The sequence below is a fragment of the Pongo pygmaeus genome, chromosome X (genome assembly GCF_028885625.2).
Source record: "Pongo pygmaeus isolate AG05252 chromosome X, NHGRI_mPonPyg2-v2.0_pri, whole genome shotgun sequence".
Lineage (NCBI taxonomy): Eukaryota > Metazoa > Chordata > Mammalia > Primates > Hominidae > Pongo > Pongo pygmaeus.
In genome coordinates this window covers 20,643,628-20,931,985 of record NC_072396.2, presented here as the reverse complement: position 1 = coordinate 20,931,985, position 288,358 = coordinate 20,643,628, and the positions used below count along the sequence as shown (strand labels likewise).

At 39.3% G+C, this 288,358-nt stretch overlaps 2 protein-coding genes and 2 non-coding genes across 13 annotated transcripts; all 4 read left to right on the top strand.

The window, feature by feature from the left end:
• Positions 1-138,398: 138,398 nt before the first annotated feature.
• On the top strand, positions 138,399-255,147 carry RPS6KA3 (ribosomal protein S6 kinase A3). 10 transcript variants are annotated; one of them, XM_054471559.2, is made up of 24 exons: positions 138,830-138,914; positions 163,822-163,915; positions 164,895-164,931; positions 170,679-170,735; positions 195,648-195,764; positions 200,972-201,053; positions 209,910-209,990; positions 210,789-210,868; positions 211,456-211,562; positions 216,506-216,543; positions 217,080-217,222; positions 218,691-218,761; positions 227,980-228,068; positions 228,553-228,617; positions 228,699-228,801; positions 229,768-229,892; positions 232,175-232,300; positions 235,553-235,642; positions 237,310-237,468; positions 239,989-240,150; positions 242,031-242,107; positions 243,277-243,394; positions 248,804-248,944; positions 249,534-255,147. In XM_054471559.2, the coding sequence occupies exons 4-24, from the start codon at positions 170,694-170,696 to the stop codon at positions 249,654-249,656; spliced, it is 2,139 nt and encodes a 712-aa protein (XP_054327534.1). In that variant the 5' UTR covers positions 138,830-138,914; positions 163,822-163,915; positions 164,895-164,931; positions 170,679-170,693; the 3' UTR covers positions 249,657-255,147. The 10 variants fall into 10 exon arrangements, with proteins under 10 accessions (XP_063516613.1, XP_063516611.1, XP_054327539.1 ...); XM_054471558.2 differs by having other exon boundaries at positions 164,831-164,931; XM_063660542.1 differs by lacking the exon at positions 163,822-163,915.
• A 7,888-nt stretch (positions 255,148-263,035) lies between these two features.
• On the top strand, positions 263,036-278,743 carry EIF1AX (eukaryotic translation initiation factor 1A X-linked). The gene is made up of 7 exons (XM_054471866.2): positions 263,036-263,437; positions 267,103-267,186; positions 269,923-270,026; positions 271,759-271,809; positions 273,499-273,580; positions 275,161-275,252; positions 277,440-278,743. Exons 1-7 carry the CDS (start codon positions 263,422-263,424, stop codon positions 277,443-277,445), a joined length of 435 nt encoding a protein of 144 aa, XP_054327841.1. The 5' UTR covers positions 263,036-263,421; the 3' UTR covers positions 277,446-278,743.
• On the top strand, positions 269,380-269,459 carry LOC129025558 (small nucleolar RNA U2-19). The gene has a single exon (XR_008497305.1). It is a non-coding gene; the product is annotated as a small nucleolar RNA U2-19 (small nucleolar RNA).
• On the top strand, positions 269,629-269,696 carry LOC129025557 (small nucleolar RNA U2-30). Its single transcript, XR_008497304.1, has one exon. It is a non-coding gene; the product is annotated as a small nucleolar RNA U2-30 (small nucleolar RNA).
• Positions 278,744-288,358: the final 9,615 nt, after the last annotated feature.

Here is a 288,358-nt window from a genome sequence, read left to right as displayed (position 1 = left end):
GATAGGATTACTGGGTGAGATCTCAACAAGAAGGCAAGCATCTCCAAATTGAAACAAAGATTGCATGCACAGGTTTACCCTTCTATTTGCTTCCCATAGGGTACCTGCTACAAAATAACCTAAGCAAATTGGTGATTCACACATTTTAGGATTTTTTGGATGCATAGGGGTAGCCTTCAAGAGTTAGAAATAGGTGAGAACAATAGGTCTCCTCTCCAACAACCTCACTAGCAGGTAGTGTACTATAATGAAAGCAAGTATCAGACCAAATTCTGACACTCATACAAATAGTCATGCAAAGAGACATCTAGACAGCCATCCAATTGGTTCTGGAAGTTCAATGTTCTATCTTGGTGACCCTTTAGCTGCTCCTACTATATCTTACATGAAAGGTTCACATGAGATAAATGTGCAATATTAACTGAAACTGTTGAATTTACCAAAACTTCTAGTCAGAATCAGGCAATCAAGTCCTCCAATAAATAGCTAAACAAGGGACCAGTCTGGAAACCTAAGCCTAGAGTGCCATTTTAAAGGTCTGTGGGTTATCAGTCTCACTGAATTCTTATACCCCTATTGTGCAAGGGCAGGACGTCCTAGACAATATTTCTAACAATACACACTTCTTGAATAACACTCATTTCACCAGTGAAAATCATTTCTAACATCCATTAGGCTAATTAATAAGTCCGTGATATTGAGCTGAGGATTGATATTTGAAGGCTTATAGTAGTTGCTTTGGGAATGTTGATTCCTGATTAGACTCTCTCAAGAGCTAATAGTCTCTGGAATGAATATCCTCAATTAGAGGACTTCAAATGTTAACTAACAGCCCCTAGGGCATAGATTAAACTAAATGCACAAATATATATCATGCTATCTTTGCTGAAGCATTTTAAAGTAAATTATACCACAGCAACCATACGCTATGAGATGTGATGTTGTTATGACAATAACAGAAGATGGGTTTTATGATTTTTGTTTGTTTAAATGTATAAGCTTTTGTCAAAATGAATGCCTTTGAGCTAGGCTTAGAACATGACATTTGGTAGAATTATCATATGATCCAGCAATTCCACTTCAGGGTATATCTCAAAAAAAAAAATGAAAGCAGTGTCTCTAAGAGATATTTGCACACCTATGTTCATAGAGGCATTATTCACAGTAGCTAAAATGTGGAAGCAACCCAAGTGTCCATCTGCAGACAAATGGATAAGCAAAATGTGTTATGTACATGCAAAAGAATATTATTCAACCTTTAAAAAGCAGGGAACTCTGACATGCTACAACATGGTTGAACCTTGAGGACCTTAAGCTAAATGAAACAAGTCAGTCACAAAAGGACAATTACTATATGGTTCCACTTATATGAGGTACCTAGAATAGTGAAAATTATACAGACAGAAAGTAGAAGGGTAGTTGTCAGAGGCTGAGGGGAGGGAGAATAGGAAAGTGTTGTTTAATGAGTATGCAGTTTCACTCTTGCAAGATGAAAAGAGTTTGAAAATGGATGGTGATAATGGTTGCACAACATGAATGTACTTAATATCACTGAACTATACACTTAAAATGGTTAAGATAGTAAATTTTATGTTATGTGTATTTTTACCACAATAAAAAAACTTGAAGAAAAAAACCCATCTACTGCTCTCTTGATGTTTGTGATTCATCATGAGATGAATGCTATCTGGATTTCCGTCACTCTGTCATTACCCTGACACTCCAGGAGGAGTCTGCTGCTAAGGCAGGTGTTATGGTAGCAGTTCAGGGGTCTGCAAACAGCCCATGTGTTAGAAATGAGGACTTGAGTGAGGATGTGATGAGAGATGAGACCAGAAAGTGGAGCAGGGGCCCTTGCAAAGGCAAAGCAACTAGCATGGGACAAGCGAGACATCTAGGGATTAACATTTAAAGTGGCACTCAGTCTCAAATGCCAACACTGCATTTGACAATCCTAAGAGTGAGTGTCTCCTTAGGTTTTGTACTCAAGGCAACTTGCTGGCCTCACCCTACTTCTATTCCTGCACTAGGGGCTTCATTTTCAAGGGCCCAATGAGATGGCTCACACCTGTAGTCTTAGCTACTCAGGAGGCTGAGGCAAAAGGATCACTTGATCCCAGGAGTTCAAGGCTGCAATGAGCTATGATCGTGCCACTGCCCTCCAGGCTGAGCCACAGAGCTAGACTCTGTCTCAAAAACAAAACAAAAAAAAAGTAAGGAACTTGGATTACATCCTGATGGCAATGAGGAAGTGTGAAGGAGCCTAAGAAAAAGATTTAGGTTTTCAAAAGACTTGCCACTCTGTAGACAATTGATTGGAAGGAGGTAAGACTGGAGACAGGAAGATTAATTCAGACAAGAAATTAAGAAGGCCTGATCTAAAGCAGTCAGCTTGGGGCTGAAAAACAATAGATGCTTAAAGAGCTGTTCAAAAGGCAGGATTGGCAGTGTAGGGGGCTAATTCAGTCTGGTGGTGAGAAAGAAAGGAATGGTCAACATGATTTCTTTTCTCACTTGGGCAATTTGGTAACATAGTGATGCTATCACCAAGAAGGGATGTGGGAAGAATAGATACGAGGGGGAAACACCACATTTCATTTTAAGCATACAGTTTGAGGTGTATGTTTTATATCCAAGAATCTACCCCCAATAGGTAGTTGGATTTAAGAGTCTGGAGCTCAGAAGAAAAGGCTAGGCTAGAGGATAGATGTAGGAACCATCACAGAGGGATAATTTTTGAAGCCAAAAGTGTGACTAAATCTCCAAGAGCACTCACAGAGAAACATGGTCAGAGATAAGATTGTGGGCAGATCAACATCTAAAGCCTTGGTTCTTAACCAGGGGCGATTTAGCCCCCCAGGGGACATTAGACAATGTTTGAAGACATTTCTGATTCTTGCAATCACCATAGAGAATTATCCTGCCCAAAGTATCAATAGTGCCCTGGTCTGAGGATATCATGAGAGGCCTTGTCACTTGTCTCATTGAATTCTAAATACACTGTTTCTAACATCTATCTCTGATTATTTTTAAAATTGTAGTTACCATTTCAAAGTAAGAAATGAGATTATCTCTTCCTAGAGGAACACTCCTTATCCTTTTGTCTTCAGATTTGCCCAGAGAATGAGCTTTCTACTCCCCTTCCATTTTAATCTCTTGGTCTTCTCCAAAGGAAGAGGAGAGGTGAATATGAGTGGTGCTTGTCTAACCTGACAATATTTACCATTGGGGAGGAACACCTGCCTCCGATACGAGAACATAGCTCCACACTGCCTATTTGAAAGCCTACATCATGGATTGGATAGGGAGACCAGGGCTTGCCTCTGCTTCCAGCTCCTATGATGTAAGCCCACCCAGCAGGGCTTTCTCATTACGCTCTCCCTCCAACTTGTTGGGACTCAGGAACATGGGCTTCTCTAGCTGTTGCCGAACTTTTCACTCCCTGTCTCCATAGAGAAGGAACACCAAGCAAGGTATCCTCATGGTGGGACACCTGTGTTATCTATTACACTCTATCCAAGCCATGACTAGGAAGGAGGCAGACCTCTGGTCTTCACAGCTGGCTGATTACTGAGCCATCTCTGCAGTCAGGTCCCCATGGGTATATCTGAATGTGTACCTACAAAGTATATACATTTGGGGTAAGAGGTAAGAAGCCTCAGGTAGATGCCACATTAGCCACACAATTCATCAGAAGCCTTACTTTTTTTTTTTTTTTTGAGATGGAGTCTTGCTCTGTCACCTAGGCTGGAGAGCGATGGCACGATCATGGCTCACTGAATCTCCCGCCTCCTGGGTTCAAGCGATTCTCTTGCCTCAGCCTCTCGAGTAGCTGAGACCACAGGTGTGCACCACCACACCCAGCTAATATTTTGTAATTTTAGTAGAGGTGGGGTTTCACCATGTTAGCCAGGATGATCTCGATCTCCTGACCTCATGATCCACCCGTCTCAGCCTCCCAAAGTGCTGGGATTACAGGCGTGACCCAACGCGCCCAGCCAGAAGCCTTACATTTTATCAGATTGTAGAAACTTTGGGGAGGGAGCCAAGATGGCCAATTAGAAGCAGCTGAGAAGTGAGGCACTCACGGAGAGGAACAAACGGGGCAAGTGAATACAGCACCTTCAACTGAAACATCCAGGTACTTGCACTGGGACTGATCAGGGAAACAACTTGACCCACAGAGGACAAAGAATAGCAAGGCGGGGCAACAGCCCACCTGGAAATGACACAGAGCCAAGGGAACCCCCACCCTCAGCCAAGGGAAATGGTGAGTGAATGTGCAACCCTGGGAAACCACACTTCTCCCACGAATCTTTGCAACCCTTGGATCAGGAGATCCCCTTTTGAGCCCACGCCACCAGGGCCTTGGGTTTGACACACAGAGCTGTGTGGAGTCTCAGCAGAGCAGCTGCTCAGGAACGCACAGAGACTCAGGAGCTTTACATACTCCAGCCCCGGGATCCCCAACAAAAGTGACTGCAACTCAGGCAAGGTGGGAGGTTCATACACACCCCTAGGAAGGGGGCTGAATCCAGGGTGCTGAGCAGTGTTGGTCTGCGGGCCCTACTTCCACTGTACCTCACAAGATAAGACTCACTGGCTTGGAATTCCAGCCAGCCACCAGCAACAGGGTGAAGCCTGCCTAAGACAGAATGGAGCCCCTAGGGCAAGAGGTGGGCCACCATCTCGGCTGTTTGGTCAACTCAGCTATTCCAGCCATTGGCTTCAGTGAGTCCAAATGGTCCCCACAAGGAAGGGTCCCCCCAGTGCAACACAACTGCTTTGCCAGAACGTGGCCAGACTGCTTCTTTAAGCAAGACCCTGATTTATTCCTCCTCACTGGGTGGGACTTCCCAGCTGAGGCCTCCAGCCACCCCTGCCCTTACAGACAGAGCTCTGATCTCTCCCTAGGACAGAGTGCCCAGGGGAGGAGTGGACTGCCACCTTAGTTGTTTAGATGCTGTTCCAGCCTCTGGGCTTTGGAGAGTCCAAGCTGACGGGGCAGAGGCAATTCCCCAGCACAGCACCACTGTTTTGCCAAGACATGGCCAGACTGCTTCTTTAAACAGGACCCAATCCATTCCCCCTTGCTGGGCAGGTCCTCCCAGCTGGGGCCTCCGGCAATCTCTGCCTGCATCCTACAGCCAACAGAGTTCCAATTTCTGCCTGGGACGGGGTGCCCAGGGGAGTGATGCAGGTCACCTCCTTTGCTGTTAGGGCTTCTCAGCTGGCCCAGCCTGCAGGCCTTGGAGAGCCCAAACTGATCGGGGGCTGAAGGGATCCCCAACACAGCACAGCTGCTCTACCAAAACACAGCCACACAGCTTCTTTAAGCGGGCTCCTGATCCCATTCCTCCTGACTGGGTGAGACCTCCCAACCGGGGTCTCCAGCCACCTCCTACAGATGCGTTCGGGCTGGCAACTGGTCAGTACCCCCTTGGAATGAAGCTCCCAGAAGAAGAGGCAGGCTGCCATCTTTGATGTTTCATAGCCTTCACTGGTGATACTTTCAGGTACTGGAAAAACCAAGGTGACTAGTCTGGAGAGGACCCAGCAGCCTTAGGGAAGAGAGGCCAGATTGTTGAAAGAAAAACAAACAAAAACCACACAAAACCCCAATCCAAAGGTCAGCAACCTCAAAGATCAAAGGTAGATAAGCCCACAGAGAAGAGAAAGAATCAACACAAAAACACTAAAAACTCAAAAAGCCAGAGTACCCCCTTTCCTCCAAATGACCGCAACACCTCTCCAGCAAGGGTTCAGAACTGGGCTGAGGCTGAAATGGCTGAAATGACAGAAGTACGCTTCAGAATGTGGATAACAATGAACTTCACTGAGCTAAAGTATAATAGCATGTTGTAACCCAATGCAAGGAAGCTAAGAATCATGATAAACAATGCAGGAACTGATGGCCAAAATAGCCAGTATAGAGAGGAACATAATCGACCTGATAGATCTGAAAAACACACTACAAGAACTTCACAATGCAATCACAAGTATTAATAGCAGAATAGACCAAGTGGAGGAAAGAATCTCAGAGCTTGAACACTGTCTTTCTGAAATAAGGTAGGCAAACAAGAAGAGATAAAAAAAATGAAAAGGAATGAACGAAACCTCTGAGAAATATGGGATTATGTAAAATGATTGAATCTATGACTGATTGGGGTATCTGAAAGAGACAGAGAGAATAGAACCAATCTGGAAAACATATTTAAGCATATCATCCAGGAGAACTTCCCAACCTAGCTAGACAGGCCAACATTCAAATTTAGGAAATGCAGAGAACCCCAGTAAGATACTCCACAAGAAGGCCATCCACAAGATACATAATCATCAGATTCTCCAAGGTCAAAATGAAAGTAAAAATGTTAAGGGCAGCCAGAGAGAAAGGCCAGGTCACCTACAAAAGGAAGCCCACAGACTAACTGCAGACCTCTCAGCAGAAACCCTACAAGCCAGAAGAGACTGGTGGCCAATATTCAACATTCTTAAAGAAAAAAAAAATCCAACCCAGAATTTCATATTTGGGCAAACTAAGCTTTATAACCGAAGGAGAAATAAGATCCTTTTCAGACAAGCAAATGCTGAGGGAATTCATTACCACCAGACCTGCATTACAAGAGCTCCTGAAGGAAGCACTAACTATGGAAAGGAAAAACCATTACCAGCCACTATAAAAACACACTGAGGTACACAGACCAGTGACATTATGAGGCAAGCATATAAACAAGTCTGCAAAATAACTAGCTAGCATCATGGTGACAGAAACAAATCCATACATAACAATACTAACCTTAAATGTAAATGGGCCAAATGCCCCAATTAAAAGACACAGAGTGGCAAGCTGGGTAAGAACCAACACTCACAGTATGCTGTCTTCAAGAGACCCATCTCACATGCAAAGACACAGAAAGGCTCAAAATAAAGGGATGGAGGAAAATTTACCAAGCAGATGGAAAACAGAAAAAAGTAGGGTTGCCATGCTAGTTTCTGACAAAACACACTTTAATCCAACAAAGATCAAAAAAGACAAAGAAGGACATTACATAATGGTAAAGGGTTCAATTCAACAAGAAGAACTGACTACCCTAAATACATATGCACCTAATACTGGAGCACCCAGATTCATAAAGCAAGTTTTTAGAAAACTTCAAAGAGACTTAGACTCCCACACAATAATAGTGGGAGACTTTGACATCCCACTGACAATATTAGACAGATCATTGAGACAGAAAATTAACAAAGATATTCAGGACCTGAATATGCAGAAACTGGACCCCTTCCTTACACCTTATACAAAAATCAACTCAAGATGGATTGAAGACTCAAATGTACAACTCAAAACTATAAAAACCCTAGAAGAAAACCTAGGTAATACCATTCAGGACATAGGCACAGGCAAAGATTTCATGACAAAGACACCAAAAGCAATTGCAACAAAAGCAAAAATTGACAAATGGGATCTAATTAAACTAAAGAGCTTCTGCACAGCCAAAGCAACTATCAACAGAATAAACAGACAACCTACAGAATGGGAGAAAAATTTTGCAAACTATGCATCTGACAAAGGTCTAATATCCAGCACCCATAAGAAACTTAAACAAATTTACAAGAAAAAAACAACCCCATTAAAAAGCGGGCAAAGGACATGAACAGACACTTCTCAAAAGAAGACATACATGCGGCCAACAGTCATATGAAAAAAAGCTCAACATCACTGATCATTAGAGAAATGCAAATCAAAACCACAATGAGATACCATCTCCCACCAGTCAGAAAGGCTATTACTAAAAAGTCAAAAAATAACAGATGCTGGTGAGGTTGTGGAGAAAAGAGAACACGTACACTGCTGGTGGCAGTGTAAATGAGTTCAACTATTGTGGAAAGCAGTGTGGCAATTCCTCAAAGGGCTAAAAACAGAACTACCATTTGACCCAGCAATCCCATTACTGAGTATATACCCAAAGGAAAATAAATCATTCTATCATAAAGACACATGCACACATATGTTCACTGTGGCATTATTCACAATAGCAAAGACATGGAATCAACCTAAATGCCCATCAATAATAGACTGGATAAAGAAAATGTGGTACCTATACACCATGGAATACCATGCAGCCATAAGGACAAGATCATGTCCTTTGCAGGGACATGGATGGAGCTGGAGGCCATTATCCTCAGCAAACCAACGCAGGAACAGAAAACCAAATACCACATGTTCTTACTTATAAGTGGGAGCTAGTGATGAGAACACATGGACACATGGGGGGCAACAACACACACTAGGGCCTGTTGAAGGGTGGTGGGTGGGAGAAGCGAAAGCATCAGGAAGAATATCTAATGGATGCTGGGCTTAATACCTGGGTGCTGGGATGATCTGTGCAGCAAACCACCATGACACAAGTTTACCTATGTAACAAACCTACACATGTACCTCTGAACTTAAAAAAGTTGGGGAAAAAAAAAGAAACTTTGGACTGTACTATCTTAGACTATCTGCCTTATAAAATAGAGTCTGAGGCCAGGTGCAGTGGCTCACGTCTGTAATCCCAGCACTTTGGGAGGCCCAGGTGGGTGGATCACCTAAGATCAGGAGTTCAAGACCAGCCTGACCAACATAGTGAAACGCTATCTCTATAAAAATATAAAATTAGCCAGACGTGGTGGTTCACGCCTGCAATCCCAGCTACTTGGGAGGCTAAGGCAGGAGAATCGCTTGAACCCAGGAGGCAGAGGTTGCAGTGAGCAAAGATTACACCATTGCATTCCTGTCTGGGCAACAAGTGTGAAACTCTGTCTCAAAATAAATAAATAAATATAATAAAATAGAGCCTGAGTCAAGGCTTAAGTGCTAAGACTATCAAGATGTGCAATCCTAGGACAAGGACAGTGAAGGAACAGGGAAGTGAGGCAGAGAAAGATGAAAAGCAAATGTAAAGATGATGCATTCCTGAGCTAACACCGCTTCTCAAAGAGACACAGCCAGTCACTTAGCCATGCAATATACCTCTGGACAGGCGACCTGCAAAAAAAAAGTAAGGAAAGGTAAGGAAAGGAAAGGAAAGGAAGAAGGAAGGAAACAAAACAACACAACCTTGGTGTCTCAGAATAGTCCATGGAAGGGAGGTAGGGAGAGGGAATGTATCTGCTGATTAACCCCTGTCTGCTGTTTCCCATAGGTCAAAGTTCACCCTATGTGGACTTAACTCACCTGCACTTTCCTGTTGCATCACCTGGGTTCTCTGACAGTCACTGGGAAAACCAGATCCCACACTCTGAGGTTGTATTTGAGTTGGGAAATGGTGAGAGGAGCCAGGAGTCTGGGCTCCAGGCTCAAGAAAAAGACCACTTAGGCCTATACAGAGACGATTGCCATGGCAACAAAAATAACAGAAGGTCCAGGAGACAAATGAGGCTGAGAGAATCTGAAGAGGAGGATAAGATGGTCTGATACACAATGCACTTTCATATGTCATTTACTAAAACCCAGAGAGGAGGGGGAACTACGTTTCCATCCTTAAAAGCTTAGCATTTCTGTCATGATTTCTTAGAAAATGCAGGCTGGATTCTACTAGAAGGGACAAAGCATCTGGAGCAGATACTATTAGTTGCCTACTCTAAAATCCATCCTGCCCTTCTCTGTAATAAAACTTCCAACTCTTAGGGCAGCACATGGCCACCCAAAATTAAGGTTTAGTCAATGAGATATAAGCAGAGGTTGTATGGCAGCATCCAAAAAACCTATTTAAAAGATTAGATGGATTATTTCCCTTTCTCCACTTTAAAAAAAAATTCTGGAATGTAGATGCATTGACTGGAACTCTAGCCATCACTTTGGACCATGAGAAATAGGGCTGGTGGAATAATGAGCTAAAAACAACATGAGTCCTCAATGACTTCGTGAAGCCACCATATCAGCCTTGTGATCTATGTTTTATTTACACAGAGAGAAAAGTAATCTTCCATATTTTATGCTTTTGTTATTTTGATTTCTAACACATCCAGCTGAACCTAGTCATTCTAATAATATCTTTTAGCATCTTGCTTGGGATCAAAATCAAATTTTGCAGTGATTCCACTTTCTTTACATTTTCGAAAATGGCAATGACATTTACATGTTTCCAGATTTCTGGGATATCCCTGCTTTCCATAATTCTTCAAAGATGTTTATTGATTTTTCAGCAATCTCTTTTACAATATTCATGTCAGGCTCGACTTTCAATTAATTCAGATTAATTGTTTATCAACATCCAATCTAATTAACTAGTTCACTTCCCTGATGCAATCTTTTCACTCATCCTACTTTACTCTCGCCTCTTACCATTGTTTTATTCTCCAGGTCAATTATTACATAGACAATAGGGTGAATTAAAGATGGCTAGAAATTATTTGTCACTCTCCCCTCAAAAGGTGGAGTTTATTTCCCCTCCCCTTGATTCAGGGATGGCTCCGTGGCTGCTTACCAACAGAATGCAGCAGAAATAGTACTGAGCCAATTCTTCGCCTACCCTGTAGAAGGACTGGGCAGCTTCCACTTTTGTTTCCTCTCTCTTCAAATAGTCACACTTAAGACACTCCCTTTTGGAAGCCATCTGCCATGTTAGTGAGCCATTGTGATGTCCAGCCCAGTTAAGCCCCTAGATGATTACAGCCCAGTCAATATCACAAGAAGCAGAAGAATTACTCAGCTGAGTCCAGTCAACCCTGAAAATCATGAGAAATAATAAATGGTTATTATTTTGAAGCTACTAAATTTGGGGGTAGTTTGTTACACAGAAATAGATAATTTCTCTGCAGTAATAATTTTATAAATGATCTAGTAGTTGGCAATTGAAGCAGAACTTTTTTAATGACAAAATTCCCAGAAATGCTAGTTATTTAAGGGAGGAAAAAACTTTATTGAGGATGTGCTATTTCATTATTTCATGCATTCATTCACTCACATTTATTATCTCTGCCAGGTATCTGTTAAGTGCTGAATTACCACAAGGCACATTTCTTGATCTTAAGGGGCTCACAGAGTAGTAGAATTTGAACTAAATGGGAGTAATTCAAATCATTTTACATATTTCTGGACTATTTTTTTGTAAGAGTCATATAGACTGAAAATTCCCCACACTGAATTTGACCAAAGAACACCTATTTCTGTCCATGCATTTCTCTGGAACGATTCTTGAAGGCCATTTCAGATAGAATCCACTGTAGTCAAGCCCTGAAATTCTGTGCTGCTGAGGGTTCAAAACTGCCTTACAAGAAATGCTATTGTCCTTGACCCAGAGCAATAGTGCTAGCCTCTGAGGGTGTGGTCAAAGCAGACGTCTTAACATTTCTGAGGGATTCAGCTTTTTTTCTTCCAATAACGATCAGTTTATATAATAAGGGCACAAGCCTCCCCATCTCCCATCCTACACCTTCCCACCTCAGAATAGGCAGTCTGAAACTGTCTCAGTGAGGAATTTAGGCTGCAGCTGGAGAGACTCAGTAAATCTTCACAGTTCTATAGAAACAGGGAGACAGGAAGGGAAAGAAACATTGCAGAAACTTCCAGGAGAATTATGTGAAGAAGTCCTGCCAGGACAATACAGCTGGGCAACATCTTGCCTTTCTTTTTTTCTATGGAAACTCTGCTCAAAACACACACACACACACACACACACACACACACACACATCATACACACAACAAAAACACACACTCACTAAGCAGAATTTGCCAGTTTTGCTAGCCAGGGTTAGTTTTGCAATCAGTGATAAACCTCAGCAGGACAAGCTTCTTCGCGACTATATTGGAGTAACTCAGGGCAACCAAAACAGATGGCCAAAATACTCTTCAGAATGCAAACACGGTTTCTGTTGCCAGGCCAAGTGGAACCCCCAGGAAGTAAGGTTTCACTTTTGGAGGTTCTTCTCCAAGAATGGAAAATGCGAATTTCACTATTGTTCGACTACACATCTTAGGAAACTTCCGTGTCAGTAGTTTTGGGTTAACTACCAGAAGAGGGATACCAAGATGTAAAGAACCCAGTCCTTGCCTTCTATACGAGAAAAGGTTATTCCCTTTCTGTGCCTCCTTAGCCCTTACATACTAAGTTCTCCTAACACTTCCTCAGAAGCGGTAGAAGGGGTAGACAGAAGCTTTCACCCTACACTCCCCTCCTCCATGAGACATTTCATGAACACAGACAGAAGTCTGACATCCATTCATCTTTCCTCAGGTGGCAAAAATGTCAGTGAGCAAAAATGCCCCTCTCCTTCTCTGACTTTCTTGATCCAGCCGGCCTATGGGAGGAGCTCCTAGGCCTTGCAGTCTTTTCCCCATTATGAGCACACCAGGGCGGGACTTCCTAGCCTTGCAAAAGAGACCTTCCATTTTCTACTTTTCCCTTCCTTGACTTGGGCAATTAAAGCCCAAAATAGGAGACAGATTGATGTGGGCCTTAGTTCTGATGGGAGGCCCTCTTTCTTGCTTCTTTTATCACCATGAGAAGAACAGACCATGATTAAGCCAATAATTCAAGAAGGATGAGAGACATGTGAAGAAACCCTCAACTCAACCTACAGTTAGAGCTACCCAGCTGAGTCTAGCTGAAATCAGTAAAGCTGCCCCCAACAACCTGCAGACATGTGGAAACTTAAAGCTTATTATCATTTGCCACTGAGATTTTGTGGTTGGTTGCAACAATAGCTAGTTGATACAGAAACTGGTGATTACAGATAATTAAAAGGCTGAACTCTGGGTTCCAATTGCTTGGGTTCAATGGCAAACTCTCCAAACCAAAAGCTGATAAACTCAAACAAGTTACTCTCACTCTGTGTGCTCTGTTTGTATATCAATAAACTGGGATAAGACTGTTTTCTTTCCTCAGAGGATTGTTGTGAAAACTAGATTTCTCAATACACTCAAAGTATGTGAAGCAATACCTGGCACACAGTAAACATTCAATAAATGTTTTCCGGCATTATTTTATCTAACAAAGCTGATGTTGTATTTTTGCACATGAATACAAATTTTTGAATCAACTTCCAAACTTCCAAACTTCTACCATTCTGCAGGGATTTTTATTGCGATTGCATTAAATCTATAGATCAGAGGGAATTGGCATCTTCATATTGAATCTTCCAATCCATAAATGTGCTATATCACTCCATTTATTTAGATCTTTAGTTTTTCTCAGCAATGTTGTCTAATGTTCAGCATTAAAATCTTGCGCATATTTTGTTACATTTGTACCTAAATATTTCACGTTTTTGACAATATTGTAAATGATATTGTTTATTTCAATTTCCAATTTTTTATTGTTAGGACCTAATTAAACTAAAGAGCTTCTGCATGGCAAGGAAAACTATCAACAAAATAAACAGACAACCTACAGAATGGGAGAAAATTTTTGCAAATTATGTATCTGACAAAAGTCTAATATCCAGCATCTATAAGGAACTTAAACAAATTTACAAGAAAAAAGCACACAACCTCATTAAAAAGCAGGCGAAGGACATAAACAGACACTTCTCAAAAGAAGACATACACGCAGCCAACAAACATGAAAAAAAAGCTCAACATCACTGATCATTAGAAAAATGCAAATCAGGCCGGGCGCGGTGGCTCACGCCTGTAATCCCAGCACTTTGGGAGGCCGAGGCGGGCGGATCACGAGGTCAGGAGATCGAGACCACTGTGAAACCCCGTCTCTACTAAAAAAAAAGAAAAATACAAAAAATTAGCCAGGCGCGGTGGCGGGCGCCTGTAGTCCCAGCTACTCCGGAGGCTGAGGCAGGAGAATGGCGTGAACCCGGGAGGCGGAGCTTGCAGTGAGCTGAGATCGCGCCACTGCACTCCAGCCAGGGTGACAGAGCGAGACTCTGTCTCAAAAAAAAAAAAAAAAAAGAAAAATGCAAATCAAAACCACAATGAAATACCATCTCACACCAGTCAGAAAGACTATTATTAAAAAGTCAAAAGATAACAGATGCTGGTGAGGCTGCAGAGAAAAGAGAACACTTATACACTGCTGGTGGAAGTGTAAATTAGCTCAACCATTCTGGAAAGCAGTGTGGCAATTCCTCAAAGGGCTAAAAACAGAACTACCATTTGACCCAGCAACCCCATTACTGGGTGTATACCCAAAATAATATAAATTGTTCTACATAAAGACACATGCACACATATGTTCACTGTGGCACTATTCACAATAGCAAAGACATGGAATCAACCTAAATGCCCATCAATAATAGAATGGATAAAGAAAATGTGGTACCTATACACCATGGAATACTATACAGTCATTAAAAAAGAATGAGATCATGTCTTCTGCGGGAACATGGATGCAGCTGGAGGCCACCATCCTTAGCAAACTAACACAGGAACAAAAAACTGAATACCACATGTTCTCACTTGTAAGTGGGAGCTAAATTATGAGAACACATGGACACATAGAGGAGAAGAATGCACACTGGGGCCTACTTGAGGAAGGAGGGTAGAGGGTAAGAGGAGGGAGAGGAGCAGAAAAAATAATGAATGGGTACTAGGCTTAGTACCTGGTTGATGAAATATTCTGTGCAACAAACCCCCATGACACAAGTTTACCTATATAACAAACCTGCACATGTAGCCCTGAACTTAAATAAACGTTTTTTTAACAAATATTTTGCCAGGTGCAGTGGCTCATGCTTGTAATCCCAGCACTTTGGGAGGCCGAGGCAGGTGGATCACCCAAGGTTGGGAGTTCAAGACCAGCCTGACCAACATGGAGAAACCCCGTCTCTACTAAAAATACAAAATTAGCTGGGTGTGGTGGTGCATGCCTGTAATCCCAGGTATTCAGGAGGCTGAGGCAGGAGAATCACTTGAACCCAGGAGGCAGAGGTTGCAGTGAGCTGAGATCGTGCCATTGCACTCCAGCCTGGGCAACAAGAGTGAAACTCTGTCTCAAAAAAAAAAAAAAAATATATATATATATATATATATATATATATATATATTCATTGCTAGGATAGTGTATTTTGATATTGTATCATGCAATCTTGCTAAACTCACTTACGAGTTTCAGTAGCTTTTTGGTAGATTCTTTTAAATTTTCTACCTAGACAATCATTTTGTCTGTTCACAGAAACAGTTTTATTTCTTCCTTTCCAATCTGTACGCCTTTATTTCTTTTTTCTTGCCTTCTTTTACTAGCTAGGACCTTCAGTGCAATGTTGAATAGAAATGGCCGACAAAATATATTTGTATCGTTCTTGATCCAAGGGAGGAAGCATAGCCTTTCGCCATTAAATTTAACTGTAGATTTGTCAGAGATGCCCCTTACCAGGTTGAGGAAATTCCCTTCTATTCCTAGTGTTCTGAGAGTTTTTATAAAAAATGAGTGTTGAATTTTGTCAAAAAAATTTGCAACAATCAAAATATTTTTCTTCTTAATCTGTTAATATGGCAAATTATATTGATTGAAACAACCTTGCATTCCTGAAATAAACCCCACTTCTTTGAGGTGTAGTATTTTCATAGGTTGCTGGATTTGATATGCTAACATTTTGTTTATTTGTTTGTTTGTTTTGAGATGGAGCCTCGCTCTGTTGCCCAGGCTGGAGTGCAGTGGCACTATCTTGGCTCACTGCAACCTCGGCCTCCCGGGTCAAGCAATTCTCCTGCCTCAGCCTCCTGAGTAGCTTGGATTACAGGTGCCTGCCACCACACCCAGCTACTTTTTTGTTTGTTTGTTTGTTTGTTTTGAGACGGAGTCTCGTTCTGTCGCCCAAGCTGGAGTGCAGTGGCGCGATCTCCGCTCACTGCAAGCTCAGCCTCCCGGGTTCACGCCATTCTCCTGCCTCAGCCTCCCGAGTAGCTGGGACTACAGGCGCCCGCCACCACACCCGGCTAATTTTTTGTATTTTTAGTAGAGGCAGGGTTTCACCGTGTTAGCCAGGCCGGTCTCAAACTCTTGACCTCAGGTGATCTGCCTGCCTTGGCCTCCCAAAGTCCTGGGATTACAGGTGTGAACCACCATGCCCAGCCTCATATGCTAATATTTTGTTCAGAATTTTTGCAACTGTGTTCATGAGGGATATTAGGCTACAGATTTCTTTTCTTGTTATGTCTTTGTGTGGTTTCAGTAACAGGGTAATGCTGACCTCATAAAGTAAATTGAGAAAATTTTACTCCTATTTGATGGAAGAGTTTGTATAGCAATGGTATTATTGTTTCCTTAAGTGTTTAGTAGAATTCACCAATAAAGTTTTTTTGGGTGGGGGAGAGGGAGGTTTTACACTGTGAAAGCAATTTATTTAATAGCTTTAAGGTGATCCTAATATTCATTTCTTCTTTTTTTTTTTTTATAGATCAGAAGAATATATTTACAAACCATATATTCTACAGGAATGTGTAAAAAAAAATTCAAAATGCAATGGTATTTTTCTTCAAAATCCAATTACAAAATTGACGAAAGACCTGTTAAAGTATGCCCCCTGCAGAAAGACAAAATGACTCCCAGGAGTCTAACTGAGGTGCTCAAAGTTAAAATGGAACCAGGCAGCCGTAGCTGGGTGACAGAGCCTTCATGTACTCTGTGTTCTCAGAAAGATGTTATAAAAGTATCACAAGACCTCCCTTCCACAACCAAACCAAACCAGTTCCTGTTGTCAGTGCCAAAATAACTGTAGCCTGAGCACCGTTTCCCTGGACCCCTGACAGCCACTTCCAAGAAATTTCTTTTTTTTTTTTTTTTTTTTTTTTTAGTATTTATTGATCATTCTTGAGTGTTTCTCGGAGAGGGGGATATGGCAGGGTCATAGGATAATAGTGGAGAGAAGGTCAGGAGATAAATACATGAACAAAGGTCTCTGGTTTTCCTAGGCAGAGGACCCTGCGGCCTTCTGCAGTGTTTGTGCCCCTGGGTACTTGAGATTAGGGAGTGGTGATGACTCTTAAAGAGCATGCTGCCTTTAAGCATCTGTTTAACAAAGCACATCTTGCACCGCCCTTAATCCATTTAACCCTGAGTTGACACAGCACATATTTCAGAGAGCACGGGGCTGGGGGAAAGGCCATAGATCAACAGCATCCCAAGGCAGAAGAACTTCTCCTAGTCAGAACAAAATGGAGTCTCCTATGCCCACCTCTTTCTACACAGACACAGCAACAATCTGATCTCTCCTTCCTTTCCCCACACTTCCCCCTCTTCTTTTCAACAAAACCGTCATCGTCCTCATGGCCCGCTCCCGATGGTCGCTGTCTCTTCGGAGCTGTTGGGTACACCTCCCAGACAGGGCGGCCGGGCAGAGGCGCTCCTCACTTTCCAGAGGAGGCCGCCGGGCAGAGGCGCTCCTCACTTCCCAGACGGGGCGGCCGGGCAGAGACGCTCCTCACCTCCCAGACGGGGCGGACGGGCAGAGGCGCTCCTCACTTCCTCCCAGACGGGGTGGCAGCCAGGCAGAGGCGCTCCTCACCTCCCAGACAGGGCGGCCGGGCAGAGGCGCTCTTCACTTCCCAGAGGGGGCGGCCGGGCAGAGGCGTTCCTCACTTCCCAGACCGGGCGGCCGGGCAGAGGCTCTCCTCACTTCCCAGACGGGGCGGCCGGGCAGAGACGCTCCTCACTTCCTCCCAGATGGGGTGGCGGCCAGGCAGAGGCGCTCCTCACCTCCCAGACAGGGCGGCCGGGCAGAGGTGCTCCTCACTTCCCACACTGGGCGGCCGGGCAGAGGCGCTCCTCACCTCCCAGACAGGGTGGCCAGGCAGAGGCGCTCCTCACTTCCCAGACAGGGTGGCCAGGCAGAGGCGCTCCTCACTTCCCAGACGGGGCGGCCGGGCAGAGGCGCTCCTCACCTCCCAGACGGTGTGGCGGCTGGGCAGAGGCGCTCCTCACTTCCCAGATGGGGCAGCCAGGCAGAGGCGCTCCTCACTTCCTCCCAGACGGGGTGGCGGCCAGGCAGAGGCACTCCTCACTTCCCAGACGGGGTGGCCGGGCAGAGGCGCTCCTCACTTCCCAGATGGGGCGGCCGGGCAGAGGTGCTCCTCACTTCCTCCCAGATGGGGTGGCGGCCAGGCAGAGGCGCTCCTCACCTCCCAGACGGGGCGGCCGGGCAGAGGTGCTCCTCATCTCCCAGACTCGGCAGCCGGGCAGAGGTGCTCCTCACTTCCTCCCAGACGGGGTGGCAGCCGGGCAGAGGCACTCCTCACCTCCCAGATGGGGCGGCCTGGCAGAGGCGCTCCTCACTTCCCAGACGGGGCGGCCGGGCAGAGGCGCTCCTCACTTCCCAGATGGGGCGGCCGGGCAGAGGCGCTCCTCACTTCCTCCCAGATGGGGTGGCTGGGCAGAGGCGCTCCTCACTTCCCATATGGGGTGGCGGCCGGGCAGAGGCGCTCCTCCCTTCCCAGACGGGGCGGCCGGGCAGAGGCGCTCCTCACCTCCCAGACGGGGCGGCCGGGCAGAGGTGCTCCTCACTTCCTCCCAGACGGGGTGGCAGCCGGGCAGAGGCACTCACTCCTCACCTCCCAGACGGGGCGGCCGGGCAGAGGCGCTCCTCACTTCCCAGATGGGGCGGCCGGGCAGAGGCGCTCCTCACTTCCTCCCAGACGGGGTGGCGGCCGGGCAGAGGCACTACTCACCTCCCAGACCGGGCGGCCGGGCAGAGGCGCTCCTCACCTCCCAGACGGGGTGGCCGGGCAGAGGCGCTCCTCACATCCCAGACGATGGGCGGCCGGGCAGAGACGTTCCTCACTTCCTATACGGGATGGCGGCCGGGCAGAGGCGCTCCTCACTTCCCAGATGGGGCGGCTGGGCAGAGGGGCTCCTCACATCCCAGACGATGGGCGGCCAGGCAGAGACGCTCCTCACTTCCTAAACGGGGTGGCGGCGGGGCAGAGGCTGTAATCTTAGCACTTTAAGAGGCCAAGGCAGGAGGCTGGTAGGTGGAGGTTGTAGCCAGCCGAGATCACGCCACTGCACTCCAGCCTGAGCACCATTGAGCATTGAGTGAGCGAGACTCCGTCTGCAATCCCAGCACCTCGGGAGGCCGAGGCAGGCAGATCACTCGAGGCCAGGAGCTGGAGAACAGCCCGGTCAACACGGCGAAACCCCGTCTCCACCAAAAACACAAAAACCATTCAGGCGTGGTGGCGCGCACCTGCAATCCCAGGCACCTGGCAGGCCGAGGCAGGAGAGTCACAGGAGCCCGAGGCGGGGAGGTTGCAGCGAGCCGAGATCACGGCAGTACAGTCCAGCTTGGGCAACAGAGGGAGACCGAAAAAAGAAGGAGAGGGAGACCGAAGAAAGGGGAGAGGGAGAGGGAGAGGGAGAGGAGGGAGAGGAGGGAGAGGGAGAGGGAGAGGGAGAGGAGGGAGAGGGAGAGGAGGGAGAGGGAGAGGAGGGAGAGGGAGAGGGAGAGGAGGGAGAGCTATTCATTTCTTCTTGAGTGAGCTTTTGATAATTTGTGCCTTTCAAAATTTTTTATCTAGTTTATAAAATTTATTGGCCTAAGGCTGTCCACAAAACAGTCTTGTGGCACCTATACACCATGGAATACTATGCAGTCATTTTAAAAAGAATGAGATCATGTCTTTTGTGGGAACATGGATGGAGCTGGAGGCCATTACCCTTAGCAACACAGGAAAAGAAAACCAAACACTGCATATTCTCACTTGTAATTGGATTGGTTCCAGGACCCCCACCCCCAATATCAAAATACTCAGATGCTCAAGTCCCCCAGTTGGCCCTGTGGAACTCTTACATATGAAAAGTCTGACTTTGGTGTCCACGAATTCTGCATTCGGTGATTACTATATTTTATACCCACAGTTGGTTGCATCTGTGGATGCAGAATTCATGGATACAGAGGGCCAACTGTATTCTTTTATTATCCCTTTAATGTCTATGTGATCTTTAGTGATGTCCTTTCTTTAATTTCTGATATTAGTAATTTGTATCTTCTCTTTTTTTCTTGATCAGTCTGGCTAGAAGTTTATAAATTTTATTGATCTTTTCAAGCCAACTTTTAGTTCCATTGATTGTCTCTATTTTTTTCTGTTTTCTGTTTCATTGATTTCTGCTATTATTATTATTATTTTGAGACAGGATCTCACTCTGTTGCCCAGGCTAGAGTGCAGTGGTGTGATCATAGCTCACTATAGCCTCGACCTCCTAAGCTCAAGTGATTCTCCCTCCTCAGCCTCTTGAGTAGCATGGTGTGTGCCACCATGCCCAGCTAATTTTTTTTTTTTTTTGTAGAGATGGGGTCTGCCTAGGCTGGTCTCAAACTCCTGGCCTCAAGCAATCCTCCCACTTTGGCCTCCCAAAGTGCTGAAATCACTCTTATTTTTATTATTTCCTTCATTCTCCTTGCTTTGGATTTAATTTGCTCTTCTTTTGCTAGTTTCTTAAGGTAGAAATTTGACCCACCGATTTGACAATCTCTTTAAAATTTCTAATGTAAGCATTCAATGCTATATATTTTCCTCTAGGCACTGTGTTACAAGCATCCCACAATTTTTGATACATTCAATTCCGAGTATTTTCTAATTTCCCTTGCAGTTTCTTCTTTGGCTAATGATGCTATTATTTAATTGCCACATGGATCCTGCATCTATTTCTCAGTTGGTTCACAATGCATATGACCAAGGAGTGTGTACTATTAGTATCCCCAACCCAATTACCCACCAGGATCTTACTGTTAATATGTGAGGTCAGATGCATGAAGGAAGTGCTAAAGACCAGTGGATCCTATAGACCTCGTGTATAACAATCACCTAAGTCATTTTTAAAAATACAGATTGATGAATTCTACCCTCAGAGATTCTAATTCAGTATATTTGAAGTGGGGATATAGAAATCTGCATTTAAAAAAAAACACTAATAATAATTCCCTAGGGGACCATGACGTTCGGCTAGATTTGATAACTCATGTTAAGGTATAGAAAAAGTGTTTTCAGTAGAACCTGGACTAGAGTGAGGCAAGATAAGCACCTGGGGTACAAAATTTAAGGAGACGCTCACTCTCGGGGTCTCAGGTGTACTTGTCCACACCTGAAAGTGAGTGCCACCTTAAATTTTGTGCCTTGGCAGCTCTCTTGCCTCACCCTAGTACCAGCCCTGGTTTTCAGCATGGGGTGGGTGGGGGGAGTGCACATGTATCAGGAATCCCTACTCAGCCTGATTCCCTGTCCCACTTAGCTCTGATGGTTGCTCTACAAACCATCCTAAAGTAACGCTAAGTAACTTGCTTGCCAACCTTGAATGAACCCTTTCTGCGGGTCCTACATTCCTAGCTAATCCCAGCACCACATTCTTATCTTTTGCCTCCTCTGTGACCACATCTCAGCCTTGTGTTATTATCTCCTAACCACTAAATACTGCCTTCTTCCCAGCTCTTTTCCCCAACTTGAGAATGAATTGCTTCCAAGTCTGTTTATATGCCAGTTTTTTAGGATTTGAAGGATTTCTATCTTAATTCTAAGGATAATGGAAAGTCATTAGGAAATCATTGAAGAGTTTTAAACAAGTATCGTAAATTCCACATCTCCAAAACTGAATTCTCCCACTAAACCTGCTCCTCCTTTTCTATTCCCAAAGTAAATAATACCACCATCTACCCAAACCAAAAATTGGAGGATCATTCTACACTCTCCTTTCTTTCAGCTTCAGTTTCCAGCCAGCCACCAAATCCTGTCACTTCTACCTCCTAAGTATCTCCAGACCTATCCAACCCTGTCTATCCCCACAGCTTCCGCCTTAGTTCAAGCCATCCTCATTTCTTACCTGGAGGCAGTAACCTCCTAACTGGTCTTAGTACTTCCAACATCCATAGTGTGATAATTTATTGGGACAGTTGAGTAAAAAGGATAACCAAAAAGAATTAAAATTATGTAATTTTAGAAATGTTTACTTGATCAATAAATTGGCATTATTATATTGCAACAGGATAAAACTATAAAATAGTTCTATTCAGAAACATTTTTAAGTGAAATTGTTTCTAATAATAAAAGTTATGTATATCTATGCATATTAAGCCAAAAACTCTTAATCTATACTTATTCTGTGACCATTAAACACACACAAGCAGAAATCGTTCTCGGCACATATTGATATATACATATTGACATACTTTAATTGGTTTCTTCACCATATACATCTCTGAATAATATTTCATTCTATGGAAAGACCACATTTGGTTATCCATTCATCAATTGATGGACATAACGGTTGTTTCATATTTTGGTTATTATGAATAATGCTGCTATGAGCATTCATGTACAAGTTTTTACATGAACACATGTTTTCAATTCTCTTGGGTATATACCTAGGCGTGCAACTGATAGGTCAAATGGTAACTATGTTTAACTTTTTGAGGAGTTGCCAAACTACTTTTCATAGGGGCTGCACCATTTTACATTCCCACCACCAGTGTATGAGGGTTCCAATTTCTACACATCCTTGCCAATGCTTACTTTTCAGTTTTCGTTTGCTCATTTATTTTTTATTATAGCCATCCTAGTGGGTATAAAGTGGAATATCTGGAAGATATTCTCAAGTTATTTTTTATTGATATATAAATATATAAGCCCAAATATTTTCTTAGGTAGTGTCTTTTTTACTCCATTTGGAATACCTTTTTTGACAAATATTTTTATGAGACAAAACCGATTAAATAAATTATCCCTATGATCTTTTTACTGCTTTGCCCAACTCAGAGGCTGCTCAATTTCAATTTATTTCGGTACAAACTATAAATTTTTCCAATTAAAAATAGCAGCTTCATCAAAAGCCACTTCAGAGTTAAGATATTCTAACATTCAATTACGGAATTGTGAAACTAAATCTTATAAATCATTTGAACTCTCGTTATTTAATTTATTTGGTTTCCCTCTTGTTTTGAAGGGATAAATCTCAATGTCTTTCTGTTTGAAAGCTTTGTTCTCAATGATTTTACTATTCTAAAATCTTCAAATGTGAGCTTTCTTTGAATACTTTGATTAAACATTTCCAAATGGCTTTGAGAAAACAATGAAATAAGATTTAGAGGACTCGTAAAACTGTTCAATGCCAATGTAGGACACTTAGATTGATTTGCAAAGTAGTTCTTCAAAGGCAAAACATTTCTAAAATCCACTTGATGACGCACGTACTGTCATGCTAAGTATTTTTAATTCAACATCAGTTTTGTCAAAAAATTTTTGTATTTCAGTTACTCTAACGTTGTACAAATAGAAATATTTGTAAATTTTGACAACTACAGCTTCTATTTTGATTGGTATAATATTGCAGCTTGTTTGTACATAATTATGAATTATGTATGTACCATGACTAATTCCAAGTATAGTTCACTTCCATAGATTTTTAAATTTTAGTAAGAACATTGTTTTCATCATGATGCTGTGCTGCACCAAAATTTGTGTTTTAACCATCATCCCCAAAACAAATAATTTTATCTTCAAATGTTGAACTTTTTGTTTTGTTTTGTTTTTTGGTTTTTTCTTTCTTTTTTTTTTTTTTTTTTTTTGAGACAGAGTTTCACTCTTTTTGCCCAGGCTGGAGTACAATGGCACGAACTCAGCTCACTGCAACCTCCGCCTCCTGGGTTCCAGTGATTCTCCTGCCTCAGCCTCCAGAGTAGCTGGGATTACAGGTGCGTGCCACCACACCCAGCTAATTTTGTATTTTTAGTAGAGACAGGGTTTCACCATGTTGGCCAGGCTGGTCTTGAACTCCTGACCTCAGATGATCCACCCATCTTGGCCTCCCAGAGTGTTGGGATTACAAGTGTGAGCCACCACGCCTGGCCCAAATGTTGAACTTTTAATATGAATTTACTATAGCATTTACAATAATAACAGATGTTTCACCTTTGATAGAATGAACCTCCAAAAGCTTGTTTTAGATCCATGAGTTGGATGAAAATATCAAATTATAATTAGAATGAACTGATTCTTTTTTCTTCGAAGCATCTGAAGACACTAATAGAAAACTGGTGTCATTTATCTGTGAACTTCATCTTCACATGGAGCTAACACATTGACAGCTATTGCTTGGCTTCTTTTTTTTTTTTTTTATCTTTGTATACTTTAAGTTCTGGGATACATGTGCAGAACGTGCAGGTTTGTTACATAGGTATACACGTGCCATGGTGGTTTGCTGCACCCATCAACCCATAATCTACATTAGGTATTTCTCCTAATGCTATCCCTCCCCTTTCCCCCCACCCCCCCGACAGGCCCAAGTATGTGATGTTCCCCTTTCTGTGTCCATGTGTTCTCATTGTTCAACTCCCACTCATGAGTGAGAACATGTGGTGTTTGGTTTTCTGTTCCTGTGTTAGTTTGCTGAGGATGATGGTTTCCAGCTTCATCCATGTCCCTGCAAAGGACATGAACTCATCCTTTTTTACGGCTGCATAGTATTCCATGGTGTATATGTGCCAAATTTTCTTTATCCAGTCTATCATTGATGGGCATTTGGGTTGGTTCCAAGTCTTTGCTATTGTAAACAGTGCTGCAATAAACATACGTGTGCATGTGTCTTTATAATAGAATGATTTATAATCCTTTGGGTATATACCCAGTAATGGGATTGTTGGGTCAAATGGTATTTCTAGTTCTAGATCCTTGAGGAATCACCACACTGTATTCCACAATGGTTGAACTAATTTACACTCCCACCAACAGTGTAAAAACATTCCTATTTCTCTACATCCTCTCCAGTATCTGTTTCCTGACTTTTTAATGATTGCCATTCTAATTGGCGTGAGATGGTAGCTCACTGTGGTTTTGATTTGCATTTCTCTAATGACCAATGATGATGAGCTTTTTCTTGTGCACAAGAAAAACCTGAAATAAAGTTCAGCCAGTAGAGCTAATGAAAATATATGCTGCATGAAGTGATTTGTACATACCCTTAGACAAGGACAAGGAGGACCCCTGCTGGGTCCCGAACTCTAGGGAGCCTTGCATATCACAGACACACATCAAAAAATAAGTACATTTAAAAACTGATGGGCAGTTCTGTCACTGAAGATCCAAAATTCAGTGCTGGTAGACTGCGAACCAACACCCTAAACGTCCACACTCAAGACATACTTTTCAAAGCTCGGGAATCTTTTTTCCACAACTCCTTCCCAGTGTTCTAGAAAGAAAAAGTAACTGCATCCAAATGCTGTTACTGAAATCAGAGACAGAAACAGTTTTAGAGTGCAAGGAGGAGGTGAGCAGTGGAGACGCTTATATAAGAGAAAAAGGAAATTAATTAACTTGTCAAATGTGTTTCCCCACAGATAGATAGAATGCCATGGATTTACGCATGACCAAGTATCATTTTCCATTACTGCTGAGCACCTTGCTTTTCCTTTTGTTCCTCTTCTCAATTCCAGAGATACTAATGATTTCATTTCTATTTGTAATATTTTCCAATATTAAACAGTTCATATTATTCTTAAATGTATGTGTCCGCATATACATACATTTATTTAGTTTTATATATTTATGTACAAGTATATGTAAATCTAGCTGTAACATGGATGAGGCATGCTTCAGGTTCTTTAAACTGACAACTAGATAGACATTGAACCTCAGAATTTTGAATGGTTTTATTTTTATAAAATTCCTTAATGTAGTTGGATTTTAATTTCAATTTCAAAGATTGAATAAAAAATTTCACCTTTATTTAATTTTGATTTTAAAATTTCATGATATGCATTATAACTTGCATGTTATCTTTTATTTTAATTGATAATTTTTAATATTTTCTAAGAAAAATATTTTTAAGAACATGAAAAGTCACTTTTTTAATATTTTAAATTAACTTTAATTTACACATTTGGATGAAAATGAATTCAAATTTTATACATGTTGAATGTAATTAGATTTTAGTTTTTAATCCTTTAGATTTTTACTGTCAATAGAATGCAAATTATATGAAAATCTTGAATATAAAAATATTAATGGTTTTGCTGAAATGAAGGAAAGAACACTAAATTTTATGGAATAAATGTATATTAATTTATGAATTACATATTACTTTACTTGTATTACTCATCTAAACTTTGCCAAGCCATCAAGACAACATTCAGATGTGTTCAATATTTGAGTTCAGTCATCTTTCAATTTTTGCCAACTCCATATAAAAACCATAGCTTTACACATTTTTAAAAATTTTTGTCATAATGAAGGTGTTTTTGTTAAGATAGGAGTATACAGCATATTTTATTTAACAGCTTGCTTGCTTGATTTATAACTTGTAAATATTTAAACCTAATGGAATGTAGGCTTTCATTTGTCCTCTTGCCCCAGGCCCACAAATGCCAGGGGCAGCCAGAACACACCATCTGCAGCTGCATGTGGTAAATCACCATCTCCAGGCAGTCTTCTCATGGTGACAACTACTTTTGAAGCAGATAATAATGCTCCTTCAGCAGCTTTGTGCCTTCTGTTTTCCATGTGGTCAGTGACATTTCTATGGCCTCCATGGCAGGTGATAAATGTCCACAAACACTTTGTGCGGATTATACACTCAACATCAATGTTCTTGAGAGGTGAGAATTCAGTACTTCATTTTTCGCTTAACATTGCCTTGAGTTCATTGCTGCCAAAAGGATTTATTGCAAAAACAAAAAAATAAGCATTAGCTAACAATACAATAAATAAGTAAATAGATATAGGTTCGTGTTGTACAATAAATGATAAAACCCCTGTGGGAAAAGCATTGAGATGACTCTTTCTATCCTCCATAGCATAATTGCTCAGCCTTTCTTTCCTGCATATACTTCACATACATCTAACCTATGTTGTTCCATGTTTCTCACTGACACTGCCAAGAGGTAGCCTATGCAGCTTCACATATGTCTCAGGCTGCAGCATGAGTCACAGCAACTGGCTGGTAGACAAAGAGGCTGGCAGGGACAGTGGCTTCAAATATTTCTCCTATCACCACCAGAGACCAGAAGGACTTTGATCACCCCTGCTGCTAATGTCAGAACCACTTGGTCTTATCAGGGAACAACCTGCATGTTCCCCTTCATTGAAAGGCAGATATTAACCACCTTGCATCTGGAAAGGGCAGGGAGAAGAGAGGCAGGCTCATTGGTTTTATTCCAGATTTAACTGCATGATAAAGACCTCTGCTCAGTGAATATTCATCTCAATACTAGATAAGACCATGACAGAAAATGAAAGTACTAAATGGAGGTTTACCAAATTTGCCCCAACTTGTTTTAATGCTTATTAATAAAAATACTTGATTTAAAAATGAAAAACCTACAACAAATGCTAAACTGGGCAGAATCCCAGGACAACAGGTGTAAATCAAAACTGCCTCAGGCCAACCCAGACCTATAGTCACTCTAAATATTTCCCCTCTGATTCATTCTCCAGAATGCAGCCAGGGTGATTTGTCGAAAGCATAACCCTGATCAGACAGTCTTCTGTTCATAACTCTTCAATTACTCTCCACTACTCTGAGGTTAAAACACAACCCCCTTGATGCAGTAGGCTCTCTGAACCATGCCCACCACCTCATCTTTGACCACTTCTCCCATATCGCTCCACTTGACCTGAACTGAGTCTCACCTAATCTTCCCTCTTCTTAAACTATTCCCCCTCCACCATGACCTGTCTTTGACTGATTGACAAACTGTCCATTCATCAAGATGCATGTTAACCATCCTCTTTTCTGGTAAGATTTCCTGACCCCTCTCTTCCAGCCAGGCTGTCTGTCCCCTCTTTCCCAATAATGCCTTTTATGTATTCCTAACAGGAGGTTTATGTCACAAATCTATTTATTTGTCCCTCCCTCCTTGTCTGCAAGCACTTTGAAGATAGAGACCTTGTCATCTCTGTATCCTCAACACCTAACACATTAGACTAGTCTGGACAGAGTTGGGTTGGATTGGGTTGGGTTGGACACAATTTGAAAATAAATACTTGAAGCCCAAATATGGAGAAATGTTGGTGCCTGGCTGATAAAATTATGCTTTGGTAGATGGCTGATGAAGACAATGGGGAGATTTTGAGCAGAAGGCATGTTGACAGTATTATTTTTAAGAAAATCAGTCTGGAGGTGTATAGAGGGTGAACTGAATTTCCGCTCACTGTAACATGCTCCCCACTAATAATGTTCCCAGTAAACACCCTCGCATTCTCTCTCCACCCACTCCATCCAAGCCTATCAAAGTAGCTAGCACATGAGAATATGGAAGTCTTTTCTAAGCCAATATTTTTCATTTTTAATGAGTAAATGTTAATATCCTTACTATATAAACAGAGAACCCTTATAAATAAACATGAAAAACACTAACACCAATTGGACAACAGGAAGAGGCCACAAATAGAAACTTCACAAAAGAAGAAATTGGACCAAGTAACCAAAGAGACTGTAAACTAAATTAATAATGAGATGCCAGTTTTGCCTATCAAATTGTCAGAAATTATAAAACTAATAATAGTCAGCGTTGGCAAGGGTTTAGAAAAAATGGCCTGAAATAAGAATTTCACTCTTATACATTAGACGGAGGCGTGGAAAGTAGCCCAAGATTTCTGGAGAGGAAAAAATTCAGAGATAGGGTCAAAGATATATGAACAAGATATTCAGCACATTTATAAATACTCAGAAATCTGGAAAGCAACTAACTGGCAATGATTTGATTTTACTTAAAATCACATTATAAAAGAATATTGGAGACCTAGGGAACTTCATATTTTTATGATAATGTTTAGTTTTATAAACAGAATATGGACGTAGACACACATAAAGTCACACTGAATACATGTTTTGGATGAATGTTAAATGGCTGAGTATTAAAATTGATACTTGTCTGAAACTGAATCTCACTATCACAGAATAAACTTCAGGGATACAAGAATAAATCAGAACTTTTATCCAAAATTTAACTATAATTATAATCTTATAATTAAAAGTTTTAGCAGTAGAAGTTTTAAAGTCACCATTATAATATAGGAAAAATAATTTGGGATATTCAATAAATGCTCACCTTCAGCTTGAAGCTGATAGAAGAGCAAGATATTTTTGTGTCATTCATTTTTTTCTAGCACAATTTCCTCATATTTTTATGCTCCTTGTATTTTTCATTATGTAGAGATTGAGGGCAACATATCATAAATGCTGTTATATGTAAGTTTAGACTTTATCCTTATATTATTATTTATATTTTCATAAACATTTGTTGACTAAAAAAGAATATCATGAAGTCCCTGAAGTTTTGAGCTAACACATTTTCTTAATATCCTATCATCTGTACACTTATTTCTTCATCCATTTTAGAATTCTTTTTTTTTATTTTTTATTATACTTTAAGTTCTAGCGTACATGTGCGGAAACCATCATTCTCAGCAAACTATTTTAGAATTCTTAATAATTATTTTATTTAAAATTAACAGATTTTACAAACTTGTAATAATAAGTATACACCTACACTACACCTGATGAGTAAATTTTAAGTACAAAATGTACTTCAAGTTATATCTAGAATGCTTAACCATATTTGAAAATGAACAAATAATAATAAAAAAATCAGGTAAATGCAAGTGACATACCATCTTCATATTTCTGATATAGCTGAGTTTTTAAAAATTTAATCTAACAATTTCTGCCTTTCAGTTGAGGTTACTTAGACCATTTATACTCAGTCATATTATTGATATGGTTGTATATAAATCTACCATCTTGCTATTTGTCCTCTATTTGTCTCATCTGTTCTCTGCACCCTTTTTTCTCTCTTTCTGCCTTCTTTGGGATTGAGGTTTTTTATGATGCTGTTCTATCTTTTTTGTTTGCTTATTAGCTGAAGTTATTTGTTATTCTATTGTTTGCTTTAGGGTTAATAGTACACCTCTTTAACTTATCACAGTCTATCTTCAAGTAATAGACTACTTTACACCTAAGAACTTTTCAGTATACTTCTATTTCCCCACTGCTAGCCTTTGGCACTCAGAATCTTTAAGACTCCACATCTGCCCTCTGGCTGCTTGTCCCTTAATTCCTCCTCCATTTTTCACTCAGCTCCACTTACCCCAGTAATACATCTTTCCTCCTGATATACTTTGACCCTGTAACACTTAATAAAAAAACTACTGGAATAGGCTGAATAATAACCCCTAAAAATATCCACAAATTAGTCCCCAGGACCTGTGAATGTTACCTTATACAGTATAGCAAAAGAAATTTTGCAGATGTCATTAAACAAAGCATCTTGAAATGGAGAGATTATCCTGGACTACCTGAGTGGGCCCTAAAAGCAATCACAAGGGTCCTTATAAAAGGAAGGCAAGAAGGTTAAAGGAGACAGTAGAATCTGTGATAACAGAGGCAAGAGGTTTGAATGAAGGGAAGAAATTAAGAGTGATGTGAGTAAAGGATCATGAGCCAAGGAAAGCGGATGATTTCTGGTGATCTAGAGGTGAGGAAACAAATTCACCCCTGAAGCTTCCGGAAGGAATTCTACCCTGCCAACACCTTGACTTTAGCTCAGTGACACTGATTCTTGATTTCTGACCTCTGAAACTGTAGGACAATAAATTAATGTTGTTTTAAGCTACGAGATTTGTGGTAATTTGTTATAGCAGCAATAAGAAACTAATACACTCATTAAATTGCAATTTTGAAATATGTATGCATTTCATAAAGACTTTTATATATAAATACATTTCTATCAGAGATTAAAAAAAAAAAAAAAAAAGAGGCTTGGAGTAGTGGCTCAGGCCTGTAATCCCAGCACTTTGGGAAGCTGAGGCAGGTGGATCACTTGAGGTCAGGAGTTTGAGACCAGCCTGGCCAACATTTTGTAGGCCCTGTCTCTACAAAAATTAGCTGGGCATGGTGGTGCACACCTGTAGTCCCAGCTACTCAGGAGGCTGAGGCAGGAGAATCACTTGAACCCGGGAGGCAGAGGTTACAGTGAGCAGAGATTGTACCGCTACACTCCTGCCTGGGCGACAGAGAGAGACTTTTGTCTCAAAAAAAAAAAAAAAAAAGACAAAAAAGAGTCTGAACTGCAAGGACATTGTCCTAATAGACATTGCTTGATTGCAGTAAACTGGAACCGATTCACATTTGCATGAGTAAAAGGGAAAGGATGACAGTAGGGACATAACAGGCAATAGTGCAGGCAGACATCCAAGGAGGAAGCATAGTCTTATCAGGCCATGAGGAGGCAGCCACCAGCAAGTCAGAAAAAGACTAATTCTGGAGTCTCTCATGGGTCCCAAAGGTCTCTCAGCAAGAATGATTCAGACCCCAGTTTCTTTCAGCTTTCACTTTTGAAAGCCAGCTCTAGGTGAATTTTCAATTCAAGAGTCCTGGGTTCTTCTGTTTCACTTCTCAAAAGAGATGATCAGGAGAGATTAAGCCAGCCCACCTTATGATTGGCTGCCCTGAATCAGGTGTCTATAGCCCAATCGGCTGAGGCCAGGGGTTACACAGTACAAACATGGCTGTCTGTGCCTTCCTTTCAGCAAGGGCAATTGCAAAGGAGAGGAAATTCAGTTGGCACCCCAAAATGGGTGTGACACATATGTGTAAATAAATATAGTATGAAAGGCCAAGACTGTCAGCTCTGTTTCTCTTTGGATAACTCATCAACAGGTGACTAAGTTGCTGAGGCTTGGTAAAAAACTAACATTTGCCCAGCACTTCTTAGAAGTCAAGGAAACTGGGGCAATAATGAGCAACTCTTATCATAATTACTCATATAAGCTGACCTATAAAGCAGCCTTAAGGGAGAGTATCAAAGGGTGTGGAAAAAAGGGAAAGCGAGATATAAACAGAAGAAAAAGGAAAAGGAAAGGAATGACTATGTATTGAACACCTACTGAATGCCAGACAATATGCTGGGGGCTTATATGTTTTCTGTTGTGTTTGTTTGACAAGGAGAAGAGAGGAGAAGGAAAAACTTAGGCTACTATAAGAAAGGTGAACGCTGCTACCTGTTTTCCCATGGTATGGATTTATTTTAAGAGAACTCACTATTTTTATATTACCTGTAGAGCAAATCTCAGTTATCAGAAAATCTTAGGCAATGTGTCTTCCAGGTTTAAGCACAAAACTTCTTCTTTTAATTTTAACCAGTTCACATGGATGAATCTCAAGCATTATGCTTAATGAAAGAAGCCAGACAAAGGACTACATATTATGGTTACAGAACAAAAACTGTACAAAAGTCCTAGAAATACACACCTCATAAATTATGCCTCAATAAACCTGTTTCTATTTCTTTTCATCAGTTTGGATTGAAATCTTTTGAAATTTTATTACACGCCATCTTGAATTTTCTGTAGCTAAGCATAATCTTACCTTTATTGATCTGGGATTTGAACAGAATTATGAATTCCAATTATTATTCTCTTCTGTAGATAACCTCAGAGTTTATTTGCCCCTACACCAAATGGTCCTAGATGACTGTGCTTTTGGAATCTCTATGACTGCTTTCTAATTTTTCTTTCTCCCTCCTCCTATAAGCGCTCAGCAGTGACCCCCGCTGTGGATATACTCTCCCAAAACAACATTTCTAAACTGCTGCTTCTAATCTGTTGTGAACTGTTGGGGATAGGAGTGAAAGCAGATAACAATGTTGATAAGAACTGTATGTGTGTTGAGTACAAATAAATAAGCTCTGAATAGGAGTCTAGGGCCAGGTGTGGTGGCTCACGCCTGTAATCCCAGCACTTTGGGAGGCCAAGGTGGGCGGATTACTTAAGGTCAGGGGTTCAAGACCAGCCTGGCCAATATGGTGAAACCTCGTATCTACTAAAAATACAAAAATTAACTAGGCATGGTGGCGGGTGCCTATAATCCCAACTATTTGGGAGGCTGAGGCAGGAGAATCCCTTGAGCCCAGGAGGCAGAGGCTAAAGTGAGCCGAGTTTGCACCACTGCACTCCAGCCTGGGCGACAAAGCAAAACTCCGTCAAAAAAAAAGGTCTAGAAAGCGTCTATAATACAATGAATCAGCTTTTGTGCAAGGGTTGAGTGTTATCTGGTTTACCTACTAAGAGGTCTGTTTTACTTATTTGTTAGTTCTTGACTAAGTTCCTGAAAGGTCAGTTTGCTGTATCACTGCACTCATTTGAGGAGAAGTGTTATTATACTATTTTATTCATACACACAGTCACACATACATATTTATACACTAAAAAGCAAAACAAAACAACAAAAAAAAAGACACTGCTTAAGCAACAAGCAGAAAGGAAAGCGCCAAAAGAAACTTTCCATTCTGGATAATTCAGAATAGGTAGAGCGTAGACTACTACAGTTTAATAGCAAAAATGGCCCTAAGGGGTAAAAAAGAATATATTTTTATTTCTTCAGTTAGACAGAAAGAATATGGTTCATTGCCTACAGGATAAGGTCTCATTTGAATCAACCAACTGATAATGCCAGGAAAGCATTTTTAAAGAAACACAAACAGTAAGGACTTTTTTTTTTTTTTTTTTTACCTCTTCATCAAACAGGGCATTTGATTAACATTTTTTTCTAAGATAAAAGAGTCAATTACGTGAACATCCTGTTGTCTGTGTATCTGCCAACAATGTAACCATTTAAAATCTTTGTAAAAATAAGGTGATTTCTACACTCACAAATCTAGGAAATTTTGTTAATTCATTCCTAGAGGTCATCGTAATTAGTGCAATATTTAAAATGACAGGAAATAGTAATGAAGCTTTGGAGTTCCGGCATAAAATGGCATCATGACTAGAATGTGGAATTTCAAGTCTTGGCTTCTCTTCTCTGTGCTAAAATCTGCACAGTTCAATTTGTAGATGACATTAGTTACATTCGTCAGACATCCTCATTTTGCATCTCTATCTGCCCTGTAATTGCTATCATTTTCAGAATGGCTTTGTAAGAATGAAGGCATTCATTTCAGATTTATATTCTTCTATTTTTGAACTGCTATTTTGTGTCAGGCACTGTTCAGGCCCTTTTAATCCTCAGAAGGCTAGGTACTAATATTATCTTCATTTTGAAGCTGCAGAAATCAAGGCTCAAAGAGGTTTCAGTAGATTTCCCAAAGACACAAAGCTAGCAAATTGGGAGCTAGTGAATCTGAAGCTAGGGCACCACACTAATGTCCTTGAGCTCATTGACATTACTTTTACTAAATAAAAAGTAGAGGCCTCCATTTCCTTTCAATCATCATAGCAGAGAGTCTCTGTGAAGTCTACATCTTTGTATTTTTAAAAAATCAATTCCACCTCTTTTGCCTTTGCTTATCTGAATTACTATACTGTCGTCTTTTTATTTGTGCCAACAAAGTATTTTTATTAAATGTGAGCCATAATCTGCTATATCCAGGAATTTAGAATTCTCCCTATAATGGGCCAACTTCTTCAGAATCTTCCTTTCATTGTGAAAACGTCAGTTTTACCCTTTCCAAGTATAAAGATGGCCACCACAAGGCTAAGCTTTATAAGACTCACCAAAAGAAAACTGACTTGAGGTCTTCATTTTCTGAAATACTGAACAATCCTCCCTCCCCTCATCAGTAGAAATGATCATCAAATCTTAATATGAAACAAATTTGACTGTCTTAGCAGATTCACATGATTTGAAGAACCGAAGTAATAGGAACACTTCATCAATCCCTTTACTTCCTCTTTTTATGATTGCATGTAGTTTTTAAAAAAAAAAAAATTGGCTCTGCCTCTCTTTTCAAGTGACGCTGTAGAAACACAGAGCTTTGAGGAAGTTTTACAGAGAAAGAAACCGTGGCCCAAAATGCTGGCTTCGGTCTCACAAATTGATGTGAGAGCCAGTCCTGAAGTTTGCTCCTGTCATCTTCCTCCTGTTTCATGCGACCTTGGGCTGGCCTCATTCCCACTTGTTTTCTCTTGATATCTGGCTTTCTTCAGTCTCCCTGTCAAACTGCTCAAAGAGAAAGCTGTGTTCACCACTTCCCTAGCAGAAATGTCTTCCAAAGTTCTAACAGGTACCCATTTGCTTCTCTCAATGATACTTAAGCGCTGCGCTGCTGGTGTTGACTTTCCAGATCATCAGATAATGAATTGAGTCACCTCTATGTGCCATGTGGCTGGGACATCAGTTGCTGACTAACGAGAAATTCAATGAAAGGCAGGGAAGCAACTCTGGGGCATGGAAGCAGAGAAGTAGATATCAATTCTCTTGGTACAATCCTACTTATATTTATCAGGGCAAGATAACCTACCCCATTGCCAAAATCTTAACAGGAAAAGAGAAATGAGAATTCCTTATAGCTCTCACTAGTCTTGTTTCAACTTATACATCTTTTTAAAATTATAAACTAAAATGAAAGCAGGAATAACAGTAAGGAGAGAAGAGTGATGACCCTAAGATACAAGAGGAAGTTAAAAGCGGAACATCGAGTCCAAATTTCCTACACTCCCTGATAAAGAGTTGGCTCTCTTCCTCTACACAAGCAGGAAGACTGCTCCAAGTAGTTGGCCACCTGTGAAATATTGCCCCATGCTAGGTTTTCATTGGGAAAAACAAACGCAAGCCAAGTTTCCTCGCGTAAAATGCAAAACACAATACGTACCTCAGAGTGTTGTGAGAATTGTATGATATAACAAATGTGAACATGCCCCAGCATAGGCCTGACACACAGAGCACATTTCTGGAATGTTAAGGCATGCAGTGCATATGGGAGCTTCATCGCTGGAGCCCCCTTCAGTGGAGGGCTCCTCATACCTGCTGCTGAAAATGCTGTCAACAGGCAGCCTCCAGCTGCGGGCTCCTCTGGAGATGCCTCAGCTGCAGAGAGACTCCTGGGCCCTAAGGCACACCCTTCCCAGGGCAGCCTTGACCCTGGAAAGGCAGGAGTGTGAAGGCCTGACCATTTAGGCTTGACACAGGGCAACTTTGATGGGCCGTTTTAGTAGCCCAGCTCTCTCATGGGAGCTGGGCCCTGAGCTGGGCCCGCTTCACAGGCCGACTTCTCTCTCCTCCTTTCCTCTCCTCCCTTCCACAGGTGTTGGCCCCAAGGGCACACTTAATAAACATCCTTCCCACTAAACTCTGTCTCAGAGCCTGCTTCTTGGAGAACCCAACCTGTAGTAGGACAATATGGAAACAAATAAATAGTTGGAATTTAGGGTTTGAAATGGTGTGTAGCTCTGGCTGGTATTACTAAACTTGTCCAAACCTATTACCAAAAGACCTATGCAGCATCAGAAATGCAGAGCAACTTTAAAAAGTTGCTCAGGTTAGTACTACTTGGTAAATGGGACTGGGAAATTTGATGCTGGGAAAATTGATTATTTAGCAAAAAAAAAAAAAAACCATAGATAGAGGCCTCACTTTCTATATCTACCAATTAATTTTCAGATACATTTGAGAGTTAGATGCATCTTTTTAAAATATAAGAAAAGAAAAGAAAATAGAGGTGGGTATTTAGCCAATTTTTGGCTTTTATGAGATTTTAAAAGTAATTTTCACACAAGTGTTAAAATTTTAATTTGTTTTTGAAACTTAGAAAGTTATAAAAGTACATAAACTCCTCTAGCCCCATCACCCAGAATTAACAAGTTTATTATTAACAAAATTAAGGTTTTATAATATTTGCTTCTACTTATCTGTTAACATTTTCTCAGTTTGAGTGCTTGGATGCGAGATAGCAGAAAAAGGATTTACTGGTTATTGAGTCAGTAGCAGATAGAAGGAAAGTCTGGAGATGGTTTTGTAAGATGAGCAAGTGCAAAGACAGCTGGACAATAGGAAGCACAGCCGGGTTACAGCACAGGAACAGTTTTAGGTGCCACCATCGCTCCTACCTTCCCTGCACATTAGACACCCCCACTTCTGGCCTCTCAATGTGCTGTTTCAACCACGAGTAACTTTTCAACTCTTCCTGAATTTTAGCATCACTCTCTCAAGATTCAAAGTCCATTCAGGTGGCCTAGGTTGCACTCTAGCTGCAAAGGCTGGGGAGAGGGCGTATCTGAGCCCCTTACAGAAGCAAGACACTGTCTCCCAAAAACACAAAATAGAAGAGTGCCAGTTATGAAGCTATTTTATCGCTGCTTCAAGCGCAGGCTCCTGTATATCCCTTTGTGATGTTAGGGCTGAGGCTCTCTTTTTCTGTAAACTGCATTTCTCCTTCATCACTTGCTCCCTATATTGACTCTGCCAATAGGGGACCCTAAAAGTCTGGGGAAGAAAGAAAGGTCAGTGTTCCATCCTATTTACTTCCTATGCCTGTCAGCATTACTTTAGTAATGCTTTTTCACCCCAGCAGTGGTGATTCATGCCTGTAGTAGCAGTAAATTCCTGATTGCAATATTTCCAACACTCGCAGAACCAGCTCATCATGCCCACTCTGAGCTCGAAGACACCAGTACCAGGCAGCCCTCATCCTCCTCAGAGGTCCAAGTTTATGCCCCACGGGGCTCCTCCTCCGAGCCTCTACGTTTTGAAGATTCCAAGCTTTTCCCTTGGTTCTTCCATCCTTAGGGGTGGTAGTCCTTAGTGGCTCCTTTTTGCTTTCAGTTGTCCAATACCTAATTGACAATTCTTTAAATTAAATTCTCTCTGTTAAAATTTCTGGTGTGCTTTCTTTCTCTGGTTGAAAAAAGGGATTCCCCTAAAAGAGGAAGACTGTTTAGAGGCTGAGTACTCCCCACCAAAAATAACCACAAATGTCTGCCACAGGTATTATCCTGTTTCTTCACTATATATATTGAGTATTTAAGTCCTATCCATGTTGATATAGACAGAAATGTTTATCATTTTTAGGTACTATATACTATTTCATGGCGTGAACATGATTTGTCTATTGAGGTACATTTATGTTGTTTCTAATTTTTCACTATTAAAACCAATGCTGTAATTAAGACAAAAGAGGAAACCTATGTTTATCTCAAACGACTGCAGAAAAATGCATTTGAAAAAATTCAACACCAACTTATGATAAAATCTCTCAGCAATCTAGGAATAGAAGGGAACTTCCTTAACCTGATAAGGAATATCTATGAAAAACCTGTGGTTTTCATCATACTTAATGGGGAAACACTGAATGCTTCCCCCCAAGGTCTGGACCAAAGCAAGAATATCTACTTGCCACTTGCATTCAACATTGTACTAAGGGTCTTGGCCAGTGAAATAAAGCAAGAAAAATGAATAAAAGAACAGACTGACAAGGAAAAAGAAAACTATATTTATTTGCAGATGACATGGTGACATGTATAGAAAATCCTAAGGAATCTATAGAAAAAGCTATTAGAGCTGATAAATGAGTTTAGTAAGGTCATAGGATACAAGGTCTATATACAAAATTTAATTATATTTCTATATGCTAGCAATGAACAATTGGCAATTTAAATTAAAAAACATTACCATTTACAATAGCATCAAAAATATGGAATTCTTAAGTATAAATTTAACAAACTTGCAATTTAGATGCACACTGAAAACTGTAAAACACTGATGCCTGAAATTAAAGATGAACTAAATAAATGGGAAAATATACCATACTCATGGATTGGAAGACTCAATCTTGTTAAGATGCAGTTCTCTCCACATTGATCTATACATTCAATGCAATCACAATCAAAATCCCAGAAAGCTTTTTTTTAGAAACTGACAAACCAATTCTAAAATTTATATGGAAATACAAAGGAATTATGATGAACAAAATTAGACTTAAAGATGAACAAAATTAGAGGACTTATACTACCTGATTTCAAGACTTACTATAAAGGTACAGTAATCAAGAACAGTACTACGGAACGGTATTGGTGAAGTGATAGACATATAGATCAATGGAACAGAGTAGAGTGTCCAGGAATAGATCTACACATATATGACCAATTGATTTTCCATAAAAGTACCAAGGTAATCACGTGGAGAAATAATCTTTTCAGCAACAGTGCTGGAACAAGATATCCACTTGGAAAATGATTAACCTCAGCTCTTACCTCACATCACTCAAAAAACTTAACTCAATATGGATCATAGACCTAAATGCAAAAGGTAAAATTATAAAATTTCTAAAAGAAAACACAGAAGAATATCTTCATGACCTTGATGGCAAAGATTCCTTAGGGCACAAAAGCATGAACCATAAAAGAAAAAAAACTGATAAGTTGAACTCCATCAAAATTTAAAACTTCTACTATTCAAAACAGCCTATGAAGAAAATGAAAAGATAAGCCATAGCTAGTAGAAAATTTCATACATATCAAAAGACTTGTATACAGGTTGTATAGAGAACTCTTAGAATTCAATAAAAATAAGACGAACAATCTAAATTTAAAATGCACCAAAAGAGTTGAACACTTTATAAAAGAATATATGCAAATGGTCAATAAGCACACAAAAAGATGCTTCACATCATTAGTCACTAGGAAGATGCAAATCAAAATCACGTGGAGATACCATTACACATCCATTAGAACAGATTCAAAATTAAAAAGACTATAACAGGTGTTGACAATGATGCAGAACAACTGGAACTCCTGTATGTTACTGGTGAGAATTAAAAATGGTACAACCACTTTGGAGAACAGTTTTGCAGTTTTTAAAAACGTTGAACATACAGTTAGGGCACAACCCAGCAATTTCACTCCTGCGTATTTCTATTTCCCAAGAAAAGTAAATACAGATGTCCATACAAAGACTTGTACATCAATGTTCACAGCAACTTTATTCATAACAGCCAAAATTTGGAAACAACTTAAATGCCCATCAACAGATGAATGAATAAATAAATTGTGATATGTCCATACAGTGGAATGCTACTCATCAATAAAAAAGAATCACTTACTGATACATACAAAGACATGAAGAATTTCAATCACATTATGCTGAGCAAAAGAAACCAGATGCATAATGTATGATTCAATTTCTGTGAAACTCTAAAAAAAGACAAACCTAATCTATAGTGACAGGGCAGACCAGTGGTTCCCTGAGGGTAGGATTGGGGGCTGTGAGAGAGGATGATTGACTGGGATGGGGCAGAAGGGAACTTTTGGGGTGATAGAAACATTCTATGACTTGATTGAAGTGGTAGTTATGTGAGCATACAAATTTGTCAAAACTCATCAAAAGGTCCAGCTAAAATGGGTGAATTTTATTGTTTATAAATTATAGTTCAAAAGATCCCTCAAAAATACTGCAATGAACATTGGTGTACATGTCTCCCCACCTCCCATGCCTGTGAAAAAAATAACCACAGGATATTTAACTACAAGTTCATATGATATGTGCATTTTCTATTTTGTACATGCTATAAATTGTTCTCCAAAGTGGACATTTTGTCTGATTACCCAGCATCTGTGCCTCCCCATATTATTAGTCTGAGCCCTGAGCCCATCATGGAAATTCCATCCTCCTTGCCAGTGCTTATTTCAGGAATGGGTGTCTGAGTCATTTCTGGCCATTAAGACATGAAAAGTTGATTAGGGGCCTTTTGGAGAATGTTTCTTAGATCCTAAGGGCGAGACCTATAGCTTCTGAATGTAAATTGCAAATTAGTCTGAATGTTGAACTGCCTAGATGTCACATCTAGAACTTCCGTGGCCCTGTTACCCATCATTATGAATGGAATTATGTCCCCTCAAAATTTCTATATTGAAGCCCTAACCCTCAGTTCTTCAACTTGTGGAGGCCTTGGAGATAGAACCTTTAAAGAGGTGATTAAGTTCAAACGTTGGCTGGATGTGGTGGCTCACGTCTGTAATCCCTGCACTTTGGGAGGCCAAGGTGGGAGGATCCCTTAAGCCCAGGAGTTTGAGACCAGCCTGGGCAAGATAGTGAGACCCTGTCTCTACAAAAAATACTAAAAGTTAGCTGGGTGTGGTGGTGCATGCCCATAGTTCCAGCTACGTGGGAAGCTGAGGTGAGAGAATCGTTTAAGCCCAGGAGTTCAAGGCTGCAGTAAGCTGTGATTGTGCCACTGCATTCCAGCCTGGGCAACAGAGTCTGGGCAATTCAGGCTCTTAAAAAAAAAATGAGGCTTTTAGGGTGGGCTCTAATCCAATATCACTGGTATCTTTATAAGAAGAGAAAGATAGTACGCAAAGAGAGACATCAGGGATGTGCTTGCATAGAGGGGCCGCCATGTGAAGAAGCAGAGTGTGGCCATCCACAAGACAAGGAGAGAGGCCTCAGAGGAAACCAACCCCCATGCCCACGCCTTGATCTCAGACTTCCAGCCTCCAGAGGTGTGAGAAAATAGATTTCTGTTGTTTAAGCCACCAGATCTATGGTACTTCATTATGGCAACCCTAGCAAACTAATACACCAGCTGAGACTGAAACCAACATTAAAGATGGCTAAAGGGAAAGATAAAGAGAACTTGAGTTCTTTTTAGCTATTATCAAGTCACCAAATGAATCAGTCCTGGAACCTGTCCTGCCTCAGGACTAATGTAAGACAATACATTTTCTTATCATGTGAGCTAGTTTGACTGAATCCTCTGTTACCTGCCTCCAAGTAACCAAAACACCACATATACTTCCAAAAGCAATGTATGGAAGTTTCATTTCCCCTTGTCCTTGCAAACACCTGATATGTTTCAACTTCTTTCTTGCCATTCACAAAGATGGAAAACAGTATCTCACTGTTGTTTTAAGTTGTACTTTCCTGATAATGAGGTTAAACATCTTTTCACATGTCTGTCTGCCATTCAGATTCCTCCTCTGTTGAATCGTCTAGCCATATATTTTATTCATTACTATTGCACTATTTGTCTCTTGCTTATTGATTTATAAGAGTTCTTGGCATATTCTTGATCAATGGTCCCCAACGTTTTTGGCACTAGGGACTGGTTTTATGGAAGACAATTTTTCCACAGACCAGGGGTGGAAGGGAGGGGGCAGGGAGGATGGTTTCAGGATGATTCAAGTGCATTACATTTATTGTGCATTTTATTTCTATTATTATTACATTGAAATATATAATGAAATAATTATACAACTCATCATAATGTAGAATCAGTAGGAGCCCTGAACTCCAGGAAAACTTGCAGTTTCTCTGCAACCAGATGGTCCCATGTGAGGGTGGTGGGAGACAGTGACAGATCATTAGGCATTAGATTCTCACAAGGAGCACACAACCTAGATCCCTCGCATACGCAGTTCATGATATATATATATATATATATATAGCGTGAACACTTGTGAACTGAGCATAGATTCACGCTCCTATGAGAATCTAATGCAGCTTATCTGGCAGGAGGCAGAGCTCAGGCAGTAATGTGAGCGATGGGGAACAGCTGTAGATACAGATGAAGCTTTGCTCACCCACCACTCACCTCCTGCTTTGCAGCCCAGTTCCCAACAGGTCATGGACTGATACCAGTCCATAGCCCAGGGGTTGGGAACCCCTGTTCTAGATACTAATCTTTGTCAGTTATATATATTTTGAATACTTCTCCTGCTCATTATATGGCTTTTAACATGTTTGTGATATCATGTGCCAAACAAATTATTTATATTTTAATACACAAATTTACCATTTTTTCTTTTATGTTTGCACTTTCTATGTCTTATTGAAAGAAAGAAGGGAAGAGGAGTAGAGAGAGAGACAGGAAGAGAGAGAGGGAGGAAAGGAAGGAATAAAGAAAGGAAGGAAGCTAACCCAAGATCACTCATTAATTCATTGAAAAAATGTTTACTGAGTGTCTACTTTGTTATTTGTTCTACTATTACTTACAATAATATATAAGACAGACAAAGCCCCTGCCCTTGTGGAGCTTAAATAAATATATAATTGACTGTCTAGGAGTGAAGAAGCTATGAAGAAAAGTAAACAAGGGTAAGTGGATAGAGAGGAACTTTACCTAGGGCGGTCAGGGGATGCCACTCTGAGCAGAGACCTAGATGGAGTAAGAGAATAAACCACGCACATATCAGGGACAAGAGCATTACAGGCAGAGGGAAAAGCCAAAGAAGAGGCTCTGAGATGGCAAAGATGTCTGAAGTGTTTGAGGAGCAATCAACAAGAAGGCCACTGGGGCTGCAAGTCAGTGAGCAGGGCCAAGTGGTAGGAAACAAAGTGAGAGAGGTACGCACGGCAAGGGACATCTGTGGGCCACTGTAAAGAGGCAGAAAAGAGACCTTATCTTATGTGCAAGGTAGAAGAGTCACTGTGTTCTGCAGGGCAGAGAAGAGATGAAGGGAGGCATGAAAGAAGGCAGGGAGATTCACTGGAAGGGTACTGCAGTGTCCAGGCAAGACATAATAGCTGCATATGCTAGGTCATCAAGATCTATATATTCTTCTCTTTTAGAACATCGTTTGTTTTGTTATTGCTGCTGCTGCTGCTGTTGTTGTTGTTGTTGTTGTTTCAACCTTTAGAACTTTAGCAGAATTTATTTTGAGATATGATGTCATTTCAACTTTTTTCCATATGAAGAGCCCATTGTCCCAACACCACTTTTTGAATATAGTCGTTCTTTTCCCATTTGATTTGTGAAACAAGTCATGTTACATATCAATGGCTCTCTTTTAAGGGTACTCTCTATTCTGGTTCATAGAATAGTTTTTCTATTTCTGTGTGAATCCATCTTTTCAAATTGCTGTAATCTTGCACTATGTCTTGATATCGAATAGAAGGGGTCTCACTCCCCTATCCCACCACGTTTTGCTCCTCTTTTTCAAAATTGTTAAAGATTTTTGTGTACTTCATTGTTTCATATTAACTTTAGAGTCAATTTGCTTTTGAGTTTCCCCAAAATCCTATACATGTATTGTGTTTTAACTACACTTAATTTATAACTTACCCTAGGGGGAACTGACATCTAGAAAATATTAAGCCTCCCAAGTGTAAACGGAACCAGCTTTCCATTGATCAGGTTCTTCAATAAAGTTTGAAACTTTTCTCCTTATAATCTTTTCAGGAACTTCATAGTTTATATTGTTATTACAAACATCTTTTTTCCTATTGGATTTCTTATTGGTTACTACTAATGACAAAGAACTATATTTTTAGTATCAAAAAATCCTTATCAATCATAAAACAGGCAAACAAATAGAAAAATAGTGGTCAAAGGACATGAACAAACAATTTTCAGGAGAAACAAAAATAACCAATTAACATATTGAATTTTTTAGCTTAATTAACAATCAAAGAAATGCAAATAGCTCTGAGATAATCATTTTACACCTGCCAAAGTAAAAATGTTTTTTTAAATTCTTTTTATATTTATTTATGTATTTATTTATTTAATTTATTTATTTATTTATTTATTTTTGAGACTGGTGTCTCACTCTGTTGCCCCGTCTGGAATGCAGTGATGTGATCATGGCTCACTGTAGCCTCAACTTCCTGGGCTCAAGAGATCCTCCCACCTCAGCCTCCTGAGTAGCTGGGACTACAGGCACACACCACCATGTCCAGCCTGTTTTTAAATTCTTGTGCTGACTTTGTTTTAAGGATAATAGTAGCAGGCATCTTAATATCCACTTGGCAAGAATGTAATTGGTACAACTTTGAGAAAAAGGAATGTAAGAAAATGTTCTAAGAACTTTAAAAACTGTTTATGCCCACTCCTAGGGATTCCAGCCTGAGGAAAAAAAATGTAAGATTGTCATAAGTGAATGTTCATCTAAGAGTCATTTCTGAGAACAAAAACTTGACAGAATCTAAATGTCTGACACCAGGGGAACACTTAAAGAAACTGTGGTACAGGCCATGTGATGAAATGATGCAGCCATCATGATAACCGTGTGTGAAAATTTTTGAATGGCTAAGAAAATGTGCAGGAAGAAACATCAAATGAAAAGGATCTATAGGTATATATAATTAGATTAGAGAAAATACATCATAATATAATCATATTCATCTCTGACAGTGGACTACCAGTAATTTTCATATTTTCATTATGGTTATATTTCCTAAATTTTTTACAATAACCATGTATTATCAGGACATGAAAATATTAAATAGATAAGTGATCAAAACTGCTATAAGAAATTAAAAGTGTGAAAGGATCTATCAGTTAACTTTTCAATGTTTGGTTTGTTATATGTAATAACAGATACACACTGCCTGTGGGCAGACTATTATCTGCTTGAAAAGCGTGAAATATTGGTTGTAACAATTTAGCTCCTACCAAGAAGGAGCCCACAAGATAGTCTTAAGATCCCTGATTAAAGCAAATGCAGTGGTAAGATGTGAGAGCTAAACAGTGTCAGGAACAGGGCATTTGTCTAGGTATCTTAAAATGCATAGGATTTCTTTAAACCGGCAACTCTTCATAGTTCTAAATTACATATATTGTTCGCTCATTCACTCAATAAATATTTCCATGCATATTTGGATCTAGACTTTAACGCAATGTTGACATTTTAGGAGAGATGAGCGTGTTGTTATTTTGGCAAAAACAAACACGTTATTTCAAAGGTTTATGCTGTTACTTGGTCCGGTGTCCAAGTCCAGCATACCCGCGAATATAATCACACCCACAACCTTGCTGGGTGCTGTAATCCACTCCTCTCGCTCTCGCAGCCAGGAAAGATTTCAGAGTATCCTCTTACACTTACGTGTAACTGCCTACCGAGATATTTTTATCGTATCCTCAAAACCACTCATCTCCTTTTCATTTGCCTTTTATACTTACAATAACTTCAACTCTTTCCTCTTTCTGAAAACAAGGAAGTTCTCTTGATATTTATGTATTTATTTTGCTAGGAAACAAATTGGAATGGAGCCCATATTTCTATTCAGTGTCAATAGAGCTCATAAAGAGACCAGTTTCCCCCTCAGTTTAGGCCTCTTGGTCAAATTTACTCAGCTTGCCAGTCAGCAATTCATCCCACTCACAAGCCCTGGGCTTCTCCAGAGAATAAATAACCTAGGCCTGGAGCTCTGTGACTAATCATGTTTGCCCAGCCCTCACCATTCCTTCATTAAACGGCTTTTAGAATTCAGCTTCCTCCGTCTACCAGTGAGTAACAAATACAGAGACTCTCCGGCTCAAACTCCACTCTAACATGGCAGCTTCCTCTTCACTCATTCCCAGCAGCATGCATGTGGGTGTACATATTGTTAACGTGCTGTGTGTTCCTGCTCAGCATTTGCTCAACTATACAGACACCCTCACCCTCGTATCTGCCCCCATCGGTGCTGTCTGCATTTAGATGTAAGCCCTCAGTCAACAAGTGCACAGCAAACAGCGCTAGGAGGGATTTTTATGCCCACACAACAATGATGAAACTGCGTATATGAGGCACCTAGGACAATCAGGTTCATCAGAGAAGAAAGTAGAAGAGTGGTTGCCAGAACCTGGGGGAAGCAGGGAAGTGGGGAAGTGGGAGTTGGTGTTTAATGGGTACAGAGTTTCTGTTTGGGAAGGTGACAAAGCTCTCTCTGGAGATGGATGCACAGTGGTGGGTGCACATGAGTGGGAATGTATTTAACTGTATTTGAGTGTGCGCTGGACTGAACACTCAAACATGTAAGTGGTAAATTTTATGTTATGCATATTTTATAACAAATTTTTAAAACCCAAATAGATAGAAAGAAAAAATGGCAAGGCAAAAGCAGCCCTGTTTCTCTTGTGTAATCCAAGTCCCTTTTATCTAGATGCTGCCTCTTAACATTCCAGATGGGTGAGCTCTTAGATTTTCAGAGTTCCACACCAGGTCAACTGGTGAAAGGGAGCTTGGAAGAACGGGAGAGAAAGGAGACTCAGATGCAGCAGTGCCCATGAGAGCTTGCAGAGAAACTGCATAAAGAAAGCACCGGGCTTCAAAATCCTTGCAGGCTTTTTTTTTTTTTTTTTTTTTGCCCCTGGCTTCAGAAGTCCTTTCAAGGCACTTGTTTCTGGACTTTGCCTTGTTTTGGGGTGAGCAGCTTACTCCCCAACTCCAACCAAGTTGATTCTTGTTATTTGCCCAGCAGCTTCACACACTATCGCCCTGGATAAAAGACAGTTTCTCCCTCTCCCCAACCCTGTCCAGCCCATTGAGACTCCACCCCAGCTGTGCCTGCCCCTAGCCCAAATATCAGGGAAGACAGATGAGACTGGACAAGTAAATGGCAGCAAGCATCCAACTCTGCATTTTTTCTGAGCTTTCTCCCCAATTCCTAAGTAAAATTCCTAAAGTAAAAATGGAATTTTTGCTGGAACAATTTTTAAGTCTAGCAAATCTGCCACATTCCTTAAACGACAGCTGCGGTAAGTGCAGCTACCGGGCTGTTGTGCAACATTCAGCCAATATTGGCACAACCGAGCACATGGATAAAACATGACATGCTTTCTCTGTTTTCCATGTTTTGCCACAAAAATTCTGTTCACAAAAGTCTGTGAGTCTTCAATGTCTGTCATTTCTGTGGGCTCATCTGGAAATTTAGAAAGTGCCCCTTCAGTTAAAATTCCTCCCCTGTCAAGTGATAGCGGTCTCCCACTTGCCTTAGATAACACATTCCTTTCTCACCTGAACAAATGTTTACTTGCATATACTAAAGCAGCTGCAACTACTATTTTTGTTTGGCATTTTCAGGGGATAATATGTAAGGTTGAGGATTTTTTAAAATCCCGCTTTCCGAGATAACAAAGACCTACTAATCTGCAAAGATCAAATTCTTCCACTCAATTAATATTTTACAACCTCCCTACTCTGTGGAAACAATTCTAAACAATTTGTACTGGTAACAATTCTAAACAATTTGCAATCTGTTTGAGTAGGAATTGGTAGAAATTAACAGCAAGGTGTTACTTGAAGTGAACTAAAACAACAAATTTTGAATCTGAAAATATAATTTATGCTTTACAGTTCTGACATATCAAAAAGGGAAGGAAAAATTCAGAAAACTACTCATAATGTCACAAGAGTGTCTCTAATTTAATTGCGCTATCCTCAGCAATAGGAAAACCAAAAATTTTCATTTCTAGGAAATGGATTTTTAAAATATTCAGAGTACCTCCTGCCTTCTTAGAAAAAAAAATTCATTATTCTTTTAGTTAAAGGATTCCAACAAATTGAAAAGAAAACTAGTAAAGAGAGTTGAAAAGCTTTGTCAGATTAAAAACAAAATATCTACTATGCCAAGCCAAAATATTTTTCCAAAGCCAGGTTCTAAGACGTGAATTACATCTTTCAAGACCCCAAAGGATCATTCCAGATTGGATTTCATAAAAATAAGTACAATTTTGACCAAGAAAGTTTATTCAACAATAATATTGCCAAACCCTAACAAATGACCACTCACTATAACAAAATTTTAACACAGTATTAATATTAATGCTTTCAGTGAGCTATGATCACACCACTGCACTTCAGCGTAGGTGACAGAGTGAGACCCTGTCTCAAAATAACAATAATAGTACTGCTTAAACAGGCCTCGCAAAGTCCATATACAGTAGGTGATAAATATAAAACAATACAGAAGGAGCTTGCTTAAATACAATAATGTATTCCTGCAAAGATGAAGGTAATTTAGATTTTTGTACCATTAAATCATATTTTTAAGACCAAGAAATTCTCCATCTAAAAGAACACTGTGGTAAGCTTATTAAATAAAGCATTTTAAAAATAAAATTATCACCTAACTTATGTGCTTTTTTTCACACATCATTTCAGACATCAAGCTTTCCTAAATGGGAGATTCCCAAATAATACAACCTTTAGACTTTAACATGGCCCCCTATGAAAGAGTTCATGTCCCCCTTGAACACCTGACTAGTAATGATGTAAAACATCCACCCTGTGGAGAATCACACTTATATAGGCAACTTTATGTGGTCCAGTAGTTTTCAAAAGTAGGATTGAAACAAAAGATTGACAATAACCTAAATGGCCACGAATGGGGGAACCGGTTACAAAATCTATGGTGTTTCTCTACACTGGAATCCTGTGCAGCTGTAAAAAAAAAAAAAAATACATGAGGGTGCTCTCTATGTATATACGTGCAAAGTCCTCCAAAATATAATGTAAGGGGAAGGGGAATCAAGGTGCAGAACACGGGATATAAAAATCTATCATTTGTGTAAAGGGGATGGGGAAACAATATAAATCTGTATCTATTTGTCTATGCATTTTTGAAATCCCTGGAATGATATATTAGCAATTAACAACTGCAGTGGCTTATGCAGGGAGGTAAATGGGGAGATGATAGAGGAATGGGTTAGGAGAGAGATTTTTCACCACATCTTATTTTCTACTTTTTGATTTTTGAACCATGTAAATGTATTACTATTTGAAAAATAATAATAATTTTATAAAAACTCCAGGTCAGATCAAGCCATCATGAGTCATGTATTTTCTACATACTTATTCCATCCTTGGGAGCCTATGTTTAGCTTCCCCGATGTTAGAGCCATCCGCTTTGCCTAGAAGCAGAGCCTGAGACTGGGATTTGGATGCTTGTAACTGACTGAAGGAATGCACTCAGGAGAAACCTGTTCTGGAGTTATGGAGTGGAGGAAGCAGAATAGAGCAGGGAAAGCGTCAAGCAAGGATACGGTGTCAGGTAAAGTCCAGCCTTGGGTGGAACCACACAGGGGCTTAGGATCACCACAAACTCTCTCCTCAAGACTAAAAGGCCAGCTTTACGTAACCCAATGTCAGACTCTAGGCCCCAGAGTAGGGGGAAGTGGGCTTTAACCTCTCAGATTCTGTAGCTCCTGTTCAGCTAGGGGGAAGTCTCCTGAGACAGGGGGCAGCTATGAACGGTTAGCAACCGTGAAGGTTAAGTTTATGTGTCAACTTGATGGGGCCAGGGATGCCCAGATATCTGGTTAAGCATTATTTCTGGGTGTGTCTGTGGGGGTGTTTCCAGAAGAAATTAGTATTTGACTGGTAAAGTGAGTAAAGCAGATGGCCCTCCCCAATGTGGGTGGCCATCACCCAATCCACTGAGGGCCTGAATAGAACAAAAGAGTGGAGGAAGGTTAATTTCACTCTTTGCCTGTTGGCTTGCACTGAAGCATCAATCTTCTCCTGCCCTCAGCACTCCCAGTTCTTAGGCCGTTAGACTCAGACTGAAGTCTACACCATTGGCTCTCTGGCTGTCAAGGCTTCAAACCACACTGACTTTCCTGGGTCTCTACAAAAGGCAGATCATGGGACCTCTCAGCCTCCATAATTGTATGAGCCAATTCCTTATAATAAATTTCTATTTCTCTAAAGAACCTTGACTAATACAGCTGTATTAGTTCATTTTCATGCTGCTGATAAAGACATACTCAAGACTGGGTAATTTATAAGGAAAAAGAAGCTATCCATGTGGAACTGTAAGTCCAATAAACCTCTTTCTGTGGTAAAAAAAAAAAAAAAAAAAAAAAAAGAAGTTTGATGGATTCACAGTTCCACGTGGCTAGGGAGGCTTCACAATCATGGTGGAAGGCCAAAGGCACATCTTACATGGCAGCAGACTAGAGAGAATGAGAGCCAAGGGAAAGGGGTTTCCCCTTATAAAACCATCAGATCTCGTGAGGCGTATTCACTACCACGAGAATAGTATGGGGGAAACTGCCCCCATGATTCAATTATCTCCCACAAGTTTCCTCCCATAACACGTGGAAATTATGGGAGCTACAATTCAAGATAAGATTTGGGTAGGGATGCAGCCAAATCATATTAACAGCCAACCAGTATTCACAGCAGCCGGGGGATGGATGCATAGCCTGGGGTATTTGGGTAGGGTACCAGCAGCATCCACTGTGCCAGGGGTCCTCAACCTTCGGTGCATATCATAATCACGTGGAGAGCTTCTTAAGACAAGGGCACCTGCCCCAGAGTTTCTGATTCAGTAAGTGGAAGAGGGGAGGGGAAGAGAAATGGAGGGGCTTGATAATTTGCATCTCTAGCAAGTTCCCAGATGATACTATGCTGCTGGTCCTGGGATCAACCATACTTTGAGAACCACTGTCCTACATCATCTTTTCCTCTTGCTTCTCCTTTACCTCTGTAGCCAATCTTAGTACCTTCTTAATTTCCTTCAAATTCCTTTCTCAATGTACTGCTTCCTCTCTGTTCCTGTTGCTGACACTCCAGTGCATTTCCTTATTCTGTCAGACCTAGATTAGAGGCAATTATTACATAGACAAAGAAAAAGCAAGACTTTTTATGAATTACCCTTATTGGCTGACTATACCAATTAAAACCATAGGGTAATTGTCCAACTCATTTTAATTGTTTGTAAGACCACATGGAGGGCTTTACATGTGTTCAAACAGTGAAGGAACTGCTGAAGTTCCTAGCCAACAATCCACGTACTACCTTTATTCTTTTCTAGAATAAGTTATACAGATCACCTAGTTCAATAGCTCTCATGGCATAGTAGCACTGTGGTACAGAGAAGCTGCTCTCAGAACTGGGTGAGGATGGGTCACTGATCTCCTACAAGCCTTCTACTTTATAGATGAGGAAACTGAGGCCCCATTCACAGGCACATGCCCTAGAGTAATGCATACATAACTCCTTGTCCTGGGAGCACCCCAGCTTGGTATCCAGAATGAGGACCTCAGGTTTGGGCTTTTCACAGCCCAATAACTTCCACAGCAGTCAGTTCACCAACGTCATCTCCACCTCCTGCTTTCCAGGCTCCTTGTCCCCAAGAAACAATGAAACTAACATTTATTGAGCCCCTAGTTTGTTCAAGAAATTGTACCAGGGCTGTCACATATACTACCTCTTTTTCTCCCTTACACATCTCACCAAGAACAATTTTGGGAGTAGGGTGAGGCAGGAGACATGCCTCATCCAAATACAGACCAGGGCCACTACCTTGAGAATGGGAACAACCACCTTCTGGATGCCCTAATCCTGGTATCCCTGACAAAGCCAAATCATCATAAATGACATTGTGCATGCAATTATGGCAGTACTACACACCTTGAGAAATTACAGTATTGTGTAACAATCGTCAATAAGAAATGACCATTTGGTTCCAACAATTACCAACTCCTTTATAAAATAGAGAGTGGTAGCAGCCACCCAGAAACGCCATCTATAACCTCAATTTTATCTCCTAGACTCTGTCCTTGGGGTCATGTGGGAATGGAGGCTTCGTTCTACATAGGGTGGCATGTCTCCAATGGGAAGATTTCTTTTTTTTTTTTTTTTTTTTGAAACAGAATCTCACTCTGTCGCCCAGGCTGGAGTGCAGTGGCGCGATCTTGGCTCACTGCAAGCCCCGCCTCCCAGGTTCACGCCATTCTCCTGCCTCAGCCTCCCGAGTAGCTGGGACTACAGGTGCCCGCCACCACGCCTGGCTAATTTTTTCTATTTTTTAGTAGAGACAGGGTTTCACCATGTTAGCGAGGATGGTCTCGATCTCCTGACCTCGTGATCCACCCGCCTTGGCCCCTCAAAGTGCTGGGATTACAGACGTGAGCCACCGTGCCTGGCTACCAATAGGAAGATTTCTTGCTCCTTTGATAGGGTGGCTTCCTTCAGGCAGTTCCCGTGTCTAGAACTCTGTCACCCAATATGGTAGCCACTGGCCACATGTGTCTATTTCAGTTTACATTTAAATTAGTTAAATAATAACTTTAAAAATTTTATTCTTTAATCTCATTTTCCACATTTCAAGTGCTTAATAGCCACATGTGGCCAGTGGCTACAGTATTGGACAGAGCAAATATAAACATCTCCACCATTGCAGAAAGCTCTGCAATGGACAGGACTGCCCTAGTTTTCCCTATACTTGACTTACTCAAAATCTTATTTCTCAGAGTCACCTAGAAAGAAAAAAACTCATTTCCTCCTTAATTATACAGAATCTGGCTTTGTCTTTATCATCCCTTAGTTCCTCCATGACTTTTAACTGCCTGAATTCATTTTAAAAATAAGTTCATCTCTGTCCACAGTTCTCAAAGTGGAGTTCAGGGATCCATGAGTCTCCCCAAAACCCTTTCAGGGGGTCCGCAAGGTCAAAACTATTTTCATAGTTATATAACACACAAAACAATAGCTCTCGATTATTTTTAAGAGTATAAAAGTGAGCCTGAGATGAAAAACTGTCAGCACTGCCAAGCTATGTTATTAGTGTTAATGATACCATTGGCCATTTTTGGTTTTATTCTTATTTTTGACATATATCCATCACTAGATAAGAAAGACTAGTCCCAGCCCAGAGTTCCATTGTTCTCAGCTTGTCTGCAGCAGCATTAAGGAAGCAGTCATCTCAAATCCCTTGTAGAACGAAACTGGCATCAATAGGAGAATAAGAGCTCTGTTGTCCCACTTGTAAACAAGCAAAAATGAGCATCTTTTCAGGAAACAGAACAGCAGGCAATGAGAGTGAACAGCAGAAATGTCCCTCTACCAGCTCTCCCCAGACCTGCCCCTGCCCTCTGTACCTTAGAGAACTGAAAAAAGTCCAAAGCCAAGGGAGGGAAAGAAGCCAAGCCCAAGGGGTGTGATGCCAAGACAAGACTAGGGTGAGCAAGGGTCACATTTGAATCAGTGGCTGCTAATAAGATTGGTATCAAAACAAACTATTTAAAAATCAATTAAGTGAGAAAATATGCACTTGTATATTTTAGAGGTCAATTGTTTTTTGTTTTTTTTTTAAAGTAGGTCTAAAGAAGTATCTGTTTCAAGTTGTTTAAGCTTAGTGAGATGTACTTTTTTGCTAAAGAGTTCGAGTGGTACAGAAATCAGGAACAGAGAAGAGGTAAGGCCTCCTTTTTTAAAAAAAAAAGTTGGTATCTGAAAGGATAATAAATTGAAGAGCATACCAAAGTTATGAATATCAATAAAGTGAAATCTAGAACCTGGAACCTAAGCAGCTGATCTGAGGGAAATTATCAAAAGGTTGGAAAAAATTGTATTCTTTTCTGTCCATTTTTCTCTTTGGAATGAGAATTTTAAAAGGGACAAAAGGAAGCTGGAAAGGGGGAGATAGTCTCTGAAGGCTTAGCTATGCTTCTTCTTCCCTCCTTCCTCACTTCACTCCCTCTCATACCCTCAAATAAAAACAGCAGCAGCATTAGTAGTGATACCTGTCACGTATCAAAGCCTTGCTGTGTGCAAAGTACTGTTCTAAACACTTTAGATGTAGCGACTCATTTAATCACCACAAGCCTATGATGTGGGTGCTCTTATGAATCTTCATTTTATAGACAAGGCAAGTGAGGCCCACAAAGGTAAAGAAATTGTCTAAGGTCTTTGCACTTCTAAGCCTAAGGGATGGGGAAAGCATAGGTTTAAGTGGGGTGTATGATACTTGCAGTTTACTATAAGAAAAAAACGTACCATTTGAGCCTACATTTTTTTCTTTTGAAGTTACTGTTCAGTGTATTTAAAAATAATTACTGGAAAATTATTTCATGTTTACACTGTTTAATATTTTAGTATTTTAACAACTTCCAGATGTTGATGGGGTGGTTAACGGTGCACACACTTGTCAAAACTCATCAAACTACACTAGAGATCTGTGCTTTGTATTGTATATAAATTATGCCTTCAAAAATTTTAATACTGTAAAATTATTTTATGTTTATATTATTTAATATTTTCTATTTAGGCCTTAATAGGAAAGAGCTAAATAAAAGGGAAAGAGAATGGTATTTGTATTTCTTTCTCTTTACTGCCCACATTTAAGAAGAGCCTAACTGTTGATACTCAGCTGCCTTTCCTGTAAAATGGGGATAAAATACCAACTTGTTAAGGTTGCAGAAGAATTGGATGATAAAAGTACAAACAGTGCCTAACACTGCCTGGGACATACTAGGTAATTAACAAGAAGCAGCTGTGACAGCGGTTCTCCCACCCCCACCTCATTCCCACTCCCTGTGTCTATCGTTCTCTTTCCTCGGTATTGGTTTCATTCCAAGACAGACAAGCTCTTCTCTTGTGGTGACAAGATGGCTGTGAGCAGGTTCAAGTTTACACCCCTATCTCCTCAGAAACTTCAGCAGAAAAACAACTAAGCGTTACAGCCAAAGTGTCAAGAACTGTGAAGGATCTGGGATTTTACATTTGTCCATGTTTCGTGAATGCTACATGAAGATATGAGACTCCTAGGTCAGAAATGAAGGACAGTTTCTTACAACAATAGCAGTAGCTAGAGTATCTGCTAACCAGTGTTGTGCTGGTTCCCCAAGATCCAATTCCCACAGGGCAATATACAGCGAGCCAGGTGACACCTCTACACGCAACAGATTGCATTACAGGAGAGGAGCCTTAAGTTCAATGAACCTGACACTTTAATAATGGGCAGAAAGCATGCCTGCTCCTTGATCTAGAGAGAGAAATTATCTTCATTACACTGGACAGTAAGCATACCTGTCTTTTTGGCCTGGAGGGAGATAATATCACAATCTTTCAAGGTTGTTGATACACGAACCTCCTCGAAAAGATAATCTTCAACAAAGAGCATTTGATGCCTCAGTTGTAAGGCTTGCAGTAATGCTAGAGACCAATGGAGAACTGACTCCTAATGCAGAGTTCCAGAAATGAGTTTCATTGGTTTACCTTGGGTTACGTGCTCATCCCTGAATCAATCATTGTGGTCAAGGGAAAGGATTGCATTGACTGGCCAGGCCAGAGCCGTATCCCAGAACTGGGGAGAGGAATTGGCTCCAAAGCAAAAATAATACAATAGCACCATACCTTCCACTCTCGAATTTGACAAGGGATGGTAAACATCATGCTATGGCTACACATTTGTGAAAATACCTTTCAATTCATATAGAAAGTTTCTATTTTGGCACTGGAACCACAAAATTATAGCACATCGGTGATATGTAGCAACTGTAACTAAGTACAATGCAGTAGTAATACCAAAAGAAAGTAAAATTAAAACCAAAGAATATGAGATGACATTTTGAGGACAGCACTCAATAATTAAGAATTCCTCTAGACAGTCTAAGGTTTGACTGTAAGATAGTTTGATGAAAGTTACATTGATTAACTGCTAACTTTGTTTTAACTCTTCAAGTCATTCTTTTGTAACTTCATAGTTTAGGTGAGTTTGCTCTTTGAAGGTCCCGATGAAATAATGAGAGTCAGTGTGTTGCTCATCTCAGTACCACGGTCTATTTTTTTAATGCTGTTTTTGAATTTGCCAAGGTAACCATCAAACAAAGTCTGGATGACCAAATGTCTGGCAAGGATGTTATGAATGGGATAGGAGGTTATGAGAGATGTGTTTTCCAAACTGAATGGAACCTTTGATTATCTCATATGTCAACAGGTTTTTGTAAAAAATAAATAAATAAACAAAAGACAAGTTTTGTGGTCAATTTAAGAAGCATGCTACAAAAGTAAACAGGTTTCTTTACTGCGGGACTTCTAGGTGCCTTTAAAGTATTAACATATGTTAGGAATCTCCACACAAGAGGCATAGAATGCAGCATTCCTTATACTTCTTTGACCTCAGAACCACCCTTTTTTTCACAGAATACCTAAAAATAATTCAATAAAACACAGGACAAAGTGAATATTAATGATTCTTACCAAATCTAAGATTTCACAATTCTATTACTTTATCTTCCATTTAAAACCTAATAGAAATATGACCAATGATTTTTACATTTTGATATAATTAAGTGACAATGTGTACAGGAGTACATTTTCCCCAGTAGATTACACAATTCTTCAACAAATTACTGAAACTTTAGTTCAGCTCCAAGTTCTTTTACCGTAACAAAGCATTTAGGTTTCATATGTCTAACTAAGTGTCAAAATTAAACATGATTATTACAGACCAACAGACAAAATAAAGTCAAAACTATCTGAACACTGGCATTTTCTTCAGGCTAAAATATACTTTTTACTGCGTGTGCAGCCATAAAACTAGCATTTATGCCAGGCTAGGATTAGTATTATCATACTGCAGATGCACTGAGGTGCTTTTAGCAATTTTGAAAAGCAGCTTCGTATTCCCAACTGTAATAGAGTGCCTGAGAAATCACACCCACCTTTCTAAGACCAGCATAATTATGGGAGTAAAAACAACTAAATAGCTTTGACACAGCCCTTTGGTTGTCTCAAAATACAAAGACATTAAGTTAATGCAGTCTGCTGCTCTCAAGAAATGTGGATTCTGCCCTTCCATTCTAGTTTGAAACAAAAATTGGTAGCATAAAATTGAGAAGTAAATGAGCCAAGAAACATGTCCATATTTTTTGTAATAGCCTTGCCCCTGCAGAATAAATCCCACACTGAAAATGTAGTTAGCCATAGAAAATGAGCAAATCACAGACTCTCAGAGGCAAAAAGGACCTTAGAGATCATCTGGTAGTATGCAGACCAAGTTGTGCAATTTATTTTTTTGAAAGCAAGAAGTTTGGTCATGGGAAAAAGATGCCTCAAGTTAGATAATGTCTTACTACACTTACTATTTCACGTTCCTTGCCAGTCTGATATTACTCCAACAATTGCACACACTCTTCCCAGACTAAAGTTGGGAGCTGAACAAAATATAAAAGCAGGGACAATGGAGAATCCATCTTGGTGATGGTGGCAACAGCATTGACAGCAATGGGAGCCACATCAGGATTCCAGGGCAGAGGGGATAGCATCCATTGTCCACCTCCACTGGTGTGGTGACACAAGCTGTGGCCTCCAGTGTTCACTGAAAGCAGGAGTGTCACATTAAGATGTGATTTTTAGCAAAGTTTTGGCCATATCAGCTAATATCTGAGCTAGGTTCCAGCCATCCTGGCAACACTATGAGCCACCCAAAATCTTTTTGTGAAATCTTTTCCCACTTAAGTCATCCAGAGTTCAGTTTATTCTTCCAGAGAAGGAGAGTGTGTGGGATGGTCTCCTCTGGGTGGTCTCATTGAAGTGTACTGAACTCGTGTATCCCTGGCAGATACCCTTTTTTTTAACAGTAGGAAGAGACATTATTGGTTGCAACAGGAAGTAGAAGAAGAGGGAATAGGAAAGTTCCCTCTCCTGGGGCAGCATCTGCAGACTCGGTTGTCACCCTCCAAAAGCCAGATACTCTTATTTGACACCAGCCTTTTGATCAGATTTCAGCAACACTTCTGCTTTTCTGAGTTGCTTCAGAAATATCACCAAATTCTAGGAGCACCATGCTATACTTTCATATACTGGCCACAGGAGAGAAGGCTAGAAAGGTCTGTGGGGCCACGCCTAAGAGGACTTTGAATGTCAGGCATGAGTTTTGCAAGTTTTTGAACAGAAGGATAGTATGACTACAGCAGCACTTTCATCAGCTAATGATATATAGAATTAACTGAAAGGAGATGGGTCCCCTCAACCCACCTCTGATTTTCACTGCAGCTGTGTGGACAGTTACCATGCAGACTACAAGCATCCTAGTGTCCTACCTCATGATCTTCCATGTCTCTCAACTTTTCTTTTTTTGCCTCAGGACTTTTGCTAAAGCTTTTTCAAGGTTGTTTTCTCACACAGAGCAGTCCAGAAGCACACTTGGGGTGGGGGATGAAGTTATTGTCCCAGAGAAAACTCTCAACAAATGGATAATGAGAGTATATAAATGCTCCTGTGTCCCCCAAAAATGGGGAGACATTTCTAAAATGTATTCTACACATCGAGCCCCAGTTGACCACCGGGACAACTAGCTCAATAAAGTACATTTGATCGCTTATTCCTGCTTCCCTATTTCACTCACACAACTCCCTCATCCCTACTTCCTGGGATCATCTCTCAAATAAGCTACCAAGCCCTTGTTTCAGGGCCTGCTTTCAAGGGAACCCAAACTAAGACCATAGTGGACATTTGCTCTGTCCAGCATCTTTTGAACAACTCTCTTATATTTGAGGAATTCCCACGTTAGGTTCCCACATCCCAGAGGTGGAAACCCACATACTTTCCCAGCCTCCCTCACAGCTTGGGCACAAGTGTTTTTCCTAAGCTCAGCCAATCAGATGCACTCACCTGCAACTTTGATTCAGAAGACAGTTGGGTAAGAAAGTAGGCATTACATAGAATCATTGTTCAGGTGAGTGTGGCAGATGTGACAAAAAGGCATTGAGCAGTGCTGGCCATAGCATTCCATGCAGTTCAGCCATGATATGAGGCTATATGGTGATAGTACACAGCAAGACCTCTACTGGAGCATACAAGTGGTATAACTAAGGTGTTGTTCCTGACTGTATAGCCTCCAAGTCAGATTCTCTGACCCTCCCAGTGTTTCCTGAAACACTAAATTATTTGGTTGTTGTTGTTGTTTGAGTCTTGCTCTGTCACCCAGGCTGGAGTGCAGTGGCACAATCTCGGCTCACTGCAACCTCCGCCTCCTGGGTTCAAGCAGATTCTCCTGCTTCTGCCTCCTGAGTAACTGAGACTACAGGCGTGTGCCACCACAACCAGCTAATTTTTGTATTTTTAGTAGAGATGGGATTTCGCCACATTGGCTAGATTGGTCTCGAACTCCTGACCTCAGGTGATCTGCCCACCTTGGCCTCCCAAAGTGCTGGGATTATAGGCATGAGCCACCACACCCAGCCCGAATGCTTTGTAATAAATTATTATGAGCCTAAACTAGCTAGAGTGGTAGGATAGAGCCTGACTAGTGACTCACCAAATCTCTTCTTCCTGGCAGAAAGCAGCATTACATTTCCCAGCCTCCCTTGCAGTTGGCTGTTGCCACATATTTGATTTTGGGCAATGAACATGAGTGGAAATGATGCACTACTTCCAGGTCCAGCCCATCAAAGCCTCTCAGGCATTATCCTACAGCCTCTTTCACCTTTTCCAGCTGAATGCAAAGAATGCTGAGGCACAAAGCCATAAGAGAGAAGGAACCTGGGTCCTAAACGACCACTTGGAAGGCCACCTATGAATCAAGAACACTCATTTTGAGCTTTGCTATGGTCTGGATGTGTCCCCAAAAATTCATGTATTGGAAACTTAATCCCCAACACAACACTGTTAGGAGGCAGGGCCTTTTGGGAGGTGTTTAAATCATGAGGGCTCTGTCTTCCTCATGAATAGATTAATGCCATTATAAAAAGGGATATCGGGAGTGGGTTCACTCTCTTCTGCCCTTCTGCCATGTGAGGACACAACATTAATCCCCTTTTGTCCTTCTGCTTTCTGCCATGTGAAGACACAGCAAGGAGGTCCTCGTCAGATGCTGGCACCTTGATCTTGGACATCTGAGCCTCCAGATCTGTGAGAAAATAATTTGTGTTGTTTATCAACTACCCAGTCTCAGGTATTCTGCTATAGCAGCACAAATGAACTAAGACAGGCTTCATGGGAGTGATATAAGGGTTTCTATTGTGTTAAAGCCATGCAGATGTTGGGATTTATCTGTTACAGCAGCTAACATTACCCTAACTGGTACAAGTGGGTTCTACTGTTCACAACAGAACTAAAACAAAGACTATGGCAAATTTAGGACACTAAAGATAGTTCAGTAAGCTGGCAAATAGAGAGCAAAGGGGACTGTAGCAATACATCAGACTAGAGACAAAGGCAGAGGACAGATGAAGGAACAAGGCCTCGCGGAGTTTGTTTTAGTAACTGCAAAGTCCAAAATTGTCAAACCTCTAGAGAGTGCAGTCAGAGAGGCACACAATATTCTCATTGTATCCACAGTCATTGTTTTCTCCTAAACTACTGATTATATTTTCTAGCCAAATAAATTAATAAGTGGGTTCTGAAGAAGTTGATGCATCTTCAGAGAGAACCCCCAGAAATAAAAAGGAGCAGGTAACTAAGATCTTTGGAGGAAGGATAAGTTATTTAATGTGAAGAAGGGGAAAAAAACTCCAAGAAAGCTACTCTGGTGACGGGAGGCAAAGACTAAGCTAGCAGAAATGAAGGGGTGTCATAGAGGTCCTTCCACATATTTATAGAAGGGCCATAAGGAGAGGCTCTAAGTGGGTTTGCTAAACCCAAGCATTCCTATAGCTACCCACCTGTGAAAGTAGAGGAGGAAGGGGCTTAAAATAAGCTAGATTTGGTTGACAGGCACTTGGGAAATCTGTATGAATCAACACAGATTTGTTTCTCTGTTCTCTGGGAGTATAGGCAGTGCTAAAGAACAGACAAAGCTGGTTTTCAGCCAAATAAAATCATGTTGTTTGGAAGCCCATATCTCTCATAAACTCAGCATAGATGCCTGGAATGCCGGCTTTTGATTACAATGAGTTCGTGCATCATCATTTGGCAAACTCCAGCACCTTCTTCTTGTCTCTTTGAAAGTACGCCAAATGTCAATGATTACTCAACAATCAGCAATTTAATGGGGGAAATTAGTAAGTAATGGAAAAAATAATAACGGACAAATAGAAAGTGAGGTATGAAAGACTTGCATAAGGTGAGAGAAAAATATGCTAAAGTGGGGAAAATTCTGTTTAAAGAGATTATTTGCAAAATACTAGCTATGTCCTTCTTGTTCCCAGAATTAGGGGCTTCCCAGAAGGACCCAGTATGATATTTTTATCTTACTTAACTCTAATAAAACTGTGTTATTGCATTACCTCTGTTATCGCGGGCGAAATCCTCCCTTATTAGTTCATTCACTGGTTTTCTCAATAGTACTACGGTGCACTACATTTGAAAAATTTCAGTGTATGGGCTGAACCAGCAAGTCAAGCCTTTATATTTTACAAAACCCTCACAAAAGGCCTTCCATTAAATAGTGTTTGCTGAAAATTATACCATTATCAAGATCCCACAAGGCAAAGAACATTAGACATCCTGGCGAAAATGGCTGCCATCCTCAAGATGCGGAGACAAGTCTATTATTTTCCCTTTGTGACAGTTCACACTCACACCAGGAGCAATTACACTCAGCAAGAGCCATTTCAAGGATTATTTTATGTGGAAGCATGACTGATTAGCCCTACCTTCATCTCTCCTCTGGCAACAAAAAGTCTGGCCTATGCTTCATGGAAAAGTGCATATCTAGCTAACAGCTTGTTTAACAAATATAATCGGGGTAATTAATTTGGAGAATTTAAGTGAAAAAAAATTAGTGTTTGGATTACATTCACTCCTTTTAAAGTTCAAGTCCTCATTTTTTAAAATCCAAAAATCCTCATTTTTCACTTCAGCCCAGCACCTTTCTTCCAGGTGACTACTGTCACCTGTCAAATGGTGTTGTACGCAAAGAGATTTGCTGGTCTCAGTGCTGGTGCTAGAGATCAGTACTTTGCTGCCAGAAGCAGCTCCTAGATCTTGTCTACTAACTAAACTCTCTATCTTAGTCAGATGTGCAATGTTCAAACTCAGTTGGTCACCTAACATTGGTATTTGCCTTCACATGAGTAATCTGAAGCTGGACACAGAAAAATTATTTTAGAGTTAAACTTCTTCCTAATTTTTTCCTCATCATCTCATTCTTTTTGACAATTCTATGGTGTTACACAAGAGCCAAGAACTTCCTATAAATTATTTCATCGGTTCTTCTCTACAATCTGTAAGCAGGTAAAGCAGATGTTATTTCCACTTTACTCGTGAGGAACCTGAGATATAGAGGGGCCTAGTAATTTAGCCAGGGGCATGCAAATAGAAGGTGACAGAGAAGGGATTCAGGCCCAGAACTCCTGTCACCTAACCCACTGCTCTGACAATTATTCCCCTGCTTGCTTGGCCACAATCTTCTGTAAGGAACCATCCTTGTGGTTCCTGATTATTTTCCTGAACTCTCTTGTCTCTGCTGTCTTTGAGATTGATATTCTCTTGGTTCTACTTGTCTCATTTCTGACCATCATGTATAAGTATACAGCAGAGGCTATCAGAGTCTTGCCTATACCCCCTTGGAATATGCCAGTCCAAATACATCCTGATTCAATAATTTTCAACTACAAGGACCTGTGACTGTCTGCCTGGGGCTTTCTCTGACTACTGGAGCCCTCTCAGCTTGTGTGTAGGTAACTAACACCTCCTCCCCTTAACACAGCCAGAAACGGCCCTCAACCAGTTGCTGATGGAAGTTGGTAGATAAATTCCCCAACTCCCTTACCTCTTTGGTAGGCTATGAAGCATATTCTACGTTGTCTCCTACTGTTCTCCAGGAGCCCCAATTGCTCACAGCAGTTTAATACTCAATAATCCCCACTAAATTGGTGTATTAGTCTGTTTTCCTGCTGCTGATAAAGACATATCTGAGACTGGGAAGAAAAAGAGGTTTAATTTGACTTACAGTTCCACATGACTGGGAAGGCCTCAGAATCATAGCAGGAGGTGAAAAGCATTTCTTACATGATGGCAGCAAGAGAAAATAAGGAAGAAGTAAAAGCAGAAACCCCTGATAAACCCATCAGATCTTGTGAGACTTATTCACTATCACAAGAATAGCATGGGAAAGATCAGTCCCCATGATTCAATTACTTCCCACTGGGTCCCTCCCACAACACATGGGAATTCTGGGAGATACAACTTAAATTGAGATTTGGGTGGGGACACAGCCAAACCATACCATTCCGCCCTGGCCCCTCCCAAATCTCATATCTTCACATTTCAAAACCAACCATGCCTTCCCAACAGTCCCAAAAGTCTTAACTCATTTCAGCATTAACCCAAAAGTCCACAGTCCAAAGCCTCATCCAAGACAAGGCAAGTCCTTTCTGCCAATGAGCCTGTAAAATCAAAAGCAAGCTAGGTATTTCCTAGATGCAATGGAGGTACAGGTATTGGGTACATACAGCCATTCCAAATGAGAGAAATTGGCCAAAACAAAGAGGTTACAGGACCCATGCAGGTCCAAAATCCAACAGGGCAGTCAAATTTTAAAACTCCAAAATGATCTCCTTTGACTCCATATCTCACATCCAGGTCACACTGATGCAAGATATGGGTTCCCATGGTCTTGGGCACCTCCACTCCTGTGGCTTTGCAGGGTACAGCCTCCCTCCCAGCTGCTTGCACGGACTGGTGTTGAGTGTCTGCGGCTTTTCCAGGTGCACGGTGCAAACTGTCAGTAGATCTACCATTCTGGGGTCTGGAAGATGGTGGCCCTCTTCTCACAGCTCCACTAGGCAGTGCCCCAGTAGGGACTCTGTGTGGGGGCTCCAACCCGACATTTATCTTCCACACTGCCCTAGCAGAGGTTCTCCATGAGGGCCCCACCCCTGCAGCAAACTTTTGCCTGGGCATCCAGGCATTTCCATACATCTTCTGAAATATAGGTGGAAGGTCATGAACCTCAATTCTTGACTTCTGTGCACCCGCAGACTCAACACCATATGGAAGCTGCCAAGACTTGGGGTTTCCATCCTCTGAAGCCACAGCCCGAGCTGTATGTCGGCCCCTTTTCAGCCACGGCTGGAACAGCTGGGACCAGGGCACCAAGTCCCTAGGCTGCACAAGCAGAGGGACCCTGGGCCCAGCTCACAAAACCACCTTTTTCTCCTGGGCTTCCAGGCCTGTGTTGGGAGGAGCTGACACGGCCTGGAGACATTTCCCCTATGGTCTTGGGGATTAAGATCTCTGACATGGCCTGGAGACATTTTCCTCATGGTCTTGGGGATTAACATTAGGCTCCTTGCTTCTTATGCAAATTTCTGCAGCTGGCTTGAATTTCTCCCCAGAAAATGGGTTTTTCTTTTTTATTGCATAGTCATGCTACAAATTTTCCAAACTTTTATGCTCCGCTTTCCTTATAAAACTGAATGCCTTTAACAGTACCTAAGTCATCTCTTGAATGCTTTGCTCCTTAAAACTTTCTTCCGCCAGATACCCTAAATCATCTTTCTCAAATTCAAAGTTCCACAAATCTCTAGGGCAGGGGCAAAATGCCACCAGTCTCTTTGCTAAAACATAGAAAGAGTCATCTTTACTCCAATTCCCAACAAGTTCTTCATCTCCATCTGAGACCACCTCAGCCTGGACCTTATTGTCCATGTCGCTATCAGCATTTTGGTCAAAGCCACTCAACAAGTCTCTACAAAGTTCCAAACTTTCCTACATTTTCCTGTCTTTTTCTGAGTCCTCCAAACTGTTCCAACCACTGCCTGTTACCCAGTTCCTAAGTCACTTCCACATTTTCGGGTATCTTTTCAGCAACACCCCTCTCTACTGGTACCAATTTATTGTGTTAGTCTGTTTTCATGCTGCTGATAAAGACATACCTGAGACTGGGAAGAAAAAGAGATTTGATCGGACTTAAAGTTCCACTTGACTAGGGAGGCCTCAGAATCATAGCGAGAGGTGAAAGGCACTTCTTACATGGTGGCAGCAAGAGAAAATGAGGAAAAAGCAAAAGCAGAAACCCATGATAAGCCCATCAGATCTCATGAGACTTACTATCACAAGAATAGCACAGGAAAGACTGGCCCCCATGATTCAATTACTTCCCACTGGGTCCCTCCCACAACATTTGGGAATTCTGGGAGATAAAATTCAAATTGAGATTTGGGTGGGGACACAGCCAAACCATATCAATTGGCTTCCTTTCCTTCCCTGTCTCACTTCCTTACCAATGCTTCCTGGTCACCTCCTGCATAAACTGTTTACACTCAAATTCCCGTCTCTGGGTCTGCTTCTGAGGAAAACCAAATAAAGACAACACACATGTGTTATGCCCTTATCCCAACTTGACTTCTTATGAAGAAACAGTTCTACTCAAAAGCATTCCCTTGGCCTCAAACAACTGCTTCCACCTTGGCTGCTAACTTCCAGATTGATCCTAAATCCAGCCATTCCCATGCCTTCCTAATATCCTGCATACAGGTGCTCTGAGCACATCTCTTTACCCTGCACTCTCAGCCAATAGTGCCTCACACTTCCATCCCCAGTACCATAGCACCATAAATTACTTGGAATTTGACTATATAGATGAATGTTGTGGGCAAATTTTTTAAATTAATTTCTTGTCTATCATTCACATCAATTATGAATGAACTTCTACATTTGGATCAGAACACAAGATTTTCTCAGAGAAAAATAACCTAATACATATTCAGTAACTTTCTAGGTCATTTTGTAGATTGTAAACTTTTTGAGCTCATTTTGCAAAATTTAATAACTTAGACTGCCAATTGTGTAGAAACAACCACATTCCAGAGAAGCATCCTCCTTCCTGTTACATTGTTTACATGTGGGTATGACTGTTTTTGTTAGAACAATGGATTTTAAGAATGCCCCTAAAGGGTAGTGGGGGGTGGGGGGGGAAGTGGGGATGGTTAATGGGTACAAAAAAAATAGAAAGAATGAATAAGACCTAGCATTTGATAACATCACAGGGTGACTAAAGTCAATAATAATTTAACTGTACACTTTTAAATAACTAAAAGAGTATAATTGGATTGTTTGTAATACAAGGGATGAATGCTTGAGGGGATGGATAACCCATTTTTCATGATGCGATTATTGCTTATTGCATGCCTGTATCAAAGTATCTCATGTACCTCATAAATATATACACCTACTATGTGCCCACAAAAATTAAAAATTAAAAAAAGAATGCCCTAAAACAAACCTCTTGTTTGTTCAAGTACTAGACTATCAATTACTGTCTGGGTGTCTTTTTAGGAAGATAGTTCTCTCCTCTCTTCCTTTCCTAAAGCCAATTTAGAGGGAAACACAGGAGCTCCAACTGCACAAACCTCCCTGCTCCGAAACATACTAGAGTTCATGTGCCTTTTTCTATCCCCCAAGTCTAGGCCCAACCCACTGGGAGTAGAGTAGGGGAATCAGCCTCTGGTGGAAAAGACATACTACCAACAAGTTCCCTCTAGCCTGCCCAGAATGCTCTAGCATTTCTAGTTGTAAGAAAACAGAAATACACTCAAATTAGCTCAAGGAAAAAGAGACACAAGGTTATGTCTCAGAACTCAATGGCAATAAGCACAGCCAGGCCTCAGAGAGGCCTAAAACAGGAAATTGAGAGGTCTGAAGGCTGCTCTCTCCAGGGCTGCTCTCTGAGGTCACATGGGCTCTTGCTTTGCTTTTTTCTGTGCTAATGCTGCTCCCATTCCCTCTCTAGGGGCTGGCTGTCTCTGCCTTATGGAGCATGTGATAAGAATGGTCACTCCAGATACAGCTTACATGACCTCCCAGCTTCAAGGCCCAACACTGACCAGCTAAAGTCTCTGTGTCTGAGTTCAGATCCCCAAGAGACACTTGGATTGACCTGTTCCTGGTTCTGTGGCCAAGGAGGTGGTCACATAGTACCAACATGAAGGTTAGAACCACCCATCAGCAGGGATTGATGTTGGAGAGAATGGATGGTTCTCAGAGACAGGGCTATAGCATGGACTTCTTGCTAGCTACCATGTTGAAGTATCATTTCCAACTATTCAGAGTTAGCCCTCTGATATTGATTTGATGGCCAATAGAGAGGAAACCTTACTCCATCCATCCATTTTCCTACCACTTCCAGGATAGTAGAATGAAATGAGCATTGTCCCAGGAGTCAGAAAAACCTGGGTTCTTAAAGTAGTTCTAACCATTATCTTGAACAAGTTTCTGCCCTTGTAAAATGGAAATAGCAAGAGGGCCTTGCAACAAGGCCTGCTTCAGAATTTTTAATTTCTTAGATTTTAGAAAGGTAATATTGCATAAATGCCATGTTCTTCACATACTCCCAATGGGGTCTGGGCAGCACCCAATAATCAAACACCCCAATGTTTCTGTCACAAACATGAGTATTCACACTATGTGAGCCAAAAATAAACCTAACAACAGCCCGGGGTAGGTTTTGTCACCAAATGACCTTGGACACACATTTCATGAAAAATATCTTGTTCTTTGGAATATTTTTAGTTTTTGAATTATGGATAAGGCATCATGGGCCTGCAGCTGGATTTACCTGCATATATCACAGGGTTGCTATGAGGAAAAATAAATATACATTCAGTAATATTGGTTGCCATGTGATTTGTGCCGTGTATTATGCTGAGCTCTAGTGGATCGGAAATTAATAAAACACAGCCCCTGTTGCAGAAGATCTCAGTCTGGAGAACACAGTAGGGAAGATGAGTGAATACAGTTGGTATAACAAATACTATAACAGAGGTCAGCAGGGGTGTCATAATTAGCAAACAAAGGAGGAGCCCAGAAGAAGGGCACCTCACTGGGTGTTAACCAGTGTAGACACCATCCCTTCAGAAAATTTAATTATCTGCCCATATCCCCTCAGATTTCAACCTTCTTGGCCATTTCTTACTGCAAGCACCTCATTCATTATCTGAGCCTGCACATGCACCAGAAAAGCCAGGGAGCTAATATCCCTGGCCACAGCCTGCAACCAAGACAAGTAGGAGTTGGTGGATTTATAACCCAGCTTCCTCATCCCATGGGAGGGATAATTCTGAGGCCAGGTATATGTAATCTCCCACTGGTCCCCAGGAGGATTGAACCCCAGTTGTCCACAGTAACAGCCTGCTTATTAAACACACCCTGTATTGTCTCATTTCCCCCCTCCCCAGCCAGTACTTCTTGGGATCCCCTCCTAAATAAGCCACTCACTCTCAAATCTCTGTCTCAGCATGTTGTAGTTATCTATTGCCGAGTAAAAAATCACCCCAAATCTAGTGGCTCAAAACAATAGCCATTCAAAATATTATAGGAGAGGCAGAAGTGAGTGGAGGTATATATGAAATAAGAATGGCCATGAATTAGTAAGTGTTAAGCTGGATGAGGGGTACATGGAGGTTCATTCTACTTTACTTTTGCGTATGTTTGAAATTCTTCAGAATTAAAAATATTTTCAATCAAAACAGTAATTTATTGCTCATGATTCTAGGGGTCAGGAATTTGGGTAGGTCTCAGCAAGGATGGTATCTTGGTGAGTTCAGACTGCTATAAAAAATTACCACAGACTGGATGGCTTAAACAACAAACATTTATTTCTTGCAGTTCTGGAAGTTGAAAGTCTGAGGTCAGGGTGCTGGCAGGGCCGGGTTCCTGGTGAGGGCCTTCTTTCTGGTTTACAGACAGCCATATTCTTGCTGTGTCCTCACATGGTGGAAAGAGAGCTAACTAGCTCTCTGACCCCTTCTTATAAGGGCACTAATCTCATTCATGAGGGCTCCACCCTCATAACCTAATTCCCTCCAAAAGTCCCCACCTCCAAATCAGGACTTTAGCATATGAATTTTAGGAGGACACAGATATTTAATCCAGAACAGATAATTGTCACTGCTCCAAGTGCTGTCATCTGGGTTGTCCTAACTGGGGCTGGAGGATTCAAGAGAGACTCACTCATGGTCTGAGGCCTTGGCTCTAAGCTGTTGACTGGACAACCTCTGTGCTCTTCCACATCCTCTTTTCTCTACATGGCGTCTCCCTCCAGCAAGACAGCCTGGATTTTTTACATGGCATTTGGATTGTGAGAGCAATAGCAGAGCCTACAAGAACTCTTAATGATTAGGTTTGGGAGGGCCAGAATGTCATTTGCACCACATTCCACTGGTCAAAGAAGTCCCAAGGCCAGCCAGTCCAGAGTCAAAGATTGGGGAAATAGACTTCACCTCTTGGTGGGAAGAGTGCTAAAGTCATATTACAAAGGGGCACGGTCACAGGGAGATGTGATTTGTCAGAGGCCACTATTAATGTTCTACCCACAGAGAGATTGCTTCTGAGAAAATCCAGTCTAAGAGAGCCGGCAACTGGTTTCACGAGAAAGTAATCCTTGAGTGAATTCCTAAGGATGGATGGGAACCATAAAGTAGATAGATGAGGGTGTATTCTAGCCAGAGACAGCAGCATGAACAGAGGCAGGGATGCATTTGTGAGTGTGAGACTAGCAGAGGTTTCTCTATGTCTGGATATATCTAAGAAGAGAGGGCAGATGATGACAAAGAAGAGGGGAGCAGAGATTACATCTTGAAGGGCCAGTCATGCCCTGTGAAGTTTAAATTTTATCCTGAAGTCAGTGGTCAGCTCTACAAGATTTCAAGCAGGAAAGTTCCAAAATAAGATTCATATTAAGAACAATTACACTGAAGGCTCTGTGGCAGGTAGACTGGAGTGAAATCTTGTATGAAATCAAATAATGGGTATGAAAGCACAAGATGATTCACAAGTAACATATTTTGAGTTCTGGGGTAAACTCCCCTCGAAGTCTTTGTTTATACAATGTAATGCCCTCCCCTATTCCTCCTCCAACCCAGGCTGGGACCCCTGATGGCAGGAGGCAGCAGTAGATTTATTCCACCATTTACTCAGTACCTGCTATGTTCCAGGCACTAGGATTGTGTTGGGGATAAATAATATCAGTCCCTTCCCTGGCAGAACTTGCTATTCAGCTTCCAGAACTCCCTGCCCGTGGAACCACACACATGTCCTACCATAGGCCTAATTACAAGAGTTTGTAACTAGGCATTCCTACGCTCTGATTACACTGTACTCACTGATGGAAACTCTGGTGTGAGACCAAGAGGAATTGGAAGATGGGGCCAGTACAAGATGGGGAGACAATATTCTTGACTCTGACAAGTGAGAAGAAATGAAGTAAAGAAAAAGAGAGGAAATAGTGTGGCCGAATGTAGGCATATTGCACACCCACAAGCACTCAACATATCTGTGATACTATTATCTCAGGTATACAGCACACATCAGAGAAGTAGCAGAGCTGAGATTTGAACCCAGAATAGTCCACCTCGAAAGGGCATGCTGGTAACCATTACAGCTAATGAGAGATTCAAGCAGACCACTGGACTTGGATGGGGAAGAATGAGATGTGAATGTATGAAGGAAGAATGGCTGACTGGAAAATATGAGACAGGAGGGGTCTTGGAGCAATCACCTCCAGGGAGGAAGCATGAGGTGATGTATTGCCACAGACTACCTTTTACATGAAATTGACAACATATTAAAGTAGAATTACTCAACTGTCATCCTGCAAAATGCCAAAATTCCTAAGACAACACACAACACTGGTGCCTATTAGTTCTTACTAAAATCATGATTATTCCTTTAATTTTAGTGTACCTTCTAGAATATTAATCCTATATTCCCTAATGAATTGTTGAAAAGTAGACTATACAAATAATTTTGCATGGTTTTATATTAACAACAGCAGAGGTTTTCATCATTACAAACAAAATTTTTACAGCACTGATGTTTCTCTTTTTCTTCTATAATGAAACATAATGCCACTGAATCTAAATGGGATATATTTAAAAATTCACTGGCAGTTTTACCAACAGTATGAATAATAACTAAATGATGCATTGCCTTGAATGAAGCAAGAGCATTTGCTAACTTTAATAATATAAAAAATAAGTTTTTCTATAAATGATACTAATTCTCTAAATATAATGTTTTTGCATTGTAATATTCTGCATAATAGCTGTTTTATAGCTAACATTAATTCTCTAAATATGACTCAACACACAATAGCTTAGCATTTCAATATTCTTGGTAACGGTTGGTTTATGTCAGAGAGAATAAAGGTTATTATTTGATGTAATCGCTACATTATCTTTTTACATACTATTTTTGATTAAATGTTCCCTTCCAGCATCAGAACTGACCTTTTACAGAAAGGTCTGGTATAGAGACACCAGAACAGAAATTGGTCTTATAAGGCAAAAGGGATATTAAATAACAGAGCTTGTCAGAGATGTACTATTGCATCCAGGTCTAGCATTTTGCTGCTTTTGTATGTTGCTAACTTCCTACAGTTATAGTTAATATTCAAATGTGAACTCATCAAGGCCATTGATAGTAAACATAAGTCAGTGAGATGGATGAAAACCAAGACATAGTCAATAAGCATCTTGACACACGACTCATAAATTTAAAAAGTAAAACTGAACAAGAGAGCTTCAAACTTCATCTTTGGCTATACACTGTGAATCCCCCTCCTACCCTCACTATAAAATGCTTTTGCTTTAAAAAAAAAAATCTCAAAATGGAGAATGAATTTGTGCTTCGTGTTGTCTCTGTGCACTTTTCTCCTCCATCAATCTTTGCAAACCTTCATCTCCGGTGTGTTTCCTCCAGCTTTAGAATGTTTACAGGGCCCATTCCATTTTTCTTGCTCTTGGGAGGCAGAGAGGTAGACTGGCTCATTTTAGAAGGGATAAGAAGATTGTCGTATAAAATGAAGAAAATGATAGTATTACAACTTTTCTAAAGAAAAAAAATCTGAAAAACCACACTTAGAACTCATATTGCAAAGATTTTTAGCTAAAAAGAAAGAATGACAAAGAAACTTTGTCCAGAGCAAAGGACTGTCTTGATAAAAGATTAACGAAAGATTCTTTCTTTTTTAACTTTCCCAAGATGGAAGCTGATTAAGATAGTATTGGGGAGAAGGGAGCTGTAGATTTTTTAGTAAATATAGACTGAGAATAGTTGATGCCATCATTTGTGTGGGTTTTCCTTACCACTGACTCATCATGTAAGTAGTGAATTTCGGCCATGCTTATCTTTCCATTTTTATCATGAGAATTAAGCCCTATACTGGCCATCTAGGTAATAGTGATGTTTTGATTCTTCAAATGAGCTCAGTCATCTTTGAACCCTCAAATGACTAAAGTCAGAAGGTCAATCAAATCTTGGTTTGAATTGCAAATAAAGTATCCTTTCCCCCAAACCCATTCATGTCCACCTTATATTTTACAGTGCTTTCTATAGCCTCGTAACTAACAACTGATGTTCCTAAAGAAGAGACATGTCGGGATCAATTTACAGGTTACTAAGCATTTTTGAGCTACTGATAGGTTCAGCGCTCTGAAGGGTGATGTAGAATCTCACTACTTGGAGTGGGTCCGTGGACCAAAGTTATCAACATCCCCTAGGAGCTTGTTAGAAATGCAGATTTTTCAGGCCCCTTCCCAGACCTACTGGATTAGAATCTGCATTTTAACAAGATCCCCGGGGTATTCCAATGCACTTTAAAGTCTGAGAAGCACCAATACAAAGGACTGAGGAAAAACTGTGCCCACACAGGCACCAATGTGATGACACCTTTCTGGAGGAAACTCGGGGACTCAGAGAAAGACCCCAAAATATGCCCATTTGCAGGCAAACACCTCACATCCCTTAAATAGGGGTCATAGCATTTCATTCACTCCACAATCAGAGTAAGTTTTAAGAAAAGAGGCTCCTGGAAGAGGAAGGACACTGAAAGTTCACACATCAACCTGCTTGCTCTGACTCCACAGCTTGGGTTTTTCCCACCACCTCAGCTTGGCTTCCCGCTGAAGGCAAGAACGACCTATGCTGGGCAAATGGGAAAAAAAACTGTGGTGCCTCAGCCAGAAGTGGCTGCATCATCTACCTACCCACCCACACCCCAACCACTATTGAATCAAAAACCCCAAAAAGGCAAGCTACTATAGAAGAAACATAATACTACTTCCTGGAGCCTGGGTTTCTATAGCCAGATCTTGAATGTATGCTCCAACATATACACATGTCCTCTGCAGGACTGGGTTCAAATCCCACCTCCATTATTTAGAATGCTTCATTTTCGGAAAGTTAAACAAAAAAGAATATTTTAACAAGACAGTTATCTGCTCTGGACAAAGATTCTTCGTCACTCTTTCTTTTCAGCTAAAAATCTTTGCAATATAAGGTCTAAGTATGGTTCTTCAGATTTTTTTCTCTTCAGAACCTCTTGTCTAAGGCTGTGTGGCCTTAGACAAATAACTTAATTGCTCACTTTCCACGTCTACAGACCCAGCCATAATCACGGTTCCTACATCATGAAGTACATAATTGTGAGGTACTTGGCTGCAAATGGGCATATTTCAGGATCTTTCCTACCTCATGGAGTACATAATTGTGAGGGTGAAGTAGCTTAATACATGGAAAGCATTTCTGGCAATGTCTGGAAGATAGTAAGAGCTCAATAAGTAACTGCAACTATTACTGTCATCATTGCCATTGCTATTATCATTATTATTACTATTACTACCGCAGCTCTTCTGGATTACCATTAAATCAGCACTCTCTGGGTAGGGTTGTTCAGCCAGCTCCAGACACACAAAATCCCCCGCTGTTTTTCATCCTATTTGTAATTCTCCATCTTAGCAGGAAATGAATTTTTGTAAAAACACTGTGACAAAACTATCTAAAATCTAGTTGTGGAGTCTCGATGCCAGAGCACGCCCCTAGTCTGCCAGGGCACTAACTCTATTCACGTGGAAATGGGACTCACCCAGCATGACCTAGTGGCTCCAAGCCATTTGCTAGCCAACCCCTCTTCCCTTTCTAAGTACCCATAAACCACTCAATTTAATAATTCATTTTAGAATTTTGAGTGAATTCCATTTCCAGTTTGAGGTTAGAGTTTTTGGGAAATTGGGACACTTTCCCTTTCCAATCTTTGAGCTCTTCTCTTCCCCACAGTCCCTCAGAATTACCAGCAGTGGCTCAGCAATTTCAACTGCATTTGTCTAAATTCCCTCAGATTATCATTTTTTCTGTGTCAGAAGATGAAAATCCATTTATAGCAGCTTGCGGCTCTCTTATGATCACCTCACTTGTCTCTGGCTTCAATTCCTCTTAGCCAAGCGTGTTCTGACCTTTCTGCATTTTCTCTCCTGCCCACTGATGTGACACCATCAGACCCAAGCAGTCAGGCTAATCCCATCCATATTTGGCGGGAGCAGAGGATAAATTGAAAAACCTACTCCAGAAAGAGTTAGCCTTTTTGGTCAAAGCACAATTTGTTTGGGGTTAAAGTAGTTGTGATAATAGTTTTACAGGTTTGTATTTGTTCTTTTATGGGAAAGAGTGTTGAGTGGGACTTTAGGCCTAACGCTGAGGACAGAGAAGGAGTGAGTAGCTCCACATTCTAAAGACAGGCACAAACTATTAGGACCAGACAGTTCACAGAATGGGCCCCCTTCCTGTCAGTCATCACACCTTGCAGAGGAGAGGAGGGGAGGCACGATTTCCTCCAATCTCTATAAGTTGAATAGTGGGGAAGGAGTTGCTGGAGTCATGGGGTAATCAATCCTCATATGGGAGCACAGTGTGATAAGTGAGGCACTTCATCCCCTCCCCATGGAAAAGGAATGAGGGTGCCTTCTCTTCCACATCCTTAGGCAAGGTCAAGTGGTGCCCACAAAAAGTGTGGACCGCAAAACTACAGTGAGATATCACTTCACATGGTCTGGCTTTAATCAAAAAGACAGACAATAGCAAGCGTTGGTGAGGATGTGGAAAAACTGGAACCCTCATATGCCGCTGGTGGGAATGGAAAAATGGGGCAGCTGCTTTGGAAAAGAGTCTGGCAGTTTATCAAAAGGTTAAACAAAGAGTTAATACATGACCCAGAAATTCCATTCCTAGGTATATACTCAAGATAATTGAAAACATATGTCCACACAAAAACTTGTTCACAAATGTTAACAGCAGCACTATTCATAATAGTCAAAAGTGGAAACAACTCAAATCATCCACCACCTGAGGAATGGATGAACAATATGTGGTCCATCCATATAATGGAGTATTATTCAGCCGCAGAAAGGAATGAAGTCCTGATACATGCTACAACATGGATGAGCCTTGAAAGCATTATGCTAAATGACAGAAGCCAGGCACGAATGACCACATCGTACATGATTCCATTTATATGAAATGTTTAGAATAGGCAAATCCATTAATATAGGAAGTAGATTAGTGGTTTCCTAAGGCTGGGTAGAGGGGAAGGTGGGGGATAATGGCTGAGTGGTACAGGGTTTCTTTTTAGGGTGATGAAATTGTTCTAAAATTGATCGTGGTGATGTTGCAAAACAATCCATGAATATATTCAAAGGCATTGAGTTGTACACTTTAAATGGGTGAACTGTATGGTATGTTAATTATATCTCAATTGCTGTTGCAAAAGAAGAGAAAGAGAAGGGGGGAAAGGAGGTGAAAAAAAGCAGCAGCATGGACTGGCCCCCCTTCTCCAGCTGGACGCTTGTTGAGGGGCAGAACCTGCAGGCTCACCCTAGTGCAAACATCGGAGCATGACGAGGGAGTGATGGGCAGTGTGGAGGCTTATGCGAACATAGAAACTAGTGCCTACTTCCAGCCTGGAAATATAGAACAAGGTAGGACAAGGTGGACGCTGGAACAGCCCACCCTGAAATGACAGTGAAGAGGGGTGGCAGTGGACATACCTGTGTGCCGAAGTTTGGCAAGTCAAAAATGAGTACATTTCCTACAGGCCAAGGAGACGTTGAGGAAGAAGGTATCTATGCTTAAGCATCTGTGCTGGCATTCCGCTCAAAAGGGCTACCCACTAGACAAAGGGCTCCCCACAGCAGCAAGAGGCTTGGAGCATACCCCAATGGTAGTAGCTGAGGGAGAGGGAGGAAAAGAGGCTGAGCCCAATCTCCCCCATCAGGCACCTAGAGGTGCACTTAGAGGCCTGCAGGTCCCTCTAAGATAGTACATCTCAATCTTTCTTATGCTTATGGATCACCTGGGGATCTTATTAAGATGCAGGTCTGATTCAGTGGGTCTGGGAGGGGGCTCTGCATTTCTAACAAGATCCCAAATGATTTGGGTTCTGCTGGTCCAAACCAATTTGGAACAACAGAGCTCTAAATCAGTAGTTCTAAAACTCTGGTCTCAGAATCCTTTCACACTCTTAAAAATTATTAAGGATCCTAAAGACTTTTTGTTTATGTGGGTTATAGCTACTAATATTTACTGTATTTGAAAGCAAAACTGATAATTTGTATATTTGTTAATTGATTCATTTAAAAATAACAATAAAGCTCATTACATCTTAACATAAATAACATATTTTTAGGAAAAATAACTGTATTTTCCAGAACAAACCGATGAGTGAGTGGCATTGTTTTACATTTTTGCAAATCTCTGATTTAACAGAAGACAACTGGATTATCATATCTGCTTCTATATTCAATCTTTTGCAACATATTGGCTTTGCAGAAAAATATGAATATCAAACCTCACACAAATATGTAGTTGGAAAAGGAGCATTTTAATAGCCTTTTCAGGTAATTATAAATATTATTTGATACTACACCAAAAACCTAATAACAGATAGTTTCTTAAAGGTTAATTGCGATGTGGAACCTTAAACCATAACAGTAAGCTTTTCATACTGTGTTACATTAAAATCCATTGGTCTGTCTTGCACTTTGAATGGATCTTTTACATGGTTTTGTAACATCATGCATTGGTAATTTGAAAATATTGGTTCACTGAGTTATGCAGATGTCCCAAATGTTGGTACATTTCATTAGACAATGTCAAAAAGTTGTATTTGTTAATATCACCACTGATCTCACCAGTCATCTCACCAGAAACGTTTTTAATTACTGGGAAGCTTTCAAGCTCACAGTGGTGAAGACAGGTCTTCTGAAATTTTAATTTTTGCTTGAAAGCTCAAATTTTATCGTCGACAACAAATACTGTCAGTTGTTTTCCTTGAAGAGACAGGCCTCAGTTAAATCACTCGCAAGAAAATGACTGCAAATGCACAAGTCCAAATAACCAATTTACCAGTCAGGTATTTCTTCCAGTGAAAATGATGTTCCATGAAAATAAGTGGCGGGTTCAGCTCACAACTCAATCATACACATAATCTTTCTCAAGACAACCATTATACTTCAGTATGAGACATAAGTGCTGTATGCATTACTTCTTTAAGCATTTTCTTACACAGAATAGTAAAAAGGCATGTACTCAAACATCAAAATTCAATACAATTAGTAATTTTTACTCTTTAATCAAGGACATTCTTAATTGCAACTGGAGTCTGTTTTGGTTTGGTTTAGTTTGTCACCAGGAGTACACAACAATGAAGAATACCACGATTACTGGTACAGTTTGGTGCTGCTGCCTTGATTCATGCTAAGGCACTGGAGGTCTTATCCATCACTGCTTTTGCACCATCATTGTCAATGCCAACACAGTTAAAAAGACAAATGACATCTTAGTATCAACATGAAAATAGTTGTGATCTAACAGACCAAAGAAAAGGTCTCTGAGAACCACAGCCCTAAGGAATTCACCATGTGCCCCCCAAGAAAGCCAGCATTTGGAAGCCTGCCACCAGAGGGCACAAAGGTCTGGCAGTGTGCACCAAAGAAGACACACCAAGCAACAGAGAGAATGACAGTAGCCCATTAAGTAAAGAGACTTTTGTCCCTTTTCTTCTCTCACCTGGCCACAGCCAACATGCTTGGTGAGCTAGGCCTTGGAAGTGGGGTTGGGGATATTTTAGAGCTAAACGAGGCCACTCCAACCCAGCTCAATTTGGGCTCAGGCAAGGAGAGGAAATGAGATTGAGATCAAAGTTGAGATTGAGATTTTAAAATGGGACTGGACTTCTAATATAAAAAATGACCACAAAGTTATAGAATTTGCCCAAGATGTTATTAAGGAAATGGGAAGGGCAATAAGATAGAGCACAGTTTAAATAAAATACTTTCATGTTTCTATCCCCACTGAGTTGAGACTCTTCACTAAAAAATTATTTCTAGTCACCCTTCCATTTACAATACATAGATATCTGAGTTAATTGAAAAGCTCACTATGTGACATGCCATATTCCTTTTCTTCCTTGTCAACACCATATCATTCATCTATGCAACAAAGTTTGATTGAATGCCTACTGTGCCAGGCACTCTTCAAAGGGCTTGTGAAACACCAGTGAAAAAACAGAGATCCATTGGTGGAGCTTACATTTGTAACTGTTACTCTCTAAAGCTTTTTGTTTGTTTGTTTTCAATTAACCACGCAGCCTCAGCTGCAAAACATGCTGGGGTGTTGGAGCAACATAGCAGGGTTCAGTGGGGCTTAACTAAATATTATGAGTGGCCCATAAGGCTGGTCCCAAGGAACATGACCAGCAATCTATATGGCAATGTTCTGGGGCCTGTCCAGCTGGCCCCAACAGTCAAGGTTATCTGGTAATCTAGTGGGCAAGATCAGTAAGAATGGCAGCATCTTGATTTCAGTGGGATCTAAGAGGCATCCAATCCCAGGCAATAGCTGGGGGTACAAGGAACAGAGTCCAACTCCTTCCAGTAAGGAGGCCTGGTGAAGGCTTAGCAGGGGTAGGATCTTAGTCAAATGAGTTGGTGCTCATTTGGGAACTTTAGTAGCAGAAACAAAAATCAACACATAGGCTAGAATAGACACTCCAGATTGGATTCAGGACAAAAGGTCATTTGGATATGTGACTGCTGCCTGCTGGGGTGTGCGGCTGTGCTCCAGGGCCAGTTTAAGACCATTAGAGGCAGCTCTGGACCCTGAAAAGACATGTAATATAGAATACAAACAACACTGAACCAGAAAATAAGTATAAGGAAGTCCAAAGTAGCTCTCCTTTTTCCCATAATGTCTTCTTCAAAGTTGTGTCTCAATATCCCACTCCTTTAACTGTATGTGTGTGTATGTTTGTGTGAGTGTGTGTGCATGCACACATGCATGTATATACTCTATAGTGTCTGTGTGTACCATGATCTCATGCTTAGTCTGTTGTTTTAGGAGTCATCTATACTGGTCTGTCCCCAGCCCAGCAAAGAACGTCAAGGACATACAGAGTGAACCACTGGCATCCATGCAATTAATCCCAAATGGGTCTTCAATCTCATTAGCCCCTCTCCTCACACTCTCAGCCTGTTCCTTTACCCCTTTGACTTTATTTTAGCTCAGCACTTCCAGTTTATGACCCAACGACCCTACTGCTCCAACACTTTGCAGTCCTGTTTCATTCCTGCACTTGTCTTTCTCCACCACGGTGCTCCCTTGGAACAGCTCTTTCAGGGATGGTTCATTTCAATTCATCTCTAAATCCTCTTTGTACACTCTGACTTTCTGGGAAGACTTAACTGAGCACGATCCAGCTTTCCACCCCACCTCAGCTTGGACCCTGGAGGAAATAGTCATAAGACTTGAGGGAAATGCCAAGGCTCTAGAAAATAGACCAATAAAAAGAGTGCTAATAACCTTACATTTAACTATCATAAAAGTCTCAGAGCAGAGCTTCCCAAAATGTTCTATGTCATGCCATGTGCATTGAATTACTGTGGGCTGCTTGCAAAAAAAAAAAATGCAGATTATTACTCGACCCCAGACCTACTCTTTTAGTTTGGGTTCTCTGAGAAGAAGACAAGGATTCTATTGCAGAAAGTTGATTTGGGATGTGGTCCCAGAAAACATTGGTAGGGGAGTGGGGAAATGAGACAGGGAAAAGAAGGCAGCCAATTAAAGGTGCACTCTCAAGCCAGCTACTACTGTGAGCAACTGGAGCTTAATTCCACTGGGAACTTTGGAAACAATATAGTACACGCATCTCAAAATTATGAAGAGGAGGGGGAGTTGAGGCGATTGGACACCAAGTCCTTCAATAATTGGTCAAAGCTGCACTTCAGTCGCATTAATTCCCTGACACTTCTGGCCTGCAAAATCACAGCCCTCTGGAAAAAGATGCAGGTGCTGGGAGTTGGGGATCAGGCTGGGGTACACTGAAACAGTAACGGCTGCAGAAATATGGGGGGGCGGGCAACATCATCTGCTATACCAACCAAATCACCATGCCTGAACATGGGGCTAGAATCTGCATTTTGAACAAATTCTTCACACTACACCTGGATAACATAGGGTGTTAAGGATATGTAGTACTAGTGGGATTGGATTCCTAATTTCCTAAGGCTTCTGTGAATAAGAAGGCACCTTCACTCTATCACCCCTCCCCGACCAAAAAAAAAAATCCCTAATTTTAGTAAACCCTCTTTTTCTCATGATGAAAGCATAAAACTTGAGTCTACCACTCACCATTATGATCCCTGGGCTGAATTTTCATTTTGTACCTGGGGAGCTATTTTAGACAAACTCTGTGAACTTAAATAGGGAAAGTGATTCATTGGCATGTAAGGTTCGTTTCATGTTGATGTCGGGATGGAGAAATCAGATGGTGCTAAATGTTCTCTCAGGTCAATACTTGATGACTTCATAGCTTTCACCAGCATTCTTAATGGTTCGACATTTAGCACTCAAGTCCGGGAGCTTTTTGCCAGCTCTTTGTGAAGGGGGAGGAAGAGGGAGATGCTATTGAAAGGGTTTTTCAAAAGGTTAGTTAATGCACTAGGGCATGGATTTCATTACATGATCGCATAACACTGAGTAGCAGAACATATAGTGGGCAATCTAAAAATAATTACTGCTCAGACGTCGATTAACCAAGGGTTGGCCATGAGCTGGGCTTTGGAAATGTGAGGCGAGGGGCTGAGAGTGCAGGTTCCTAGGACCCCAAGCTTCAATAAGGCTGAAATTTGGGAGGAAATAAAATCAAATTCCTGCCATTGCCATCCTCACTCCTTCTCCCTTTCTGTTCTCCGTAACCGGCACCTACCCCATACCCACAGGAGCTGCAAAGGGCTAATAAAAGGCTGCCATTATCCTTTGCTACAGTCAGGAGCCATCTTGCGTATGTTCAGTGTCAATGTAGATTCTCATGAATGCTTGCTTATCTGTGCTGAGTGCCATGCCCTTTCTACAATACTGCCCTGCTTGAAAAGCACAACGATTGATAACAGACACCAAGGGAAGGAAGAGAAACTAGCCCAGGGTATGAAGCTGAAGCTTCTCCTAAGAGAACCAGTAAGAAATGCTCGGGAGAGGAAGGGAAGAAGAGTACGTGGAACTGAATCAGGCATCCTGAGCTTCTGCCCTCTGCCAAAGTTCTCACCATATGCTATCTTGTCCTGATCTCTTTTCTTGCTTGTGTCTCCTCTCTTCTGCTACACCCACTGAGAGTTCCTTGAAGGCAGGTGCCAGGTGCTGTTCATTCTTGAATCCTCTCTGCCTGATATACAGTGAATTCATACTGCATTTTGGTTGAGTAAATAAATAACAATTTTTTAAAACAGACCTGTAGTGCCAGAAAGTAGTGAAGTGCCCAACACACCCAACACACACACACACACACACATGCACACACACACACGCACATGCACACATTAATGGGGATATGTCAGAGTGAAACATGAGCCAACTAAAAGAGCTTTCAATGGCCAAAGCTGGAACAGTTTGAACAAAAAAAAAAAATAAGGTAATATTAGATTATAATCCAAAGTATAAAATATTCATGAGTCCATACTGATATAAGCAAATGATTGAACAAATTAATACATGGGGGAGAAGAAACAAATCTCCCATGCAGAAGAATTTCAAATAAATTTTGTAGATACTCCACCCTAAACGAAGTAGAGCAAAATTCCCCGTTCCTTAAACATGGGCTCCACATAATGACTTCCCAGCAAAGTGTACAGAATGGAAAGGAGGAATAAAAGAGTAACTTTACAGTGGAAGAAAACGGACAAACAGTATTTCATAAAAATGATGAAGGAAAACATCAAGTCATAAATCATCTTGATGGTATGTACTCTTGATATGATGTGATGAAAATGACACTTTACCTCTGTGGCCTTCCTTCCAAAAACTCACAAACCCCAGCCCAATCATGAGAAAAACACCAGACAAATTTAAACAGAACGGCCGCCTACCAAATACCTGACCGGTGTTCCTCAAACCTGACAAGGTCATCAGAACCAAGAAAAATCTGAAAAACGGTCACAGCTAAGACGAGCCTAAGGAGATGTGACAACTAAATGTAACGTGGCATCCTGGATGGGATCCAGAAACAGAAAAAGGACTTTAGAGAAACTAAGAAAATCTGAATGAGCTACATGGGCTTTAGTTAATAATATGTATCACAACTGGTTTATTAATTGTGAAAAATATAATACTAATTTTCCACTAATAAAAAATATTAGTATTAATAATAGGGGAACCTATGTGCGGGATGGGGGCATGAAGTATATGGGAACTATCTGTACTATCAGCTCAATTTTTCTGTAAATATGAAACTGTTCTAAAAGATAAAGTCTATTTAAAAAGAGAGAGAGAAGGGAAGGTGGGAGGAAGGAAGGGGGAGAAAGAAGGACATGTGTGCGGGTCATGTGCTGTAGGTTATGGCCAGACATGCTTTGGAAAACCTGTAAGTCAATATAAACAGAAAACTCCTAGGACCCACCAGGCAAACACAGATAAGAGGCAATTGCCCTGTGGTGCCGCAGCAAGAATTCCAAGGATCAAATGCGAGCTTTGGGCCTGAGTGAGGAGGTGTGTTGAGTACCAGACCACTGCCTTATTTGGCTGTACGAGTTGTTTCTGGATGGTGACATGCTGGAGTTTAAAAGGCAATGGGAGGTGGCTGTGGTGGCTCACACCTGTAATCATAATTACTTGGGAGGCTGAGGTGGGAGCAATGCTTGAAGCCAGGAGTTCAAGACCAGCCTGGGCAAATTAGGAGACCCTATCTTTACAAGACTTTTAAAAGTTAGCCAGGTATGGTGACACACACCTGTAGTCTCAGCTACTCAGGAGGCTAAAATGGGAGGATCACTTGAGTCCAGAAGTTTGAGGTTATAGTGAGCTATAATTGTGCCACTTCACTCCAGCCTGAACAACAGAGTGAGAACCTATCTCAAAAAAAAAAAAAGAAAGAAAAAGAAAAAAGGGGGCAAGAAAAGGCAATGGGCCCATGGACTCTGGGCTCCTCTAGCCTAGGGGACATCTCACTCTTTTCAGGCTGCCAAGATCATCAAGAAAAGCCAGACAAGTGGTGAGGAGTAGCCTCTACATCCCCGTGTTCTTTTCTATACATGTGCATGTCTTGTTCGCTGCTTTGGGAGAAAACAGAAGTAAAAGCAACCTAAACTTGAGCTCAAGTCGTCAATCTGGCTCATCTTTGCCCTCAAGCCAGAATCTAGCCTAATCTCTCTGTAATCACGGACTAGTTTGGCACTGGGGCTGCCTCACCCAGTGAATTCTGCTGTCTTCTTCCATTCTGAAAATCTGGAACTGACATCTACCTAGGGCCTACTGGGTGCCAGCAGGTTTTATGTGTTATGTGGGGGTTATCTTTCCCCACCTGGAGATGAGAATTTGAAGTTCTATGAGAAGTTGAGATCACACCATTAAGATAGAGCTGTCTTTACACTTCCCCATTGTGAGGACAGCAGAGTAGACAAGTAGTGATCACAGGAGACCCCAAGCCCCTGGTGATCTCACAGGTTCTCCAATCCACAGCTCTACTTCCTCCTGCTCACCTATTCTTACCCCTGGCCCACAATGAACTAATCTGTCAGAAGGTAAATCCCAGGTCTGTTCAAGCCTCATACAGTGATCAGCATAACTATGGCCTAGAGTCACAGACCATTGGTTTTATTTCAGTTCTGCCACTGACTTGTTACAACATTCTTTAGCGTTCATGCTGACAGACACTCCAGAGTGGTAACAGCATAGAAAATGCTGACAAACTGGGCACACCTGTTTGTTTACTCATATTGATAATAACTAGTATTCACATCGTACTTTGCAGTTTGCAGTGTTCACACAAACCTTGTCTCACTGATTTTCAAAAGACCTCTCTGAGATAATCAGAGAGTTGTTATCATCTCTGTTTTACAGAGGAAGAAGCCATGGCTTGGAGAAATGAAGCAACTGGTAATAAATTAGTATGGCAAGAAAGACAGTAATGGAGCAGGGAACATAGCAGACAGCTCCTCTTGACACCTTTAGGAAGCAGATGAATAAAACTCTAGCTTAATGGTGTCTCCCAGGGTGCCCTTCCTGCTCCCCTGATAATTTCCATTGATTGAACTTACTTTTTTTAAATCTCAGACTCTCACAAGTCTATAAATTGGGGTCATTGTTAAAAATAAAGAAACAGATTCAGAGTTACTTGCCCAATATCATACGGCTCAAAAGATCTCAGCAAAGAAGAAGCCAGCTCTAATAAGACAACAGAGCTCATGTTCTTCCCTCTGTCACAGTCTTTTCCTAAAGTTACAATCTCCCTGGGTGACATTGCTCACACTTAACATGTTAACCGTTAAATCTGTCTCCAACCATTAAATCTGTCTTTCCTGAGTCCCAGATCTATTTGTACAACCGCCAAGTGGAAATCTCCTCTTAAGGGTCCCATACACATCTCAAGGCCAACATATCCTAGCCTGAATTCATTATACATCCCCCAAGCCAGCTCCTCCTTGAGGTCTTCCAATTGCTGACATCTACCTAGGGCCTACCTAGTTAGTAGCACCATAATCTAGTCCATTGGGCAAATCAGAAACATGGAAGTCCTGTGACATTTTCTCTTCACCCCCACAGCCAATCAGTGAGCCTTCTCAAGCCTTTCTCCTAAACATGTCTCCAATCGTTCTTCTGCTTCCGCTCCCAGTTTCTCTCAATCCTTTATCATTGGCAATAGAGTCCCCATTGATTTCCTTGCCATGAGTCTCAGCCCCATCCCTCCCTCCCAGGCTCAAATTCCTCTCTGCCTGACCAAGTGACCCTCTTAGATTTGGCCCCTGCCTAGCTACTTACTGTGCCAGCCTCATTACCCTCACTTTACCTCTGGTACATTGTGTTCCAGCAAACCCAAAGTATATGCAGTCCACCAACAGCCATGTACCTTCTGCCTAGAATGCCCTGTCCCCATTTCAGGGCTCTGTTCAACAACTACTGTCACTGCCTTTATTCCATCCCCCAGGGAAAGTTCCTTGCTGTCTCCTTTGCAACAACATTGTACCTTGAACTTGCCCCTTATCACCTTGAACCACAAATCTTGGCCTACATGCCTGCTCCTCCTGCCTACCATACTGGGAGATCCTTGAGAACAAAGACCAGGTCCTACCTATCTTTATAGGTGCAGCACCTAGCCCAGTGGTCAACACTTAGTAGGCACTCCATAAATGTTCATGAAATGTATGCTGGAATTGATCACCACTGAATTTTAGAATATGAAGGAAACTTAAAGTGAATTGAGTCCACTCCAAAGCCTAATTTTACAGATAATGATACCAAGGCTCAGGGATGATGTGACTTGCTGAGCTACATAATGCCTTGGCAGCAATGGTAATAAATAGATTCAAATCTCCAGAATGGATTCACTCCTTTATTAGTTCTTTTTCCATGATTCCTCATTGCCTCTCAAACTCAAAGCAGAAAAGCCATTGAGCCTCTCAGCGTCTCTGTTTTCACTCATAGACAACGGAAATTACTAATGCCTTCCCTTTCTACAGCATAGGGATTTTATTTAACTATGGTTGAATGCTGTCTGTAAAAATGCTTTGACTTCAGAGAGAGATACACCACAGCCGTGGCTCGGCAGCCCACCACTTTGATTTCAACTTCTCAGTTGACTCTCTCACTTCCTCTATTGACTTTTCCTCTCATGCAGCCTGCAACCCAGCAGAAGCTGGAAGAGAAAGAGATTTGTGATTTCCTCTTACCCCAACTCTACTTAACGAAGAAGAAAGGTACTGTAAATAAAATGAAACAAAGGTTCGTGTACAACTGCATACAAAATATTGCTATTGATTACAAGTTCAGGATGAGAATAAAAGGAGGTTCATGTTTGGAGTCTTGCACTGGGAATGATTATGACACTACTCAGAGACTCCACATCCATCCATATGTACATATATAAATAAAATAGGCTGCCAAACCTAGGAGATTTTTTAAATTCTGACATTCTTTTAAAAAGCAGGAAGATGACAGTTAACTTGGAAAAATAATATCATAAAAGACAAAGAAAGGCTGTCGAAATGTTCCAGAATAAAGGAGGCTAAAGAGACATGACAACCAAATATAACACCTGACCCTACCGGATCCTATATTGGAGGGAAAAGATGCCATAAAGGACATTATTGGGTCAATTGACAAAATTGGAATGAGAACAAAAGATTAAATAAATGTGTTGTATCAATATTAATCAAATGGAAGTTGATAACTCTATTGTGATTAGGTAACAGATTATTCTTAGGAAATACTCACTGAAGTATTAAAGACCCATAATGTATGTAACTTACTCTCAAATGCATCAGAAAAGCATTGTGTGTGTGTGTGTGTGTGTGTGTGTGTGTGTGTGTGTGTAGAGAAGATATACAGGCAGATCTAAAGTAAATGAGGTAAAATGTGTACAGTAAGTGAATCTAAGTAAAACATATGTAGATGATATTTGTACCATTTTTATTCTTGCAACTTTTCTGTAAGTTTAAAATTATTTCTGAATGAAAGTTTTTTTTTTTTTAATCATGTCTGGGCCAAGTGTGGTGGCTTATACCCACTGAAAGTAATCCCAATGCTTTGAGAGGCTGAGGCAGGAGTATCACTTGAGTCCAGGAGTTTGAGACCATCCTGGGCAACACAGAGAGACATCACTACTAAAAATGTTTTTAATTAGCCAGGTGTAACAGTGAGAACCTGAATTCCCAGCTGCTTGGGAGACTGAGGTGGGAGGATTGCTTGAGCCCGGGAGATCGAGGTTGCAGTGAGCTATGATCACACCACAGAACCCCAGACTGGGTGACAGAGTGAGACCCTGTCTCAGAAAAAAAAAAAAAAAAAAAAAGGATGTCTGCCCAAGACTTTGCATTTGTGATATTTAACAAGTTCAATTGTTATATCCATATTCATCCATCTATCTTCAGTAATCATGTCTCTAGCACTATGCTAAAATGCTGTAGAGATTGAAGGGAGAAATAGGCATAATTTTTTCTTTAAGTAGTTCATTTCTACTTTAGAAGAGAGGACACAAACACATAAATAGACACAAATCATGATAAGCAGCAAATGCTGAAGACCAAATGAGTAGTAGCAGCAAAGGGAAGACGAAATGGAATTTCAGGGCTTTAGGGAGGAGGTAGAAGTTGAGTGAGGCCTTTGAGCAGGGACTGGGTTTGGAAAGGAGCAGAAGAGCAGAAAGAGCACTCCACGTGGAGAGCACAGTGAGACTCAAGGTGGCAAGGTAGGAAAGCACACCGTGTTGCAAGCAGTATGATTTAAGAGGTTTCACTGGCAGCAGGGTGGAGAGGCTCAGGGTAGGAATGTTAGTTGGGGCCAACTGCGGACACATGGAAATACCAGGTTAAGGAGTCTGGAGTTGATTGCAGAGGCCAGAGGTCAGCAACAGCTTAGAAGTGCTGACCCCTCTTTCTTCTGCTTCTAGACAACACAGTTCAAGCTGGGAGTGGGCTGTGTCAATGATGGTGGAAGGACACCAAGAAGGATCCAATATTTGGAAACATCTCCTTCATAGATCCTACCAATCAGGAATCCATTTGAAAACACAACTATCTTTCAGAAGCAAATCTGGTAGTTATTGTTTACAATTAAGTGCACTTTAATCAGTTAAACACATGACTGTGTCAGTCACACTGAGGGAATGGAAACATTTAAAGGAGGATAAAGAGCAGTAATTTTGGAGAATTGGGTGAAGGAAGGCTGACAGGGCAGGTGTATTCATGAGGGTAATTAATGGTAGCTGCTGTAACAGAAAAAAAAGTCTCAGCAATTTAACATATTAAAGGTTTATTTCTCATTCATTAATGTCAAAATCTGGTACAGGTGGGGCAGCTCTCCTTAGTAGGTCTCTTCCAATTAGTGACTCAGAAATCAGCTTCTATCTTGTGAGGCTGCCATCTTAAACCCATGGCCTCTGAAATCACCATAGGAAAGAAAGATTGAGAGGGATTATCACACCAGGAGTTTTGTGGCCAGGCCTGAAGGTGACATCGATCACTCTGCCCACGACTTCAGTCACATAGGCTCAACCGACTACAACATGTACTACCACTGGAATATGTAGTTGTTCCGTGTGCCCAGGAAGAAGAAATAAGATGGTAAGTATCATAGTTTTGGGTTCCCCTAAAAGCCAGCTCTGAGACAGGGATATGGGTACTAATAGCTTAGGTGAGAGGTGACCTCAGGAAATGCAAAGAGGAGAATAGGGAAGTAAGACAAAAAAAAGAAGGAAGCCAATACAGTGTGTTCATGAGCCTACTCTGGGTGCCACAGGCTCAATCCTGCTGGAGACTTCTGGGATAAAACTTCTGTATAAAACAAGCCCCAAGTTGTTTCACCTGAGACGTGAAAAAGCTGATTGATTTCTCCACCAACTCCTGTCCTTCACTGGTTGTGGGCTAATCCCTGGGAAATTAACTCTGGCATTTCTGGCAGCAGGTCAAGCATGCTCCAGTGGCCAGGGAAAGTCCTCGGGCAGAGACATCACATGTGCTTCCTTGTGAAGCAAGCAGTATATACTGAATAGTGAGTGCTGAATGCATGTAAAAGGGACACTAAGAGCATCTGCTACAGTGAGCACCCACCGGTAGCAGATAATCCTGATCAAAGTGTTCCTTGGGGGGCAGAGAACAACAGCCTGAGGTCATGGCTCTGGGGTGAGTCCTGGAAATGCATTTTCAACAAGCTTGCCAACATGGGCTCAAGCAGTCCATTTATAGATGAGCACTTGGAAATACTTCCCATTCTCAAACTTTTGTCATTTCTCTTCTCTCAAAACCACTTTAGTGGACCTGTTCTCTGTAAGGTCACTACTGCCCTCCACTTCAAATTCCATTGTCTCCTCAAGTCCTCAACTTAGTCATTTGACGAATGTTATTATTTCCTTCCTGAAACACTCTTCTTCCTTCTGGGATCCTCTGCTCTCCTAGTACTTCTCCTACCTTCCTGGGTGCTCTCTCTGCTCCTAATAACCAAGCAGCTCACTTTTCCTTGGAGGCCTGCCATTGCTCCTGGTCACTACACCTAGACTTTGAGAAGAAAGCAGAAATGGTAAGTGGATGTATTGGTAACAGCTGCCTGAAGTCATGCATTGAGAAGGATTCTGAGGCTGTGTGGTAATTTAGCTCTGTCTGCCATGGGTGTTGGCATAGGATGGGCAAAGTTCAGACATCAGCTCTGCTATAGATGTTTCTCAGGTTTTCATCTTCTGTGATTTCCCTGGACAATCTCATCCACTCCTGAGGCACTAGCTATCATTTCTATATAGACACCACCTAAATATATATTTCTATTCATGACCTCTCTCAGGAGTTCCAAACCCATATTTCTAACTTTTCAGGGAACATATTAACCTCGATTTTTATTTTCTAATTACGTTCTCTCTCATCTGCATTCTCCATGTCACATGATGGATTTACCATGTTTCAAAACACCCCAGCTTAAAACCTTGGCAATACCTTCACTCCCTTAATATTTTCTCATCACCTTTCCCTATAGTTTAACATAATGCTCAACGAATTGTATTGGAATTACTTGTTTACTCTCTGTCTGCCCTAAAACACTGTGGATTTTCTAAATTAAAGAACCAAATCTAATCCATCTTGCATCTTCAGCTGCCAGAACTGTTCAGGCACAAAGTAGACACTGAGCAAGTGCCTAAGGATATATTTACGTGTATATGATGTATATGTGTGTGTAATTACATATATATAATTACATGTGTAAATTATGTGTATGTGTGTTTTGTTTCTTCTCTTTAGCTCTTCCACCCCTTCCACCCTATACAGCTAATCAGTCACCAAGCTCCGTCTATTCAATTGCTTCAGAAAGACAACCACATACGCCAGCTTCTTTTCCATCCTTATTGCTTGTCACAGGTTGTGTGCCCTGGAAAACAGACTCTGAGATAGAGATTTAAATACAGGAATTTTATTAGGAATGCTGTCAGGAACAGCATCTGTGGGACAGTAAGGGCAGCAGGAGTAGGCAGAGGGAGGAGTTGGGCTACAACACAGTCATAATAAAAGTATCAGTTGACCCTAAGTGGAGCTCTGGAGCCAGGATGGAACTTTGGTGATTTTCCAAATTGGGAACAGTGCCTGGGCCTTTGTAACACTCCCTTGCACCATTGACGAATTATTAGATGTGGGCTGCTCCAGAGAAAGTCTGTGATTTGGGGCTAGTAAGGTCTCTTCAGCTGAGAGCAAGTCCCAGAAAGAAATTCCACTGAAAGCCATCAGTCACCAACATTTCCTGCCACTGGGGTAATGAATGTCTCATTCCTGAAGTGGGGATCTTAGAAGCACAACACAGCATCCACTACACTTCTGGCATCCTAGTTTAGGCCCATGTAACCTCCCCTACTGCAGGCATTGCTGAACAGTCTGACTGCCTCCAACCTCTTTTTTACCAATCCATCCTTGGCCCTGACACCCAGACTAATTTTTCACAAATGAATCTGATATATTCCTGATATCAGAGTCAACACAGCTTATTAAGCAGTATGTGAAAATTCAACTTACATGTGGGAAGGGGGAGAGAAACGTGTGTGTGTGTTTATAAATATACACATAGGAAAGTATTTCTGGAAAAACCCATGGGACACAAAGTAGATTCGTGGTTGCCAGGGGAGGGTATGAGGTTTCTTTTTGAGGTGATGTAAATATTCTGGAATTAATGGTGATGGTTCCATAACCCTGTGAATATACTAAAACCCACTGAATTGTATATTCTGAAATGGTTAATTTGATGGCATTTGAGTCATATCTCAATTTTTTTTAAAAAAAAAAAAGGATCTCAGAGTTGACATATGAAAGTGATAGTGGTGAATATGAGGTTTTTATCCTTTGTGTACCCTGGCTTTTCAGACTTTCAGAACGTATTTTTTAATATTAATTTAGGAAGGATAAAAATTCACCCTTCAAAATCGCTTTTCTGCTTTAAAACCTCATTCATATGCATGGAGTGAAGGCCACACTACTTGCAAAGTTGTCCAGGCCTTTTCTGAGCAAGCCCCGACCTGCTTTGACAGACACTCATCTTTCACTCTCCTGTGAGTCTCCTCCCCTGACTTCAGCTACTTCAGATTTCTTCATTTCCTGAACATGCCCTGGGCTTCCTTGCCTCTGAGGCTTTCTTCCCTGCCACTCACAGCCACCACTTTCTTTGTCTCCACTCTGATCCAGCCCTACCTGCAGAAATATTTCCTGGTTCAGAACAACTCTCACTTCCCCAAAGCTGCAGTTGAAACGTCTCTCTCTCTCTAGCTCTGCTAACAGTTTGTTTAGCATCTGCTTTGACAGCATTTATTACATGCTGCCATTTTATATAATCAGCCGTGTATTTCTTGTTAGGCTGATTCACGTTTGATTCCTCTACGCTATACAGTACATGGAGTAGATATTCAATAAAACTTAATTTTTAGTTTAAATTCTTTGGGAAAAAAAGCAAATCTATATTTATACATTTGCTCAGTCAACGAGTTCTTAGTGGTGGCATACTCTGTGTCAGGCAATAGTCCCCAAGTCTGAAAATGTTCTCATTCTCATGGAACCTATTTTTTAATTTTTATTTTTATTCATGTATGACATACATACACTATGCACAAATCTTAAGTATATACCTCAATGACTTATTAAATATGTATATACCCATGTAATATATACACCCCATGCTCCCTCCCAGTCAATATCCTCCTGTTCAGAGGTAACCGCTATTTCAAATCCTACCACTACAGTTTTCCCTGTTCTTGAATGCCATATAAGTGGAATCATATAATATGTTCTCTTTTGTTCCAGGCTTCTTTTGTTCTTCATCATTTCTGTGGTATTCATCCATGTGGTTGTGTATAGCAGTAGCTCATTCTTTTCATTGCTGTATAGTATTCCATTGAGGATATTCCATTGAATATTTCACAATTTATTTATCTATTTTCCTATTGATGAACATTTGGTTTGGTCCCAGTTATGAATAAAGTTGCAGTAAACATTCTTGAATATGGCTTTTGATGGACATAAATATACATTCCTCCTAAATATATACTTAGGAATGAAATTGCTGGATCATAGGTGGCTTTGGTAGATACTGCCCAACAACCTTCCCAGAGGTTTTGTGCTAATTTACGCTCTTACCAACAACATATGAAAACAAGCAAACAAATAAGTAAAACATCTGATAGTGAAAAAAGCAATGTGGAAAATTAAGATCAGATGATGAAGCTACTTTAGATTTGGTGACCAGGCAAGGCTTCTTTAACAAGGTGAACTTTAAGCCTGAATGACAAGAAGATGGCAGCCATGCACATGTCAGAAGAGGAGCATTTCAGGCAGAGGGTAAAACCACAAAGGCCCTAGCGCAGGAAGTAACTGAGCTTGTTTAAGGAACAGAGAGGAATCTAGGGGCCTTGGAGTAAGTGGGGAAGGGAAGACAGCAGATAAAGGGTGTGTTATTAAGCCAGCTGCCACAGTAGGTGACTGGAGCTTAATTCAGTGGGGGAAATTATGAGGAAGGGATAAAATACATGCTTCAGAATTACCCAAGAAAAGGGAATGCTTATATGCTGTTGGTGGGAATGTAAATTAGCACAACCTGGAAAACAGTAGGAACAACTGTGGAAAACAGTAGGGAGATTTCTTTTTCTTTCTTTCTTTCTTTCTTTTTTTTTTTTTTTTTTTTTGAGACGGAGTTTTGCTCTTGTTGCCCAGGCTGGAGTGCAATGGCGTGATCTCAGCTCACTGCAACCTCCACCTCCCAAGTTCAAGTGATTCTCCTGCCTCAGCGTCCCGAGTAGCTGGGATTACAGGCACCCGCCACCACGCCCGGGTAATTTTTTCTATTTATAGTAGAGATGGGGTTTCACCATGTTGGCCAGGCTGGTCTCAAACTCCTGACCTCAGGTGATCCACATGCCTCAGCCTCCTAAAAGCACTGGGATTGCAGGCGTGAGCTACGGCACCCGGCCAGAGATTTCTTAAAGAGCTAAAAGTAGATCTTCCATTTGATCCAGCAATTCCACTACTGGGTATTTACTCAAAGTAAAACAAGTCATTGCATCAGAAAGACACCTGCACATGTATGTTTATTGCAGCACAATTCACAATTGCAAAGATATGGAACCAGCCTAAGTGCCCATCAACAAATGCATGGATTTTTAAAATGTGGTATACATATACCATGGAACACTACTCAGCCACAGAAAAAGAATGAAATAATGTCTTTTGCAGCAACTTGGATGGAGCTGGAGGCCATTATTAGAAGTGAAGTAACTCAGGAATGGAAAACCAAATACCGCATGTTCTCACTTAGAAGTCGAAGCTAAGCTATGGGTATACAAAGGGATGCAGAGTGGTATAATGGACGTGGGAAACTCAGAAGAGGGGAGGGTGGGAGGAGTGTGAGGGATTAAAAAAACTACATATTGGGTACAATGTACACTACTTGGGTGATGGGTGCACTAAAATCTCAGACTTTACCTCTAAAGAAAGGAAAATAAAAGAATAAAAAATATATTTAAAAAGAAATTATCTTTTTTAAAAATAGAATTATCCTACCCAAGAGCCGAGAGACCAGGGGTCATTGGTTGAGGATTGCTGCTGGCAGGTTGGGGTTGGAGATGTTAATTTCCCAGCACATCTGTATCTAATATAGGCATTTTCTTCCATGACTGAGATTCAGTATCTTTCTCTTTATCTGGGCCTTTAACTTCATCTTGTTTTCACTGGTCTTTCCTTGACCCTTGGCCCCACACCCAGCTCCTTGAATTCACTATTCTCTACCACTATAAATGTCATCAGCCATTTGGCCCACTTTCATTCCCATGGTCAGCCTCTCTTAATCAGGTCCACCATTTACTTTTGCTTTTCCTGGACTCCCATTCACTAGGTATTCTACCTAGCAGAGTCTTGCTAATAATAGACTCAGTACATGCATACAGCATAACTATTGGCAGGGGATCCATAACCATGCTGATTTGCAAAGACTTCAAATTACTGTTAAATCGCAGTTTGATTCTTGTTACTTCCTGCAATCCTTCCAAACCTTAGGTACTTCCTAGATGTTTTCCTGACAACTAAAGCCTCACTTTCTGTATCAGTTATCAGTGGCCACATAATTCTGTGTAATAAAACACCCCAAGACTCAGTGTCTTTAAACAATAACCATTTATTGTGTTCACAAGTCTGTGGGTTGGCAATTTAGGCTGGGCTGAGATGGACAGTACTTCTGATTTCAACTGGACTCACTCATAGATCTTACAGTCATCTGCAGCTCAGCTAATCTAGGATAACCTCAGCTGCAATGACTAGAATGACTCAACTCTGCTCCTCACGTCCCATCTTCCAACAGGATAACCTGGGTATGTTCTCGTTGCAAACACAGAAGAAGTAAGTGAAAACACTCAAGGCCTTTTGAGACCTAGACCTGGAACTGGCCCACCATCACTTCCACCACATTCTATTGCCCAAAACAAGTTACAGGGCCAGCCCAGATTCAAGGGAAAGGAAAATAGACTCTGTCTCTTCAGTGGATGAAATTCCAAGGTCACCTGGTAAAGGAAGAGGTGAAGAAGTAAGGTCATTAATGTAATCTTTCATACTGTAACACTTTCTTTTTGACTTAGAAGGTTGAGTGTATTTTGTATGTCAATCACACCTCAGTAAAACGGTTTTTAAAACAAGAAGTTTGAATGTTTATTTCCTTCCCTTTTCAGCTCAAAGTTTCTATACTTTAAAACATCCAAATAGATACAATATAAGCAGCGCTGGCTTTTTGGTTTGAATTATTAGATATTGTTTCAGTTCTCCATTTCTATAGAGGCAGACATCAAAGAAAGAAGTATGGAAAGTGTGATTTCACTCATAAATATCCCAGTAGAACTTAAAGACAAGATTTTAAGTAACCAACTAAAGACCCATCTTGAACAGAAGTTAGACAACATCACCCATAATCTTACAGTTTATTTATTTTATTTTATATTGAAGATAAGGATGTTCTCCCTACATCTGATGTCTTCACTGGAAGGCTGTGCAAAAAGGTGCTTAAATTGTATGTCATTCACAAAAGGGAACAAAAGAGCTGCCACTATTACTGCCGTTGCCGTGGCCATATCATATTAAATCAGGATAGAGGAGGTTATTGAAATGGCTCTTCAAATAAGGTATCTTCTCATAAGACGTCTCTGCCAGTGAAATCAGTTGGAATATTGGGTACAGAGCGTCCAGTGGAGAGAACGTACAAAATATTCAAGCCGACGAAGATCCTGTGAATCAAATGGCCTTGCTGTGCTCCACTCAACACTATTTCTGTCTTGCATGAGGTGTGTGTCCTGAATTTGATTTACTATCTTTAATGTCATTCATCCACAGTCTATAGTATATACTATGTGGATGCAGCAAGGCGCTCCAATTAGGACCTGGAAATCAACTACAGTCCAATTGAAGCATAACGATTTGAAACATATAAAATGGTGGAGAGGAAGACAGATGTGAAGGCAACGAGTTCCTAATGTCCTGCTTAGAAAGAAAGGGCAATGCAGAATGGTGATTAAGAAGCCAAATATCCGTGACAGTCTCAGGTTTGAGTCCAGGCTCTGCCACTGCTCACTATGTGACTTCAGGTAGGTTTCTTACTATCTTTAAGCCTCAGTTTCTTTATCTGAAAATGAGACTACTGTTGAAACAACCTCAAAGGTTTCATGGAGGAGAAATATCAGTATGTAAAGCATTTTGCAAGGTGCGTGGCACAAAGTTAGCACTTAATTAATGAGAACTATAATTTTTGTTTTGGAGACAGGGTCTCGCTTTATTGCCCAGGCTGGAGTGCAGTGACCCAATCTTGGCTCCCTGCAACCTCCACCTCCTGGGTTCAAGTGATCCTCCCACCTCAGCCTCTCGAGTATTGGGACTACAGGTGTGAGCCACCACACCCAGCTAATTTTTGTATTTTTTGTAGAGACAGGGTCTCACTATGGTGCCCAGGCTGGTCTCAAACTCCTGAGCTCAAGCGATCTACCTGCCTTGGCCTCCCAAAGCGCTGGGATTACAAGCATGAGCCATCACGCCTGGCCTGAGAACTATAAATTTTTAAATTGGAAGGGACCTAGGAGATCATTGTATAAAAGCTTATCATTCAGAAGATGAAAAACAACCACAGAGAAGGCTAAAGGAGTCCCACCTCAGTTACACAGCTTTGTGGCACAATTGGGGCTGAAAACCTAAGACTTTCTGATTCTTCTGCCTCTCTGTGTTATCCCTCCACCAACAAGCCCCTCTTGCCTACCCTCTTCCACACAGTGAAACTTCAATAAATTGCTAGGAGTTTTCCCCTTTCCCCTGGAAAGCCACATCTCAGGGACAGGAAACTCTGAAAGGTATGGAATTTTCTAATGAGGCATTTGCCGCGTGCTCACTTTAATCCACTGCAAGTGTCTCTGGGAAATAAAATATTGGCAGGTCTGTCCAACAGCTGCTCAGCCTAGAGACCACAGCTTATTTTGGTCCATTTATGTTAACTCATCTGTCTCAAGCTCTTTGTTAGTGACTCACCGCATACTGCTACCAAAAATATACACCAAAAATCCAAGAATCATTCATATGAAGGGCAAACGTCTTGCTTAAAATACCACATTTCTGCCGTCGTGTTTTTGTGAAGTTTTTCCTTCCTCCCGCCTCCACATCACATTTTCTTCTCTCCTTTCTTCCTTCTCCATCTTTGATCGCCTTCAGTGGCATGGAAGCTGCATGGGGTGATCAAGAGAATTCTAGAATGGACATCAGAAGGCCTGATTCTGGTCCTGAGCTGGCATGCTTTAACTGCAAAAACCTAGCAAGTCACAACTGGTATGTGACTCGGTTTTTTCTTATCCATAATACAGGAGGGTTGTATTAGCTCTACAGTTCCCACCAGTACAACCGCCAAGAACTTCTTCATTGCTTTCCCTTGAAGGATTCCAAGCTTGGAAAGATTTTCATCTGCCACATAATCTACCTTTTAAAATAAAAATTAATATTCCCCATTTTCTATAAATTTTGAGTAAACAACCTAATTAATATACATTAGAATCAATAAATAACAATAAGCAGGAAATAAAAATGTTTAAAGTATTAAATTGACTTTTTTATTAAAATGGCTGCTATTTCAAATACTATGCCCAGATGTGTCGTAGAAAAATACATCATCTTTCTTAGAATTGTTGAAATATTGAAAATGGTTCATATACTATGTCATATATCTAAAAATAGGTGGGCACAGTGGCTCATGCCTGTAATCCCAGCACTTTGGGAGGCTGAGGCAGGAGAACCACTTGAGGGCAGGAGTTCAAGACCAGCCTGGGCAACACAGGAGACCCTGATCGCTACAAAAAAAATTAAAAATAATAAAAAATTAGCCAGGTACATTGGTGCAAACCTGTAGTCCTAGCTACTTGAGAGGCTGAGGCAGCAGGATCACTTGAGCCCAGTAGGTTGAGGCTGCAGTGATCTATAATTGTACCACTGCACTCCAGCCTGGGCAACAGAGAAAGACCCCCATCTCAAATAAAAATAAAAATAAAAATAGACATGGTAAGGATACACAGCAACTTCAGGATGATTGTAACTTCCAGGGAGGAGGAAAAGGATGAAGATGGGGGAGACGGCCTTTGAGTATATCTGTAATATTTCACTTATTAAGACCTGACACAAATACAGGAAATCATTAACAAGTTAAATCTGAGTGATAGATACATGGTTATCAGTTATTAATATTATCCTTTCTTTTTACTATTAAAATATTTCAAAATTAAATATTTTAAATTTAGAGAAGCTTATCAACTGAAACTCTTATACATTGCTGGTAGGAGTGTAAAATGCTATAACAACTTTGGAAAACTTTAGCAGTTACTTAAAAACTTCTTAAACCTACCCCTACCATACAACATGGCAATTCCCTTCATAGATATATGCCCAAAATAAATGAATACACATATTCATAAAAAGATATGTACAAGAATGTTTATGCCAGCCTTATTTATAAGCCAAAAATAGAAAAGAGCCCAAATGCCTATCAATAGGTGAAAAAATAAACAAATTGTGATATATTCATACACTGAAATACTACTTAGCTATAAAAAGGAGAGAACACCTTTTATCCAATAACATGGATAAATCTTGAAAAACATGCTGAGCAAAAAGTCACATACAAAAGAAAAAATATATACTGTGTGATTCTATTTACATGAAGTTCTAAACCAGGTCAAACAAATCCATAGTAATAGAAATCAGAGCAGTGTTTGCCTATTGTGTGGGGAGATTACCTAGAAAGAGGCACAGGGAAATTTCTGGAGCGAGGGACGTGTCTTGAGGAAATAAGTATCTTTTTAAATTTTTTCTGTATTTTTTAGTTTCTGTGGGTACATAGTAGGTGTATATATTTATGGGGTACATGAGATATTTTGGTACAGGCATGCAACGCATAATAATCACTTCATGAAAATTGAGTATCCATCCCCTCAAGCATTTATCCTTTGTGTTACAAACAATCCAATTATACTCTTTTAGTTCTTTTTAAATGTACGATTAAATTATTATTGGCTAGAGTCCCCCTGTTGTCTTGATTGGGGTAGTGGTTACATGAGTGTTTGCATTTGCAAAAAAATAAAAATACCTCTTCAAATTGTATATTTGAGATCTGTGCATTTCACCCTAGATAAATTTTACCTCAATTTTTAAAAATACCTAAAGCTCATAAACTCACATACTGTTTTCAAGGACTCCCAGGAGAGCTGGGGACCTCAAGACAGGAATCAGTCCTGGAATGAGGATCCCTGCCATGATTTTCATGTCTGAACAGTGTGAGATTTTACTTTCTATATTGCTCTTTACTCTCATTACAAATGAAGTCTTTCTTTGAGGAGGTCTTTCAAAGCAATGTGTTGTCGTGGAAAGAATATGGGCTTTAGAAATAGCCAGAGCCCTGGGTTTGAGCCTGTGCTCCCTGGCTCATTGGCTATGTGACTCTGGGCACGGAAGTGACCTCCTTAAGTTTATTTTCTTAACCTTATGCAGGAGCGCACAAAGTCTACTTCCCGGGGTTATTTGGGAGATTAAATTAGATCACACAAGCAAAAGTGTATTTCACACAGCCAGGCTCAGCACAGATGCTCCATACATTCTGGTTTCCTTTTCTTCCTTCCTTTACTTTTTATAGACCCTCTACAGAACGAAAGCTTCATATCTCCTCCATCATCACAGTTCAAATCCTGAGGATATAGGAATAGCTTCCTTGTTCCTCCTCAAAGGTAGCAAGCAAAAATGCCACACTCAAAGGTAGCAAGCAGCAAAAGGGGCTACTCCCCTGAGCCCCATGATTTAATGGGTTCTGCTCTGACACCCCCCATAGCCACATTCTTCCCCATAGGGCAGGAGTCAGTAGGGTCAAAAGGCTATGCCCATCCAGAGCCTGTGCCCCACCTAGACCACAATCCAGGTACCAGGACCCCAGAATACACTGCCCAGGGGACCAAGAGCTGGCTTCCACAGCCACCTTGGTCCCCTTCCCTGGTCCATCTTCCCAACAGCAGACCGTGTCACAAATGAGCACATCTCTAGTCCCAAGGAACCATCAAAGGGCAGTTGTTTGGGGCTGTGTAAACAGAGCTTGGACACGTAGGCAGGGTGTCCATCCACATTGTGCAAGACCCCTCGTGGTGTCTGGAGGATTCTGGGGTGGGAAGAGAAAGGGAGCTTGACCTCTGGCTGGGCTCAGGAGCCAGGGGCTGGCTCACCCTGTACCATCAGGTTCTGGTGCAGAACTCTGAGGAGGCCAAGGACTCTAAATCTGGACCTGGCCTTCCAGGCCAATACTGATATGTCAAGAAGATGATAGAATACATTTTATAATATTTTATAACTTTTCACAATTAGACATAGAGTACGTGGGTTTCCGTGTGTACTCTTGCTCTGGGCTTGCCAAATGGTAGGGATAGACCTGCCCAGCATATTCCCCTCTCAGGACCTTTGCACTTGCGGTTCTTTTGCCCTCTCTTCAGATCTCTACTTAGCCTCCTCCCTCATTTCCTTCATGTTCCCCTTCCTCTATCCCCCTTTCACTTGTCTGACCATCATATTTGCTCCCCAGCCCTCATACCTCTATGCCCTTCCTATAATTTCTTTTTCATATTACCACTTGATATTTTATTTGTCAAGTGCCTGACTCCTCCATTAGAGTATAAATGTCAAACCAACTGAAAATTTTCTGCCTTGTTCACTACCGTATTTCCCTCACTCAACATAGTATCTGGCACATAGGAGGGGCTAAGCAAGGTAATTATTGCATTAATGCATGAATAACTTAATGAATGGATTTCTATTCCCATGCCTTATTCTCTGTTCTTGTCCCAATGTTTCACAACATAAAAGCCAAAAAAAAAAAAACTTTTTAAATAGGCCAACTCACTTGCATTTCAGATTTTATTTCAAATTTAATAAACCTGCTGAACACAACCCCCAGTCTTCCAACTCTCTTGCTCTATTTTTACCACTACCGTCTGTTCTTATTACAGAGAACTCCGGCCCCTTGACATCCCCTACTTTGTCTTCATCTATCAACCTTCATCTGCCTCCGTCTCCTGCCCTTTCTGCCTAGAACTCACAGCCCATCACTTCGACCATTCTTCTGCTGATACTCTCAAGTACTTTGCCCTTTCGCCTGGCAAAACCCTAACTCTGGATCAAATCCAGGAACGTTTCCATTTCTACACTTGAGCTACATCACAGGATAATAAATTAACAGGGGTAGCAAAATGATCTAAAAATATAATCATTTCTTTCCTGGCCAAAACTCTTGCCTACCAACTATTGCACATTCTTTACATGGCTAAAATTAAATATGCAAGTCTTCCGTGGCATTTAATTAGCAATCTGGCAGAAAGAAAATGCTGCTCTACTTTCATTCACAAATTTTAGTTTAATTACATTCCGTACCCTTTTCCAAGCCAAGATGGTTGGGTTCAAATTTCTGGTTAAGAAAATCTAAGGTAAATGTTACATCACTTTTGAAAAGCCTGAAACTCACACAATCAACACATGTTCTCTCTCTCTCTCTCGCTCTCTCTCTCTTTCTCTCTGACTTCTTTCAGCTAGAATATCCCTATAGAAAATGTCAGATCTCGGCCGGGCGCGGTAGCTCACGCCTGTAATCCCAGCACTTTGGGAGGCCGAGGCAGGTGGATCACGACGTCAGGAGATCGAGACCAGCCTGGCTAACACGGTGAAACCCCGTCTCTACTGAAAATACAAAAAATTAGCCGGGCGTGGTGGCACGTGCCTGTAATCCCAGCTACTCGGGAGGCTGAGACAGGAGAATGGCGTGAACCCCGGAGGCGGAGGTTGCAGTGATCACGCCACTGCACTCCAGCCTAGGCAACAGAGCGAGACTCCGTCTCAAAAAATAAAAAAATAAAAGAAAGAAAGAAAGAAAATTCCAGATCTCTTTTCAAAAGAGAGTTGAGAATAACAAGCAAAATACAAATTTCATTTACATAGGAGGAATAAGTTCAAGAGATCTATTGTATAACATGGTGACTATGGTTAATAACAACATATTGTAGTCTTGAAAAATGTTACGAATTTACACTTTAAGTATTCTCACCACAAAAACGATAATTATGTGAGATAATGCATATGTTGATTAGCTCAATTTAACCATTCCACAAATACATAGATTTCAAAATGTCATGTTGTACACGACAAATATATACAATTTTATTTGTCGATTTAAAAAGTAAAATAAACATTTAAAAAGAATACAATATCATGTATTAAATACAATATACAGGTTGAATATGTTTAAGAATACAATATTGTATGATTGCTATTATGTTTAAAAACATAAATGTGTATGGGCAAAGAGTAAACCCAACAAATAGAAATGATAGTAGTGATATTAGGAATTTGAAGGCTTTTCTCTGAACACTCTTAGATGTTATAATATTGTTTTTACAATTGAGAGTGAGGACAGGGTAGGGAAGAGGGAGAGAAAGTCAAATTTGCTGTAGAGAGGGTGTGATAACCTTTTGAATTTCAAATTACCATTGATTCCATTGACACCTAAAAGCAGCATTTCTCTGACCTTTAATAAATGTCCTAAATAAGTCAAAGTGGTCATGGTAGAGCCACTATAATCCTGTAGTTTTAATGTCACACATACTCCACCTATTACAAATGTCTTACTAGTATGTGCGTTTGTTTTTAATCTCAAAAATACAGAAAATTTAAGCCATTTCGCATGAATTCCAGGGTCTGGATCAAGTTGCAAGAGAAAAACACTATAAACTTTAATGAAAATACAACAATATTTTAAAGATTATAAGTAATAAATGTCTTACTAAAATTACCTCATAATATAGACGTATTGCTTTTCCAAGGATAAACATGAAAGCATAAGAGCCCAGAGGCTCAATTCTTGCAGACGAGAAAACAAACTCCTTAAAACTGGTATTAAATCTCTGAACTTAGAGAAAATATGAGGAGGGGCCTTACCATCCCCTTCAGGTCCATGCCCACAAAGAACCCAGAGTTTCAGTAAACAAATGAGGTACATAATCCATTTGTGATAGTACTCAATTCATGTGGTTACTTCCTAATCAAGACAAAAATAAACCCTAGGCATAAATGCATCTTGCTAGTGGCTTCTCCATAAATAACACTGCAAATCAATAATTATGCTCATTTCCTTAGAAATGCCTTAATTATTACTCCACATTCTTGCATAGAAATATGAGTAGAAAATAAACAAAACTAAATAGAGAACATTCCAGCATCTCCATAGATTGACTTTGGATGTATTTTTCTCAGCAAATCTACTACTGTTCTTTTTTTTATTTTATTTTATTTTATTTTTCAAACACATATGCTTGTTTATCTTAAGGAATCCTTTGGGGGTAGGAGGACTAAATTGATACAGTTAAATGTCACAGTACTTTCTAATAAGGAATGATGATAAGTTATAAACACTTTAGTTGAATTATCAATAGTAACATGTCTCTACTAACACTCAATTTTCTCCAAGAACAAGCTGTTTATTATTTCATTTATGTATGTGTTCCTTTATTTGGTGCCAAAATTTGTTAACAGAAATAATGAAAGAGGATTGAAATAAAAATTAAATGCATTGATCATGGAACAACTTTTGCAGAGGCAGCAGCAAGTGAATGTGCCACCTATTAAGCATGAGACTGTAATCATTTCTTAGGTGGCCCACTTACACTTTATGTAAAAGAGCATTATTAAGTAAAAAAGCACAAACAGAGTGAAGGGTGATGTAATAATTCACGCTTTCCATATTGTGCTGTTTGAGCTCCGGTTGAGCTCCAGTCAAGGGACAGCTATACTACTAATGTGTTTTATTAAGCAACAATAAAGAGTCCTGGGAGATTCTCTTGTAATTCTCACTTTTAAATAAGAGCCAAAGAAAAAGAATCATTTCTAACAACATGGGAATCCACTAGGACTTTTTTATATACATAACTTCCAAATAAAATGTAAATCGTACTCAAGGGAGGGAAACTAGTCCTGGGGAATAATGATGGTGATTCCTCAACTATCTGTGGTGTGCTCCCAGGGGCACAGGTATTCAGTGCAAGCCAATAGGTTGCTTTTGGGTTCTTGATACTTTTAGGTTTCTGTGTTGGGAGGGGAGTCATAAAAGGAGAATAGGCTAAAGTGCTTTTTCAGAGTTTACCCGGATTATTGAAAAGAGTGTGTGGAACCTTACAGATGAGAGACAAGTTAGCGAAGAAGAAAGACTGAGTAACGGGCCATGCCATATTCTATCATAGAGTGCCTTCCCCCATACAACATGGACTATCATGGAATATTGGCTTTCTGGGATTCTAGATATTATTCTGCATTCCAAGCTTTATGTATCTAAAATAAAGATACTCATATCTTGGCAAATTATAAGTTTCTTCCACCTCTTCCTGTTTTGAGGGACCCTCTCCTACTTTTTATTGTTGATGTCAATTAATCAAGCAGATGTAAATCAATCTTACTCTAAAAATAAGAGATACTATGGATAGCAAGTACACTCACCAAAATATCTCTATAGGTATCAATATTTTTTCTCCAATCATGAGAATGAGAGAGAATGAATGACAGCATGAGAGAGAAGGAATTTTTTCCACTCCTTTTACATTTTTACCAGTTTTGTTCTTCTGAGATTTCTCTGTGAAACTACAAGAAGATGTAGATTATTCAGTGGTTTTCAGCTTTAATACAATATACTGAAACCAGATTATCCTCTGCTTTTAATTGCCTCTTCCTAAAATACTCCATTGTCATTACCCAATGATAGTGTTCTTTAAGGATTTTATACTTTCAACTTGGTGTTTATTGAACAGGGATATTTATTGTCTGTGGTGGCCTGCTGAATTGCATGGTGAAGGTACCCTAAAGGGAAAATTAGAAGTTGTTTGAAATGATCATCTTAATTTGACTCTTGTTCAGAATATTCTGAACTGTTTTCTTAGCTTTAAGGTTTTCATTAAGTCATTTTTAAGATTTCTGATTGGGTGAAATAATAACATCACATAATGCATAACTGAATGGAAACCTAACCTCTTCTTATACGGAGGACGAAACAAGCCCAGGGAGAAAAAATAATTTACCAAAGTCACAGAACTAAGGAGTAACAGGGATCCAGAATCCAAGTGTTCTTTTTTTTTTCTTTTTTAATGTTTTTTTAATAATTTCATTCTTCCATTCTTATGTATATACCTACAGAACCCTGGTGTTCTAACTCCTGGACAAATGATCTTTGGCCTACACGTATAGTACATACATCTGAACATACCAACTTTAGGCAAAATTGTTATATTAGGTTTGTATCCTGAATCTCATCCCCTATGCCCTGAGCTCTTCCTTCCTCCTCAAGAAAACTTCAGCTTTTCTTTCCCTGTTGTCATTCCCAACCCCTAGCAGAGTTTACTTGTCCTAAACTCAGGACCTTTTCTTCTGTGTTTCAGGTAGCATCTAATTACTTAAGTAATTAAGTCATATAATACTGAGTGTCATGTGGCTTCATGCTAAGCTTTTCAAATATAGATTGCCATTAGTATAAGACCAACTTCAGTGGGTTAAGTTAAGCCATGGATAAAATATTATGGTCCATCTTCATCAGCCATCAAACTTTCTGAAGAAATTGGTTGTGGAAGAGAGTGATGAACATCTTTGCCCCACTCCAGATCCACTCTCTACCCCTCTCTACCTGATTCTGTGCTCCTGGAGGCTGACCTGTATGCAATGCATCAACGGGCTCCCTTGTCTTCTGGCTCCCAGTTGGGTTTGAAGAATGAGGGGCACCAATGGGAGATCAGAGGGCGCAAGAAGTATTGATTCTTCCAGCTCTGTCTCCACAGGGTCTCTACAGGTTGGCTGCATCTCCCATCGTGGAAGTCCACAGCCACTTTCAGACAGCCTTCTACAGATAGCTGAGTCACAATCGCCAATCTCTCCTTTTGCTCCTCCAGGCCTAGAGGTGGTAATAGCTCCTCAACATTACTTATCCCAGGGTACTGCACTAGCCCTTCCTGGTTTCCCTAACCCCTGCGGATACTTTTGTAAATAGTCCCTCTATTAAACCCTCCTCGGTCACCCAGTTCAAATGGGCCATCTGTTTCCAGGCAAGACCCTAACCAATATAGAGTCAAATAGGACATTAAATAATTTGACTAAGTAATTTAAATATTTTTATATTTTATTATAAAAATATATTTATATTTTAATATAAAATATATTATAAAATATGTTATATTTTATAATATCACAAACATATAATATTTTTATATTATTTAAAACACAAACATGGATATATAAAAGAGCAGAATGCAAAATATGAATTTATTGTTCTCTGATAAAGGGCATCTCCGTGGAAAATTTCAGGGCGCATTGGCAAATGTCATTCCCTGTCCTTAGGGAAAATGTATGGTAAACAGAGCTCAATCAGAACTTTCTGCACTACCACTTTTTCTGGTTCTTTGGCTTGTAGTAAAAGAAGAAAAAGGAAAGAAGAAAAAATGAAAAGAATTTCATGGCAGGAATTCACCTTATAAAAATGTTTTCAAATTATGCCTTGAGATCAGAACACTTAATTTCCTATTTTTAAAAAGTGAATCTTTACATTTAAAGCTTTTTTCTTTTTACATTTCTACCCACAAATATGATTTTACAAAAATGCATAAATGTGATCATATTATACACATTTGGATTTTCGGTGCAGTCTTTTTTCCTTCTTTTTCCTGTTCAGCTTGGCTTCCCTCTCCCCTTCTGAAGCTTGCCCCACCTTCTGCATATATCTCCCTTCCAAATAATCCATGACAGCAATTTAGTCTATCCATACATATATTCTCGAAGCTCGTATAATTTTATTCATAACACACACATATGCTTGTATGCTCATACACAAATAAGGGGTTATTTTGGTCATTGCATTAGAAAGATAAGATTATATTATACGTGTTTTCTGCATCTTGCTTTTCTCACTCAAAAATACCATTTGGAAATTTTCAAGTACACTAGTATACCCCTCATTCATTTTTTAGCTGACTGAACAATACTCCATCGGATGGATATACCATAATTTATTCAACCATTTCCTATTGATGGGCATTGACTTTGGTAACCATCTTCTACCACTATAAGTTGTGTGTGTGTGTGTGCGTGTATGTGTGTGTGTTCACAATTGTTGTTTTTAATTTCTAAGAGTTGGATACCCTGAAAAGGGATGACTCTGTCCGGTGGTATGTGTATTTTTAGTTTTAATAGATGTTGCCAGATTGTCTTGCAAAAAGCTGTAGCAGATCAAATTTACTGTAGCAGATCAAATTTCCTCTAGCAATAAATGAGAGTGCCCTTTTCCCTGCATTCAACCAACAATAATTGTTACAGATACTTTCAAATTTTGTACCTGTTTCATGGGCAAAATATTATTGTTACTTTAATTTGTGTTTCCCTTTGCTAAGAGTATCTTTTCTTGTGTTGTTGACCATCTGGATTTGCTCTTTGGCCCATTTTTCTATTTGCAGAGAAATTATATGTATAAAATAGAAATGTTGAAAGCTTAGGACATGTAACTGCAATGATTTTTATATTTATCTTCAAATTGCCTATTCTACAAAGGATATTGTTGAAACCTATAAAGAGTAAGCTGATCTAGATTTTTAATGTTTTTCAATTGTTTAGTAAAACATGTGTCCCTTCAAAAAATTAAGTTAATAAATTACTTTCAAAAGTGAGTATTGAAATAACTGCCTCTTTAAATCCTTTACCCATTTTTATATTGAGTTAAAAAGTTCCTTTTATTTAAAATATTATTGTGTTTGTCTGCTATTGCCAATGTTTTTCCAAATATATTGTTTGTCCATTAACTTTGTGGGCATTTTTACATTTCTATAAAGTCAAATATACCTCAGCCCAGTTCTGGTTAAGAAGGTCCAACTCACTCCAGCTTCTATATGTAGTTTCCTAGACTTTCTGATGGGATGTTCTGTTTTTTATTTATTTAATCCAACTTAAATTTATTTATTTTTGACTACAATGTATAAGGTACAATTTTATTTTCTTCCAGATGCACAGGACATTTGTGCATGCCCTAGGTATTTAATATTAAGTCCATCTTTTGCCCACATTTCTCCCTTCTGTTTTATAATTCTTCCATTCTCTCCCACAGTTCCCCATCTCTCCCACAATTCTCTATTTTCTCCCCCATTTCTGTTTCTCCTACAATTCCATCTTTCTCACAATTCCCTATTCTCTGCCACAATTCTCCATTCTCTCCCACAATTCCCTATTTCTTCTATAATTCTCCATTTTGTCCCACAATTATTTGTCTCCCACAATTCTCCACTCTCTTTCAATTCCCAGTCATTCACACAAATTCTTGTCACTCATGCAATCCCTTGTCTGTCCCACAGTTCTCCCACAATTCACTATCTCTCCCACAGTTATCCAATTTCCCCCACAATTGTCCATCCTCTGCCACGATTCTGTTTTCTTCCACAATTCCTTGTCTCTCCTACTATTCTCTGATTTCTTTCTTGACTCCTTGTCTCATACAGTTCTGTCTCTCTCACAATTTCCTGTTGTGGCCAAATTCTCCATTCCCTCCTACAATTCGCTGTCTCTATTACAATTCTGTTTCTATCATAATTTCCTGTGTCTCACACAATTCTCTCTCTCTCTCTCATTAACTGTGTCTCACACAATTCCCAGTCTTATACAATTCCATATCTTTCACCCAGTTCTCATTATCTCACACAATTCTCTATGCTCTTCCACAATTTTTTGTTTTCTCCTACAATTTCTTGTCTCTCCCACATTTCTATGTTGTCTCCCTCAATTCCCTATTTCCCCCAGAATTCCCTCCCTCTTCTGCTTTCTTAAAATTCCCTGTCTTTCACATAATTCCTTGTTGCTCCTCCAATTCTCTGCTCTCTCCAACAATTCTCCATTCTTTCCCACAACGCCCTGTCCTTCCCACGATTACTTGTCATGTATTAAATTCTTGTATGTATTGAAATCTTTTTCTGGACTCTCTATATTGTGCCATTGAACTATTTGTCTATTCTTATTAATTACCATATTGACTGGGTCTTATAATATGTTCACTTATTTGGCAAAACATATTGCCCTTTATATTCTGATATTTTCTAAAACGTTGACTTTTCTCAGACATTCTTCTACTCAAGAAAAAAGAATATTTTATTCAGTTTTTTTAAAAGACATACAAAAAATCACCTATTAGGGTTCTAGCTTGAATTAATTGAATTTGTATATTAATTTGAAGAGAATCAAGGTTTTTGGTTTTTTTAGAGACAGAGTCTCACTCTGTCACCCAGGCTGGAGTGCAAAGGTGTGATCATAGCTCACTGCAGCCTCAACCTCCTGGACTCAAGCGATCCTCCTGCTTCAGCCTCCTGAGTACCTGAGACTACAGGTGTGCACCACCACACCTAGCTAACTTTTTTAGTTTTCTACAGATAGGGTCTCACTATGTTGCCCAAGCTGGTCTTAAACTCCTGGCCTCAAGCCATCCTCCTGCCTTGGCCTCCCAAAGTGCTGAGATTACAGGCATAAGCCACTGTGCCCAGCTGAGAATCAAGTTTTTTATGTTGTCTCTTTCTCTAACATTTGAAGTGTCTTTCCATTTGGTCAGGTCTTGTTTTATGACCTTCAATTCAAATTTATAGTCCTTTCATGGCAACTCTGAATCTTTCTTGATATCTTTCTGTTATGTATCTCATGGGATTTTTTTTTTAATATTAAAGCTATCACCATGGCTGGTGTTAGTGGGCAATGGGAACAGTAGTAGAAGGTGGAATCAGAGAAATATCCTTGAACAAGATTACATAATACCTTACAGGCTTCATCAGTTATCTATTACTGCATAACAAACTACCTCACATTTAGCAACTTAAAGCAACAATAAACATTTATTATCTCACAGTAGCTGCAGATCAGAAACTTTTTAGTAGTTTAGTTAGGAGTTTCTGGCCCTTGGTCTCTCTTGAGGTTAACGTCAAAATGTCAGCCACAGCTGCCGTCATCTGAAGGTTTGACTGGGACTGGAGGATCCAATTCTAAGATGGCTTACTTGTAAGAACTCTGCTGCAGTTATTTGTGATTTTACACATCCAAAGCCAATTCCTACTTAATACCTGAAGTAAAACCCTGAAATGTGTGCATAACCACATTTCTTTGACTATATTTCCTTGGCTTCTATGCTAATTTTGAAAGACATGTTTTGAATAAGAATTAATCTAAATGTCAAATCCTGGCTACAAATGTCATGACCCATATATATTTCTAAAGCCTATAAGTAATCTCTTTTGGAAACATAATAGAATTTATGAGATCAAGAGGACAGTAAGAAAGGGAGCATGAATATTTTAAAGCAGGAAATATGGGGAGCTTACAGATTTCAAGATAATTTATTTGACAAAATACTGTATGTAGCTCCTATTCTATTGCAAACATAGTATCTCTCAGCACAGAGGCTCTATTACAGCCACCTATTTATAAAAGGGGAGGACCCATATAAATGAAATGGGAGCAGACTGGGCTGGAGAAAATTACTCCATCCTCCAGTAGCCAAGTGTCTTCTTTCAGAGTTAGGTTACAAGCTTATTCTCAGGCTGTGAGCCTACACTTTGCATAAGTTATTGTTCCATCTTTTTGGTTATTTTATTAAATTTATTCTTATTATGGGAAGTGGAGTTGCTCTCAGTAGCCAACTTTCTGTGGACCTTCTCCTGATCAAACTTGCTGAACCTGAGAAGTAATAAAGAACTACAGGCCCAGGAGGTAAAGGCAGAAGCCAAGAACTGGGTGAATCAGGCAAAAGTCAGAAAGAAGGCAATGTCTCTGATGGAAACTAATAAAATTCAAGAAGATATACAGGACCCATCCAGCAGAACAGCTGCCAAGAAAAAATTCTCAGTGCAATGAAAAGGATATTTATAACTTTCCCACCGACTACAATTTTGTTTTTGAGAAGAGTAGTTCATTAGCATCTAGCAAAACCTGGATACCATATTGCTTATCATCATCTGATTTCCTCTCTCTGTAATTCCATCCTCAGCAGCATAACCTTCTGATAAATAAGATGGCTTCTAGGTATACCAGCAAGGTAGTACCTTGGAGGAAAGACTCTGTGGTTCAAGTCACTAGAAAAGTCTACACCCTTCTGTAAATTAATAAAAGTTTCATTCTGGTTCACAAACTGGACACCTATAAATTTTATTTTATGGTTTGCTGGGACCTGATTGCTTTCCAGAGCAGGAGGAAATAAACTGATGTGCTATTGTTTCTTTTCTTTCTCATTTTATATTCAAAATGAAAATCAATACACTAATGTTAAAAGCACTTAAAACTTTTTAAAACAATCTTAGTAAATACAGATGGAGAAGTCTGAAATAGGGGAAAGTCTGAATTGTAGGACCCTGCTAATGAAACAGAGTTTGTTACATACACGTATACAATAATCTAACCTGCTAACAGACTTTTTGTAAATGGGAGACATGTAGAACTTACTTCATTTAATAGGAGATTCATGTCTAATTAACAAAATCCATTTGATCATGAGTAGTTACACTAATGCACAGGGGACTTCTTAGCTCCTAGTGAATCCCCTGATATTGCAAGGACAGTTTCATGTACACTTGTGTTTATTAGGAGTACTCTTTCTGTTGCAAGTGAGAAATACTCAAACTTGTTAGAGCAGAAAAAGGAAAGTTAGGATAAAGATTTCTCATAAAATCTAAAATCAGATATGTGATTTGCTGAGCCTTAGAAACTACTAGAATAAGAGATACATCCAGATTCTCTTATGAAGTGGATTCTCTCATACTTCTTTATACTCCTTGGCTTTATTCTTCTTCCTTGCAAACTGACTTCCTCCATGTGATGGGAAACATGGCAAATGATGGGGTTCAGGACACACTATCCCAAAACATGGGAACTTAGCATTTGAGAAAACCACAGAAGCAGGAAGTTTACTCTCTGACCTTACCCTCACCCCTATCCCCTAAATCAGGTCATAAAACCTAGGAAGGATTCTCTAACCTTCCCCTGAAGCAAGTCGTAAGATCCTCATTCAAGAGGTGCCCTCCTTGTATCTATAACGAGCATTGTCGGGCTGGGTGCGGTGGCTCATGCCTGTAATCCCAGCACTTTGAGAGGCCAAGGTGGGGGCGGGCCACTTGAGGTCAGGAGTTTGAGACCAGCCGGGCCAACATGGTGAAACCCTGTCTCCACTAAAAACACAAAAATTAGCCTGGCATGGTGGTGGGCGCCTGTAATCCCAGCTACTCTGGGAGGCTGAGGCAGGAGAGTTGCTTGAGCCCGGGGGGCAGAGGTTGCAGTGAGCCAAGATTGGGCCACTGCACTCCAGCCTGGGTGACAGAGTGAAACTCCATCTCAAAAACATAAAAAAAAAAAGAACATTGTCTTAGTCTGTTTTGTGTTGCTATAACAGAATGCCACATACTGGGTAATGTATAAAGGAAAAAATTTATTTCTCACAGTTCTGGTGGCTGCGACATCCAAGAGCATGGTGCCAGCATCTGACAAGGGTCTTCTTACTGTGTCATCCCATGGCAGAAGGTGGAAGGGCAAGAGAGCACAAGAGAAAGAAAGCAAAAAAGGGCCAAACTTGTTTTTATGACAAACTCACTCTCAAAATAACAAACCCGCTCTCATGATATCAACGTTAATCCATTCATAGTGGCAGAGCCCTCAGACCTAATCACCTCTTAAAGGCCCCACCTCCCAACATGATTGCATTGGGGATTATGTTTCCAACACAGGAACTTTGGGGGACACATTCAAACCATAGCCAATATCATTATTTCTGAAGATAAAGAATCTGAACAAACAGGTATTGCTAAATTCCCCTCCAGTTTATTACCGTTAGATCATACTTTTTAATCCAATCATACTTTTCTAAGACTATCCACTTCACCATCAAACCTAACAGAAAAAGTATACAATTTTACCTGTTTCTTTGTGTTTTAATTTCCTTATGAAGGCTCCTATGTCACATAAAGCTTATATTTTAAAAATTTATATGCTTTTTTTCTTGTTTGTCTGTCTTTTGTTACAGAGGCCTCAGCCATGAACCTGGCGATGTGTGAAGAAAAGATATTTTTCATCCCCTACACTAACAAGTGCTTCTGAGCATTATGTCTTACTTTTTCAAGCATCTTGAAGAGAGACTGGCTGTCTTTCTCCTTTCCAGTTCTAAAGTCTTAGGTTCAGACTCTGATTGGCTTGCCTTGGGTCAGGTAGTCATCTGCTAACCAATCAAATGCAGACATGGATGGGTTCATGTTGTACCAGGATTGGGGCTCATAGACAATCAAGTGGATGGAAAGGCAGTTCCCAGAAGGGAGGTACTAAGCAAATAATCCCAATATGTGTCTGCCATTGTATGTAGGTTTTGTGGGGAGGTAAACCCATAAATTCCATCAAATTCTCATAGGGTCCTGACCTCAAAATGTTTATGAACTGCTGTCCGAGTGCAGCTTATGTTCTTAAACATTCTGCCACCCCAGATCAGATAAATATATATTCCCCTCAATATTTCTATACTAAATTATTGCTTAAATTTTCTTAAGGTTTGCACAAGGTTAATACAAATAAAATTGCCACAAATTCCAAATTATTAGAATCCAAACTAACAACTTTATCATCCCAGACATACAGATTCCATAGTCAACCTCTTGACAATGTTTAATTGTTTTTTCTTGCTATACATTACTATTCAGTTTCTGTGATGGTAGGCACCAATCATGTCTTCGATTGGAAAAGGATCATCATTATGTGTGTGATCTTTGGTTAATGTCTAGCAATCATAGTTCCAAGATTTATACTAGTAAGAAATGGAGCATAAGCAATTTCAGAATGAGAACCAGAACTCACTAGAGAAGTCCCTGCCTCTGTCCTTGAATGCTATTAATGTATTTGATAGTTAAGGATTTCTCTCAATACCTTCTCCTGAGCTTCTTTGTAAGGTAATAACTTCTGGAAACTGCATCAACTCTCATGACCTCTTTATTCAGCCTTTATTATGCAAGCCACAAAATAGTATGAGTTATTAATAAATTTGGCATACAGACTTAATAAAATAAGGAGCTATTTTTTGCATCAACCTAAACTTATGCCTAAAGAACATTCAAATTAGAGTAGATTATATTGTATATAGCTATACCAATTAGTTAAGCATTATTTTATAATCCAGCTGTATTAGCCCAATTTGATGCCCTCATAAACAGAGACAAAATTATGGTATTTTCAAGCACGCAGCTAAGGGATTAACAGATATGGCAGGAGCACCTCTTTTTCCATCAAATACTCAAGTCAACTCACTAAAAGTTTATTTACTTGTGACTGGTGATACCTATAATGTAACTTAAGTCGACGGAAAAAATAGGAATCAGGTTACAAACTGCTTTGATAGATGTATATCATTAAATAGGCAACGTGGAATAAGAAAGAAAGATCTGAAGTGAACTGGATTTTAGACCCGGATTTATTCCCATTCTACTTTTGTGATCTTGGTATATGATTTAATGTCCCTGGTCATCAGCAGTCAAATGAGAGCAGTGAACTACATAAGCTCTGATTGAGCGATCTTCCAGCTGTAACACCCTAAAATCTTATTTCTATCAGTAGGATTAGATTTGGTAGCAAATAACAAAGACCTAAAATAACTGTGGCTTAAATGAGATAAAGATTTATTCCTCTCACACATAAAAATTGAAAAGTACTCAATTCGGACCCAGTATAGCAACCCTGCTTCACAATTCCTCAAGAACCCAAGCTCTTTACAACCCTGTGGTGTGGCCCTCATCCTCATTGTCTAAAATGGTGGCTAAAGCTTACCATCACATCCATGCTTTAAACAGCCAGATGGAGAAAAAGAAAATAAGATGAGAAGCAAAGGGCACGCTGGAGTGCAGTGGTGTGCTCTCGGCTCACTGCAAGCTCTGCCTCCCGGGTTCATGCCATTCTCCTGCCTCAGCCTCCCGAGTACTTGGGACTACAGGCGCCCACCACCACACCCGGCTAATTATTTGTATTTTTAGTAGAGATGGGGTTTCACCATGTTAGCCAGGATGGTCTCAATGTCCTGACCTTGTGATCCACCTGCCTCGGCCTCCCAAAGTGCTGGGATTACAGGCGTGAGCCACGGTGCCCGGCCACACCACCTGTCTTTTAAGGGACACACCTGGAAACTGCCAAGCATCATTTCTGCCACTATCCCACTGGCCACACTGAGTTGCCAAGGAAATTGGGAGGTGTAGTGTTCATTTTGGGTGGCCATGTTCCCAACTAAAGGTGGGGAGAATGGTTACTAGGAGCACCTTGAAGTGTCAGACACATACATGATCTAAAAGAATTGATGCTTCTAATAGGGTGCCAGGAAATCTCATTCAGTATTTATCAGTGGAGTTATTCACATCCATAAGGAATTAAGACCCTTTCTATTTCAATTCACTTCAACAAATATTTGATTGTTTCCCTTTGCCAGTCAGTGGACCAGGCTCTGGGGATACAAAAAATAAATAGGACATGTTTACTCCCATTTCTCATGGGACTTACATTAGAATGGGTAAGATCATAAATAAGTAATTATAAGTGTGATGATTATTACAAAAGAGAAAGAACATGGTGCTTTTATAGCTGTATCAATTTATCTATCAATTCTTCTATATTCTATAGATGTGGAAAGAACACATCTATAGGTAATGATATCCATCTATGGGTAATGATATCCATTACCCATCTTTTGTCACAAGGATCAAAAAGGAATTTTCTAGGACTTTAACTAGTTCCTTGCTCCCCTATTTCCTTTCCTCCTCTTTCTATCAATGCTAGGAAGTGGTGTGAGTTCACCAATTTTCCACAGAACTCTGATAAATTACTGGTCAGTTTTTACCCTGAGAGTCCAGCATGTTAAAATCTGTGTTCATCTGAACATCTAAGAAGTAGTGGGAGAAAAGCACCAGAGAAATTTATGAATGGGTTTCCTTGAGTTTATATTCATGGGAGGAAGAATCCTTGAGAGAGATTGAATGAAGAACTTTATAACTGAGTGGACACACTTGGGGAAATTGTATTAAGAATCCTTCTTTGTTAATTACTGTTCAATAAGGATTTGCTGTTTCTGTTTTTGCTTTCTTTTAATATAATTTTCTTGAAACTTTTCAAATGCATATTTGCCATTAATCATTCACTGTGAAGCAAGATGTCTTCCATCTACAGTATTCATGTAGAGTTTCATACATGTATACATATAGTACATGAGCATTATACAGAGAATTGCTCGATACCTATAATGTATTCAGAGATTTTAAAAGGAGCCCTTCAGAAATAAAACAGGTTTAACAGAATTGTATGTAGAGGAATGTGTTAAACACTTATGTATGGGAGTATAATTTTTTTAATAACAAAGGAAATCCATTACAATGTTCTTCACTTGCCTTCAAACAGGCAATTGACTTTCCTTTAAGACAATTATTTCTTTCCCATTAAGTTGCCAAAAGTCAAAGAGCTCTAGAAAGCATTTAACTACCATATTTGGTTAAATAGTGTCCCCCAAAATTCATGTCTACCCAGACCCTCAGAATGTGACCTTATTTGGTATAAGCAAAAGAATGCTGCAGATTGCCAGCAACCACCAGAAGCTAGGAGAGGGGTATGGAAGGAATTCTCCCTTAGAACTTCCAGAAGAAACCACTCTGCTGACACCTGATTTTGGACTTCTAGTTAACAGAACCATAAGAGAATACATTTCCATTGTTTTAAGCCACTCAGTTTGTGGTACTTTGTTATGCCAACCCTAGGAAACTGATACAACCATCATGCAAGTAGAAAGGATTATCAGGAATTGCTGAGTCTATATATCTGAAGGATGAAATAGTCTCCAAGACAGGGTAGTCAATAGGAAGTAAATTCTGATGTCACCATTTCCTAGAGCTTCTGAGGGGACCATTCACAAAGCCAAATACAATAACTGATTCTGTGCAATGATGATATACTTAGTGCCTGAGATTGTGCTAGACACTGTGAGAGGTTGCCAACCCATGCAGGAAGTTGCCACCTGGTAGAGCTGGGTCATGGCCCTGTAGCTTTATGTTTTCCCCACTCACCCCACAAACACTCCATTTTCCTTCTGTTACCAGCTGATCTATGTTCAGCATAGGTGCTCTTATTGGCATCTCCTCCTGTGGTTAACACTATTGATTGTCCACCAGCAAGGAGTTGCCTGTCCCTACCTTCTTCCTTGCTCAGAGAATACAACTTCATTAATTCATTCATCAACAAATATTTCTTGATGTACCTGCCATGTAGCTGGCACTGTTGTATGCTCTGGAGTCACAGTGGTGAACAAAACATACCACCTTGTTCCAGTAGAACTTATAATCTAGCCAGAAAAACATTCTTTCTATCTCTCTCTCTCATTTACTTGAGCTCTCTCTCTCTCTCTCATTAAGAGCTATCAAAAATTAAAACAGGGAAGAAGGATAGAGAACAATGGAGGTGAAGGCTGCTATTTTAGATAGAGTGGTCTCTGTTCTTATGTTGCCTGAAGGAAATGAGGGATTAAGTCATGCAGATACCTGGAGGAAGAGCTGTCTAAACACTGAGAATAGTATATGCAAAGCCTTCATGTATGTGTGCCCTGTTAAGAGAACAACAAGGCTGAAAGTGTGGCTGAAGCAGAGACAGCAAGGGAGAGAGTGGTATGAGATAAAGCTACATAGAAGGAGGACTATATTGGGCCTTGAAGGAGCTCTAGGCATTGAAGGCTGCAACTGACAGATATCTGCTTTCCCAGCCTCCCTTGCAGCTAGTGTATGGGCATGTAACACATCCTGGCCACTGGGACATGAGGGGAGATATGCAGGTTGTCGCGTTTATAAAAGGTATTTTCTTCTGAATAAAGAGAAAGAGAGAGAGAGACCTATGAGGAGAACCTACTGTTCCTTAGGCTACTATATTGTCTACATATGACAGCTAGAACTGTTGGGCATATCTGGCAACCATGATGGGACAAGCCAGAGGACCAAACAAATTATCTGAGAATTCTAGGACCAAAAATATGGAAAGAGCCTGGGCTCCAACTGCATTTTCAAGCCACTGAATTAACTAACCTCACAATCACTCAACGACTAGTCCTCTTGTTATATAAGGAAATGAATACCCTTATTCCTTAAGTTACTTTAAGTATTCAGTTCTTTGCAGTCAAAAACATTTCAAATGAGAAACCTTCCTTGGTGTAAATACAAAGTACAACACTTCAACTTCATTTTACATTTGCTTTTGTGCACCACTCTAAAAGCTTAACCACCGAGATAAAAAGATGAATAGAATAAAAATTTTGTGTGAAAAGGGGAAAATCTCTTCTACAAAATAACTTGAAGGAGAAAAGATTATTCATCTTTAGTCAAATACGTTTGTACAGATAACAATGACATCAATGGTCTTGAATTATTTAATACCTTGTTCCGCACTGTCACTTATGAGCAATGTCTTTTGCAGTTCAAGATTAGAAGCATCTTAACTTTGCATTTAATTTACCTTGGTCACATAGTCTTCGATCATATATTTTTCCATATTGGCTATGCTTCAGTTTCTCTTTTCAGTTTATTGAAATCTTCTGGGTTGAACCTGTGCAAAATACAACAGAATACGTGCAAAATACAAAAACAGGGAAAATGGGAATAAGTAAACAATCACCCCAAATAAAAAATTCACAATCTAAACATTGATCTTGTTACACAGAGTTAACACAGCAAGTAAAAAGAACTATAAATAACCAGGAAACTATGGCAATAAAACTTGTGAATAGTTCTATTGGATTAAAAAAATATTTAAAAGTATGTCTTGGCCGGGCACGGCGGCTCACACCTGTAATGCCAGCACTTTGGGAGGCCGAGGTGGGCAGATCAAGAGGTCAAGAGATCGAGACCATCCTGTCCAACATGGTGAAACCCCGTCTCTACTAAAAAATACAAAAATTAGCTGGGCCTGGTGGTGGGTGCCTGTAATCCCAGCTACTCGGGAGGCTGAGGCAGGAGAATCGCTTGAACCTGGGAGGCGGAGGTTGCAGTGAGCCGACATCGGGCCATTGCACTCCAGCGTGGCGACAGAGCAAGACTCTGTCTCAAAAAAAAAAAGTATGTCTCTCTGAGGTGAAGCTCTTATGACATTAATGGGTTTGGTGAATGAGTTTAGATGCTGAGTAGAAGCTTGGAATAGTACTAGAATAAAAGCATAGTTCGGCAGCAAGGGCTGGAAAACTAGAAAGAATAAGTAAAATGAAGCCAAGGAGGAAGACGAGATCATAAAAAGCAGTCTACTTAAGGTTCAATTCTGATATTTGTGTAATTAAAGTGAAAACTTTTCCATTTCAGGGACTGGAATTATGTTTAAATGGATTTTGATAAAACTCACTATTCAAACTTTTTGAGTAAAACCCTATAATTGCTACCTATCCATTACATTGAACATACCCACGGAATTCTGCTGGCCAAATTAGTCATGACTCATTGGCATGTTTTTATAACATTTAGATATATTAGTTGTATGAACATTTCAGGGAGCGTTGTTCAAATATGCCTCAGTCAGAAAACTTCAGTAGTCTCTACTATTTCTAATGAAGCACTAAAACATTAAGAACCATTAATGATATGAAACCATTAATGATATTTAAAAAACTTCATAACGTAGACTTGATTGAGTAAATTATGTTTCATTAATTCCAAAGCAATTTAGCAATAACCTAAAAATTATGTTTCATTAATTCCAAAGAAATTTAGCAATAACCTAAGACCGTTGTTGGCACTGTTTTTAATATTAATAATACTCCCTTTCAATAGAAATGAATATTGACTTTGTTATTCATTCATTTACTCAACATTCATCAGCATTGCTCTGTGCAAAGCCCTGTAGTATGCCACATGGGGAATGCTCAGATGAATCAGGCAGGGACTCTGCCCATTCTGATGTCATAGTTAATGACTTAAGGAAGATAAAACACATACAAAAAACACCATAACATTATATAAGAGGTAGTAAATGCTAAAAGAGACACGGACATAAAATTTAAGGAGCATAGAGTACATTGCCATCAGAGAGGTATAAGAAAGGCTTTATGGAGAAAGTGTATTGATGTTGAATTCATTCCTTGTTTCAAGAAAAATTTACTGGAAATGCCCCTACTTTCACAGAAAGTGCAACCTGATAGGGAAGACAGACAATGGGCAGATAAAGATTTAGGAGTAGAGTGTTACAGGGAAATGTAAAGAGCTTGGTAAAATCAAGAAACAGAAATAGGGCCAATGTGGGCAGAGTATAATGAGAAAAAGGGAGAGTGATCAGAGATGAGGTCGAAGGGTTCAGATCATGTAAGACCATGTAAGCCATAGAAAGGAATTTGGATTTTAGTCTAAATGCTTTGGAAAACCACTGACAGGTTGAGCAGGAGGATAACATGATCTGGTTTTCATTAAAGATCACTGTAGATTCTGGGTGAAGAATGCATTATAGGGAGGTAAGAGCGGGAGCAGGAACATCTCTCAGGAGGCTACTGAAAGAGTCCCAGTGAAAGATCATGGTGACTTAAATTCTAATGGTAGCCAAGGGGCTAGAGAAAAGTGGATCTATTGTGAAGTCAGAGCCAAAAGGACTCCCTGACAGACTGTATGTGGAGTGCAAGGGAAGTACAAGAATGTAGATGACTCTCAGACTTTTGGCTTGTGAATGGTGGTGGCATTTACTGGAATCGAGAAGGCCTACAGAGAGAGTGAATTTGAGGGGAGAGATAAACAAGAATTCTAATTTGACCATGTTAAGTTGAGATGCCTGTTGGACATCCAAGTAGGGATATCAAGTTGACAATTACATATACAAAATTGGAACTCAGTGGAGGAATAAGGGCTGAAGATATATTGTGAGTCATTGGCAAATAGACAGTATTTAAAGCCATGGACCTGGACAAGATCAACAGGGATAAAGTGTTAATAGAGTAGGACAGGGACCCGGGACCCAGCCCTGGGGCACTTGAAAGATGGATACTATTTTAACAGCCAGAGATGGAAAGGACATTGAACAGGAAGGAAAAGCTCAAAGACAAGAAAGTACTTAGCATAAGTGGGGAAGCATGGGTAATCCATTTAGGGAGAGCTCATAACAGATACCAAGGCCTAGATTTGGTCCACAGACTTCAGTGGAGAATCATGGAAGGTTTTAAACTTAACAAAGTGGTTCTGCTTCTGATAATATATGAGTAGTTCCTATATGTGATCACCCTTCTCTAGATAACAACTACAAACATTGGACAATAATATTTTTTAAACCCTACCTAAAGGCACAGAGAAAAAACAAAAGCAGGCAGATACTAGATGGGGTCAATACTTGAAGAAAAGCACCAGATCTTTGTGAGTTTCCCATATTGATTTTACGGCTTTTTGCCCGAAGAGCACGTCCCAGTTTTCACTGAGCCTGGTAGCTAAAACCAGCAGTCTTATTGGCTTGAAGAACCAGAGGACAGAGTTTGGAAAGGGGGTGGAAATTTCTGAAAGGAGAGAGCTTGAAAGTGGGTACTTAAGTTTAAACTTTGTCTAAATCTCTGGCTGATCCTGGAAGTACACATGTATAGGGTAGACTCCAAGAAGCCTAGCTAAGGCTAAAAAAAAATGGACTAAGATTTCAGCTGCTGCCTACCACAAGGGAGACAGAGTTTGGAATTTGAGCTCAACCAAGTTCGCTGCCTGCAAAAACGAACAAAAAGACCTTTGAAGGTACAGAACAGAATCCCGAATCCCTAAAATGTGTCATTTACGATATCCAGGATATAATTCAAAATTGTTAGACATATGAAGAAATAGAAAAACAAGACCCATGCTCAGAAGAAAATGTAATCAATGGAGAGGATCAATGGGGATGACCCAGATGTTAGAATTAGCAGACAAAAGGAAAATATGCCTGTAGTGAATAAAGTTGAGGAGTAAATTTATTATTCTGTATCTCAGAAGAATCTTTAACTGGTAAATAAGATTAATTTGGGCGGGCACGCCTGTTAATCCCAGCACTTTGGGAGGCCGAGGCAGGTGGATCACGAGGTCAGGAGATCGAGACCATCCTGACTAACACGGTGAAACCCCGTCTCTACTAAAAATACAAAAAAAAATAAATTAGCCAGGCATAGTGGCGGGCGCCTATAGTCCCAGCTACTCCGGAAGCTGAGGCAGGAGAATGGCGTGAACCCGGGAGGCGGGGCTTGCAGTGAGCCGAGATGGCGCCACTGCACTCCAGCCTGGGCAACAGAGCCAGACTCTGTCTCAAAAAAAAAAAAAAAAATTTGAGGATGCAGAGGCCAGAGGTGGGAAAAAGGTAGGGAAGCTATTGATAGGCCAGTAGTTCTATAGACACAAAGAGAGTAAAGTTGACAAAAAGATACTTTAAAAGATGTCATTTAATTATGGAAAGAAGAAAGAGGAATCAGATGACACTGAGGTTTCAAGTGTGGTTGAAACAATGGTAGTACCACCAGCAGAAGCAGAAACATCAATGGAGAACATAAGGCTTGGATATAGGATGACAAATTCCATTTTGGAAATATTGAGTTTGAAATGTTAACATGATATCCAGTTGTAGTATTCAACATGGAGTTGCAAATTCAAGATGGAGCTGTAACAAAGGCAGGGTCAAGGCTGGGGAGAATAATTTCGAGTCTTTCAAGTGATCATTGAAGTATGAAATTATATTAGATTTCCAAAGAAGAATGTACATAATTAAAAGAGAAATAATATGTATTAGTTACCTATTGCCACGTAGCAAATCACAAATGCTTAAGGCAACAACCATTGATTGGTTTATAATTCCACAGGCTGGCAATTTGGGCTGGGTTCAGCTGGACATTTGTACTTGTCTCTTGTGGGTTCACTCATGCATTTGCAGTCAGCTGTCAGGTCAGCTTTGCTGATCTGGGTCAGGCACCCTCCCATCTTTCAAGCCTTATCTAAGATGGCTCATCTCTGCTCTATGTGCCCTCTCATCCTTTAATAGTCTAACCTGGGTTTGTTCACACAAATTCCAAGAGAGAAAACCGAAGTGTGCAAGGCTTCTTGAGGCTCAGACTTGGACCCAGTACCACATTGCTTCCATTACATTCTGTTGGCCAAAGCTAGTCATCAGGCTGTCCTAGATTCAAATAGTAGGAAAATAAACTTTATAGTTTGATGGGAGACTGCAAAGTCACATTGCAAAGGAGCATGGATACAGGAAGGGGAATACTTTGTGGTCATTTTGCAATCTACCACATAGCCAAGGATAGAACTTCAGATTTGCACACCCATATTCATAGTAGAATTATTTACAATATCCAAGAGGTGGAAGCAACCCAGGTGTCCGTTGACCATGAATGGATAAACAAAATGTGGCATAAACATTCTGTTTATTATAAAGGATATTACAAAGGATACGGATGAACAGCCAGAGGAACAGGTGTATAGAGTGAAGTCCAGAAGGGTCCTAAGCAAAGGTGCTTCTGTCTTCATGGAGCTGGGATGCACCACTTTCCTAACATATGTATGTGTTCGCCAGCCTGGAAGCTCTCCAAACCCCATAGTTTAGGGATTTTTTATGGAGGCTTCATCACCTGGGCATGATCAATTATTAACTCAATCTCCAGTCTCTCTCTTTTCCCGGGAGGATGTGGAGTTGGGGGACTTGAAAGTTCCAAGTTTCTAATCATGCTCAGTCTTTCTAGTGTGTAGCCCTCATCCAGAAGCCCACCAAGAGTCACCTCATTAGAACAAAAGGCACTCCTATCACTCAGGAAATTATAATAGCTTTAAATGCTCTGTGTCAGGAACTGGGGAAAGAGACTTAATGCATATTTCTTATTATGTCACAACATGCAATTTAATATTTTTCAGCCTTAAAAATGGTGCGGGCACGGTGGCTCATGCCTGTAAGCCCAGCACTTTGGGAGGTTGAGGCAGAAGGATTGCTTGAGCCCAGGAGTTCGAGACCAGCCCAGGCAACATAATGAAACCCCCCCACCTCTACTAAACATAAAAAATAAGCTAAGAGTGGTGGCATGCGCCTGTAGTCCCAGCTACTCAAGAGGTTGAGGTGGGAGGATGGCTTGAGCCCAGGAGTTTGAGGCTGCAGTGAGCTATGACTGTACCGCTGCACTCCAGTCTCCAGTCCAGGCAACAGAGCAAGACTTTGTCACAAAAAAACAAAAAGAAGGAAATCCTGTCACATGCTACAACATGAATGAAGTTTGAGGACATAAGTGAAATAAGCCAGTCGCAAAAAGACAAATACTGTATGATTTCACTTATATATCTCGAATAGTCAAACTCACAGAGACGGAAAGTAGTATGGTGGTTGCCAGGGGCTGAGGATAGAGGAAAAAATGGGAGTTGCTGTTTAGTGGGTGCAGAGTTTCAGTTTTGTAAGATGAAAACGTTCTGGAGATTGGTTGCACAATAATATGAATGTACTGAGCACTACTGAACTATACATTTCAAAATTGGTAAGATGGCAAATTTTATGTTATGTATTTGTTACCACAATTAAAAATAAAATGTAAAAATAGAACTTTAGACATGATCCATATTTAGGGGTGAACAAGAAAAAGGGAACAAAAGGAAACAAATGTTGCCCATTCTGGAACTAATGGAAACCAATCTACCAAGTGGAGTTTGAAAATGGTTCTCTTCTCTTTGTTCTTCTCTACCACTTTCAGATAAGGGGCTCCAGAATTGAGCCTTTCCTCACTGGAGGGAAGAGGAGAGCCGTCTGCTCATCTGGCCCTCATCTCTCCAGGATTCTAGAGTTCACATGATTTATCCTATTTTCCAGACTGATAATATCCTTGTGGAAATTCCAGCCCTGGACCTACCTTCTTTTCTTATTTTTGCCAGTCCCATCTCCTGATCCTGGACCTCAGTTCTAGCCTTGGCTTCATATCAGAATGACTATCCACTATTAATAATATGGTCGGCCTCCAAGCCTTCACAGAACCACAGCCCGGTCTTGCTCCCAGAGAGCAGACATCTCTAGAAGAGTGATACATGCCTAGAGTGGTTCTAAAGTTCTGCCACACTCAGGGATTTGTTTACCGTGGGCTGTTCTTTTGCTGCCAGGGAAAGGACAGCCCTCCTGCCATCCCAGATGCCCACATTTGCCTGGTTCAGCCTTGCTCCCTGCTTGCTCATTCATTATATCCAGGATGTTTTGTGATCAGACCTGAAAAACTCACCTGAAGCTACCACAGATGTTAAAGTTGGGGAAATGGGCAGATTCCAAGAGCCGAATGGGATACCAATTTGCAGCGACATTTAAAAACAACCAAAATTCTGTCCATAATCATATTTTCATGATGGTCTCAAAAATGTAGTTACAATTGGTTTATTCAAATCAAGATCCAAACAAGGTCCACACATTACCTCTGGTTGCCTCTCTCAATGCAAAGAATTACCCCTCCCCTTTTTCGTTCATTCCATTGACTTGTTGCAGAAAGTAAGTTAACCAAACCTAGAGAATATATCACATTCTGTATTTGTCTATTTGCTTCCTTGTGTGTCATTTAATTTATTTCTCTAGTCCTTTTGTCTCCCCGCAAAAATGAAAGCTCTAGAGCAGTACCTTCCAATAGAACTCGTTGCTGTGGTGGGAATGTTCTATAATGTGCGCCATCTGATACCATAGCCACAGGTGAAGATTGACACGTGAAATGTGGTTAGTGTGAATAAGGAATTGAATTTTTAAAATTTATTTTATCTTAATTAATTTGAATTTAAATAGCCACATGTCACAGCTACCATATTGGACAGTGAAGCTATAGAGGCTTAACTGAATTCACCTTCAGGTTTTTGAAAACAGTACTTCATAGGTAGTACTAAGTATTTCTTATTGCGTGACATAAGAGGCTTATAGTGACTGGTTGTTCACCTTTACTAATGCTGAGATTAATCAGTGGGTTCAGGTGGTGATAGCCTGATCCTTCCCATTTCAAGTTCCCCAACCACCTTTCATCTAACGGCTTTATTCATTTATGATTGTTGCCTGAATCAATTATTCCATTATGGTTTTCAAAGTGGTGCTTTTCTTTTTTTATTATTATACTTTAAGTTCTGAGATACATGTGCAGAACATGCAGGTTTGTTACATAGGTATACATGTGCCATAGAGGTTTGCTGCACCCATCAACCCATAATCTACATTAGGTATTTCTCCTAATGCTATCCCTCCCCTTGGCCCCCACCCCCCTACAGGCCCCAGTGTGTGATGCTCCCCTCCCTGTGCCAATATGTTCTCATTGTTCAACTCCCACTTATGAGTGAGAACATGTGGTGTTTAGTTTTCTGTTCCTGTGTTAGTTTGCAGAGAATGATGGTTTCCAGCTTCATCCATGTCCCTGCAAAGGACATTAACTAATCCTTTTTGTGGCTGCATAGTATTCCATGGTTTATATGTGCCATATTTTCTTTATCCAGTCTATCATTGATGGGCATCTGGGTTGGTTCTAATTCACACTCCCACCAATAGTGTAAAAGCATTCCTATTTCTCCACATCCTCTCCAGTATGTGTTGTTTCCTGACTTTTTAAATGATCGCCATTCTAACTGGTGTGAGATGGTATCTCATTGTGGTTTTGATTTGCATTTCTCTAATGACCAGTGATGATAAGCTTTTTTTCATGTTTGTTGGTCGCATAGATGTCTTCTTTTGAAAAGTGTCTGTTCATATCCTTTGCCCACTTTTTGATGGGGTTGTTTGTTTTTTTCTTGTAAATTTGTTTAAGTTCCTTGTAGATTCTGGATATTAGCCCTTTCTCAGATGGATAGATTGCAAAAATTTTCTCCCATTCTGTAGATTGCCTGTTCACTCTGATGATAGTTTCTTTTGCTGTGCAGAAGTTCTTTAGTTTAATTAGATCCCATTGTTCAATTTTGGCTTCTGTTGCCATTGCTTTTGGTGTTTTAGCCATGAAGTCTTTGTCCATGCCTATGTTCTGAATGGAATTGCCTAGGTTTTCTTCTAGGATTTTTTATGGATTTAGGTCTTACATTTAAATCTTTAAAACATCTTGAGTTAATTTTTGTATAAGGTGTAAGTAAGGGGTCCAGTTTCAGTTTTCTGCATATGGCTAGCCAGTTTTCCCAACACCATTTATTAAATAGGGAATCCTTTCCCCATTGCTTGTTTGTGTCAGGTTTGTCAAAGATGAGATGGTTGTAGATGTGTGGTGTTATTTCTGAGGCCTCTATTCTGTTCCATTGGTCTATATATCTGTTTTGGTACCAGTACCATGCTGTTTTGGTTACTGTAGCCCTGTAGTATAGTCTGAAGTCAAGTAGTGTGATGCCTCCATGTTTGTTCTTTTTGCTTAGGATTGTCTTGGTTATATGGACTCTTTTTTGGTTCCATATGAAATTTAAAGTAGTTTTTTCTAGTTCTGTGAAGAAAGTCAATGGTAGCTTGATGGGAATAGCATTGAATCTATAAATTACTTTGGGCAGTATGGCTATTTTCATGATATTGATTCTTCCTATCCATGAGCATGGAATGTTTTTTAATTTGTTTGTGTCTTCTCTTATTTCCTTGAGCAGTGGTTTGTAGTTCTCCTTGAAGAGGTCCTTCACATCCATTGTAAGTTGTATTCCTAGGTATTTGATTCTCTTTGTAGCAATTGTGAATGGGAGTTTGCTCATGATTTGGCTCTCTGTTTGTCTATTATTTGTGTATAGGAATGCCTGTGATTTTTGCACATTGATTTTGTATCCTGAGACTGCTGAAGTTGCTTATCAGCTTAAGGAGTTTTGGGGCTGAGACAGTGGGGTTTTCTAAATATACAATCATGTCATCTGCAAACAGAGATAATTTGACTTCCTCTCTTTCTATTTGAATATGCTTTATTTCTGTCTCTTGTCTCATTGCCCTGGCCAGAACTTCCAATACTATGTTGAATAGGAGTGGTGAGAGAGGGCATCCCTGTCTTGTGCCAGTTTTCAAAGGGAATGCTTACAGCTTTTGCCCATTCAGTATGATATTTGCTGTGGGTTTGTCATAAATAGCTCTCATTATTTTGAGATATGTTCAATCAATACCTAGTTTATTGAGTATTTTTAGCATGAAGCAGTGTTGAATTTTGTTGAAGGCCTTTTCTGCATCTATTGAGATAATCATGTGTTTTCTGTCATTGGTTCTGTTTACGTGATGGATTATGTTTATTGATTTGCATATGTTGAACCAGTCTTGCATCCCAGGGATAAAGCTGACTTGATCGTGGTGGATAAGCTTTTTAATGTGCTGCTGGATTTGGTTTGCAAGTATATTATTGAGGATTTTCACATCAATGTTCATCAGGGATATTGCCCTGAAATTTTCTTTTTTTGTTGTGTCTCTGCCAAGTTTTGGTATCAGGATGATGCTGGCCTCATAAAAGGGAGGAGTCCCTCTTTTTCTGTTGTTTGGAATAGTTTCAGAAGGAATGGTACCAGCTCCTCTTTGTACCTCTGGTAGCATTCGGCTGTGAATCCATCTGGTCCTGGACTTTTTTTGGTTGGTAGGGTATTAATTACTGCCTCAATTTCAGAACTTGTTATTGGTCTATTCAGGGATTTGACTTATTCCTGGTTTAGTCTTGGGAGGGTGTATGTGTCCAGGAATTTATCCATTTCTTCTAGATTTTCTAGTTTATTTGCATAGAGGTGTTTATAGTATTCTCTGATGGTAGTTTGTATTTCTGTGGGATCAGTGATAATCTCCCATTTATCATTTTTTATTGTGTCTATTTGAATCTTCTCTTGTTTCTTCTTTATTAATCTGGCTAGTGGTCTATCAATTTTGTTAATCTTTTCAAAAAACCAGCTCTTGGATTCATGGATTTTTTTTAAGGGTTTTTCATGTCTCTATCTCCTTCAGTTCTGCTCTGATCTTAGTTATTTCTTGTCTTCTGCTAGCTTTTGAATTTGTTTGCTCTTGCTTCTCTAGTTCTTTTAACTGTGATGTAAGGGTGTCAATTTTAGATCTTTCCTGCTTTCTCCTGTGGGCATTCAGTGTTACAAATTTCCCTCTAAATACTGCTTTAGCTGTGTCCCAGAGATTCTGGTACGTTGTGTCTTTGTTCTCATTGGTTTCAAAGAACTTATTTATTTCTGCCTTGATTTTGTTATGTACCCAGTAGTCATTCAGGAGCAGGTTGTTCAGTTTCCATGTAGTTGTGCAGTTTTGAGTGAGTTTCTTAATCCTGAGTTCTAATTTGATTGCACTGTGGTCTGAGAGGCTGTTTGTCATGACTTCCGTTATTTTGCATTTGCTGAGGACTGTTTTACTTCCAATTATGTGGTCGATTTTAGAATAAGTGCTATGTGGTGCTGAGAAGAATGTCTACTCTGTTGATTTGGGGTGGAGAGTTCTGCAGATGTCTATTAGGTCTGCTTGGTTCAGAGCTGAGTTCAAGTCCTGAATATCCTTGTTAATTTTCTGTCTCATTGATCTGTCTAATATTGAGAGTGGGGTGATAAAATCTTGCACTATTATTGTGTGGGAGTCTAAGTCTCTTTGTACGTCTCTAAGAACTTGCTTTATGAATCTGAGTTCTCCTATATTGAGTGCATATATATTTAAGATAGTTAGCTCTTCTTGTTACATTGATCCCTTTACCATTATGTAATGCCCTTCTTTGTCTTTTTTGATCTTTGTTGGTTTGAAATCTATTTTATCAGAGACTAGGATTGCAACCCCTTCTTTTTTTTTTTTTTTTTTTTTTTGCTTTCCATTTGCTTGGTAAATCTTCCTCCATCCCTTTATTTTGAGCCTATGTGTGTCTTTGCACGTGAGATGGGTCTCCTGAATGCAGCATACCAGTGGGTCTTGACTCTATCTAATTTGCCAGTCTGTGCCTTTTAATTGGGGCATTCGGCCCATTTACATTTATGGTTAATATTGTTATGTGTGAATTTGATCCTGTCATTATGATGCTAGCTGGTTATTTTGCCCATTAGTTGATGCAGTTTCTTCATAGTGTCAATGGTCTCAAAGTGGTGCTTTTCTAAGTCTAGCATTCCTTCTATATTTATAAGCCAGAATTCTTCTGTAAAGACCATTCTTTCATCAACTAATGCTATACGGTTCACCTGAAATACAGTTTGTATAAGAAAAAGAATGATAAATTCTTAATTTTTTTATATTGCCATTAATGGCTGGCAAAAAAGAAACAAAGAAAGGTAGGCATCTTGCATCTAGGCAAAGGTGCCAGGATTTTATCCTGCGCTATGGAAAGCCGTTGTGGGTTTTAAGCACATAGGATGAACAAGATAACATTTTCATTTTAGGATGCACCCTTTATCCCTTGTGTAGAGAATGGGTGAAAGTCAGGAAGGCTCTGAAGGGAGCTGTCATAATTCAGGCCAAAGATGGGGAGGGCCCAAACTGGGGTGGGGGTAGTGGAGCGAGAGAGAGTTTGACAGAATCCAGATTAGAAAGGAGAATCCAAAAATCTAGTGAAATAATGTGGGAGGTGCGAGAAGAAGGGGAGATGGAGGAGGGTAGGATGACATAATGAACCCTATATTTCTGATATGGTCAATTAAATAAACGGTGATGCCACAAAACTCCTTGAGAAATACAGGAAGAGAAGTACAGAGGAGTTAGCTCCTAAATGAAAAGCCAAGTCTACCCAAACGTGGACTTCCCAGACAGAAGGAAAGATTTAAGAAGCTACAGTATAATATTTTTCACTTCAGTCTAATAAAAAATGGTGAGTACATATTAGGGGAAAATTACTCATATATAGAGTTGTCTGGATTCTGGAGATCTATAAAGAAGAATCAGGGATTATTTTGTTAGCATTAAATGTTTAACCTGAAAAAATTAAATTCTAGGCTCTATTCCTAATCCATTTGTAAACACATTCCAAATTCCTCTCTGTTGTTATTTTTTTCCCTATTGCTTACAGAGATATGCCTACTATTTTAGGAAATCCTTAATAGTGGATGTAGTGTTTTCAGAAGTGAAAAATGCTTTGCAAGTGTATAAGCAAAAATCTTCCCAGTCGTTGTATTAGTTTCCAAGGGCTGCCATAACAAAGTACCACAAACTGGGTGGCTGAAAACAACAGAAATTTATTGTCTCAGAGTTCCAGAGGCTAGAAGTCTAAAATCAAGATGTTGTCAGGGCCATGTTCTCTCAGAGACTCTGTGTAGAATCCTTCCTTGCCTCTTCCTAGCTCCTTGCCACTTCCTAGCTTCTGGTGGTTTGTCAGCAATCTGTGGCATTCATTGGCTTGTGGATGCATCATTCCAATCTTCTGTCATTACCTGGCATTCTCCCTGTGTCTCTGTCTTCACGTAGCTATCTTCTTATAAGGAGACCAGTCCTAATGGATTGGGGCCCACCCTACTCAAGTATGACCTCATTTTAACTAATTACATCTGCAACACTCCTATTTCCAAATAAGGTCACATTCTGAAGTACTGGGGATTAGACCTTCAACGTATCTTTTTTGGGGGAATCATAATTCAACCCATAACAGTGGTCTAAAGACCCATGGTAAACTATGAAAACAAAAATTTTCATTTGAAAATTATCTATTTTAACACCCAGGTTTTTATTCATATATAAAAAGCTTTATATTGCTCTTTGGAGAAGCTGAAACTTATTTTCTTTTTTTTTCAAAATGAAATTTCATAGAATCTTACAGTGTCCACCAAGGCAAAATAAAATAAAGACTAAGAGAGCAATACGGCATATGAATATATTTAATAAACATAGTCTTTTAAATACTTATTTAATTGTATTTTGTGGTACATTTTCCTGAAATCTTTGGGAGAACTCATTATAGTAAGAAATACTCATTCTTTATCAGAATGAAACACTAACCTTTGCTAACAGTACCTATTGTTTAAATAAAATGAGATAATATATGTAAATCATTTAATAGTTTGCAAGTACTCAACAGCTATTAGCTACTTTTTTGTTTTTTTGTTTTTTGTTTTGTTTTTTGTATTTGAGACAGAGTCTCATTCTGTTGCCCACGCTGGAGTGCAGTGGCACAATCTCAGCTCACTGCAACACTCACCTCCTGGGCTCAACTGATTCTCCTGCCTCAGCCTCCCGAGTAGCTGGGACTACAGGCACATGCCACCACACCCGGCTAATTTTTGTATTTTTAGTAGAGACAGGGTTTCTCCATGTTGGCCAGGCTGGTCTCAAACCCCTGACCTCAGGTGATCCTCCCGCCTCGGCCTCCCTAAGTGCTAGGATTACAGGAGTGAGCCACTGCACCCAGCCCTGTTAGCTGCTATTAATATATATTTAGTACTCTTAGCATTGCAATGATGATTAAATTACATGTGAAACACTTACATCAATGCCTGACCCATAGTAAGTACTCAGTAAGTGTCTAGCTATTATTTTCATCATCACCATCATTATAAAAAGTGTTCAAAACTTTTGGTAAAGTGTCCAAAACTGCCAATACTACTTCCAATTGGCTTATTCTTGCTTAAACATGAACTCACTATTTGCATACAGTCTTATTAGTCTTAACATTTTTAATAAAGCCATTTAATCTATAGAATTCATCTCTTATTTTCTAGGCAGTTTTAAGTTATTTCAATTCAGGTTTCTTATTTAAAAAAGGGATTCCTTAATGTTTAACCCCTTCCCAGGTTTTTATTCATATTTTATTAGTTACCAAGAACGTGACTTGAAAATAAGCTACTGAAATATAATTGATCTGTTGCTTAATGAAAATGTACTTTACTTACAAATATGGCATTATTAATCCATGAGCAGTTTTTCCAGCAATGGACCTGGTTTGATAGTGCCTCACTCACACAATTTTTGTGATTAAAGCTGCAGAGTTTCCAAACATAGAGATTTGGGATTCAGCTGGTGGTCAAAGAATAGAGTTCCATTTAATTCCATAGTGTTCTGCAAAGACACTTCCAGCTGAGGTCTGGCTATGGGCTGGTCTTAAATACAAGTCACTAAAAAGAATTTTTTTTAAAAAGTATCTTTTCCAGCTGCAGACTCAAATTTGCATTCAAAAGCACAAATATAAAGTTTTAAAAAACATAACCACAATAACAGCCATGTTTTAAAGCAAGAGTTCAATAAAGTTTGAAATTTTTTTTTTTCATGGTGATGAATAGGAACTGGTGGTCCTTGGGTTTTTGCTTCAAAATGGTTTGTGGACTGAAAAAAAAAAATGTGAGAACCACTGTTCTAACCAACCAAAGTAAATTGATAGTTACAAAATGGGAATGTTTATTCTCTGAAGGAATACTTTATACTGAGATTTTTGCTTAATGTCAAAGCAGCCGTTTTCAGTATCAGTTTGAAACAAAATTTTAATGTATTATCTCCCTCTTATGAATTAGTGTTTATAAACAAGAAAATTTAGAGGGTCTTTTGAGTTCTAGCAAAATGAAAACTAAAGTAAAACAGTAGCTTATTAAAGCTTCCAGAATGGCTTCTCAGTTCCTTGTCAAGTATCAAAGCCCCATAATTCTTTCCCTTCAAATGACTCTTGGAAGAAAATGACACCTCTAAGGATTAAACATTTTGGAAACCAATAAAAGAAGAAGACATTAAAGCATGTCTGACACAGGCCTCTCCTTCACAGTTCCCTGTTCCTCTCATTCTCCCTACATAAGTATGAGTCAGGTAATGTTCACTTTGAATCATACATTTGTTAGTTTATTTTGAGCATTACATAAACTAGATTTTGATCATAGCCTATGAGGCAATTGACCTGTAATCATTTGCATTTCAACATATGTAGCTCAAAAAACAGAAGAGTATGTTGCTCTACATTCTTTTATTTGCATTTCACAGGTTACTTACAGTATCATTTTTTGTGATACAAGAGTGCCCTAAAGAAATAGATCACACTACAATAAAATGCTCACACAGCAAATGGAACGAGGTAACTTTCAAGAGTGAGATATTTGAATTACATTATGTATGCAGGAGTACTCCCTTTCTGAAGCCGATAACAATACCTCCATTTATTGAATGTTTCCTATGTGACAGGCACCATGCTTAATGCTTTACAGATGCTACCCGCATTTAATCTTCCCACCAATCATACAAGGCAAGTATTATTATTCCTATTTTCAGATGAGAAAAACAAAGTTTATTCTGCAAATATTTGTTGAACAGCAACTACATGCCGGTCTAAACAAAGTTGAAGCTAAGATAAAGAATCCTGAAGTTTGGACACAGGCCTGTCTCTGCTCTTATCATGACCCCATCCTGCCTAACTGGAAAGAATGTTAAACATTTCATGTATTTGTATTATAGATTGTCTTCACCTTTATAGATTTTACTGTCTTTCATCATATGCAACTCTAAAATCTTTGAACTTTGTATCTGGAAGGGAACCTAGAACCTTACATTTTCCAAAATTTGAATTTTCTCAAATAAAATGTTCAAATTGATGTAGAAATGCCTGTTCTTTAAGATCTGTGTCAATCAGGAAAATAGCCTTAATAATTTTTATTTGAGACATTTCAAGGAAAGAACAAAATTCACACACATGAAACATATGTAACCATGTATTTTGTTAAACTATTGTCTTATATGAGATAAGATTTGAGCCTAAATCTTATCTTTCTCTCTGAAAGAAAGTTAAATAGTCTCTGGCTATTACCTTTCCTTTTTTTGTGAAAAAATAAATAGGCTTTGGATAAATATGGATTGAAATAAATATGCTTTGGATAATATAATTTGGATAATCTGGATGAAAGGAAAAAACTTTTTCCTAGAGGTGATGATGATTACACTTTTGGGATTTTCTACAGTAGTGACAAATCTATATGTACAGAGCTGTGAACTTTGGATGTATATGAGGTAGAGATTGCGCCATGAGCCATAGTTAGTCATCTTGCAACTTTTCCAGACTGATGTAACTCCATTTTTTGAACAAATGTTATTTTGTTAAATAAATGCCCATTTAAACTTGTATACAAAGGTTATAATTATAGCAGGAAATTGTTGGGGGCAGAGGAGGTTAAATCTAGTTGTCCCGTCATACATTAGGAATGATTTCTTGGAAATCTCCTTCAGATTTTCTACTGAGGTTTGCTGTTTCCCTCTACTGTAGTTTCAAGTAATAACTTTCCAATATTTTGGTTCTGACTGGGAGATTTGTTGGGGAGGGTGGGGATCAGTAGGTAACTGAATCAGCCCTTTCTGCTGATTCTGCACTAAGGAAGCCAAAAAGACATTGGAATCTGAAGATATCACTTAACATTATATGACTTGTAGGAATACATAAAAGGCTCGAAAGCCACATATGTAAGTATACATTTATAGTAGCCACATTAAAAAGTTTTTAAAAGGTGAAATTAATTTTAACGAAATATTTTATTTAATCCAATATATCAAAAATATCATTTCAACATGTTGTGAATATAAAAAATTATTAATGAGATACTTTATATTCTTCTTTTTTTTTACTAAGTCTGAAATCTGGTATGAACTTTACATTTACAGCACATCTCGCCTTTGACCAGCCAACCTCATTTGAAGTGCTCAGTAGCCGTGTGTGGCTACTAACCACCATATTAACCCATGCAGGTCTGGCGATCTGAGGCAGCTATTCTTTGAACAGCTACACTTAGAGTTCTCCTTTGTTAAACAGGGGAAAAGTAATCCTGCTTAGGGCAATATCAGCTTCTATGTTCAAATAACTCTTTTTGCTGCCACCTGCAAGAAAAATCCTCCAGCCTCATTTGATTTTTCCAAATTCTCCTAACCAAAGAGAGTGGTTGCACTGCTCTTGGATTTAATAGAAGAAATAAAAGAGAAAAAGTGTATTGTTAACAACAAAAAATCATTTTCTTTGCTTTTGGGGCAAAAGGAAGAATAATGTTCTAAATAAATTCAATCAATTCATAAATACTTATCAAATTGATCCTCTGTGCAAGACATCTGTGGTAGTGGTACTTTAACTGTTTTTTTTGTTTGTTTGTTTGTTTGTTTTTGAGACAGAGTTTTGATCTTGTCGCCCAGGCTGGAGTGCAATGGCACGATCTCGGCTCACCGCAACCTCCGCCTCCTGGGTTCAAGCTATTCTCCTGCCTCAGTCTTCCGAGCAGCTGGCATTACGGGTGTGCACGCCCGGCTAATTTTGTATTTTTAGTAGAGACCGAGTTTCCCCATGTCGGCCAGGCTATTCTGGAACTCCTGAGCTCAGGTAATCCGCCCACCTGGGCCTCCCAAAGTGCTGGGATTACAGGGGTGAGCCACCGCACCCGGCCACTTTAACCCATTATTAACAGTTCATGTAATGCTTAATTCACTGAAACGTGACCACCGCTCACATTACTTTTACAGATCAGGTAACTCTGTTTTAAAAGTTATTCCTCTGGTTCTCAACGTTAACAGAGATGAATAAAAGTTGATACTGAAAATGGCATACAATTTGCTTTATTTTAAAATATTCATTCTTTGCGTGGGGGTAATTAGCACTGAACAGTGTTAGCCACATAATGGTCTCTCTTCAACTGTGTATGTTTTTACTAATGCAAGAATGTTAACTGAAATAATTGATCAAAGGGTAGGGGGAGCTAATTTACTTTAAGCCAACCGAATCAACGAACTTCTTTTCGCTATAAGGAGTGGTCATGTGACTCTGCAATGTAAATGAATAAATTAAGCATTTTGTACATAAATGCAAAATAGTGCACAACTCCTTATCCTCCAAACTTCTGCAAGCACGTTTTATCGTCGGGAATTACATAGAGAAGGTGCTGCCAAATTAGCTGAGTTTGGGCCAAGGTTGGATTTGCAACACCTGAATATAGCATGTGGAGGGAAGTGACAAAGGCAAGAGCCAAGTGGCCCCATTCGCCTTCTTCCCCAGACCACGTTGAGTCTGCCCAGATGTTGTCCAACCTGAGCGGTCCCCCTGAGTCCAAAGCTTCGGGAGAAGGCGCGCAACGAGGACTTCCTGCCGCCTTCTCAGGCTCCCTAAACAGTTGGAGCCTCCCTAAATGGCCACGAGGTTCCCCGGCCTCGAGCCTGTGCCAAGGGGCGCGCTGGCGAAGGCAGCAGAAAGAGCCCAACACCTGCCTCTCGCAGGCCCAGCGAGAAACCTCGCACCGCCCGCGCAGACCTGGCCGGATGGGTGTGGGACTCTAATCTCATCCTCACACCTGCTTAGGGAGGCAGGCGAGGGTTCTCCAGGTGTCTGGGTCCCGGGAGGATGAAAGGAAGCTGTTAATAAGCGTGCGCTGGGAGCGCAGCAGGGGACGCGCCGTGGTCGCTGGGCGTGGGAAGACCGGGATGCCTGCGCCGCGGCCTGAGGGACTGAAGGGACAGGCCGGCTCGGAGATTTCCCTTTGCTTTTTCTCTTCCCCTCGCTGGGCGACTAGCCAGGGGCTGCAGTAGCTTTCCACTCAGCCCTGCGACTTTTACACATTTCTGCCCGGGCGCACTTAGCGCGCAGCGGCTCCTGGCGCAGTGAACACAGGGTCGAGTCCTCTTGGGACGCACCCGGACGCCCAGGCTTTCCTCCCCGAGCTCTCGCCGTCCTGTGGGGCTCCGTCGCCGTCGGGGCATCGGGTTTCCTTAATCCAGGGCTTCCCCATCTTGGGCAGGAGGAGGAGTCAGAACCCCTCCCCTCCCTCTGTCCCCCTCCTCCTCCTCCTCCACCTCCTCCTCCGCCCACGGCCAGCCTGATTTTTAAATCTAATCTCTTATTTAAAGTCAACAGAGGAGCAGGAACCCCGCGCTCCTGCCTACAAGATATTTTTAAATAATTCTCCAACCTCTGCCGAGAGGGACAGCCTTAAGGAACCTCCCTGTTTTCCCCTCTTGAAGATTTAGGTAGCAGACGTGGGGCGGGGGGCAGCGGTTCGAGAGTCGCAGCTGAAGGCAGAGAGCTCTGCGCACTTGGGGAGGAGAATTTGGGCTGGGGGCGGCGCGGGGGACGGCGCGGGGGAAGCGACTAATACAAGACGAATTAATCCCAAATAGCCACAATTTAACAAAAGAGCGTCAACTTGAAGAGACTTGAATCAAACCGGGAGCCGAGCCCCCAGGAGGCTCCTAGGCACGAAGTCTCCCTTGCTTCCGTCGGGGGAGATGGGGGGCAGGTGATTTCCCAGCATGTGACCCTGAAGAGGGAGGGTCTTGGGCCATTACGGGATGCGCCCAGAAACTAGGCGCGCCCGCACGCACGCACCCCCGGAGGAGACAGGCCGAAAAGACACGCCGCACCTCTCCCCGGGTCCTTGGCTCGGGACTGCGCCCCCGGTACTTTGCCCACCTCCCTCCCCAGCTGGGCGGGGACCACTGTTCTCCCTCATTCCCAAAGAGCCTCCGACCTGCTTGGACCCTTGGCGGTGAAAGGCTCCCAGCCTTCGCCCCTCCTGCCTTTCCCATTTCTTTCCCCCGCCTCCCGCCGACGCCCCCAGATCTCTTGGGCTCGCCCTTCCTGAAAGTAGGCGAGGCCCAGAAGCTGAGGTTGGGGCGCAGAAGGAGGGGGGTGGGAAGAGGGAGGAGCGGAGCGCAGCGGCCGGGGGCGTGTCTTCCACTAGCCCAACCCCTGGGTGCGCGCGGCGGTGGTGGCGGCGGCCGAGCCTCGCTTTGAGAGACAGGTATCGCTTAGGCGCCATGTTGTGAGCGGAAGTGGGGGAGCGCGCGGCGATCGCTGTTCTGCTGGGAGCGGGCGCGGGAACCGGCGGGGGGGGCGGAGCCGTAGTCCCGGCGGCGGAAGGAGGAGAGGAAGAAAGGGGCGAGACCCGGTGCCCAGCGGAGGCGCGAGGCTCTCGCTCAGCGCGCGGGCGTCTCTGGCCAGGCGCGCGGCTTTCGGGCGGTCGGCGTCGGCGTCGAGCCCTCTCTGGGGCCGCCGCCGCTGCTGCTGCTGCTGCTGCTGCTGCCGCCGCCGCTGCCGCTGCCGTGGGGCTCGGGCGGCGACGGAGCGGGGCCGGCCGTGGGGCGGGCGGGGAGGGAGGAGGCGGTGAAGGCGGCGGGCCGGGGGGGAAGATGCCGCTGGCGCAGCTGGCGGACCCGTGGCAGAAGATGGCTGTGGAGAGCCCGTCGGACAGCGCTGAGGTGAGTGCAGCAGGGCGGCCGGGGCCGGCGCATCTCCTCTCCGCGCCCCCGCCGGCTCGCTTCGCTCCCCGGAGCTGGCCACTCGGCCCTTCTGATCCCGCTCGCGTCTTCCTCCCGGGCTCAGGGTTTTGGTTTGGGTTGTTGGGGTGGATCTGTTTGCCGGTCTGTCTATTCCTTCCACCCGCACCCTCACCTCCTTCCCTCGCTCGGGGGGCTGCCAGTGTGGTGGCGCGTGGGGTTTGGAGTGGGCGCTGGGGCTTTGCAAGAAGCCAATTTTAATCAACTTTGCGTGGGGGAAGCGGGAGGCGGAGCGGGGGCCGGCGGGGAGTTGGGAAGTTTGGCCCAGCCGGGTCGGGGGCTTTCCCGGACCTTGGCGACTTTGGGAGATGAGGGAGGGGTAGGGATCGGGTTCACCGGGGAGCAGGGACTCTCGAGTCCGGCCGAGGGAGGGGCTGCTGCGGGGAGACCGGCGCGCGGGGCACGGGCGGCGGCGACCTGTGGGGGTTTCGGGTAGGGGGTGCAGGGTTTTGCCTCTCCGCCGTCTGCCGCAGCGGTTTCTGCTGCTGCAAAGAAGAAAGTGGAAGCCTAAGGTCCCCTACCCCCTCCGTTTCTGAGGTCGCAGAGCTAGACCCCCGTCCCTGTGAGTTTAACTTGAGTTTCCTGTCCATGGAGGTGAGAGGGTGATATTCAAGGAGATCAGCGGCCGCCGTAAAGGGCTTTCTGGTTTTCCTCGCCCGGGATCTGGTGACCGTCCCTGAGACACCCACCCTAGTGCCCAAACAATATACCCAAACAGGGCAAAACAGAATTTCCCCGGGCGCATCACTACACCGAGCTTTCCTGAACCGCCCCTGTCCCAGAACAACTCGGGGTCTGCGAAAATAATCCAGACAAGACCCATTCCAAGGTATCACCGCTCCTCTCCGGAGTGGAAAATCAATTCCTGATGGTGGCGCGTCTGTGATTCTTCCTCCTTGACTTTTTGCTGCCTTCTCTCCCCGCAGCGGACTTTGGGGGATTACAGGATGATAGGCTGCGTGTGTGTAATAGTTACTGAGTGAGTGACCCCATTTCTGGAAAGCATGACTGAAACGCGGGGGTGGAACGGGGCAGGCTCTGATGAGTGGTGTGCTTGGCGGCAGCCGCTGCCCTGCCGGCCTCCGCAGTGTGAGAGGTAGATAGGGTTACTGGTTACGTCAGTAAAACCGAGGCTCAGTTTAATCTGAGATGCGGGACACTTGCATTCTCCGGTATAATAGAGAGGGCGGGGGATCAGTTCAAATCGCTTTTCACTTTTTTCCCCCAGTCACATCCACTGCTGTATAAAAATTTTGCTTGTTCTCCTTAACGCACGCAGAGTTGTAATAGTGCTTATGATTGGTGCTTAGTATTTTGCGACTTGGATCATACTTGTAAAACCTGAACTAAATGCTGCTCTTCAATGGAAAAGACATTGATACATGTTGAAAGAAAAGGAAAGAAAGAAAGGAAATCATGTTTTTAAGACTGGCAGAATCACAAGAACTTTATTTAAAATTGTTAACCAGACTAATACTATAAATATTTTATAAAAAAGCCAAATTTATGATGTTTAATAATCCTTTCGATGGGTAGTGTGAAAAACAGTATGCAAGAGCTCTTGTCATGTTTTTCCCCAGAAAATTTTTTGCATTAAATAATATAGCTAAAAGGTTAATAAAATGTTCTCAAAGTACTGAACTTATGGAAAGAAATTAAATTTGCTTTGAGCCTGACTTTTACATACAAACATTAATAATTGCAACTCAAGATCAGTCCACATTTCTGCTTGGCATGTATCAATGTGATAGGAAAACAATATCATTTAAAACTCCACCTTATCCTTTTTCTATCTAGAATGCATTTGGATAAGGAAGCACAAAACATATTTATTTAGCACCAACTATATGCCAGGTACTGTGCTACATTACTATTTCATTTTATCCTTCCTGTGACCCAGCAGGGTAGGATTATGGTCCCCATTGTTATAGATTAGGAAACCAAATCTCAGAATTTAAAAGGTACAAAGATTATAAATAGTAAATGGCAGAGCCATAATTCAAAGCCAGGTGGATACAATACATGTGCTTCGTTTTATATCAGGGTAGCTGTTCCAAATCTTTTGTGGAAAAATTCGGGATATAAATAAGCCAGTAGTTAGAGGTCATCTGTTTTCCAGAAACAGAGTATTATAAGAGCTCTCATTTGGTAAAGCCTTGTTACTTCAGTTACTATCATGTTTTCCAGAACTTGACAGATAGGATTCCACAATTTGCTATTTTCAAAGAATTTTCTTGCTATTCTGGCATAAGGTATGTCAAACAGAGCCAGTGTTGCCAAGATTTATTAAAACTAAATTCTAACAAATTGTCTTTAGATATTTACTGAACAAGCTGAATTGCTTGTTCAGCTATTTCAAGTAAATTACTTCTGATACAATTTGGAAATATTGAAGACAGTGAGGGAAAGGTTGAAAAGTTCCACTCAGAGGTCTAATATTTTCACTATTATACCGTTTCCTCCCCAGTAGGTTCCTATCAGATAATTGTATTTTACCAGAGTAACATCGTTTTTTTAGAGTCATTTACTTGAGTAAATACATCAAAATATTTCTCTCCAGGTTAAAAGATTTCAGGATCGGTCTGTGTAGGAGTTTACATTTATGGTCTCATCCCTAGTACACTGTGAATTCTTGAAAGCAGACGTTTCCCCCCACTCTCTGAATCCTCAGCATTCAACACAATGCCTGGCACTTACATATTGTGGACTTAATAAATATCTGCTGAATGAATCATGAAAGTCAGGAATAGGATGATTATGAATCTTATCTCTGTTTTTTATCATTTTAATCTCATTAAAATATGAACAATTTAAAAAGACCTCAGTGCCTCAGAAACACAGGCAGTTTCTTCAGTTCCTTTACACTGGCCTTCCTGCTTTAAGACCTCACACGAATCTCATGGTGTTCAAAACAAAAAAACCCTTGTGGTTAAACTCAAACGTGGGTCAGAACATGATAGGCTAGAACTAGGCCAAATGTTTAAAGAAGCAAATTTAGGATAATAAAGGAAGTACTATGTAAGCAAAGTAAGGGTTGGTACAAGATAAAAAACAAACTAGCTTCCTAACTGGTCTAGGTGAATTCTTTAGTGAGTTACTTAAAGATGCTAATATGCTTTTGAATATTTGACTGTTTAGAGGATGGATAGGTAGGAATTATGGCTCTTCTGTTCTGCAAATTCTTTGCCAGTGCTGTCAGAGATAGCATTTACTGGATCATAAGCCTGACCTAGAGTGATACTTTTTTCTCCGTTGCAATAGAGTAGGTATAAATGATAGTAAATCTAAATATGAAGTTTTCAAAATAATAAAATTATGGAGATTATTTTTGTTTTATAGAAATGTGTTATATAAAATAGCCACAATATAATGTGTTGTATACAATGTGTATTATACAATGTGTTGTATGAAAATAGCTACCTCGACTTCCTTTAAATAACAGGTACCCATGATGCACTGAAAAATATTTTAAAAATCAACTATATAAGTATTTTGTTATAGAAAATGAGGCCTTTGTGTGGGAGAGCATGTTTAGTGAATGTGCAGCCATTTTTAACCTCAAAAGATTATGTAGTATTCTATAGTATAGTACATAGATTTTATAGTATTTCTACTATATCAATATTATATAGATTTCTTATTTTATCTATAGGGAAAATGCTCTATTAAAGTATAATCATTGATTTTGAAAAAAATGTTTTATTGTTTCTTTTCCTTTTCCTGTTTTATTTTTACCACCTTTCAGGTTTTTTTCTTTCCCCTAAGTGAAGATCTGAGGAGAGGACAGGTATTGTTACATGTCAACTGTCAAGTAACTGTGACACATTACTGAACACTTCATTGTTTTCAGTGATTATGATAGAGGATGTCAGTTTTGTAAAATCTAGAAAACTTTGCTTTATTTTGGCAGCTTGATCCTGTAGTAATGGGGTAGATTCAAAATGTGAAACTTGCTGGTTGCATTTAGATTTTATTAATAAAACTTTTATCTAATTACAGGAGCAAATATAGGCAGACTTTGTCTTCTCTTTAGTATACATTTCTGGAAACCACAATAAGTATATCTTATTTTTAATAAGACAGGTGGCAGAATTGGACTGTGTACTCCTGACCAAGGACTTGACATTTGCTAAATTATAGAATGACCAAAAATACAGATCACTTATCTAGAAGTCTGAGTTGCAGAACAATTGTCCTAAAGTTTTTTAAAATTTTTATTACTAAGAAATTCATACCATTGTGATAATTAACAAGATTTGCTCTACAGTTCAATGCTCAGGGACATGTGATCTGCCAGGCTGTGAATGATGGGTAAGGTCACAGTTGCCTGGTTGACCCAGTGCAGAATGGGTGCTTTAGACCCAACGGTTCAGATTATAATGAATGACACACTGACACGTTGGTGGTCTCACTGGTAATGCCTGCGTGTGATAGTGCTCAGTTGTTTATGTTTGGTGGATAACACATTTTAAAGCATTGGAATGCAGCTGTGCAAGTACATATACATCCCGTTCCCCAATTCACATAAATAGAAAAAAACAAGTATCTAAGTTGTAATACCTAGCATTCAATGTCTTCCTTCCACCCCACTCCCATCAGTGTGTTCTTTTGGAATTAATACAGTGACCTGTATCATTAACCTGGAGATATCAGATCTCAGATATTCTAGTTTATCAGTTTAACACCAAAAAGCATTAAAACAAAGAAAAACTACCCTATTTAATCATTCAGTAAAAACTACCATATTTAATCATTAAGTTTTGTCATGATTTAGCAAAACAAACACAAATGTGTGTGTGTGTGTGTATGTTTTATAAAACAGGTTCAAGATAAAATGTATCCATATAGCACATTATGATTATTTTAATACATTTGGCCTATTTAATTTTTGACAGTTTATCAAGTTGTACAATTTAAAAGCCAATATTTAGTAATCCCTAATGTACAGAAACGTAGGAGGAAGTTGTCTCTTTGGTTAAACAAACCGTTGAAAGATAAACTTTGGCACACCAAAATTTTTACTTTTCAATTGATAAATAATATTTACATTTTTATGGGGTCATGTGATATTTTGTTCCATGCATAGAATGTGTAATGATCACATCAGGGTATTTGGGGTATCCATTAATCATTTCTGTGTGTTGGGAACATTTCAAATCCTCTGTTCTAACTATTCTGAAATATATAAAACATTGTTATTAACTGTAGTCACCCTACTTTACTCTGCTATCCATTGTTAGAACTTATTCCTTCTATCCAATTGTATGTACTGTGCCCATTAACCAACCTTTCTTCACCCCCACCCCCTCTGTAACCCCCACACTCGTCCTGTCCTCTAGTAACTCTCATTCTGAGTAGAAACTCCCTACCTATGAGCCCCACGTGTGAGTAAGAACATGCAGTATTTGTCTTTTTGTCATGTGACCTGTTTTAAGCAAATACATTAGTTACTAGTAATTAAGTATTTTGGTTTTTGCTTATTCTTAAAACTTAGAAGGGACTTTGTGGGGTTATTTGGATTAATAGCAAAATGTTAAAGAACATGAGCTCTGGAGCCATAAAGACCTGTGTTTGAGTCCTGGCTCTGCCACTTAATAACTTTGTAACCTTATGCAAGTTATATTTAATATCTCTATACTTCAACATCCTAATTTGTAAAATAGGGATGAAAATAATGTCTACCTCATAGAGTTTTGGTGAGAATTAAATGAAATGATAATATATGTAAAGTACTTGATTCAGTACATGGTTTAAGTTTTTAATAAACAACAGTTACAATGAATCATCCCTCTTAAAGAACTGTCTCAGTTCCTTGTTTTTCCTCTGGGGTAATTTTTTAGAATCCAGCAAAGCAATTAAAAGTGATTTATTTGATTGATCAGTTTAGATAGTCATGTAATATCTGAACGTAATTGAAAGGGCAAGGGGAACAAAAATCTCTTGAATCTTACCCTTTTTGCATTGATCCCTTCCTCAATATTGTCTTTAAAGGGAAAAAACAACATTGTGAAGAATATATGTGGAAGAAGGAAGAAAGGAAAGTTTGTTCACATTTTTAACGTTGCTCAAATTGGAAGATGTCTCACAATCCATAGGATGGCATAGTTTAATTAGCAGCATGTTTTTTCTTAACAATATATAAAATAACAGTGTATCTTACACTTGATTGTATCTTTTAATCAATAAAATATAGTATATTCTGTATGTCTACCTCTTGAAGGTAATGTGTCCCTGAAGAAATGGTTAAAGTCAGTTTATAGCATCAATAGGTAGAATTTTAACTTTCTTTCTAAAACATACCAACACAAAATGTGCACACCTTTTTATATTTTAGGATGAATCCATTCTGTTAATTTTTAGGGAAGGAAATTAATATGTCACACCTCCTTCCCCATTACTGTAAATACATTTGTTTTAGTTATTTGGAAATGCCATAGGGTAACTGGGTTTTCCTGTCTAGAAATGTAATCCTTTAGATTTTGTCTGTAATGTAGTGTTGGTTCTTACAGAACTCTAAATAGTATATATAGTATTTTTCAAGCTGAAAAGTCTTGGAGATACGATGTTAAAAGGTGTATCCGTTCCTCAAGAATCACCCCCGTCCAAAAAACAAGGTAGTGTGGCATAATCAAGTAAGTTGGGGAAATGTGGCATTAAATAAGATTTAACCTTTCTTTACTGTATAATTTAGAACTTTTAAGATGTTGTATACAATGAATCTGCAAAACGGATATGGCCCACAGCATTTGAGACTTGATGTCAGAACCCCTTTTTTGTGAACCATCTATTGAAGTCTCAGTGGACACAAAGTGCTTTGCAGAACACAGTTTTGGAAAGTCTGATAACTACAGTAACGCGATCCGGTATTGCCTGGAAATGAGCTGTTATGTTTAATTGACTATATTGAAGTGTTTTCTTTAACTGTCAAGAGTTTTGTTTCATTTTGAATTGAAATCTTTCTAAGTTAAATTGTATAAAAATGTTCCATCTTAATGGTGAATATAAATTTAATAATAATTTAAATAAAAGTTAAAAATAATTTACACTTTTGATTCGATGTTCTGAAAATTAATGGTCATATTCTACTTAATATCAAGCTAATCGCCCCTACTAAATGGCCTGTACATTGACTGTTTCTGTAACTTATGTCTATTATTTGTAGTTTAAAAATTCTCTCATATGCCACTTTATGCCACTGTTAATCTGCTTTTCTCTCCCATTTTCCTGTTTAAATTAATTGCTTCTTGTTTTCTCTTACTAGAGAATAGATAGCTAGGATTAGTAATATAAAAAAGTTACAGTTTCCAAATAATGTAAAATAGCATCCTCACTCTTTTTCTGGTCTCTGCTGATCATGTACAAATACCTCTGGGGTCAGGGGTGTTTGCTGGGCATATTACCAAATAATGAATAGTGATTTTATGTTTTACATACCATAACAGAATGGCTCAATTGCTGGCATTACCTGCCCTGCATATTTACCTTCCTCTCTTGAAGATGTCAGCTAGAAAGTAGAACATAAATGAACTAAAAAACAGGCAGCTTTAAATTGAAAGCTAGCCTACTGCCCTGCCTGGAGTCAGGTCTCCACATTGTGAGTCCTTTTCTGTTGTTCTCATAACATAGTGCTAGTTTCCTAAATATTTGTCACTCTACATGTAGGTGTAAATCTAAAAGCACTTTTACATTTCTTGTCATAATGGAATTACAACCATAGCATAAGTTAAATCGAATTTTCCCATCTTAACTAATATATCCATGGTCTCTTATATAACTTAAAAACTAGTTTTGTTTTGTCCACCATATAAATTGATTTTTATAATCTTACATATGGTGATAATCTCATCTTCAAATCTGACCTGGTCATTTAGATTTCTGTGAGCTTGTCTCTAATTCTTTGGGCCACAAAGCTTGTCTTAGGAAACTTGGATCAGTCATTTGATATGTGTTAGAAGCAGATGTCAAATGATAGCCTGAAGCAAAAGATCATTTTGACATTAACAGATTGAAATGCATCTCAAGTGCAGTGGTTTGGGATAAATCTTCACTCCAGAAATCTTGTAAAACCTGTAGCAAAAATCTCAGCTACCTAGAATGTTACTCCATTTCTTCACATTTAGGAACAGAGGCATCTATCTGAAAATAATATAAAATAATAAAGATTGACTTAAAATCACAAAAAAATTCTAGATCAGCACTGTTTAGTACAGTAGCTGCTACCCATATGTGGCTGTTCAGCACTTGAAATGTGGCTAGTGTGGAAGTGAATTTTTAAATTTTATCTAATAGTCACCAGTGGCTATTGGCTACCATGTTGAACAGTACAATTCCAGATTACAGGATTAGTACAAATTGAATGCATTTTTTACACCAGTGTTTTTTTCATTTCTACCTTGTATGATTTGTATCTTGAAATTAATAGGCTAAACCTTTTCTAAAAACAAATATTTAACATGCTTTTTCAAATTATGTTTAATCAGGTTAGTTTTGTCCTTTTCTACCCTGAAGATTCTGATAAACCCTCTAGGGTGGTACATACCCCACAAATCACCATTCTACTCTTCCTACAACTTTGATAGTTTTACTGTGACATCTCATTCAAGTGATAACACTAAAGCATTGGGGGAAATTTAAATATCAAAAAATGTTGCAATTACAAGTTTCCTCTTGTGCACCGAGCTTACAGACCGAGACATAAACAGTAAGACTAATGTCTCTGGGTAGAAAAATATACAATTATCTTCTATATTATTGGATGAATAAATTACTGTATGGTAATTTGTTTAAATATTGTGTTGCATTCACTGTACTGTGCTAGTTAAAACTGAAAAAGTGGATTGGTGCATCTTGAAATATGAAAGCATTTAAATTTTTTTAGCATAGAATTTTAGAGAACAATTTAGCCCTACCCTATTTATGTAAGAAAATTGAGACCTGTTCAGGCAGACCTGCTCCAGGTGGTATGTTAACAAAGTCAGAGTTGGGGTGTGCAGCACATTCATTTCACTAAAATTCATTTTGTCATCCACATCATATCAATATAACTTTTTAATTTTATCAAAACTATCTTAAATACAAATTCTGAAAGAGCCACAATGCACAAAAGTTCAAATATTACTTTTTCGCTACCCTCTGCTAATTTTAACTCATTTGCTGTGTCAGAGTACTCAAATCCAAAATAATATACAGTCTTGCATTAGCCTTAATTTGTAAGTCTGGAAAATACAGTCCTTAGTTTACAAAAACAACTTCAGAATGTTCCTACCTACAAACGAAGGGTGAGGGGTACGTTGAGATCACTGCTCTTTCTTTCCCAAGTTAAGATGTAAGGAAGCTCACGTCTGTTGAATGCCCCTCTTGACAAGTCACTTTGTGTATATCAACTTGAATGAAGTATACAGAGTTATCCTCAACTTACAGATGAGGAAACTGAAGCCTAGAAGGGTTAAATAACGTGGTCATGGTTGCACAGCTAGTAACTGAAGGAGCCAGAATTCAAACTCAAGTCTCACAGATTGCAAATTCTAATGACTTTTCACTACACAGCCCTGTTTGAGTTGAGAACATCCCGGTGAGTGACTCAGTCTAAATGAAATCTGCTACAGGAGAAAAAGGTTCCAAGTAGTTTACATGAGTAGCTATTGTGGAGATGTAGAGAATAACCTAGAGAGATAGGTGACTTCTCACATATATAAATATATGTATGTATGTAGCATGAAGCCCTCTTCTCACCAGGGAGGCCTGTAGAGATGATGTGATCCTGGCATGAACTGGGAATGCTGTTCACAATAGAGACAGTGCTTAAGTAGTCAATAGGTAAAGTTTAAAAAGTTAGTAAAACTGAGTGAAGTTGATGTTAGTTTCCAAATACAGTGGGTTAAATAGGCTTTTGTGAGTTGGCCTGAAAAACAGCTTTTATGACATTGTATGGGAAGATTATTTGAGATTTCTAACCAGCTGTCTTACAAATAAAACAAAATGTCTAACGTTTGAAACAAAAATTACAGTACTTGGAAAAAGGGGGGCCTGCCTAGACATTACTTAACAGCTCTCTTTACAGAAGCCTCTAGGTGTATGCCTGAGTAAATGTGCTCTGTTCTTTGATTGCAGCTTATTAAATCGTTACCTCTCTATCTTTGCATCCTCTTTTCAGAAAAATCTACTTGATGTTCCCTCAAAGTGCCAGAAAACAGAATTTGGCTCAACCCAAAAATGTTAACAATTATCTTGCTATCGTATAAGAAAAGGAAATTTAAAAGGAAAGTTATGCAATCTTTTTTTTTTCTTAGACTGTCAGGTCAAGTAGCCCTAATTAATTCCTTTTTTTTTTTTTTTTTTTTTGAGACGGTGTCTCACTCTGTCACCCAGAGCTTTTTGCTCTAATGCTGATATGGAAGTTCCTTGTATATGTATTTCTTCTCTGTCACCCAGGCTGGAGTGCAGTGGCGCAGTCTTGGCTCACTGCAACCTCTGCCTCCTGGGTTCAAGTTATTCTCCTGCCTCAGCCTCCCGAGTAGCTGAAACTACAGGTGCCCACTACCACGCCTGGCTAATTTTTGTATTTTTGGTAGAAATGGGGTTTCTCCATGTTGGCCAGGCTGGTCTTGAACTCCTGACCTCAGGTGATCCATCTGCCTTTGCCTCCCAAAGTGATGAGATTACAGGCGTGAGCCACCGCATCCGGCCTAATTACTTTTTTTTTTTTTTTTTTTTTTTGAGACGAAATTTTGCTCTATTGCCCAGGCTAGTGTGCAGTGGTGCAGTCTCAGCTTACTGCAGCCTCTGCCTCCCGGGTTCAAGTGATTCCCCTGCCTCTGCCTCCCAAGTAGCTGGGATTACAGGTGCCCACCACCACGCCCAGCTAATTTTTTGTATTTTTAGTAGAGACAGGGTTTTGCCATGTTGGCCAGGTTGGTCTCGAACTTCTGGCCTCAGGTGATCCGCCCACCTCGGCCTCCCAAAATGCTGGGATTACAGGCATGAGCCACCGTACCCAGCCTAATTCCTTTTTTAATTGAGATATTTACATACCATAAAATTCACCCTTGTATGTAATTCGTGGCTTTTACTATATTCCCAAGGTTGTGCAGCCATCACCACTATCTATTTCCTAGAACATTTTCATCACCTCAAAAAGAAATTTCATACATGTTGGCAGTCACTCCCCATTTCCTCCATTCCCCCAGTCCCTGGGAATCACTAATCTATTTTCTGTCTCTAGATTCACCTATTCTGGACATTTCATATTAATGGAATCCTACAATATGTGGGCTTTGTGTCTGTTTTCAAGGTTCTTACATGTTTCAAGGTTCATACATGTTGTAGCATGTAGCAAGACTTCATTCTTTTATGTGGCTGAATAATCTATTATATGGATATACCACAGTTTGTTTATCCATTTATCAGTTGATGGACGTTGGAAATTGTTTATACCGTTTGGCTATTATGAATAATGCTGCTGTGAACATTCGTATTAAGTTTTTATGTGAACATATGTTTCCAGTTTTCTTGGATATATACCTAGGAGTAGAATTGCTGAGTCATATGGTAAATCTATGTTTAGCTTCTTGAGGTACTGCCAAACTTTTCCAGCTGGCCTGTACCATTTTACATTCCCATCAGCAGTGTATGAGAGTTCCAGCTTTTCCATATCCTTGCCGTCACTTATTATTGTCTTTTTTACTATAACCATCCTACTGGGTGTGAAGTGGTATCTCATTGTGGTTTTGATTTGCATTTCTCTAATGACTAATGATGTTAAGGATCTTTTCATGTGCTTCTTGTCCATTCGTATACATAATTCACGTGCTTATTTTGTTACTGTTTTAGGGACTTAAGTTGGCTTTTGTTCTAATGCTGATAGGGAAGTTCCTTGTATATGTATTTCTTCTCAGAAAACTTAAGTTTCAATATGTGCTTTTAGGATATTTTCTTTCTTTTTAGATTTGATAAATACAAGTCTTTTCCTAAAATAGTGGTTTTCCAAGTGGGTTAATAGAGCTCTAGGTTCTATGAAAGTGCCTTAGGATACCTCTCACCTAGGGCACCCTTTCTCTCAGCCAGAGTGGAATTCCTAGAGGAACACAACAAAGAGTTAAATATTGGTTATAGAACTTAAAAAAGAAAGTTACAGAAAGAAAACAAAGATTGGGGCAGTGATATTTTTCCTTAGAGTCTCCTCGGCCTAAACTAGTCCATAGTTTCTTATTTAAAGCAAAAGTGCAAGAGTTAATTGAAGATTAATTATTAATCTTAATAATAGACAATACGCCTAGAATCTCTGAAATTAAATATAAGTCAACAGGTAAATGAATTCAGGAATCCATCTCAAGTGAAGTAACATATACAGGTATGTTATTTGAAGAAGTAAAAATGCAAATAAAACAAAACCTTATTGCCTCTTTTCCTTCAAGTTCCTGCTGGCTGTTGGTATAATTCAAGAGTAATAGCTATCAAAATGGATGTTCATATTAAGTAATCCTTAGAGAAATGTCATAGGCAAATTAAAAATAAGTTTTGCCTTGGATTAATAAAAAGAGCTCATAAATGAGTTTTAAAGCTATCTCCTGCCCACCACCTCCCCTCCCCCGCCAGCTCTTCTGAGTATGTATAGTATACTACTAGGTGAAAATGAATTAAATGGAATTATTTTCTTTTGGAACGTTAAAGTCTAGAAGTACTGAAGTGGGCAGGAAGTTTAATAGCATGAAACAAGGTAAATTAGTAAAGAATAATATAAGCAGATGTAATTGGATCTTTAGGAGGAAATTATGACCTATAATGTTACAGCAGTTTTCTGTAGTACATTTTCAGCCATAATGTGGAAAATTAGAAAATAAATGTTGTTTTCAACATAAAAATTAATCACTTGGAGGATACATCTGGTTCTGCCAAGATAGAGGACCCCTATTCCTCCTTGATCTCCCTTACAGCTAGAACACCTTAGACATAACACAACAAACAAGCACAGGAACACTGTAAAGGTGAAAAAGAAGGCAAACAGCCTGCAGACCTTGGGACTCAAGAAAACCCAAGGAATTCACTATTTGTGTTCTTCCTGTCACCTCCCATATATCCTAGACAGGGTGCTATGAAAGCCTCCAAACTAGAACTGCCAACAGTCACAGACAAGAAGAGCTCTGAGAAAAAGCCTGTTTCCTTTAGACAAACAACTAGGGGAAAGGTAGCCAAATAAGTCTAAACCTTTTTGACAATACTCACCCTACCCTGGCCAAATACCATCAGAAAAACCCCACCCCACCCCACCCCAAAGAAGCAAATAATAGTGCTCTCACTCCCCAACCCAGTGGTGTGGGCTGGGGAGATCAGAGACCTAAGCACCCATTTCTTTGCCCAGCAAAAGCAGACAGCACTTTGGTTCCCCCTGCTGGGTGGTTTTGGCAGACCAGGCAGGAAGCGTTTTCCTTCATTCCACTTCAAGCCGAAGGAAGTTATGCTCTTGCCAGGGTGGTGTCTAGCAGCCGTGGGGTCTAGCAGCAGATTGAGCCTCCACCCCAACCCAGAAGCAGTGACACTTAACAAGGTGACATGAGCCAGGGCTAATCCATACTCTACCCTCACCTTACATCAACAAGGCAGAACAAGATGGTTGGAGGTAGGATTCTCAACACATCTTACCTCCACTAATGTCAGTGGGGCCCAGTGGAGAACTGAGCCTTCACTCCCATCTGGCAAGTGATGGGTGGCAGGGCTAGTTGGCATTCTGCTTCCTTCTCTACCCTCCCCTGTTGTTAGCTGGGTCCTTTGGGAAGCTGAGCTTTTGGCTTTATAGTGCAGCAACAAAGAAATATGAGTCAGCCTTCTGCTTTCCTCTTCCCTGTCATCAGTGGGGCCCAGCAGGAAGGTGAGCTTACACCCCTACTCAGAGGCAATGAGGTGATACAGGTTGGTGCCCTACTTTCATTGGGACTGAGAGTGGAGCTGAACTTCCATCCCACCCATCTGCAACAAAAGTGTGAGTCATTGCTCCACTTTTGCCTGGGTGATGTTGGTGCAGCCCAGAGGGAAGTTGAACATACACACTCCACCTCAACAGGAGGACTGCCTACTTCGGGAAAAAAAAAAAAAAGATTAAGTAGGAAAGAGTCCTATAATCTCCAAATATCCATTAGACAGTAAAAAATCACTTATACCAAAAACCAGAAAATCGCAACATGAATGAGAAAAGACAGTCAACAGACATCATCACTGTGATAATTCAGATGTTGTAATTATCAGACCAGAATTTTAAAGCAGCCATCACAAAAGTGCCTCAGTGAGCAATCACAAACACACTTGAAAGAAATGAAAAATTAGTCTCAGAAAAGAAATGGAAGCTATAAGGAAGAACCAAATAGAAATTTTAGAACTGAAAAATACAGTAACAGATAAACTTACTACATGGGCTAGATAGAAGAATGGAGATGACAGGAAAGAATAACATTGGAGATAAAGCAATAGAAATGAACAATAGAGAAAAAATAAACTGGAAAATGAACGGAGCCTCAAGAGCCTGGTGAACATTAACAAAAGATTTAACATTTATGCCATCAGAGTCCCAGAAAGGGAAAAAAACTGGACCTAAAGAAATAATGGCTGAAATTTCCCCAAATTTTGCAAAAGACATAATCTTACAGATTCAGGAAGCTGACTGAATCCCAAATAAGATAAACCCAAAGTAATCCACTCCTAGACAAAATCAAAATCAAACTTTTGGAAATGAGTGGTTATTGTCTAATAGATACAGAGTTTCAATTTTGCAAGATAGTTCTGAAGATTAATTGCATAATGTGAATATACTTAATACTACTAAACCACACACTTAAAATAGTTGAGATAGTGAATTTTATGTTATGTTTTATGACAATTGAAAAAGTAAAATATCAAACTTTTGAAAATTAAAGAATCTTTAAAGCAGTTAGAAATGAACTGTTACCTATAGGGAACAATTCACGCGACAGCAGATTTTCCATCAGAATCTATGGACGTCTGCCAGACACAGTGGCTTATGCCTATAATCCCAGCACTTTGGGAGACTTATGCCTGTAATCCCAGCACTTTGGGGGGCTTACGCCTATAATCCCAGCACTTTGGGAGGCCAAGGCAGGAGGATTGCTTGAGCCCAGGAGTTCGAGATCGGCTTGGGCAACATGGCAAGACCCCATTTCTACAAATAATAACAATAATAAAAATAAATAGCCAGGCATGGTGGCACATGCCTGTAATTCCAGTTACTGGGGAGGCTGAAGCTGGAGGATCACTTGAGCCCAGACAGTCAAGGCCCCAGTGAGCCATCTTTGCACCACTGCACTCCAGCCTGGGCGACACAGTGAGACCTCATCTCAAAACATCTATGGATGCCAGAAGGATATGGCACACCATTTTTCAAGTGCTGAAAGAAGGTACTGTCAACCCAGATTTCTATACCAAGTGAAAATATCCTTCAGGAATGAAGGTAAAATCAGAGTGGTCTTGGATGCAGGAAAACTAAGAGAATTTGTGAGTAGCAGACCCTGAAAGAGAATGATAAAAGAAGGAAACTTGTACTGTCAGGAATAAAGAAATAACATAAATTCTACATAGTCTCTTCCAGAAAATAGAGAACACTTTACAACTCATTTTTTGAGGCCAGTATTATCCTGATAGCAAAACCTAAAGATAGTATAGAAAACTACAGGTCAATATCCCTGAAGCACATAGACACAGAATCCTCAACAAAAACTAGCAAAACAAATCCAACAACATATAAGAATTGTATGCCATGACCTAGTGGGTTTTAATTCCACATCAGACACAGTATTCAAAAATCATTCAAGGTAGCCTACCATATTAAAAGGTTAAAGAAGACAAGTCACATGATATTAATGGAGAAAACAAATTTTTTCTTGATCATAAAATGGCTTATAGGAAAGAGAAAAATTTAGCTAAGTTAAACATTCATTCATAATAAAAACTCAGCCACCTAATAGAGGGGGACTTGCTCAACTTGATAATGAACCTATAGCTAACATAAAACTTAATGGTGTAGTCCCAGCGCCTTGGGAGGCTGAGGTGGGAGGATCACTTGAGGCCAGGAGTTCAAGTCCAGCCTGGGCAATACAGCAAGGCCCTGTGTCTAGAAAAACAATTTTTTAAAAAATTAGCAAGGAATAGTGGCACGCACTTATAGTCCTAGGTACTTGGGAGACTGAGGCAGGAGGAACCCTTGAGCCCAGGAGTTCAAGGCTGCAGTTAGCTATGATCACACCACTGCACTCCAGCCTGGGCGACACAGCAAGACCCTGTCTCTAAAAATAAAATGGGAGGAATCATTCCAAATGATTTTAAGACTTACTATATCCAGTACTCAAAATACTGTAGTATTGGCAAGGGGATACACACATAGATCAGTGGAATAAGAAGGAGAACAAGAAATAGACCCATGTAAGTACAGCCAACTGATTTTTGTCAAAGTTACAAAAGCAGTTTGATAGAGGAAGGATAAATAGCCTTTTCAACAATGGTGCATGGAGCTATTGCACATCTATAGGTAAAACAATAAGTCTCAACCCAAATCTCATACTGTGTAAAAGTTAATTTAAAATGGATCGTGAATTTGAATGTAAAACTAGAAAACTTTTAGAATTTAGACATAGGAGAAGATCTTCAGGACTGTGGGCTAAATGAAGCATTTAAACCTGAGACCAAAAGCAAATTCTATAAAAGAAGAAAACAATAAATTGAACTCCTGAAAATTCAAAACCTTTTATCTATGAAAAAGACTCTGTGAAGGGTATGAACCTGTAAGTGAGACCGGACTTGTATCTACAATATTCAAAGAACTCTCAAAACTCAGCAATAACAAAGACAAGCAATCCAGGCAAAAAATAGACAAAAGAAGTGAACAGACACTTCACCAAAGGTGAACAGCAGATAAGCATATGAAAAGATGTTCAGCATGGTTAACTATCAGGGAAGTGAAAAAACATGATGAGATATCACTACATACCTATTAGAACAGCCAAAATAAAAAATAGTGACAATAATAAATGGCGAGGATGCAAACAAACTAGATCACTCATATATTGCTGGTGAGGGCATAAAATGATACAGCCCCTCAGGAAAATAGTTTGGCCATTTATTAATAAACATATACTTGCTATATGATCCAGCAGTTGTACTCCTGGACATTCACCACAGAGAAATGAAAACTTACATCCACGTAAAAGTCTGTGCACAGGTGTTCATAGCAGCTTTATTTGTACTATCCAAAAATTAGAAACCAGATGTCCTTGAATGGGTAAATGGTCAAATAATCTAGCACATCCACATCATGGAATAATACTACTCGCTAACTAAAAAGGAATGAATTGTCAATACACACAACAGCTTGGATGAATCTCAAGGGATTTATGCTGAGTGAAAAAAAAGGTTACATGCTATATGATTTATATGACATTCTTAAAATGACAGAATTATCGCAATGGAGAAAAGATTACTGATTGTCAGGAATTAGGAAAAGGGGAGGGAAGTGGGGTCATAAAGGGGCCACATGAGGGATCCTGGTGGCAATAAACTGTTCGGTATCTTTACTGTAGTGGTGGATATAGAGACCCACACATGTGATCAAATGGCCTAGAAAACACAGCTACATACCTGTAAAGCCAGTGAAATCTAAGTAGGATCTGTGATTGTACCAGTTGCAATATCCTGGCTTTGACAGGAAGTGATATAAGATGTTACCACTGGGGTGAAGTAGGTTAAAAGTGTATGGGACCTCTCTATATTATTTTTGCAACTTCCTGTGACTTTATGATCATTTGATCATTTCTAAATAAAATGTAAGAAAAAAAATTTATACAAAAAATTAGCTGGGCATGGTGGAGGGCGCCTGTAGTCCCAGCTACTTGGGAGGAGGCTGAGGCAGGAGAATGGCGTGAACCCGGGAGGTGGAGCTTGCAGTGAGCAGAGATCACGCCACTGCACTCCAGCCTGGGCGACAGAGCGAGACTCTGTCTCAAAAAATAAAAAAAAAAAATTTAAAAAGCATTAAGGTGTCTATTCTCAATTAAAAACTTATTCCCAGTAATTTTACTAATAGGAATAAAAGGTTATGTCCTTAACACTTAAAAAAATTGTCTTAAACCAATAACCAGCATCATGCTTCATAGGGACATATTGTAGGCATTCTCATTAAAACTATGCCTGCTATTTTCACTTCTGTTTTACCTTCTAGAAGAGCTTGCTAATGCAATTAAATAAGAAAATCAAAGAGTATTCAAAAAGATAAAAGATTATTCATATATGATATAATTATCCACTTAGATAACCTAAGGAAATCCACTAAAAAGGTTTATTAAAACAAATGATAGTCTACTAAGGTGATATTACACAAAATGTATTCAGAAATCAAACAGCTTTCCTGTTTATGAGCCATAAAGAGAAACTATAATGGAAAAAAGATCTCATTCATAATAGCAACAAAAATGTTGAATGCCTAGAAATAAACATAACAAGCAAAGGACAAGACTTAAATGAAGAAAATTACTGAATTGCATTAAAGAACAATTAGAAAAAATGAGAAAAAAAGCGATGATTCTTTAATGTAATTTAAATTACTTTCAATAGGATTTGAAGGTTTTTTCGTTTTTTATTTTTTTTAAGATTTGAGGGTAACTTTTCCTTTGTTTTGAATAAATATTCTCAGATTTTTCTTTTTTTTTTTTTCTTTTGAGACGGAGTCTCGCTCTGTCGCCCAGGCTGGAGTGCAGTGGCGCAAGCTCGGCTCGCTGCAAGCTCCACCTCCCGGGTTCATGCCATTCTCCTGCCTCAGCCTCCCAAGTAGCTGGGACTACAGGCACCCACTGCCACGCCTGGCTAATTTTTTTGTGTTTTTAGTAGAGACGGGGTTTCACCGTGTTAGCCAGGATGGTCTCGATCTCCTGACCTCGTGATCCACCCGCCTCGGCCTCCCAAAGTGCTGGGATTACAGGCGTGAGCCACCGCGCCCGGACTCAGATTTTTCGTTTTTAAAAATTTCCTTAGGTTTCTCTAAGTTATAGCTTATGTGAGCAGTTAAAACTTAACAATGTTTAGTAAAGTGTTCTCTTTTTTTTTTTTTTTTTTTTTTTTTTTTTTTTGAGATAGAGGCGCGATCTCAGCTCACTGCAACCTCTGCCTCCCGGGCTCAAGTGATTTTCCTGCCTAATCCTTTGAGTACCTGGGACTACTCGAGTACATGTGCCACCACGCCCAGCTAATTTTTGTATTTTTTGGTAGAGACAGAGTTTCACCATGTTAGCCAGGCTGGTCTTGAACTCCTGGCCTCAAGCGATCCACCTGTCCAAAGTGCTGGGATTTCAGGCATGAGCCACTGCTCCCAGCCTAGTAAAGCATTCCTATTAATACTCTTTATTTATGCTTAATAAATATGCATGTAGAATTAATCATGGAACTCTAATTAGAAACTACATTTGTGGTTATCTTTTCAGAAATTAGTTTTGACGGCTTTGCTACTAGGTTATGTTTAAACCTAGGGTGAGTTTTAAATATATATATACATATTTTAATTAGAGTGGATCATTTGGATTGTTTCTTCCTAAGTCAATTCACCTAAAAACATGCCTAAAACACTTTGTATTGAGATGCAGTTGATATTACACAAACAAGAATTCTGTTAAACAGGTTCTGATTTATTGTGTATTTGAGCAAGTACCATTGTATCGTTTTCCTTGTAACTTATTAACGCTATCTTTTTGTACATAAAGGTGTTTGTAAGAATATATATGTTTAAGTGTTAATTAATAGTTATGTTATCAATAATGTTTATTAGTTCAGTAGACATTTAGCATCGTTTGTCTTACAGATGGGGAAACAGAGGTTTAAATGATTTTTGCCACAGTCACAGCAAATAAAAGCTTGGACTTTGAAGCCCAGCATAATGGTGTATCTATTTTGGAAGGAGGGCTTCATTAAACCTCTGGAAACCAGAATAAATCATTTAACTTGTTTGTAGGACTCCTGAATTAGCCAACCCAAGTAATATCTTAAAGGGTTATCCAGAACTCAGATTTTTAGCCCTAGAAGTGGAAGTGGACCCATTAGGGCAAAGGGCTCTTCAAAATCCCCTCAAATAATAGTAATTGTCGTTTCCCCTGACAAGATGAGCAGGAGGAAAGAGAAGCTGACACCTCCTAAACACCCAGTGTGGTTGGGCATACTGAACTGTACCACAACCTCCAGCATAATTAGGATCCAAATTTTATGGATTAGAAAACTGAGATTCGTATTAAGTCACTTACCCAAAGTCACACCTATAATAAAGAACAAAGCCAGGCTTTGAAACTTGATGTATCAGGCTCCAGAGCTCATGATCTTTACATTGGGATTTCCCTTTTTTTTTTTTTTTTTCTCCTTTTCCGAGATGGAGTCGTGCCATTGCCCATGCTGGAGTGCAATGACGCGATCTCGGCTCACTGCAGCCTCCGCCTCCCAGATTAAAGTGATTGTTCTGCCTCAGCCTCCTGAGTAGCTGGGATTACAAGCGTGCACCAGCACGCCTGGCTAATTTTTGTGTTTTTAGTAGAGACGGGGTTTCACCATGTTGACCAGGCTGGTCTCGAACTCCTGACCTCATGATCCACCTGCCTCGGCCTCCCAAGGTGCTGGGATTACAGGTGTGAGCCACCGCGCCTGGCCTCCCAGTCTTGTGTAATCACAGGCATCCTCTAAGGTGCCTGTTTAAAAAATAATATACTTAACAATGGGGCTTCTGGGAATTCTGATTCAGTGTTGGGCTGAGATAGGTCCAGGTAATATATCTTTAACAGGAACCATAGGTAATTTTGATCATCAGGCAGATTGGAAAATATTACCAATTCCATTGTGTACTAAGAGGGTTTGAAGGTATTGGAGAAGCAGGAATAGGATTAGGAGTAGATCTCAATTTTTTTAATTGATGCTTTACTAATTTTCTCTAGTAAAATAATAGATCAGATTGTGGAAATTATAAAATTGCTTTAAGTTCCCTTAATCTGCACAAAAACCAATATTGTGTTTTTTTCTTTTAGTTGACAACATTCGTACAGTGAGTTCTTTGGCATTATCTACGTTTACATTGGGGAACAAAAGCACCATTGACAGGTATAGATAAAACTATTCTGAATGCAGAAGTGGGAGAAAAAGTTATGCTTAGAAGTAACGTTAAAAACAGCTTTAAACATAGAATCAGTAACTTCCTTGGGTACGAAAACCCCCCAAAATTTTAAATAACTTTAATCCTTAAAGTTTTATAGAAGATCGTAAAACTTTCAAGCTGGGAGAGCTCCTGGATAGTCACATATTTATGGATGAAGCAACCACAACTTAAAGAGGCTTGGGGGCTTGCCCACAGTTAGTGGCAGACTTTCAAATCCATGCTGGCCAAGATTCCATAGAACTCTTATGGATTACAGATAAATACCAGAAAAAAGCAACTTTTCCAAGGATACACCAGTTTTTAGAAATAAATGTAGTGGCAAGTCATGTTTTCCTTATATTCCCTATTTTGTTTACCTAATTTTTATGTTTTCTTTCATTTTTCATTCCTAATAAAAATGATATATTTAAAGCAATCCCTTTTAGGAGATTATGTAATTTGAAGTATTTTATCTGCTCAATGATAGAAAAATGAACCATAACCTTCCTAGAATAGTATATTTAACAAATAAATACTTTCAGAACATGTTGTGCTGAAGAACTCTAGCTTTCTCTACTTTTATTACAAAACTATTTTATGAATGGAGAAAAATGAGCATAGCTAGATGCTTGTACGTGAATTCTAACAGCAGTATAACAGCATTTATATGTAAGTAGTAGGAGCTTTGTATTTGAACTTGAATTTAATTATCTTATCTGCAAATTTAATAGCTCTATGATCTTGGACAAGTTATTAAAATCTCAACCTAACTTTTTTTCTTCTCTACTATATGTAATAACTTACCTCATGGATGATTTTTAATTATTAATTGGGATTCAGTGAGAGAATATGTGTAACACAGGTAGCACTGTAGTTTGAACAAAATAGGCAATGAATAAATGATAGCTGTTACTTATTTCCTTGACCCAGTAGTTATTTAGAAGAATATTAATTTCCGAGTGAGTGCTTTATTTCCTTATTTAATATTTTATTGTAATCAGAAAATGTGACCTGTGTAATTCCTGCCGTTAAGAATTTTAAACTGGCCTGTAATCCTAGCACTTTTCGGAGGCTGAGGTGGGAGGATTGCGTGAGGCCAGGAGTTTGAAGCTGCAGTGAGCCAAGATTGCACCACTGCACTCCATCCTAGGTGACATGGTCAGTTTTTATAACTTTTCATAGAAACTTAAAAGTTGAAAACAACCCATATTCTTTTTACCTTATAAAATTCAGTATCTACCTGTTCTAATATAAATTATTTCAAATGCTTTGTCCTTATTTATTATGCTAGTTGATATTAGTGCACTAAAATTTTCCCATCCATCTTCTTTCCGTTTAGTTTATGTTATATTCTCCAAAGCATCTGTTTTTGTGTTTTGTGGTTGGTTTAGTTATGGTTAAATGTTCAATACTATTATGCATTTACTGTTTTTAATGACTTTTTTGCTTAAAAAGTGAGACATGCCAATTGTAGAAAATACATAGAAGGAAATAAACCTCTGCACTCTTACTATGGAATATTATTAAAAGATTTTTATGTGATTAAGAGTAGGGGTTTTAGGGCCAGGTGTGGTGGCTCATGCTTGTAATCCCAACACTTTGGGAGGCCGAGATGGGTGGATCACTTGAGGTGAGGAGTTCGAGACCAGCCTGACCAACATGGTGAAACCCAGTCTCTACTAAAAGAAAAAAAAAATACAAAAATTAGCTGGATGTGGTGGCACGCACCAGTAGTCCCAGTTACTCAGGAGACTGAGACAGGAGAATCCCTTGAACCCGGGAGGCAGAGGTTGCAGTGAGCCGAGATTGTGCCACTGCACTCCAACCTGGGTGACAGATCCAGATTCCATCTCAAAACAAAAAACAAAAGAGTAGGGGTTTTAGAATTAGATTTGGGTTTGAATTTCAGCTCTACTTATTAGCCTTAGGCAGTATATTAGACTTTCTCATGTATTCAACAAATATTTATTGAACACCTACTGTGTGTGCCAGGCATTTTGCTAGGGGACTGGGGATCCAGTGCTTAGAAAGATTGACATACCTATCTTGGCTTAATTTCCTCATTTGTAAACTGGTGATAATACCTCACAGAGTTGTTAAGAAGCATCAAAGATAACAGTCCTTAGCATTTGCCTGGTGTGTGGTAAGAGCTCAGTAAGTGATAGCAATCATTTTTACTGTGTGTATTCAATATTGATTATATCTTTAATCCAAATAAAATGACTTTTTTACTCAGCTTAAGGTTTTTGCCTTACATTTTATTTTTGGTATTAATGTTATAAACGCTTGTTTTATTTTTTTTTTTATACTTATCTGTTTGGTTTGGGTTTCTCTTTAAAGTAGTAAATAGTTGTTGGTTTACTTTTTAAAAAATATAACCTGATTATTAAAGTTATGATTATCAAACATTTCAAACACATACCAGACTGGAGAGACTAGTGTAATGAACCAACATATTCCCATAACCCAGCCTCAAGGATTATCAAACTCATGGCCAATCTTGTTCCATTTCTGTTTCCTCTTCTCATTCCACCAGCCACCCTCCGATAAACATTTGCATTTATACTTCTTAAAAGATAGACTTTTAAAATTCATAAGGACCTTACTATCATCACTCATAAAACATCAGTAATTCTTTAATAACATCTAATATCCAGTAAGCCACTTCCTTGTGTAATTAAACACTTTAAACTTTACACTTCTTACATTATTACTTTTGGAATGGTTTCCGTCATGTTATTTTACATTTTTTATTCTTGTGAGGTTTTTTTTCTTCTTCCATATAAATTGTTTTGTTTGAGGAGCTTATGAAATATAGAAGAATGAATTATGGAGCTAAAAAGATCTGGGTTTGAATCCTGCTTCTGCCATTCAGTAATTAACTTTGCTGAGCCTTGGTTTCCTCAACTATAAAATAGAAATAATTATACCTGACTCATGTTCTTAGAGTTGAATGTGATGCCTGCATAAAGTATTATTAACAGTCTCTGCCAGTTATTATCTTTAGTGATTCGAACTGTAATATCTATTCTTGGTTACTGTATGGTTTTTCAAAACATTCCAAAATTTGTATTTACTGGATAACTACTAAAACTAATGGTTTTAAAATATCCTTCTAGGAAAGAGAATTTAGAATCTTGGCTTCTCCCACTACCTCTTTTATTTTGAGTTCACATTAATTTAACCTGACGTTACAAATCCTACTTTGAACTTTCTGAAGTGTTTTTTCTTTTATATTGTTTATATACTTATCAATTATTCTTCACTATTGAACCCTTTTCTTTTAGTGGGATTAACTATTTTACTCAGTTATTTCTAGATATTAGGTTGGTGTCAGTATACTTCACCAATTCTTTCCTACCTCAATATTCTTTATCTCTTATTCTCTTTTGATGGTCTAGGATGTACCTTTGAACAATTTATTTTTTAAAAAAAAACTACCAGGATGGTGAAAATTTGACTTTGCAGATCTAAGAATAATTTCCTGTGACCTTTGAACATGAAAAACTAGGATGAGGTATAAAATTCTTAGATCATAACTTTTCCTTTTCAATTCTCTGTAAGTGATTACTTCATTGTCTTCTGGCATTTTATTGTTGCAGAGGAGAAATCTGAGGTCAGTCTGATTTCAGTTCCTTTGAAATAACCTATTTTTTTCTGCTTGTATGCTTGTAGGATTATATCTTTATCCTTGAAATTTAAAAACATTTGCCAGGACATGTCTTGGTGTTGATGATCTCTGTTGAACCTTCTCAGTCTCCAGTCTCAGGTATTTTTTTTTCAGAACTGGAAAGTTTTCTTATACTTTTGATTGATTAAACTGCCTGTTTTTTTTTTCTTTAGGAACATCTGTTATTCATAGATTATTTCTATGTCTGTCTTCCATAGTTTCTTTAAATCTTTTCTTTCTTTTTTTTTTTTTTTTCTCATTTACTCAAGTTTGTCCTCTGTGGCATGGATTTCGTTTTCTGTAGTGTCAATTCTAATACTTGCTATTCACAATGCAGATTTAATTTTGGCTACTATGTTTTCATTTATTTATTCTTATCTCAACATACTCTTGTTTCATAAGCAGAATCCCCCTTAGACGGTAACACTTCAAAAAACATGAGGTGGATCCCGGCCTGAAACTTGGCCACAACCACAGGACCAGGAAAAAAAAAGTTTCTGAAAGTGTCCTCTTAAACATAAAAATGTAAATATAACCAGAGGTCATTCCTACCCTCATCTAGAAAATAGAACAGTGTTGGGTACTAACAGACCTTAAGTAGCTAGAGGAATAGTAAAGCAGGCATAAGGGCACCTTAACTAGAAATAAACTGATTTTTCTAATTACATGTATTGTTTTTCTCTTTATAAAATTAATACATAATAAGTGCATATAACTTTGAAAATACATTACAAAGAAGAAAATCCTATGACCCAGGTAACGACTGATAAGATTTTATATATGTTTTGCCAGTTACATGCACACATGTTGGGAGGAGGGGATGCAAAATTGGGTCATACTATATATTTGTATCCTTTTTAATTTAATATATTGCAAGCATATTTTTTGCATCATTAAATTTTCTTTGAGGCCCTGATTTTAACCATTGCATAGTATTCCTACATATGAATAGATGTATTATGATTTATTTAACCAGTCCCTTGTTGGTCATTTAGATTGTTTTCTATTTTTCAGTATAATGAGTATGATGAATATCACTGTACATAAGTCTTTATGCACATCTCTGATATTTCCTTAGGATAAATGAGGAGCTGATTCTTAATCCTGTCACATTGGTAAGGATTATATACATTCCTTATTAAGAATATAAAGTGCTTGTTTCTTATTGTTTCAATGTGATTGCATAGAAGATTCTTTGGATTCTGAACAATTTGATGGTATCTTAACCAAAGTTTGAGAGAGGTTTCTAATGCCTCATGCTCAGCACCTTCATGATGGAATTCCTATTGTGTAAGCTTTTGGACAGGAAAACCACTGCTGATATCAGGGAGTTTGGAAGGTAGATATACTTGTGAAAACCTGAGGGTGGTATTAAAAAAAAAAAAAGTATGGTCCTTGCTCATTCCTACAACCTGGGTCTCCATATTAATATACTAGGGCTCTGGATCTTTTCTTTTCCTCTTCCCTTCCTGTTATTTCAGACTGTTACTCTCTCTGAAGATTCTTCTCTTAATGTCTGTACGTCCATTTCATTTCTAGGTAGGAGAATGTCAGTAGATGATATACCCTGCTGAGTTCAAGGTAGCATTTTATCAGTCACAGATCATCTTTTGGTCCTAGCATACTTATACATGATGATCTCCTACTGAAATCAAAGTATTTTTTAACTAATTATATATTTTCAGAGGTATCAAACAGCAGCCTGGAAAAGTACATTGTTGTATCATGCCATTACAACAAAGCAATCTGCTTAATAAAGTTGCTTAAAATGAAAGTTTTTAAATTAATAAAATATTTTTAACCTCAGAATTTTCCATAAAATATTTAGGAATACTCTAGAGTTCCTGAAACCTTGATTCAGAAATACTGATTGGAATTGTTCTTTCTCTTTAAGCCTGGAAGATGATCTTAGGTGATAATTTTTTACAACATTGAAAACAATTCCTGCTGAAAGTCAAGGGAACAGTCTCCTTTATCTGATTTGTTCTGATGAGACCCATATTGTAGGTTATCTAATGTGTGACTTTATACACATTTCAGGCTAACAAAGTAAAGCATGATTAGCATTTCCTAACCTTTTCCAGTATTTCACATCACATTTGCATATATACAATCTGCCAGGCTCTGAAATTTTTTGGCTGGAAGGCATTATGGTGGGATGAGAGAGGATAAATACATTTGCCTCACTTTTAAACTATTTTTTGTCCATACTCATTCTCTAGCTACATTGTATAAAAATATAGCACATACATAAATGATCTCTTCCACCCTGCTTAGTGGAAAATTGACTGTAGTGAATGATGGAACAGGTGTTTCAACACTCTCCTATACTTCTTCATTGCATTACATCTTTAGAAGTTACCTGTAGAAATGTAATGTTACACAGTCAATTGAGGCAAAAGAGAGGAAAAGTAACATTTACTGAACATAGACTGTCTCTTGGTGGATCTTTTTAATTACAACATCCCTGTGAGAGAGATACTATGTGCATCTTGTGAGTGAAGAAACTGAGGCTCAAAATGTTAAATAACTTACCCAAGTTCGGGTAACTACGCCAGTAAGTGACAGAATTGGGGTTTAAACGTGGTACTGACCAGCTTTAGAACACATTTTTTCCCACTTGTTTTTTAAAATTAGAGAAATATATTTTCTTGTTTAACAAGTACTATTCCTTAAACTTAGGAAACAATAGAAAGTAAAATACTGAGTAAGACCCATAATCCATGTAACCTAATCTCTAATAAAACCAACGATCATTTTCCAAATGGGAAACTTAACTGCAGAAGTAACTCTGCTCATTTCTAATAGATAACATTTGAATCCTTGTTTTGATGAAGTGATAGAAAAGTTTCATTTAAATAAAGGTGCTTTTTTTGGTAGAAAAAGCTTTGTAAAGCTTCACTGGTATGTAGGATAACATTGGCTCGCTGCTTTAAAAATTAAATTGTTCAACATTTTAAATTTTTGCCAAACTCAGGAGGTAGCTATTTTTACAAAAAGTAGAGCATAAAATACCCTTCAGATTATGTTTCACTCAATTTTTTTCTTAGGTTGCTTTGTTAGTATATACTATACTATTAGCTGGGTGAGTATTTGAGAAAAGAAAGTTTATTGTAAAATTTGAGATGACGTGAAGCTGAAAATAGTGAAGAGGCTGATTGACAGATTGGGAATCTAATGTATAGAGACTGTAGCAATGGATGAGAGCTGGAAAAAGATGAATCAAAAATTTTAAATAAAGTTTTATTCATGGAACTAAGAGTAACAACAGGTATGGATAGAGGATGCAGGTTGTGGTTGCAGTGCAAGAAGACAAGGATTTAATCAGAAAACTTGATATGTCAGCATTGTGTTGAGGGCATTCCAAAAATAATGCATATGTGAACGGCATTAGCATAAGTTTATTTTCTAGGACAAGGGAGATAATATGACCTTTACTCTGCATTGGTCGTTTGAGGGTTGAAATGTTAATTACATGCAACTCCATATACCACCCTTTAAGATGATTTGGAGTGTGTTCAGAGAAGAAGATGGTGATGAGTCTTACCTGTCTTAAAGAAATGTTTGAAGGAACTTAAGTTATCTAGAAAAGACAAGACTCAGGGTGGATTAGAGTCATAGATGTAGATTTACTTCCTGTGACTTTGCAGATAGAGTACAGGCAAGTTAGTCATCATTTATTAGTAATCCTCTTAAAGAGAATTCACAGCTGAGGAAAGTTGCTATATAATGAAAAATTTCATGTAGCAGGCAGTACTTTTTCAGAGATATTATAGTGCCTAGTGAGGTAGTACATTCTTGTCCTGGTAGTATTTAAGCGTAAGTAAGAACGGAGTAGAAAGAATTGAAACGTATTATGTGTAGTAGGAACAGAAGACTTTTGAGATGCCTTATCAATTCAAAGATTTTTTAAATTCCAAGATCAAAAGGACTTTACAGAGTATTTTATCCTCATGAAGCTACCTCACCTTAGTAATAATGTGCATTGGTACAGCTCTTTAACATTTATAAAGTTCTTTCTTCTGAATTACCTCGTTTTTGAGCCTGGTAATAATCCTTTGGGTAGCTAGGACAAGTATCCTTATTTTGAACAGGTAAAGTAATAGGCTAAGAGAAAGTCTGAATTGCCTCAAATCATAAAGCTTATAAGCAGCAGCCTAGGGCTCTATCCTTGGTCTGCGAATTCCAAGTTTAGTGCTGTTTCTCCTGTACCAGTTTTCTTTAAAAGTAAGTTATAAGTTGTGACACTTGCTTTGCATACATTAAAAATTGCAAGGAACAGATGGTTCTTAAATTTTATTCCTATGAAAAACGTACATGTAGCTCAAGTTAGACTGAGGGTTCTAAACGCCAAACAATGGAGAGTCATGGGGGCAAGTCTGTGTTACAGAAAGATAACTGTTTACAATTAATGAAAAAATCTGGTTTGGGCTGCTAGATGAATGATCGTGCCATTCATTAAGATGACAAATATAGGAGAGGGAGCAGATTGGTGGGCCAGAGGTGAGGTAATTGAATTTTGGACGTAAGAAAACTAACTGACATTGATTGTTTACTAAGTGCCACATACTATGGTTAGGGTTTTATATCATTTAACTCATTTAGTCTTTACTACAACCCTCTAAAGATGAGACTTTTCAATCTTCATTTTCCATATGAAGAAACTGAAAAGCTTAGATTGTTGAAAGAACCTGTCCAAGACTTCATAATTAATAGGGTAAGAATAGGAATTTGAATCTCTATGTCTGACAACAGAGCCACAGTTGTTAGGAGCTAGTTCTATGGGAGATTTGGATAAGAACAACCAGTAGTCAATCAGTTGAATAAATGGTTGTCACTTTGAGGAAAAAGAAATATTCCGGAGATAACATGAGTATCTTTATACCAAAGAAATGGGCAGTGTTATAGCCTTTGAACATACCTTAGGAAAATAAAGATTTTATACTTGCCTCCCTACCTTTTCCTGAATTTTGGCACTGTTTCTGTGCTTCATAGTATTATATAGGCATTCCCTAATCTAGGAACATCTTCTATGAGTGGTGAAAATGAAAGGTGCCCTTTGTATAAGGTCAGCAGACCTTCTAAGATAGGGGCTATGTTTTATTAACTTTTATCTCCAGCTCAGTGCCTAGAACATAGCTTGAATGAAATGAAATGAATGAATGGATGGATGGTAAATAGGGATGAGAAGAACAAAGAGGGGAGTTCATATTTAGAGCAGCTGCCTCATGTGAGGTATGAGGTGATAGGTGGGCTGCCTTTTATTTCCCAGGTGATAATGCTCCAAAGATGGTTAGCTTAGATCCTTGTATACTTGTTGAATTAATAGTTAGGACTACTCCTTTTTCCAGTAAGGGAGTGAGAGAAGAAACTATGTGTTCCTGACTTCCATTTTTGTGGTTTTTAAAAATTACACAAATAATACATATTCATTATAGACATTGTAGACACATTAGAATATTCAAATAAGCAAAAATAAACAATTTAAATTGTCTAAAATTCTGCCACCCAGAGATAACCACTGTTAACATTTTGGTGTATATCCTTCCAGAGATTTTCCCATAAAAATATATACATTGAAATATGTATATATTTATTTAGAATGGGATCATTACAATCCATATTGTTTTGTAAACTGCTTTTTCACTTCTTACATGTGACTGTCTTTCCATGTCAATGAATTTACATCTTTATCATTTTAATGACTGCATAGTATTCCATTATAAGGATGTACCATAATATATTTAACTAGTTCTCTATTGTTAGGAATTTAGGTTTCCAATTTGAAGTTCTTTTTGGAATAAAAGTTATGGTGAGCATTCTTGTATGTACATCTTTGTACACTTGTCTACTTTTTTTAAAAAAGTAGAATCAATGAGACATTTCAAAATTTTATGTGTGGTATTTTGTTTTTTTTTAAAATACAGACTCAGATTGCCTTCCTGAAAGTTTGTGCTGATTCACACTTTCTCCAGCAGTATGTCCAGAGTGCTCTCTCCCCTGTACCCTCGTTAATACTGAATGGTTTTTTGTTTTTGTTTTTGTTTTTGTTTTGTAAATCATTACCAATTTGAAAGGCAAAAGGTGTCTTTGGGTTAAATGCATTTCTTTGATGAGTACTAAGGCTGAACTCTTTTTTCCCTTATTGCTCATTTCTGTTGAGGTTCATCGTTTTTTCTTACAGGTTTGTAAAACAAAGCTCTTTATGTATTGAGGATACAAACCCTTTGTTATATGTTGCCTTTTTTTTGTAATCAGTTTGTCTTTTATCTTGTTTTGTGTCTGGCAGAAGTTTTAAACTTTTATAGATTCAAATGTCATTTTTTTCTTTATGATTTCAACCCTCTTTACCCCATGAGTATTGTTCACCTATATTCTAATACTTGTATAATTTTATTTTTTCACATCTAAATGTTTAATCCATCTGGAATTTATTTTGATGTAGAGATTGGGCTTAATTTTCTCTGAAATAATTAATCAGTTCGTTTGATTAATTATGAATGGAGTTGGAATTTAGAGTGTGTTTTGCCATACACTGTTGTAAATGATGTTTGGTGAGGCTTAAATGAGACCATTTGTAATGCATTTAACTATTAAACTCAAGGGCTCACGTGGAAAGGTAATAATCATTTATTATATGATTTCCATGAAAAAATGTCTTTATAGTTTCAAATAATTAACTTTTGAAGCACATCCTGTTGCAAATTTAGCAACTGCATACTCATATGGTGGTTCTACTTCATTAGAGCCCTTTAGGGGTGAAAATCTTCCACAATTTTTTTTTTTTTTTGTCTGCCTTCATTTAACTTTAACTGATGTGAGGTCTGTTTTGGTAACTTTCTGCTTGCTGTGCTTTTCACAGAATGGACAGCAAATTATGGATGAACCTATGGGAGAGGAGGAGATTAACCCACAAACCGTAAGTAAAATATTTTGTCACAAAGGGTATAGATAAATGAAATACTGTAAAATTATTATTATTTTTCAACTGAGCAGAGTAATCATTTTACAGTATTAGAAACTTGTCGATCCTTTCACATTAACTTCACCAGACTATATTATTGAGTATGCCAGGGACCTTTCTAAAAACTGTTTGATAAGAGTGATTTTAAGAGAATGATAAAACAAATTGCTTTATATTGTTGAAAGTTTTTCATTAGTGCCTAAAGCTTATGTTTTTTTGTTTCTTGGGGATTTTTTTGAGATGGAGTTTTGTTCTTGTCGCCCAGGCTGGAGTGCAATGGCGCAATCTCAGCTCACTGCAACCTCAGCCCCCTGGGTTCACAGGATTCTCCTGCCTCAGCCTCTTGAGTAGTTGGGATTACAGGCGCTCACCACCACACCTGGCTAATTTTTGAATTTTTGTAATTTTAGTAGAGGTGGGGTTTCACCAAGTTGGCCAGGCTGGTCTCAAACTCCTGACCTCAGGTGATCTGCCCACCTCAGCCTCCCAAAGTGCTGTGATTACAGGCCTGAGCCACTGCGCCTGACCTTAAGCTTATGTTTTTAAATAACCAAATTGAACGTAAATTTGTTAAAGACAGACATATAAAGGTCATACTTTACAGATACGTTTAACATAGAAAGTGGATATTCACCATTTCCTCATCTGGTTTTTTTGTTGTTGTTCACTCCTGAATCCCCAGTAACTAAACCAATGTGCCTGGCACATAATGGACACTCATTAAATATCACATAAATGAATTAGTAAATTGTTCCCTACCACCACTCACAGAATAACCATTGTCAGCAGCTAAGTTATAGTCGTCTTGATATTTTGTACATAAGATAATTATTATTTACGTTTACAAAATACATATTCTGCAACTTGTTCTTTTTACTTAACATGTCTTGAACATCTTTGTATGACAATACATATAGAACTACCTCTTTGTTTTGTTTTTTTGTTTTGGGGGTTATTTGAGACAAGGTCTCTCTCCCTGTCAGCCAGGCTAGAGTGCAGTGGTAGAGTCATGACTCACTGTAACCTCAAACTCCTGGGCTCAAGCAACCCTCCCACCTCAGCCTTCTTAGTAGCTAGGACTACAGGCACATGCCACGACACCCAGCTAATTTTTTTTTAATGTTTGTGTTTTTTGTACAGATGGAGTCTTGCTATGTTGCCCAGGCTGGTCTTGAACTGGCCTCAGGCAATCCTCCTGCCTCAGCCTCCCAAAGCATTGGGATTACAGGTGTTAGCCGCCATGCCCAGCCAGATCTACCTCTTTTTAAAGTGGTTACACAGTTACAGTATTCTATTTTATGAATATCCTATATTTAATGTAATTTTCCCCTATTTTTGTGAATTTGTGTTTCAGTAGGATATGGTCTTAGAAAAGGATGTACTGAAACCAAGGGTATAAACATTTAAATCAATAGACATTTATCAAATTTTCCATCAAAATTTCAGTATATGAGAATACCTGTTTGAGTATTGCCTACTCAACACTAGGTATTATCAGAAAATATTTTTAATTTGAGTGACTCTAGATAAATAATACTTTCCTTTTTTTTCTTTTTCTTTTTTTCTTTTTTGAGACAGAGTCTCGCTCTGCTGCTCAGGCTGGAGTGCAGTGGTGTGATCTCAGCTCACTGCAACTTCCGACTCCCAGGTTCAAGCCATTCTCCTGCCTCAGCCTCCTGAGTAGCTGGGATTACAGGCAACCGTCACCACGCCTGACTGATTTTTGCAATTTTAGTAGAGATGGGGTTGCACAATGTTGGCCAAGCTGGCCTCGAACTCCTGACCTCAAGTGATCCACCCATCTTGGCCTCCCAAAGTGCTGGGATTACAGGCTGAGCCACCATGCCTGGCTGACTTTCCCATTTTAATTTGCATCTCATTTCATTACTAGTGAGGTTGAGTATCCATCATTATTGGCGTTTGTTATTTTATGTTTTGCTCAGTTTTCTTTGGGGTTACTTCTTGTCTCCTTATTGGTCTGTACAATCTCTGTATATATTCTGGATATTAACTCCATGTCTATTATATATCTTGTAATATGTTTTTTTAAACATTGATTATGTGCCTTTCATTGTAGTATGTACGGAAGTTTTTTTTTTGTTTTTTGTTTTGTTTGTTTGTTTGTTTGTTTGTTTTTTGAGACGGAGTCTTGCTCTGTCATCCAGGCTGGAGTGCAGTGGCACTACCTCGGCTCACTGCAGCCTCTGCCTCCCGGGTTCAAGCGATTCTCCTGCCTCAGCCTCCTGAGTAGCTGGGATTACAGGCACGCGCCACCACGCCTGGCTAATTTTTGTATTTGTGGTAGAGACGGGGTTTCACCATATTGGTCAGGCTGGTCTCAAACTCCTGATCTTGTGATCTGCTCGCCTCGGCCTCCCAAAGTGCTGGGATTACAGGCGTGAGCCACTGTGCCTGGCCAGAAGTTGTCATTTTTAAATGGTCACATCTGGCTTCTGGGTTTCATGCTTTGGTTAGAAAATCCTTCCCTACACTAAGGTTATAAAAATAATCCTTTTACATTTTGATCTTTTATAGTTTTTTGGTGTTTTTTGTTTTGTTTTACATTTAGATCTGTGATCCACTTGGAATTTAGTACCTGGTCTGAGGTAGAAATCTCACTTTTCTTTCCAAATAGATAGCCTGTTACCCTAACCTCTATTTATTGAATAAATAAAATCTGTTATTTCCCTACTCGTTTGAGATACCTCTTTTATCATGTATAAAATTGCCTTATACCCCTTGTATCAGTTTCCTGCTTTGCCATAACAAATTACCACAAACTGGGTGGTTTAAAACAACAGGTGGCTCTCGGGGAGGTTCCTTCGTTGCGTATTCCAGCTTCTGGTGTTTGCCAGCAATCCTTGGCATTCCATGGCTTGTAGATACATCATTCCACTCTCTGCCTCGGGCATCAGATGATCTCTCTGTTTGTGTCTGTGTCCAAATTTCCCTCTTCTCATGAGACCACTAGTCATTGGATTGGGACCATCCCACTCCAATATGACTTCATCTTAATTACATCTGCAAAGACACTGGTTTCAAATAAGGTCACATTCACCATTACTGGGGATTACTTGAACATACCTTTTTGGAGGGCACAATTCAACCCACAATCCCCCTGAATATTTTGACTTTACATACTTTTTCAATTACTGTCATTTTATTATATGTTTTTTTTTAATGTGGTAAAGCAAGCCTTCCCACCTTTTTACTTTTGTAAAAAGTCTTATATGTAGTCTTATAAATGTAGTCCTATACATTTAATCTTCCAGATAAACTTTACAATCAGTTCATCAAGTACTTCTGAAAAATTTATTGGGATTTTTATGAGAATTGCCTTAAATTTACAGATTAACATGAAAAGTTATTTTAACAATATTGAGTCTTCACATTCAGGGACATTCATTTTTTCTGATTTTCTTTTACATTCTTTATCAAAATTTTATGGTTTCTTGGCTGGGCGTGGTGGCTTATGCCTGTAATCCCAGCACTTTGGGAGGCTGAGGCAAGAGGTTCGCTTAAACCCAGGAGTTCGAGACCACCCTGGGCAGCATAGTAAGTCCCTGTCTCTACTACAGATTTAAAAATAAGCCAAGCGTGGTGGCATATGCTGTGGTCTCAGCTACTTGGGAGGCTGAGGCAGAGAATCACTTGAACCCAGAAGTTTGAGGCTGCAGTGAGCTATGATCATGCCACTGCACTCCAGCCTGGGCGACAGAATGAGACCCTGTCTGAAAAAAAAAAAAAAAAAAAGTTATAGTTTTTTACATACAGTTCTTGTGCATTTGTTAAGTTATGGGTATTTTATAGTTTTACAGTCTTTGTTATGTCGTAAGTGGGATTTTTTTTTCTGCTATGTTTTCCATCTGGTTATTGCATATGTATATTTAAAATGTTAGGTGTTTCTATCTGTTTTTTAGCATCTTAGGAGTGTTAACTTTTCAGAAATCAAACAAATTGTCATGAACATTATGTCAGTTGTGGAAGAATAAGATCATTTTAACCTTCTGCTTAAAACACCTCCATAGTTTTATGGTTCCTTTAAATAAAAACCCAACCTCCATAACATGACCTACCAGGCCCTGCGTAATAAGGCTTTGCATACTTCTCTCCACATCCTCTCTAGCCGCACACCTCTACCCTCTACTGAAAGTCCAGTCACTCAAATGTATCAGCTTCTCTTTTGCTTATGGGCTTTCAAAGACAATGTTCCTTCTCCCAGAATTCTTTTCCCTTACCGCCATCCCCACTACTTAATTCGTGGTCATCTTTCAGATCTGTTTAGGTGTCATTTCAACTGAGATGTCTTCCCTTTACAACTACCACTTCCACTTTCACCTTGAGTTAAGTGTTTTTCCTTTTTGCTGCCACAGGAGCCTGTGCATACCTTAAAAGGCAACACCATACCAGCTTCCATTGCTTATTTACTTGGTCTATATTCCCTACTAAACTGTGAGTTGAATGAGGCAGTGACCAAGTCTGACTTATTCCTTGTTTTATGTCTGTGCCCAGTACCCAGTTGGTGTTCAATAAGTATTTGTTAATTAAATGAATGAATGGATTAAGTTTTAGCTAGCGTAGGGACCCAGGCATGGGGCCTAGTGCCCTGAGCTGCCTTCAGATTCCTGCCCTCTCCAAAACCATTTGAGGCAGTTTACTTCATTAGTCTGTAGTATAGATATTTACATGTAAGCTAATGTAAAAACAATCAGAAGGAAAACCTCCAAGTTTTTTATTCTCTGTAGTCTAAAAGCATTTTCCATTGTGATGTTAAATGGTTTGTACTTTCTCCTACTCATGGCTTTAGTAGCGTTTACATCTGCAAGAACCTGCATTCTAGAGACAGGGAAGGATCTGCTTCTAAGCTCACATGGATGCTGGCCCAGATTCCTGGTCCACCAAAACTGTGAGATAATAAATTTATGTATGGAGGTCGTCAGCTGGTAGGCTTTCTTGCAGGTTCATTGGCCCCTTTTCCATGGGCCAGAATGCAGAATGTAATGATAAGCCACTTTTGACTAGGCCAAGACAGTAGAGAAGGTGGATAATAAGAGAAGAAATCTGGGTCCCTTAATGACCTAATGGTCTAGTGACACCTCTTCACCCAAAAGTATGCTCTTAACCTATGGACTACTCTGTGAGGGGGGGGGAAGAAAAAGGCACTTACTTTGTTTGAGTTGTCGCATTTGGGGATCTTTTTCTTATAGTAGCTTAGTCCATATTCTAACTACATCTAGTCATTCGTTAACAAAGTAGTTAATGAATGTCTATTAGGTGCCAAGTACTCTGCTACATTCGTTGTTACAGAAGCATATAAGGGAAACTTGCAGCTTTAAAAATGGCAAAATAAAGTTGTTTTTGTCCTCTTCTTCTCTGCGAAATTACCACCCAAAACAACAAGGAGAATAAGAGATCAGAACTTTGGTCTTTGAAATCAGAAGATATCTGTAACTTGAACCACAAGACATAAATATGAAAAGCAGATAGAAGAGTGGTAACAAGATGAAATTAATAGAACATAAGTGATTTTAGAGGAATATCCTAATGGTGAGCAAGTCTTATTCAAGGCCCCCAGAGCCTCAGAAGAGCTCAAAAATGGGGTCGCCAGGTACTGTGGAACATGGACATATGGCATGGGGCTGAAAACAGAGATTGGTTGAATATTGATATAAAGAGTTTTTAGTTCCTCTCTCCTCTGGAGACAGAAGGTATTTCACAGAGAAAACCAGAGAAGCTGTATACTTGGGCACCTTGGACACAGGAAGAAGTAGGGTAAGGCACTGGGCTGGAAACAGGGAGGTCAAGTGAAAACCTATTGCTAAATGGTGACCTGGTCCCATTCCAACCACTAGGGACCATATCCTCCAGGAAGGAGGATGGGCGTTGTGACTGAAGAAATGTCAGATACTGTCCTTTGGGAGACCTTTAGTGTAAAGGCTGCCTAGTTGGCCAGTTAACCTATAAGAAAGCCTCCCAGTTGACAAGCCACATAACTTCCAGGCCACTTCTTAATGCCTCACTCTCAAATATTTATGGAAAGCCAAATATCACCAGTTATTTGAGGCAGTCTTCCAGTATAAAAGAATGAGATCTTGGAAGAACAAACAATGCAGGGAAAAAGCAAGTTTAATTAGTGTCCTCTGAGTGTTGAGACAAAATTGATTCCCTAAGAAAAAGTAACTTGCCATAAAAAAGAAATCATAAAAGAAGAAACTCTTAGAAGTTAAAAATATAATAGGAATGTTTTGTATTTTAGTAGAACATTTACAAACTAAAATTGAGGAAAGCTCTCAAAAAGTAGAACAATAAGAGGTAGAAAGTAGGAGACAGAAAGAAGAGCAATCTAACATCTAACTAATAGGAATTCCAGAAAGAGACAATAGAGGAAATGAAGGGGAAGAAAGCAGGAAAGAAATACCATAAGAAACATTTTTTTTTTACATTGTAATATCTCTGAAATCAGAATGGTTGTTATAATCCATAGTATGATATATATTAATTGACAGCATCTTTTCTTTCATAATGGTATAATGATAATCATGTTTTTAGATTAAGTGGAATACTAAAATACCAAATTAAAAAAAAAAAAGCAATTTTCCAAAATGAGGACCATGAGTCTCCAGATTACAACATCCCTCTGAAAGCCTATTAATGAGAGAAATTTTAAAAAACCCTACTCTCAAGAAGGCTCATCTCTGAAATATCAAAACACTAGTGATAAAGGGAAGACCCTAAAAGCTTTTAGAGATTTTTTTAATCCTATATAAAAGATTGGATAGAAGAATATTAGACTTTTCAGCATTAGAAGTTAGAAAACAAGGAGCAGCGCCTTTAAAATGCTCAGTGAAAATGATTTTCAGCCAAGATATTTTCAGATACGGACCTATTTTAGGAAGTTGCTGGAAAATGGGCTCTGCCAACACTAGAGGGTTATTAACTAAGTAAGAGAGACATGGGATTCGGCAACAAAAGATCCAGTACTACAAGCATGATGAAAGTTTTTTCCCATTATGATTAAAGGAAGCTTCAGAAGACTAGTTCATTCAGTAAGCTTAGAGAGTACTCAGTCCAGATTGAAGTAGACAGATAATTTCAAGAATGCTGCCTCCAGGAACAGGATTGGGGGAAGAGGTGGGGGAATAGAAGTGATGAATCTAAATAGGCTTGAGTATTGAAAATTCACTTGAGAGGCTGTTGCAGAGTAGGAAGAATTTGAAATAGATACAAAGAAAATACAAGCAAATTAAAAAACAAAGCAACTGTAAACTTAAGGAAAAACAAAAATTGTACACAAGAGATGTAACTAAAGTATATTCTTTACCTCGGCAGTGAGCAGTGTTTACATAGTCATAATAATTGTAAAGACTAAATATTGATTTAACTAAAATCTGTGATATGAGTGCCAAGTCATCTGTAATAGGATGTCTAAAGGTAATATCTGAAATTGATGAATCAAGAGAAAGTATTATAAGGTTATTATTTATCATATAAAGGCAAATACCAGAGGGAACAATGAAAAGAACTGAAAGGGTACCAAGAGCATAGAGTACTGCTGCTTTCTCATTACAAGCCTTGAAATGCTTTTTGACCCTTTATAAAGCCTTTGATAAAAATTTAAGTGAAATTTAAAAAGTAGTTGTAACTGGTGTGATCAGGCAAAAATTCACAGAAGGCATGAAATTTAACCTGATTCTTAAAAAATGGTACAGGATTTTTGAGAAGTAAATGTCAACATTTGGGTAAATGCACTTTTATGGGAAAATGGTGTAAACAAAAGTCAAAGGGAGGAAAAGTGAGATGTGTTGGAGATAGCTAAATCAGTTTGACTAAAAGGATAGTCATAAAGGAGAGCCTGATTTCTCCTGAACATTAAATACTGTCACTCAGACCTTCTTAGTGTATGGAGTTAATCCTGTGATGTCTCTTGAACATATCCCCTAGGTTTCTATTTGTGATAGAGCCGTTCTGTTCTGGCTGGATTTTTCTGTTCTTCACATACTTAATCTCTTCTTTTGCCCTTTGTTCTTTGCCCTGCTATCTGCCTGTCTCCCATATCTTAGATCTACTTCTTATTTATTTATTTATTTGTTTATTTATTTATTTTGGAAACAGGGTCTCACTCTGTCACCCAGGCTGGAGTGCAGTGGCTCACTGCAACCTCTGCCTCCCAGGTTCAAGCAGTTCTCCTGCCTCAGCCTCCCGAGTAGCTGGGATCACAGGCACATGCCACCACACTCAGCTAATTTTTGTATTTTAGAGATGGGGTTTTACTGTGTTGGTCAGGCTGGTCTCAAACTCCTGACCTCAAGTGATCCACCTGCCTCAGCCTCCCAAAGTGCTGGGATTACAAGCATGAGCCACCATACTCGGCCCCACTTCTTTTCCATCTTCTGGCATTTTAATGCTGTTATCCTTACTTCTGGCTTTCTAAAGGTTCAACCTTTTCCTGTCTTTACTTAACTGAAGTAAAAACTTTTACTTCACACAAAGCTGCCTTAAAACTTGCATTTGAGCATCCAAAATGATCCTTAACAGCCATGTTAACAGCACACCATTGCACACCTATTACAGCCATCATGGTTCAAACACAAACTGTGGAAAGAGAAGCCCTAGCAGAGTAGACAATAGGCAGTGAATTACTCACTCAACACAGGAAAATAACAGTAGAGTGCTCATTGGCAGGGAAAATTTGTACCATGGTATATTAATAACACTTATTGACTGATTGTGTATTGTCTGCCGTTCTAACTCTCATTGGTTGAGAGTGTATTTGAGCACTCAGAGTTTGGGGGAAAATACCCTAATAGATTTAAGTATATACCACTTAGGAAAATATTTCTGAGATAAATAGCAGTATAATTAGTACTGCATGGTGGAATTAAATAGAGTGTATACACCAGGAAAATTTCCAAGCACAAGCAAAGGTTTCCCTTTGCTACATTTTTGGCTGTCTTTCAGGGCTATTTTTTCACTTCCTAGTGTCCTGTTCCTCCACCCCTAAGAGCTTAAAAAAAAAAAAAAAAACCTCCCCTTTTTATCATGGCTTGCCTCCCTCGTATGGTGCCTCTGACCCAAAATTGCTTCTCTTCTGTTCTAGTATATTCATCACAATACCCATTCCTTCAGTTTCAGTGATCTCATCCATATTTTGAAAGAAAGCAAAGTGACTTAATTGTGTTCAAGTATGAATGGTTGGTTGGTTGAGTCAACCTGAAATACTGGCATATGGAAAGTTGTAACCCCTTTACCTAAATGAGTATTTTAATTTAACTATTTTAGACAAGCATGACTAAGTAGAAAGAACTTCAGGCTAAGCAAGAAAAAAAATGTGTGGACAGGGAGAGAAGTGATACCACCTAGGGTATATTGTGACTTACTGCAAAATTCAGACCTGGGGCTATGGTGCTGCTGCCTCTCACCCTCTCTTCATGCCCACGGGAGATTCTGTGAGTGAAACATAGCATGCTTTCCATTTAGACAGGACTTTGAAAGTACTCTAGGAAATCCTGCTCAGTGCTCTAGGAAGTCACTACCATTTGTTTCAAGTTGATCATCTTCATGAAACCTGTTTCCCATTTCTGGTTTAAAACCTTAGGCTTTTACCACTTCATAACACTGTCTATTGATGGATGTGTGCTTAAAAAAATTAACTGTCCTGCACTTAGATGGAAATCCTTATAAATTAAATCTTTTAGTGTCTGATCCACACACAAAAAAGTATACAGTGGAATCAATTAAGAACATGTTAATTTTAAGTTTTTGTCATATGGGTCGATTTTTTTTTCAACAGGGTTCAGTCATCATGGGGTCATGAGGATGGTTAATAATTGGGTTTAATCATGGTTGGGGTTTTGCCAGACAGGTGTTATGTATGGTGTAGAAAAGTTTTCAGGAACTCTGTCACGGTCCCCATACTCAGCCCTCTTCCTTTGGGGTCTGATGAAAAGGTTCAGCACCTCCTGTTTTTTTACCTAAGTCAGTCACCAACCATTCATGTGCACTCTCCTTCCCCAAACCAAATTACCTGGTTATGCGTCCACCAACATCATGACCATTTCCACATCCAAACTATAAGAACTTGGGCAGCAGATTATTTAAGTTCTCTTTAAGCCTTAGTCTGTTCATCCAGTGTGGATAATAGTTCCTACCTCATTGGTGAGAATCAGCTGAGATAATTTCATGTAAAGCACAATGCCTAGAATATAGTAGTGTCTTAAATGTTATTGTTATACTTGAAAGAAAACTTTATTAATAAATAAGAGAACTCAAAGCAACTAAGGACTCAGTGAAGGAAACTAGAAAAAAAGGAACTACAGAGTAAACCTATAAAAAGCAAGAGGAAGGAATTAAATTAATTTCAAAAATCAGCGAATTAGAAAACAAGGGAAAACAGACAAAAGCAAATCCACAACATTAGGAAAGCAAAACAGGATATAAGCACAGATAGGAAGGAGATTAAAACATCATAACAACCCAAATATTTACAGATAAAATGATATAATGTCTGAGATTTGCTTCAAAATAATTAACTACAGGAGTTGGGGAAGTGAGCATATGAAACAAGATTGGCTGTGAGGTGAAGATTATTAAACTTAGGTGATGAGCACATGAAGGTTATACTGTCTACTTTTGCATATGGTTGAAATTTTCCTAGGTTTAATTTCAAAAACTTAATAGAATACTAAGTGTAACAGTATACCAATATGAAAGTTGGTGAAATGTATGCTTTTTTAGGAAAGTCTAAATTTGGGAAGGGAGAGAGAAACAGTATACCAGTAGCCTTGGGAGAAGTTGAAATCTTAAAAAATTAGTACTACCACACTTTCCATCCACCATTATAATGCCAAGTTCAGTGATTTCTTAAGAGAAAAATCTTCTAAACTTTCAAGAAATAGATCACTCTGTGGTCTTTAAGTTGTCCCAAAACATAGGAAAAAATCTGCCTTGCCTTCTAGTTTGTTTTATAGAATTAGCATAGCCCCGAAAATGAGTTAGCACAGAAAAGGAAACCATGTGCCAGTTTAATTTATGAATATAAGTGCAAAAATCCTAAATAAAATATTTACAAAGTAAGTATAGAATTATACTAAAACAATGGATTTTTCCCGGAAATACAAGCATAGGTCAATATTAAGAAATTTATTTGTCTAAGTTATCAGTAGATCAAAGGAGGAAAAATTAAGTGACAATAGATAAAAATACATTACACAAAACTTAGCACTCATTCCTCTTTTAGTAAAGAGGAAATAGACTTTAATATTATATATCTAAAACCAAATATTCACATTATGTCTGAATGAATTAGTGAGTATATCTCCAAGTCAGGATCAAGGTAGCATTTACTACTGCTTACTTTAAGCTCTGTAGACGATGGGAAGTTTGGAGTTTGTTCTGTGATGGGAAGCCATTGAAGAATTTGAGGTAGGGGCATAAATTAGTCTGATTTCTATTTTAAGATTATTCTGGCTGCTGTTATTAAACTAATGATACCACATTGGACACTATATCTCATACCCTAAACCATAATGATATATGTCTAATCAATAACCAATGTTATTTCTTTAAATAAATAAAAATGTCTGACAAAAAAAGATTATTCTGGCTGCTGTGAAGATAAAGGATTGCACAGGGAAAATTTAGAAGCAGAGAAACCAGTTTTATGGCAATAGATGATAGTTTGTACTGGGAATGGCAGAGGAAATAGAAATAGACAGATTTGAGGTTTATTTTTGAGATAAAATTAGTAGAATTTATTGAGGGGTTAAATATGAAAGGAAGGAAATTAGATAAGAAAGGAAAGACCAAAAAGGACTCATAGGTTTTTGAGATAGGTAATAATGTCATTGCCTAAAATGAGCAAGATTAGTTTCCCATTACACTTGAAATAAAATCCAAACCCAAATTTCTTGGGTCTAAGGCCTCACTTAATATGGCCCTAAGCTACCTCTTCATTTCCTTCCTCTTTCCTTGATGTTCATTGCATTTTAGCCACTGTGGCCTTTCCTTTGTGTCTTGAATTCATTAAGCTAATTCCTGTCTCTGTGCTTTGGCATTTGCTGTTCATTCTGTTTGAGGACTCTACCCCATGAGTCAGCAAACTTTGTGTATAACGGGCCAGATAGTAAATAAATATCTTAGACTTTGTAGGCCATATGATCTGTCTTGCAATACTCAAATCAGCGGTAGCCATTGTAGGGCAAACACAGTTGAAGATAATATTTAAACAGAGATGGACATGGGCAGATTTGGCCCTTAGGCTGGCCAGGCCTGGCTGTAGTTTGCCCCTGCCCAAGGTCTTGATGTGGTTCCCTCATTATTCAGGTTCTTCCTGGAGGACAACGTGCCAAATAAGTTAGGATCAAAAACCTTAATGCTGCATACTCTTGAATGTACAGTTCTACTTCTAGAAGTTATTTCTAAATGTGAATGTGTACAAAGGATGGGACAGACCATGGTGTAGAGCAAAGACCCAACAATAGATTTGTATAATAGAATTTTCAACAGTTATTAATAATGCATTGAAGAATAGAGAACAGGGGTCAGCAAACTACACTCATGGGCCTGTCACCTGTTTCTGTAAAAGATGTTTTATTGGAACACAGCCTTACCCATTCATTTTCTCACTGCACTGGCAGAGTTGACAGAAACCGTATGTCCTGCAAAGCTGAAAATATTTACTATCTGTCCCTTTACAAAAAAAGTGATACTGTGTATAGTATGGTCCATATATGTGCATAGAAAAGACTGGAAAGAAAATCACCAAAATAGTGATTTTTTTTTAATTTTTTCCCTTTTTGTTTATTATCTAAGTTTTCTGTAATGGGCATCCATTATTTTTATAATAGTTACTTTTTAAATAATAAGGTAAATGATTAAATCAATAAAATGTTTAAAACAAAACTTTAGTAAGATAAATTTTAAGAAATTTTAAAGTTAGAGATGGAAAAAAAGAACAGTATCTAGTTTCATGTGCACAACCACACAAGTAGCATCCATTTCAGATTTCAGCATATGATATTTATTAAGGCAGCCATTTATTTGAGGTCTTATGTGTGATATTTGGTATTAATCTGAAGATTAATCTGGGCAATGGGATGTGCTTAAACAGTAGTAAATACCATAAGAGATGTACCAAAGGACTTCAAGAGCTCACATTCTGGTTAGGAGATAGATAACACCTGAATACAGCAATTGCTCATTGATGAGTTGTAATGTGATTATAAGGAATTCCAATCACATGAGCTAGTCTTTTAACTTTGTTTATGGTGCCTTTTGATGTAAAGACCTTTTAAAATTTTATAATCAAATCTGTATTAATACTTTTCCCTTATGGTGTCTGCATTCTCCAAACAGGTAGCCATATATCCTAACATCTCCCTCTGATGTACAGTGCCACATTCTTTTCTGTCACTCTATTTGTGTTTTACAGCAGTACCACACTGTTTTAATTAAGGTATCATTTCAACTTGGAGACTTATTTCAGATTTTAATGTCTGAAATATTGCTTCATTTTAGTGCTAATGATTAAAAACCATAACACACGCAAAATGTGAATTATTAACCTGAGCACTAGTAGTAATTAAAGCCAATTTTCACTAATCCTTTAAGTTTAAAAAAGGGTATTTGGTTGCCCGTGCTTAAAAATATTACTTGAATAAAGTAAATGACTGCTACTTACAGAGATATCCTACCTCAAGAGTTGTGCCGTAAACATGATGCTTTTTCCTGACATAGTCTCAAGAGCCACCTCATGTTCAGACTGCCATTCTGTGTTAGGTGGTTGTCCTAGCCTTGCTGCCCTTTTGAAGCTCCGTTGTAAGGAGTCTTAAGTAATTCCTTTTGGGAGATGGGAGAGTTCCTAAGTGCCTTCCTTGCTGAAAAACTGAAGCATGCGTTTTTAAACAAGAGGAGTGCACAGTTTTCCAGGCGGAATTCGAAGTTCTATCTTAGATATTTATTTGGGTCCCTGTTGCTGCTGATGTATTTGATTATATAAGATAATTTTTTAAATTGAGCAAGGTTTTTTTTTAGTTACTCTTCAACTTCCATTAGGTCACTTATAGAACATTTTCATAAAAATTTGATAGAGGAGGATTTTCATTTCATGTAGAATCTGTAGCACATAATGGTCTCTCTAATGTTTGCTCAATAAATGGGTACTAAACTGAACTCCCATTATAGATAGCTCTATCACCAAATATGGGCCTACCTTGACCACAGTTTCTTCATCCAGAAAGTGAGCCGATTATTCTTGGTATTTTCTAGAGTGTCTTTAGATTTTGAAAATTCCATGCTTTCATTAAATTCTTACAGGCTGTGTAGATTAACACTTGAGGTTTTTGTTGGTTCTACATAGATTAAATGTTCATTAAGTAGAGCATTATCCCACAACTCTTGAAGCTGTTGTCCTTTGGTTGTTTTAAATGCCACTATTACAGTGATTATGTTCTGAATATTGGCATACTTGTCATTTTCCAAAGCAAAAATACCTTAGAAAAACTTCTATAATGTATTAGAGGATGAAATGAAATGGAATAAGGGATTATATGGTAGCTTGACCCCTCCTTCTTTTCCAAGATGGCTTCTTAAGTGTCCCATTTTGCTAATAACCCAAGGATTGGACTTCTTTTTTTTTTTTTAACTTAGATTTTATCAACTAGGAATGTGAGTTTTTAACTATGGGCCTTCAAGTCTTTAACCTGGTTGATAATTAATGCTTATGACTAACATAAATTCAAAAGTAATTTACTTTCATTTAAGACCGGTAGCATTTGTCCTTACATCACAATTTTAAGAGTTTCTTGCCTGTGGTCTTCATTTCCTACCTATAGTTATGAAACTCTTCCTCATTGACAGGGAACACCCATGACATGCCTGTGTTATAACCTTAAAATTATCTTGAGACCACGGCTTGAGTGTGTGTATAAACACACTGCAAAGGGTCAAATTCCACTTGTGCATCAGTTTAGCAACTTTTAGTAGTGGCAACTAGTTTCCGTTGTTTTAAAGGGTCATATAGTTAAGAAATTCTGGCATTTCTCAGGATTCTAAAATAATAACGTTTGTTTCACTGGTTGTGAAAATTGTCCGGATTGCTGGGAACTAGGAGAAAAGAACATTTCAACAGGATTTGGCTATCAGCAAATCTGTTTTGGTTTCCTGTTCTGGCCTCCCTACCTATCCAGCTACATTAGTGCCCCTGCCGGCAGGTTTCTTCTTTTACCACAGGAAAATTGTCCGGCCTCTTTTTCTAGCATTTTCAGGACCCGCCTGACAGGAAATTTTCTAATTGCCGGAACAGCTGGTAGGAGAAAACTTTGCAGGGGCTTGGCCTTCCCTTTCTAACTTAAGTTTTACCGTCAGAAATTCTTGTATCACCGTCATGGTTTCGTAGCCATGTTTAAATTTTTGTCTTTTCGTGTTCGCTCTATACAGGTAAGCTCTGTTCAGCTTCTTTTATAGAATAAAATGTTTTAGTTGGAGCTAACTATAATTATAGTAATTAGTTATTTTGTTTTATATGTTCTTTAAAGCAGCTTTTCAAAATTCAAAACCAGTTTTGATAGAACTTTTAAAGGATAATATCTCTGTTTACTAAAAGCCGGTTATGTGTATTATACATTTCAACTCTGTATATTTTGTCAACTGACTTTTGCATTGTTGTTGGTTTTTTTTTTTTTTTTTTTTTTTTTAGTGCTAGAGTAATTTTTATCTTGCTCTAGTGTTTGTAATTTTGTATAGTAAAACAAATGACTGTAACTCTCAAAATTAAACCAGGCATAAACGGAATTGCAGAATTGCTAATATTTAGGAGATTACTATAATGAAAACAACTTTAGTGGGTAGGAGAGTATGTTATTTTAAGCAGTCAATAACTTAAAATCACATTTTGGTGGAAATTGGTTCCTGTAAAAACTTGGAAGTTTTTAAGCAACTCCATATTTAAGTAACTTTAAGCAAGTAATTTTATCTGACTTAGAGTAGGAACAATTTTCAAAGAATTATTCTGTTAAAATGGGCTTAGTGGATGTTAATTTGCAATATATTTAATCTACAATCCTGCCAAAATCAACTTGATATTTTGCCATGAGAATTGTGCTATCCAACAGCTCTTTAAAGAGAATTAAATTTGCTGATCGGGATTCCAGATTGGGAGAAAACTCTGCTCTTTGTGGCGGTGATTAGAAATGTTAATCTGGAGAACCAGCTTGCTGTTTTCTCAAACATAGATAAAAGGAGCTGACATATAAGAGCTTAAAGCTCTCTTAAAGAATTTGGTTAAATGAAAAATGTTGAGCTTATTTATCATTCCATTAGCAAATGAAGTAAATTGAATTCAGTCAGATTGTAATCTAGAATATATTAATACGTAGTTTCACACCATGGCTTAAATAACCAGCCTAATTTTGTGTCACAGCAAAATAATTTTTATGTATCTTGATCATCTACAAAGAGGTTAACATATCTTTTTAAAATAAAACTACATGTTATAGAACTATAGGTATCTATATAAAGGGTGATAGTTCAATTTAGAATGACATTTAAGGGGCAAATAAAGTATGCATTTTTCATTTGTAAGGTCTTTTTTATGGTACAACAAAAAATGGTTACACATCCATAGTTAGAAAATACTTATTGACTTTTACCAAGGAACATTTAAATATTTTACTTCAAGCTTCAATAATATTTTCTGGCATTCAAAACAATTTAGAAAATACAAATGCCTCAAGAACACACTTCCTGACTCAAGGGAGGGGAGGAAAAAGGAAATTATGTATACAAGGCAGGGCATAATGCCAAATGTTGAATCATTCTTTGAAATCAGTTAATATCTCTCAGTTTGTTTTCTTAGTTAGCATGTTACAATATTGGGTTTTCGGTAATTCAAATAGCATTAATTTCAGTTTCTTTTCTTTAGTCCTTTTTACATTTTAAGATCAAAATGATATTTTTCTCTCACAACTTGAAAAGGAAACAGATTATTTTTTTCCCCACTAAAGAGTGGACCTTAAAGACCATTGAGGTGTAAACCTAAGGACCTTTTGTTGGTCCTGGGAAACAAACTGGGTGGCTTTTTCTGTGACTGAGGGACACCAAAAGATCCACTTGCCCATAAATTTTCTCCTCATTTTTCCATGATGTCCAAAATGACACTCTTTACAGAATTTCTAAAAGTATATATTTCACCTGAACTGACTTTGTTTTATCCATCAGGGGTCATATCTCAACAGATATTTATCTAATAATAAATCTTTGAGATCCAGGTAAATTGTCTTAGTATCTCTAACACCTAGTACAATACCTGGCCCATAATTTGAATGGCCTTCCAACAAAAAGGAATGGTCCTAACAGAGTATGTCATAGATCAGAAACATTTTCACTGGGACCAGGCATTCAGGAAAAAGCAAAAGCAGGAGAGCCACCTGAGTTTTAGTTCTCTCTCTGACCTCATTCTTCTCTACCTCTCTTTCATACTCTCTGATTTAAACTCTAGTGTCCAGGTGTGCTCCTGCTCTGGCCTTTGTACTGGCTTGTCCCTCTCCCAGGAATGCTTTTCCCCCAGGTGCTTGACTTTCTCACCTCCCTCAGGTCTTTCTCAAATAGCATCTTCTTAATAAAGCCTGCCCTGATTTCTTTATTGAAAATTACAATCCTCCCTTTCCATATCTGCTATTCTCATCTCTTTACTCAACTCAATATCTTTTCTTCATATTATTTATCATGTTCTAACCTTTATTTACCTATTATTATTATTTGGTCTGTTGTCAAAACAGCAAAGTTTTTGGTTCATTTGACTTATTGTATATCCCAGCGCCTAGAAGAGTACCTAGCATGTATCAGGTACTCAAAAATAAATGTTTAAATGGATGGATGAATGAATTAGTGAATTCCCGTACATAGCTTAAGGGTATTGAACACCTAGGCTGAGGGAGGTGGCAAATGTCTGAAAGAGGTGGCAATGTAGGAAGAATGAAACAGGGCGTGATGTAGATCTGCTGCCATCCTCAAAATTTTGCCTACAGTCAGACTTTTGCTTATCAAATCAACAGTCTTTGTAAAAATAGTAGCATGGAATTTATTATTACTGTTTTTAAATGCACAAAGTAAGTTTTTTGTGGTAATGAATGGACAAATATCCATTTATCATTTAAAAAACAGTTGTGCCAGAGAATGTAAAAATATGTGAGCCTCACAGAATAATTAGAATGTATATAATTTATGTCTATGTTCCAGTTTATTAACATAATTTTTTTCCATAAAACTATTAATATAGCTCTTTGCCATGTACTTATGGGCAAAAATACAGTTTTACAAAATGTCAAGTCAAACTATAATTTTATGTTTTCATGTGACAGATTTATTTCAGTAACAGGTGATTTAGTGACATAAGATATGTTTGTCACGTGCACATGTCAGTCTGTTCTTGGCTTATCACTGCCCTTGGAAATCTGATATTCCTTTCTGCGTCCATCTCATTAGATTCCAAGTATGAGCTAGAAAAGTACATTGTTGCTTTCCTACCTGTTGTCCAAGATTGCCCAAGCATTAGTATTATGTCCTGGTTGAACCTTAGATTCATTTCTAAAATAGCCATGGTCCCATGACCTGGTGACATTAAGTACAATCTGGGCATTGAGATCTCAACCCAGGATATTTTGCCTATTATACTACTGTAACTTTGCATATATATAAAGTAGATAGAAAATAGTTTGCTGGTGTAATTAGTAAAAATTTAAGTCTTATGAAATTTAAACTTAGAACAGAAAAGCGTGTTCAGGATAAAACAGTGGCAGGTTTTTGAAACTTGAGCCAATGTCAAACTTGCCACAGGAATTGATCTTTTCTCTCTACCCTCAAGAGTATTTTCCGTACTCTCTGAGCCCTGATTTAGAAAAATATTTTATAAATCCCTGTTTGTATCCCTAAAGAGGTTTGAAATGATTGCATCTGTTTTGGGGGGAAGAGAGTAGGGAGTGGAGGAAGATGCTTTTTAAAACACACACACATACACACACACACACACACACACACACACACTAAGAAAAGGAACATTTAAAAATTTACTAAGATTTGCCAGGATAAAAAATTTAGTATGAAAGTGGGAAGATAAAGTCAAGAAAGTCTCTTAGAAAGTAGAGACGGTGCTGGACATGATGGCTCATTCCTGTAATCCCAGCACTTTGGGAGGCCAAGGCAGGCGGATTGCTTGAGCTCAGGAGTTTCAGACCAGCCCGGGCAACATGTTGAGACCCTGTCTCTACAAACAAATCAAAAAATTAGCTAGGTGTTGTGGCACATGCCTGTAGTTCCAGCTACTGGGGAGGCTGAGGTGGGAGGATCACTGGAGCCCAGGAGGTTGAGGCTGCAGTGAGCTGAGATCGCACCATTGCACTCCAGTGTGGGTGACAGAGTAAGACCCTGTCTCAAAAAAAAAAAAAAAAGTGGAAACAGAAAATAGGAGAAAAAAATGACATAAAGGATTCCATTTCAGACGTACAATATTCAACTAGTAGAAGAGTCGCAAAAAGAGAAGCCCTGAAAAATGGGTGGAAGGAAGTTATCAAAGATATGTTAGAATTCCCCACAAAGTTAAAGATTTCAGGTCTTTAGATTATAAAGGTTCACCAAGCATCTAGCATTCTGAAGGAAAGAAGACCCTATTTATCTCACTATCGGGGAATTTCAGAAACACAAGGACAGAGAAAATCTTTAAAGCTTCCAGAAAGAAAAACCAGACCTACCAAAAAGTGTCACTAGACTAGCATCACCCATCTCATCAGCAGAACTGGATGCTAGAAGGCAATGGATCTATGGTGTCAAAGTTCTGAGGCAAGATTATTTTTCTTCTGGAATTTGGTACTAAGCCAAACTATACAAATGGGAAGACAAAATAACAACATTTACAGATGTGTGAGGTTCAGAAAGTTTTCTTCCACACCACCTTTCTTTGGAAGTTACAAGGGGGTAATCTAAGAAAGAGACATAGGAAACTGAAAACAGTGAATTCAACAAGAAAATCACTGAAGAGCTCTCCTAAGATGATAGCTGTGCAGCAGGCCTACAGAACCACCAATCCTGGTAGGAGGAGGGTAAGAGAGGTCTCCAGGATAGAAAGGAGCTCTCAGAAGAAAGGAAAATATTGCTGAGGGCTAAGAAAACATTAAGAATGAATAGTGGTCAAATTACTTTTCCCTTTCCCCAAGAATGGTGGAAGGCTGTTAAAAATAGAAAAAAATAGAAAAGTGCATGATAAATTCATGATCCAAATGGGAATCAAAGTAAAATTTATCATGAATTTAAACATTTAATGAAGTTTTTTTTTTTTAAGTCCCCTCAGATTGGCCTGGGAGTCGTTGTTATGGGCCCATATAAAAGGAAATTTAATATATTACCTAGCCTTCATTTGAACCATATATTGTCATGATAATGTGGATGCTGTTGTCTATAGGCTTTCAACTTTAGAATCAGGCTACAGAAAGAGCATGAAGGATTTGGTTGTGGTTGCAGGAGGAAATGTTAATTTTCTTTTTTTTTTCTTTATTTTATTTTATTTTATTATTATTATTATACTTTAAGTTTTAGGGTACATGTGCACAAAGTGCAGGTTTGTTACATATGTATACATGTGCCATGTTGGTGTGCTGCACCCATTAACTCAGGAAATGTTAATTTTCTTAAAATTAATAGCCTTAATATTAATAAAATTACATACAGCTAGCAGCAAACAGGAAGAAGTTTAAGAGGAAGAATATATGGGCACTATTAGCCTCTTTTTCAAAGGGAAGAGTTAGGATTCTGTCCAAAGCAGAGAAAAGATAAGAAGTGTATGTAAAGGTAATATAATTACCAAACAATAGAGAGGAAGATGATGAAGTGAAGGGGCGTAATATAAGTAAGTCCCTCACCTTTCTTAAGTCAGTAGACATTGTCTTAAGGTTAATAAATTAAGAAGTTATCAAAGTAGATGCAGAACTAATTTTTTTCAAGTCTAGGCATGAGGGTGAGAAGAGACTTGCTTTTCGCCATAAGCTATTCTGCCACTGTTTATTACCAATGTGCATGTATTACTTTGATTTTAAAAACGAAAAGTTTAGGGAGTAAGAACCTGGGTTGACAAAAGGCTATGTGTAAGAGAATGTTTGGGAGATAATATCACAAAAGTAGGTTGAAGCCATATTGTAGAGGACCTCGAATGCCAAGGTGAAGCAGTGCATTTAATTTGAGAAAACTTGCAGGAGTTTTTGAACAGCCTGGTCACATGACTGGAGTTGTATAATTTCAGAAAATGAATTTGTCAAAAAGATGAATTGGAGTGGATGCAGGCAGAAAGGGATATTATGAGTAACCAATCTAGTTTCAGTTTTCTAGCTGAAAGGTAATGAAGGCTTATACCTTGATGATACCACTGGAAATAGAAAAAGAAAGAATGAAAAGTGTTCTCAACACTCTGCTTGATACACAGTAAGTGTTTCGGTATGTGGTTGTTATACTGAAGGAACCAAAGGGAGACACTACTTTTTTTTTCTTTTGAGACAGGGTCTTGCTGTGTTGCCCAGGCTGGAGTACAGTGGCATGATCATGGCTCACTGTAGCCTCGACCTCCTGGGCTCAAGCGATCCTCACATCTCAGTTTCCTGAGTAGCTGGGACTACAGGCTCGCACCAACCACCACACCTGGCTAATTTTGTAAATTTTTTTGGTAGAGACAAAGTCTCACTATATTGCCCAGGCTAGACTCTACTTTTTGTTGTTGTTTTTTTGAGATGGTGTCTCCCTCTCATCACCCAGGAGTCTGGAGTGCAGTGGCGCGATCTTGGCTTACTGCAACCTCTGCCTCCTGGGTTCAAGTGATTCTCCTGCCTCAACCTCCCAAGTAGCTGGGATTACCGGTGCCCACCACCACGCCCAGCTAATTTTTGTATTTTTACTAGAGACAGCATTTCACCCTGTTGGCCAGGCTGGTCTCGAACTCCTGACCTCAAGTGATCCACCCACCTCAGCCTCCCAAAGTGCTGGGATTACGGGCATGAGCCACCGTGTCCAGCCAGACTCTGCATTTTTTAGTAACTTATTTGACATGAGATGAAAGGAAGAGTAGTCATCAAAGATGAGAGTAGTAATTGTTGTTTATTTTGAAATTCATGGCCTGATTGTAGCTCACACTATTTAAGGGTAAGGGTTGATCCTGTATGCCTGCTAAAAAATGGAATGTGTTTATAATTCAGTGATGATTCTTCCCTGCTTGTGTTGCATCTTTATTTGTGACCAACAGTTTTTGTAGGATTTGCTATGAAATATAAGGTGAAAAAAATACTGTAACCTGATAAATCACATCCCACTTACCTAAAAAAGAAAAATGTAAAAAATATATAACATTACAAAATAGAGTTCTTCATGACCTCATGATTTAAAGGCATAAATGGCTGCTAGATTCCAATTAGGCTCTTGAACAGATAGTTTTTTTGTTTTGTTGTTGTTGTTGTTTTGTTTTGTTTTTGTTTTTGTTTTTTAATACGAGGCTAACTGACACATGCTGGAATCCAGCCCATTAACTTGGTTAGTCTTCAGAGTGTAATGTGACAGCACTTTGGGGTATAGAAAAAGAAAAGAAGAAAACTTCTTTACGTGTATATAATTTTAAGGATACAAATATTGTGTATGTAGGTTTTGTTTTGTTTTGTTTTGTTTGTTGTTTTGTTTTTTTTTGTTTTGTTTTTTTTCCTGCTAAGGATGTGCTACCAAAAAGTTCAAAGAACACTGCTCTAATCAACTGAGCTAACAGACCGGTTACAAAGACCAGGGTCATAAGCCTATAGGTTTCCTGTCATTGATCTCAGTGTGGTGTAATGGTAAGGGCCTTGTTTTCAAAGTCAGGAGACCTAAAATTGAGCCCTAAGTCTACCACTTACTGGCTTGTGATCTTAAGCCTTCAATTAATCTCTTTAAATTTCAGACTGTAGAATATTCAAACCAGTTTGTTTTTAGAGGATGTGTCAAATTTCTAGTGGTAAATGGGAGAGTACATAGAAAACTCTGAAATGTTTATGCTTGTTCTAAGGTTTACTCGTTTATGTTGTATCAGTCTTCTCTAACATTAAATATGTGGTCAGAGATTTGTTGTGAAGCATGAATATAAAACATGAAAAAACACCTAACACAGGGTTGATATGTAGTAGGTGCTCAATAATAGTATTTGCTGGATTTCTGTCTAAATCTTAATCCCACATATACTTTGTTCTTTGAAAGGTTTTTTTTAAAAAAAAAAGAATTCGGTAATTTGCTTCCTGCCTTCCCTGTTGTACTAATGGCTACTAACAGCTATCACTCTGAAGCCCTTGGTCTCATTTGGAGAAAAGGGTGTCTGAAACCCTTGTACTTTGGTCTTATTTAGAGGAAAGAGGTAGCGTTTTAAGAGTCAGCTAATGCTTGGTTCTGTGCTAATACCTACTGCACAGGATCGTTGTAAGAATTAAAGAAGATAATGCACGGGAAATTGTGAAATAAAGAGCTAAACTGATGTTAGGAAATGATTTGATTATTGTTTCCGAAGTCCCAGGAGAGTCCAATATGATTGAACTGCCTAAGTAGTAGGATAACCTATAAATTACAGCCTCTGTCTTCAAAATAAAGTAGTGGGCCTGGATTCCTTTTTCTCCTCTTCTGGGAGCTTTTTTCCTTTTACTACTCATTTTCAAAAGCTACCACGTTAGGATATTCTGGTATGTCCTTTTGAGAAATCTTTGTAATTCCTTATATTGCCAGCATTCTAAGGACATCTCAGAAAATGTTAATTGAATGCAAATGTTTGTATGGGATATGATAATAACAAAAACAATGGATTATTTATGTTTACATAACACATTGAGATTCTACTAACAGTACATATGCACCTATAAAAAAATAACATTATAGTCAACAAAATAGAAATGCTAGTCTTTATTTGTTCTGTGTCAGGCTTATGTTTCTAATTTTGTCAGGTTTTGTTTTGTTGTAATTTTTGACTATAACATACAGTATGTGTCTTGATTGAATAAGATAACTTAATCTGCTGATCTCACATAAGTAATTGAAATCCTGTGTGTATTTCATACATTTTCTCTTTGTTCTGACACTTTTCCTCAAATATATTAAAATGTTCACTGTCTTTTAAAATCCTTCTCTTAACCCAGATACTTCTCACTGTTCCATCATGCTGAATAGTCATTTTTTTCATATCTGATTATCCATCCAAATGTTAAATCTTTTCTCCTTTTGTGTTTTAGAGTTACTCTTTTCTCCCCTCTCAGATCCCAGATTATTCTACAAACAGAAAGTAACTTAGACATTTCAAAGGGATAAAACTTCAGTGTACTTAAACAGCCACATTGAGGTTAGAAATCTCCATGTTTACCCTGTAGTATTTTTCAACCCCTCTCCTCAATAAACACTTTTTTTAAATAGCATTAGTTCTGCGTAGCATAACCACACACCAGAGCACAGCGGATTATTCCAATCCGTTATTTTCAGACTTCTTTACACCCTCTGCCCGCACCCAATAAAACTATTCTAATTATCTCCAGTAGAGAGAATGAAGACTTGGAAATACTTAGTACTAAATGTCATGTAGAGGTTAAATTGGCCTATGTAGTAGGCTGGTATAATAACTGCCTCTGACATTTAACCTGAAAGTATATGTGTGTGGCATATTCACTTGATGGGTTGGTAAAAGGTGGTTTTTGTATGTTAATTTGGGATTTCTAATATGCTTAGAAATTAGATTGATTTCTAATTAATTTCTAGTAAGATTAAATTAATATTGTTTGATTTTTAGCGGGAGAAAATAGCTCTGGCTAACCCTGTTTGCTCCTCTTATGTTTATCTCAACAGGAAGAAGTCAGTATCAAAGAAATTGCAATCACACATCATGTAAAGGAAGGACATGAAAAGGCAGATCCTTCCCAGTTTGAACTTTTAAAAGTATTAGGGCAGGGATCATTTGGAAAGGTAAGTCATGAGTGTGTGCTTTTTTAAAAGTTGTCTTTTCAATTCATATATATTTCATACACGTGAGGAAGCAAATATTTTATGAAATGCTACCAGTCTTCCTACCAGCAGTGTTTTCTGTTTTTTCACATTTCTCGCTATCAGTAAGTGTGGGAAAGTGAATAAAGTTGTTCAAAAGTACATTGGAGACTTTAGTAAATTGGTAGTATTTGCTTCCTACTTTATCTTCAAGACCACATGACCCCTCTCCAGTTGTGATTCTTGAATGGTTAAAAATCACAAGATATTCCCTTGATACACTGGCCTCTTTTTGAGTCCTTGGGTAGGGTTGGAAGGTGATCTTGCAATACAGTATAACAGCGCATCTCAGCCTCCCTTCCAGCATACTCTAATACCAGCATAAAGTGAGTGACGCTCCCAAAGAAGTAGGGTTGGGGGCTACCGCTACAATTTTGAAGTTTTCTTGACTCCTGGCTTGTCTTTAAAATGAATGCAAAGTTTGCATTTTATCCAGTAACATTGTGTTTGTTTTTAATATCAAAAAATGTTTCCCAAAGCCACCAAGTAAAATTCCTCCAGAAGGCAGGGTCTGTCTCTGTCACCCAGGCTGGAGTACAGTGGCGTTATCTCGGCTGACTACAACCTCTGCCTCTCAGGTTCAAGCAGTTCTTCAGCCTCAGCCTCCTGAGTAGCTGGGACCAAGGCACACACCACCACGCCCAGCTAATTTTTGTGTGTTTTTGTAGAGATGGGGTTTCGCCATGTTTCTCAGGCTGGTCTCAAACTCTTGAGCTCAAAGTGATCCACTTGCCTCGGCCTCCCAAAATGCTGGGATTACAGGCGTGAGCAACCACTCCCGGCCGAAGATGCAACATCTTTATCAGTGTTTTTCATGTAGTGCTTGTCTCCCACCACATACATACACACTGCACACCTCAGGGGCACTTCTGTACTCCATTTTGAGAAGTACAGCATCATAATTACTACTACTTGATCTGTTTAGACCAGGGGTCCCCAACCCCCAGGCGAGCATTGACGTTTGAGCACCACCTCCTGTCAGATCAGTGGCAGCATTCAATTCTCATAGAAGCACGAACCCTGATGTGTACTGCACATGGGAGGGATCTAGGTTGTGCACTCCTTATGAGAATCTAATGCCTGATGATCTGAGGTGGAACAGTTTCATCCCAAAATCATCTCCCCTCCTACCACGCCAGTCTGTGAATAAACTATCTTCCATGAAACCAGCCCCTGGTGCTAAAAAAGGTTGGGGATCACTGGTCTAGATTGTTTCTTGGCAAGAGGAAAATTTGGAGATTGTATTCAACTTTCACAATGCAATGATTCCTTACCACTTCTCTTTAAGGAAATATTTGAATATATCATGCTTTGCAAGTTTCAGAACAGCACCAGTTTAGCTCTCTTGTGTATTTTAGTGGGGGTATTTAGCAATTCTTGGCTAACATAGGTAATTTGTTACAGTTGTTAACCTCTTTCGAACCCAAAAGGATGCTTTTAATCCAAATATAGAGTAAGTAGCCAGCAGAGCATAATGGTTGTAAGTTTGGGCTCTAGGTCAGCCAGACTTCGATTCAATTTTTTTTCTTCTATTTATTCACTGTGTGTGCTTGAGCAAGTTACTTAACCTCTTGGATCCCCATTTCCTTCCTCTAGCCAGTCATTAAATATTGAAGTTCTTCAAGGTTCGATTCTAGGCTGCCTTCTTCTCTGTTACTAATACTCTACTAATTGATTTTCTCTGTGCCCGCTATCTACTAATTGATTTTCTCTGTGCCCGCTATCTTAATTGTAACTCACATACAGCTGACATAACAGATTTATATCTCCAATCTAGATTGCTCCTCCAAGCTCTGAATTCTTATGCACAGCTGCTTACTCTTTTTCTATGTCTTAAAAGCACTTTAAAGTCAACATGTCTGAGACCAAACTCATGATCTTTCCCTAAGCCTCAAAATGTTCTATTTCATTTTTCTCTCATTAAGCAATTTGGAAACTTGGGAAGCATTCTTGATGTATATTTCTAGTCCCTACCTCCCCTATCCCACTCTGACCTGGCCAATCTTATCTGTCACCAAGTACTGTAGATTCAGTAAAGATTTCTCAAAGCCTGCCTGCCACCCCTCGAGAATATGCTACCACCTTTCTTCCTGGTCTATTGAAGGAGTCTTCTAACTGGGTCTTTCCAAATGTATTCTTGCCTTGATCCATTATTTACATGATAGCCAGCATGAACTAATCTTTTACTGTACCCCCCCATAACCTTTCAGTGGCCTCTCTTTGCTTTTACAATAAAGATGAATTCTTAAGATGGCTGAGGAGCCCCTCAGTCTGGTCTCTAGCTACCTCTCCAGCATCAGTTTACATACTTTTCATGCTCTGTGTTCTGGTCACATTGGCTGCCTTTGTTGGTCCTTAAGCTCCATCCTGCTAGAAAGCCTTTCCATATTTTATTCCTTCTGCCTGAAACACTCTGCTCTACCCCTGCCTCTTCCTCAGCTGGTTAGCTCCTCTTGCACCTGTGATCTCAAGGAAGCTTTCCCTGCATCCTTCCTAGGTTATGTTCCCTGGTTATACCCTCTTAGAACATTACATACCTCATCTTCATGGCACTTGCCACAATTGCAGTTTTTCATTTGTTTAATTAGTTGTTTAGTGGCTGTCTCCCCAACTAGACTAAATGTTCCATGAGTGAAGGGTCATGCCTTGTATCAAGTCTCAGCGTTGAACCAGTAGCACAGTGCCTGGCATATAATTCTGGAAAGAATTAATGAGTGTGTAATAGTTCTGACCCCATAGGAGAGTAGTGAGAATTAAATGATAAAAGGCCAAGCACATAATATCTGGTATTAAATTAAATTATCACACCACTCAAACCCAAATAGATGGGTAATTTTTATACATTAGATTTTCAGGGAACACAATATTTAAGTTCTTGGAATTAGCATGCTTCTCCCTTTACGTCTTTAAAAGTAATTTAAATATCATACTATAAATACCAAACATTCAAAATAGGTTGTCTCCTTTCTTACTCATTCTGAAAGGCCACAGTAAGCCAAGGAAACAGGGATGACCTGTCAGAGACTAGAATAGCTTCATGGGGGAGTGAGTAAAGGTCAGAAATGCTCTGGTGGAGGAAGAGATGGCAGCTGGGACCGCTGCTGCTCCTGCTGGGCTTGCCTGGTTACTGGCCAAAGGGAACAGATAAACAGCACCCTGAGCAGAAGCAGAATACTGGGTGACTGACACAGACTCTGTCCCAGTACCTCCACTGTGACACTGGGCAAATTACTTAACCCCCTAAGCCCTAGTTTGGACAGCTATAAAATAGGCATTGCCTAGTAGGTCTGCCTCCCAAAATTGACACGATGATTTATTACAAATGGTTGTGAAAGTACTTTGCAAACTAAGAAGTGCTGTAGTGTTAAGAAGATGCATTCAAAGAACAGTTGAAAGTTTGGAATTCACCAGGAGAATTTTTCTTACAGAATGGTTAGGGAATCTTAAGGAAGATTAAATATCAAATAAATCCTAATTATCTCTACCTAATCAGATTTTATTTCCATCAAAAATATTAATAATCTCTGATTACCTTTAATACTTAAACATCATTCCAGAGCTTAGATCAACCCTGATTAAGGATGCTTTTCTCTCCCTAGGTTGGCTCCCCACTAACTGGCTGAAAGGAGCTAAAGCGTGGGGCATGGTGAAAGGGGGTGGTGGTTATTGGAGAGCAACACACCCTGTATCAGGGTTTCTCCGCAAATTGTGGTGCTCTTCACTTGATTTGGGGTCTTTCCCATTGACTTGGCACAATTTCTCAAAGTGAGAAACTCTGCCTTGTCCTAGAATCAGTTGAATGAATCATTTTTTAATTTTGTGCTAATAGCCTGATGTGCTAATTCAGATGAATGAAAGCTGATCCTAAACTTAATTCTTGATTGTGATTGCTTCTCTTCTTCCCACCTGTGGAAGCATAAGAACACTGCTACAAAATAATGGATAGGGAAGAGGAGTTGAAATTCAAATCTATTTGGCATATCTATTTAAAGGTTCAATGGAAATGATCATGAACCTAATGGTCAAAATGAGTAGAAGAGATGTATTGGTAGTCTTGTATTAGCCATGTTATAGAATGACCATGAGTTATTTAGAACAGGCTGTATTCATTTTGCGCAAATATTTGGAAAGTCAGGATGCCCAATAACATACCTGAGAATTGTATTCTTCATGTTTAGGTGTATGTGATAATTTGACCATAAAAAGGTGGGGAGGTGGGTTCTAACTTAAGTCACATTAAATATTTGTGCACAGGATTCTTCAATGTAAGTTTTGTTTGTTTGTTTGCTTGTTTTTGTTTTTGCTTTTCGTTTTGTTGTTGTTGTTGTTTTGAGACGGAGTCTGGCTTTTGTTGCCCAGGCTGGAGTGCAATGGTGCAATCTCGGTTTACTGCAGCCTCCACCTCCTGGGTTCAAGTGATTCTCCTGCCTCAGCCTCCCAAGTAGCTGGGATTACAGGTGCCAGCTACCACATCTGGCTAATTTTATATTTTTAGTAGACAGGGGGTTTCACCATGTTGGTCAGGCTGGTCTCGAACTCCTGACCTCAGGTGATCCACCCGCCTTGGCCTCCCAAAGTGCTGGGATTATAGGGGTGTGCCACCGCTCCCAGCCCAATGTAAGTGTTTTAAATTGTTCCGCTGAGCAGTGAGATTTATATGCAGCTTTTGTATACAGAAAAGACCCTCCATCAGTGAATACTTGTATCAACAGGAAATTGTGGTCAAGAGGAACCCCCGTATAACAATTTTGATGGGCTCAGTAGAATTTCTGTTTTGTTAAAAGCAGGGCATCATACTACCTGTGTTATACTTTAAACATTTGGGGATTTTTTCCATCTAATTCATACATATGTAGTTTAAAGATTTTTTTTTTCTGTCTTAATGTGTTACATGCTCTTTGGGAACTGGCAAACAACAAAATGAAAAAAATGTATTCACTTATATTGACACCCCAAGTTATAACCAATGTTTATAACTAGTATTTATAATTGATACATTTTAGGGGAAATATCTACAGTATATCTGAATCTATATTATAATAATAAACTGTATTATAGCAGGGTCTTATTTTAACAAACGTATAGTTTATACTACTTTGTAATATTTATTTTCTCTTATTTAAATGCAGGTTTTCTTAGTTAAAAAAATCTCAGGCTCTGATGCTAGGCAGCTTTATGCCATGAAGGTGTTGAAGAAGGCCACACTGAAAGGTAAGTGTTGCTGCTATTTGTAATGTTCATGTAGTCTAAACAAACTGAAAGGTCTCAGTAGAGCTCATGGGACTCCTTGGCATGTTATTTACATTCTGAATAGGTTCCTGTTACCAGCTTTAAATTTAGGCTGACTTTTAGTGAATTTTTCCTGCTAGGCTAGGAATCATATAACTAGTGAGAACCAGAGTTGCCACGTTATAAAAGAAGTATTTTAAATTCATATTGGGTTTTATACAAGTAAACATTTAGAAGATTAAAACTGGGTTTGATTCATCTTCAAATTTATATATTTATTTTAATGTTTTTAAAAACGTACTGATTTACTGGATGCAAAATAGCTTTTATTCTAAAGGACTTTATGACTTCTGGTCTCCAAGTAAGTTTTTATTCTGAGCCTGTGATTTGAAAACCCTAATGCAGGATTTGGCTCTCATAGGTAAAAAGTAGTTAAGAAGAGGCCGGGCACGGTGGCTCACACCTGTAATCCCAGCAGTTCGAGATCAGCCTGACCAACATGGAGAAACCCCATCTCTACTAAAAATACAAAAAATTAGCTGGGCATGGTGGCACATGCCTGTAATTCCAGCTACTCAGAGGCTGAGGCAAGAGAATCGCTTGAACCCGGGAGGCGGAGGTTGTGGTGAGCCGAGATTGTGCCATTGCACTCCAGCCTGGGCAACAAGAGTGAAACTCCATCTCAAAAAAAAAAAAAAAAAAGTAGTTAAGAAGAAATACAGATTTAAAAATACTTAACTCTTCCTTTAATTTAGTGGTATCACTTATTTTAACCTCATAACCTCTAGATGTTTTGTGTATTGATTACTAAAAGTCCATTTTTTCCTCTTCAATTTACATGTAATTTATAAAGCTTTGAAAATATTCTCTAATATTTGCAATGATCATTTATTATTTCTGTTATTCCCAATTAGTTACCCACCATGGACATCCCAAGAAATTTCACTTCTCTCTGTAAACACTGTCGTTTGCTTCCATTCTGTTACTCCCTTCCTGAACATATTTTCTTTCCTATTCAGTCCTACCCCATGGCATTACCACTTACTTGATTCCTGCTAGGACCAGGGAATTAAATTACATCCTCAATCCCCTGCCTTTCTGTCACTGCATTTGTGACTTTATACTCATGAATCCCATGTTACAAAGCTGCATAGATGAGACTCAGAGAGTTCATTCACAAAAGCAACAAAAGTAGTTTGATTTTATGTATTTAACAGGATTTGTATTGTGCATAGTGTATGTAAAGGAAACTACAAAACTCTGAGAAACCTAAAAGTTACCAGGAAAGGAAATAAATGCCCAATCCCTATTAGAGAAGGCCAACTGTTAAGAATCTCACTACTCCTCTAGCCATTCAGTTACCTCAATATCATTAAGATTCCAGCTGCATTTTCCTTAAAACTTAACAAAATAATTCAGAATTTTATTTCTGAATCCAGAATATTTTGGAAAAGAAGACTAATAAGGGAACAAGCTCTCTCAGATCCTAATGCTTCAAGTAGCACTAACTTAGTGTGTTATTGGGGGGAGTAATACAGGCATAGAATCAGTGGAACAAAATAGTACAAAATATGTATATCAAATTTTAGTGTATTTGTTACAAAAATATTGAGTACCTGCCATGCTGTATGACAAAACAGGCATACAGAACAATGGGAAATTAAGTAATGATTTCATAAATGTTGTTTGAAATACCCCTGAGCTCAGCCGGGCACAGTGGCTCACACCTGTAATCCCAGCACTTTGGGAGGCCGAGGCAGGCAGATCACCTGAGGTCAGGAGTTCGAGACCAGCCTGGCCAACATGGCAAAACCCCGTCTCTACTAAAAATACAAAAAAAATTAGCTGGGCATGGTGGTGGGTGTCTGTAATCCTAGCTACTCATGAGGCTGAGGCAGGAAAATCACTTAAACACGGGGGGCGGAGGTTGCAGTGAGCCAGGATCACACCACTGTACTCCAGCCTAGGCGACAAGAGCAAAACTCCGTCTCAAAAAAAAAAAAAAGAAAAAAGAAATACACCTGAGCAACCTGGAAAATAACACCATAACAAACTCCACCCTAACTGAATTTTACAACTTAACACATCTAGGAAACTTGTGAGGAAATATTGAGCAAATTACAAACAAATTAGTAATACAAAAATTGTTAACATTTCATATAATGAAAACTGGTATAAATAGGAAGACAGGAAAATATATTAATATAAGGAGTTGGCTAAGGGGCTTCTACTGGCCAAATCTGGGGCAACTTAAACATTGCAATAATAAATGTTAGTCATAGATTACAACCCAGTTGAATAAAATAAGAAGCCATAGGTTAATTATAAATTAATTAATGGGGGGAAAAGGGAAAACTCTTTCTTGCAATGTAATTCCAACTAATAAACGTAAAAAGAATGAAGGAGTTAGGAATTGATAAGAAATACCATTGTATCCTCCATCTGGAGGATTTTGAATAAAGTTTACACGAGGAGATAAATAATCTTTGGGGAAATGTTCAGTTTTGGTGAAAGTCAAAGATGCATATTAAAATAATAAAGCGTGCTGGGCACAGTGGCTCACACTTGTAATCCTAGCACTTTGGGAGGCTGAGGCGGGAGGATGGCTTAAGGCCAGGAGTTCAAGACTAGTTAGAGCAATATAGCAAGACCCTGTCTCTACAAAAAATAAAAATAAAATCAGATGGTTGTAGTGGTGCAAGCCTGTGATTCTAGCTACTCTGGAGGCTGAGGCAAGAGGATCTCTTGAGCCCAGGAGTTTGAGGTTGCAGTGAGCTGTGATCACACCACTGTACTCCAGCCTGGGTGACAGAGTGAGATGAATGCATGTTATTTCATATGATGGCAGCATAAATTGGAAAGCCATTATTGCTGCTACATTAACCTGCGGAAATAGCTTCAAAAAAAGGATTCATAGGCTTGAAAATTCTTGTTGCAACATTATTTACAATAGCAAGAAGTTAGAAATCACATACACACTGGAAAACTAGAGGAATTGTGACCAGGCATAGTGGCTCATTCCTATAATTTCAGCACTTTGGGAGGCTGAGGTGGGAGGATTGCCTGAGCCCAGGAGTTCAAGACCAGCCTGGGCAGCATAGTGAGACCTCATCTCTACAAAAAATAGAATAATTAGCCAGGCATGGTGGCATGTGCCTGTAGTCCCAGCTGACTGGGGGGGCTAAAGCAGGAGGATCGCTTGAGTCTTCAAGGTTGCAGTGAGCTTTGATTGCACCACTGTACTCCACCCTGGGTAGAGGGAGATCCTGTCCCTAAAAAAAAAATTTTTTTAATAAGGAAAAATAGAGGAATGTTATAAAATTATGGTTTACCACTTAATAGGATATTATTAAAATAAAGTATCTTAAATATAATTACAAAAATGAAGGTAGTGAAAATTAGAACAAATTGAGCTACAAGTATGTAAAATTGCATAGATATTAGCTATAAAAGAGATCATAGAAAAATGAAAATATTTGACTTATTGGAATTTTAAACTGTTGAATAATTGTGAATGTGTTCTTAAATTTTTATGTTTATCAAAAGAATATCTGTAGAGTCTTATCATATAACATAGCTATGCTTTGCCCACCCTCCTGCCTATCCTAATTCTTGAACCCCAGAGACAATGACTTTCATCTCTTTAGCTGCTGCCATTTACATTTATATTCGACACTTTTATATTGCAATTCTTTGTTTTCATTTGGAGACATAATCTATTGCCTTTCTAACATGGAAGACTAAGATTCAGTTCTCTCATGCTGCCACCCACTCACAGTTTCCCTTTTCACATCTTCCCAATAATGTTTTCATTGTTACAGCTTTATAAGAATTGTTCCTAGCTGAACGAAATAGTATTCTAGAGTCACATTTCCTTCACTTCTTTTCTGTATTCAGTCTCTTTTCATAAGTTCTGTACCTACCTTTTTCTCAGTTTACTTTTTAGTTTTGATGGAACTCATCTTCTCATAGCTACCTCAGAATAAGTAAATGGATACTAAATTTTTTGTGACCCTCCATGTCTGGAAATGGCTTTATTCTACTGCCTCTCACTTAGTTTATAATTTGGCTGAGTATAAAATTCTAGGTCAGAAAGAATTTTCCACCAGATATTTGAAGGTATTACTTCCATTGTCTTCTAGTTTCCTGTGTTACAGTGATGAAGTTAATTGCTGGTCTCACTCCCAGTCCTTTGTGTGTAAGCCGCTTTTCCTCTTTGGAAGTCTTTAAAATCTACTCTTTATTCCTGGTGTTCTGAAATTTATATAGTGGTATTCTTGAGTGTGGGTTTCTAAAACTATATCATATCATACATGAGATGTGGTCTCTTTCAACCTAAAAACTCCTTTCTTCAGCCTTGGGAAAGTTTTTGTCATTTATTCTACATTTGTAAGTGCTACTCTTTGGAATATGTTAGTTAAACCTCCTGAATTGTTCCTTAATTTTCTTTATTTTTCCGTCTTTTATTTTCCATTTTTTCTATTTTCTGTGAAATTTCTTCAACCATCTTCCAACTCTTCTATTGACCTTTTTGTTTCTGCCATCGCTTTTCATTTCCTGGATTTTCTTGTTCTCTGATTATTTCATCAAAACATTTTTCAATTATGGAAAGTGTCAAACATTTAAGAAAGAGACAGAAGAATATAGTGAACCCCCTATACCCTTCTCCCTGCTTCAACATTTATCAACTCATGGCCAACCTTTTTTCATCAGTGTTCTCCTCCTTCGCCTCTTGATATTTTGAATGAAATCCCAGACACCATAGAATTTCTTTCATAAATATTTTAGTGTATATCTCTAAAAGATAGACTCCTGGCTGGGTACGGTGGCTCACGCCTGTAATCCCAGCACTTTGGGAGGCCAAGGCGGGTGGATCATGAGGTCAGGAGTTTGAGACCAGCCTGGCCAGCATGGTGAAACCCCGTCTCTACTAAAAATACAAAAATTAGCTGGGCGTGGTGGCAGGCACCTGTAATCCCAGCTACTCGGGAGGCTGAGACAGGAGAATCGTTTGAACCCGGGAGGCGGAGGTTGCAGTGAGTCAAGATTGCACCAATGCACTCCAGCCTGGGCGACAGGGCAAGACTCCATCTCAAAAAAAGATAGACTCCTAAAAGAGAATTCAACTGTATTATCATATCTTAAAAATGAGCATAAAGATATCCAGTCTTTGTTCAAATTGCTAGTTGTCCCTACTATTAAAATTTATGTTTCTTTTTGCAGTCTGTTTAAATTAGGATTCATACATATAAGGTCTCAACTTTGCAATTGGTTGATAATGTTTTTAAGTCTTTTCATCTATGAACTCTTTCTCCATTTCTTATCTTTTCCTTGTAGTTTATTTGTTGAGGATACTTGTTTCTTCCTCCACCCCACCACCCTTTTTAAACAAGAACAAGAAGCTTTAAAAAGGGTGAGGTGCCATGTTATCTTTGCTCCCTCAGTGGACATAAATTACAAGATTGAGTTGTGTTGTGTTGTGTTTAAGTTATCTTCTGTTCCTCACATTGTCTCTGTTTCCCTTTATTCCATTTTTCTGTTTATTTTGATGTTTTTCATGTTTAGAGCCTTTCTCCAAATGCCTGGGGATCTTTTGCCATCTTTTCTTTAAGAGTCAGGTGCTAGAAAGCTGATTGGAAAGATTTCAATGACAAGAATTTGCTTATTTTTCATTGGCTTGCTTTCCTTAGGCTTAGGTTTTTAGCTTTCTCTGCTCTGCTTTGTTAGTTACCACTTGCCCATCTTCTACTATTGCTTCCTGTCTTTGTGAGTTTATGCAGTTTTTCCATTATTGTCATTTCCATGGGGTTTTGGAAGAATGTAGAGAGTAAAATATCCATGTTTAACCAGAAGTCTCTTCCCATTTTAAAGTTCCTATTAATACGATAAATGGGGTCAAATAGAAGTCAATAACATTAGATAAAGTTAATGGGGACTTCTGTCCTATTAAAGTGGTCTGTTTGTCTAAAAGGTTCTGTAAACTGCTTAAAAAGGTTTCTTAATGCATAGTCCTAGGAACATAAACAACATTTCTTCTTCTTCATTCTCAGGTTCAGTCAAGAAGGGCTTAAATCTAATAACTACTCTAGAAGAAAAAATATTTCAGAGGAATCTAGTTGCTTTGCCAGCATGAGTCAGTATTAACCAATTCTATGTTGGGATTAGAAGTTGGCCTATACAAAACATGTCTTCTTCTTAATTAGTATATACTAATCAAAATTCCTCATGGTAGGATGATTTAGAATTGTCACTAGGTCTTTACATAAGCAAAAGAAACGAGATTAGAATTATGACACAGGCCTACCTCAGAAAAAAATGAAGGAATTCTTTAGAGAAGGACTCTCACTGCTCATTTTCAGTTAAACAAGGTCTCATCAATGTTACATATAAGGAAATGTTGAAGAGAAAACTATCTCACAAGAAAATCATCTTGGTTCTAATCCTTCATTTTATAGAGGAGGAAACAGGAAATCCGTGAGCAATGAAATGATTTGACCAAGGTAGTTACGAGTTCATCTAGTTATTAGTATAGCCACTAAACTGTAGTTCTTGACTCCCAAATAATTGTTCTTTTCATTGTGGTAAAATAAGAGAAGAGGGATATACAGTGCATTTATTGGTGGATATTTTTGCTGCTTACTGAGCAGAGGAGGTATTTTTAAGTGATGAGCCTTGTATACTTATTGAAAGAGGTAGGACTTTGGAATCCACCTTTAAGGTGATAGGAACTAATCCAAAATTGTATGGTAATAATGAGAAAAGGACAGATTTAGGCTAGACTAGAACAGAAATATCAGCAGGTATTGGTGATGAACTTCACTCACATAAAAAGTACAAAGGGCATATCAGGCTGGGCGTGGTGGCCCATGCCTATAATCCCAGCACTTGCTTGGGGAGGCCGAGGCGGGTGGATCACCTGAGGTCAGGAGTTTGAGACCAGCCTGGCCAACATGGTGAAACCCCGTCTCTACTACAAATACAAAAATTAGCCAGGTATGGTAGCACAAGCCTGTAATCCCAGCTGCTCGGGAGGCTGAGGCAGAAGAATCACTTGAACCCTGGAGGGGGAGGTTGCAGTGAGCCGAGGTCGCACCACTGCACTCCAGCCAGGGTGACAGCGATACCCTATCTCAAAAAAAGGGGGGCATATCAGATATAACAAGGAAAATACCAGAGTTGTAGCGATCGGGCAAGGTAATGAAATCAGAGATTGCTATTGAATTTGATATACTAACTGGACAGGTCAGTTAGAAGAGCTGCGTAGACATCAAGAGCAATTGATTCCTATTTCTGATTTGCCCATTTTCAGTCAGTGGTATGAAAATCTCCCAGTTGGGGATAGAAAACTGGTAGAATGGAAAAAATAGGGCATTTTTTAGCTGCTTTGTTTATTTTCCCCAGAGGTCTTATTTCTGTATTTTAAATATCTGCAGTCACCCTAAACTGAAAATAAAACCAACTCAACTTTCTCTCTCCTCCAAAGATTATCCTATTCTTTCCATTTTCGTGTTTCATATAACCATTCAGAGTACTTAGAATGTATTATAATCATTTATTTACCTGTCCGTCCTTCCCACTGGATCATGAGCTTCTTGAAGATTATGTTATTTGTATGTATATCCCTAGTGCATTGCACATACACTTTGCTCAGGAAATATTTGGTTGCTGAAAAAGAGCTTTGCTCACAGGGTCAAATATAAATTCATCTTGGCATTCCAACTTCTCAAGAATCTGGATCCTCCCCATTTCACCTTGGCGCAGTAGTAAATCTCATTTGGTTCCTTCCTGTTCGTCATTTATGCCTTCACGTCTTTTGCTTGCACTGGGTACTCCATGCTTGGACTCTTGTTTTCTAGGGCCCATCCTTCCTACCCATCTAAATTCCACTCCAAAAGTCTTAAAGCTTGCGCCGTGACCCTACATCTTTCTTCTAGCCTTCCTATGCAAGTAAGACTGATCTTGCCCTTCTCTGAATCCTGCAGTACTCATTGCTGGTAGTAAATTGTTTTATCCCTTAATCATATTCATGGTGCTACTTTGGATATAATAACAATAGCTACCATTTAATTGAATATCTCATACATACCAGGCTCTAGGTACATACCTTATCTCAAATGGTCATATGCTCCTCAAAGCTACAGTAGTGTTATCCCCATTGTGTAGCTGAGAGGTAACTGAGTCTCAAAGAATTTAAATAAGTATCTTGCTCATGATTGTACAGATCTTGTGATGCTTAAGTTTTTGTCAAAAAAAAGATCTGAATTCATATCTTCCTGTCTAAACTCCAAAAAACATTTGCTCTTTCAGCTGTACCACAGTATGTTCTCTCTCTCCCTCTTGCTTCCTTTCTTCTTCCCTCAAAGTAGACCTCTTTGGATATAACTGTCCTTTACCCCGTGTCTGCCTCATTTTAGGTATGCTTAATGAATGTTTGTTGAGTTTAATTGATAGGACTGATGGAATTTTGAAACCTATTAGTTTTTTGTGTTTTACTGTTTCATTAGGATGCCTTGTTTTTTAAAAGTTGCATGCTTTTTTGCCATTTTCCACAGCTGTGATTAAAATACTTGTGCATTCGATGTTAAAGCCAATACCTAATATTTTCTCTATATTTTTTCCAACTTAAAAGCATGGATTTTATAAATATACACAACTTCCTTTGGTTATTTAATGTAGTAAAAGACATCATTATTGATTTCGTAAATTCAAGAATGATAAAACATTCACATTTTAGTACACACAAGCAAAATTGTATTTAACATGGGCACCAAAAAGAATTTGTTTTGAAGATTATCTTTGAAAGATATTACAATGTAGCATACATACAATCTTTTATAGTTCGAGACCGAGTTCGGACAAAAATGGAACGTGATATCTTGGTAGAGGTTAATCATCCTTTTATTGTCAAGTTGCATTATGGTAAGTATGAACCGTCTCCCACATCATCCCTTGACCTCATCCCTCAAAATCCCTGAGGACATTCAGATAAACTAATATAAATAAATATATATTTGTATGTGGTTAGCAGATCTATATAGTAAAAAATCATGAAAATTAAACCATTATTTCTTAGACAAACTTTAGAAGCTTTTATTGTTTAGCTTATGTTTTTTTAAAATATTATAAAGTTAGTTTCTGAGTGGTAGCCATAGGAACAGGTAATGATAATTATTGCTTTTTTATTATAATCATAATGAACAATAATATGCTAGCCTTTTATAGCCTATATGTGTTAGCCAACCCTAAAAGCCAAAGAGATCCCTAATGTCAACATCCTAAAACCATTGTCACTGCTGTTCTTTTCCCCAAAGCCATATGCTTTTTCTCAGTGGGTAAAGGTGTGGTGATTCTTACTATGTGTAATTAAACCTAACCAACCCACATTTTTTTCTGTAGCTAGTGGCATGGTTTTTGTATGTTATTTCGTAGTTAAGTAAGTCTTTTTTTGTTAGGAGTTTTTCTTATGTATCATGGGTTTAGAACTATTGTATTCCTGAGTGACTTGCCTGTTGAAACTCTAGTGATTCCATAATAAGAAACACTGTATTTAACATTTCCACATGGAAACTAAGATAAAATCAGTGGTTTTCTTCTAAGTAAAAGTAAGTTTGGACATTTGATATAATTAATTTTTTAAAATATTCATTTATGAATGACCTAATGTAAACCTAAAATAATTATGGTGGACTAAATGAAAATTTTCATTTCTTCATTCAGCTTTTCAAACTGAAGGGAAGTTGTATCTTATTTTGGATTTTCTCAGGGGAGGAGATTTGTTTACACGCTTATCCAAAGAGGTATATAATTAATCTCTATTTTTAATCTATTTACATGCATCCTGTTTGAACTAAAGCTTTGTTATATTTCAGTATTATGCTTACTGTATTTTCTCTAGTGGCACAAGATTCTTGAAGAATCAGACCCAAAAAGAGTTCTTTTCCTACCTTTTGAATTTATTCTGAAAGCAGGACTTTAAATTGACAAACAGTCTTTGTCTTAACCCTGCTTCTTTTATAGTTTTTTCCAGAAGCAACAATGTATCAACAAGATATCCTTAAACAATTAGTACTAGAAATTAAGCGTGCATTTTAAAGATCACTTTTCATTTCTAAAATGTTACTGTCATGGGACAACAGTGGCACACCCTGAATATACTTAACAACAAAATGTAAAATTATTTCTCCCATAGTGCATAGTTAGTATTTAGTAAGTGATTGGTTGACTGATTACATAATTTTGCAAATTCCTTTCATGAGTAAATTGTAAACAAAGCTATGTATAATTATCATATTTATAAAATTTTTAGGATATTTAAACTCTAGAGTGGAACTTTAAAAATTACAGACACAAAAAGAAATTTAGAAAAATTATTGTTTTATTTTAGGTGATGTTCACAGAAGAAGATGTCAAATTCTACTTGGCTGAACTTGCACTTGCTTTAGACCATCTACATAGCCTGGGAATAATTTATAGAGACTTAAAACCAGAAAAGTAAGGAATCATGCTACTAAGTTGAATACAATGTAATATGATTGTTTAGGAGATTATAAAAAATAAGTGGCTTCATGAAACTCCCACAGTATTGCACTAGCATGCCTGTGCTTCATATCTCTGCTAACACTGTAGTTTCATACTTTAAAAATCTCAGTTAATCAAAAAATACTGTTTTTGTGTGCATTCTATGATTTTTTTTTTTTTAAAGATGGAGTTTTGCTCTTGTTGCCCAGGCTGGAGTGCAGTGGTGCAATCTCAGCTCACTGCAATCTCCACCTCCCAGATTCAAGCAATTCTCCTGCCTTAGCCTCCCGAGTAGCTGGGATTATGGGCGCCTGCCAACACACCCAGCTAATTTTTGTATTTTTAGTAGAAACAGGGTTTCACCATGTTGGCCAGGCTGGTCTCGAACTCCTGACCTCAGGTGATCCACCTGCCGCAGCCTCCCAAAGTATTGGGATTACAGGCATGAGCCACCACAGCCATCCCATTCTTTGATTTTTTAATGAGGTTGAAATCTGCATTCATTGGCAATTTGTATTTTTGTGTGAATTTTCTGCTCATGGCCTTTGTTCATTTTTCTTTTAGAATGTTATTTTTGGTCTGGCATGGTGGCTCACACCTGTAACCCGAGCACTTTGGGAGGCTGAATTGCATGAGCCCAGCAGTTGTAGACCAGTGTGGGCAACATGGCTAAACCCCATCTCTACAAAAAATTAGCTGGGCATGGTGGCACACGACTGTAGTCCCTACTACTCAGGAGGCTGAGGCAGGAGGATTGCTTGAGCTGGGGCATCGAGGCTGCAGTGTGCCAAGATCGCTCCATTGCATCTCCAGCCTGGGCAACAGAGTGAGACCCTGTCTCAAAAAAAAAAAAAAAAAGAGAAAATTTACATTTTTTCCAGTCTTTCAATTTTAACTTTATGCTGTTTAATTTATGCACGTTTTTTTCTTCAGGCAGATCTACCAATCTTCTTTTGTGATTTATTCTGACTCTCATTCTTAGGCTTTCCCCAGTTCTATGATCAGATATTTTCCTTCTAATTTTATAGTTTCTTTTTTTTTCTTTTAGCTCCATTGTTTAGAAATTTTTTGGCAGGAGGGATGGTATAAAGCTAACCCTTTCTTTCCCCCAAATACCATTTATTGAAAATTTTCTTCTCCATGTAATTTCAAATTTTAAGTGTGAGTTGAGCAAATTTCCCACAGGTTTGATAGTAACAATCATCAAGAATCGGATATTATTTAAATTGTACACACTTCTGTTTTAATTTGTTGATGTTTATCTACCACTGAGTAAGAAAGTTTTTTTTTTTCCTTTTATAAGCATATAAGCACGAGCCTTGCTCTACCAGGAATATTTTTAAACAGCTTTATTGAGTTGTAATTCATATATTATACAAGTTATTGCCTGGGTGCAGTAGATCACCTGTAATCCCAGCACTTCGGGAGGCCAAGGCAGGCAGATCACTTGAGGTCAGGAGTTTGAGACCAGCCCGGCCAACATGGTGAAACCCTATTCTATTAAAAATACAAAAATTGGCCAGGCGTGGAGGCGCACACCTGTAATCCCAGCTACTTGGGAGACTGAGGCAGGAGAATCGCTTGAATCCGGGAGGTGGAGGTTGCAGTGAGCCGAGATCGCGCCATTGCACTCCAGCCTGGGTGACAAGAGCGAAACTCAGTCTCAAAAAAAAAAAAAAAAGTGTATAATTCATTGATTTTTAGTATATTCACAGAGTTGTACAACCATCATATTAAGAATTTTGAATATTACTCATGGATATGAACAGACATTTCTCAAAAGAAGACATTTATGTGGCAAACAAACATGAAAAAAAGCTCATCATCCCTGGTCATTAGAGAAATGCAAATCAAAATCACAGTGAGATACCATCTCACACCAGTTAGAATGGCGATCATTAAAAAGTCAGGAAACAACAGATGCTGGAGAGGATGTGGAGAAATAGTACCACTTTTACACTGTTGGTGGGAGTGTTAATTAGTGCAACCATTGTGGAAGACAGTGTGGCGATTCCTCAAGGATCTAGAACCAGAAATACCATTTGACCCAGCAATCCCATTACTGGGTATATACCCAAACGATTATAAATCATTCTACTATAAAGACACATGCACATGTGTGTTTATTGCAGCGCTATTCACAATAGCAAAGACTTGGAACCAACCCAAATGCCCATCAATGATAGACTGGATAAAGAAAATATGGCACATATACACCATGGAATACTATGCAGCCATAAAAAAGGCTGAGTTCATGTCCTTTGCAGGGACATGGATGAAGCTAGAAACCATCATTCTCAGCGAACTAACACAGGAACAGAAAATCAAACACTGCATGTTCTCACTCATAAGTGGGAGTTGAACCATGAGAACACATGGACACAGGGAGGGGAACATCACACACTGGGACCTGTCAGGAGCTAGAGGGCTAGGAGAGGGATAGCATTAGGAGAAATGCCTAATGTAAATGACAGGTTAATGGGTGCGGCAAACCACCATGGCATGTGTATACCTATGTAACAAACCTGCACGTTCTGCACATGTATCCTAGAACCTAAAGCATAATAATAAAAAAAAAAAGTTAGTACAAAATTTAAATTCTATATTAACAGAGGAAGAGAGGAAATGCTCATCTGGAACTCTTCTAAGTGATCATTTAGAAATTGTTATACTTTTATATTTTACGTATGTTTTTTATTGTTTTTGGATAAGTTTCATATGGTTTTGTTTTTATTCCCCAAATAACTGCTGAGTTTTCCTGATTATGTTCCCAACTTATAACTATTGTGACACAAAATATAATTATTGGTGAGAATGAATATTCAAGCATATAGTCCTTAGAAAGATTACTATAAACATAAGATTAAACATTCATAAAAATGTGTGTTTTATACTATTTAATTGAATATATTTACCATAGACCATTGTATTGGCATTGGTCATAAAGTTACATTAAAGTATGAGCCCTGTCTCAAGGCTTTAATAAGATCAAATGTAGATAAGATTGCTTATATTAAGATCTTAAACATACATGTCTAGATGATGTTATTAATTTGAAATAACACTTAGTTGGTAAATTATACAAGTAAATACCATCATACAGAACTTGGGAGAAATTTAAATTTTTAGGCCAAATATTTTATGAACTTTTAAGGGTTTTTCAGATTCTTTTAAACTAGAACTCTGTTGTAATAAATCTGACTAAAAATAATTAGTAACCATTGAAAAGGAATGTTGTTTATTGAGAGTGATACAGTTGACTTTTTCTTTCAAAGATACAGTATAAGCATGGTTATCTTAGAAGCATGCATTTGCTACAGAAGGCATAACTAATGCCCTTTCAGCCATATTATCCTTTTTTCTTTCAGAATTACTGAGAATGACTTGAAGTTTTGTTTTTAGAACTGTTTTTCGTGTATTCATTAGAAGGGAGGATGATTACTACAGTACCTAATAATGCCCTTTATACTCTCTAAATGTGTTGATCTCTTCATAATCAAGCATAATCAATATTAGTATTTTTCATAACAAGTGCTTGTGATAAAAGAAACTTGAAAAATATGTCCCTACTTAATTACCTTCAGTGGTAAACTTTGTTGTAATTATGTTTGCATTTATGAAATAGAAAGATTGGAATATTTTTGTTATAGTAAAATTTTATAACAAAATTTGACTTGCACATTTTTAGTTAAAATAAAAGTAAGGAAATGCCTATATTGTGGGATAGCTTTAAATATAAGTGAAACAGTTTATTGCTTGACCCCATACCTATCCAGAAATATTAGGTTGGTGCAAAAGCAATTGTGGTTTTTGCCATTACTTTTAATTACTTCTGCACCAACTTAACACAATTATTGGCTTACAGCTTAGTACTCTCTCCTTTCTGTAGCTCCCTGATTAATAGCATTACTCTCCACTCAAGTATCTGCTCAAGCCAGAAACCTGAGTGTCATTCTCCAGTTGTTCTTTATCATGACCCAGTGAGCTCACTAAATGCCCTTTATTTTCTCTGTAAATTTCTCTACCCTCCATGAATGTACACCATTTATGGTCTCCCTTTTCCTTGACAAGAAGCCCAAACTATTTGGAATGCCCTGTAGGCCTTTGCAAACAGGCCTTATTCATTCAACATTTCTTATTTGTACTGTACACTGCCAAACACTGAGCTATAAAGATGAATAAGGTCAAACCTTCTAGGAGCTCACAGTTTATTGGGGAAGAGAGAAAACCCTGGAGAATATGTATAGTGAAGGGAGGGGTCAATGAAAAACAAGGAGTATGGGGAAGGAGAAGAGGATTGTGTAGGTCATGTCAGGAAAAAACAATAAGGAAACAATGATTGAGTCAGATACCTTTAAAATGACCAAGAGAGCTGGGCACGCAGTGGCTCACACCTTAGGGAGTAATCCCAGCACTTAGGGAGGCAGAAGCAAGAGGATAGCTTGAGCCCAGCAGTTCAAGACCTGCCTGGGCAACAGAGTGAGACCCTATTCTCCACAAAAAGGAAAAAAAGGCAAAATAAAATAACCAAGAGAATGACATGTCTGATGTTTTTGAATTAAATGTGTGGACCCTCTGTCTATTAATGCAGGCACTAGGGGGTTTAGTCAAACTACGTCTGCAGAAAGGCATTAGAAAGAGCAGCTGGGAAGAGTACAGGTGATTTGATTCTTTTCCTAATAATTTTCAAGTGTCCCTGGCATATTAATACAAGTTTATGGCATTGCCTTTGGGATTTGTTATAAATGTGTGTCCAAAAAATAATTTGTTCCTCCTTTGCCTTTGCCATCTTATTCACAGTCTAAGCAATGTTTTAGAATAAATGTGGTGATCTGATGCTTAAGGATGTAATTTCAGTCTTAGCTTCTATAAATCTCTATTTAGTGTTCTTAAAAGATTTTCTTTGTTTTTTTCAGTATACTTCTTGATGAAGAAGGTCACATCAAGTTAACAGGTAAAAAAAAAAAAAATCCTCGTTTTATTAAAATATTTTCTCCTACAATATATACTTTCCTTTAAGGTTGATTGTGGTACAAATATTGAGTAATACACTGTATTAAAATTAAAAACTTGTATTAGGGCCAGGCGTAGTAGCTCACCCCTGTAATCTCAGCATTCTGGGAGGCCGATGCAGGTGGATCACTTGAGGTCGGGAATTCAAGACTAGCCTGGCTGACATGGTGAAACCCTGTTTCTACTAAAAATACAAAAAAAAATGAGCTGGGCATGGTGGTGCATGCCTGTAATCCCAGTTACTTGGGAAGCTGAGGCAGGAGAATCACTTGAACCCGGGAGGCAGAGGTTACAGTGAGCCAAGATGGCATCACTGTACTCCAGCCTGGGTGACAGAGCGAGACTCCGTCTCAAAAAACAAAAACAAAAACAAAAAAAACTTGTATTAGAAATTTTACATTATTAATGTCAGAACTCAAAGTTTAAAATTTACATGTGCAAATTTATGTAGGATATTTATGATATTTGTTTTGGCAGATTTCGGCCTAAGTAAAGAGTCTATTGACCATGAAAAGAAGGCATATTCTTTTTGTGGAACTGTGGAGTATATGGCTCCAGAAGTAGTTAATCGTCGAGGTCATACTCAGAGTGCTGACTGGTGGTCTTTTGGTGTGTTAATGGTAAGGTTTGAATTTGGGGTTTTTTGGGTGGGGAGGAGGTTGTTAAGTGAGGATCAGCAGTGAATGTTAAAAAAAACTGGTGTTTTTATTTTCTTTATTTTATGCCATATGTAATAAATAACCAAGAAACATTATTGCATGCAGTATAGGACTATGAAATCTGTTAGCTGCGTCTATCTCATCCTAATTTGAAAAGGCAAAAAAAATATTACCGTAGATTTCCTGCTAATAGTAACAATCTAAAGCATTAATGGTGTTTGGTCTTTTGGAGAAACTGGTCCAGAAATCTGTTAGTAAGTGACCCTTAAAATAAGTTCGTTTGGCCGAGTGCAGTGGCTCACACCTGTAATCCTAGCACTTTGGGAGGCTGAGGCGGGTAGATCACCTGACGTCTGGAGTTCAAGACTGGCATGGCCAACATGGCAAAACCCCATCTCCACTAAAAATACAAAAATTAGCCGAGCAGGATGGCACACACCTCAGGAGGCTGAGGCTGGAGAATCGCTAGAACCTGGGAGGCAGAGGTTGCAGTGAGCCAAGATCACGCCACTGCACTCCAGCCTGGGCAACAGAGCGAGACTCTGTCTCAAAAAATATATAGTAAGTTCTGCTGGGCGCGGTGGCTCACGCCTGTAATCCCAGCATGTTGGGAGGCCGAGGCAGGTGGATCACTTAAAGTCAGGAGTTTGAAACCAGCCTGGCCAACATGGTGAAACCCCGTTTCTACTAAAAATACAAAAATTAGGCTGGGCATGGTGGCTCATGCCTATAAGACCAGCCTGGACAACATGTTGAAACCCTGTCTCTACTACAACTACAAAAAATTAGCCAGGCATGGTGGCACACACCTGTAATCCCAGCTACTTGGGAGGCTAAGGCAGGAGAATCACTTGAACCCAGGAGACGGGGATTGCAGTGAGCGAAGATCGTGCCACTGCACTCCAGCCTGGGTGACAGAGTAAGACTCCGTCTCAAAAAAAATAAATAAGTTCATATGAAATTGGCATATCTATCAAATTGTTCACATATCTACACTTTAAAATTGTCATTTGAAATGTGATTGATGAAGCTGAGCATGGTGGCCCATGCCTCTAATCCCAGCACTTTGAGAGGCTGAAGTGGGAGAATTGCTTGAGCCCAGGAGATGGAAGCTTCAGTGAGCCGAGATTGCGCCACTGCGCTCCAGCCTGGGCAACAGGGCCAGGCCCTGTCTCAAAAAAAAAAAGAAAAGAAAAATGTGATTGATTTCTACAAAAAAAAAAAAAAAAAAAAAAAACTGTATGGCTCAGTTGTTTTAGGAATTATCAAGAACTTCAGTAACGAATATGGTAGAAATAGAAAACACTTGTTATGTAGCAATTTTAGAATATTTGGTTATAATTAAAATGATGCTTTTTTTTTTTTACCTTCTGGCCTTGAGATTTTATATTTATTGACTAATACTTCTGATTATTTTGCCTTTCTGTAGTTTGAAATGCTTACTGGTACACTACCTTTCCAAGGAAAAGATCGAAAAGAAACAATGACTATGATTCTTAAGTAAGTACTCCCTTAATATAGATGTTTTGATGAGATTTTAAAATAAATACTTCAGGCTGGGCACTGTGGCTCATGCCTGTAATCCCAGCACTTTGGGAGGGCGAGGCAGATGGATCACTTGAGATGAGGAGTTTGAGACCAGCCTGGCCAACATGGTGAAACCCCATCTCTACTAAAAATACAAAACTTAGCCGGGCGTGGTGGTGCACACCTATAGTCTCAGCTACTCAGGAGGCTGAGGCGAGAGAATCAGTTGAACCCAGGAGGTGGAGGTTGCAGTGAGCTGATATCACACCACTGCACTCCATCCTGGGCAACAGAGCGAGACTGTATCTCAAAAAAGTAAAATAAAATCAATGTTTCACACTAAAAAATGAGATTTTAGTGTTGGCTGTAGTATAAGAAATAACTAAGAAACTCATCAATATTACATGGTTTGAATGTGAACAGACTGCGTAGATTTAGAGTACTCATATTATCTTCATGTTAATAGTGAAATACTGAAAGCTTTACTTTTGGGATTTGTAATATGGCAAGGATGCCCATTATTTCACTTCTGTCCACATTGTCCTGGAAGTCCTAGCCAATATGGTAAGTCAAGCAAAAAAGTAAAGTATAAGGTTTAAAAAGAAGAAATAAAATTATCATTATTTAGATAACATGACTGTATCCATAGAAGATCCAGTCATCAGCCTGCACAGCATAGCAAAACCCCGTCTCTACAAAAAAATGCAAAAACTAGCCAGGCATGGTGGTAAGCACCTGTAGTCCCAGCTACTTTGTGGGGTGGCGGATGGGGGCTAAGACAGGAGAATCATTTGAGCCCAGGAGCTTGAGGCTACAGTGAGCTGAGATGGTTCTACTGCATCCCAGCCTGGGTGAAAGAGCAAAACCCTGTCTCAAAAAAGAAAAGAAAAGAAAATCCAGTGATCATATAAATTCTTGGAATTAATAAGAGTTTAGCAAAGTTACTGGATACAAGGTCAATAAACAAAAATCTATTCTATGTCTCTATACTAGCAATAGAAAATGGAATTTTTATCCGGGCACAGTGACTCACGCCTGTAATCCCAGCACTTTGGCAGGCCGAGGCGGACAGATAACCTGAGGTCCGGAGTTCGAGACTAGCCTGGCCAACATGGCGAAACCCTGTCTCTGCTAAAAACAGAAGAAATTAGCCGGGCATGGTGGCAGGTGCCTGTAATCCCAACTACTCGGGAGGCTGAGGCAGGAGAATCACTTGAACCCGGGAGGCAGAGGTTGCAGTGAGCCAAGATCGTGCCACTGCACTCCAGCCTGGGCAATAAGAGTGAAATTCCATCTCAAAAAAAAAGTGGAATTTTCAAAGAGGATAGTGTTTACAACAATGTAAAAATTCTCAGATACCTAATGATAAATCTAGCAGAAGTTGTGTAAGACCTCTGTGCAAAAAAAACCGTAAAATTTTATTTAAAGAAATTTTAAAAGACCAAAATAACTTGAAAGGATATGCCATGTTCATTTTATGACAGACCCAGTGTGGTAAAGATAACAGTTCTATAGATCAGTGTTATCCACTAGAAATATAATGTGAACCAGCCAGGCATGGTGGCTCAAGCCTATAATCCCAGCACTTTGGGAGGCCAAAGTGGACAGATTGCTTGAGCCCAGGAGTTTGAGACCAGCTTGGGCAACATGGCAAAACCCCATCTCTACAAAAATAAAAAATAAAAAAATTAGCCAGATGTGGTGGCACGTGCCAGTAGTCCCAGCCACTTGGGAGGCTGAGGTGAGAGGATCACTTGAGCCTGGGAGGTCAAGACTGCAGTGAGCCCTGATCACACCACTACACTCCAACCTGAGCAACAGAGTGAAGAGCGAGACCCTGTCTCAAAAAAAAGAAAAGAAATATAATGCGAACCACATACGTAATTTTAAGTTTTCTAGTACCTACGTTTAAAAAAGTAAAAAGAGGCAGGGCGTGGTGGCTCACGCCTGTAATCCCAGCACTTTGGGAGGCCAAGGCGGGTGGATCACCTGAGGTCAGGAGTTCGAGACCAGCCTGGCCAACATGGCAAAACCCTGTCTCTGCTAAAAATACAAAAATTAGCTGGGCATGGTGGCACACACCTGTAATCCCAGCTACTTGGGAAGCTGAGGCAGGAGAATCACTTGAACCCGGGAAGCGAAGGTTGCAGTGAGCTAAGATCATGCCACTGCACTCCAGCCTGGGTGATGAATGAAACTCATCTCAAAAAAAAAAAAAAAAAAAAAAAAAGGTAAAGGAAAGTTAATTGTAATATTTTATTTAACCCAGTGTACCCAAGATGTTATTTCAGCATGTAACCAATGTTAAAAAATGATTGAGGTATTTGTTGTAAACTAATTTTTTTCATACTCATTTGAAATTCAGTGTGTATTTTACACTTACAATGTGGATTGGCACATTTCAGGTGCTCAGTAGCCATATGTAGCTAGTGGCTACTATAATGGATGACAAAACTATAGTTTCAATGCAAATAAAATTAAAATCCTAATAACTTTTTAATGTGAATCTTGATAAACTGATTCTAATATGATAATACAAAGGACCAAGAGTAGCTAAAATACTCTTGAAGACTAAGATAGGAAGACTTGCTTTACCAGGTATTAAGTCTTATTATAACAGTAACTAAGATAATACGGCATTGAAACAAGTGTGGAAAGTAGATCTATGCAATAGAATAAAGAGCCCAGAAACAGATCTATATATGTGGACACTTAATTTGCAACCATTGGGAATTTCAGAGCAGCAGGGAAAGAATAGCCTTTTCTTGATAAATCATGCTGGTGGAAAAGTTAGATATTCGTATAAAAAATAGGCAGGGAGTGGTGGCTCACACCTGTAATCCAAACACTTTGGGAGGCTGAGGTGGGAGGATCACTTGAGGCCATGAGTTCAAGAATATAAAAATTATCCAGGTGTGGCAGTGCACACCTGTAGTCCTAGCTACTTGGGAGGCTGAGGTGGGAGAATCGCTTGAGCCCAGGAGGTCAAGGATGCAGTGAGCCATGATCATGCCACTGCACTCCAGCCTGGGTAATAGAGCAAGACCGTGTCTCAAAAAAAATTTGCTTTAAAAGAATTAAAAATTTTTTTAAAAATTCCTACCTTCCACCATACATAAAAATCATTACCAATCTATCTAGAACCCCAATCAATAAGAAAAAGCCAACCCAATAAAAACATGGGCAAGAGACTTAGGGATCTGACAGAAGAGGATATTCAATGGCCAAAAAACTTATGAAAAGATACTCAACCTCGTTAATCAGAAAATACAAATTAAAATCACAAAGAAATATCACTGCATACTCACCAGAATGGCTAAAATTAAAAAGATTGACAGGAGCATTCTGAACCATTTTTGGCCCAGACTGCTGCCCTATACAAAAATTTTAAAAAATAAAAATAAAAAGACTGACAGTACAAAATGGTGGGATGTGAAGCAGTGGCAACTTTTATACATAGCTGGAAGGAATATCAATACTCATATAACCACTTTGGAAAGCAGTTTTTGTCCTTATCTTCTAAAGACAAATATATGTATACCCTCATCCAGTACTCCCCACTCCTAGACATGCACCCATGTTAAAAGAGTCTAGTTACACATCAAAAAACAAGTGCAAAGCCGTTCATAGCAGCATTATTTGTAATAGCCAAAAAGTGGAAACCTGATTATTAACAGAAGAATCAATTAATAAATGATGGTGTAGTCATACAGTCGAATACAATAGAAGTTGTTGTATTTACTATATGTGTTTTAGGCTCTGTGGGACACACACAGTCTCTGTCACATATTCTTTGTATTTTTTTTCCAACCCTGTAAAAATATAAAACAATTCTTGAGAGCCATTCAAAAACAGGCTGAAGCCTTGGCCCATGGGTGTAGTATGCCATACAACAAAGAAAATGAACAAACCACAGTTACATGCAACAACTTAGCTAAATCTCACAAGAATGTGGAGCTAAGGAAGTACAGACACAAAAGAAAAAGTACTATATGATTCTATTTGTAAAGTTTACAAAGCAGGCAAAACTAAAGCATAGTTTTTAGGGTTCATATTTAGATGGTTAAAAGCCTGAGGCAAAATAAAGGAAGTGGTTACACTGTATGAGGGGTTCTGGCAATGTTATGTCTTGGCCAGATGACTATTCAGTTTGTGGTAAATAATTGAGCTGTGTACATTGGGTGTTTTTGTTCGGGGTTTTTTGGGGCATTTTATATTATTCTACACAATATAAAAGATCTAAAAAGATGTGCTACATAAATGAATGTTCACTGAACTTTCATCACTGAACCTTTATCACTTCATCTACTATGATCCCTCCCTTTCAGCGAACAAACACTCTCGTGTTGAAGAAACTAAATCCTTCTTTGACTTGGCCTTCCTTTCAAGTTACTGTACCATCTTCCTGCATCCTTTCAACACAAAGCTTCTTTAAAAAGTAGTCTATGCTTTCTGTTACTACTTTTTTGGCTTATTTTATTCCACAGCCTATTTGTCATTCATCCCCACCACTCTACTGAAACTGCTCTCACTGTGGCTATCAGTGGTCTTCTGGTTGCTAAAACCAGTGGCAGGTTGTCAAAAGGATGACTCTGTACCATTCATTCACATAATTCATTTAACAGATGTTTCAGTTCTTGCTACTCATACTTGAGATGTAGTATTAACAATACTGAAAAGGTCTTTGGTGGTCTTCAGAGCTTATATTTTAGTGGGGGAGACAAGGAATTAATATCTAAACAATTTCAGATAGTAATAGGAGATATAAGGATAATAAATCAGAATTCTGTACTCATAATAGTGACTCCTTACTGTGTGAGGGAAGGAGCAGAAAGCAGGAGCCATATTAGATGGGACACTCAAGAAAGGCATCTCTGAGTATTTGACACTGGTGGCCGCTCCCTCCCTCCATAGTTTTTCCTACTTTGATCTACTTCTTCCACCTCTCTAACCATTCCCCTTTTGGTCTCTTTTACATGATTTCTTCTCTTCCTGTTTTTCCTTTTTTAATTATAAAAATTTTCAAATATGAATTATCAAAAATAGAATAATTGAGTGAACACATATACCTGTTACCCAGATTCGACATTTATCGAGATTTGGCCATTTCGCTTTATCTATTCTTTTTTTCTTTTCTTTACTGAAGTATTATAAGCATTCCAGACATATCTACTTAATTCAGTTTGCCTTGCTAAAAATATGGATGTTTTCTTACACATCCACATAAAACTAGCAATAATGCTTAGGTATCATCAGTCCTTAACTAAGTTTTTTCAGATTTTCTTCAAAACTGTGTCTTTACAGTTGGATCCAAATCAAGTCTGCACATTCCCTTTGGTTGTACTTCTTAAACTTCTGTTACTCTATCCCTGTTTTTCCCCTGCTGTTTATTCATAGAAACCTAGTCAGTTGTTTTATAGAACTCTGCTTTCTGGATTTATCTTGTCAAAGAATGAGACCCCCTCTCAATATCTGAAACAAAAAGCATAAAGCTTATTTTATTCTTTGCTATGGTAAGGCTAGAGTCTCCCCAAACATAGTAGACCACTAATCTTATATAGGGTTTTGAAGAAGGGTGGAGCTCAAGAACTGGCAGATTTTCATGTCTATAAGTGGGTTGACATTATCTGTAATAATGTGATTATTTGGGTGGGACTGTTGTTGATCATTGGGCACTCAGGTGTGTTTATTCGAGTGAGTCCATTCCTGTTTGGCTAATTTTCAGAGACAAAGAGCAGTTACTCATCTTTGCAGGTGTTCACCAGGCAAGTTGTCATTGATCAATTCAATGGATTTTAAACCAACTGAAAGGATTTAAAACCAGTTCTGGTGGTTCTCTTGTTACCATGGTTACATAACAATTAGTCTTTTCCTAGGAGTATGGAAATTTTTTTTATTCCCTTAGTGTTATTAACTTGATCCTCTATTCTGTTTTTGGTTAAACTGTTTTAGCAATATTATTTCACAGCTAATACTGTGTGGTCCCTGTTACATCAGGAGGCTTACAATACCTGGTTGCCCCCACTTTAAGTGATGGGCTCCAGTGGTTGCAGCTGATTCCTCCGTTGTAAAGTTCCCTGTCATGCTTTTAACTAATGGTTCTATCCATTAATAATCATTACTTGAAACAGTTATTTTATAAGGAATTCAAAAGTGATGAATTGCTTTTTTAAAAAAAAAAAAAAAAAAAAAGTTTTTTAGAGATGAGATCTTGCTCTGTTGCCCAGATCTGAATGCAGTGGCATGATCACAGCTCGCTGCAACATCAAACTCTTGGGCTCAAACGATCCTCCTGCCTCAGCCTCTCGAGTAGCTAGGACTACAGGTGCACCACCATGCCCAGCCAAGTTCTTTAATCTTTTGTACAGATGGTATCTTTCTATGTTGCCAGGCTGGTCTCAAACTCCTGGGCTCAAGTGATCCTCCCACCTCCGCCTCCCAAAGTGTTGGGATCACAGGCATGAGCCACTATGCACCAGCCATGATTTTCTATTATTATTATTATTCCTTCCTCATTTATTAGCTGGTATTTTCTCAACTAACTTTCCCTCATCAACTATGATGATTTAATTACTTGAAATAAGGCTCATCCAAGAAAAAGAGAATAAATACTTAATTCTTTTCTTAATTGTTTCTAATGTCAGAGCCCTAGTTACTTCCTAGTGGGGGTAGTATCCAGTGAGTTGAGTTTTTGTGTTTTGACTTTGCTTTTTCTTATTTTACTATAATAAACTCATGGGATTTAATAATCAGTGTGATTCAGCCAATTGCATTCATTATTTTTAATGCCCTAATTGTTCTTTTTCTGACTACCTATTAAATGGTCTTATCCCCCAGGATCCATCTATGATATGCTTTTCTTCCCCCTCTGCACTCTTTCCTAAGTGACTTCAGTCTTTCCTATAACTACCCTCCACATTTTAATCACTCTCAAATCACTCTTTCTTACATGAATTTACCAGGCATTAGACCTGTGTTTCTATTTACTCACCTGCCTGGCCCTCCCAAAACATAACATGCATGACTTCACATCTTTGAACTAAATGTATCTTTATTTGCTGTTCTTTTCTTATACTCCCAGTTATCAGCATTTTCATGCACCCTCTTTTCCAAGCCAGAAACCTGGAAATCATTTTTTATTCCTTCTCTCTTTTGCATAATTAGGTATTCTCCAAATTCGATCTCAGAATTATTTCACTGTTCCAGCCTTTCCTCTGAATTAAACAGCTTAAAGTATTCAGAAAACAGTGACCTCTTACCCACACTATCTGACCACATTCCTAAGTTGATTGCCTACCACTTATGACCTCTTCCCACTCCAAATTGTTCTCTACTACCCTTGGAGTTACCTTCTTGAAAATAAGTCTAGTCATGTTAGTCCAGTTTCAGGACCTCTGCTGCATCCCTGTTATCTAATACAATAGTGTTTCCCCAGATTTGTCCAAGAGAGTATTAATTCTACAAGATGTTAATAGGTATTCTTTGAAAAAGAGGTGCTGGAAATAAATACTTAGAAAATACTGATTTCGCCCATAATCCTAGCACTTTGAGAGGCTGAAGTGGGAGGATCACTTGAGGCTAGGAGTTCAAAACCAGCGTAGCCAACATGGCAAAACTCCATCTCTACAAAAAAAAAAAAAAAAAAAGCCAGGTGTGGTGGTAGCACACACCTGTAATCCCAACTACTTGGGAGGCTGAGACACAAGAATCCCTTGAACCCAGAAGGCGGAGATTGCAGTGAGCCGAGATTGTGCCACTGCACTCCAGCCTGGATACTCTGTCTTTTAAAAAAAAAAAAAAAAAACTGATTTGTTTGCTCTAGATTTCTCAGCCTTTTTATATGCAGTGTATTTTAATTCTGTGTGTCTAATAGGGGGATATAATAGATAGCATTCTACAAGCTCATTGGGTCATGAATCTTTTTATTGTTGCTAACTATCTAGAGGGATTAATGTTATTCAGTAAAATTTGGGGAAACACTAGCCAAATGAATAAATTGTTAGCCTTTAGATTGCATTCAAGACCTTTCATAATCTCCCATGTTAAATTAAATATCCCCTACTGTTCCCTTGTCACTCTTTGCATATGTTCTTCTGCATTTGTCTCTTAATGTACTAGCATTATCTGTATCCATCTTCACCATGGACCATGAGTTTCATGGGCTCTCTTTATCTCTGTATCCTCAGCGCTAAACAGTGTCTGGCATGTAATAGCTCAATAACAACCCACTGAATAATAAATGGATCTGTTTCTGAAATAGGAATTTTCCCCAGCTCTATTATTATTGTCATACTTACAGGATCATTGGTTTCTTTAATTTGTAGGTTTGGAAAAAGAATTAAAATCAGAGCTGAAACAGACCTTCAAGTTCATCTAGGCCAGCAGTTTTTAGACTGTGTATCTTCAATATTTCACAATCCTCTTTCCCACAGTTCCCCTTCCCTTCAGGGGCTGTTAAAGGGAATAGAAAGGAAAAAGTGGCATATGAAACACATGTTCTCTTAGCAGCTTTAAATGTTAGGTTTCTTAAATTCCCTTTGAGGAGGAGTTCCGAGGCTATACTTTGGGAGCTATTGGTCTAGAGTCCAATCCCTTTGCTTATGAAGAAATGATAACAGGCCCAGAATAATTGGCTTTCCCACTGTCACAAAGTTCTTAGTAACAGAGCCAGAGCTAGGATTCAAATGATCTTACTTTCACAGTGCTCTTTGCAAAATTTTGAAAAATGAAAAAGCTCATTAGATTATGAACTAAAATTCAGTTATGTGTTCACATGAAAACCTGTACATAAATGTTCACTGTAGCTTTATTCATATTACCCCAAACTGGGCACAACCCAAATGTCCTTCAACAGATAATGGATAAACTGTGACGTATTCGTACAGAAGCCATACATGTAATAAAATGGCATAGAACTAAACACACACACAAATAAGTGCAAATAAAACCAGTGCCGTGTGAATGAGATCATTGGATTGTCTCCATGTCAGTATCCTGGATGTGATATTGTACTGTAGTTTTGTAAGATGTTACCATTGGGGGAAACTGGGTAAAGGGCACAGGGGATCTCTCTGTATTATTTCTTACAACTGAGTGTGAATCTACAAGTATCTCAAAAAGTTTAAGAATTTTTAAAAATAAAAATACAGATGCCTCCAAAAAATAAAATATTATGTGGATTTATTATTTAGAGCCAAACTTGGAATGCCACAGTTTTTGAGTCCTGAAGCCCAGAGTCTTTTACGAATGCTTTTCAAGCGAAATCCTGCAAACAGATTAGGTAAAAATTTTAACTAATTTGTTTATGTTGTATGTTTGTTGGTGTTTGTTTTTAGCGGGGAGTAGATATTTGTTTTGTGGTGGAATTATTAACTATTTAGACAAGGCTAGGCCTGGTGGCTCACGCCTGTAATCCCAGCACTTGGGAGACCAAGGCGGGAGAATTACTTGAGTCCAGGAGTTCAAGACCAGCCTGGGTAAAATGGCAAAACCTCATCTTTACAAAAAATACAAAAGTTAGCCAGGCGTGGTGGTGCGCACCTGTAGTCCCGGCTACTCAGGAAGTTGAGGTAGGAGGCTCACTTGAGCCTGAGAGGTTGAGGCTGCAGTGAACTGAGATCACACCACTGCGCTCCAGCCTGGGTGACAGAGCAAGCCCTTGTCTCAAAATTAATTAATTAATTAGACAAGTATTGAAAACAAAGGCTGAGCAATATGTATATTTCTCCTTGAAATAAAATTACCAATGAATCCATTTTTGATAGGTGCAGGACCAGATGGAGTTGAAGAAATTAAAAGACATTCATTTTTCTCAACAATAGACTGGAATGTAAGTATAGAATGAAAACTTGCTTGAAATATTTCATTATAGTTAAAATATGTCTAAGTCTCTTTTTTTTTTTCCCTCCAGAAACTGTATAGAAGAGAAATTCATCCACCATTTAAACCTGCAACGGGCAGGCCTGAAGATACATTCTATTTTGATCCTGAGTTTACTGCAAAAACTCCCAAAGGTAAGGAGAAAATGTGAAAACCCAAATATATGACAACAAATATGTTTTTTTCTTGTTCCATCAGAAAATCTTTTCCAGACTCTGGGCGCGGTGGCTCACACTTGTAATCCCAGCACTTTGGGAGGCTGAGGCGAGCAGATCGCTTGAGGCCAGGAGTTCGAGACCAGCCTGGCCAACATAGTGAAACCCTGTCTCTACTAAAAATACCAAAATTAGCCAGGTTTGGTGGCATGTGCCTGTAATCCCAGCTACTTGGGTGGCTGAGGCACGAGAATTGCTTGAACCTGGGAGATGGAAGTTGCAGTGCATCAGAATTGCACCACTGCACTCCAGCCTGGGTGACAGAGCGACACTCTGTCTCAAAAAGAAAAAAAGAAAATCTTTTCCTAGACAACTCTCTATGCTATCTTCAAATCTCCTAAATTTGCTGTAGATCAACCTTGTATCTCCCCCATTCCACCCCAACTAGGTTATTATTGAGGGCTGCAGTTTCTAATATGGTAGCCAGTAGCCACATGTGGCTAATTAAATTTAAATTAATTAAAATTTAAAATGTAGTTTCTCAGTCACACTAGGCACGTTTCAAATGTTGAAAAGCTGTGTGTAGCTAGTGGCTATCATATTAGACTGTAAAGATAAAGAAAATTTCCATCATTTCAGGAAATTCCATGGGACAGCATTAATTTTGAATACCATTAACCCTATAATTCATCGATGTATTATATTCTTCAAATGAATTAGCTATTTTCTAGGCTCCGAGGGACTAGGATGTTGGTGTTGTAATGGCAATACACAATCAGAACAGATCTGATACAGTGCCTCACAGGTATCCCGGAAAGCAAGAGGTATATACTGTGTACCTGAGAAATAGAATTCCAGAATAAGTGAAAAAGGTCATAGTGTCAACAGTTTTTCCCTTAATTTCCTTTCAAATGAATCTTCTTTGTCACTTCTTACTCTTTTCAGATTCACCTGGCATTCCACCTAGTGCTAATGCACATCAGCTTTTTCGGGGGTTTAGTTTTGTTGCTATTACCTCAGATGATGAAAGCCAAGCTATGCAGACAGTTGGTGTACATTCAATTGTTCAGGTGAGTGGATGTCTAAATAATTTTAGATTTGGAATGTTGTAAGATATAGTTCATTCTGTGAATAGATTTTTTTCTACTGACTTCAAGTGAGCAATTTAAAATACATTTTAGACTGGGCATAGTGGCTCACACCCATAATCCCAGCACTTTGGGAGGCAAAGGCAGGTGGATCACTTGAGATCAGAAGTTCAAGACCAGCCTGGCCAACATGGTGAAACCCCTATCTCTACTAAAAATACAAAAATGAGTTGGGCATAATGGCACATGCCTGTAATTCCAGGTACTCAGGAGGCTGAGGCACAAGAATCACTTGATTCTGAGGCAGAGGTTGCAGTGAGTGGAGATCACACCACTGCACTCCAGCCTGGGTGACAGAGTTGAAACTCTGTCTCAAAAAATAAAATAAAATACATTTTATATCATTAACTTTACTCTTAGAAATTTTTTTCGTATGTCATCGAAAAGGTTGCAAGAACCAAAATCCTAGATACCTATGTGACTTGAAAGTAGAGTTTTAGGCCAGGCGCAGTGGCTTACGCTTGTAATCCCAGCACTTTGGGAGGCCGAGGCGGGCAGATCACAAGGTCAGGAGTTCGAGACCAGCCTGTCCAACACAGTGAAACCCCGTCTCTACTAAAAATACAAAAATTAGCTGGGCGTGGTGGTGCATGCCTGTAATCCCAGCTACTTAGGAGGCCGAGGCAGGAGAATCACTTGAACCCGGGAGGCAGAGGTTGCAGTGAGCCGAGATCCGCCACTGTACTCCAGCCTGGGCAACAGAGCTAGACTCTGTCTCGGAAAAAAAAAAAAAAAGAAAGTAGAATTTTAAAAGAGTTGAGATAAACATGACGATGTTGTCTATGTCCTCTCCTGTGCCTCAAAATGTTTTTCATGCCGAATTTGTTTCACCCTCTGCCTCCTTCAGGTCAGCTATGATGAATTGAGGTCTTCTGGGTCTTTGATGCCTTAGAACAGGAGTCGGCAGACTTTCTCTGTGAAGGGTCAGATAATACTTGAGGTTTTGTGGGCTATATGGGCTCTGTCACAACTACTCAACTCTGCTATGTAGCACAAAACAACCACAGACAATACATAAACGAGTGGGCATGGCTGTGTGCCAATAAAACTTTATTTACACACACAGGCAGTGAATCAGATTTGGCTCACTGGCCATAGTTTGTCAACCTTTGCCTTAGAAAGATACAAGAAATAAAAATGAACTCAAATCTTAAGTCATCTTTCTAATCAAAGGGAACTAGATATATCTTTTGAAGCACTGGATTGTTTTTAGGATATCATTTGTACTTGGATTTTCTTGACGATTAAGTTGCTTTTGCTCTAAAATTTTTTCATGAGTCAGTTATCCTGTTTTCCATTTTGTAGAAAAACAAAACGCTGGTTTTTAAGCAGAGGTCATGTTGAAATAGTCTGTGCCATTTACTATGCAAGCACATGAATGTATGGCAAGTTTTTAAATTATAAATTCTGTACTTAACATAGAAACCACAAACTTGTATATCCTACAAAATTCAAGTTTTAACATATACAAAGCTTATAGGCATGGATGTCTCATATCAGTAGCCAAGGGCAGCACAACTTTCCTCAGCCTGTTTATGGAATCAGTAAGTTGCTGTTCATCATCTACTGTGTGTTATTAGTCCCTAACCCATGACCAGCTTCTTTAGCATAAGTTGTGTAAGACTATGACTTCAGTGTGAAGAAAGGAGGGAGTGGCTACTGAAAGTCCAAAATGGCGATAACAGGTATTGCTTGCAAATACATTATTTTTATTTAATCTTCACCATTACCCTCTGAGAAAATACAGGCTCAAAGTTACACAGCCTGTAAGTGGTGTACCTGAGACAAGAATTCAGATATTCTAATTCTGAATCCTCCTAAATCCTTTCCTTCTATACCATAGGTTTCAAACTTCTCATTTGCAAAGGTACTTGAAAACCTATAGCCAACTGGGGACTGGAATAAGGCAGAATTACAGACAAAGATATGGGCCCCATATCAAGTAGCTCTGCTTTTTCTGTTGTGCAAATTCAATTTTTATTTATAACATAAGCTTTTTTAAGTCATATTTCTTGCTGTACATTTCATTGTAAACACTTCCAAAATCACTTGTTTGTAGAATAATAAGTACTATAAAGATGTATTTTTATTCTTACTCATTTATATGTAGGGCATCGACAATGCATGCTGAGTAACATACTTCCCTATTATAAAATGCACTAAAGGCATTATGGGACTCTTCACCAATTTATAATTTTTTGTAGCAGTTACACAGGAACAGTATTCAGTTTACTGATGGATATGAAGTAAAAGAAGATATTGGAGTTGGCTCCTACTCTGTTTGCAAGAGATGTATACATAAAGCTACAAACATGGAGTTTGCAGTGAAGGTAAATTTTTTTTATTTAAAATGCAATTCATACAGTTCTTGTTCATGCATGTCAGTACGAGTTAAAAATTACACTCCTCTTGTTGTTAAAAGTGCCTTTTGTTATAAAAAAGTTAAATATCTGGCTAGTGGTCTTCAGAGATCTTAATCTAGAACCCTGTGAGCTAAAGGTAAGGTGGTTATATATCTAGTTTGCCCAGAGCAGTACCAGTTTACACCTCAAGTGATTTTTTTTTTTTTTTTTTTACCTCAAGTGATTTTTAAAGTACCTTTTTACTCTGAGAAGTCCCCATTTTATGCTCAGGGTGTCAGCAAATTCCTCAAAATTGTGTGCAAAATTTTGTATGTTTACATCTTCTCTGGCAAAAAGTTCATACCTTTCTTTGCATCTAAAAGGATCTGGGAACCAATAAATGAATAAAAACCACTATCATAAAAGTCATTATCATTGGCTGTTTTAATTTCATCAAGTATCCTAAGACAGAATTTTCTAAGCCAAAAACCAAGGAACCTAGCTCTGCGATAAAGTTTGAATTTCAAACCTTTAGTTGTAAGTGAACAAACACTATGTTCACGTCTCTTTTCACTTCTTGGAATAGTAACCTCTGCTCTCCAATCTCAAGCAATTCAAACAATGTCTAGAGCTTTCAACTTGTTTGAACCTTAGGACTGGTTTTATAAATATGCATAGCTCACGTTTAGAGAGATAGTGACATTAGTTGTTATCACTCTTCTAAACTTAGATGTAACTGCTTTAAAGTCGTCAGTGTCTATAGGGCTCTCTGTCAGATAGAAGGATGAACCATAAAAATACATTTAATTTGCTTCATTGGAAGTACAATAAAGCTAATTTTAAAGAAGGAAATTTTTAAAAGAAATACATTTAATTTTCTATTTTCCTATTCATTGCTCTTATTGAAATCTAAGATACATAGAAATTTTCAAATTGCTTACATGAAAGGAGAAAAGACTAATAATGTATTTGGTAGGCAGTTTAAGGATGTGTCTTGCCTCCATAAATACATCATAAAAAGCAGAAATGTCCTGAGGCCTCTTTGAATTACAGAAACCTTGAGGACTATGCCTAAAACCTTGAAAATATCTCCAAGCTATTTGTGGATTTTTGTAACTTAAATGATTCATAAAACCAATCCCAACACAACTGGATTCTACTGAAATTACCACATATTTGAGGTCCACAAGCACAAGTATAGATCTAATGCAAACTGGGCTCAGATTAGCAGATCCATGCCAAAAACAACCCCTCCCAGTGTGTTCTGGTTTTCAAAAGACTAGTCCCAGATCATCTCTTAAATTAGCATGTCTATTCCATATACCTCTCCTCTTAATCACCCATTTGCCTAATTCCACACTATCATTTGCAGTTGATTACAGTGGGCACCTGTATGTTTATCTTCCCTGTTCTCCAAATACAGAACTGTTTTACAAGTACAGTCTACCCTTGAATAACACAGGACTTAGGAGTGCTGATCCAAGCAGTTGAAAATCCACGTATAACTTGACTCCCCAGAACTTAACTACTCATAGCCTACTGTTGACCAGAAGCCTTACTGATAGCATATATAGTCGATTATTTTGTATGTTATATGTATTATATACTGTATTCTTTCAATAAAGTAAGCTAGAGAAAAGAAAGTGTTATTAAGAAAATCATGCCAGGCATAGTGTCTCACGTTTGTAATCCTAGCACTTTGGGAGGCCGAGGTGGGAGGATTGCTTGAGGCCAGGAGTTTGAGACAAGCCTGGGCAACATAGCAAGACCCTATCTCTACAGAAAAATTGTTTAAAAATTAGCCAGGCATGGCTACATGTGCCTGTAGTCCCAGCTAGTCAGGAGGCTGAGACGGAAGGATTGCTTGAGCTCAGGAGGTTCAGGCTGCAGTGAGCTATGTGCCACTGTACTCTAGCCTTGGCAACATAGCCAGACCTCATCTCTACAAATAATTTTTAAAATTATCTGAGTGTAGTGGTGTGTGCCTGTGGTCCCAGCTATTCAGGAGGTAGAGGTGGGAGGATCACTTGGGCCCAGGAGCTCGAGGTTGCAGTGAGCCGTGATGATTGCGCCACTACACTCCACCCTGGGCAACAGAACAAGACCCTGTCTCAAAAAACGAAAAAAAACATGTAAGGAAGAGAAAATATATTTACTATTCATTAAATGGAAGTGGATCATAATAAAGGTCTTTTTCCTCATCAGTTTCACCTTAAGTAGGCTGAGGAGGGAGGAAGAAGAGGAGTTGGTCTTGGTGTCTCAGGGGTGGCAGAAGCAGAAGAAAATCCACGTGTAATTGGTCCCTCGTAGTTCAAACCTGTGTTGTTCAAGGGTCAACTATAAATCCATTTCGTATAGAAGACTGGACCCATGCTGAGAGTTGTAACCTCTTTCCTAGGTTGCTGGAGTGTCTGGGTATTTAGTGCATACTTAATTACTAAGCTGTTTAAAATTGAACATACAAAGGCCACCTAATTTGTTTCAGACTACCCTTTGAATGAATAGAAAGCAAAATTTGTCTTTTTTATATTAGTTTAGCAGATTAAAACATTAAGAGAAATATTTTTAAGGAGCAGCCAAAATAAAAGGGTTAGAAAGTTACATTACTATTTTAAAGGGCTTTATTATAATAATTAAACCAAATTCTAACCAAATAAAATTCTAGGTATGGTTTTCTATGTAGCTTTCTGCCTAACTTCAAAAACAAGATTGTTCTACTTAACAGATAATTAGCTTTTATAAGTAGCTTACAGCTAACAGGATATTCAATTGAAGCATTTTATTAAAGGAAGTAAACTTAATTCAATAAGCAGATGCTAGTGGTGGTGTTATAGATATATCTAGCTCTTAATTATCTGTATTGATGGGGGGTTAGAAGTTGACTGAGTTCCCAAATGTTTAAGGCCTCAAGGATAGAAGAAAAGATATGTTAACTGTGTTCTTGGTACCTTTTCTCGAGGCTTTTTGAGTTTTTGGTTAAGTCCTAAACTTACTACAAACTTACATTGGAGAGGCATGGTGGGAATGCGACTCATGATTTAGAATTTACAGCCTTGCCATCTATATCAAGACTGGCTTTCTGATTAAACAATCTGGCCAGGTAGTTGAATAAAACTGATTGATAAATGGCTTATTTATACACTCTTTACATGAGGTAATACCCAAGGTCTGTAGCTATAAACAATTAATGTTTATAACTATGTAGTTCATGAGGTTTTGTGATAAATATTTGCCTTTTAGATTATTGATAAAAGCAAGAGAGACCCAACAGAAGAAATTGAAATTCTTCTTCGTTATGGACAGCATCCAAACATTATCACTCTAAAGGATGTAAGTAGATTCTTTAATATGGATCATTTGAGTCAGTTGTCTAACTCACATTGAAAGTAGTGTATTTTCAAAAATCATGTGGTAGACAAAGAACTCATCATAGGCTGGGCACAGTGGCCCATGCCTATTATACCAGCAGTTTGGGAGGCCAAGGCAGGAGGATCACTTGAGGCCAGGAGTTCAAGACCAGCCAGGTCAACACAGTGAGACCTCCATCTCTACAAAAAAAAATTTTTTTTAATTAGCCGGGCCGAGCACAGTGGCTCACACCTGTAATCCCAGTACTTTGGGAGGCTGAGGCAGGAGGATTGCTTCAGTCCAGGAGTTCAAGACCAGCCTGGGCAACATAGGGAGACCCTGTCTCTAAAGAATATTTAAAAATTAGCCTGACATGGTGGCTCATGCCTATAGTCACAGCTACTCTGGAGGCTGAGGTGGGAGGATTGCTTCAGCCCGGCAGGTCAAGACCACAGTGAGCAGTTATCGCACCACTGCACTCCAGCCTGCGCAGCAGAGCAAGACCCTGTCTCAAAAACAAAAACAAAACAAACAAAAAAAAACCAACATGGTAAGTTTAAAAAGTAGATTTGAAAACAGTTTATATGTGTATATGGCATAATTTCATTTATCAATAAAGATATGTTTGTACAGTTATTTTTTTCTACTTTTGCTTTAAGAAGAAAAGTACTTACGATATTATTGCTTTTAATATCTGCACTTACTTGAACACTTACCTAAATGTTCAGTGTTAATATTACTATTAGTTCATATTCAATATTGACTAGTCTCAGTCTCCAGACTACCCCAAAGTATCTTCCACATTACTAGAAAAGAGATCTAACACTCATAACTACCCATTTAACTTCCCTGCCTACAGTCTAAAGTCCCCAGCCCCTTAAGACCCTGCCTTCCTCTGTAGTTTTCAGACTTCTCACACACCCTTTGTCATACACCTTATGCTCTGTGTTCTAGTATGTAAATTTCTTGCACATGCCTCATTTTCCATGCTGCTCTGTCTGAATTTATAGTTCCCTCAGTTGCTAACACCATCTATTTTCTTTACCTGGCTAACTACCACACATATAAGATTTTGCTAAGGCGCTACTTCTTCCAGGAAGCCTGCCTTGCCCACTGCCACCCCCAGGACAAGTAAAGTATCTTTCCCTGAACTGTCGTGATAACCCTGTTGCCTACGTCTCTCTTGACTTTTATTATAACAAAGTGTTGGCAAACAGTGTGAACTCCCCAGGTAGTGTTAAGTCTTCTCTTGCTAATGATGTTCACATAGGCCCAAAGGCCTTATCTGGAGGTTGTCAAAACTCAAATTTCCTCAGATTATCACTGCTCATGGAGACACAGCAAAACCTCGTCTCTACAAAAAATGCAAAAATTAGCCAGGTGTGTTGGCATGCACCTGTAGTCCCAGCTACTTGGGAGGCTGAAGTGGGAGGATCGCTGGAGCCCAGGAAGTGGATATTGCAGTGAGCCAAGATTGTGCCAGTGCACTCCTGGGTGACAGAGCGAGTGTCTGTCTCAAAATAAATAAATAAATAAAATTTTTCTTGAATATGAAGTGAGTTTAATTTTTCTTTTATATTTTAAACTTTGTTTTGGGCACATATAAAAAGTTTCAAATAATATTTACATTTTGATGTTGAAATTTATAGGTATATGATGATGGAAAATATGTATATGTAGTAACAGAACTTATGAAAGGAGGTGAATTGCTGGATAAAATTCTTAGACAAAAATTTTTCTCTGAACGAGAGGCCAGTGCTGTCCTGTTCACTATAACCAAAACCGTTGAATATCTTCACGCACAAGGGGTAAGTCTTTTTAACACTCTATATATACATACACACACTTTTTTCCTTTATGTTTGAGCTAGAATTAGATAGAAGTTACTTTATGCATGAAATGGAAAATAACTCCTATTAGCTGAATTATCCTACTGATCTTCCTCTATATAAACTTTTATTATTGAGATTGAAGTGTACCTTTGATATCCTACCTTGTTTATGTTAAACTCTCGTGCTTCCAAGAAAACGTAAGTGATCTCTTCTGACCTGGAAAACGTAGCATTGTTTCTGCTAGGTCACTCAGTACTCATGGAAACCAGGCCCACTTCAGGTTAGAAGCAGAACCAAGGAATCCTGCTTTGTATTCATATATAAAAGGAAATCCTTAAAACAATGAAGCCAAGGAGTCACATGCTTCTGGCTGGTGGATATGCTCTTCATTCTTCTTGTATGCAGATTTTTAGTAAACAGCAAAAGAAAATTGTATTTCTAGGCCGGGCACAGTGGCTTATGCCTGTAATCCCAGCACTTTGGGAGGCTGAGGCAGGCAGATCACTTGAGGTCAGGAGTTTGAGAAAATCGTATTTTTAAAACAAGGCGGCCGGGTGCAGTGGCTCACGCCTGTAATCCTAGCACTTTGGGAGGCCAAGGTGGGTGGATCACCTGAGGTCAGGAGTTTGAGACCAGCCTGGCCAACATGGCGAAACCCTGTCTCTGTTAAAAGTACAAAAATTAGCCGGGCGTCATGGCGCATGCCTGTAATCCCAGCTACTCAGAAGGCTGAGGCAGGAGAATTGCTTGAACCCGGGAGGCGGAGGTTGCAGTGAGTTGAAATTGCACCACTGCACTCCAGCCTGGGCAACAGAGTGAGACTCCATCTCAGAAAAAAAAAAAAGAAGAGAAGTCTGGGAGGAAAGGAGAAAATGAGGGGAGGGAGGGAGGAAAGGAGAACAGCAGAGGAGTGAAGAGGAATGGAAAGCAAGGGGAAAATAAACAATTTTTTAAAAATTTTTTAGTTGACAAATTATATATATTCATGGTATACAACATGATGTTTTGATACATGCAAATATAAAAGATTACTTCTTGAGTTCAGTTTCAATACACTCTTCTTGTTTTGTCTTTGCCCCTGAAAGCCAAGTAGAATGTGTTAATTCTAGAGCTTCCTGACTTCTAACTTATCAAGATTTGCCTAGTATTGTAACTTGAAATTAATAGAACTCAGTAGTCACTGAGGAACTTATGACCTTGCAGTCATCAAAGTCTTCTGTGTTCTTTTCCCAATGCCTCATCAGTAATTCATTATTAAAATAGTCTGGAGAAGTGATGTCCTGGATGTGAGGAACTAAATCTAATTTGATTGATTGGAACACAGACTCAGAATTTGGTGACAGAAGGCACACTTAAGTCTAAAAAGGAATGTCAGAGAAGCTTATGATAAAAAAGTACAGTAGTCCCCCACTAATCTGCAAGTTTGCTTTCTGTGGTTTCAGTTATCCACAGTCAACGATTGTCAAAAATATTACAGTATTTTGAGAGACCACATTCACATAACTTTTATTACAGTATATTGTTACAAGTGTTCTAATTTATTATTAGTCATTGTTAATCTTTTACTGTGCCTGATTTTTAAATTAAACTATATCATAGGTATATATATCTAGGAAAAAATATAGAGAGACTTTGGTATTATCCTCAATTTCAGGAATCCACTGGGGGTCTTGAAACATATACCCCACGGATAAGGGGGGACTACTGTACTCAGGTAGATCATTAAAAGAGGAAAATAATACAGAACTCTAAAGAAGAGGTTTCTTCTTGCATGTGTAACACCTTGTATATCAAATAGGCAACACCAAAAATAAAGTCCAGATTTGTTTTGATTTTTTTCCTTTTTACTCCTCAATGCCCTGTCTATTCCATTTAGTCTATCAGAATATATTTGTTGTGTATGTACCTTGTACATGCTGTTCCTTCTAGTTAGAGTGACTCTCCCTTACTGTTCTTATGGCTCATTCATTCTGTTCTTCAGCTATTGGATCAGATGTTACCTCATCTAGAGACCCTCCCTGACTGCCCTATTTAAAGTGACCTCCCTAGTTATGCCCCATCTCTCAACCTATTCTCTGCTTCCCCCAGAACTGTGTAAGCTCCTAGCATGGAAAGGCCAGGATCTCATGGGTCTTGTTCACCACGGTATCTACAGCAGCTTATATAATACCCTGGTACATGATAGACACTCAATATTAAATGAGTGATCAACCTGGAGGTAGATATATTATTGCTGTTTGCAATTTTCCTTAAGCCAATTACTCAATTGGACAAAGAGGAGGGAGGTAAGTACTATTCTGTCTTCCTCCTCCTCCTTGCCCCAGGTCTATGTTAGAGAGTTATGCTTTACATTATCAGTATTTTATAATGTTAGGCTAATTTAAAGGTCAGCACTCATCATCTTGTTAAGTGCATTGCTTGACAGTTTGTGAATAAAGAACTTTCAGTAATGGAAATACATTGTTAACATAACTCTTTAATTTGTATTTCAATTAGGTGGTTCATAGAGACTTGAAACCTAGCAACATTCTTTATGTGGATGAATCTGGTAATCCGGAATCTATTCGAATTTGTGATTTTGGCTTTGCAAAACAGCTGAGAGCGGAAAATGGTCTTCTCATGACTCCTTGTTACACTGCAAATTTTGTTGCACCAGAGGTAATTGTGAGAGAGTTTGCTTGCAGTATTAGTATGTTTTAAAACTCATTCACTATGTTTAATACAGAATTATTAATAATAATTTAATTGAAGACTTACTGAAGAAATAATTAAGATAAAATGCCAGCCTTTCATTTCCCTGTTTAATGTTTCAATGACATCTGATTGCCTACAGAAGAATCTAAATTTCTTAAGATATTATAAAAGCCCTTGAGGCAGGGCATGGTGGCTCATGCCTGTAATCCCAGCACTTTGGGAGGCCAAGGCAGGAGGACTGTTTGACGCCAGGAGTTTGAGACCAGCCTGGGCAACATAGTGAGACCCCATCTCTACAAAAAATTTTAAAATTAGCTGGGCATGGTGGCGGGCCTGTAGTCTCAGCTACTCAGGAGGCTGAGGTAGGAGGATCACTTGACCCCAAGAGTTTGAGGTTGCAGTGACCCAAAATCACACCACTGCACTCCAGCCTGGGTCACAAAGCAAGAACCCCTCTCAAAAAAAAAAAAAACCTTCAGTCTCTCTGGTATTCCCTACCTGCTCCGGTATTCCCTACCTGAAGTTCTAGACACAATGAACTTCTGGCCTATCACTAAGCCTGCTCTGCTCTCTTACTTATAGGTCCAATATAAGCAAGCCACCCTCTAGCCTTCCTTCTCTCCCCATGTCAGGAGTAAATTGCTTCCTCATCTTCATACCTATAACATTTAAGACATAATTTGGGGGTTTTGGTTGTTTGTTTAGGGACAGGGTCTCCCTCTGTTGCCTAGGCCAGAATACAGTGGTGCAATCATAGCTCACTGCAGCCTTGAACTCCTCACCCCAAGCAATCCTCCTGCCTCAGCCTTCCAGGTAGCTAGGACTACAGGAGAACACCACCGTGCCTGGCTGATTTTTTATTTTTATTTTTTAAAGATGAGATCTTGGCCAGATGCCATGGTTCACGCCTGTAATCCCAGCACTTTGGGAGGCCAAGGCGGGCAGATTGCTTGAACTCAGGGGTTTGAGATTAGCCTGGGCAACATGGCAAAACCCCGTCTCTACTAAAAATACAAAAATAAGCCAAGCGTGATGGCACATGCCTGTAATCCCAGCTGCTCAGGAGCCTGAGGCAGGAGAATTGCTTGAACCCGGGAGGCAGAGGCTGCAGTGAGCCAAGATCGCGCCACTGCACTCCAGCCTGGGCGACAGAGTGAGACCCTGTCTCAATAATAATAATAATAATAATAATAATAATAATAATAATAAAGAGGTCTTGCTGTGTTGCCCAGGTTGGTCTCAAACTCCTGGCTTCAAGTGATCCTCCCACCTTGGCCTCCCAAAGTGCTGGACTGCAGGTGTGAGCCACCATACCCTACCCAGACTTGATTTTATTATAATATTTATCAGGTTGAGTTGTTAACTATTTATATGTTTATTTCCCATCAGATTTTTTTTTTTTTTTGAGGAAATCAGGGGTTTTTTGTATTTCTCATAGTTCATACCTGATAAAAGTTGGTGATTTTTGTGCTAGGTTATGTGTGTTCTTTGTGTGCGTGTGTGTGTGTGTGTTCTTAAAAGCATTGTTTTTTGTAAATATTTCTGTAGCCCTAAACAAAATATAAATTCATTAAAATAAGAAAGTTATCTTCAGTGTGTTTTATATTCCTGTGTACCTACAACATTCAATAAATATTAATTTGAATACCAAAATTAAATTTATATATGAATTATTAGTAGTAGAATGTTCTAGAATCGGATTAACATATTGCCTTATTTGGTAACCATGTTCTGTTGAAATTTTCCTTATAGGTGTTGATTTGGAATATATAATTCAACTCATAGCCTTACAAATATAAATACAAAATGGTGGTATAGTAATACTAATTTTGCACTTTTTCTAGGTTTTAAAACGACAAGGCTATGATGCTGCTTGTGATATATGGAGTCTTGGTGTCCTACTCTATACAATGCTTACCGGGTGAGTGTATACCATATGTTCTAAGCATCTAAGCATTTGTTCATCAATGTTTTGCTTAAGTTATCTAGGTTTTTGTTTTGTTTGGGGTTTTTTGTTTGTTTGTTTGTTTGCTTTTCCTTTAGAGACAGGGTCTCACTCTGTTGCCCAGGCTGGAGTACAGTGACACAGCCATAGTTCACTGTAGCCCCAAACTCCTGGGCTCAAGCAATCCTCTCACCTCAGCCTCCCGAATAGGAGTAGCTAGGACTACAGGAGTGCACCACCACACCTGCCTAATTTCTTTATTTTTTTGTAGAAGCAGGGTCTTGCTGTGCTGCCCAGGCTGGTTTCAAACTCCTGGGCTCAAGTGATCCTCCTGTCTTGGCCTCCTAAAGTGCTGGGATTACAGGCATGAGCCACTGTACCTGGCCTATATAGGTTTTTTTCTTTTTAATTCAGATGTTGTCATATCTTTCCATGTTTTCTCATGTTATCTAATATATACAATTCTGTAACAATTCCACATTTATGGCTATATCATTACTGATTTTTTATAATGTGCTATTTATTAATGTCTCGAGGTCCTAAATTGATTTTTTCCATACTTTTTTGGACTCTTGTCATGTCAGAAACATAGACTGTTTTTTGTTTTTTTTTTTTGAGACGGAGTCTTGCTCTATCATCCAGGCTGGAGTGCAGTAGCACGATCTCGGCTCACTGCAACCTCCGCCTCCCAGGTTCAAGCAATTCTCCTGCCTCAGCCTCCCGAGTAGCTGGGACTACAGGCACGCACTATCACGCCTGGCTAATTTTTGTATTTTTAGTTGAGACAATGTTTCATCATGTTGGCCAGGCTGGTCTCAAACTCCTGACCTTGTGATCCGCCCACCTCGGCCTCCCAAAGTGCTGGCATTACAGGCATGAGCCACCGTGCCTGGCCTACACTATTTCTTAATGTTTTATTCTATAATGTGTCAGGTCTTAAAATATTTATATTATTATATATTAAATATAATTAATATTTTATAACCTATACTTTACCTGGTGCCTTATGGAGCTTCATTTTGTTGATTTTTTTCACTTTGGTAGATTTTAATAAAATATTACATTAACTGAATTAGAGTACTTTTGAGATTACCAACCAAATAATAAATTGTATTCATTAATATTTTAATTTTATTATAAATTAGTTACACTCCATTTGCAAATGGTCCTGATGATACACCAGAGGAAATATTGGCACGAATAGGTAGCGGAAAATTCTCACTCAGTGGTGGTTACTGGAATTCTGTTTCAGACACAGCAAAGGTAAGTATCACTTCCTATTATAAGATTTTGAGAAAATAACTTTTTATGATCCATAGTGAGAAGAAATACTACCAGTTAGAAACCTTTGTTTATAAATTAGTATGTTAAAGTGATGTTAACAAATAATTTTGAACTCGAAAATGGACCCATTATTTTGTTTCTTTCCCAGCTGACATTGGTTCGGCCTTATTATTTATACTTTTAAAACTGTTTCTCACTGAAGAACATGATAAATAATAACCGTGGTAGTCTTCATGATTTGTCCGTCTATTGTGTGCCTCACACGTCACTTTACCTAAATTATGTCATGTAATCCTCATAACACCCTGTGAAATAGGTGGCAGTATCCCCATTTCACAGAAGGAAACCAGAGCCCAGAATGTTAGTTTGAACTTGTCCATGTTACATACCGGCTAAACATGGGTGCTTCAAACTAAATATGATTCCACAGCCCTCATTCCCTAGAATAATTATACCATGTTCTATTTTTAATTCAGATTATGAAGAAAGAGGTTTCGGTTTTTTCACAATAAACAGATGTATAGTTTCATAGCATCTGCATGAAATCATTTGAAGAGCCCGTCTCTCTGGAAGATCTGCCATCCCCTGAATAGCACTGACTTGCTTTCCAACTCTGTTCTATTTTCACTTTTTTCATAGAGAATTCTTTTTAAAAAATGAAGTTTTTTACTTCAAAATAAGAAAAACAGAGTAGATAAAGAGGATACATATTGGTAAAAGTGCATATTCTTTTTTCTTGGGGTGAAAGCTTGAGTTGAGGTGATCGTATAAGTAAATAGAACACATCAAAAGTGTATATAGATTCTATTGGCATAGGGCCTGAAGCCTCAGTTGACCAATTTAATGTCTGTATAGATAATATTTGGTTTTATAACTGCATTTAAAATGAAATGTTGGCCGGGCGCAGTGGCTCACACCTGTAATCCTGACGCTTTGGGAGGCCAAGGTGGGCGGATCACTTGAGGTCAGGAGTTCAGAACCAGCCTGGCCAACATGGTGAAACCCCATCTCTACTGAAAATACAAAAAAATTAGCCAGCTGTGGTAGCAGGTGCCTGTAATCCCAGCTACTCGGGAGGCTGAGGCAGGAAAATTGCTTGAACTAGGGAGGCGGAGGTTGCAGTGACCCAAGAGTGCACCCCTGCACTCCAGCCTGGGTGACAGAGCAAGACTGTGTCTCAAAAAAATAAACAAAAATAAATAAATAAAATGAAATGTTAGCCTTTACCTTTTTCTAACAATGTCTTAAACCAGATAATTCATTTCTCTGGGTACTTGTTTCCTTTGTAGTTCCCTTATTGAGTGCCTACAATGTGCTTAATAAATGAAGGCCTTGGAGATAAAAGATGTGACAAAGATAGAATTACCAATCCCAGGTTGCTCACAGTCTAGTTGGGAGACAGCCAAAAATATACGGTACAGTGTCACATGTGCTGTAACAGTGGTACAGTTTCTGTGCTAAAGAAGTTCACAGACGATGCTTAGTCAGAAGGATTTTAAGGAAAGCTTTCCAGAAGCAGTGAAGGAGTTTGCCAGGCAGATTTCAGGAGCAGAAAGATGTAGTCCTAAGCTGAGGGATCAGCACATGCAGATAGGTGGTGATGATAGCATGAGAATGCAGAATGCCTCCAGGCTGGTCATTCCATGTGACTAGTGCAGGGTTGCATGAGAGAGGATAGCTGATGAACCCAGATTGTGAAAGGCTTTGTGGCTCGTGCTGAGGATTGTGGGCTTAACTCTGGGTATTGTGGAGCTGTTAAAACACATATTAAGGAGTGCAGTGATCAGATTTTCCTTTTTAAAGTGCATTCTGTGGAGCAGTAATTCTTAGCTATGGAGTCCACCACAAACTTTGTCATGGTAGGTTGTAAGGTATATTAAGTATATGTTACCAACAATAAAATATCAGGGCTTACACATTAATTGATTTTTTAATAAGTTGAAGCAAGTTGAGGTTATCACTGTGATTTGCTTCATTCACTTACATCCTGGTATGCTTTTTTGGTGAGAGAGGAAGGGCAGGTGAGAATGGAGACACAGAGCATAAAAAATTACATCCAACTCACAGCCTATCTTATAGATTCCATGTTATTACTAGTAAGTGTTGCTAATATGTACAGTTAAGACTTGTGATTACAAGCATGATATAATTCCATGATTAGCCACAAGATAGAAGGGAGGGCTCTATCAATCTGGGTGTATCCCCTCAAGAGCAAGTTGCATATGTGAATGTTGTCAGTCATGTGGGTCATATGTGGCTTTGAGAGCAAGAAGACTAGAGCTGGCATTTACTGAGCATTTATGTGCCAAGGACTATGCTAACACTTTTACCTATGTTGTTTCATTCAGTCCTCACTGACCTAATATTAGGGACAGTACTTGTAAGGTTTTGCAATATTTCAGGTCATGAATGATGAGGACCTATATTAGAGCAGTTGTGATGGAATTTGAGCCAAATGGAAGAGAAATTCAGGAGGCAAAATAGACTTGATGGTTTATTATACATAAGAAATGAGAGAAAAGCGGTTATAATGTATGTAGTCCCCATTTCTACCTTGGGCAGATGGATGAGGGGTGGTATCCTTCACTGATTTGTAGAATACAAAAGAAGTAGTTTTGAGAGGAGTGGTGGTTGCAGATTTGGACATTATGAATTAAGAGATGTATGTCCATCAGGCAACTGTCTATATGGTTATAGGTCTTAAAAGAGAAGTCTGGGGTGACACTTAAAAGTTAAGAGTTGTCATCATCCATAGTAGCTAAGGCCATGAATATGAATGAGATTATCTGAGCAGAGTGGTAAGAGAGCCAAGGAAGGAATTCTGGAGAGCGCCACTTAAAGAGAAAGCTTAGGAGGAGTAGCCATTAAAGGGGCTGTAGTAAGAGAAGTAGTTTGAAGGGAGTTCGCCAAAAGTTCATTAACGTATAGATTTGATTAAAATTATAATTGAGTTTTGTTGTATCCCTGGACAGTTTTGCAGCCTTTTATGCAATTTTAAGCACTTTTGCCTACTTTCAGAATTGCAAAAGGGAGGTTCCTAATTTTTTTTATTTTTATTTCCAGCTCTGTTCAATTGCATATCCCTGTTCTTAGCTGTTAATAACTAAAAGTAAGAAACCATAAATGTCTCATAGCAGAGGAGTGCCTGGGACAACGTCACGCCAGTTCCCAAGATCTAGTTAACCACCAGATTCTGTCAGTTCTTTATCCTAAATACCTCCATTTCTCTCTCTCTCTCTCTTTTTTTTTTTTTTTTTTTTTTTTGACAGAGTCTTACTGTGTTGCCCAGGCTAGAGTTGCAGTGGTGCAATCACAGGTCGCTGCAACCTCCAACTTCTGGACTCTAGCTATCCTCCCACCTCAGCCTCCTGAACAGCCGGGACTACAGGCATGCACCACCACTCCCCGCTAACTTTTAAATTTTTTGTAGAGATGGAGTCCCACTACGTTGCCCAGGCTGGTCTCGAACTCCTGGGCTCAAGTGATCCTCCCACTTTGGCCTCCCAAAGTGCTGGGATTACAGGCATGAGCCACCACGCCCAGCCCAATTTTCTCCATTACATACACCTCCCTGAAGCTATCATCTTTCACCAGTCCATTTTCCTCCACACTCAGTGAATGTGATCTTTCTACTTAACCACATCACTCCCTAACTTTAAACGCTTTATTACCATCAAATAAGTCCACATTTGCAAATATGGCTTACAGGGACTTTCCTGGTCTGGTCCCTTCTCATCTCTCCCACTTTATCCACTGCCACATTCTCCTTCACAGTAAATTTATGCTGTAGCCGCATTGTACTGCTGCCAATTCCTTAACTGTGACGTCTTCTCTCCCACCTGAGAGCGTTCCTCCAAACTCACTCTCCATTCTCTCTACTCTACCTGAGGCAGTGTTTCCCCCTTCCTTTCTCTAATCTAGCTCCTGCTTATCCTACAGGTCTTATCTTCCTCTTAAAAACTCCCTTTTAAGCCACCTCGCACAGTACAGTCAGGTATCTCTATGTCCCTCTAGCTGCGCCTGGTGTTTGTTCATCCTGTCAAAGAACTTACTTGCTTTGTGATTATTGATTCTTTATCTCTCCTTCACTGAACTGAAAACTTCATGAAGTCAGAGTTCATTTTTTTTTTTTTTTGAGACAGGGTCTCGCTCTGTTGCCCAGACTGGAGTACAGTGGTTCAATCACGGCTCACTGCAGCCTTGACCTCCTGGGCTCAAATGATCCTCCGCCTCAGCCTCCCAAATAGCTGGGACCTCAGGCATATGCCACCACACTCAGCTTTAAAAAAAAAAAAAAAATTGTAGAGACAGGACCTCACTATGTTGCCTAGACTTCATTTCTGTGTTGTTCACTGTTAACTACCCAGTGCCTAGCAGAATGCCTGGCCTTTAATGGATACTTAACAAATGTATTTTGAATGAAAAATTTTAAAAATGGTGGCTTTTATAAATGACAGTGGTGTTATTTTGAAGAGTGTAAAACCATGTAGTGATTATATGCATCTACATTGCATGCATAGGAATGGCATTTAGATAGATATGCAGTGCTAACAGTGACTGTCTCTGGAAGAGTGGGATTATGGAACTGTTCCTCATGTGCTTTCACTTTCCAGTATTTTCTGATTATTCTGTAATGCCCATGAGTTGCTTTTGAAGTAGGAAAAAAAATACTATAAACTTTTCAGGGGGCATTTAGAGCCCTCCAATTAAATTCCTGTGATTGGACATTCATGTTGTTTTTCAGTATTACCAGCAACACAAAAAAAAATCTTAAGTAACTGAACATTACTTAAAAATAAACTGGCGGAGCACAGTGGTTCACATCTGTAATCCTAGCACCTTGAGAGGCTGAAGCGGGAGTAACACTTGGATCCAGGAGTTGGAGACCAGCCTGGGCAACATGATGAAACCCCATCTCTACTAAAAACATAAAAGTTAGCCAGGCATGGTGGCGCACACCTGTAGTCCCAGCTCCTTGGGAGGCTGAGGTGGGAGGATCACTTGAGCCCAGGAGACAGAGGTTGCAGTGAGCCAAGATCATGCCACTGCACTCCAGCCTGGGTGACAGAATGAGACCCTGTTTCAATAAATAAATAAACCTACAAAAATGTAGGAAACCCAGAAAATCTGAAGGAAAAAATAGCCAGAGTACTTAAAGATATATAAAATGTGCTAAATTGACCCCTCGTGATGCACCAAATTACTGTTATTTAGCAGGGAAAAAACGGAGACTGATTTTTTTTCCCCCAAATTACCATGTTGACCAAAGGGCTGCTACCAGAAAAAGCAGTATCATAGAAGCTAAGGAAGAATGTTCATTAGTATCAAGAGCCATAGAAAAAGAAGCAAAACAAAAGGTTTAAGCTTGTTTTATTATTCCCATTACAGGACCTGGTGTCAAAGATGCTTCATGTAGACCCTCATCAGAGACTGACTGCTGCTCTTGTGCTCAGACATCCTTGGATCGTCCACTGGGACCAACTGCCGCAATACCAACTAAATAGACAGGATGCACCACATCTAGTAAAGGTGAGCAGCCCCATACAGTCACTGTTTTCCACATGTCCTCCAGGGGAGACTTCAAGAAGCCCTGTCCATGCCCCCAGCACCTTTCTCTTTCATCCTGCATCCAATTCTGTTGTGGGATTCTCTTACGGTGGGTGACTTAGAAAAGCTCAAGGCATATCAATATATTAGTAATAAAACTAGTTTAAGAGCGACTTTTGAATTCCTCTCAGTCTACATAAGTAGGTATTCACTATCAATAAGGACAGATTAAGCTTATGGATTTCCCAACTTAAAGAGCATGCCTTCCTGTCTCTTTAGTGCCTTTATGCATTAAAGGAATGCAAAGGGAAAAAATGTTGAATAGTCCTGAGAAAAGTGAGGACTGCCTGTTATGAGCCTATCTGTGTTGTCTCTCATACAAAATTTTAACCTCCGTGTTGGCCTCTACAGTTTTGGTTAAGTCAGTGGATTTGACCGGTGTGGTTATTTTCATTATGAACCCAAATAAAATCTATATACATTTGTATATGAAAAAACTGTTCATTTTGTATTTGTGTATGTGTGACTATCCATTGTCATTTCTGTTATTACCTTTATTTCCTTTGTTCAGGGTGCCATGGCAGCTACATATTCTGCTTTGAACCGTAATCAGTCACCAGTTTTGGAACCAGTAGGCCGCTCTACTCTTGCTCAGCGGAGAGGTATTAAAAAAATCACCTCAACAGCCCTGTGAAGTGACCTCAGTGAGATATTTGGTACCATGGTGTAAGCTGATAGCACAAGTTCTGGCGACAGGTAGCACATATCTGAGAGACACCTGCAAGCACACACTGTCCCAGCTGGTACCCATAATGCTGCTGTTCCTGCTGCTGCTCCTGCTTTCGTCTCTTCTCGCTTTAAATGATTGTTAGCAAGTTAGATTTTCCTGGAGCTTCGGAAGAAATGAAAATGGAAACATGATGAAGATATAGTCACTGAATCAATGAGAAAAATAATGAACATATGAATACCACCTAAAAATACACTGAATAAAGTACACCATATAGCATTATTTTTATAGGAAATATTTCATGTCCCTTAAATATTCTTTGTTAGTTATAGGGATGGACAGTTTATGTTAAGCACTTAGCTTAAACAATCCGTTTATATTAGCACTGTATCCCTTGTGCCATCCAACATTTTGTATGTTTTTGTAAACAGTTCATATACAGTACATTTCTGTACTGCTTTCTTTAATGTATACATGCCTTGTTTAACTTGGAATCTATTATTATTAATCAATTGACTATTAAATCTGGTTAAATAGTTCACCTGGATTAACAGTATTGTTGGACAGCCCTAAAAATGGCCAGATTGTGGAACAGCTCTTGAATGTAATACTTCCAAAATGTACATATCTTTCCCCATGTCTGTTTCACTGGTTCGTTCATTTGTTTGTTTCTTAAAGTCAGGTGCTCTGTCAGACTAACCTAGAGAGCTGTTATGGTAGAGAAAGTTATCATATGTGTGTGGCATGAAATCAAGAATACACCTATGAAGTTAGTCCATATACTTTGCAACTCCTTAGAGTTCTTTTTTCCTTAATTAAGGAAGTAGTCCTTGCACTTCTAATCTTACATAGCATCCATACTTAGAATTTGGCATATCATCTGGGATTTTGCCAATATACGTCAAAGCCCTTTAAGAGTCATGGTAAGGAGATTGGTGAAGGAAAATTTAGCAACAGGTAATTGAAGTCCTATTGGATATTTCATGTTTAAATAGATATTCTATATTAAACACTAATTTAAATGTAATAAAGGCCAAAGGCCTCTGTATGAAATTGGATTTAAACTTTCTTATTTTAGGGAATAAAACATTATTGATCAAACAGTATCTGTTCTAACCTAAAATTATAGGTAGGGCAGGCTAAGTGAACAGCATTGAATATTTTCTGAATCCCTCATGATAATTTATAGCCACATACTGCTTCCTTTGACTTCAGGAATGATCAGTTTTCATAATGGCCACTGGGCCTGCTTAGATTGCAGTATTCATTATCTGCATCTAATTTGGTAGTTTCCACAATCGTATTTGATGAAAGAAACTTCAGTCCCCATTATTACCTGTGTCTTTGCCAAGCTGCCTAGCATACATCAGTATGTAATGTAAAAGACATATGAGCAAGAAAAAAGTGATTTAACTTACCTCATCAAGAATGTACCCATACGGGCTGGGCGCAGTGGCTCACGCCTGTAATCCCAGCATTTTGGGAGGCCGAGGCAGGTGGATCACCTGAGGTCAGGAGTTTGAGACCAGCCTGGCCAACATGGTGAAACCCTGTCTCTACTAAAAAATACAAAAATTAGCTGGGCATGGTGGCACCCACCTGTAATCCTAGCTACTCAGGAGGCTGAGGCAGGAGAATCGCTTGAACCTAGGAGGTGGTGGTTGCAGTGAGCCAAGATCACGCCATTGCACTCCAGCCTGGGCGACAGAGTGAGACTCTGTCTCAAGAAGGAAAAAAAAAAAAAAGAATGTACTCATACAGATTTTTGCTAGTCATCATGTAATAAGCCATTTATATCAGAAACCTTTTTTCCTGCCACAGAAGCTTGAAATTTTCCCCTAAGAGTACAAAGCCAAGAGAGTGTGGTTTGTCTAAATGTCCTGAAATCCACTTGCCATTCCTTAACTTCTCCTCTATGCAATTAAAGAGAAAGGGGAAATCTATAACATTTCTTTTGCCCAAGTGACACAAAAATGATTACTGCATAGAAATCAAATGTAAGTTTAGCTTCTAAATGAAATAATGTATAGGAAGGATATCAGAATGTCTAGATAGAGAAAGTATTTTCAAATTCTTGAATATATGGATGCTAACTATTAAAAGCTGCTTTCCATTGCCTGGAAAGAGAGCTTTTTTCCCTCCTCTATTCAGTGTTTCAAACTATGATCATCTCAAATTATTGTCACTTTTAAAATGTTAATGTCATTCTGAGCAGAAAAATATATATTTTCAGATTTTTTACACTGATGCTACTCCATAATTGCTTAGGAGTATTGTCCATCATAGTCTTTTAGAACTAGAAGTAAACACATAAATCCTTATAAATTACCCAATCCAACTTTCTCATATTGCATGTAGAGAACCTGAGACACATATCAAAGTCTAGAATCCTTAACTCCTCCCCATTTTGTTTTTTTTCCCCTCATAACACCATGCTGCCTTTCCCCCATATGATCACCAACCAGTAGCTGAGTTCAAAAACTACATATTTCTTGGGCAGTCCTCTACTGGTATGTGATGCCAACTTTTATTTCTTTCGAAGATAGTTACCTTCTTTGCTTAGCCCAGCAGCCAATTTTATTGGAGAAAAGCAAGTTATATGTTCACAAAATGGAAGGCTTTCTACTTAAATGTATTTAATCTGTGGTCCTGTTATTCTCTTCCATTGCTTTTGACATACAGTGGAAAAACTTGGCCAACAATGTGCTCTAAATATAGTGCTTGTGTTGGGTTAACTTTTCCATTAATTTCTCAGCGTCAATTCTTCAGGCCCCTACAGTTGTGGTATTGAGGCCCCTAAAGGCTTCTGCCTTTCACCAATTAGTGCTGCCAGTTACTGAGGCTTCTCCCAGAAGGTATCAGTCCAGTCTTAAAGATATTTCATTGTGAAAGAAGAAACTAAACTATCAGGCCTCTTTTACAAAATGAGAGATTGAATTTAAGCTTGTCAAGCACATACTGGAAAGTATGAATTACACTACCATGTGTTTTGTATCTTCCCTTTCAAGTGATGATGTTAAATGAAGGTAAGTTTTTCATCCTTTTTTAATTTTTGTTTTTTATAAATCATTTCAGCTTTTTCTGGTTTATAGAGGTGTCTTATTTCTAATGCAACAGACCCCCAACTTTAACAGATTTGATATGGATGCATTTATTCACAAGCAACCCCAAAAGTCCAAAAATGTAATAATTTTGACAAGGCCCAAAGTTGAGATGCTGTGAAGCTTGTATGTGTGAAAAGTCAGTTATGATTGTCTGGAGAGAAGCTGTGGTGTGTATGCTGTAGAGTTTCCACATTTCACATGCAGTGTACTCCAAAAAGTGGGTTTGGGTCAACCATTTCCCATCTCTTTTTAAGAAGTGACTGCTGTTGGGGCCAGGGGACATCATGGGAGGTGGGGCTGTCCAGTTAGCTGTGCCCTGCACCTTCAGCCCAGGAAAGATTTGAACAGAGCAAAGGCTTCAAGAGAGGGCAGAATGTATTCGGCAGAAAAGGGACTCAGGTAAGCCCAGCCTGGGATGACAGCAGAAAAGCATTCAAGATTTGCAGGTCTTGCTATGGATGCGCTTAATCACCATGGAGGCCAGCAATGCCCATCTCAACATGGCTTTGATATTCTCTACTTCCTGGCCTTTAAAAATGACCTATAATTTTTCAGTTTGCTTTACTATATTTTATAAAGAAAATTCTATCTTATGGTTGATTGAGCATTGAGACTTATGAAGGCCTTAGGATAGATAGCTCAGGAATGTAAAGGTTCAGAAAAGGTCTGTTTTCTCAGATTAACAAATATGATGGACTCCATGGCTGACCTTGGTGCTTAAACCAGGAGGTTTCAATCTAGTCCTATAGTTGTGTCCCTCTGAAAGGCCCAATGCCATGTAACTAACTTTAAACTGGATATATACTTTGAGCCTTACTTAATTCACAGATAAGTTGACTTAACTCAGTATTTTTATTTCAATTAATGAAAATAGTCCTCTTTTCAACCCCAGGTTGCTTAACATTTTGCTGGTCTCCCCAAGTGACCATTGGTGGAGACCAATTAATGAAGGAATGAAATTCACTTTCTTGGGACTGTGGTATTCAACAGAGCCACACTTAACCACTTTTTCCAATGAAGAATCTCCAGAATGATAATGCCCAAATATGGATGGCCAAGAAGAATTTGTATCTACAGTGTGCTTTATGTGTTTTTGACACTGCTGTATTCTGTGTGATCAAGTGATTTGCAACTGGTTCCAGTGTGACTGAGTGTTCTCAAAGAATTCTAGTAACTAAGTCAACTTAATTTTCTTAAGCCTGGCATTACTATCAGCCTCACATTTACCACTTTGATTCTAGTTTTTTAACTGTTCGTAACAGGGCATACCGAGGGTTGGGATGAGAGCCTACTTCCTACCTCTTAAGGCACTTTCCTCATTATTTTGCCATATAATCTTGAACTGCATGATAAGCTGTTTAAATGTCCATGACTTCTCCCAGAGCAACTAGCAAAGTATATGACATTTTGAATAGAGATTAGTGGAAAGGAAAATGTAGAGATTTAAGTTCAGAGGTACCAACCTCAATAAAACCTCTTTAGAGCACATACCATGAGTAGAGTATATGTAAACGTATATGAGAAGAGAGTCGCTATAATAGTCCTCTCTAAGTAGATTAGTTCGTTGTCTAATGGAAGTGAACATCTTTACTCCTATTATCACCATAGTACTGAATGAACTGTATAATGAGTTTTTCAAACAAGTATTTAAAATAGAACTTTCACGTACAAAGCAAGGGCATAAAGATTTTGGTTTGTGTTTCTGTAAGTGTAGTTTACCATCTAAAACTTTGTTTTTTAATTTTAAAAAAAGCTTCAAGGTATTGCCATTCCTTAGCATCCTTATTGATTATGGGTGATGAGTTTTAAACTCTTAAAATCATATACATGTATTAGTTTATCTTAACTGTTGCCCTAAGCAAAAGGGAAGGTATACACCTAAGGGATGTACTTATTTTGCATTTTTGGTCATGGGTGGGAATGGGGTGGGTGCCTACTTAAATAGTTTTTAAAAAAGAAAAAAATCACAAATATTTTTCTACTATTATATATGATCTTCCTTTATACTAGTTTCTCTCTAGTAAGGCATGCCAGAAGCTCAAGATACCATATCATGAATTCTTACGTATTGTACCTTTTGTTGGTGGTTAAATCGCATCAGATGCTTGGCATTGCTGCCATAATTATAAAATGCTTGTAAAGGATCAAGTGTCACTAAATACTTTAAATTGTTTTACTTAAGAGTCTAATCTGGGAAGTTTTCAAATCATACTATTAATGTGTAATCTAAGCTCTTCAGATGTATCCATGAATAATCCTGGAACAATATTGCTTGTATTCCTGTCATAGAACAGGTTTTGTAATCTTTAAAAGAAATGAAAATTTATATAATAAAGTTTCAAATCAATGCATGTTTGTCCCTTTTATCAGATTATTTTGATCATGTAATCCTTTATAATGTGAAATTCTATCCAAAGTATATTTTTGAAACTAGATTGATAAAACAGGAATATTTGAGTTAAGAAGTGCAAAATAATTTTTCCATGCATAATATTGTTTCATTCAAAGGGTTTGTCAAGTCAAACACATAAATCATAGATCTTACCCAATACCAAACTTTTAATGAATCAAAGGATATGGGATGATCACCAGACACAGATGAAATATTCATTTTTTAGGGAAGTCCAAAATGTTAGAGAGTCCAGCTCCAAAAATGGCCCTTTTCTCTCTCGGTGCACTTTGGATTCAAAAAGGACAAGTTTCTTTCTGAGCGTTGTATGTGGAGACCTTGTTCAAACAAAGGGAGTCATTTGATTTTGCAACATCTCCTTTTTATACTTCATTATGCAGTTTAAATGAGCCCTCATTCTCCAGCCAGTCATGCCTCATGAATCCACAAATCCTAAGTTTTACAATAAACCATCTATAAAGACCAAGTATATCTTGCTAAAAGCATTTTAGAGATAAGGACTTTACATTTTCTCTCTGGTAATAAATATCAGCACATTTTGGAGGAAATTTGATTGAGTTCATTGATTCCTAGTAGAGAGGGAATGGGTTATATAGGCCTGAAGTTAGCCTTTTCTTGCCCAGTTGACATTTCTTAGTAGTTCCATATTATGAAATACCACACATTGAGTGACTTAATCAGAATTTATTTCTCACAGTTCTGGAGGCTGGAAGTCCAAGACCAGGGTGCTTGTAGGGTTGGGTTCTTCAGAGACCTCTCTCTTTGGCTTACAGTTGGCCGGCCTCTTGCTGCCTCTTCACATGGTTGGTCCTCTGTGCTTGTGCAGCCTTGCTGTTCCTTTTTTTATAAGGACGCCAGTCACGTTGCATTAGAGCCCCACTCTAACAGCCCCATTTTAATTCAATCACCTCTTTAAAGACTTTATCTTCAAATACTGTTACATTCTCAGGTACTGGGGGTTGGGACTTCAACATATAAGGATTTGGGGAAGGTAACAATTCAGCCCATAACAGCTGGTTTAGGGGCTATCCACTTGGATTTAGTTACTCGAGATAAGATGGCGACCTTCAAGGTCTACTTGGCATTATGCTGAGGCAAGGTAGGAATGTTAACTGTATTTGCTTTCTACCATTTTTGTAACAAATTACTACAATTTAGTGGCTTAAAACAACACAGATTTGTTATCTTACAGTTTTGGAGATCAGAAGTCCAATACAGGTCTCACTGAGCTAAAATCAAGGTGTCAGCAGGGCTGCTACGTTCCTTTCCGGAGGCCCTAGGGAAGAATTGTTTCCTTGCCTCTTCCAGTTTCTAAAGGCTGCCTCCATTCCTTGACTTACGGCCCATTCCTTCATCTTCAAAACCAGCAACGGTGGGTCAAGTCCTCTCCACATGCATCTTTTTGCCCCTCCTCTTCTGCCTCTTCCACTTTTAAGGACTCATGTGATTAGATTTCACCTACGCAGGTAATCTAGGATAATCTCTCCATCTCAAGGTCAACAGATTAGCAACATTAATTGCATCTGCAACTTTTGTTCCCTGTTGCCATGTGAGATAACATATTCACAGATTCCAGGGATTTGGACATGGACACCTTTGAAGTTCATTAGTCTGCCTATCATGATTATAGAAACACCTGGCTTCTCAGACAGACTGACACAGAGTAGCAGTATTGGCCATGGTCAGGCTTCTGCAGCTTTATATTAATGTACCCTGAATTCATAAAATTGACACACTAAAAAAAGCTAGGTAAAGGAAGTGCAGGATGCTGTAGGAATATGTAGCAGGGTTGCCTAGGGATTAGAGCAGACCTTCTAAGGAAACAATGATTAATCTGAGACCTAAAAGGGCAAGGGAGAAGGGTAGAATAGAATGTATAGAAATTCGGAATTAGAGGCACTCAAAATCAAAAGTTCTGTATGACTAGAACTTAAAAAGTAAGAGAAGAAGAAATATGTGAGGCTCAAGAGATAAGCAGGAGCCAGATCATCAAAGGCATAATAAATCATATTAAGGAATTTGAATTTTATCCCTTTGGGGTTTTCCCCCACAGTCCCCAGTCTTTATTTCCTTTTTTATCCAGACTGAACCTCATGGCCCCATAGCTGATAATCTGAACTTCTCTCTCAGAAGCACCCGCAACTTCCTTATATCTTTCCCTTATTCTGCACCCACTGAGCAAAAAAAAAAAAAAAACTCCAATCCTGGATCATTTTGGTTAATGATTGTATGCAGTCAGCTATTGTATGGAAGAAATGTAACCACCCAATGGATTCACCTTGCTCTGTGTAGACAGCCAATTTATCAAGACAGGAGAATTGCAATAGAGAAAGAGTAATTCATGCAGAGCCAGCTGTATAGGAGACTGGAGTTTTATTATTACTCAAATCAGTCTCCCTGAGCATTCAGGAATCAGAGTTTTTTAAAGGATAATTTGGTGGGGGGGGGGGGGGGCCATGAGCCAAGAGTGCTGATTGGCCAGGTCAGAGGTGAAGTCATAGGGGACTGAAGCTGTCCTCTTGCAATGAGTCAGTTCCTAGGCTCATATTAGCCAGTTTATTGATCAGGGTGGTGCCAACTGATCCATCAAGTGCAGGGTCTGCAAAATATATCAAGCAGTGATCTTAGGCATTATGATAGCGATGTTATCCCCAGGAGCAATTTGGGGAGAGTCAGAATCTTGTAGCCTCCAGCTGCATGACTCCTAAACCATAATTTCTAATCTTTTGGCTAATTTGTTAGTCCTACAAAGGCAGTCTAGTCCCCAGGCAAGAAGGGGATTCATTTTGGGAAAGGGCTGTTATCATTTTTGTTTTAAACTGTAAACTAAATTTCTCCTAAAGTTAGTCCAGCCTACACCCAGGAATGAACAAGGACAGCTTGGAAGTTACAAACAAGATGGAGTTGGCCAGGCACGGTGGCTCACGCCTGTAATCCCAGCACTTTGGGAAGCCGAGGCGGGCAGATCACGAGGTCAGGAGATCATAGACCATCCTGGCTAACATGGTGAAACCTCGTCTCTACTAAAAACACAAAAAATTAGCCGGGCGTGGTGGCGGGCACCTGTAGTCCCAGCTACTCAGGAGGCTGAGGCAGGAAAATGGCGTGAACCCGGGAGGCGGAGCTTGCAGTGAGCCGAGATCTCACCACTGCACTCCAGCCTGGGCGACAGAGCGAGACTCCGTCTCAAAAAAAAAAAAAAAAAGAAAAGAAACAAGATGGAGTTGGAGTTGGTTAGGTCAGATCTCATTGTCTCAGTTACAATTTTGCAATGGCAGTTTCGAAAACCATGTAATTATGCAAACTGACACCACTGCAAATTTATATTTTCTAATCTCAGCTAAACCCTCAGTACCATTTGTCATTTGATCCATCTCCTATTTCTTTAACAGTTTTATTGAGATATAGTTTACATGCCATACAGTTCACCATTTAAAGTGTACAATCTAGGCCAGGCACGGTGGCTCATGCCTGTAATCCCAGCACTTTGGGAGGCTGAGGCAGGTGAATCACCCGAGGTCAGGGGTTCAAGAGCAGCCTGGCCAACATGGCAAAACCCCATCTCTACTAAAAATACAAAAATTAGCCGGGCATGGTGTCAAGAGCCTATAATCCCACCTACTCATGAGGCTGAGGCAGGAAAATCGCTTGAATCTGGGAGGCGGAGGTTGCAGTGAGCTGAGATCACACCATTGCACTCTAGCCTAGGAGACGAGTGAAACTCTGTCTCAAAAAAAAGTGTACGATTTACTGTTTTGTTTTGTTTTTATTTTTTTTGAGATAGTGTCTCACTCTTGCCCAGCGTGGAATGCAGTGGCATGATCTCAGCTCATGGGTTCCAGCGATTCTCCCGCCTCAGCCTCCCAAGTAGCTGGGACTACAGGTGCACACCACCACGCCTGGCTAATTTTTATATTTTTTAGTAGAGACGGGGTTTCACCATATTGGCCAGGCTGGTCTCAAACTCCTGACCTTGTGATCCGCCCGCCTCGGCCTCCCAAAGTGCTGGGATTACAGGCGTGAGCCACTGCACCCAGCAATTTAATGTCTTTTAGTATGGTACTTATAGAGTTGTGCAACCATTATCATAATGTAATTTTAGAACATTCTCACCATCCCAAAAAGAAACTATACCCTAGTTCAAGCCACAACTGTCTTTCGTTCGGACTATTACAGTAGCCTCCTGTGTGGTTTCCATTTCCACCCTTGCCCCCTACAGTCTGTTCTTAACACAGAAACCAAAATGATCTATTTAAAAACCTACTGAAAGGCCGGGCGCAGTGGCTCATGCCTGTAATCCCAGCCCTTTGGGAGGCCAAGGCGGGTGGATCACTTGAGGTCAGCAGTTCAAGAACAGCCTGGCCAACATGGCGAAACCCCATCTCTACTAAAAATACAAAAATTAGCCAGGCATGGTAGCGCACACCTGTAATCCCAGCTACTTAGGGAGGCTGAGGCAGGTGAATCGCTTCAACCTAGGGGGCAGAGGTTGCAGTGAGCCAAGATCGCGCCACTGCACTCCAGCCTGGAGCTGGACACTCCGGCATGGAGCTGGAGACAGAGCGAGACTCCATCTCAAAAAAAAAAAACCTACTGAAGATTACAAGTGATCTGGCCTCCTTACTTCTCCAATCTCATCTCTTCGAATTCTTCCCTTGGCTCAGTGCATTCTAGCCACACTGACCTTCTTTCTTTTCTTCCTTCCTTCCTTCTTTCCTTTCCTTCATTTATGTCCTTCCCTCCTTCTTCCTTTCCTTCTTTCTTTCATGGGGTCTCACTCTGTTGCCCAGGCTGAAATGCAGTGGCACAATCATAGCTCATTGCATCCTCAAACTCCTGGGCTCAGGATCCTCCTGCCTCAGCCTCCCAAGTAGCTGGGACTACAGATGCGAACTACCATGCCTGGCTTTTTTTATTGTCGTGTGTTTATTATTTTAGAGATGGGTGGGGGGGGGGTGCGTCTCGCTATGTTGCCTGGGCTGGTCTCGAACTACTGGCCTCAAGCTCGATCTTCCCATCTCAGCCTCCTGAGTCACTGGGATTACAGGTGGAAGCCACTGCACCTGGCTTCTTGCTATTTCCTGAATATACCAAGCATGCTCCCACTCAGGGCCTTTGCCCTTGCTGTTCTCTCTGCCTAGAACACATTTCCCCCAGATGTCCACACGACTCATTTCCTTCCAAGTGATTAAGATGATCAGTCAAATGGGGGAACCATCCTACAGTAGAGAAATGAAGCCTGATTTTTTTTTCCTCTTTGAGGTTTTATACTGGGTAATTGACAGAAACTTTTTATTTTTAAACATTTAGAGTTCCAGACTCTTAGAGTCTAACTACTTACCATGTACTAGGCACAATTGCTAATTGAATGCATTATATCAATTTAATTCCTGCAACAACCTAATGTAAGTACTATTCTTTTTTTTTTTTTTTTTTTTTTTTTTTTGGTTCGTTTGTTTGTTGGAGATGGAGTTTCACTCTTGTTGCCCAGGCTGGAGTGCAGTGGCGCGATCTTGGCTCACTGCAACCTCCGCCGCCTGGGTTCAAGTGATTCTCCTGCCTCAGTCTCCCAAATGGCTGGGACTATAGGCGCCTGCCACCATGCCCGGCTAGTTTTTCAATTTTTGAGTAGAGATGGGGTTTCACCATGTTGGCCAGGCTGGTCTCGAACTCCTGACCTCAGGTGATTCGCCCACTTCGGCTTCCCAAAGTGCTGGGATTATAGGTGTGAGCCACTGCGCCTGGCCGGTTAGCACTATTCCTACATCCAACTTACAGATGAGAAAACAGAGACTTGTAAAGAGATTAAAACTTGCCCAAGAAAATAGAGTAATAAGTTATTGCAGAGCTTGAATTTGAACCCAGGTCTCTCTAACTCCAAAGCTCAAGTTCATAATTATTTGACCTTGAAGCAAAATTTAAATAAATTTCATAAAAAATCCTTTCATCCTCAATTATGTAAATTGAAAAATATTGCAAATAGAGAAACCCAGAACTTTGAGTCCCCCATTATCTTTCAATTTCACTCTAAGAAGTGCATCTGTCATTGGGTTTCTCAACATCAGCTCTGCTGATGTTTTGGGCTGGATAATTGTTTGCTTGTATGGGGGAGGGGAGATTGTACTGTGCACTGTAGGATGTTTAGCCGCATCCCTGGCCTCTGCCCACTAGATGCCAGCATCCCCCCTCCTCAAGTTGTGACAACCAGAAACATTTCTGGTCGACGCTGCCAAATGTTCCCAGAAAAGAACCACTATATTAGATGATGATACTTTATTTCTGTCTTCTAAGTATGTGCAAACCCTGGTGTTTGTGGAAAGGTGATTTATTTAAAATAAGTTTACTTGGTTTAGTCAAAATAAGTTTACTTAGAAATAAATCTTGTAGAGTACGGCCCAGCATTAGCCAGCTGTATTAGTTTGCTAGGACTGTCATAACAAAGTACCACGTACTGAGTGGCTTAAACAACAGAAATTTATTTTCTCATTGTTCTGGAGACTGAAAGTCTAAAATCAAGCGTCAACAGGGTTGGCCTCTCTCCTGGGCTTATAGATGGCTACCTTCTTGTTCACGTGGTGTTCTCCCTCTATGCCTGTGGCCTAATAATATCTTCTTCTAAGGACACCAGTCAGATAAGGGTCCACACTAATGACCTCATTTCAATTTAATCACGTCTTTGAAGAACTTATGTCCAAATACAGTCACGTTGAGTTACTGGGGATTAGAACGTGAACATACGAATTTTGCGGGGGACGCAATTCAGCCCATTAACATTGAGCTTAAGTCTTTTCTCCCCTCCCTCCCTTCCTTTCTGTGTGTATTGAACACCTATTATGTGCCAGGCATTCAGCTAAGTGGGGGTAATAGTAAGCAACAGACATGGTCTCTGCCCGGTAAGGTTTACAGTGAGGTAGCACAGACAGATTTAAAGAGTAGTAACAAGTGCCATGCAAATATTATGCTTTGGTAATGGATGCCAGGAAAGCCTTGCCCTTCCCATCAGGCTCCCAACCCGGCTGGGCGAGTGAAAGGACTGCGTTATGAGCTAACCGGCTGGGCACGGTGGCTCACGCCTGTAATCCCAGCACTTTGGGAGGCCGAGGCCGGCGCGAGTTGAGGTCACGAGTTCGAGACCAGCCTGGCCAACATGGTGAAACCCCGTCTCAACTAAAAGTACTAAAATTAGCTGGGCATGGTGGCACATGCCTGTAATCCCAGCTACTCGGGAGGCTGAGGCGGGAGAATCGCTTGAGCCCGGGAGGCGGAGGTTGCAGTGAGCCGTGATCGCGCCTCTGCACTCCAGCCTGGGCGATAGAGCGAGACTCCGTCTTAATAAAAAAAATTAAAATATTGGCCGGGCGCGGTGGCTCACGCCTGTAATCCCAGCACTTTGGGAGGCCGAGACGGGTGGATCACGTGGTCAGGAGTTCAAGACCAGCCTAGCCAAAATGCCGAAACCCCGTCTCTACTAAAAACACAAAAATCAGACGGGCGTGCTGGCACGTGCCTGTAATCCCAGCTACTCCGGAGGCTGAGGCAGGAGAATCGCCTGAACCCGGGCGGCAGAGGTTGCAGTGAGCCGAGATCGCGCCACTGCACTCCAGCCAGGGCGACTCCAGAGCAAGACTCCGTCTCAAAAAATAAAATAAAAATAAAAATATATATATTCTTTAAAAACTGAGCTAACCACGAGGTTAACCAGTCAGCCACTTGTCAAACCGGGAGACGCGCGTTTGCTACAAAGCAGCAGAGATCTGGTCTTAACCAGCAGCAAACGCCACCTCAGACCGCCCTTTTCTATGACGCAGAGGCTCTCCCCCTCCCTCCCTGACTCCGCCTTTTTCCTGCTTGCGGCCCTGCCCCTCGCGTCCTCTTCGGCTTGGGCGCACCCTCCCACAACGCGTCTTCCTCGGCTCTAACAATAGGAGTCAGTCGGCCACGCCTGCGCCATAACGCCTAGGGGGGCGGGCCCAGCCGGCGACGGGAGGCGGGGAAAAGCGACGCAAGCAGTCGCGACGCCATTTGCTGCCGCCGAGCGTGGACGCAGGCGGATCTCTGAAGAGCTCGGTCGCCAGCCTCTCCCGCGCACGCTGCCTGGCCTCCAGCACCTACTTGGTCCCGCGCGCTCCCTCGTGTCGCCCCTCGGAGCAGCAGCCGCCGCGGTCGCCGCTACCCGGAAAGAAGTCAGAGACGCCGCGAGGTCGCCGCCACCGCCATGCCCAAGAATAAAGGTAATACCGCCCGGACCCCCGGACCACGGCTCTGCTCGGCCGGGTCTCCCAGGTCCTGCCCGTAGATTGCAGGTCACCCAGGCCGCAGTGACCCTTTTTCCTTCCCTCCCTGCCTGCCCGCGGCTGGGCGCCCCACACGCGACTCTGAGCTTGGGAGAGGAGCTGGGAAGTTAACTCCTGTTGCCCAGTTTGGTCACACTGGGGTGGAGCCGGCGCCATTTTTGTAGGGCCTCCTGCGGGAGAATGTGGGCTTTTGCTCCTGATTCGCGCCAGACTGACCGCTGCTCGGTGGGGACGTTGGCGGGAACCTTCCCCGGGGCGGCCTAGGCTTAGTAGATAGGCCCATTTGGCTTTCCCGGGCATGAGGGGTTAATCCCTGGAAGCCGTTCTGAACTTTTTTTAAAAGAGTGCTGTCTGCATTCGTGAGCACCAGGTACTCCTGCATGGGTTTCTTTATGGACAGTTTAGTATTGTTGAGGCTACTCGCTGTCCCTTGTGAACAGTGGGTGAAACCTTGATGCATTTCTAAAGCTCACCTCTAGAGATTTACTCTCTCCATCCCTTTACAGGATATAGCTTATGTTTGTTTGCTGAAGACTTATTCCATATTTAGCCAAATTTTCTACTTTTGCTTCAGATGATGCATATGTTGTGAGAATAAAGACCTAATTTAAGTTTCTTCCATTCTGAGGCTAAGCGTTCACAAATGATCAGACTTGAGGATAACTTTATTTGGGATTTCCAAAACGGAAGGCCTAATCTTAAAAAAAAAAAAAAAAAAAAAAAGCAGAACACTCCTAAAGAAATTACTTTTATAGATTTACAGTGTTCCTGTCATTTTTAATAGCCTTATAACTTGAAGAAAATTGTGCAAGTAAATATAGGGAAAATACTGTATTTTCCTACAGGAGAGGAGCATACTTCATAGTCCGTAAGTAGTCTCCTTTGATTATTCATTCTAAAGGAAACCCTCCCCTGACACAGGCCTACTTCTGCTCTCTTTTCTACTTGACGGCTGGCTCCAGGGATTCTACCACATTTCCTCTTTGTAGCTGTCACTTATTACTTTATCCCTTAGGGTGCTTGGTCGAGGTGTTCTGTGCACAAGTTGGTGCAGTCACTGCTTGTTATTTTGGAAAAGATGGAGTTATAAACAAAAAAATTTTAAAGTCTTACGGTTTTCTTCTCTATAATACTTTATTCTCTCTGAGGTGGTAAGGGGATCACTTCCATCTTATTCTCACCTTTATTTCTAGTAATAAGATTTCCAATTCTTCCACCAGGCTGTAAGCTCTAAAAGGCAGGAATAGTATCTGCCTTCATCTCATTGAATTGCTAGCACTTGACACTTAGTAGATGCTCGATAAATATTTGTTGGTTTAAGTCGCCTACCTCCTGTCGACTCCACCCTTAGGTGAATAATAGGTTCTGCTTTGGTTCCAAGGGGATAGGACTTCTACACTAAATCACTTCTGGTTCCCTAGCCTCATGTCTTAAGAAAGAGCCTCTCTGGGAATTTCTCCAAAACAACTCTGGTTTAAAGAATGTTGATGTCACTTTAATTGTTGTACACTCAGACCTAGTCTCATTCATTCAACAGAGAGTTTAAACAACATCCCATTACATGGCAATAAAATACAAAGGGGAATGATCAGGGTATGGTTAATTCTGGTAAGTTGACAAGTAATGAATCTTTTCTTCAATAACATTTGAGGCATACAAAAAATATAGCTAACGTAATGGACCTGGGAACCCATTACTCTGAATTTAAGAATTACAACGCAGATTGTGGTAAAGCCCTAATCACCTTTTACTCTCTTTTTGGAGGTAATCACCAGGCTGAGTTTGGTGTTTATCATTCCTGTACTGTCTGAAACCAATCAGTTCTTAGTTATCTTACTTAGAGGAATGGTACTTTTCATGACCCCTGAATTTTATGAGATGGGATTTACTAATGTAGAAATAAAGTCGTTTATTGTTGTTTTTCTTCATTGGAAAATCCAGAAGCCCTGTGAATATAAGCTGTGGTTACACAAGTAAGGGTAAAATTTGCCACATACTGTGTGTTAAGTGACTTTTGCTTTGGATTGATTGACATCAGCTTATTCTAGAAATTCTTAGAAACCCATCCTCGAATCCGGAAAAGGGGTATCATTTGGCCCACTCATAAGCATTTAGGGTATAGTGCTCCCACACTTTGAAGAAGTTACTGCCTATGATTTTTAACTCACCACTCTGTTAGGAATATATGGACTATTCTTGACAGATTCATTTGAAGAATTAGTGAACTCAGGTATATAACTCAATAAACAGAGCAGGTATGATCTTGCCCTAAAGGAGCTTGCACTCTGTTTTGCAGATCTGGCATGATTAATGGCTTGATACTTTTCTCTTTCTAGGAAATTAGTTTCAGTGTTCCCTAAGAATGCCTCAGATACTGAATTCTAAGGACTCTGGGTGGGTCAGGAAATTGTAGAGGCCCCCCTAAAATAGCACAGAGCAATGTGAGACTGCCCCAGGAGACAGTAAGTGGACTTGATTCAAGAAGTTAGATGTCTGTCTTTGCAGTGATCAGGTGCACATTCATGATTCTATTTGGGTTATGAACTTTTTGCTGCTTCCAAGCTCTTCCCATGAGTCTCTTAGTGTCAGTACCACTTACAGCCTTTTTCCTGCCTTTTGGAAATGGCTACCAATGTGGTTTCCTTCCTGGAATGGGAGCAAAATGCTGTGGAGAGGTAAGCTAATGTGGGGGCTAGGGGCAAAAAAACACTGTGACTTTGGTCACCCCAGCTTACTGACTGTAGTCAGTGAACTGATTTACTCACTGAAGCCAAGCGACTTACTTAACTTCTCTGAGCTTCAGGGAACTCATGGGTTAACTGGGAATAAATGAATGTTATGACCTCATGGGGTGATTGTGACAAGTAAATGGGCAGAATTATTGCATAGTGGTTAAGAGCGTGGTTACTGGGGTCATATAATAGAAACAGGGATGTTGAGTAGGGACCAGCATTATAAAAGAAAGTAAATTGGGTGCCAAACAGATATTTTTTATTTTTTAAGAGACAGTGTCTCACTATGTTGCCCAGGCTAGCCTGGAACCTCCTGGGCTTGCTCAAGTGATCCTCCCACCTGAGCCTCCTGAGTAGCTGAGACCCTAGGCGCACACCACTGCACCCAGTGAGATTTCAGTATTTATAGTACTCTGCTACCAAAAGTTTGAAAACCACAGTTCTCTGTCCAGACACTGTCTTCACTTAATTTTGAAAGTATCGGGTTCCTTGCATAGGGCCTGGCTTTAGAAGACACCCAAGATTTCCGCTTAGAAGAATATGTATAGAATTGCATTTTTATTTCAAAAAGATGGATGCTAAAGTGAAATGTTTTTCTATATTTTTTAATATAATATTTGCTATTTATGTGTATTTTATGTCAGAAAAATCCCCAAAGGAAATTCCAAGAAGGGTAGGGAGGCGATAATGCATTAATGTTGGGATTGGAGATTGTAAATTTAATATGATTGAGTAGCTAAAATAGATGAATTTTTTAATTTAAGTGATCTTTTAAAAAATGGTTTTATAAGCCTTAATTTCATTTTATTTCATACTGTTTTACAGATTATTAATGTCATTTACCTCCTTTTCTTTTTTTTAAACCATCAGGTAAAGGAGGTAAAAATAGACGCAGAGGTAAGAATGAGAATGAATCTGAAAAAAGAGAACTGGTATTCAAAGAGGATGGCCAGGGTAAGTGTTTTCATAAATTATGCTTTTTAAAATAACATCCTTTCTTTTTTAGCTGGGGACTTTATTTTTTTGAGACAGGGTCTTGCCCGTTGCCCAGGGTGAGGTGCGGTGGCATGATTACAGCCCACTGCAGCCATGACCTCCTGGGCTGAAGCAGTCCTTCCACTTCGGTCTCCTGAGTATTTGGGACTACAGGCATACACCACCACGTCTGGCTAATTTTAAAAAATTTTTTAGGCTGGGCGCAGTGGCTCACGTCTGTAATCCCAGCTCTTTGGGAGGCCAAGGCGGGCGGATCACGAAGTCAGGAGTTCGAGACCAGCCTGACCAACATGAGGAAACCCCATCTCTATTAAAATTACAAAAATTAGCTGGGCGTGGTGGCACGTGCCTGTAATCCCAGCTACTCAGGAGGCTGAGGCAGGAGAATTGTTTGAACCTGGGAGGCGGAGGTTGCAGTGAGCCGAGATCGCACCACTGCACTCCAGTCTGGGTGACAGAGGGAGACTCCGTCTCAAAAAAAAAAAAAAATGTTTAGAGATGAGGTCTTCATATGTTGCCCAGGCTGTTCTCGAACTCCTGGGCTCAAGTGATTCTCCCACCATGACCTCCCAAAGTACTGGGAACTAAGAATGTGTCTATAGTTCAGAGGGAATTGAGCCGCAAAAGCTATGGTTGACAGTTCTATGATTTAGTTGGCAGTTCTATGATTTAGTTGGCAGTTCTATGATTAGCATTTCTGATAGTGAATGGTACACATAATATGTTGAGTAGACCATGGACATTTGAAGGATGAGCCTGAGGCCCTTATAGACCTCTCCATTCTCCAGTGCCATTAGCATATAACTTCATAAACTACAATAAAATGAAACTGAACAGTTAACTGATTTTATTAGACTGAAGAATATTGTAAGTGCCAGACGAAGATACATAGCACTAGTCAAATAAATCCTAACTGGATTGTTTGCCCTTTCCTGTTACTTTTGTTTCGAGTCATTTCGAACCTACAGAAAGTTGCAGTATTAGTGCAACAAACTCCCTTAAATCCTTCATCTGTACACACACATATAAAGAAATATATATGTAGGATTTCTTTTTTCTATTTTTTTGTTTTTTTTTTTTTTTGAGATGGAGTCTCGCTCTGTCACCCAGGCTGGAGTGCAGTGGCACGATCTCGGCTCACTACAAGCTACACCTCCCGGGTTCACGCCATTCTCCTGCCTCAGCCTCCCAAGTAGCTGGGACTACAGGCGCCCGCCACCATGCCTGGCTATTTTTTTTGTATTTTTAGTAGAGACGGGGTTTCACTGTGTCACCCAGGATGGGTCTCGATCTCCTAACCTCATGATCCACCCGTCTTGGCCTCCGAAAGTGCTGGGATTACAGGCGTGAGCCACCACACCCAACCCCATATGTAGGATTTCTTGAGGACCATTTGAAATTTAGAGACATCATGTTACTTTTCCCTTACTTGATCATGTATCTCCTAAGTGCAAGTATATTTGCTTATATAACTAGAAGAGAATTATCACACTCAGGTAATTTGACATTGATATAATATCTAGTATATACTCCAAATTCATATTTCCTCAGGTATTCCAATAATTTCCAGTACTTTAGCTTTTAATAGAACTTTGGGTGGATTTATTATGCCATACATATAAACCAGTAAACATGAGATACGTTTTCTGGCTAAAAGTCCTTTTGTTTCTTAGCCTTGGTCATCCTTGCCTCTAAAATAGCAGCTGACTTGACTTGGGCAGGCGCTGCTTTATTATTACTTTTTCCCTCACTTCGGAAGAAAGGCTGCCTTTGAGTTGACCAACCATGTTGAGGTGGTAGGTGGGTGCTAGACTCACTGTAGTCTGAGTAATTGACTTCCACGAGGCAACCCCACTGTTGAGCCTTTCAAAATGAAGTCTCGGTATATTTACAAATTAATGGACATCCTCTCTGGGGATTAGTCATATTCTAATTCAACAAAGACATTGTTTGAAGTTTGTTTTTGTTTGCTAAATGAACTAAAAATTATATGAGATTTGCACCTAAAGGTACTGAAGTAAAGGAGAGCCAGAAGTGGGGTAGTCAATCTACTTATTCAGAATGAGTCGATAATTAAAACATGTCTAATAGCAGAGACAGTATGTTATAGAAATGGCATTACATTCTCTGAGATCTGCTTTTACTGAAGTGGATCAATGATGAAACTAGCCAAATCTGAGCATCAGAAGGCTTTCCAGTCTACCTGATGCATGATCTCTACAGTTCTGAGAAGCAAAACTATAAAACAATGTAAAACAATAAGGGCATATGTCTGGTGTGTGTGTGGGGTGTATGTGTGTGTGTGTGCACCCACTTGTTTATAAAGGTAACAGTTGTAGGAATGAATGAGATTGGGGGTCAGGGGTGCGTATGTATGTCTATGAAAGCCTAATCATTTCTGGGCAATGATGTAAAGGTTTTACGACTGACCTTTGTAACTGAAGGTTTCTACACTTGACCTGAGCTCAGAAAAAAAAAAAAGAAAGAAAGAAATGGCATCATAGAGTCTTGGTTCTAGCTCTTCCATTAACTAACTTGATGTTTATCACTCCCTTATGTTTGTTTATATTTTTACTATATGTATTTTTTCCCAACTGGTGCAACTTTATTCTCTTGACAGTTTTATGTGGACTTTAAGTTGCTCTTATCAAAAGTTGAACAATATTCCATACCCTTTTCCTTTCTCCCCGCTAGAGTATGCTCAGGTAATCAAAATGTTGGGAAATGGACGGCTAGAAGCAATGTGTTTCGATGGTGTAAAGAGGTTATGTCACATCAGAGGAAAATTGAGAAAAAAGGTAGGTGTGATTTGTTTTACTTTAATATAAAATTGGTTAAGGGGGAAAATCCTTCTTCAGTTTTTAACTGTCCATGGACTTCATTTTTGGAAATTCCCAAAAGACTTACCTAGGTAAACAGTGATTTACCTATAAGTAAAATAACAAGGTCTGTAATGGTAATTTTATACGGGTTCTAATGTTAAAGAAGCATTTGTATCACTTATATTGTATTCCTGCCCAAAAAGTCCAAATTGAGAGACATTCTGCAAAAACAAACGGCCCAGCTTTTTTTTTCCTTGTCTTTTTTTTTTGATACAGGGTCTCTTATCACCCAGCCTGTAGTGTAGTGGCATGATCTGGGCTCACTGTAGCCTCACCCTCATTGGTTCAAGTGATCCTCCCACTTCAGCCTCCCGTGTAGCAGGGACTACAGGCCTGTGCCACCATGCCTGGCTAATTTCTGTATTTTTTGTAGAGATGGGGTTTCTTCATGTTGCTTAGGCTGGTTTTGAACTCCTGAGCTCAAGCAATCAGCCCACCTTGGCCTCCCAACATGTTGGGATTATAGGCATGAGCCACTGTACCCAGCCAGATGGCCCAGCTCTTAATGAAATGTTAATGTCATGAAAGTTTAAAAAAAAAAAAAAAGGTGGGGTACTATTCTAGTTGCAAGGAGACTTAAAGAGACCTGACAGTTAAATGTAGTAGGTCGCCCTTGTTTGGATTCTGATTTAGGAATTGGACATACAGCTGTAAAGTGTACATTAAGAAAATTTGAATATGAGTTATATTACATAAGCATTGTATTAATGTTGCATCTCCTGAATGTCATCGTGAATGGACTGCCTTGGAAAGTAATGATTAATTCACCATCACAGTAGTTATTCAGGCAGATTTATTAATCAGGTTGACTAAAAGTCCCAACTCTGATTTTGTATTTTTTTTTTAATTTGGTATGTTAATCCTTCTATTCCCAAACTAAAATCTTTTTTTCTTTTTCTTTCTTTCTTTCTTTTTTTTTTTTTTTGAGACAGAGTCTCACTCTGTCATCCAGGCTGGAGTGCAGTGGCACAATCTTGGCTCAGTGCACCCTCTGCCTCCCAGGTTCAAGTGTTTCTCCAGCCTCAGCCTCCTGAGTAGCTGGGATTATAGGCATGCGCCACCACGCCTGGCTAATTTTTCTATTTTTAGTAAAGACAAGGTTTTACCATTTTGGCCAGGCTGGTCTTGAACTCCTGACCTCAAGTGATCTGCCAGCCTCGGCCTCCCAAAGTGCTGGGATTATAGGCGTGAGCCACAATGCCAGCCCAAACTAAAATCTCTTTATTTCTTTTTTTTTTTTTCTTTTAAAGAATTTTATTTGTTTTTTTGAGACGGAGTCTCACTCTGTTGCCCAGGCTGGAGTGCAGTGGCACAGTCTCAGCTCTCTGCAACCTCCGTCTCCCGGGTTCAAGTGATTCTCCAGCCCCAGCCTCCCGAATAGCTGGGATTACAAGGGCGTGCCACCACGCCCAGCTAATTTTTGTATTTTTTAGTAGACACGGGTTTTTGCCATGTTGGCCAGGATGGTCTCGAACTCCTGACCTCAGGTGATCCACCCACCTTGGCCTCCCAGAGTGCTGGGATTACAGGCATGAGCCACCGCTCCCAGCCTAAAATCTCTTAATTTCTAAACTAATTGATTGTTACTCTGGAATTTCTTGATTCTTTGTTATTTTAAATATGACGGGCAGTGACTTTTCTTTTGTAGGTTTGGATAAATACCTCGGACATTATATTGGTTGGTCTCCGAGACTACCAGGTAAAAATTACATGTAAATTTTTCCTATTTTACTGGCTTGAATTCGATGAGCCATTTCTTAAGAGCCAGTTGTGTTTTAGGCATTGTGCTATGTATCCCAGGGATTATGTTTAAATCAAAATCTCGGAGCCATTATTCTAGGGGATACAGCTGAATGAGTTAAGTGCCCATCCCACAAAAGGCTCATAGCCTGGTAGTGGAGAGAGTTAAGCACACAAGTAATTATAATACACATCACGACATAGGTATGTGCTATAAATCTAAAGGAGCACTTGGGAAAGAAAGAAAGTGGTGGTTGCCTTTCATGATCGTAACCCTTGACTCTGTAGACTCATTGTGGGTCTGTGAGATCCATTTGACATCCACCTATTGGAAATCATCCCTGTATGATACTATCTCTATTAGTATAGCCTTGATCATACTTTGATTTAAAAAAAAAAATCCAGAATAAATAATTTAAATCTTCACTTTAAACCATTATTTCTCAGCTGTGGGCAGTTTTGCCCTCCAAGGGACACTGGCAGTGTCTGGAGACTTTTCTGGTTGTCACAACTGGGGGATGGGTGCAATGCTGCTAGCATGTAGTAGATAGAGGCTGGGGTGGGCACAGGACAGCATCCCATAACAGAGAATGGTCCACCTCACAATAATCCATAGCGCTGAGGTGAGAAAGCTTGCTTTAAATTCATACCATTTTAATGTCCATTTTTTTCTTATGATCTAACAATAACCTCAGAAATAGGAAGAATAAGTAATTTCCTGTTCGATAGATAAGGACACCAAGGGTCCGAAATGAGTAACATTTTGACTGTAAAGTGACAGCCAGGACCAACTTCTGATTCGAAATTTTTCGTGATCCTGCCGTGCCCCTCCTACTTACAGGGTGGTCTATGGCTCAATAGCATCTTCTGGAAGCTTGTTAGAAATACAGGTTCTTTGACTCTTCAGTCGGAACATGCACTTTAATAAGATCTCCATAGGCTTCTATACACTTTACATTTTAAGAAGTACTGGTCTGAATCACACTGTCCTTGAAGTTGAAGCAATCAATTTTCTCCCTTAACTGAGTTAAATTCTTTTCAAATAGGGAAGTAGAAACATTCTAAGGCGGTATTTCTCAATGGGACTTTTGCATCAGAAATACCTAAAGAACTTCTCACAATACTAATTCTTGGGCTTCTCTTCACATCTACTAATCTATCTTCAGAAGATAGAAAAGCTCCACAGGAGATTGTGATTGATACCTAGGCAAAGAAGCACAGATAATACAGAAAGGTATAATTTCCTTAGGTCATTATACCAGTCTCAGTTCAGTCTCAGTTTTGGAATTGCAATGTTTGATCACCCTGCAAATTATTGTCCCAGGGAACTTTTGTACTTCAAAAGACTTCTGATCAAAGGGTAATATTAAATAATCTAACATATGGGGTATGCACAGTTCTGCTCTTATTAAAGTGAGATCTTTAAATATATTTCCCAAGCTTGTTATTCAGGCATATACATAAGCTTCCTCTTGGGTTAAACCCAAGGATCTTTTTCAGAGGGTATGAGAAAGCTTTAAAATTTAAAAGGAGAAAGATTTATAGTAAAACGGTGAGATTTGATTGTTTATTCAATATGAGAATTTATGAAATAACTGATAATATTTCGTCATGATCAGTTTTTTAAAGTTATTTGTCTCTATTTAAGGATAACAAAGCTGATGTAATTTTAAAATACAATGCAGACGAAGCTAGAAGTCTGAAGGCATATGGCGAGCTTCCAGAGCATGGTAATGTCTGAGTTACTATATTAACTTGTCATGTGGTATTTAGGTTATCTGTTGTTTAGGTGAAGGAACTGTGGATTTTGCTTATTTACTTTAGTGCTTACATTTTTAGTTTTAAGTATGCCTGCCTATGCTTCATAATACTAGATACTATAAGAAAGAAATTACTGGAATTCTGTTCCTAATAAATATGGTGAGGAGTTATATTCTATAAGCTTTGGACTTCCACATAATGCTAACTAAAGGAATAATTTTGTTATAGTATCTATTAAAATTCCTTCCTTGAGAGACTGTCAGCGCGCATGTGGGTTAAACACGAAGTGCAAGTCAGCTGGGCATGGTGGCACACGCCTGTAGTCTCAGCTACTTGGGAGGCCAAGACGGGAGGATTGCTTGAGTCTAAGAGTTCAAGGATGCAGTGACCTATGATCATGCCACTATACTCGAGCCTGAGTGACAAAGTGAGACCTTGTCTCAAAAAAAATTTTAAAAAAACCAACAAAAACCGTGAAGCAAGGGCAAGTAATTAGGTACCGTTACTGATTTTGTTTGTTTGTTTTGAAATGGAGTCTCACTCTTTTTCCCAGGCTGGAGCGCAGTGGTGCAGTCTTGGCTCACTGCAACCTCTGCCTCCCGGGTTCAAGCGATTCGCAGCCTCCAAAGCAGCTGAGATTACAGGCATGCACCACCATGCCCGGCTAATTTTGTATTTTTAGTAGAGACAGAGTTTCACCATGTTGGTCAGGCTAGTCTCAAACTCCTGACCTCAGATGATCCACCCACCTCTGCCTACCAAAGTGCTGGGATTTCAGGCGTGAACCACCATGCCCGGCCTCATTACTGATTTTTGTTAAAAAGTTATATTTCCATTTTATCGTTATATAATAGTATCCCATAGGATTTTTTAAAAGCAGCATTTCTTGGTTTTCACCCTTCCAAATACAAAAGTAATGAATTCTTAACGCAGAAAACCTAAAAATAAGTCCCTTATAACCTCATCAAAGGGGAAATGTACTTGACATACTATTTTGTAGGCCTGCATTTTCACTTCGCAGTTACTATTTTTGGCTCTGTTGTATCTTACTAAGAAAAAACATAATTTTATTATATTTTACTTAAGCTTGAAAGTCCTGCTGAAGTTAGTGAGCATTTCTAATCTAAGAAATGTTAATGTATATAGGAATAGGACTAGCGCTTCCTGATTCATTTTCATTGCTTAGGGGTAATCATGATTTGACCAGATCTTTCTGATTGATGAGTCTATCTGATGATTAGTGAACCAGCTATTCTTAAGGCAATATGTTGTTACCATATTTCCTTGTATGTTGAGAAGTATACCTGGAAGTTATAATAGCTTCAGAATTAGTGTAATTAGGGCCTTCCTTACTAAAAATACCTTTGCAAACAAAAGAAAATGGTAACACAAATACTCCCATCTTGACATAGCAGTGACACTGCAGGAATTTTGTTTCATAAAATATTCTTTATAGTAATTGTCTTATATAAAAGGAATGCTTTTCTTATGATGAAACTTTGATTAAATTACAGTGCTGACTTATGAGTATTTCTTACTGTGTCCTTAGCTAAAATCAATGAAACTGATACATTTGGTCCTGGAGATGATGATGAAATTCAGTTTGATGACATTGGAGATGATGATGAAGATATTGATGACGTGAGTAGATGTACCTGTGTTTTCCAATTTTTGTTATTATCCATGGAGAAACCAACTTTCCCCTAACATCCATTAATTTTAAGAACATGGGACACTTAAATAAGGGTATATTTTGAGAATTGTCTGAATTAAATAGTATTATTTAGAAGACACCTAGTCAAACTGTTTATATTTTGAGAATTCTTTTTTTTTTTTTTTTTTTGTGGTGGAGTTTCGTTCTGTCACCCAGGCTGGAGTGCAGTGGTACAATCTCAGCTCACTGCAATCTCTGCCTCCTGGGTTCAAGCGATTCTCCTGCCTCAGCCTCCCGAATAGCTGGGACTACAGGCGCGTGCCACCACGCCTGGCTAATTTTTGTATTTTTAGTAGAGACGAGGTTTCACCACGTTGGCCAGGCTGGTCTCGAACTCCTGACCTCAGGTGATCTGCCCTCCGCGGCCTCCCAAAGTGCTGAGGTTACAGGCGTGAGCCACCATGCCCGGCCCTATTTTGAGAATTCTTATAACCCTCTTCAATTTCTCTTCCTGAAAAGGTCAGTGTTTGCATTGGCAATATTAACGCCAGCCACTCTAATCATAACTTGTTTAATTAAGAGTCTCTGAAGAGATAGCCATTAAGAAATTTAGTGGACAGTTGAAAAATAGATCTTATCAAAGGAACATGCCTTTTTAATTGAAATATTAGTGTGTTGAAAGAATCTTGTTTGAACCAGCTTGATATGAAGCACTGGAATTACAACATACACTGAAAGCCTTGTCAAAATGGAAGCCTATTGCCAATTATGGTATTTTTAGCTGTTGGGTGTGCACTGTTGGCAAACTCTTGGTTTGCAGTTGGTATGTTTATTTTGAGGAAAATGGATTGTCTTTCCTAATAATAAAGTAGTAATGCCCATAAGTGTAAATGCTTTACTGCACTTCTGCTGTTACTGTAATTGAATGAAATTCAAACTTAATATTTTGGCAGTATAAATTTATTTAGCGATTGGGGTGTTACTCTTAAATCTGTTTTGGGCTCTTCTTTTCAAACCTCTTTTAACTAAAATGTAGTTCAGAAACCACCTGTGTATTTCAACCCAAAAACAATAATAAGTCAGATATGGTGATATGCACCCATAGTCCCAGCTACTCAGGAGACTGACGGGAGGATCACCAGAGCCCAGGAGTTCAAGACCAGCCTGGGTAACATAGCCAGACTTTGTCTCTAAATAAATAACATAATAACGTTAAATTTGATGCAAAGATGGAATTTCGGAATATCTAGAGCAGTTGTTCCTGACCAAGAATACTCAACACTGTGAGTTAAATTACTAATATTATAGACATTTTAACACGTACACAAAAATAGGAAGTGAGAAACATATTGTTCTGTTATTTTCTTAATTTTGGAGACCCTGAGCCAAGAGGAGTCTTGTGACTAAACTATTACTGATATTTTGACAATAGAATTAACAATTCTATTCTTTGGTAAGAGCTTGCAGCTGACATGTGGATTAAGTGCCAACCCAAACATTTTGACATCTGAGCAGGGGTAGAAGGCCTCTTAAAAAAAAAAAAAATTAAGGAACCTAACCAGAGAACATTCATGGATATGAAGCCACATGCACCAAGATAATGGGTTGAGAATCTAGGCATGGTCAAGATTTTCTGAGTAAAAATTTCTAGATCTGGGCCAACGCCTCCTCAGAACTGGACCCAGCTGGCTGGCTGGAAAAGGGATGGTAAAGACAGTGATTATTAAAGGAGTTCTCTTGAACATTTTGTAAAAGTTGGCTCTGTCACCTGAGAACTCTACTCTTTGACATTTCTCCAGGTGTTTTATAGATGTTTTAACTATAACCAGATTGACTCAGGAGAATTAGGTCAGTATCACACTGGTCCTGTTCTTGAAGGGATCATATCATGCTTCCTGTGTCTGCTCCCATCCACGAGATACAAAAATCTCAAATTACAAGCATTAAAGGAAGGAGACAGTAAACTTTATTAAGAATATTTTGCATAACATGTAACATTACAAAGGAGATCATAACGATTTACTTATAGCAGGCCAGAATTATAGGAATTTCTTCTTCAAACTGGATTTGTTTCTCAATAGCCTAAAGAGGTGAAAGTCTCCCTTATATATGGAGTAGACTGTTGGAATATAAGAATTCTTTTTCCCTTCATCTCATGTTCTTTTCCCTTCCAGATCTAAATTGAACTCAACATTTTACATTCCATCTTTTCTGAAGATTGTCCTACAATTTGGATTTTGACCATGACAAAGAAGATTAAAATTTCATTAGCATGAATGCAATTTGTTAAAGCAGACTGATTTGTTTCTAAGATATTTTTGGTTTTTTTAAAACTGATAATAATGCTGAATTATCTTAAGTGAGATGTTAAGCCCACTTTGTTCTTTTAATGTAATGGAGCTTATGGGTAGAAGACCATGTCTACTAATTACAGAAAAAAAAAAAAATGCATTGCTGCTTTTCCTACCACTTCCAGTAAGAAAATGGGTGTTTTGAAGAAATAATTTGCCTTGTCCTCACGGAATCTGATTAAGCCCTGGCCTCTTGATTGTATAGAGTCATTGTGTATATTCCAGTTACCTAGATATTCCCTTGAGATTTTGATACAATTTGAGGGAGGCAGAAATCTGCATTTGAAGAAAAAAAATAAGTCTGTTTGTCATATTTAAGTAGCCTGTGGCTATTTTTATACTGATTTTGATATCATGTGTTCTTTTCATAGTCGTATTTTGCCACCGTAAAAATTAAAAAAAAAAAAAGATTTCCAAAATGCAGTTTTCAGAACCTGGGTTTTAATAGCAGTATTGAATTTGTAAGCTTAGTAGTTGCAGAAGTTGAACACTAGGTGGCACTCAGTTATCTTAACAGGGGAAGTACTGATATAATTGTTGACTTTTCTTTTACTATGTGTAAGAAATACCCCAAACATTAAAAGATTGTTTTGATCATATGCATGTATGTAGAATATTTTTGCAGAGCAGAAAGATTACGTTAGAAGTGTGATTTTTATTTTCTGAAGTCATATACATGTAAGCTACAATTTTGAGTGCTTTATAAACACTTAAGATATATATAAATTTTAATTACATAGCAACTTGTAAAAAATAAAATACTTGTTGAAAAGCCTTTTTCAACATATCCCTAAGCTAAGGGAAGAGGAAGGAATAACAACTCAATGAAAAGATGGTCTCCAATCTCTGAATGAAAAAGCTACAGCTGAGAAATAAAATAAAATGTCATGCTGCAGAATATGTTATACCCTTATTTTGTGTTAAGGATATATTTTATTATGTGAATGGTTTTGGTTTTGTTTTTTGTTTTTGTTTTTTGCTTGTATTGGGAATTAGCTTTACTGGTAACTTCCTTATTTAGTTTTTAGTGGTCAACTCTAATAAACTGAAACTAGGGCTGAGCTAGTTAGCCCTCACTAGTCAAACTGAAATTGTATGCAACATTAAAAGAAGAGATCCATCATGTAGCTTGTGACACTTTTATTAGTCACCGGGGAACTTTTCAGTGATGAAAATACACAGGGTAATAAACCTTCACATGGCTTCAAAAGGAAAACAAGCAAATCTTCTCTAATCTACTCTTACTATAATTTCCTAAGTGTACACCAAACTCTGGATTTAAAAATCTGAGGTACTATAGAACATTAAGTTGAAGAATGGAAATTAAGAGTACATATTCATGGTTTATATTTCTTATTCTGTGGAGTTCCTGAACACATCTAGGTGGAATGCATCTGAGACTAAGGGCTGGTTTTTAATCCTCATAAGAAACCAGCCTTGAAGAATTAACAATTCTCTTCATTGGTGTTCTAAACCTCCTAAGATATTTAGGCTCTGTACATAAAAGTGTTTTTGCTAAATTTAAAGTATATATAGATCCTTTCATATTATTTTACTAAGAATGTTTGAACTTGGCATATTTGATATAGTTCCTGGTAGGAATAGCACAGCTCAAACATTAGTTTTTCTACTTACCTCCTCTAACACATGTGGTTTGTCTGGAGAGTTTCTAAAAATTCAGCTATAACCCCAGTTCGTGTATTTGCTGGTGATTGTTCTTGCTGAGGTAGTAACAGCCCAATCTTGGGCTGTTACATCCTAGGAAATCTCAAATCATAGTGATTAAAATAGTTGGGGTAAAGTTGTAGCTTATATGCAATACTACTTGGAGGAATTCTTTTACTAATTTGTATTTAATGTGGAAATTGTATAGTTTCATTGATTTAATCATAAATAATGGAAATGGTCTTCAGGAAGTTTTATTTTTCATTTTTTTGCTTATACACTCTGATTCCTATAATACAGTGCTATAAGCTATGCACAGAAAGAAAATAAAATGTTTGAAATCCAAGAATAATGGTTCTTACTGCTAAGAGGGAGTAATAGTTATTACTAATGATTTTGATGGGGTTGCATTTTTGTTGCAATGTTTATGCCACTTGCAGTTAGAATATGAATATGTTTTATCACTAATGTGGCTAAATAACCAAACATTTGTGTAAAAAAAAAAAAAAAAAAAAGCCAAGATTTCATTGTTTGTTGAATATTTCTTAAGCATCTAGCCCCTAAAGAGACCGCTTCTTACCGAGCCTGTAAACTATGCATGATGGAAATTCTTGTATTTTATTTAGGAATGGCTGTTTACTCACCACATCTGTGGAATCATGGCTATAAATGTTTGCTTACAAACTCTATGTGACTTGTAATTTAACTTAATCTCATCTAATGTAAATATTAGATTATGATGTTCAGTAACATCTTTCATAGGTATAAACTGCTGTCATTGATTTCAGAGTAACTGAGTAATCAAATAGGTAAAAGCATGTTTTGAGTAAAATAGCTAGATTTATACTTTACTTGTATACAGACTTAACAACCGGTATTGACTGGATTGACAGTTAAAGTATCAGAATGAAAGCGAGGTTTTTTTAATGTTACCTGACTGTCATAAAGATGAAAATGATTTGTATTGGTATGAAATGCTTATCTTTATTCTACTTAGTAAGGGTAAGTTTTATTTATACTCTTTGGACTCCCATGAACTTTTGCACACTGCTTTGTGTTTTTGGTTTACCCTAAACTACTATCCTTTTTATCTTTGCTTTTTTTCTTCCTATTCAGAAAAGAGCAAAATGTGAAAAGACACTAGACTCTCAGGTATAGAATGAACTGAGCAATTTGGAGAATGTATTGGACTTTGTCCTCTCTTATTCCACCCTCCTAGCCCTGCAAGTTGCTAGGTACTTGTGAGGCAATGTACTGGAGAGGGGAGAGCATAGACCCTGGGGTCAAAGGGCCTTTGCCCCCACCCTTACTTGGCCCTCTACCTGCAGGTGACCACTGGCACATTCTCCTGCTTGTCTCAGCTTCAGGTTCTTCACCTCTAAGATGGTGATGATGAAAACAGTACCTGTCATGCAGAATTGTTGAGAGGATTGATAATTTAGATGTTTATACATGTAATGTACTTAGAGCGGTGTCTGCTCTTTTCACTTGATATCCAGTACTATGTAGGATAGAAGATGCATGTCTTCTATATTCTGTATTTCCCATTTCTTTTGCGTGCAGTCTTTGATTCGTACAATAGAAGGAACACGTAGAATGTATATTTGTACATTCATGTCAACACGGTATTTAAAATTGCTACCAAACTCACTTAATTCGGCATAAGACTAAGAGATGAAGTCTCTCATTTGCTTGAAGATATTTTACAAAATACCAACTGTTCTATATTTCTTTAGAAAAAGATTATAGTTATTAATATTGATACCTCTGATAATATTTTATTCTTAAATCTTCAGTGATTCCTTTTACTATAGATTCATGATAGCTAATTAGTACTAACTGATTTAGAGGTTTCCTTTCCCATCATATGGAATGATGTAAAGAAATCAGATACAAACTACTGCAATTAGAAAATAAAATATGAACAACTTTCAACAATGTATACAATTGATTCTTTTCGAACTGTTTATAACATTTTAAACTATTTATTCAAACGATTCTTTTCCAAAAATTTGCTGTTTTTAAAAATTGTGATATATAAGGAAAAGGTATACCTTGTTTTTATTTTTGTCTGTTTTTGGTTGTTTGATCTGAATGAATCCATTTAGCCATATTCCAGATACGGGGTTGCATTTTCTCAGCAAGTGAATTTGTCACAAATCTGTGCTGAAGAAGCCATTTTCTAATGGTAAGTCAGTTCAGCAGAGTGACTTCAGATTGCAAAGTCACATTCAACAGACCTTACTTTATATGATGCAGAGACCTATAGGTGAAGTAAACACTTAGACTTCTGGCCAACTTGCCCACTTTTAAAAGCCCAGTCTGTACTGCCATTCCAATCCATTGTTTTGTTCAGTTCACAACTTGATGTTGGTAGATCAGAAAGTAGGGACAAAGTCTGAGTCAAGTCCCATTGCTGATTGCTGTGCTGTCAGATACAGAATTAGTTGGACTTGGCAGATTTGATAACATTTCATACATATTTACAATTTTAAGCCTGTCTTAGGAATCTAACAATGGGATTTTTTGTTTTTTTCTTGAGACAGTCTCACTCTGTCACCCAGGCTGGAGTGCAGTGGTACAGTCTCAGCTCACTGCAGCCTCCACCTACCAGGTTCAAGCAATCCTGCCTCAGCCTCCCGAGTAACTGGGATTACAGGCTCGCACCACCACGCTCAGCTGATTTTTGTATTTTTAGTAGAGATGGGGTTTCACCATGTTGGCCAGGCTGGTCTCGAATTCCTGACCTCAAGTGATCCGCCTGCCTCAGCCTTCCAAAGTGCTGAGATTACAGGCATGGGCTACCGTGCCAGGTTGGGAATTTTCTTAGGTTATCTACCAAAGGCAAACATAGAAATAAACTTGTAATTAAAAAAAGGCTTTTGGGGCTGGGCGCAGTGGCTCACACCTGTAATCCCATCACTTTGGGAGGCCAAGGTGGGCAGATCACCTGAGGTCAGGAGTTTGTAACCAGCCTGGCCAACATAGTGAAACCCTGTCTCTACTAAAAATAGAAAAATTAGCCAAGCGTGGTGGCGGGCGCCTGAAATTCCAGCTACTTGGGAGACTGAGGCAGGAGATCACTTGAACCTGGGAGGTGGAGGTTGCAGTGAGTTGACGTTGCGCCAGTGCACTCCAGCCTGGGCAACAGAGCGAGACTCTGTCTCAAAAAAAAAAAAAAAAACAAAAAAACATTGGACAGGTGCGGCGGCACACACCTGTAATCCCAGCACTTTGGGAGGCCAAGGCAGGTGGCAGGTGGATCACCTGAGGTCAGGAGTTCAAGACCAGCCTGACTAACATGGTGAAACCCCATTGCCAATAAATACAAAAAAATTGGCCAGGCGTGGTGGCACATGCCTGTAATCTGAGCTGCTTGGGAGGCTGAGACAGGAGAAGAGCTTGTACTTGGGAGGCGGAGGTTGCAGTGAGCCAAGATTGCACCATTGCACTCCAGCCTGGGCAACAAGAGCAAAACTCCGTCTTAAAAAAAAAAAAAAAAAAAAAAAAGCTCTAGTATGGGTGAATAGTACCTTAAAATCTACTATACCACTTAGTTGTTAGTCTAGCGCAGGTCTCAAATTATCTGGTCTCAAGCCCTTTATATCAAGGGGCAACAAACTACAGTACATAGGTCAAATACGGCCCACTACCTATTTTTGTTAGTAAGGTTTTATTGGAATATAGCCACACTCATTTGTGTGTGTTGTCTATGGCTATTTTTGCACTACGATGGCAGAACTGAGTTGTTCTAACAGATCAGATGGCCTGCAAAGACCCAAGGTATTTACTATCTGGTCCTTTGTAGAAAGGGGTTTGCCAACTCCTACTTTATACTTAAAAATGAAGAATCACAGAGCTCTTTTTAATGTTGGTAGATCAAATTTCTAAAACTCTAATTTTTACTTGAAAGTACAAATGTAGCACTGGCAATAAATACTGTCAATTTTCCTTGAAATGGCAACATTGCTTGTGAGTTGTCTGTCAATGTTCACTGTATTAACAGATTTTTAAAAATATGTTAATTCAAGAATAAACCCAATGCATTAGCATAAACTTTTGTTTTTTTTTTGAGACGAAGTCTCGCTCTTTCACCAGGCTGGAGTGCAGTGATGCGATCTCAGCTCAATGCAACCTCTGCCTCCCGGGTTCAAGTGATTCTCCTGCCTCAGCCTCCCAAGTAGCTGGGACTACAGATGCACTCCACCACACCTAGCTAATTTTTGTATTTTTAGTAGAGATGGGGCTTCACCATGTTGGCCAGGATGGTCTCGATCTCTTGAACTCATGATCTGCTTGCCTCAGCCTCCCAAAGTGCTGGGATTATAGGCATGAGCCACCGCGCCCAGCCTAGCATAAACAATGAGGAGTAACAGAAACAAAAATTTGAGATGGCATTGTTGCACATTTTTGCAAATCTTCACCAGCTTAACAGAAGACAGTCTCATATCTGCTTTTGTATTCAATGTGTCCTAGTAAGTTTTGGTGAAAGCATATGAAGAAAATCTGGCCTCAGAGGTATGTCGTTGGAAAAGGAAGATTTTAATAGTCTTTTCAGATACTTGTATGTTCTTTGATACTACACACAATCTTGACAAGAGGTGATTTCTTAGTTGCACTGTGGAATCTGACACCAAATCAACAAACGTTTCATACTGTTACATTATAATTCATTGGTCTATTTTGAACTATGAATGGACTTTGTAACTTCACACACCTGGAAAACTTGGAAAAAACTGACAGAGGTATGATCTTCCATATGTTGACCCCTTTCATTCTACAGTATTAAGATGCCACATTCATTAATGTCACTATCTCTTCAGAAAAGTTCTTACTTTAGTGAAGTTGTCAAGCTAATGGTAGCAGATACTAGTTTTGTAAAACTTTTTTCACGCTTGAAAGCCCAAATTTTATCACCACCAACAAATATGGTCACTTGTTTCCCTTGAAGTGACAGGCTAATTTTATTCATTTTTGCAAAAATGTTGAACACAAATCCAAGTTTGAATTACCACTTTATCAGCTTTTCTTTCGAGTAAAAATGATATTTCATGAAAGTGTCCAGTTGTTTGGAATACAAATTATCACAAATGCAACTGCTGTACATTGGTATGCAGAAGAGCTTTGCGTAGTATTCCCCACTTTGTCACATGAAATATTAAAAAGATGTGTACTCAAAGGTTAGGATGTACCAGTGTATGAGATTAATCTCTTTAGGTTAATAAATTTTTTTTGCATTGTCAGAGACATTAACTTTTTTTTTGAGATGGAGTCTCTGTTGCCCAGGCTGGAGTGCAATGGTGCAATCTCAGCTCACTGACCTCTGCCTCCCAGGTTTAAGCGATTCTCATGTCTCAGCTTCCCAAGTAGCTGGGATTACAGGCATGCGTCACCACACCTGGCCAATTTTTGTATTTTTAGTAGGGTTTCGCCATGTTGGCTAGGCCGGTCTGGAACTCCTGACCTCAAGTGATCTACTCACCTCTACCTCCCAAAGTGTTGGGATTACAGATGTAAGCTACTGCACTCAGCCATTTATTTATTTATTTATTTATTTATTTATTTGTTTATTTAGAGACAGGATCTTGCTCTGTTGCCCAGGGTGAGTGCAGTGACGCCATATCACAGCTCACTACAGCATCAACCTCCCTGGCTCAAGTGATCCTCCTACCTCAGCCTTCCAAGTAGTGGGGACTACAGGTGCACCACCAAGCCCGAATGTTTTGTTTTTATTTTTTAGAGATGAGGGTCTCACAATTTTGTCCAGGCTGGTCTCTAACACCTGGATGCAAGTGCTGCTCCCACCTTGGCCTCCCAAAGTGCTGATATTACAGGTGTAAGACACTATGCCGGGCAAAAACCTCTTTTTTGAGACAGAGTTTTGCTCTTGTTGCCCAGGCTGGAGTGCAATGGCACGATCTTGGCTCACCGCAACCTCGGCCTTCTGGGTTCAAGTGATTCTCCTGCCTCAGCCTCCCGAGTAGCTGTGATTAAAGGCATGCGCCAGCACACCCGGCTAATTTTGTATTTTTAGTAGAGACGGGGTTTCCCCATGTTGGTCAGGCTGGTCTCAACTCCCGACCACAGGTGACCTGGCCGCCTCGGCCTCTCAAAGTGCTGGGACTACAGGGGTGAGCCACTGGGCCCGGCCATACTATAGATTTTTATAGGAAGTTAGTGCAGTGGGAAAAGCACGGAAAACTCAAAAGTCATTTTTTTTAAAAGCTTAAATAGAAATTACACTATTGGATCTTCTGTCATAATGTTATGAAAATGTCAATTTTCTCCAAATTAACCTCTGATTTCAATATAATTACATTTAGTATTACAGCAGGCCTTGGTGGGAGATTGCAAAAACATCCTAAAATATATTCATGTGGAAATACTGAATTTCAAAGAATTCTAGAAACACTGCTAAGAGGGAATTCAACAGATAAGTTGCACCCTAAGCCATAGTAGTGAATAATAGATGCAATAACAGGAAGATCAGAATAGATAGCTCAGAATCTAGCTCACCTACTATGGAAATTAGGTACTTGGTTTTTTAAAAAGTGGCTTCAAAAATTACTGGGGAAAGGATAGGTAAGCAGGTAGTGCGGACCAAACTACACTTCAGAGAGAAAAGTGGATTTGGATCTTTACCTCACCCTATACAGAAAAACTGCTTAAGAGTAAAGCATTTTTTACTTTTTTTTTTGTTTACATTTTTTTACTATAAGCATGAGGGCAATGGGGAGTATCTTGGGACTAGGGAAGTTCATATTAAGACTTCTTAAAATGCAAACCATAAGGTGAAAAATTTATGGATTTTATCACTTCGTAACCATCATGAGATCAGATCAAGCAAAAACCATCAATGCATGCTAAATCTAGAGAGAATTTTTGACGAAGAGTAAGTACTTGCATAGCCTTAAGGTGCCTCCCCACAGTGCTTATTGCAAGAGGAAAACTACCTTTAAGGTGGAGGAACAGCCAATGGAGAGAAAATTACTGTATCCATGTGAAACTTACTTAAGTTGGTAATCAACTCTAGTGTGTGTAACAGAACATTCATAATCTTAGGAAATACACATGGAAGTATTTGTAATGTAACTTACTCTCAAAAACAGTTGATAAAAAATAGGGCAATATTATAAATGGAGTAAACATGTTAATAGGATTTTGTCATAAAAATTAAGGAAAATTTTACCAATCTTAAAAAGCTTAGTTGGCTAAGATAAAATATTTGCAACATTTAAACCGGAAATTATCTAGAATACAAGAAACTCCTGGAAATCAACCAGAGTAGCCCAGTGGAAAGGTGGGCAAGGATTGAACAGGCAATTTACAGAAGGGTAAACCAGATAGAATGGCTAATCATTTTGTATAGATTGAGAACAATGCCAAGCGAGGAAAAACAAATAGAATGATAGCTTTTATGCAGTGTCATTTATATACATTTAAAACACATGCATATCTTCAAAACAGTATTTCAAAATTGCAGCTGCAAAGATATCAGAGGAGGTGTTTATAATTAGGGAGAGGAATGGAAAGTAAAAGGACCCCAAAAATAGAATAAAAGTAGAGAGGGATGCTACACACACATGTCCATGAGCTCAAGAGTTGGATGAATTAAACTCACCAAAAGTCCCTAAGATAAGGGAGGAGAAAGTGACAGCTCCCACTCTCTTAATTTGGCTTAATCTCAATGTGTTCGAGTTTTCATTACAGCTCAGGGTACCAGCCCCAACCTGCTCGCTTTCCTACTCATTTATGTTTAAATTTCCTGGCTTTCTCACCACACTCGAACCCTACTCCCGGCACACCTTTGGGCGTGTCAGGAACACGTTCATCACAAACATTTTTTGTGCCACGAAGGGACTTTCCCAGCTTTGGCCAAGAGTACAGGTGCCCATTCCTGAGAGTTTCAGCTTCACATTAAAAAAAAAAAAAAAAAAAAAAGATATAATTAAAAGATCATAAAATTCACCCGCTTAAAACGTACAATTCAGTAGTTTTTAGTATACTTAGTTGTGCACTCATCATAATCCTAGAACATTCTCATCCAAAAAAGAAAACCTGTACCCATTATTCAGCTTCATTTTTAATCGTGTATATCTCCCCCCAGGAGTGGTAATAAAACTTTCAGGCTGGTCACCTTCCAACGAGAAAAAACATGCAGCCTGGGGCTCCATGGGAACGGGTTATCACTTGGCAGGCCTGGGTAAACAGAAGGCTTGAGCCGGCCCTGCCAAGATGTCTTTTTCAATGTTTTTGAAAAGATAATAAATGTGCATGGCAGTGGTAAAAGTGCCTACTTAGGAGGCAACACGTTTAGCAGTTTCTTGTGTGTCTTCTCGGAGAGATCCTCCCCAGAGGTTTTTTGTTTTGTTTTGCTTTTGAGACAAGGTCTCTGTCGCCCAGGCTGGAGTGCAGTGGCGTGATCGCTGCAGCCTCGACCTCCCGGGCTCAAGCGATCCTCCCGCCTCAGCCTCCCAAGTAGCTGGGACCACAGATGAGTCGCCATGCCCAGCTAATTTTTAATTTTTTTTTGTAGAGATGGGGGTCTCGAACTCCTTAGCTCAATCAATCCGCCCGCGTCAGCCTCCCTAAGTGTTGGGATTACAGGCGTGAGCCACCACACCCGGCCTCGCGGAGGTTTCAGTCAGCATTATTTACGCCTCAGGAGAAGAGGAACCAAATTGGCTGCGGAGTGGGGTGCCGTTGAAAGGCCTAGGTCGGCCTACGGCGCGTGCCGCTGCCTTTTTGTTGAAGCTCAACCCCAATAGCTTGCTGCTGTCCCTCTCTGGGTGACTGCACGCTGAGGGTAGGGCGTCACTAAACACTGATTACCCGTGCGCCTCGAAAACTGGAACCTAACTATGCATGGAGGGCGGGTCCTCTGGCGTCTGCACAGATGTCACTGGCCCAACGGGCACCCACCTAGGGGCCTAGCCAGAAATTGTTCCCAAGGCTGCATTGCTGAGTTTGCCTGCAGACACCCAGTGTGTGTAAACGTGTGCGTGCTGAGCGAGCACATGTGTGCGCATTATGTGCTCTGTGTTCACACATTGAGTGAGGATGTGTGTGCACGGTGT

Excerpts from the sequence above, each read along its gene's own strand:
- RPS6KA3 (XM_054471563.2), top strand. The coding sequence starts at position 138,846 with ATGCCGCTGGCGCAGCTGGCGGACCCGTGGCAGAAGATGGCTGTGGAG. Across the intron at positions 209,991-210,788 it reads TATTGTCAAGTTGCATTATG|CTTTTCAAACTGAAGGGAAG; the intron begins GTAAGTATGAAC and ends TTCTTCATTCAG. Across the intron at positions 217,223-218,690 it reads GGTCTTTTGGTGTGTTAATG|TTTGAAATGCTTACTGGTAC; the intron begins GTAAGGTTTGAA and ends GCCTTTCTGTAG.
- EIF1AX (XM_054471866.2), top strand. Across the intron at positions 270,027-271,758 it reads GAGGAAAATTGAGAAAAAAG|GTTTGGATAAATACCTCGGA; the intron begins GTAGGTGTGATT and ends TTTCTTTTGTAG. Across the intron at positions 273,581-275,160 it reads TGGCGAGCTTCCAGAGCATG|CTAAAATCAATGAAACTGAT; the intron begins GTAATGTCTGAG and ends CTGTGTCCTTAG.